Genomic DNA, 235997 nt, shown 5'->3' with positions numbered 1-235997 from the left:
CTTCTTTTCAACGGCCCCTTTGCTCTTCTGCACTAAGAAAGACCCATTGTACATTAGATAACCCGGCCGTCGCGCATCCGACGAAGTGACGCGCAGGAAAGCAAATGCCACTCTCAAGTCTTGTCCTCTTCAAGGAAAGGACAGGGCTCTTTGTTGTTTCCGCTGCAGTAGACTGAACGCACTACCCGCGCTCGGAACTCTAACGTGATGTTTATTCTTTGGGCTGGGGAGCTACAGTCTCTTGGACCGACATTTCGACGGATCTCCCCAGAATGGTGGCTCCTGGCTGTTGTCGTTTCAAGGGGCGATTGTGGCCGCGTGTTTATTCAGAAGGAAGTGCCACTGTTTTCAGCGGGGCTCTCATCTGCCACCTCAGTCAGGTTCCCATTACACTTGTTGGGGAACAAAGGTGCGCTAGGCGCTGCGTTCCACTTACCTCCCAACACAGTGGAGGGGTCTGCGATCCTAAGCACATTTTCCATAGGAAGAAAAACAAGATTTTTTTTAGGACTGGGATGAAATGCTGGATAACATCTCCACACTCACAGGGTGTATGAAGCTGGCTCTTCATAAGTGCAATTACTTCCCGAACCCTCAAGACCTTGTGTAAAACCTACTGAAATCAACGACGCCTTGCCTTCATTTTTAGATTTTATTATGTTCTTTGGCCATCTCTCCTCCTCCCAAGTAGCATTAAATCCCATCTGCTGTTTCGTTGCTTGCGTTCCTTAGCACCGAGGGCGACTGGTCTTTGCAGTGCAAGCCCACGCGTGTCTACTCAGAAGTAAGCACCACTGATGTCAACGGGACTTACTTCCAGGTACCAGATAAGACCACCGCCTCAGTCTGCTTTAGATTTAGCTGCTTTAGCTGCTTTAAATGACCTGATAACCTGCAAATCTTGTCACATTCTTACTTCCTTTTTCAGGCCATTAATGAATACATATTTTTTGTTTTTAAAAAGCTCCTGGTGAATTCACCGTTCATGCCTGACCAGTCTTGGCTTCCTATATTTTATCCAGCTGGGGAATCCAGAAAAATTCGTGCTCCCTTCGTGTCATGATTTTTAGGTGCTTTCCTAGGGTATTGTTTGTTTGATTTTTTTTAATTCATTTTTTGCTTTTGCTTTCCATGAGGAACGGAGTTAACGGGGTGCTTTTGAACAACTTGAGGATGAACAAAGTCTCTCTTATCCATTTTTATGACACTGTTATGGGAGGGGGAATAATTACAGTGCAATGCTAGTCTAGACGTATCTAATCAGAAGTCCCATTGAGCTCAATGGGCAGGCGGGTATAGGACTGAAGTTTTATAATTCCTAAATGAAATGTATTTGCTTGGGTGATCCGTGAGGAATCTCCATGGCCCTCGTTTACTCAGTCTGGACTCTCCAGCTTGTGATTCATGGCCTCAGAATTCGGAATTTGTCATTCATTATTTTGATATTTCTCTAACTGGTAACACATGCTCCAAGGCCAAAACCTCTAAGTAGAGGAATATATAAAAATAATAATAAACTGCAAATTGGGAAGTCGGGATTTAACCCCCTATAATGGGATGTTGCAAACTGAGTCGATGGCATTTCCAAATGAGATGTTGCAGACATAAATATCGAGGGTGGAGTGGGTGTCTGGAAACCTGGGTTTTGTTTTGTTTTTTGAAAACGGATTTTCGCATGGACAGATGTTTAGCAGAGGGACGAAGTGCTGACGTTGGCTGCTTTGCAAATGAGGCTGGAGTCTCCAGGAAAACCCTGGAAAGCAGAATCCTGAATTCCCAGCCTAACCCCTCGCTGGAATCACGAGATCCCGCATAAGGGCATTTCCACCGAGTTTATACTCAGGCAAAACCCCAGTGGGTGGGGCAGCAAGGGTTGCCAGCGCGCAGGCTGATGTATCTAAGCTGAATCTCCTCAGCCATTGTTCGAGGTGAAAGGAAAGGATAGCAAGGAGCGAAGTTCTTTCTCCCAAATACCTCCCTTTGTCGCACCCGCAGCGGTGCCCTCGCCCCATCCATCCTTAATGGAATCCTCGCCGAAAGCAGACATTGCCAAGAGAACTAGCCGGCAGGGGGCGCACTGCACGGAGCCTCTGGCTTTCCGAAGGCCTTTTAGTACCAAACTGACGGCAACCAAGAGCTTGAAGATGTTCAACGAGCGCCTCCTGGCGGCCGAAAGCCCGATGCGTTGCCATAAACTTGGAATGCTTAGCATTCCGGTGCATCCTTCGGAGCGCCCCTTCTGCAGGGCTAGGAAGGGAAGGGAAGACCCGTCAAACAATGCTGCTCTAACCAAAACACTCTGGCCTTGGCCAGCCACATTTTTAAATTTAGATTGGTCGAAACAGAAAATCCCCAAAGAGCAGGTGCCTGGCTTCGCTGGGTAAGCTCAGCTGATTCCTTGTTCACAAGGACCGCGCAAGAAGACACCTCGCTGCCCTACGCCAAACAGCAAAATAGCACACACGTACAGCCAGGCCAGCCAAGTAATTTGGGCATCCTGGACAGAAATACAGTGGTACCTCGGGTTACATACGCTTCAGGTTACATACGCTTCAGGTTACAGACTCCACTAATCCAGAAATAGTACCTCGGGTTAAGAACTTTGCTTCAGGATGAGAACAGAAACCGTGCTCCGGCGGCGCGGCAGCAGCGGGAGGCCCCATTAGCTAAAGTGGTGCTTCAGGTTAAGAACAGTTTCAGGTTAAGAACGGACCTCCGGAACGAATTAAGTACTTAACCTGAGGTACCACTGTACCTTTCCGTTTCCCTGGCAGCAGAGATACAATTTTCCTTAAGTCAGTTAAATTTGCTGCCCTTCCATGACACCCAGTTTCAGCTGCCTGAGGCTGGCCCCGTCTAGGTGATGACACGTTAAAGACTCCGCGGTAAAGCGCCGCGTTTGGTGCGATGTGAAAAGGAGGAATAGGCACTACCGTGTGTGAACTAGCCTCATCCCGCTACGTTTACATTCCCAGGAACTGCCAGGGGAAATCCGTCCCCGTTGTATAACCGCAGGGCACCGGATTCCTGGAAGGTAGCCTGCTGTCCTTTACGCAAGGGAGTAAACCAATGCGCGACAGGGTAACAACCCCCCTTGGCACATTCCTTCAGTAAAACGTCATTTTATTGCATTTATACCCCCCCTTTTTTTTTTCTCCATGGAGCTCAAGGCGGCGTACATGGTTCTTCTCCCCCTCCTCATTTAATCCCCACAACAACCCTGTGAGGTAGGTTAGGAAGAAAGGCAGTGACTGACCTAAGGCGAGCTTCATGACCAAATGGGGGTTTGAACCCAGGTCTCCCAGGTTCTAGCTAGCACTCTAACCACTGTACAACACTGCCTCCCAAACGATCACCGCCCTACGTTTGAGAATGGTACGAATACCGGATAGCCTGCTTTCACGCCCGTCAAGATCAAAGGGGGAGCCTTTTCCAACGGCAATGATCTAAAAGCCTGTGGTCCTCTAGACTCTAGAGAGGTTGCTGGACCAAAGCTCCGCAGGTCGTGCTGGCTGGGGCTGATGGGAGTTGGAGTCCTCCCTAAACGACTGCTCTTTGCCCTTCTGCCTGCAAAAGCCCAGACTTAGAAACGTCTTTTCTAACCCTCACCTACTGCTCCCTCCGTTAACTTGGGCATGTTGCCTATACCGTCGGGTTTTTAGGGGGGAATCTTGGGAAACTGAACGAGAGTTTGGGTATGGAGGGGGCGAAATACCGGAGTTTGACCCAAACTCTATAGGTCTCTTGCCCCTTCTCCCGTCTGCCCACCCCTCTTCTGCCGCAGAGACCCTCGTGGGACTCAAATCGAATCGACTTTAGCAACTTTAGACAGCTCGATTTGTCTGAAATCTCTCCACTTAGCAGCGCTCGGGAGATCAATTACCGGGCCAGGAAAACAGCATGAAATCCCATTTCCAACGGGATTGACTTTGCAGAGAGAATCAGGCGTACCGCTGAGCAGAAACAATTAACGCGCGCCCCGAATCCGACGGCCCGATTTCACGCTTCGAATTGGAGGAGGGCGCGCAAAAACTTGCCGGCGGATATTGCGGGGGAAAGTCATGCAGGACAGAGAAGCACGGGCCTGGGGAAGCCGAGCAAGGGGGACACGGTAAGCCGTCGGGGCCCCCAAGCCTGTGAGCGGCGGGGATGGGAACCCGAAGACACCTCCTGGGACTCAGACGGAACCTCCCGGTCATTTGCCGCTGGTAGAGCGAACCGGAGGAGCTGGTGTCCTTCAAAAGCGCCTATCGCGTACTTTGGATGCTCCGTCGAAGAGCATTTTTAGCCAATGGCTCCAGAAAGGGAAGGGAAGAAGTGGCTGATCCGCTGCCGGAATCCAGCCGGCCAGAACATATGCGTATCTTCCCCGAGAAGCAACGTCTTTCCCTGCTTGAATTCGGTAGAATTAAGCCGGGTGCTGTGTGGAGGGAGTGGGATGGAGGCATCACTTCGGCTGAGCCAGGGCATCACACATTCAGCCACACAATCCGCCTTGAAACTGGGGAAGGGGGTTGTAGAGACGTGGAAGGATCACGGTATGCAGGAAGACCTGAAGACCGGTCCGCGGGGGCGGCGACAGCGGAGTCGCCCTTGGAACCCCGACGGACTTCTCCCCACTCCGATGGCCGAGCAAACTGGGCGAGGGAGACACGCCCCCAAACAAATGCTCTCTAGGGTCTCCTTGGCTCCTCCATCCGCAAAACAGCGCCCGATCCCCGATGGCACCGACTACGTTACCCACTGACAAGCGGCCCAGAGACTCAAAGGGGAACGATGGCAAGGCGCTTGAAACCGGCTTCCTCCAGCCAGTGCAGGGGCGTCGAGGGAGTCCTACAACCTCCCGGGGAATTCCCACTGCCGGGCTCGTTCCCAAAAGAAAGTGGGATTTCGTTTGTACTCCCTTCATTCATTCAATAGCAATGTTATTGCAAATCATCGGCTATGTTGCAAGGATTTTGGAAATCCCGCGTGGCTGGGATTTAGCTGCGTAAGGGAGGGAGTTTCTGCTTGGGGGTGGAGTGGGGAATCCCTTGTTTGTTATGCAGATTACCTTTTTCCACCTTATCTATTTTGATCTGGCCGTTCTAGTCTCTTCCCAGGGTCCTGCTGTAGAATTCGGAAACCCACTAGCAGCGCCATCCTAACCATGTCCGCGCAGAATTAAGCCCCACTGAATCCCATAGGGCAGCGGGGTTCTTACTGCAATCTAAAACCTCCAGGTAAAGATCTGGGGATTCTCCTCCCCGCACCCCACCCATCGAAAGTCTTGTAAAACATAAATCTGAAAGCTAAAAAGATTGACCGATTCGTTTAATTTCTTTGCCCTTGTTGTGGATTTGCCCCCGTTTTGGATTTTGCCCTTCTTTCTGGATTGTAAAACGCTTTGAAAGGATTGCGAGGGAAAGGCCGGATAGAAATGGCTTAAATGGGTTAAGGAATGAGCAGTTCTCCGCAGTTCTTTCTCTTGTGGAAAGGATGCGCACCACTAAGCGCTGGAGGCCCACGTCTTCTCTTTCTTGTTTTAACTAAAGGAAAAGCAGCTTGCCAAGAGGAGCGCGGCGGGGCTTTCTATCTTACCACTCTTTCTGATTCCCGCACCACGTCGGGAGACCCCACTATTTCCTCACCCTCCACCCGTGGCCTATAGGAATCAATCCAGAAAGGGATGACATAGAATTTTAGGGTACAAAACGTTTTATTTATGATTATCACCCTCATCATCATTAATGTGCATGTCATCATCGCTGTGATTAATGCATAGTAAGCCTGTCATTAGCTCTTGACTGAAACTGTCAATTGTTATTTTCTACCAGTTATTTCGGTGTAATTTTACATGCCCTGAACGATTATATTAATTAAAATGCTCCCAATATGTTCTCTCTCTGTTGAGTTGCTGGGTTTAAACAAAAACAAAACAGTGGACTGATTAATCTGTTGAAACCTTGGGGCATGATCCAGCCAAAGCAAAGCACTTTTGTGTCCCATTTATTTATAAGGGGGTATGCAATTTTCTCCCAAGGGACTCAAAACAATGCTTTATTTTCAGTGGATCGTGCCCAAGATTTACAATTATTTGATGGGTTTATGACAATTCTTGGATACAGATTAACATTTGTACAGTCCTCCTTTCTCCCTTCCCCCAAGAGGCATAAGGTAGATTCTGAATGTCTCTCCTTTTGCTTCCTATACATACTCTAAACACATTCACCTAAAGAAGTCCCACTAAAATAAATGAGGCTGGTGTATTATAGTCTGATCCTAAAGGTAGCTATCTGCTTGGAACTATACACCACTGATTTCAGAGCCTTTTAAATTTTCAGGAAAAATATACATACCCCAATTATATGCCTGCTTACTTCAAAATAAGCATACTTATATTTAATAGGAGTCCTATCAAGCTCTTGATATTTACTTCATAGTTGGGCTCCATGGATGGCACACTTTTGCAGCTCATTCCTATAAACATGCCTATTGAGCAAGTTTCAACTGAATGGGGCTTATTTCTTCAAATTTGCTAATGATTGCAGTCTTTTCTCTTTTTTTTAAGCAAGTATGGAAATCATGTATTTCTGATTTTTACCGCACTACTTATGTTAAAATATTGCCTAAAAGCAGCACATGGGGGTTTGTTTTTACACAGGCGTTTCACTAAGATTATTGACTGAGATGTAGCATGTATTATGATGAACTAAGGAAAGTAAGTACAATTACACCATCCCATCATACTCTCTTACCTTGTGAGGTATGGGCCTAACTTCAAGAAATCCAAGTTCTAAGCAAACTGGCTTTACAAAATGAAAGACACGGTCTAGATCTAGTCAACATTTAGAACAACCACAGTGCAACCCTAGACATGTCTACTCAGAAGTAAGGCTCGCTGAATTCAGTTGCACTTCCTCCTAGGTAAGTATGTATGGGATTGCAGTCTCAAGTGCATTATTAGATCTCTCATGTTGAAATAAATGAACCTTCAAAGTGCTTAGCTTTGCTGAAATCATGCCCAATATGATTACACGATTTGTCCCTGAAATTGCAAGTTTGTCTGATTATAATTTCCCACCGTAGATTTCCCCCTTCACCCCAGTCTAGCCTTACTGTGAGGTACAAGTTAATTCAGAGACTCTGGAATTGGGTGCTCAGACATGACTGGGTGAGGCTGGAGCAAAGTGTTGCTTTGGGGGGGGGGGGCAGATTTACAGAAAGCAGATGATGTAAGTAAATCCTGCACATTATAAACTTAAAGTAACCACCAGGCCTGTGGGCTTCTTCCCCAGTGGAGTATCCAGCCCAGCCTTTGATGAAGTGAAGCTCCCTCACAGCCCAGCTCTGCTTCAGATATTGTTTCAAACAGACTGATGAAGCCCTTTTTGCCTCATTTAAGATAAATAGAGAATGTTGGGGGGAAAGTGTCTTCCCCTATTTCTTTTCTTCGTTGTATGAAAGCCAGGCCGGGTGAAGGGGGAGGAGGGCAGGGCCAGGCTGAGATGCGGTGTCAGATCATGCAGAATCTCAGAGAACCCAGCCTTGCACTGGCCTCCTCAGGGAAGGAAATTTAAATTAACTGCAGCAGTTGGTGTGTATTTGTGTGTGTTTGTACTGGAGTTGGAGAAAACCTTTGCATGGAACCTGGTTCCCAAGGCTCCAACGGAATAAGAGGAACCCTCCGCGCTAGCAGACCTTCCTGGCAAAGCTTTGACACTGCTTTGCCTGACAACAGCCTTGCTCAGGATGCAGCAAACTAGGAGATAGGTAACACAAAGAAGCTCATGGCTCAGCATCACAGAGCAAAAGATACCATAGAAAAAGAGGTATCTCTTTTTTGTGGCCATCAGCTCTGCTGACACTGATGCACAGTGGAATGAAAGGGACTATTGAGTGTAATGATCAGGTGGTATTTATTTTATTTCTTTAACAAGATTTATATACCACTTAATCAAATAATAATAATCCGTAAGTGGCTTACATATAGTATTCAATAACACTGTAATAAAATCTGACTTTGAAACAGTAAACATAATGATCAAAATAGAGATAAATCCATTGGGGGGGAATGCATCTAATTGAAACTGAAAAATAAATGCACCCAATCAAATTACATGTCTGGGAAGGTTTGCCGAAACAGAAAGGTTTTTAGCAGTAGTCAAAAACAGAACAGCAAAGATGCCTACCTAATATCTATAGATCAGCTGATGTCACAGTAAAAACAAATCAATTTCTCACAAGAGTGGAACAAATATTTTGCAGCCCTTGTAAAAGTGCCACTTCTGCAGATTGAAGCAGTCAAGTGGGCACATCCAGGGTAAGGTGAGGGTCATAGCTGTACTGTAGTAGTAACAGCTTTATTTGGCTTACTCTTGGCAGGGACTCAGCTATTTCAAATGTACTGTTTCAAATTATGCCAACGTTTTGTCAAAAGAGGGATACTTCTATCGGAAAGCTAGGAAGGTGAGGATATTGGGAAAAACATGGCAGCCTGGGTCTTCAACAGCAACTAACAAAGAGCTTGCTGAATATGGATGTAAATGGTTCGCAGTGAAGAAGAGGTACATAATTTGGAGCAGATTCTGCCTATGTTGGCAGAATGCACTGAAAAAGAGAAGTATTCATCTTCCAGGCAGAAAAGGAACCCCTACCAAGAATTTAAGTTGAAATGCGTGTGACTCAGGAATCACTGATGATCAAGGCATTTTTCCACTTCTTCCTGAGTTGTGCTTTCTTTCTTGTTTTGAACTGATGATGGAAGGTAATAGATGGGCTCTGATACAGATGCAACCCTTTCTTGCTGTCCTCCAGGGGAGAAAGTATAGCTGTATAGCTGCCCAAGAGTCCTAAGGCAAGCTCTTCTACCTAGCTTGCCTACCTACCAAGCTCCTACCTACCTACCTGCTGTGATGCTCAAGCTGTAGCCCTTTGACCGCTAGTGGTCCATGAGCTTCATTCAGATGGTCCCTTAACAGGTTACAGAACAGATGAGAACATCTGAACTCAGTAGCAGTCATGTGATAGAGCAGTGCCATGGTGTGGAGTTGGGGCCAGATGGTGGTGAGCTTAGGGCAGCCTAGGTGCACCATTGGAGGCAATCTGGCACTTCCATCAGTATGCCTTTGCTGCTCCCTGCACCAACTGGGTAAGTGGCAGCAGCACTGCTCTTGAGAGGGCACTGTTCTAACATGTCAGCTGTTCTTGTCTGTACCTGGGTGTACAGTTGATTTCTTTTTTCTGGCAATAATGATTAAGGTTAGTTTGACTGGTGCTAGAATGTCAGACAGGTTAACCGGGCCCTAATCTGTACATTGCAGATGAATAAAGGTCTCACAAGGGCCAGGAGGATGCCAAAGTGGTTAATTAGCAAAGTTAATAAGCGCTCAGAGGCAAAAATACTTTCTTGTTAAAAAAAATAAATTAAAATCAAAGTCTTATCCATACAAAGAGAACAAAAAGGAACACAAACTTTGGCCAAAATAAATAAATTAGTGTAAGCAGAGAATAATATATGCTAAAAAAGAATTGGAGAAGCATGTTGCAAGCAAACACACACACACACAAACTAGACCAACAAGTAGGTCTTTACATCCATTAATAGCAGCAGACTACCGAGGGAGGTGGCTGAACCCTTGGATGACAAGTGAGTCAAAAATGCGCTAAAGGAGGATAAGGAGATTGGGGAGGGGGGAAGCTGAATTAATTATTTCATAGAATCATAGAATTGAAAGGGTGCACCTATCTTCACAATAGAAGATGTAGAGCAGAGCACTAACTTTTGGAGGAAGGGAGTCTGAGAAACTGAAGCAGATAGTGGTGAAAAGAGACAAAATTCTAGACAAAATAAAAATGAATTAATGTAAAAAGGTAAAGGTACCCTTTGACCATTAGGTCCAGTCGCAGACAACTTTGAGGTTGCGCGCTCATCTCGCTCTATAGGCCGAGGGAGCCGGCATTTGTCCGCAGACAGCTTCCTGGTCATGTGGCCAGCATGACTAAGCCACCTCTGGAGAACCTATTTATCTACTTGCACTTGATGTGTTTTCGAACTGCTAGGTGGGCAGGAGCTGAGACCAAACAACGGGAGCTCACCCTGTCTCAGGGATTTAAACTGTTCAAACTGCTGACCTTCTAATCGGAAAGCCCTAGGCTCAGTGGTTTAGACCACAGCGCCACCTGCGCCCCTAGCTTAATGTAAAAGGTAAAGGTACCCCTGCCCGGACGGGCCAGTCTTGACAGACTCTGGGGTTGTGCGCTCATCTCACTCTATAGGCCAGGAGCCAGCGCTGTCCAGACACTTCCGGGTCACGTGGCCAGCGTGACGAAGCCTGACGAAGCTGCTCTGGCGAGCCAGAGCCGCACACGGAAACGCCGTTTACCTTCCCGCTTGTAAGCGGTCCCTATTTATCTACTTGCACCCAGGGGTGCTTTCGAACTGCTAGGTTGGCAGGCGCTGGGACCGAGCAATGGGAGCGCACCCCACCGCAGGGATTCGAACCGCCGACCATGCGATTGGCAAGTCCTAGGCGCTGAGGTTTAACCCACAGCACCACCCGCGTCCCTCAGCTTAATGTATGTCCCCCCCAAAAAAGATAAAATAACCAAGAAGAACAAGCCTTGCTGCAGGAAAGCCTGCATGGCTTCTGCAAGGACCAGTCCTGTCCCATGACAAAGTAAAGTTATTTTAGAGTGTCAAAAAGCATATAGATAGAGGTGATCCAGAAGAGGAGAGGTTCTGTTGTTGATCACAAATTGATTACGGTAAGATGCAGGACGCAAATAAAAGTAATAAATGGACAGTTCTCCAAATGGAGACATGTAGACTGTAATGTCCCCCAAGGATCAGAACTAGGGGCTCTGCTTTTTAACTTGTTCTTAAATGACTTAGTGTAACAGGTGAGCACTGAGGAGGCGAAGATTGCTGATGACACTACAGGGTCATTAAACAGTGCTGCAGTTGGGGGGGGGTATAGAGGCTCCCAGCCTGTGTCTTTGACCCTAGTGAAATAAAGCCTAGTTTCACTCCTGCATTAAAACAAAAAGAGATTGTAAAGCGCTCTAAAAGGACCTCACCAAACTAAGTGGAATGGCAGCTGCAATTCAGTGTAAACAACTGTAAAGTGATGCATGTCAGAGCAAACAAATCTTAATTTCACATATATGTTCATGGGGTCTGGTGCTAACTGACCAGGAACAAGACCCTGGGTTCATAGCAGATAGCTTGATGAAGACATCAACCCAGTTGTGCAGCAGCTGTGAAACAAGCAAATTCCAAGCTAGGGGTCATTAAGAAAGGAACTGAAAATAAAATTGCTGATATAATGTAGTTATAAAAATCTATGGTGCAACTTCATTTAGAGTATTGTGTACATATTGTAAAGTTGGAACAGTGACAGAGAAGGGCAACAAAAAAGATCAAGGACTCTCCCATGAGGAAAAGATGCAGCATTTGGGAGTTTAGAAAAAAGGGAGAGAAAGAGATGAAATTATAAAAGTTTATAAAATTTGTATGCATTACATTGATAGAGAAAAAAATTTCTTCCTCTCTGGCCTCTGGCGTGTGGTCCCGAGACATTTTTCCACAGTGGAATGAGGCCCTCGGGCAGATCCTGCCCCCCACAAACTCCTGTATTTTAGAGACAGCTGTTCTCATTCTAGAACACACAGTATTAATTTCTAAGAACAGGACACTTACTATTAATTTATTATTATTATCATTATTATTAACTCCACTTTTTCTCCTAGAACTCAAGGCTGCACACATGGTTCTCACACCAACACACTCTTACTTTATCTTCAGAAAAACCCTGCAAGGTGAGTTAGACTGAAAAGCAGATTGGTTCAAAGTACAGTCTTGGCCCAAATATAAGTCACACCTGAATACAAGACGTACCTTTAAAATTCGGGGGGGGGGGGAAGAAAATACCCGAATATAAGCTGCTCCCTTAAAATTCCACAGGCACTCACACCCATTCCATTTTATCGTATGTCTGTTTCAGCAGCGATATCATATAAGCCTATTTTTGTAAGGTCACGAATTTAAGCTACACTTTAACTTTTCACAAGCGGAATTTGGAAGAAAAGTGAGGCTTATATTCAGGCCAATACAGTAATTGATGGTTGTGTGGAAAATTGAATCAGGGTCTTTCCACACCTAGCTCAATGCTCCAATCACTACACCACTTTGGCTGTTCCAGTCAAGTCAGTTTCGACCTTTACGGTACTTCCAACTGTCACAAAATGACCCTTTGGCAATCACCAGCAACAAGTCAAGGGGCTGCTTTTGGTTTCTTAAATGACTTCATGTTGGATTGCGAAGATGAAGAACTGAGAGCTGTAGATGGTCCACTGCGGACTAAACAAACAGATCTGAGGAAATTATTCTTTGGAATGAATAAGATTAAACTCCTGAAGAATCACCTCTAAGAACAAGAGTAAGATAACATGAGAATTCTGCTGGTTAAGCAAAAATCATTTTTATTTAGAAGGGCCTTGGCCTGATGATATTCTGACTCCTTGTGACTACTGTAAATAGGTTGCAATTTGAACTGGCTGCAGTTTTTTATCAGTTTTATTGTTTTTTATTGTATATTCATCTGCTTTGTTTTTATGTTCTTAATATTTTGTAGTTTGCACTTTACAGCTGTTGGCTGCCTTGGAATAAGTAATAAATAAAGAAATTCAAGGACTGTTTTCTGTACCCACATGCTCAAAAAGTAAAAGAGTTTTTTTTTCCCCTTTGAGGCAACATTTTATGTTGGAATTTCAAAGGAACTATAGAGAACCATCTTCTCAACCAGAATCTGTGAGGAGAAGATCTCTTGAAGGACTTATGGGGGGGGGCATTCACAATTTACAGGCCCCAGCCAAGAGCTTTATCAGCTTGCACCAGCTGTGACTCAGGCACCCACTTGGTGTGAATGGGTTGTTTCTTTGGAACATTATCATAATTACTTCTGAAAGCCTGGCTCCTTTTAAACTATTTTCTCCTGTAAATATTTAGCCCACTGATTTTTGTTAGGCTTGTAAATAACACCCCCTCCCTTCTCCTAAGCTTGCTGTTTTTAATCATAAAAGCATCCTTTGAGAGTAACGGAATGATAGAGGGGAATGCATAGGGCTGGATGCAAACATAGCTTTATCCAGAACAGGGTTAGCTAATAAGGTTACAATCCCACGCAAACATACTAGGTAACAGGGCTAATCTGAACATTCAGGCAGCTGCTTGATGGCACAGTTCAAGGAATACCCATTTCACTTGTGTATTGTTGTTGTTTTTAATTTTTAATACCACTTCCAATGCAATCGGGTCCCACATAAACTGGATGTAAGATTGCATGTGATATTGCATGGGGTTATCTGATGAGCCATATAGCTGGAAGGAACCTCAAAGATCAACAAGCTCAATCCCCTGCTGACATAGGAGATCTGTTGCTACAGCATCCCTGATAGGTAGCTATCCAGCCTCTGCTTAAAACCCTTTGACAAAGGAGAGTCCACCACTTTCTGAGGCAGTCTGTTCCACAGCTGAACAGCTCAAACTATCAGGAAGCTCTCCCTCAAATTTAATCAAAAACCACTTTTTGTACTTTGAACCCATTGCATCTGGTCTACCTCCCCAGGAAACAAATAACAGGAAACAAATTGAGTTCATCATGTACATGACAGCCCTTCAAATATTTGCAGTCTCTTCTCCTCTTAGGGCTTGGTCTCTAAGACCCTCACCATCTCTGTCCACCTGCCTCTGGACATATTCCATTTCTCAAAGTGTTCTTTAAGTGTGGTCCCCTTAGGAATGCCCTTTATTTGCCCCATCTCTTTGTCTCAGAAAAATGAACTTTGGAAGAATGTCCCATTGAGCTCAGTGACAATTACTTCTATATAAACCTGCATTGCAGCACAATGTACCGTATATACATGCAGGATAAATCTCCATACATATCAACTATTCAAAGAATCTTCCATCCAATCACAGGCTCTTTTTTTCTACTTTCCTTAAGAATATAGCCGGGGGACTTTTCCTATACGATTTCATAAGGCCTTTGTGAATCTTTACTGTATAAATAATCTAAAATTTCTTCCTATGCTTATTCAGATAATTCCATTCCCTTTGGTGCCTACTGATGTACATGACTATCAAAGCAGTTTGTCCTATGTATTTTTACTTCTCAGTAAATGCATACGATTGCAACCTCACTAACCTTAGTGAGATCAGAGGAAACAGAGAGGCACTCTTAGCTCAAAAGCTAGCTAGCTAATTGTTCTTTCAATAATACAGGGAAATGTATATTTCTTATAAACAAGACTTGATACATGAAAAGCACTACAGAAATAGTAATTCATTACAATAACTCTCCATTTCATTTCATTATTATTCATTTCATATGCATTCAACTCATTTCAAAATCCATATGTTGCTTTCGGTGCAAAATCCAGGGGTGGCAAGTTGCACATGACCAAGAAAGGGAAAATGCAACAAAAAAAGAGGATGAGAGAGAGGGGACACAGATTTGTATAATATTTGCATATGCAAGCTTATAGATACAGGTGCACATTTAGAGAAAATTAGTATAATTTAAATTGAAATATAATACATCTAACTAAGGGAGAGAAGACTTTGACCAGGTGACTGTATGCCTGTTCAGTTTGCTCTCCCAGTGCTAACTGTTGATAGGCAACTTAAAGTCTCCTGTCCTTCCTTCTTAGGGCTATCTTTAAACTGGGCTTTAGCTGGATAAATAGATACCTAACTATCCCCTGACAGCCCTTTATAAAAGACAGACCTCTGTAAAGTAGGACACATGGCAAAACAAGGATAAGACTATCAGTGGCTATCAGTGATGTATGGGGTTCTGGGGTAGTTTGTCCACACTCTGGGAACAGCTTCAACTGGCCAACTAAACCAGGTGAGGGGTCTCAAACCCTTTGTGAGTTAAGGACTGCTTTTGCATGTGAAGACAGGCTCCAGCGGATTGAGTGGACAAGACCAATAGTGGATCCAATGGTCAAGAAGGCAGTTTCTGCATGTGCCATAGAGGGAAGTGAGGGGCAGATGGGGCTTGTCAACCTGGGAAGGTAGCCCTTCTAGGAGAAGGAAAACTCTGATCCTAACCCTCTGCTGCCTCCTTGTGGGATATCTTCAGGAGAAGAAAAGGCAAAGGAGTAAACTCTACACCATGGGTAGGCAAACTAAGGCCTGGGGGCCAGATTGGGACCAATGGCATTCTAAATCCGGCCCGCGGACGGTCCGGGAATCAGCATGTTTTTACCTGAGTAGAATTTGTTCTTCTATTTAAAATGCATCTCTGGGTTATTTGTGGGTCCTGTCTGGTGTTTCTACATGACTAGAATGTGTGCTTTTATTTAAAATGCATCTCTGGGTTATTTGTCGGGCATAGGAATTCATTCTTCCCCCCCACCAAATATAGTCCAGCCCCCCACAAGGTCTGAGGGACAGTGGACCGACCCCCTGCTGAAAAAGTTTGCTGACCCCTGACACAAATACAGATCAGAGTCCCTAAGACGGATGGCGTCTTGTCTGCCTCCTTCTGGCAAATCCTTCAGCCAAGGTAGTACCAAAAGCATTGCTCTACTTTCCTTTGAACCACATCAGCGAGGCTGAGAGGAGGGTCTTGTTTGGGCAGCACAGGATCTCTATACACACTGCCCAGACTTGTACCCCAGAGAGTTCACTTTGGTGCTGCTAATACAGCAAAAACAACACGGGAGGCAGCACTTCTGAGCAACTGGTCTCTGCAGTCACAACGCTGTGACTCTCCAGCAGTTTGACTTCAACCCCAGAAGTGCAACTCCATTGTTTCCCCGAGACAGTTGGAGGCCAACATGGCTACTAGCCATGATGACTATTCTCTACCTCAATTGTGAGAGGTAGTATGCCTCTGTATACCAGTTGCTGGAAACCACAGGAAGGGAGGGGTGCTGTTGCAGCACTCATTCTGCTTGCACTCAGGTTTGCACTCTGCTTGTGGGCTTCCTATGGGCATATGGTTGGACACCATGAAAACAGGATGCTGGACTAGATGGGCCATTGGCCTGATCCAGCAGGGTTCTTCCTACTGTTATTCCCAAGGTAGTTCTGAACCTTCTGAAATGGTTAGTAACTAAAATAATCTGATACCAGCATTTTTGCTGGTCCTTTGTAAGAATTAATATCTATTAAAGGGCACAGAGAAGCTCTGGATCTGGCTCATTTTCAAAGAAAGTCAGCTGCAGACAATGAAATAGGGCTGCCAACTGGCCAAAAAGCAACTGCCCTTGTCTGTGCTTTTAACAGAAGTTTGGTATGCAGGAATCAGCAGAAAAAGCTTTTTGTGGAGATAAGCATTATCACCTGCTAATGTCTGCACATCAAAGCTGCCTTTAAAAAAAGGTGCCTTCCATAGTTCCAGTTACAGATGGGTAGCCGTGTTGGTCTGCCATAGTCAAAACAAAAAAAATTGGACAGCAAAAGTGCACAGCAATGGGCACCCGCATGGCCCCACAGTATGCCAACATCTTCATGGCAGATTTAGAACAACGTTTCCTAAACTCCTACCCACTCAAACCTCTCTTGTACCTGCGATACATTGATGATATTTTTATCATCTGGACACATGGTCAACAGACCCTGAACACCTTCCACCAGAAATTCAATGATTTTCACCCCACAATCAACCTAACAATGAATCAATCTATGCAAGAAATACATTTTTTGGACACTACTATAAAAATACAGGATGGGCGCATAGACACCACCTTATACCGTAAACCAACTGACCGACAAACATATCTACATGCCTCTAGCCACCATCCCAAACATACCAAACAGTCCATTGTTTATAGCCAGGCACTACGTTACAGCCGTATCTGTTCCAATTCTACAGACAGAGACTCTCACCTAAGAGATCTACAGCAAACCTTTTTAGAACTAAAATACCCAGCAGATGAAGTTAGACAACAGATCAACAGAGCCAGACTGATACCCAGAGAGAACTTGCTGCAAGACAGACCCAAAAAAGAAAATAACAGAACTCCTCTAGTCATCACATACAGCTCCCAAGTTAAAACAGTACAACGCATCATCAGAGATCTACAACCTCTCCTGGACAATGACAGTTCTCTTTCTCAAGCTCTGGGAGGAAGACCTTTCATTGCCTACAGACAGCCACCCAATCTTAAACAACTCCTAACCCACAATAATACTACAACCAGACTTAACACGGACACTGGCACCAGAGCCTGCAATAAACCCAGATGCCAACTTTGCTGCCACATACACCCGGACAACACCATTACTGGCCCCAACAACATCACACACACCATCTCTGGACTATTTAATTGCTCATCGTCTAACATTGTGTATGCCATCAAATGCCAACAGTGTCCTTCAGCTCTCTATATTGGACAAACAGGCCAAACCTTACGCCAAAGAATAAACGGACATAAATCTGACATCAAGAATCACAAGACAGAGAAACCAGTAGGAGAACACTTCAATCTCCCAGGACATTCTATACAAGATCTCAAAGTAGCTGTTTTACTACAAAGGAATTTCAGAAATAGACTGGAAAGAGAAGCTGCTGAATTGCAAATCATTACCAAACTTAAAACCATGGAGACACCTGGACTGAATAAAGACATTGGATTCTTATCTCACTATACATGACAAAGCCATTTTTCACCTTCTCACCCCTTGCTTTTTCCTGTAAGACCTACTGCAGTCGTTAATAGTCGTCAACAGGCTCATCACAGCTATCTGCCAATCACCCATTCCCACCCCCCTCTGAGTAATACCCCTCCCCACCTTCTCACTATATAGAAGGATCTGGCAACTTCTGTTTCAGTGTATCTGAAGAAGTGTGCATGCACACGAAAGCTCATACCAAGAACTAACTTAGTTGGTCTTTAAGGTGCTACTGCAAGGAATTTTTTTTGTTTTAAAAAAAGGCACAATCCTACATTAAGCCCTTAGCTCCTCACTGGAAGTGGAGTGACTAACAAGCACACTTTTACTTGGAAGTCTCTCTTGAGTTCAGTGGGGACTTCCCTAGAAAATGTGTGCTGGACTACATTCTGTGAAGAATACACATAACACCATCAATTCTATTTGAAACCAAGCTCAATTCATTTCAATGGGACCTATCTCAGTACAATATGGTTATGACTGGGGTGTACCTCTGAAAGAGTAAAAAGGTACTACAGTGGTACCTCTGGTTACGTAATTAATTCGTTCTGGAGGTCCGTTCTTAACCTGAAACTGTTCTTAACCTGAAGCACCACTTTAGCTAATGGGGCCTCCTGCCGCTGCTGCGCCACTGGGGCGCAGTTCCCACCAACCTTTCTCCTCTGCCCAGTCATAGAATCACAGAATTGTAGCGACCAGCCAGATCTTCTCTCACATACATACAGTGACCATTTAGGCATCGCCCCTCTCCCCCAAAGGAGGGCCTTGGGATTTGCATATGCTAATTGATATTAAGCCTACCTGCCAGTTTAGTAACAAATATTATAAATTAAGTAGAAAGGCAACTCGCCACCAGTGGAGAAGACTGCTGATCTCTTTGTGCTTGCTCAGTCTGCAGCCTTTTGACTCCCAAAGGCCCTGCTCTCCTTTCTTAATTGTTCTTTTCTCTTTAAATCAGACTTAAAAGTAGAGGACTGTCCATGTTATAGTATGGCACTTGGCCACTCTATCCACATGCAGGTCCAACTGCCTGCTGTGCTGCAATCACTCACACATTTCAAGGTGTGCTCAAAGCACATTCACAGCACATTGGGCCTCTTTGATATATAGGTCTGACTAGGTTCTCACTCACAACATAGGCAAGCAGTCCTACTGAGTTCAATAGAACTTCTCAGGAGGTGTGCAAGGGTTTGTAACCATGCAAGGGCTTAAAATCAATTGGACACAGCTGAATTTGCCTCATAATCAAAATGCATAGGATAGTGGTGGTGTAAGCGTTATTTTGCTGGTGCACATTCCATAAATGTACTTGGGTTATGCAGTGTTAGCTTGTGACCATCTGGGTATTGTTTGCTGATGTTACATTCCTCTGGGTTTCATATTATGCTGCTATCACTGCTTCCTGCCCATTTAAGGTACAAATAAGGCACAAATGGCAGCATTACTTATCCACTTATGGGATTATCATCCAAAAGGGAGGACTTGAACACCTTCTTTGTTACAGCATTAAAAGCAAAAGGCATTATCCAGCCACATTAAAATCAGCGGGACTTTTTGTTTAACAGGAATATGGATAGAACCATTGCAGAGCTTTTGCCAGTGCCCAGAGAATATCTCTACTTTCAGGAGAGGTTTGGTGATGTTATCACTACAGATAATTGTGCAGAAAGCAGAATGCCCTCACCGTCTCTAATACTTCGGAGATTGCAACAGTGGAGTTATCTAAACTATTTCTACAGCCCTATCGCTGTAATAGCCAGGTGCTGAAATCACTGCTGTAGATCACATCCAGATGGCTTGGGATATGGAGAGAGTGAAGGATTTAGCAAGTTAGGCTGTGTCTGCAATTTATTTGTTGGGGAAAGTCTATCCAGTACAGCTAAGTTGGGAAAGCTAGCTAGAGCACACACACACACAATGAAACAAAAGGAAATAACAATTAAAAGTGGATACTAGCAATGCCAACTAGCCAGAAAAAGCATCCTGGCCTGCTTCTGTGCAGACTTTGATAGCAACTTGATATGCAGGAAAAGGAAGAAGCAGCATCACCAAGATATGCATGGTCACCTGCCAATGTCTGCACATTAAGCTGTGGTCAAAATACAGGACAGAAGCTGGTGGCAAAAATAAAAAATGCAACCGTAGTGACAACAAAGACATGAAGAAGAAGAAGAAGAGTTTGGATTTGATATCCCGCCTTTCACTCCTCTTCAGGAGTCTCAAAGCGGCTAACATTCTCCTTTCCCTTCCTCCCCCACACCAAACACTCTGTGAGGTGAGTGGGGCTGAGAGACTTCAAAGAAGTGTGACTGGCCCAAGGTCACCCAGCAGCTGCAAGTGGAGGAGCAGAGACACGAACCCGGTTCCCCAGATTACGAGACTACCACTCTTAACCACTACACCACACTGGCTCCTGACAATGGTTACTGTAAGAATTCCTGACTCTGCTTTTCCATGGTGACCCTTTAGTTTTGCAGGAAGGATTCGTCCAGTGGATAAATTGTTTGGGGCACATATATAGCAAGGATGTGACTTTTTTCAATGTTACTTGTGCATTGTTGCGTAGGTAGAATCTTTCATTCTAAGCCACAGGATCTAACTGGCCCTTCAAGCCTATATTTGTTACTTTCTCTAATTTGAATATCATGTTCAGCAATCAGCACTTTCCTTATATTCTTCGCTCTCAGTGCCTTAAAAGGAAACAAATATGGTGGCGGGTTTCTTGAATGCAGCACAGCAAAGATAGCATGTTGTTTCCAAAAGATCTGGAAGGTATCAGAGCTTGAGAAACTTCAAGCCCCCAGCCCAGTGAGTTTGGCAAGCAAATGGAATCGTTCCATATGGAGAAATACCATGGCAATAGCACCAGGAGAAGAGGTAGGTCTGTTTAGCAACATTGGCAGGGCTCTGTGTGTGTGTGTGTGTGTGTGTGTGTGTGTGTGTGTGTGTGTGTTTACACAATGTGGCAAAAACAAGCCCCCAGTGACAGATGAATGCCAGATACTTTGAGTGTTATATGTGGAAGGAGAGAAAGCAGAAAGGCCAAGCATTGGCAGGAAGGAAGGCATGGCAGAGCCAAGCTAGCAAGCCAAATGGGTTTGGGCACAGATCTCATGAAGAAACTGGCATCTACAGTAAGCCAGAAATCCCAAACTAACAGTTAAAAGAAAAAAGAAGGGAAGGCACCAACAATACTCTCTCCCTGCCCAAAATCCTAGGCAATTTGGGTGGGATTGTGCTCTTGTTCACTTGGAGCAAGGGATGAGCATTGTTTACAACTGACCCAAGCATAAGATAGAGATTCTTGATCCATCACCAGAAGTCCCCTGTCCATCCAAAAAGATTGTGGAAGTGAACATGAACACATACACATAATTACAAAATTATGCACCATGGGAAAGATTCTCTGTCAGGTCATAAACCTCATTAAAACCACAGGGTGTAGTTTACCTCCAGGAATTGACCTGGTATGGTGTATTAACACTAGTAAGCATTCAGGATTGTGGTCACATGAGTTCACATATCCGTCACTGCTGTTCACTAATGAGATTATTGAAGGTAGAAGCTATACTCTCCTCCATCATGGATAGCAGTTGTTGATTAGTGATTTCATGTGCTTAGACTGAAGCAGTGATGCCAAAGTGCAAAATGACCTATGGAAACTTGCAAATATTGTCACTGAGACCCCTTTTGCATGCTTAGCTGGGAGTTAGCAGTACTGAACATAGTGGAACTTACTTCTGAGGAAACATGCATAGGAATATGTTGTATAAGTAACAGTCAAGTCTGCAGTGGGCAATTTACTTGAATTCTAGTATGGGAAAGATTAAGCCCCTTTTGGGGGACAAGAACTTAATTTGCCCATTCTGTAGCTCTAGGGCAAGCTCTAAGGCACCATAGATTATAGGAGTAGATTTATTTACATTTTTAATCAGCAAACAGACATGTAATCATATTCATGTTTACTCAGAAGTAAGTCCCACCAAGTTCAGTAGGACTTACTTCAAGGTAAGGTAGTGTAGGATTGCGCCATAAATAAGATTTTATAGATCATAAGTCTGACACACACTATATAATATACAACTTTGTTCAGCAGAAAAATATTATGAAGTCATTGCATTACAGGAATTCACACTTCTTCACATATGTTTGCTGTGCATTTATTAATGCATAGTGTATGGGGTTTTGTTTTGCTTTTTGCACAATCTATCTGATATGTGGTCTTCTCCCGTACAGCAGAGTAGTAATCCCAGAGGATGTATGAAAAATGATGCAACTATTCCTGCGAAGCAAGGAAAAAGCTTTTTAGCTGAGAATAGTAAAGACATTCAGATGGCAAAAGTCAAAGAAAAAGTAAGACAGATTGAATGTTTTCAGCACTGGGATCTTAAATATGTTATTTGGATGTAAGTTCCATTGTTTTCAGCAGGACACACTTTCATGTAGTGTGTTTAGTTCTAGACATTTATTGATACACTTCCATAGTTTCTTTAGTTTTCCAGTTAGGGAAGACTTCTGTGAGCAACATAACACCACTCTATTACTAATTTAATTGGTTTAAGCCTGCAGAGGCAGTACTGTACTGCAATGTATTGCTGAATTAAAGCCAGAGCACTGTTTTCAATCACCCTCTGAGGACAGAAAGTAAAACTTAATTCCATTGATTTCAGTGTATCTCTTCTGAGTGTGACTTGCTTACGTATCACCCAGTGAGTTTAAGTCAGCTCTTTAGTAGTTTGGTGGCTGTCCTTGTATTTGAGTTCTTACAGACCACACACAAAAACCCCAACACATCACTTCAAATGGCTCCAGTGTTATTACTATTACTCTTCCAGGCAACCAGTTTATTGAACATTCATCCTGATTTCCTTGCACAAAGCCGATGCAAAGGTTAGATTATTTTGAATTAGTTTACTGGGAGGTTATGTGACAATGAGCATTCATCCTGGTTTGCTTGCAGGGTGATTATATGTCTTTTTATTAAGCATTTTATTAAGCAAGGAAATCATCCCACACTTTTCAGGGCATCTCCCCATCACTTTACTAACTGCCAGAAGTTAGTTAGGTTTTTCCTTTTATTTTTAAGTAGATTTGTTGTGCTAGGGCAACAGAGCATTCAATGTACTTTAAGTGCACAAACCTAAATTTCTGGTATGTGTGTGAATCGCTCCTGGAAAATTCTGACAGCCTGGAGGCACCCTATGCATTCCTAACAATGTTAATCTGAATTAGAACCTAAAGTCACCATTGTGACCAATCACAGTAATTGCCATAGATCCACAGATTGCCAGACAGGTAGCAGCAGTTGCCAATAACTATTAAACAGCCTCGGTTCTGTATACCTGAAGGAGCGTCTCCACCCCCATCATCCAGCCCGGACACTGAGATCCAGCACCGAGGGCCTTCTGGCGGTTCCCTCACTGCGAGAAGTGAGGTTACAGGGAACCAGACAGAGGGCCTTCTCGGTAGTGGCGCCTGCCCTGTGGAATGCCCTCCCATCAGATGTCAAGGAAATAAGCAGCTATCTTATTTTTAAAAGACATCTGAAGGCAGCCCTGTTTAGGGAAGTTTTTAATATTTAATGCTGTATTGTTTTTAACACTCGATTGGGAGCCGCCCAGAGTGGCTGGAGAAACTCAGCCAGATGGGTGGGGTATAAATAATAAATTATGATTATGATCATTTTCTGTGCTTGTCTCTCCTTGAAAGGAGATGCATACCCAGGAAGTAGCATCACTACACCTGCCTTCCTAGGTCTTGAGAGCTCCTGTGTCTGTCCACAGGGGGGTGGGAGTGCAGGCCTTTGGCTAATTAAACCATCTATGGCCTTTTAAACTGGGTGTGTTACTTATAGTTTTATTAGTTATTATGTTATTTATTTTTGTGTTTTGTACTCTAAACAACCCTGTGATCTTTGGACGAAGGGCAGTATATAAATTTAATAAATAAAAATGAAAAATAAAGCATGGAGAGCTGTACAAATGGAGCTGTCTAAAGCTGCTTGATGGGAGGGAAGCTGATAGTGCACAATACACATGGAACATAGCTGTTACTGCAAACTGCTGTACGTGCAACATGGCCTATACTCTGTACCTCTGCCCCAGATGTAAAGGTTTCACCACCACAATCCCTTCCAGCACAAAAGAATATAGATGGAAATCTAATTAACTGTACACATTAGATGCTGCTCTCTATTGGTCATCTTTCTTGGCTGTTGATATCCCGAGGCAAGGGCAACATGTTTGGAAAAGTTTGTATCCTGGGCTGTGGGCACAGTGGAAAGGTGATCTGTTTAACTTGTTGTTCAGGCTATTTACTTTTTGGTATGTGCAAAATGTTAAATTGTACAATAGCCCCTTCTGCAGTTAGCATTACCATCTGTCACTGATTATATATTTAAATTGTAGAACTAAATGAAACCCCACAATTTCCTCTCCTTAACTTGCCTATGAGAACAGACTGCCCTTGGCCACTGTCCCATATCTGCCCCACAACTTGTAAGGCACTGCCCAGAGGACATCCAGATAAACTGCACTGCAACTCAGTCCAAACAACAACAACAAAAAAGATTTTGGAATGTGCATGCAGGAAGCTTCCCTTTCTAGGGATGTCTGTTTCAATCTGCTCCCTAAACACTAGGGGCAAGCAGAAGTTAGACTGAGATCTGCTAAAACGCTGGGTAATTTGCAGTAAGGGTTTGTGATCCCCAATTGCTTATTGTTTTAATTTTTAAAAGGGTTAGGGTTGTTTTCTCCTAAATTAAGTTGGCAAAACTAAGAGTTTGGGAGGAAAATAGCAGTAGACTTTTTGAAAGGAGCAGGAGCTCGGTTTATTGTGCTGAGCTTGCGCTCTGAGCAGTGGCGTAGCGTGGGTTGTCAGCACCCGGGGCAAGGCAAGTAATTTGTGCCCCCTAACCCATGGATTTGCGCCCCCTAACCTGTGGATTTGCGCCCCCTAACCCATGGATTTGCCCTAACCCCAGATGTTGCGCCCGGTGCGGCCGGCCCCCCCTGCACCCCCCCACGCTATGCCACTGGCTCTGAGGCATCCCATTATCTAGTCTAAGCTTGTGTTTCCCTCATCTACACTTTTGCACCTGGCTTTGATGGAACTTGGGGTTCCAGCAAAAGATAAAGTAGATCTTGCAAACTGCTCACCCCTGCTATGCACTCTTCTGTGGGTGCCTCTTGCACTCCTCTGAGTCATCTACAGAGTTTAAAAGAAAAGGCAAACACATGCCAAAGAGAGAGAGGGCGTAAGTTGTTTATCCCATGTAGAGGAGAGATCTCATCTAGTGGAAGGATGGTGTTCAAAAACTATTTCCCATCTTGTTTTGTTATACAAGGCTGGAAATACTGCTGTCACAGAGCTGGCAGTATTTTGATACCTCAACAGGAACCTTGATCACATTGATGCTGTGGACTGACAGGCAATTGTGAGCAGTTGATATTTCATTAGTACTTGCACTACATTGCATTCTGCAAGGAGAATGGTTTATTACAAAGTCTCTTCAGCTATGAAGGGTATTAAGACAATGAAAACTTAAGCTGTGCTGGTTGTCAGGACAAACTAAGGCTGTGAGTGACATGCTCTAATGAAGATCATTTTCTCCATCTCAAGTCCCTGAGGAGAAGGGATACAGCTTAGTGGGCATGCTCCATAGACTTTCCTGTGTCCCATATTTTAAAACACTTTTTTCTTCTCTGCCCTCATACTTCATTGCCTCCTTGTAAATACCTTTAAAGTACTCCTTTTGTGGGCAGTTTCATAAAATGAATTGTCACTTTTCAGTAGATAAGTACTGATTCCTTTGGGAAAACCACAGGTACATGCTGCAGGCAAGAAGCAATGCACACTCTTTGCTGGTTCAGCTTCTTCTTTTCCCCAGTGTGGGTTGTCTGATGGGGAATTTGTGCAGTTGGAAAATCTGCCATGAAAACCCCCTGAATCTTCATTTTTTATATATATTGCGGCCATGAAAAACATTACTTTCCTTATACAGAGAGAGAGATGAATGCAGGCAAGGATCAACCACAGCTTTTGGGTTCTGTAGACACTCTTATTTTTATTGATTTTTCCTGTAAAGACTCAGCCACAATGGAAAATTATTCTTTTCAACACAAGCATCACAACAGTTGCTAGTCAGCCTCCCTAAAGAACTTCACAGCCCACTCTTTGAAAACCACCAGATCTGCAGAGTCTGTGTTATGGAGAAAGGGAGCCACCTTATGGTTATTCCAGCTATTTTCAATATACAGAGTGGGAAAGGGAGGCCAGAATAAAGGCTCAAAGAAGGGAAGGGGCAAATGTTAAAGCGCAGCCCAAATCTTTTTAAAAAAGGAATGCAGCATCAATAAACTCTAGGACAGCTGCCATTATATTGAATGCAAAGCTGCATCTTGTACATTCAGCAATACATTCCAATAACAAAACCAGTAGTGTTGCTGTAAACTGCAGCAAAAATTATTTTTGGACCAAAAAAGATTTTTTTCTCCACCTCCCACCCCCAAAATACTTTGACTAACATACATCCTCATGACAAGTTCTGGCAGATTCAAAAAGCTTGCTCCCTAATTTGTGACATTTTGGTTGGTCGTAACAAAGGGACAAAACAGAAATGATTTAATCCATTGTCATGCATGCAACCTCTGCTTAGCTTACCTGGTGGGTTTCCCTCCAATAAAAACTTATCTGCTACATAGGTCAGGTAAAAGCAAAGGCAAATGACCCCTGGTTGGTTAAGTCCAGTCAAGAGCAATTATGGGGTGCAGCACTCATCTCGCTGCAGGCTGAGAGAGCCAGCGTCTGTCCACAGACAGCTTTCCAGGTCATGTGACCAGCATGACTAAACCGCTTCTGGTGCGGAAGCCAGAGAGCACAAAAACGCTGTTTACCATCCCACCACAGTGGTACCTATCTATCTACTTGTGCTAGTGTGCTTTTGTACTGCTAGGTTGGCAGAAGCTGGGGCAGAGCAACGGGAGCTCACCACCATCGCATGGATTTGAACTGCCAACCTTTCGATCGGCAAGCCCAAGAGGCTCAGTGGTTTAGACCAGAGCGCCACCTGTGTCCCTATGTACAGAAGTAGCAAATGGCACTCCAGGAGATGATATTATTGTTACAGCAGTGAAATTAGCAGTGGTGCTTCACTCTGCTCATCCCTGCTCCACTATACCACTGAGCCGACCTGAAGGCAAGTCGCGTGTCACTCATTTCCAAAGATTCTGGCAAACTGCAGTGGTGCCTTGTAATTCATCAGGTATCCTAAAAATAAATAGCATTATCTTATCTTAAGGAAAGAGGTCCAACTAGATAACTTAGGGTGGCATTCAATTACATTTTTTTGAGCTAGCACAAGGATTAGTTAATTAATTTTAGAATGAATGATTTTAGAGTGTTGTTTATGCTGTACTTTTGTACTGTTTTATTGTTGTTAGCCACCCTGAGCCCGGCTAAGGCTGGGGAGGGCGGGATATAATTAAAATTTATTATTATTATTATTATTATTATTATTATTATTATTATTATTATTAGTGCAAAGGGAATTCCACCCCCTCCCTTGTGCACACCCCACACCATTCCATAATTTGCTCTGGAGGGTTGGGGGGGAATCCCAGAACAGATTGAGGGGAGTACAGGGGAAGGAGAGGGGAAGATCATTCCATTGCTCAAGGAGAAATCCTTGCACTGAGCAGTGATCTGCTTGACACTACACTGAATACAACCCCTAATGTCTCTCCTTGTTCCATGGATTCCGTGAAAACTAAAGAAATCAGCAATACAAATTCACTGATTTGTGTAACTGTATTGGGAACACCAAAGATTGTGCCCCAGCCCAGGTAAACAAATGCAGTATGTGGATGTATGCATTGGCTCTGGTCTTGTCTGAAATTTTCACTCCCCATTGTGTCATGTGCACTAATTAGCTTGTTAAGTAGACATAGCTTTAGTTACAGATAGGTAGCCGTGTTGGTCTGCTGTAGTCAAAACAAAATTTAAAAAATGAAGTGTGCATGCACACAAAAGCTCATACCAACAACAAACTTGTGAGCTCCTGTTGTTCAGTCCCTGCTCCTGCCAACCTAGCAGTTCGAAAGCACATCAAAGTGCAAGTAGATAAATAGGGAAGGTAAATGGCATTTCCTTGCAGTGCTCTGGTTCGCCAGAAGCGGCTTAGTCATGCTGGCCACATGACCCGGAAGCTGTACGCCAGCTCCCTCGGCCAGTAAAGCGAGATGAGCGCCGCAACCCCAGAGTCGGCCACAACTGGACCTAATGGTCAGGGGTCCCTTTACCTCTACCTTAAGGTGCTACTGGAAGGAACTTTTTTATTTTGTTTAGACATAGCTTGTCATAGCTAGCCAATGCTAAGTAGTGGCTACATAAAGATGTAGCCCTAAACAGGGCAGAATGTCATTCCCCTCCACTAATAATACGTAATAAAATGGTCTAACAAGATGGTATTGCAATACGTTGAGGTATTTCTTTGTTTTTGTATTTACAGTTATGTAGTATATTATGAAAAATAAAGGGTTTTCTTCCTAGGAAAAATAATTAATTGTACCCTGATCTTAAGCATCTTAACTTGGAAGTATTCCTATTAATTTCAGTGAAACTTACTTCTAAACACTTATATTAAATCCTGGAGATTTAGAAAGACGGGGACAGATTTAGTCTAACCAGATTAGAGATTAAGCTGATTTCATAATACCAGCAAAGGATTGAGGCTATAGTGAATCATCTAAACTAACATGTTTTTCACAAATGTGAATTTTTGTTAGCAAGGCAGAATAACTTCACAAAGGGCTTTGCCAGATATATATCTTTCCTAAGGGTGAGCTAGTAATACAATTTTCTCTTGGCACTTTACTGGCAGTAGCATTCAAGCAATGCCCCCTTTTCCTTAGCTGCTAGGGGAAATGGCACACCTTCTACATGTAAAAACATGTAATTATATAAGGTGTCACTTTAGCACTATTTATCTATTTCCTTACATCTGTATCCCACCCTTTCTTCCATCCCAAGATGGCAAAAATGAGCTCACTAGAGAAAATGAGCTCGCAGTTTCCAAAAAGAAAGGGACCATTAGAGAGAGACAGTGGCTGAAGGTGCCTGTAATGTCCTGGCATCCAAATGGCACAAGCAGATTGTGAGGTAGGACTTCGGATGTGCTTCACGTCTGAGCATTTATAGCCTCTTTGTAGTATTTGCCTTATTAACAGAAAAGCACAGGAATAGAGCAAGTCACACCATTGGTCTACCTAGTTTGGTACAGTTAAAGCTATGGTTTTCCCAGTAGTGATGTATGGAAGTGAGAGCTGGACCATAAAGAAGGCTGATCGCCGAAGAATTGATGCTTTTGAATTATGGTGCTGGAGGAGACTCTTGAGAGTCCCATGGACTGCAAGAAGATCAAACGCATCCATTCTTAAGGAAATTAGCCCTGAGTGCTCACTGGAAGGACAGATCGTGAAGCTGAGGCTCCAATACTTTGGCCACCTCATGAGAAGAGAAGACTCCCTGGAAAATGCCCTGATGTTGGGAAAGATGGAGGGGAGAAGGGGACGACAGAGGACGAGATGGTTGGACAGTGTTCTCGAAGCTACCAGCATGAGTTTGACCAAACTGCAGGAGGCAGTGGAAGACAGAAGTGCCTGGAGTGCTCTGGTCCACGGGGTCACGAAGAGTAGCAGCAACGGGAGCAGCAGAGAGCCACGGCACCCATACTTTTGCTGTACACCAAGACGCCTTCTTAGACGGTCGAATGAACTCCTTGGACAACACCCTCCCCTGCCCCGGCCCGCGACGTCACAAGGGACCAGGCCAACGGATGATGGACGGAATTTCGAACTCCGGCTCGAAGTCAACTACTGTATTTGCATCCGCCTGAATCCGGAGGGCGCCGAGCAATCGGCACGCCTCCCGCCTCGCCCGCGCACGCTCTCGGCCCCGGACAGCGCGGGGGGCCGTGGGCGGGCTAGCCGGGCGCCGCTCGGCCAATGAGACACCCCGAGGGGCTGGCCGGCCCGCCCCACGCCCACGTGGCCCGCCAGCCGCTCCCACCCCCCGCGCCGCCGCTGCAGTATCACGTGCGGCCGGTGGCTGCCCTTCGGAGCCCTGCTCGGAGCCGCGCGCCCGGGATGCTGAGGATGGTGGGCCAGGCTTGGAGCCGCTTGGGGCCCGCGCTGGAGCGCCGCAGCGCCTGCTGTTGGGGCCGGAGCCGAGGCGCGGTGCTGCTGCTCTTCTTCTCGCTGTCGCCGCGGCCCCCTGGCGGAGCGGCGTGGCTGCTGGGGCTGCGGCCGGAGAGCACGGCGCCGGGTCGCGTGTGGCTCGAAGGGGGAGCGCTGCGGGCTGTGGAGGGCTCCCGCTTCTTGCTCCGCGTCTATTTCCAGCCGGCGGCCGAAGGCAACGCGAGCGACGGCTTCGGCAGCGGCGGCCCGCGGCAGGAGAGCGAGCGACGGCTGGTCTTCGTGGAGCAGCCGACCAAGGCGGAGCGCTGCCCGGAGCGCAGCGCCTGGGCCTCGGATGTGGAGGTGCTGGGCCCTTTGCTCCCCGGAGGCTCGGCCGGCTCGGCTTTGGCCGAGGTGAGGGTCCGGGAGCCGCGCAAGGGCGAGTCCGGCGCCGGGCCCGAGGGGCGCCGCTTCTCGCTGTGCGCCTGGGACGGGCGCGCGTGGCAGCTGCACGGCGCGCGAGGCGGCTTCGTGCTGCAAGTGCAGGCGCCGGCCGCGGGCTTGTCGGCGGGCTTGGTGCCGCTGCCCGCCGAGGGGTGGCTGCGGGTGCTGGGCGCGCTGGTGCTGCTGGCTCTGTCGGCGCTCTTCAGCGGCCTCCGCTTGGCGGTGCTGTCGCTCGACCCGATGGAGCTGCGCGTGCTGCGCAACAGCGGCTCGGCGGCCGAGCGCGAGCAGGCGCGCAAGGTGGAGGCGGCGCGCGGCCGCGGCGGGAGCGGCACTTACCTCCTGTGCACGCTGCTGCTCGGCCAGGCCGGCGCCAACGCCGCGCTGGCGGGCTGGTTGTGCGCCTCGCTGCAGGCCGTGCACAGCCCCTTGCCCGAGGCGAGCCAAGGCGTGCCCTGGCTGCCGGTGCTCATCTGCACCGGGGTCGTTTTCCTGGGCGGGGAGGTGTTGCCCTACTCGGTGTGTTCCCGCCACGGGCTCGCCATCGCGGCGCACACGCTCTTCCTCACCCGCCTGCTCATGGCCGCCACCTTCCCGATCTGCTACCCGCTCAGCCGCCTTCTGGACTGGGCCTTGCGCCAGGAGCTGAGCATCTTCTCCACTCGGGAGCGCCTGCTGGAGACCCTGCGCGCCGCGGAGCCCCATGACCTGGTGAGTGAGGAGCTGGCCATGGTGCAAGGGGCCCTGGAGCTGCGCACCAAGGTGGTGGAGGACATCCTGACGCCCCTCAGTGACTGCTTTATGTTGCACTCGGATGCCATTCTGGACTTTGCCACCATTTCCGAGATCCTGCGCTCAGGCTACACACGCATCCCGGTCTACGAAGGCGAGCGGCGCGACAACATTGTCGACTTGCTGTTCGTCAAGGACTTGGCCTTCGTGGATCCCGATGACTGCACCCCGCTGCAGACGGTCACCCGCTTCTACCGCCGCCCGCTGCACTGTGTCTTCCATGACACCCGCCTAGATGCGCTGCTCAAGGAGTTCAAGACGGGTGAGGGCCCGGGGCCCCAGCCGCTCGCCTCCCGCCAGCATCACATGCCTCTCTGCTCCCTGCGTGCCCTGCTTGCGAGGTACCCTGGGACTCCACATTGCCCCCTCCTGCACTGGCCTGCCCTCTTGTCTTAGCTTAGTCTTGTCCTGCCTAGGTAATGTGGCTGGACTCCTGGGAGAGGTGCAAGGGTGTGTGTGTGTGTCTGTTTCTGTGTTCTTGTCATGCATGGCTCATGCAATCCTAATATTCCCTAGATCTTAACTGAGTAAGCAATGCTCTCCTGGAGCTGCTTGAGAGGGAATGCATTGCTGTGTAGGCCTAAGGCCTCCCACCCCTCAAAAAAAACAAACCCTGCACCCAGTGTGCATAAACTCATATGTACTGAATATTCTGCTCTTAGCTGAGTGATTCATGCATTTGCCATTTAGCCCTCCTTTCACAGCAGCCTGAACCTGGTCTGCCAGTTCTTTGCCTTCAGCAACTCTTGTAAGGAAGATGACTGTGCTATAATTTGCCTATTCCAGCTGAGTGTTAGGAATACAGCACTTGCTGTGGGCATATGAAGCTACCAAGTCAGACTATGGGTCCATCTAGGTTGATACTGGTAGCGGTTCCCCAGGATCTTTACTAATCCTATCTAGAAATATAAAGTTAACCCTGAGACCTTCTGCTTGAAAAGAATGTGCTCTACTACTGAGTTATGGGCCGGTTCTCAACAGAGAGCCTACTGAAAATAGCCCCTCCCGTGTCATCTGTGCGCATGCCTGCAGTTGCAAGATAACTGCAAAGCAAATAACCCAGCCCTGGCTTCTCTTAACACCAATTTAAAATATCACAGAGAACAGCACCTCTCATATCATATACAGATCCACACCAGGCGTTTAAGGCATATTTGGTGCACATTTCAAGGACATGACTTCCCTCAAAGAATCCTGGGAACTGTAGTTGGCTAAGGGTTCTGAAAATTGTATCTCTGAAGGGAAAGCTACAGTAGGAATCTGCAGCTTGCTAGATACCAGGTTGTTAGAGGGAAAACCGAACAGAAAAAGGCGCAAGAAACAGTAGGGAACAATACAGCCAGTAATCCAATGTGGTGCTCCAAATGCTGTTGGACTCCAGTTCCCATCAGCCCCAGCAAGGGCGGCCGGTAGTCAAGGATCATGGGAACTGTAGTCCAACAACATCTGGAGGACCACAGATTTCCCATCCCAACTATAGATTGTCCAACTAAATGAAAAAGATGGGCCAAATATCACTGGACTTAACTGGGATTGTGGATGAGTAGGTAGCATCCTGTCAGTGCCCAAAACTGTTAATCTTCCTGATAACTTTTCCAGACATAGAGCCCATATTCCCTTGCTTTTGCTTTGTAACATGGTTGATTGTGCCTTGGGTGTGCAGTGCTGCTGTTAGGAAGAGAGAACAAAGGTTATAGTTTTACTATATAAACATCACATCAGACAACTTATTTTGTGTTCAATACCTCTCATCAGTTAGAATTGTGCACCTTAATTGTTAGGGATATGTGAGCACACTGAACCAGAGTAATACCATGTTTAAGATTTGTCCAGTGGTGGTTCTACTTAGTCATCCCTGAGTGATGCTATGGGTCACTTGGCTGAGTTGCAGCTGGTTGTGCCAGACACAGGCAATCTAAAGCAGCTGCCCTTTTGAAAGGCAGGGAGTTTTATGTTTGGTCTTGAATTTGGCTTATTTAATCTCCAGGTGTGCAGTACAGGCTCCCCTGATGCTGTTCAGCTTTGCTCTGGCCATATGGAAATCATTAATACCCATTGATGTTGTTCAGGGTCACCAGCATTCACAATTTTATTGTGAACCTTGTGATATCTGGTGCCAAAGCTGCAGCAGCTGAAATTGTGGGAATTTTGCCCTATATGGTTTTTTTGCTTTGTTTTTTAAATAGCATTTTTTTAGATGTTGCCTCTGCAGTACAGTTGAAGAAGTTCAGAAGCCTTGGAGCAAACAGCAATAACTGCTTCTCTCAAAAACTGATGAGGGGGTTAGTACATACATACACTGAAATGTACCCATTTGTGTGAGCAGATGGAAATAACTCAAAGGAATCCTCACACTTAAGTTAGTATTAAAACGCATAGGCACCCAGTGGAAGCTGCACCTTTGAATGCTGTCCTGTTGGTGATCAGAAAGCATCAGGGTGGGTAGGAAAAGCTTAACAGACCCAGTCTTAACAGATAATGGGTCTGCACTGCTTAACAGCAAAGAGACCAAGGCTAAGCATTTATTAGATCTATGCATCTTGGCTCTCATTCACATCCACTTTGCTGAGAAATATTTGAAAGCAGCTTTCAGAACTGCCCACGGTATGGAAGCTGAGATGCAGCCAATGCTAAATATGGCATCTCATGGCCTGTCTTCATTGTTCCTTTTGATGAAGCTGAGCACAATCTTGCTGAGTCATGCTCAGCTTCCTTTCCTCTCAGTAGTGCTACTTCCTAGCAAATTATTCCCCATTTAGATGCTTTGAAATGTTCTTAAAGCAGCATACATGGAAAAGAGCAGCTGCCAGCATTTTCTCAGAGTTAGGTGCAATGCTCTGGGGGAAGAGAATCATATAGAAAATGAGAGGTAAGTCTGGAACCTGTCGTGTTTCTTCCATGATCATTGAACTCTTAAGCCTACATTCTTTGTTTCAGTGCTCAGGCCCTGTTAAAAATGGAACGTCAGGGTTTGTTTTTAATCACAGTAAAATAAAAATCATATGATGAACTGTTTCACATGCCTTCTGAAGTAGGAAGCCTAGTCAGCTCCCAAAGCATCTTCCTGGGCACCCATAATGGTCCCTTGTTTGTTTATTGAAGAGTTCTTGAATTAATGGCCTTTTCTGTAATACTTTAATCTTGATTTCAGTGTAAAAATAGGATGGGGCATCGTGTTGGTTCATTGCTGAAGGGCACCTGATTGTATGTTTTGTATTGTCACAGAATCAGTGTTTCCTTGACATTACTCTTTTCCTTCACACCATTATGGACCTCTCACCTGTACCAACTATCATGACACCTTCCCATTCAGGTCACAGCCCTTTCATTCCACAGCAAATAAGATGTATTCCCTAGACATACATTGCTTACCTGTCCTTGGCACAGATGGGATAAAATGGAGTGCTTTTGCTTTGCATACTCATTTCAGGAGAGGATTGCTACCCAACTGAGCACTTAGGTCAACGGGCCCTCAAATATTCTAACTCCTTTTTGTTGGGTGCAGTGGGGCAGTTCACTCAAACTACTGCTCAGCCTGCTTGTGTTCATTCTCTCATTGCAGGTAAATCACACCTGGCAATTGTGCAGCGGGTGAATAATGAAGGGGAAGGAGACCCCTTCTATGAAGTGATGGGAATCGTCACGCTTGAGGACGTTATTGAAGAGATAATCAAATCTGAGATTCTGGATGAGACCGACCTCTACAGTGAGTATTTGGAAGCACAGAGGTGACTGCTCCCCCAACCCTCAAACAAGCATCTAGAAAGAAGCAAGTTCAGTCAGAACCAGTTTTAATTTTCTCACTGTGATTTTATGAATTACTGATCTCGCTGCTTGACAGAAAGTGGAGCTGCTGCTTCCCCCAAAGGTCTGAGGCAATGTTCCTGCATCAGAACTGTTTGGCTAAAGGATGGTCTACTAATGGCTTAAGTAATGAAACACTGGGAAAGAGCTGTAGGTGGTCAAAGAAGCAATGTCTTCAGACTTTGTTTCAATGTCATGATTCAGCTCTGAGGCACAGAGGAATTAACAGATAGCTCCTGAGGTTGTACAGAATGTCTTCATCTCACCACAACTAGTTTCTGCACTTCTGTGCTTTCATGATGTGCATCTTGTCAGATATTATAAAATAACCGCTCTGTGTTGCACTTGAGAGAAGAAACATTGGAATGGAACATCTTATGTAGTGGGAACTCCTCAGTGTGCAGAGCAGGGCAAATGTGTGCCTGTATTTTACTGGTCATTGCCATATAAAAATATCAAGATGGCTCAAGAAATCCACAAATGTCACCCGTCTTTGGAACTCTTTGAGTTTGCAGACAGGAGGTTCCAGTTTCAGAACTTTCCCCCACCCCATCATGTACTCAACGAATAAAAGATTTGAGGAAAGGGAAGAGGAGTTGCATACACTTGAAATCTTCTAGCTGTCTATCTAGAGTCCCAGAAATCATCGGTTTTGTTTTGCTTCCAGGTTCAGGGGAAGAAGAGATGGAGACAGGGCACCATTTGTAGATTATCAGTGCCATAACTCTGTTTTTGCTATCCTGACTTTCAGCTGACAATCGGAAGAAGGAACGGGCCCCCCACCGGGGTCGGAAACCTCATGACTTCTCCATTTTCCGACTTTCGGATAGTGAGATGAAGGTGAAGATCTCCCCGCAGCTGCTACTGGCCACCCACCGCTTCATGGCCACAGGTACCCAGCCCTTCCAAAGCACCTTTAATGATGAGGGTCCAGTCCTTGCCTTGAGCCAGTGCTGTCAGCAGCCATGATGCCTGCATACCTCAAGGAGCTATACTCTTCAGCTTTCCCAGCTCAAGATTCGACCTGCTTTATGGTACAGTGGAAATTATTTGAACTCCCATTTTTTAATCTGGAGAGAGAAGTTGATGGGTGCAGGGCACAAATTTTGCCATGGCTACCAGCCTCCCTGATAAAACTAAGCCAAACTTGCACCACCTGAACTGGAGAATTCCCTCTCTCTTCTTGAGTTTCCATGGCACCCTTGGTCACCATTTTGGGCTGTCGTTGGCAGATCATAGAAGGCGTAAAGCCCCATCTCACAAACCTCAAAATGCTTTCCTTTCCCATTTTTCCCTTGCAGAGGTTGAGCCCTTCAAGCCCCCGTATCTCTCAGAGAAGATCCTGCTGCGGCTGCTCAAACACCCAAACGTCATCCAAGAGATGAAGTTTGACCACAAGAACAGGCGAGCCCCTGAACATTACCTCTTCCAGCGCAATCGGCCAGTTGACTACTTCGTTCTCATCCTACAGGTTGGTCAAACATTCCTTGAGAATCCATAGTCCCAGAGGGACTATAGCACAGCTATAGTATAGCACAGCTACACCCACCCTTGGATCTACAAGGCCTTACTTCCCCAGCTGTATTTTAAAAGTGCTGCAGCCTAGATCAAGGAATAAGGTGTTGGATTCCAGTTATTTTGCGCTAAAGTTGACAATGCTCTAAATTTGCTACCAGCGAACCACTACACATGGGTGTAGCAGGATTTATTGGGGGGGGCAGAGCTGAGTTATCTGCAATGCAATTGGTCAGTTAAATATTTTTATTTATTTACTTGATTGGGGGCAGCTCCCCAGCACCCCCTGGCTACGCCCATGGTCTTACAGTTACACTGAGTCATCTAGATCAGTATTACACTGGCTGGCAGTGACTCTCCAGGGTTTAAAGCAGGAGTCTGTCCCAGCCGTACCTGGATATGCCAAGATTGAACCAGAGACCTTCTGTGTCCAAGGCAAATGGCTCTACCACTGAGTCACAACCCTTCCCCACACTTTCATCTGCATATTCAGCCTCATCTATAATAGGTGGCAAGTTTAGTGATGTTTGTAAGGTGGGTAGAAAACCAGCATGCCAGAGCCTCGCCAACAGGTAATACTTACCTCTTCTCTCTGTTTTAATAATGTTGTTTACAAATCAATATTGGGGGGAAACAAACATCTTGTTAGCTTGAGCTAGGCTTATGGCAGCCAACCACTAGATACTCTAGTATACTTTTCTCCCTGCCGAAGGCTGGCTTTTATCCTTAACCCCCAACCCTGGAATCATTCTTCCTGTGTCCCTTCTGTTGATGCTTCAGACTCCTATCAGGCAGTCACTCCAAACCTATCAGGTATGGGCTCTCCCAGTTTGTCCAGGGGCCCTCCCAGCTTTTATGTGTCTCCCATTATCCTGTGTTTTTTCCTACTGATTCACCAACAGCCTTGGCTCATACCTTCTGCTATCTACTTTTATGAAGGAACACCCACACGTATCTGAGTAAACAGCCTTTGTTTTGGTTCAAAGCAGTTTTGCTAAGATGCACTGGCTTTGTTTTTCTTCCTCTCTTTTTTAATGAATGAGCAAAGATTGTGAGGACAAGGGTTGAAGTGCCTTTCCATTGTTTTATGCTTCTTCAGGGGAAGGTGGAGGTGGAAGTGGGGAAGGAAGGCCTGCGTTTTGAGAATGGAGCCTTCACGTACTACGGAGTCCCAGCTATCATGGCTGTTGTCTGCTCAGGTAAAAATCCAGAGCCAGCCACAGAATGAGTTGAAGGAAGCCCCAAGGAAGGGGCTTTTGCTGATGGCAGCGTTTGGCTTTTCACAGAAATGCAGTAAGCAAATTGTAATAGGGCAGAAAGCGAACAAAGGAAGAGGGAATGCAAAGGTCTGAAAGTAGAGCAAAAGTAATGGAGAAGGCTTGGTAACTGTTCTAAACAAGCCTGGGGCCCAGCCGTAATCCTCCCAGCCTGTCTATCTGGCCTGTTAGGATTCTTCCCCAGATAGCACCCTCCTTGAGGGTCCCTGCTTGGCTGCGGTACTTCCTTGAACTCTGATATTCCTTGAATTTGCTTCCCCAAATGGAGGTTAGAGAGAGGTGGAGGAATGTGTGCAGAAACTAGCCTACTGTACAAGGGTGAAATTTAGGTTCATTGGTCTGCCCACTACTGAAAGGAAGTTCCCCCACCTCTGCCCAACTTGGCAGCCTTTCATTTCTGGCCCTTGCCCTGAGCTTTCTGGAGCCGCTAAGCCCACACCATTGAAGGTTCTTCTCCATAAGGCCTAAACACTTTTTCCAATCCAGTGTTTTGACTTCAGGTACTCATGAACTCAAATTCTGTGTTGCCCTTTAATTCTAAGCTGCAGCCACCTGAGCATGTACAGTTTGAACAGCCTTGCCAGAGGGAAATGGTCAGTGGTGAAATGGAAGTCACTGAGCTTCCTGTTCACATGGTTGGCAGCAATCTATATGGCTTCTCATGTAGATGTGGAAGAACAAGCCCGCCCCCCAATAACATTTTTGGAACTGCAGTATGAGAAGCATTAATGGAAAGTCAGAAGGAGCAGTGTCTGTGAGAGGGGTGCTCTCTTATCCTTGTAAGCCTTGCAGACTTTGTGAGATACACTAACAGCATCGCTGTAGCAGGGGCTGCCAATCTGCGGCCAGTCCAGGCAGGCTGCAGCTGGTATGACCACCCTGGCATTCCATTGTTGGGATGCGTCCAAGGAAACGGGGGCAATTTGCAGGCCCCCAGTGGCTCCAGCCCACCAGCCGGTAGCCAGGCGATCTCCAGTCCTTGGCACAGCATAAATCAGTGACCCGCAGCTTCAGAACTCTTCAGAAGCTGGAGCACGCTCTAATCAGCAGAGTAATTAACTCTTCGCAACAGAAAGGCGGACAGAGGCATATGTAAAGCATATTTACAAGCAGTTTATTCAGCATAGATCAAGACAAAGAAAACATGTCTGCTCTCCTTCATATCTAAGAGCAGGAGGCACTAAGCAAAAGCTATACACAAAAGTTCCCAGCAGGCTGTGCTGGAATGTAAACAGACATGTGACACACAACAATCCACATATCTGTTCCTCTTAGGTGAAACAGAACATCAATATCCTAACATTCAGAGAAAAGGTATCTTCCCTGTACTGGGTAGGGCTGGTACTACAAAGCTCTGACTTGAGACTCACCTTCCATCTGCCTCCTGTTTTTTCAGATAACGACGTGCGCAAAATGAGCAGCTTGGCCGGGTCATCTTTCTTGTGTACGTATTTTCTCCCTAACCTAATCTTTTGCTGATGTGGATAATGTGGAGCAGGACTGCTCAGGCAGGACATCCCTTGAAACACCCAGTCTGGATAGAAGACTGGACTTCCTACCGCTCCTCCCTCTCACATCCCCTGCCCCTTGTCATCATCCCCCTTCCCAGCCCAGAACAGGCAGTCCTTGTTTTCCCAAGCTGCACCCAGAGACTCTGCTGGCCATTATTTTCAAGGGTCCTAACCTCATCCCACCTTCCTATCTCTTCATTCTCTTCCTCTGCCTCTACAGCCAATCAAGAGGCAACGAAGCCCTAAGCCCCTCCTGCCCACATCTCTCCTGTTCTGGATTCAGAAAAAGCTGGAGCTGGTCCTGCACATACCGTATTTTTCGCTCTATAACACGCACCCGACCATAACACACACGTAGTTTTTAGAGGAGGAAAATCCGTAGGCATGCCACCCGTAGGCATTCCCTCCATAACACGCACAGACATTTTCCCTTACTTTTTAGGAGGAAAAAAGTGAGTGTTATGGTGCAAAAAATACTGTACTTAATATGTGTGGTAACTTGATCAAGTATGCATGTATTGTGTGTGCATAACAAATATCCTTGCTCACATGTAGAATGCCCACCTTCTCCCTCAAGACAGTAATGCTCCATGCAAATAAGGAAAATCTGTAGGAATAATAGTTATGGCCCCTAACCTTGGGTCCGTAATCTCTTTTGAATGCCCAGAAACAATCCATACCATAATGTATAATTTGGTGCCACCCAGTGGTGATTGGCGGAGTTGCATCATGTTTCTACAACAAATGCTCATGACGTATTTATTAAAACCTCTTTTTCCATTTGTCCCATGATTTCAAATCATGGGTCCAAGAGGGTTGTTGCTTCTTCTTTTTCTGGTCCCACCAGCTTTACCCAGAATTGGAACAAATGCCAATCTGCAGATTCAGCAAACAAACAAAACCCCTCTAGCACCTATGATTTGAAATCGCAGAGCAAACAGAAGTGTGGCTGGGCCCTACTTATGATGTTAGGTGAGGCATTGTGTCTGTGAAATAATGTTGGTAGCATATGGAGTGAAATCTCTTTTCAGGGTCCTTGTTCTGGATATACTCCCCCCTCCCCCCGCCCAGTCCGGAGAGGGTTCTCCATAATATAACCCTACAATACTACGGATACTTAGACCCTGATCTAGATCTGGCAGTTTGCCTGCCAGACCTTCCTACCTGTTCACTTTATAAATAGCTGCAGGAAAGACAGCTCCACTCTCTATCTGTGAGCGGCTTGCAACTTTCCAAGCTGTAATTCTGTTGTCTATCCAGCCTAGTTCTTTTCTGTTCCTTCTAAACCCTTTCCCTTGCTCCTTCCCCTGCCCCCTGGTTTTTGTCTCCTGATTCTGGCCCCCCATCTAGTGCCTGTGTCCATGTCTCGTACCTTCGCCTTCAGCAGAGGGGAATCTCTGGCTGGCTCCCCAGGTAACTGTATACATAGCACCCAGCAAGAGTTCCCATGCTGCTGCCTGCTGATCCTTTTTCCAGCCCTGCACATTAGAGTATGGAGGAATACACACTACACTATCCTGCAACCTCGTGATTCTGTGCTTAAATGCGAGCCCTTCCTCTAATTCCACATATCGGCATATACTCTACATGCATGCAAAAATGAACACTCTTCATATTTTTGCATGTGCTGTGCTTCTCCACAACTGTTACCTATTTGCCTGTGCTGAGCGGTGATCTACATCAAAGGCTGCACAGAAAACACCAGGGATAGCCACTTTCCCATAATTTATCATACACATAGAGGAGTTGCAAACGATAAATATTGCATATAAATCTGCATGTGTGCATATACAGAATATGTGCATACAAATCCATATACAAATGTGTGCATATGCAGAAATGTGTTGTATATGTTTCTAGAGATTCCAAGGAATACGCTCAATTGGCCAGTTCCAAAATTAGCGTCTAGGGACATACCTCCTTACTAGATGGGTTGTGGTCTCACTATTGCAATTGAGCTGTGCATGCTTTCTCGACAATAGAATTTCAAGCAATGTGCATGGTGCCCGAATTAAGAGGGACCTTCTTACATGGGGGAAATGAGCTAAGAAAGTGCCAATCAAAGAAGAGGGGGAAAGCAAGGATTGCATGTGAAAATGGTAAACATGCATTTCCTGTGTTAATCTTACACAAACAGCAGTTAAAATATTAGGAAATTGGGGATTGCAGGGGTTTTATAGGGAAATTTTGTGGAAGCAATAAGGTTTTGTTTTTTTAAGTCACCGTTAGAGACATTTCTTCATCTGATGATGTGGATTCTAGTCTCTGAAAGCTCTTGCCATAAATACTCATTAAGGACCACAAATCTCTGCTTACTGCAGTAGGTATCCTACAAGGTGTTTGATGTGCTATGGCTTGCAAGAAAGGAAAGGGAAAGGAAAGGAAATCAAAGAGACAAGAAAGATTAGGATCAAGGGAATTAGAAAAGTGGAGAACTTGACATGAAATATTGCAAGATAGAATGGTCAAAAGACAGGGTGGGAGTAACGCTGCAGAAAACACAAAGCTAAAAATATGAATCTTAGCTAGTGGAGAGAATGAAAGAATATAGTGTTAACCAGCTTTGTCAGTAATAAGAAAACAGGAAAGTGTGGTGTTGGCAGTGTTGTAGAGGAAAATGATAGTAACAAAGGATATTGAAGGAAAATCCAATACTATAGGTGCTGTGTTAATAGGTTTTAGGCTGGTGCTCTTCATAGGCAGGAGAAACACAATCTTAAATAGGGAGTAGGCATTGCTTTTTTTCAGCCAGAGCTCAGCTGTGGCACCTCTCAGGTGGGTTCCATTGCCATTCATAAACAAGGGAGAAGTTCATGGTGAGCTCTCCTCCCTGTACTGCACAGGGAAGTCTGAGGAGTGAGTGGAAGAGGAGAGAGGATGCTTGCTTTTCAACTTTCAGAAACCTCCCCCCTTAATACATTGTAATACGTTGTTCAGTTTGCCTAAACCAGCCCCTTGAGCACCATAAAGCAGTATGGAGGGAAAGTTTCTGCATGGAGTAGGAAAAGATCTCCCATTAAGAGTACTAGCAGACTCCTGTTCCAGGCTGACTGGAGCCTTGGTTAAAGTCACTTCTCTTAGCATGTGGGGATCACACAGCTCAACATGTTGATGGGTGCCTGCTAAAACAGGCAGAACTTCCACTGAGGTGCCCAAATTTCTACCAGGAGAAGAAATTAAGCAGATCAACAGCCCACTTCTTGTTCTCAGAACTGCTCAATGCTGCCCAAACTGCTGTAGACAAAGGTGCCACTCAAACCTGCAAAGGGTTGTTTGTGTTTGTTATCTATAAAAGCCATTGATTTAGTGACTCCGTAGGAAGCAACACTGCTACATGCTCTCAGGCTCATTTGGAAAACCTGAGCCATTTCTGTTCCTTGTCAAGCAAGAGAGAGCCAGCAGTTTCTCCAGTTTTTACTTCAATCTCTTCTTGCTCTATTCCCCATCAAGCCTGCTTATTTTTGAAGCAGGCAGAGCTACAATGGTGACCTGAATCCACATCATGTGAATAATCCCTCAAATTTTCCTCTTGCTAATATCCTCTCTGCATAGTCTTGCAGCAAATCAGCTTGAGAAGCATGGCGTGGGCTTGCGTGCTGTTGGCTTTTTTGAAAGAGCAGATGTTGGTTTAAAGCAGGGGTGGGCGGGGGGAAATCCTTCATTAAGCAAGCTGCTCTCTCCAACCCTACTGCCTGTTTGTTGTATTTATTATCTGCCATGTCCCATCCCTGCTCAGCATTCTTTCTCCTTGAGCAGGTCTGTGACATTAACCCCAGAAGCTACCCTGGTCAGGCCAGCCCTATCGTTAGGCAAAGTGAGGCAGTTACTTCGGGTAGCAGAATGGAATGGAGAGCTGTTCCTCCTAAGTTGCCCAGCCATTCCCATCTGCATGCACTTCCTGCTGCTTCAGGGCCAATAGAGGACCCTGATCACATCACCACGGTTTGAAGATTCAGCTGTCAGCCTAGTTGACAGCTGTATGGAAACAGAGAGGGTACATTTTGTCCTCCGCCAGCAAAATGTTTTGGGCTGAGTCTACGCTGGATTTCATGGCTGGAGGTGATTGTGGCCAAATTTCCATGCCAGACTTGAGGAGTGACTTGAGAAATGCTTCCCCGAGAGCCTGCACATTAGCCATTGCCTCTTCGCTGTGAGGGATAATAGTTTTGCTCACTGCTTCCTCTTTGTTTCTAGTGAACCAGTCGCCATCCCGCTGCAGCGGATTAAACCGCTCGGGCGAGTCCCCCATCCGAGAGCGCAATGACTATGGAGGCAGCAGTACCCAACTCTACAGCAGCAGCAACAACATCTACACGCCAGATTACTCCGTGCACATCCTCTGTGATGTGCAGTTTGTCAAGGTATCTGCTGGGCTGGGCAACTGGAGCAAGTGCAGACTCCTTGGCGCTTCTTTGGGCATTTTGTGGTACAAGGCTATCCTGTATGTGAAAGCTGTTCATCAGTTGAACAGTCAAGTAGCATCAATTGCGTGCAGAACAGAGAGCTGATGCCTGGTGAGATTTCAGCCTTGAGTTAGGTGGACGGAAATGAAAAGGCAGAGCAGTAATAATAATAATAATAATAATAATAATAATAATTTATTCCACCCATCTGGGCAGCTGCCAGCAAAATATTAAAATACAATAATTCATCAAATATTAAAAGGTTCCCTAAACAAGGCTAATAAGGGACGCGGGTGGCGCTGTGGGTTAAACCACAGAGCCTAGGACTTGCCGATCAGAAGGTCGGTGGTTCGAATCCCCGCTCCCGTTGCTCGGTCCCTGCTCCTGCCAACCTAGCAGTTCGAAAGCACGCCAAAGTGCAAGTAGATAAATAGGTACCGCTCCGGCGGGAAGGTAAACGGCATTTCTGTGCGCTGTTCTGGCTCGGCTTAGTCATGCTGGCCACATGACCCGGAAGCTGTACGCCGGCTCCCTCGGCCAATAAAGCGAGATGAGCGCCGCAACCCCAGAGTCGGTTATGACTGGACCAAATGGTCAGGGGTCCCTTTACCTTTAAACAAGGCTGATAAAGGTTTGCTAAAGAAACAAAGATGGAAGGGAGAGGGTTGACGAATAGCACATCACACAGAACTTGCAAGGCTCTGGGCTTCTGTAGACCCATTTGTTTTGAGGCAGGTTTGGGCATCCTTGTAATCCTTTGGTTGCTGAGGCACAGCTGTCTTTCCCTGAGGATGGATGCTGCTGGACCAGACCAAAGATGTGCCTAGTCCAACACCCCGTTTCCTACCAGGTGCCAATGGGAAAGCCACTAGCAGGGCATGAAGGTGGCACAGTTTTAAAGATAGTGAAAGCAGAAGAGATGTTGCAGTGAAATGGAAGAACATCCAGTAGTTGAGTTGCAAAGGGTTGTGGACGTGGGTTGTAGCAGAAGATACAAGGTAGATTTTGGAGATGATGAACAAAAGCAAGTCATCTGAATATGGGTCCCTCTCTCCCATGCCCAGATCACACGGCAGCAGTACCAGAATGCGCTGGCTGCCAGCCACATGGATAGCTCACCCCAGACCCCTGACATGGAGGTTTTCAATGATGCCGATTCCACAAAGGCGCCCACCGTCAGAGGCACTCCACAGACCCCCAAGGACGACCCTGCCATCCTCCTGCACGAGAGAAGTAGGTACAGCTTGAGGCATGTTCCGACTGTGCGATGGTGTACAGTAATGAACACCGTGGTGAAGCACATTCGCTGCCAATTTTGACAAAAAGATTTTGCATGTGTAAATTGCTTGTGCGCCTATCCTGGAGCAAAGGCTCAATGTGAATTAAAACCAGGCCAAATGGGAGAAAGCTGAATTAACTGATAACAGCCCACCTTTGACTTTATCCCTGGTCAGCCTTCACACTGATTTGTTGCCACCCTGTATCCCACGCCTGAAATGTACACTTGTCCTGACACACTTGCTGTGGTGGTTTCTCCTTCTGAACCCTGCAGTTAGCCACTCAGACCTGCATCTTAAGAGCCCGACAGACTCCGTGTTCCTGCACATGGAGGGAATCCCTCACATCCAGGAGGAGGTGGCAGGCTGCCTAGAGACCAGCATGCAGCAGAGTAAGTATGTTGGGAGCACGGTGGCATTTAGGTGGGCCAGGAACAGGGAGAGAAGCGTGTTGTACCTTATCTTGGATATTGTTGCCTTACAGAAAACGAGGGCTGCCTTTTCAGGCTGGAACCTGAAACTTCAAGCAGAGAAATGGAGATGAGCATATCCCCAAGTGGCCCAGAGGAGCCCCTGGGCAAAAAGTTACTCCGGACCCTAAGTAAGTCACATCAAAGACCCTGGAGGGGGTAAATGGGGGGGGGGCAGTTGACGCAGCTGTGCAGTTATGACCACTTGAGTGTAGACCTGCTCACCACTGGGGAGTGATAGTGGGGCGCAGCTCCTAGGGAGGAAGCTACCGAGAGGCTAGATTCACCAGCCACCAATCTGCTTGAAATTCCCTGAGCCTGTGAAGTCGTGCCCGATGTGTTAGGCCCGAAGGGTCTTGTACCCTCCCATTAACATTGCCATTTAAAGCTGGGCACTGGTCTGCAACATTGTACTCCTTGACATTGCAGGTGGGAGGAGGAGAAAACCGTCAGCAGATAGCGAAAAGAGTGCAGATGATAATTCCAACTTCACACCTCTCATCACATGAGTGGCAACATGGCCTTGCCCCGCCCACAGGTGAGTGGCATGTGTTGCTGTGTTCTTGGCACTGCTGGTCTCTCGTGAAGCTATGTACATCAGCTGTGAGCTAGGCACACGAGTCTCTGCATGTGTGTGCGCGTGCACACACAAATACCATTCTGTTAATTTCTTGGTATATGGGATTTTTCTATTTCTTCAGTGGTCCTTCACCCCTTTGCTGTGCAGTCCCAGTACTGAAGCTCTATTGTTCGATGGTGTGGTGATGTTTTGTTTTGTTTTGTTTTGTTTTGTTTAAAATAGCATGTCTCATTTCATGAATGTGTACCTTTGGTGGTGTTTTAAAGAAGTATGTTAATTGTGCAATTCTGTGCTGTGCAAAACCAGTGTTAGTGTTCATCCGGTTCCATGTATTCTTGAGAGGGAGAAATTGGCTTTCTGATAGTATCACATTAAGAATAAATGGACCAACCACAAAATGTGTTTCCCCCAACCCCTAATGGGGAATTGTCTTGTTCATGGCTCCAGATATCTGAAAGAGGAGTTATTATATTTTAATGGTTATATTTTATATGAGCACCCATTATCACTGGTCAGCCTTCTCCCTGCTGTGCTATATTGCTCAGGCAGCTGCCAGCTCCAGAACCAAGTCCTTTAAAGCAGGAGTTCCCAAAGTGTGGTCTGCGAGTTTCAATAAGGTAGTCCACAACATCTGTAGATTGTGGTTGAAGATGAGAGACAGCATATCTATCACATTAAATATTCCTATTGCTTTTGATTGATTTTTCATTGCTGCTTTTACTGTTTACATTGTATTTTATTGTGTACATTCTGAAACAGTAAAAAAGCAGTGAAAATGCAGTTTTAAATTGTACATCATCTAACATATCATATTACACTTGCTGCAACAAGTAGAAAAACCAGGTTTTTCAAGACCCTTAGCAATTTTGTAGTGGTCTGTGGGGTAAATAAGTTTGGGAACCTGTTTTTGTTTTATGGGAGGCACTCAATTCTGGAGGTGGTGAAGGCATTCCCTCCCCTATGAGCTGTCAGGTGTTTGAACAAGTGAATAATTTCCCCCTTTCCTCCATTTCTTTTCTGCCCCATCCCCAGTTCACACATGAACATTCCCCATCTCGAGGTGCTCTCATTAAAAGGTGATTTGGGAATGATTAGCCTTCACCCTTCTTTACCGCTTTAGAAATTTCCTTTCTCCAATCTCTCCTTTTTAGGCTCAGCTACCATCAGCAGTCTGCAAGCTCATGGGTTCCTGCCAGGTCATTCTTGGGTGGTGATGATGGTTTTTTATGTACTTCCCATTCACCAGCTTTTATCGTTCTACAGACCTTTATATCATTCTCAAGAACCTGTAAATCGCCATGTTCTTTTTTGGAGTGGCCACGTTTTCCTTCAAAACCAACAGGCGCTTGAGAGGAATGTGCTTAGGGCACACTTGGCTCTGTGTGTAATGGCCCTGTGCTTTTGTCCAAGCGCTGTGTGGAGGGGGCATGGCCCTGAATTATCACATAAATACAGGGGGCTGCACGACACACAGTGGCAGGGGCAAAGAGGTTCCCTACATCTAGTTTACTGTGCTGAAAAGCTGCTGTTGTTTTTCCTCCTCTCTCAGGTCTGCAGCATGACAGCCGACTGTGACAAGATCCATGTGTGCGTGATGGCACCTGCTTCTCTGTCTCACATCAACTATCCCCTACCTCCAGGGCTTGTGGTTCAGATGGCAGCCCTTTGAGCTTGAGAGGTGGCGCCAAAACACGGAGAAAGCTGAGCAAGGAAGGCCCAGCAAAAGAGGTGGAAACGAGAAGGCGACTGCCAAGTGGTGGTGCGTGTGGCTCCCTGTGGGTCGTCCTAGCAGGGCAACGTCCTCACCATCTCAAATCTTACTTTCATGGGGTAATGCCCAGAGGGAGGGGGTGCCACACGGTCAATCCCCCTTCCTGCTGGAAGTGCCCACCCTTCCTTATGCATGGTCCAGCACAGGGGGCCCCAGTGCATGTTTGTGCAGCCAACAGCATCGTACCATCTGCTCCCCCTTGTATTCATGTCTGTCTGGTCATTATCCCAGATCTGTTGTTCCAGACCCGTTGCTGTTTGTAACCAGCACCAGCTGGCTTTGGGCTGGCAGTCCGAAGGGCAGGTCAGCGCACTGCTCACCTGTCACCTGTGCACACTGAGCAATCTTGTCCTCCAGGTTCAGACAAAAAGTTTTGACATCAAGCGTCTGTCAGGGATAAATAAAATGTTCTTGTTTTACATTAAATCAACCCCTTTCACGTGTAGCTTTTGAGTATGTTTTTGAGAAAGGGGCAAACGTACATTAAAGGTTCTGGTGTGAGGGGGCACCAAAAGCCCTGGTCTTAACATTCCTGATGTTTAGTGGTCAAGCTAGAGACCTGAGTCTAGCAGGAGCCATTTTCAAGCAGGTTTTGTAAATGCAGTATTTTACTGGCGAAGAAGTGTGGCTGGCATCACACAGGTTTGGAACGATTTGCCTTTTTTCCCCTGTGTCCAGGCATCTGGGGTGAGAATTCCCTAGCTCCTCCTTATAGCCTTTTGTTTCCAAGTGAGAAGTGGCTTTTCATGTCTCGGGCAAAAGCATGGAAAACAGGCCTGCACTGCCTTTGCTGTAGCCAGGAAAGCATTGCTTCATTCTCTTAAATAACTGCCCTACTTCTCCTTGCTTATCATAATCCCAAGGGACACCCTTTGTCTTCCTCTAAAGCTTGTACACTATCTGTTAAATTTCTGCTCTGAAGAATACCAGTTTCCTTTGCTTTATCTCTAGGTCAATACATTAAAATGCTCAGTTCCATTAACTCCTTGCAAGGCAACACTTTGACTGCAACAGGGATTGGGAACCTCAATCCCAGGGGCCAGTTGTGGGCTCTAGTCTTTGGGACTCTCCCCAGGTCACACCCTATCCTCAGCCATCTCTCTTACCAGCCCTGCTTTGTACCCTCCTTCAGTGCCTTTTGCCTAGCTGAAATGTGTTCCTCAACTCTGATAATGCCTATTGCTTGTTTAGAGGGGATGTGTGTGTAAGTAGCCTATTGCAGCAGTTAAGAGGGAGCAGCCTGCTTGCTGCAGGATTCAATTTAGCTATTCTGTTTACTTTTACCTCCGACTCTGCCCACCACTGACACGTGCCACTCACCCCCACCATTGCCCAGAAGGGAATGCTGCTCTCAGGCAGGAAAAGGCCTTTCACCCCTATACTGCAGGTAAATTCTCACCATACATCATTTCATACTCAATTTGGTTAATGCCTGTAATGCATAAATGAGGCATAGGGGTATAGCACTTGTAAGCCAACTTTTGCAGTCAAGCTACCAAGATGTTCTGCTCTCCTCTAGTCTTCTCAAGCTGGAATATATCCTTTATTGTAGCTTATTATTTCGTAGGACAGTAGAATTGTAGAGTTGGAAGGGACGACAGGGGCCATCTAGTCCAACCCCCTGCAATATATGACTCTTTTGCCCAAGGTGGGACTCAAACCCAGTTCTGGTATAGAGTGGGGCTAACTTGGCAGACAAGGAGAAAAGTGTGGCTTTGGTAGGAACAGAGGGATGGTTGCAACCATACAAAGATGGAAAAGCAAATATGATCATTATGTTGTTCCCACTGAAAAAGAGCCGCTGAAAGATTTTTCGATGTAGAAGGATCAAATTTAGGAACTTTTGGAACAATGGGCAAAGATAGCGTGCTCCTCTAGAGCAGCAGAGAGCTGCGCGCGCGCGCACACACACACACACACACACACACATTCCATGTCTCAAGGTTCAAAGCCTGCCTCTTCACTCAGTTTTGCTGAAGCAAAGGCAGCAGTGGCACCAGCTCTCTTCGCAGATCATCCCATGCCTCAGTTAGCATGGTAGAAAGAAGCTTCAGGTGCTGTAGACAAGGATCAGGAGTTTGTGGACTCTGCGCATCACCCTCACCCACTACGTCAGCAGTAACATCACCCTTCTCTTCTAGCAAACTATACTCCTGATAGTTCATCAAGGTTTCCAGGCAGAGTATCTGGTTTCGGAGCTACCACAAGAGACTCACCTCTTAATCTGACAACTGGAGAGACTGAGGCAGGGAAAGATCATTTCAGGTCAAGTGGAGGGTAAGAATAGGTGCCTGGATATAGTAATGGGTTGTTCCAATGGGGGTTGAGGATCACATATAGTTTTCTACACAACAAACAGCTCTGTTCCTTTCTCCACCCCAGCCCCAAGTTGGCCAAAAGACAGGTATGGCATGAAGAGATGTTTTATTGGTTGTACTGACAGAAAAGGTGGTTCTTAAGATTACAATCTTTGCTTGTGCAAGGCTGGAAACCAGGGAAGCGGCACCAGCCTCGCTCCCTGAAGTAACCCGCGCAGCTCATACAAGGAGACCAGTCGTTTTTGGTACATATCCCACAATGCCCAACCCTTCCACTGGAGCAGGCATGGGCCAGAGAGGGTTGGTTACATAAAGTGCAAACAGAGACGCAGACAAGGCCATGTGCTTGGATTCCAGAGTTAGGTGCTGTTAATACCAAGTGTACAAAGTGGACCCCAAGAAGGAAAATTCCCACTGCCACCTGCTCACACACACAAACCGAGGGCCATTGAAAAGACAGGAAGAAGCTATGCAGACAAAAGTGCTGTTCTCAATCAATATTGAGCAAAGAGGTATGGGAGATTAGCTCCGTTGGTGGAGCAGACAAACTACGTGTTACAGTATGGAGGGATTCAGTTTTTCTTGTTTCATAGGGCCAAACTAGATGTTACATGCAGTTGTGTGTTTCTTTCTTCCACTGTTTTGGGTTTTTCAAAAACTTAGGGATGCTTGGGGGGGGCAGCTTAACCCTTTCTCACTCCACAGCCACTTTTCTACTCCATTCTCTCTAGCCAAAGGAAGAAATGGGTACTCTGTTCTCCCACACTGAGGCAGTGGGGAGGGGGGCTGATAGCAGCTTCAGAGAGTGGTAGAATTTTAACCAGAAAAGTGGCAAGAGGCAATAGTGTTCTATTTCTTTGCCTAAAACTCCCACTTTCCAAAGGCTGCTGTTGGTTTTAAAACAACCCAAAACGTAGGGGGAAAGTTACATGCAACCGATTTACTGGATTGTGGTGACGGCCTCGTGGATGGAGCTGGCAACGTAATCCAGGTTCTTCGTGGTCAGGCCACACATGTTTATGCGGCCGCTGGCCATCAGGTAGATGTGTTTCTCCTTGATCATGAACTGTACTTGCTTAGCTGGAGAAAGAGCAAGAGGAAAAATTGTGTCAGGCATCTCATCGGGTACCCAGAGCAGCCTTTACTAAGGTTTGCCAGCTGCAGCCAAGGTCACAAGCAGGAAACAAGTCTGGTAAGCGACCAGAAAGTGGATGCAATGTGAAGAGATCCTGTGAAGTGACTGGTAAAGGAAATGCACAGGTAGATCTCTTCATAGTGGAGAGCTGTGTAAAGATGGTTGCTTGGACTTGCAGTGCAGGGCAAGGAGGCCACTATTGAAGCCAGAACCATTTTTGCTAGATCACCGCAAGCATAGTCAGGAAAGCTGCTTCATTCCCTGTACCACACCCCCTCCTTCCTGCCCAGGCTCTTCCAATGTCCACTGCCCAAAGCTATACTCACGATTGAGGCCAGTGAAGCTAAACATGCCGATCTGCTCCGTGATGTGATTCCAGGTGCCCGGTGTCTGCAGCTTCTCAAGACGGGACCTGAGCTCTGCCCGCATCAGCAAGACTCGATCTGCCATGGTCTTCACATTCCCTTTCCTGTTGCAACAGAAAAGCATTAGTTCAGTCCAGCGCCAGTTTTTTTTTAATGGCAGGAATGGGAAAGTGCTGGGCAGTAAACGGGGCCCATGATCATGGCAGGGATCAACTTATCCCCTCCACTTCTTGCTGTTCCTTAGATAAAGGGGTAAAGACCCTTGACCATTAGGTCCAGTCGTGGCCGACTCTGGGGTTGCGGCGCTCATCTCGCTTTACTGGCCGAGGGAGCCGGCGTACAGCTTCCGGGTCATGTGGCCAGCATGACTAAGCCGCTTCTAGTGAACCAGAACAGCACACGGAAACGCTGTTTACCTTCCCACCGGAGTGGTACCTATTTATCTACTTGCACTTTGACGTGCTTTTGAACTGCTAGGTTGGCAGCAGCAGGGACTGAGCAACGGGAGCTCACCCCATCGTGGGGATTCGAACCGCCAACCTTCTGATTGGCAAGTCCTAGGCTCTGTGGTTTAACCCACAGCGCCACCTGCATCCCCTGCTGTTCCTTACCACTCATCAAAAAGCTCTGGAGTCGTGAGTGTCGTAGCCACAATACGTGCGCCCTGCGAGGGGGGGTTTGACCAGGTGGTGCGGACAATCTTCTCCATCTGAGACAAGGTGCGCTGCACATTGTCGGCATCCTTCGCAACAACAGTCAGGTTCCCCACACGCTCATCTGAGGGAAAAGAAAGGAAAGTCAAGCCATAAGCCTTAGGCCCGGTGCAACAGCCCAGAGGGCGAAAGGAAATTCTTACTGCCCTTTATCTGAATCTTTACTTAGTTATATCCCACCTTGTAGTTCTCAAAAAAACCCACACAAAACAGGTTCCCATAGTGGCATGAAACAGCAAAACCATACAATGCAATAATTGTTCTTTTACAAGCCAAAATAAAAAAGCAGCTTAACATTAGAGCAGAGCAAAATCCGAGAAGCAGGGAAGTTAAAAGACTATACGCACTGTACAGGCCAAAGTTTTTGGAGAAGGACTGAGCACAGAAGAGTTCGAAGCCTTCAGAAACGAAGTAGCGGACAGCCCAGGCATCTTTGTCCAGAGAACCCGAGGCAAAGCCTTGGTAGGCAGAGTCAAAGAAGGGGAACAGGAACCGGCGCTGCAAGGAATGAATAATTAAGGGGAGAAGATTGGTCTTTGGCACTTACTTCAGAGCATCCTCAACTGCCATCCCTGAAAGCACATGGCTGCCAAAGACCGGGCCTCTCAGTGATGGAACTCTCTCTCCCCAGAGAGGTTTCCTCAGCACCTACTTTATTGCCCTTTTGGGGCTTCCCAAGCTTTTCATTTTTGCATTTACATTTTAATTGTTTTCTTCTTTTTCTAACCTGCCCTGGGAATAGGATTAAAGTGAGGTATTAAAACACTTAACAGAAGAAACCAAAACCACTGGTTCCACACACTCCTTCCCTGAACAGTATGGAACCTAGTGTATTTGTGGCTATAAATAAACTTATTTAAATTTATTTTAAAAATTAAAAAGTTGTTTACTGGTGGTGTCTACTGGTGGAGATAGACTGGTGGTGTCTATCTCTCCAGACCTACTGACCTACTGTCAGTAGGTCTGGAGAGATATAGATACAAATCCCCTCTCAGCTGCGGAACTCACTGGGCGGCCTTGAATCAATCACTCTCTTGGCATCCCCAATCTCATAAGGTGGTTGTAAAATTAAAACTGGGGGGGGGGGACACACTATATACCATTTAGCTGAGCTTCCTAGTAGGAGAGCAGGATAACAATGTAACAGTACTAATAAATTAATTCAAAAACGTCCAGAAATATGGCTTTGGGCACAGACTCTGGGAGTACCTTGTTGCAGAATTGCTAATACCTTCATAACGGCAGCAATTTGTTTCCATTGCTCCTGTGTGGGGTCTGTGCCAGTTGGGTTATGAGCACAAGCATGGATCACGAAGATGGAGAACTCCGGAGCTTTCTGGGTAGAGAGAGAGAGAATAAAACCCAGTCTATTATTAATCAATTATTATTATTATTATTATTATTATTATTATTATTATTATTATTATTTATTTGTAAGTTGCCCATCTTACTGGGTGGCCCCAGCCACTCTGGGTGGCTCCCAGCAGAATAGCAAAAGCACGATGAAACATCACACATTAAAAATTACCCTAAACATCAAGTGGCACTAGCCATTTGTTTGAGACTCACTGATGAGACTGTACAATAAAGAGCTGGGTAGATGCTGCTTTCCAGATGAACACAGAATTGTAGAATTGGAAGGGACCACAAGGGTCATCTAGTCCAACCCCCTTCAATGCAGGACTCTTTAGCCCAACGTGGGGATCAAACCCACGACCCTGAGATTAAGAGTCTCATGCTCTACTGATTGACCTGTTCTATATATATATGCATTATGGATAAGACTTGGAGCTATACAGGTTTCAATCAGATAGTGAAGAATTGTTGAAGATATTATGTCTATAAAGTTCTGATATTCTATGTATATAAAATAGATACTAACAAGACAAGGCACCCTCACATAGAACAGTGCCACCCACAATGACACACATACACTTTTACAAGACTAGCATGGACTGTGATCCAAAGAACTCCACACACATCAAGGTTTCCAAGCTCTCCAGATTTCCTCTTCCAGCTGCCCTCTATTTGGAATGACTGTTCAGGAGGCATGAACAGATGTGGTAGGGAAAGCATCAGATCCACACAGGGAGATCCACCCACAGCTCTCTGAATCCCACTGAGTGAGAAGATGGGATTCCTGCATGGTGCTGTCTTGCAGTCAAGAGACACAGACCATCCTAGCAAACGTTTGGCTAGCCAGATGTTAAATCCAATATTACAATAGGCTAGAAATGTTGCTCCCGTAGAACATCTACACAGTCCCTATTCAGATTTCCTTCTATCTTATGTTACACCCAATCCGTAAGGACATCTGGCTCACCTCCAAGTCCTCCAGGAATCCCTGGATGTCCAGACCCCTCTTTGCAGCATCCCAGTAGCGATAGGTTCGGATGTCCTTGAACCCAGCATCCATGAAAACAGAGTTGTGGTTCTCTGCGGGGGAAAGAAGAGAAGCATTCATCATTCAGCCAAAGCTCAAGCTGTTCAGGATTAGAAGGGATTCTTTAAAAAATGCCCCAGATCTATTTCTTCAGAATTGCCCACCAGGGCTAGGAAAAGTATCTCACCTATCCTGTCCTTCACCCTATAAATTGTAGCCTCCACATCTGCTCCCCCTTCCTACCTTTAGTGAGAGAGAGAAAAAATACTGCGTTTCTAGATCTGTGTTTGGCTTCTTACCTTCATGCAAGGGGCAGGGGCGCTGCGTTTTAGAAGCCACCCTCAGGTCCTCCCTAATCCACTTGCACATGACTCAGACCTAGTCTGCAATGTGAGCCGAGGGGGCGGAAAACAGACTAGCAGGATTCAAGCAGCACTGTATTTCTGTCAAAACTGCTTGATGCCTCCCCCTTCCCCGTTCCTCCCCCTCCTTCTCTGGTGCCCTGTGTGCTTCCTTCTCCTTGTGTATTGTGTGTATTAGTTTAGTCATGGTTAGATTTATTTAGCCAATTCTTCCAAACCAAAGAAGTAAGGGGGGGGGGGAGAGAGAGAAAGAGAGAGTTGGGCTTTCCCTACTACCATAAGAGAAGTGCTGAATATTTTGATTATATGTGTGTGTATCAATAAACACCCTCATTTTAAGGCCTATGTGAGTTTATGTTCCTGGTTAAATCTACTAAGATGTGCTATTGCCACTGTCTAAAGCTTCACAAGACTCCTAGAACATGTATGTGTAACACATGGCTACTGAGGAGGCTTGCAAACAATGGGGAGCCCAACCTTCCCCCTCTCTCTCTCTCTACCCCAAATCATGCCAAAGTGCCAGCCAGGCCTTGGTACTCACCCCAGGAAGGAGAAGAGATGTAGACAGGGGTTGCGGTGTTGTTGGTTCCATTGTACCAGCGTCTCAAGAACTCTGCTCCAATACGGAGAGCCCCTGTGCCTCCCAAGGACTGGACACCCCCCACCTGGAACAAAGAGAAAGCAATAATTAGAAGGCAGGTACTCTTTTCAGCAAGATGCCTGGCCATCCTATAAGCAAGAATCCAGTTTCCTATAATAGCTTCACTGAACTATACTGAGATCCTTAAAAGGTAAAGGTACCCCTGCCCGTACGGGCCAGTCTTGACAGACTCTAGGGTTGTGCGCTCATCTCACTCTATAGGCCGGGAGCCAGCGCTGTCCGGAGACACTTCCGGGTTACGTGGCCAGCGTGACATCGCTGCTCTGGCGAGCCAGAGCCGCACACGGAAACGCCGTTTACCTTCCCACTAGTAAGCGGTCCTTATTTATCTACTTGCACCCGGAGGTGCTTTCGAACTGCTAGGTTGGCAGGGATCCTTACCTGTCCCCAAATTCTGAGATCCTTACCTGTCCCCAAATTCCTGTTCCAATCAAATCCCAGTTTCTACATATGTGTGTGTGAGCGAGTGAGTGAGAGTGAGAGAAAGAGATTATATGCCCCAGTGCCAACCTATTCCCACCCTACCTCTTCCATGCCATCAAGCTCTTCTGTGTTCAATTAGGCTTAACTTGCATGGATGAAGTTCATAATAGGAGTTTCCTCTTCAGGCTCACCCTGTTCTCCTTGATGGCTGGGCTGTCGTCTCCTAGGGCAATTCGTGAGGAATTGGAACGAAATTCTGGCAGGCCCAGGATGGGCAGGTACTCGTGGTTCAAGCTGAGGTCCTTGTTAATCATCTGCTCCACTTTCCGAACCACTGGCAGGACCCATGGCTGCCCCTCATCTGTGCGATAGGCTGCAAGGTGGAAGAGGAGGGAATTGTTCTAGATACAGACACACATCTCTCAGCCTAACCCTACCTCTCAGGGTTGTTGAGAAGATGGAAGGGGTCTGGGAGAGACATGTGCTGTGCCTTGAGTTTCTCAGAGGAGAGGTGTGGTACAAAATAAAAGGATGGACCAAAAAGGCTTACTGCAGAGAGCTCGTTCTCTCCCTTACTCCTTCCAGTCTCGCCTGCCAATTTTCACTTTATCCTTTTGCAAAGAGATGCTTATCTCACACAGGAGGTCTCCAATGCAGCACCATTCCCACAACCCCTTTGCTTACATATTCAAATCCAAGCACTTTATTCCAATTGAAAAGACTATCAAATATGACAGTTTGGTCACTGCACCTAGCAAGTTTGGAGCCTCAGGTACGTCGAGAGCTTAATGGGATCTTCAGGCCAAGAACATGGAGAGTATGCCTGAAGGCAGCAAAGGGGCTAGCATGGACCCCTTTGAGAGAAGACTTCAAATCCTGAGCATGAGCTGCAGCGCACAGGTAAGAGAGACCACAAACAACAACCGACAAGTATTCCAGAGGATACTGGAAAAGAGGGAACTGGCAAGCTGGCTTCTAATTAGTTTGCTGAGGGTCAAGCTTTGAGCTATTCACCTGCAGGAGGTGCAGGGACTTTGGGGCAAAGGGGAACCAGGCAACCACAGATTTTACAACTTGGGAGCAAAGGGTAATGCTTTAGAAACTGCAGGACTGGCAGCTAGCTAAACACTACACTCAGCCTGGTCTCTGCTGCTTAAGGGCAGAGTCCCTTTTCCAGTTCCTGCAAGGCCCCGGGCTTTAACTTGCTCAAGGTCGTGTGGTTCACCCAAGCAGAACATGGGCACCAGCCCAGATCTCCTGACAGCTGTAGCCCAGTCATAAGAACATCAGGTGCCAAAAGTCTAGGCAGCATCACAGCCCCCTACCTGAGGGAAGCCAATCAGTAGCAACTGTAGAAAGTACTGGGGAAACAAGCCCAAAATAAAGGATACACCGAGATTGTCACAGGACACAGAATAGAGATGAAAGAAGAAAGGGGGAAATGAATGCAGGAGGGACAGTGCAGGTAAAAAAAGGTTAAGATCCAAAAAAAGTCCTGGATCTGACAACATTAGATTAAGAAAGAGGCAACAATTCATTTTCTCTCCACAATCAGCCTGACCCATTTCCTTGTTTTTCTCTTCACGGCTTCAATTTGTTTCCATCTGTCATTACTGGACTTTTGACTATAAACCAGGGTACATAGCTTCATTAGCAATATTGCTTCAACATTTCCAGTATTGGTAGAAGTCCCCCATTTAGGCACTGGTCCTTGTAACACACAGCCCCTTTGCTAGTAGTTCTACCTCTTTCTGAATGGCTCTGTCAGATTGAAGTATCAAAAGCAGAACAGTGCCCATATCCATATGGGTCTTTAACACCTATCAAAAGCATCAATTTTGGCACCATCCTTTTGTATTCTGCAGATCTGCTGTGATCAACCATAGACCCCATGTTAATATTTATAAATGGTACAGCCAAAGATCTGCAGGTGAGATGAAGTACAAATACAATTTCTGTAAACTGAACTTGGCTGTGAGAAATTACATGCCATAAAGTATAAACAGTATTTAAGGATACAGAGCATTCTTCTGTCTGCCTGCAGATAAAAGCGTACAAATCTTCCATTTAGGCAAAACAGATGATATGTGGAGAACCCTATAACCACAACCCAATCATTACATGTAGTTTCCTGCTGAACTTTCTCAGATGTTCCTACATGAACCCAATGGCAAAGGCATGAGAATAAGAAAGGGTACAAATTGCATGAGACTAGAGGCTCTCACCCCCACAACCTACTAGTGTGATTATCTTTAGGGGTGCTTCCAGACAACCTGATTTATCCAGATTTGGTTGCAGGGAGATTAGAAGACAAGATTAGTTGACACTGCATCAAAAGCCAGTGTTATTCTGCACTTTCCAGTGCTTTCCCCCAGCACACTCCTTATCGCAAACAGTCTAATATTTTGGGGGAGCATGTTTTTGGCACAAAACCTCCCAAACTATAAATGTGCAATCTCAATTTGCCAATATGTGACCAAATCTTTCTTGAAAATAGTGATAATCTAGAAGCACCTTGGATTTCAACTGTGTGCAAGGCAGATCAGGGATCATTGAGTGTTAGCCATTTTTTATCTACAGAATTGGAAAGTATTCTGAGGCATATTTATCCCTGCTAAGCCTGAAAGCAATCAAGAGAAATAAAGAATTTTTCCAGAGGTTACACAGATGGTCCCAAGTAGTTCAGATCATCAATGTAGTTAAAATTGTAAACACATCAATGCATGTTCAAGTGAAAGCATAAGGGCTTTTTCAGTAATGGTCTCTTCCACTAGTGCTCTTACCATTTGATGGCCAATAATGTTTTATGGTTGCTATGCACTTAATCATTGCAGTTTTGTGCTGCTGATAATATTGTTGCAATGTTGCTTTACAATTTTGCATGTTTTTAAATTGTTGAGAGTCACATAGAGACCATTTGGTATTAGGCAAGGAACAAAACGAATCAAACAACGATGATCAGCAGGAGCTAGATTCTCTAGAGCCGAGACTTTATGCAGGATTTTGAAAGTATAGGAAATATGCCTGAATCAGCTGATTGTGAAACATTCATACAAATAACAAATTGTTTTCATCGCTGCCCCCAATTGTCAGATTCTTGCATCCTTGTCAGATTCCCATCGATTTCTTTTCAGACAGAGCTCTTCTGTGCCTCTTTGACAGATGGGTAGTAGGCAGAAATTCAACAAGTCTAAAGGTTCCCTGGCACGGAGCTGCAATTCTAGAGACGCCATCACCTGACGGATTTCTGTCTGTCACACAGCTGCTCAAAGGCTCAGGAGGACCCCTCTTAAAAAGGACAGGTCGGTGATGGACTTGCAGAGAATGGCAGCTCCCGTCTCCCCAGGGCTCCCTGGGATCAGATTTAGGTCCTTGACCCCCCCCCCCTCCAAGTTCAACCACCCGATTCCGACCAGGAGCCGCATCCACGCGTGCTTCCCTCCTCCCGCCCTGCTCTCTTACCTCCCACTCCCAGGTTGACCTTGCGCGGGTCCCCATCGGCGCGGAAATCCGCCGTGAGCTGGAACACAGCCACGGGCGGGGCCTGCGGGACGCTGGTGAACACGGATTTCCCTCCGGGAGACATTGCGGGACAATATCAAAGCTGGAACCCCCCGAACGCCGCTGCCTGGAGGAGACGGAGAGTGTCACCTTCACCGCAGACGGAGGCAGAGAGAGAGAGAGATGGGGAGAGCGAATCCCCGGTCCCCAATAGCAGGGAGGCGCGCCCTCCCGCCAATCGGAGAGCCGCTTTCGAGGGGGGCGAGGCGGGACAGCCAATCGCACGAATTTTGAGATTGCCGGCTAATAGAATACCGCATACGAGGGAAGCCCCTGAAGGGTAGCCAACCACTGCCTTCTAGAGGCGGGACAAAGCTACAAATAACCAATCCCTCCGCGGTAGGAGAAGGAGTCATAAAGCCTATTGTAGAAACGGGATAGGTCGGGTTCTCATAAGGCCCAGCTGCGACCAGATGCTCTGCTGCTAGGAAAGGCGGGAGCGCGGGGTTTGGTTCGGAGCGAGGCGGGAAGATTCTGGAATTTGCAAAAGCCACCTGGAAAGCTCCCCAAATAGTGGAGGGTCAACTGTGTTTGCTCTTGGGAGATTATGTGGGCCGAGGAGGAGGCGCTTGTTTTATTAATTAAGCAAACTAGTATTATTGTAATAAAAGCCCTGAGCGGGTCACGATAAATGTTAAAGTCATCAATTAAAAAACAGTTACAAACCTTACCTTCCAGAGAGGAGTTGAACCCATTGGAAAGTTACAGCGCCTACTGTGGCTGTAGAGACCAATACAGGAGAGACATGTTTTGTTGCAGCTTGTGCTGATGCAGGTGTACCATGGTGTTTCTTCTCTCTGTGCTCCTCCCAGAGGAGCAGTCATTTCTCCTCTGGTCACTGCTGTGAATACACGACATGACCATTTCCAGACACTCCAGTCGTCTGCAAGGGATTCCCACACAGCGGGGTTAATGTTGCCAGCCTTCCTGTCACTTTTGCAGACATCTTTGTAACAGAGTTGGTCTGCCAACAGGCCCATACAGCACATCCTTGGGGATCCTGCCATCTTCCCTCCTATGGACATTACCAATCCAACACAGACGTCGCTGAGCCAGAAGAAGCACAAACATGTTGGGAAGGTGGGCTTGAGAGAGCACATCTTTCTTTGAGACTCTGTCCTGCCATGTGATGCCCCAAATCTTCCTGACGCAGCACATATGGAAAGCATTGGGGTGTCTCTCCAGCGGGTGTAAGTTGCCCACGACTCACTTCCATAAAGCATTGTGCTCAACACACAAGCTTGGTAGACGTTCATCTTGGTATCAGCCGTTAGCATCACATTGCTCCATACCCTTTTGGAGAGAAGAGCCATAGCTGCCTTACCAATATGCTAGTCTAGCTCAGCGTTGGTGGAAAGGTTGCTGGTTATGATGGAGCCCAGGTAGACAAAATAATCTTCCACCTCAAGCATATGGTCACCAGTGTTGATGTGTGGTGTGCTGGAGATGTCCTAACCCAGGTCTTCGTCACACTGATGGTGACGCTGAACCGTTTTCAGCAGGCACCAAAAAGAACACCATGAAAGAACATGTCTAGTATCAACAACTGCCACCTGCAAGAAAAGGAAACTCAATCTACCACATTTATCTTTTAAAACTTCTTTAGCAGTTGTATCTTAAGGGCTTTGGGGGCTATTCTGTGTGCACCTGTGACTGACCATTGTGCAGCACTCTCACACACCATATTCCAATATGTTTCTCTCACCATTTGAGTGTACAACACAATTATTTTAACTATGATCATGTACCTGCGTGTGCACATTCCCTCCTTCCCAATCCATTTTCCTTTTCTGTTGCAGCTTTTTCGATTGTAAACCTGAGGGCAGGGATTGTCTTGTCTGTAGTGAATCGTAAGCTTCCCTGGGAGCCCTTTTTGTCTGAAGAGCAGGATAAAAATTATGTCAATAAATAAAATATTTGTTTCTCAGAAAGCAATATTTATGGGATAAAAATAAATACATATATTGCTTGTTTGTTTGCTTATTTATTATTTAACAATTATGAAGCACCTGATATCATCAAAAGACGTGACATCTCTGCTCTCAATCTTAGTCTTGTAGATACAATATAACTGTAGTCTAGTAGATACAATACAACCGTAATAAATATTTGGGTGGACAGTGTGTTCACCAGAACTCTTCATTCAGCTGGATGTTAGGCAAAGCAGGATAGGGAAGGAAAAGGTATTGAAGCCACAAAGTCTGCATTTATAAGCCTTAAAGTGTAGCAAGTGATAGTAAATTTAGGGTGCAATATTGCAGCCTCTTAACCTAGACTTCTGAATAGACACGTATAGGATTGCACTGCAAAATGGATTATACTATACTAGGTGCTTTTCAGGTTACACCTAGGACTACTGGGTAAATAAGCAAATGTCCACTTTTTGTAACTATAGAACTCAGCTATAAACAACATGGAGCAGAACCAGAGTTCTGTTCATATAGAGTTAGTTATCTCTGTAAGGTCACTGGGGGGCGCTGCTGTACCATCTTTACTGCATCAGGACTGCTACAACATTCAAAGCAAATGCTGTATAATAACCCCTTTTTATTTCAATTTATTTCTATGTTGTTATTAAATAGTGATTTTATTTCTATGGCAGCTCTCAATTCTTGCTAAACAAGAGCCAGATAATGCTCATGTGCATTATAAATACTAACCAAAATTAAACAATTAGATTTTTCATGTCATACTCAGTCTATCAGAAGAGGCAGTTAGAAAGCTTTACTAATTCAGATTCTAGCTTCCTTTTGGAGTTGAAAGTAAAACTTTCAGCACGTTGGCCTCTATCTGCTACTTTTGTTGCTTGTTATCCCCAGGCTTGATCTAATCAACAACATGCATATCTTAACTAGATCTGGAACACTAATCCGCATTTCCTGGAAGCAGATTATCCCCTACTCCTTTAAAAGTAGGGGGAAAAAATCCTTTCCAAAGCAAATTGAATTCCAACTAGCAGTATTCCAGGACACAATCATTAAACCACGTCTATGCACAATGGTATTTTGTTTTTGTTTAGTGGGGATGGTGTCAGTTACTGTGAATTTGATGCTCTTTTTGCTTGCTCAGGTCTATACTAAGCACTTGCCACATTATCCATACAGCCCTGAAATTCAGTTATATCTACTAACTTTTGGGAAAGATCATTTTGAGAGTGATACATGAAATATTTCAGTTTAAAGTGGAACACCTCCCCTTTGTTGACCCCCTGCCTATTGACATCATACAGGCCCCTTCAGTGTGTTCTTTTCAGTGCCAGATTAAAACATTTTTGTTTAGGCAAACCTATCCAGACAAGTAGGTGTTGATATGTTTTGATCTGATTTAGTTTACTGCTAGTTTTAACTGTTTTAATTAGATGACCATAGAATGGTAGAGTTGTAAGGTACCCTGAGGCTCATCTAGCCTGGCCTCCTGCTGTGCAGGAATCTCAGCTAAAGCTTTTTTCTTTTTTCCTTTTCTATTTTGTAATGTAAAAACCATAATAAAAATTTTATTTAAAAAAAAGGAATCTCAGCTAAAGCATCCATGACAGATGGTTTTCCAACCTCTTATTAAAAATCTCCAAGGAAGGAGAGTCCACCACCTTCTGAGGGATTCTGTTCCACTGTCAAAGTTCTTCCTGATGTTTAGTCAGAATCTCCTTCCTTGTACAGTGGTACCTCGGGTTAAGAACTTAATTCGTTCTGGAGGTCTGTTCTTAATCTGAAACTGTTCTTAACCTGAGGTACCACTTTAGCTAATGGGGCCTCCTGCTGCCGCCGCGCCTCCAGAGCACAATTTCTGTTCTCTTCCTGAAGCAAAGTTCTTCACCAGAGGTACTATTTCTGGGTTTGCAGAGTCTGTAACCTGAAGCGTCTGTAACCCAAGTTACCACTGTAATTTGAAGTCACTGGTCTGGGTCCTACCCTCTGGAGCTGGAGAAAAGAAGCTTGTTCCATCTTCCATGTGACAGCTCTTTAGATATTTGAAGATGGCCATTCTGTCTCCTCTTAGTCTCCTCTTATCTAAGCTAAACATACCCATCTCCCAATTATTTGCTTTTAAGTGTGTTTATTGAGAAGTTTAATATTTCTTGTAAACTGCTGAGAAGTTTTGTGACCATCAAGCAGTACATAAATTTTGTTAAATGAAAAAAAGGAATGAAGTAATCCAGTAGTATACCTTTTCTATGTTAAAAATAGTATCCTGCTAATTGAGTTAGTAGGGACGCGGGTGGTGCTGTGGGTAAAAGCCTCAGCGCCTAGGGCTTGCCGATCGAAAGGTCAGCGGTTCGAATCCCCGCGGCGGGGTGCGCTCCCGTTGTTCGGTCCCAGCGCCTGCCAACCTAGCAGTTCGAAAGCACTCCCGGGTGCAAGTAGATAAATAGGGACCGCTTACTAGCGGGAAGATAAACGGTGTTTCTGTGTGCGGCTCTGGCTCGCCAGAGCAGCGATGTCACGCTGGCCACGTGACCCGGAAGTGTCTCTGGACAGCGCTGGCCCCCGGCCTCTTGAGTGAGATGGGCGCACAACCCTAGAGTCTGTCAAGACTGGCCCGTACGGGCAGGGGTACCTTTACCTTTACTTTTTTAATTGAGTTAGTAAAGTCATGCTTATTGCTGCTTCTGAAAGACTGAGCCACTAACTCCAGGTCCTGCCAACACATTAGATTTTACATTAGTATTGTGGTTCTTTGTGACCTAAAATCTAATATGTTGGCACATTATTCTTAATAAAAGGTTAAAAAAATTTTTTTTTTGAAAATCCTGCTACAAAAAGTTTGCACACATGAGGAGCACAGATCCTGCAATAAACAGGGGAGGGAATGGACCAAATATAAATTACGGTATTAAGTTTGCAGCATCTTTAAGGAACCATAGGAATTACATGAAGAATTTAAGAAGCTGGGATCTGGTACTTTGACACATCGGTCTAAAACTAGGTTTGAAGAAGAGGGAAAGGATGTTGTAAAAAAAAAGTTTGAGCCTGTGGTTTAAAGTTTAAAGGTTTAAAGTGTTAAAAGAATATTTAAAATTGTGTAAGTATTTAAGATTCCAAATTGTAAGTGCCTAATTATCTATTGCTTGTGGAAGTGGTTTTTCATAAAAATAATAATAATGTCTACTAATTTTTTAACGGATAGAAGTATTTCCATTGAATGGTTTTACTTCCACCCCTATAACCATGGCGTAGTAGAAAGAGAATCAAACTTGGATTCTTACAAAACTTTTCTTTCCACAAAGTTGTGCATGTTTCTATAAAACAAATATGCATCTAAAAATAGTTCCAGATGAATCCAAATTAAGATTATATCTTCGGTTCCTGGGAGTTTTCTCAGAGACTCGATACACAGAACGTAACACAAGCTTCTATGATTAAAATTCAATCTCCCATTCCCAGGGAAATAATCCCAATTATGGACTGGCACTTGGTTCTTATAAAAAAAGAAGAAAAAACTCTCAACAAGAGCTAACAGCTTTGTAAGACCAAGCTCTTTTATAACATTCATCCTCTTTGCCCATATTTTTGTCTCCAAATACGGTATTTTTTTGACAGACTGGAAACCATAACTTAGTCTCATCGCTACTTCTTTTGCTAGTTGAAGGAAAATCCTCACACACCAAATCATGCTAAATGAAAATGTACCGTAGCTTAGGAAGTTTCTGTACCCTTCTATTCATATCCTCTGCTGCTTAATCAACACATCATGGAACCTCACAATGAAATTATGTAAAATTTGGGAAGTGCCTTTGTCAGGAAGGCCAGCATGGTGTAGTGGTTAGTGTTGGACTAGGACCTGGAATTATATTGGGAAAAAGCCTTGAATGTAATAATAAATAAGGTGAGGAAGATACCTCCTCTGGTTGTGGTTGTTTAAAACTTGGGGGTCCCCACTACTCTCAGTGATACCCTCAAGATACAGGAAAGAAAAATGTTGGGATCCTGCCCCACAGTCAATCTATTGTTCTCCTTTCTGCATACCAGGAGAGAATCACCAGGCTCTACAGGTCATTTGCAAGGGAGATCCCTAGATCCATATTTTGTGTAGACTGATATAAGTCTTTAAATTGCTAGCCTTTGCCAAGACTGTTGCAGAAACGAATTATATTACCTTCTTATAACAATAGGCACCCAATTTATTTCAGTACCTTATAAATATGCTTCCTTGAGCTAACTGAATATTGTAAACCCATAATGAACTTTGGGTGGTAACCAATATTGCTTGCAATATTCAATAAGCTTAATCTTATGAGCCATGAAATATCCTGTCTTTGTTTTTGTTCTTTCAGTGATGTAATATGTTAGTTTAGCTATTATAGCAAACTCCCACACTTACTCAATCCACTCACTAATAGATGGTATTGTTATTAATCTCCATTTCTTTGCATATAAGATTTTGGCTGCTGCCAGCATATGAGAAGCCAGTTCCTCATGTTGTTGCTTCATTCAGTAAAAATAACAATGGCTCTAGCAATCCTTCTTCAGTATTACTTTTTCTCCTCCCCGCCTTGAAAAAAAAAGCCTCCTCACAATTCCACCACACGTTGGGGGAGGAGGAACCTCTTTCCTTTTTCTGACATTTCCAACACGTATACAGGTGATTTTGATTGATATTATGTATTTTATAATATACCACCTACTCAGCAGCTTATAACAATTCTCTCTTAACTGGCATATAGTGGTACCTCGGGTTACATATGCTTCAGGTTACATACACTTCAGGTTACAGACTCCTCTAACCCAGAAATAGTACCTTGGGTTAAAAACTTTGCTTCAGGATGAGAACAGAAATTGTGCTACGGCGGCAGCAGGAGGCCCTATTAGCTAAAGTAGTGCTTCAGGTTAAGAACAGTTTCAGGTTAAGAACGGACCTCCGGAACAAATTAAGTACTTAACCCAAGGTACCACTGTATTCAAATAAAACGTATATGCTTTCATCCATAAATTTATCCAAATCTCAAATGGAATATTTGCTCTCAGGCTTTGAGCCCATTTCACCATGTAAATTAATTACCAACAACGACAACAACCATCTTAGCGGTTCCTCACTTTAGAACCAAGTGTAGTTGCTAGGATATTAAGACAGTACTGGAGGAAACGCATACGCAGGTCCCCCCCAAACTAGAGGCATTTAGGGCCTCCGGTAATGATGCATGTGGCAGTTTGCTGCCAGAACTATCATTCCCTACCCCTCAAGCTCCCCACCCACTGTACTTTAATCTTGCACAGGTACACAAAGGCTGCCATGGAAAAGTTTGTAAAAAGAGAAAACATAGAAAGAGGCCCGGAGGCACCTCTGCCCCATAATCTCTTGACTATGATTGACGCAGAGAAATGACCTGCCAGTCAACGTGAGCATTCATATACCTGAGCCGAGAGAGAGGGAGACCCTCCCCCCACCCCACACACTTACAGAGCCCCACCCTGCAGCAATGCCCTGGCAGGGAATCCATGTTTATGTTTTCACATCCACCATGGAGGCTGCGGAGAGAGACTCCCCACAGAGTGGAGAGGGGGCCCAGGAGAGGAGAACACGGTGTGGATGCAAGCTCTCTAGAAAGCAGTTTCTGGTTTGTCGCAGTTGGTCAAACCTGCAAGGGCATATGAAGGGCCTGCTGGATCAGGCCAATGGCCCATCTAAGTCCAGTATCCTGCTCTCACAGTGGCCAACCAGATGTCTGTGGGAAACCTGCAAAGAGGACCTGAGCAAAAGGGTGCTCTTTCCTCCTGGGGTTTCCAGCAACTGTCATTCAGAAACAATTGTGGAAGCAGAGCATAGGTATCATGGCTAACTCCACCTCCCGCAAAGCGCACCATTTCCATCTTCAGGTTAAATTGCAATGACAGCATTATTTTTTACCTGTACCATTAGCCTGACCTGAAGCTTTACGGAAAAGCCATCCATGCAGATTCTTGTTGCCACTGCCAACGATTCCAGGTAGCATCCATCGAGCCAATCTCCCAAGTTGTCGCTTCCAAGCAGACCATAGGGGGATCCACAACACAGATTTTAAGCATAGCCAATGCACATTTAAAACACATGGCTTCCCTCCCCCCCCAAAAAAAAAAATATTGGGAACTGCAATCAGTTAAGGGTGCTGAAAATTATAGCTCTGTGAAGGGGAAACTACAGACCCCCAGGTTCTTGGCAGATGTTATGTCCTTTAAATGTGCTTAAAGTTAGCTCTTAAATCAAAAGCTGCAGACACTTTTTGTAACTGGGAGACAGCTTCAGCAGCACCTTAGCAGTGAAATGTTCAGAATTAGGATTCCCATACTGGTGCTCCAAATAGTCCTTGTTCACAACAGGTGGGGAATGGACTAAAGTCCAGCCTGCTACACAAGGCACAGACGAAGATGGGAGATTGAACCAGTGTCACATCAGGGCAAGGGCCACTCTTTCTGAATAGCAGCTCACAGTCTCAGCCATAGGTGGTGCTTCCAGATCAGGAATTGGCAACTGTGCTTTCTTTGGACCCAGTGAGTCAATCTCCTGGTCCTTCCCGAGAAACTTCAAAGGAAGCAGGGGCAGCCCAAGATATTTTGCTGCCTGAAGGGCCAGAAAATGACAAAATGGCAGCACCTCCCGACCACACAGAGAAACCAACTGGACCATCAGTTGACTCTTAACACTAGTGGCAGGATAGCATCCTCCGCTGCACCCTATGGCAAAGCAGGCCAGATTAGGAGGCCTGGGAGAAGCCATGTGGCTGTCAACTGAGCATCTGCAGCCTGAGGTGGTGGTTGCTTAACTCTGCCAAATGGTAGAGCCGGCCCTGGAGCTCTATAATTTTGCCAGGGTAGTGTTGCCCTGTCCTGTCCTCTCTGCCCCAACCTTTCTCAGTTGTTTCCTGTCCTGGGGTTACATTACGTGTAGTCATTATCCTCCCTTGACAGCTCCGAGGTAGCTGCGTTTCTTCAGAATCTGGGTGACATTAGCATTCCTCTGACCACAGCTGTTTTCTGGCAGATGGGTCCAGACTAAGGAGAGTGGGCTGTCTTCATTCTCAGACCCCCAAGGTCAGGTCAGGAAGCTTTTTCTGCTGCGATTCCCCAGATTAGCTGATCCCTAACAACATGTCCAGATCTGCAGCATTAACCCTTGGTTGCCACACGCACACCCGCTAACCCAAGATTGTCTTGAAAGCCTCAACTTTTGCATGAGACAGGGATCAGAGATGCTATACCAAAAGGAAAAGTACTGTGAAGGGATGGTAAAGAAGGCCTTTGGAAACACAATGAGTTCCTAGATAACATAGAGGGGGGGCATTCTTGTGTACCTCCTCCATGTACCATTTTTTACAATAATTATGGCATAATTGGGATAACAAAGGATGTAACTTTTCTTTGATGTGTCCCCATGATCGAGCATCATATAATGTGCTGTATTGGAGGAGGAAAACAGGGGAGGACAGTTCTGGAACTTCTTCTGTGTAGGAGTGATTATGTCCTCTGCTGGAGTGCCAGAGTAATTGATGCCCTTGCTCTGGCAAGTGAATGGGGTTTTGAGTTTTACTATTGTTTGTGCCATATCAGTACAAAGTCGGAAAATAAGGTCATATGGGCAAACACATATACATACCTATGTGTGTATGTCCCTGCATTTTTGGGGTGGGGCTAAGAGGCTACCATGATGAGCTCCTGCATGCCATTTTTTTACCACTACACCACTGATCACAATGGTTAACAGGGAGGGGGAATACCAAGGAGATCTTGGGTTCAATCCCTGGTATGTCTACCTAAGAGAGCAAGCGAAAGGCCTCTGCCTTGGGCTCTGGCAAAGCATTTGTATGGAACCTTTTAGGTTTCCAGGTGCATTGTGGCCTGTTTCTTCCAACCTGCAGAGTAGGAAACTTACATGTTTTTGCAGCTGGGGGAACTGACTCTGCAAGACAGTAGCTTGCCACCAAATGCCACCCAAATGAGTCCATGAACTATGAGGCTTTGACACTTGTTTGGGCAGAAGGCCACATCATGAAGAATTTGTATCTGGTATCTGGGTTACGGCCAGAGCTCAGTGGTAGAGCACCTGCCTGGCATGTAGAAGGTCCCAGGTTCACATCTAGGGTTGTCATATTTCAAGAAGTATAAATCCGGACACAGTTGCCGAGCTTTTTTTCAGTGATCATCGAAAGTTGTTAATCAACTCCTACTGCTGTCTCAATACAGTTGCATGCTTCCATTGCAGGGCTCCATTGAAAACAGCTTCTGCACATCAACCAGGAAGTGATCTCTCCAGACAAGGGAACAACTCTTCTTACCTGTGCTGCTGCGATCTGCTGGGTGATGCAGACGCCAATAGGCAGTTGAATGAGCGTGCATACTCTTTCCATTTACCTCCCTCCCACCCCCTTTGCATGGCCCGGGGTACTGGCAACCCACACTACACCACTGCACTGAGATGGCTGTGCTTTTGAACATTGCCACCATGTGAGCAAAATATCAGCTGCACGTGGGAAGTTCTTCTCAGCTGTGCCACCCCTGCAGGTCACTTGCTGCAAGCCAGCTGACAACCAGCACGCTAGCTAACCTTGATGTATTTCACCCCACACTTGTTAACCCAGACTTTTAGCAACAAAATTACTTGTGCACAAGGATAACCATGATTTTTGTGTGTGCTTAAGGAGGGAATTATATATTAGATCAAAGAGGGAATAGTTAAAACGAGGAGCAAAAGTGCCGCTCTCAAGCAGCTGAATAGTGGCACACTTTAAGAATTCTCCGGCAAGAACTCATTTTATGGTCTCAGACAAGTCACTTACTTGGCAGCTTTGTGTCAGACGAGGACAGCAAACAAGATGCATGTCCTGCCATCCAAGTTGGCCATAAATATGTTACAAAGCACAGAGCTGCCTCAATTTTTGAGCATACGTGACATTCTGATTTGTCGTGAGCTCTATATAAATAAGCAAATAACTCAGATGCATGGAGAGTTATGTCTGCTGTGTAAATAGTTACTTACATCATAATTGTTTCCTGTTTTATGATAATGAGTATGATAAAAACTGTTCTGATGTTAATACCATTAATTCAACGGTGGGCAGAAGATACACTGGGATCTACTGGTAGATGTCTGCATGATTTGCTGTAGATGTTTCTGACTCCCAGCTGTCATCCCCACCCCCCGCAAATAATTCTGGGCCCTGTGGTTTGTTAAGGGTTGCTGTGAGGGGTAAACTACAGTACTCATAATTCTTTGAGGTGGGAAATGTGCTTTAAATGTGCTTTAAAGGTATAGTGTGTATGCAGCCTAGCAAATGAGAGTCCACTGCCTTCTGAAACAATCTGTTGGGCTACCACACGTGTTGTATCATCAGGACGTTATTCTTATCGTTTAGTCAAAATCCCCTTTCTTCTAATTTGAACCCATTGGTTCAGGCCCTACTCACACCTGAGCAGCAGAAAACAAATTTGATTCACCATCTTCATCCTTTCAGATATTTGAAGATGGCCATCATATTGGCTCAGAACTGGCTCTTCTCCAGGTTAAACATACCCAACTCCTTCAAACTTTACCTCAACTGATTTGTTCTACAAGAATGCATCTCTCAAAGTTATTCCTGGTTCCTTTTCCTTAACTTTGATGCCATGGTGACATTCTCTTGATACTGTGGCTGCAGTAGGACTCCAATGCTCAATGAAGACCAAACTTCCCTTACCAGATGCCCACTCAGATTGGAGCTCTTAAATTCTTATGCCAATGGAGGCCTGTGCCATAAGCTCTTTTAGCTCAAGACATAGAAGAAGGCTACGGGTCCCTCACTCCTGGTGAGTTTATTGGGGAAGAGACCTTCCCCATCCTCAAGGGTTATTGTGTTTGAAGTAGGAAATGGCTAGGTAGGTTTCTAACAAGGTGAGCAGGACCTGGCAACAAGCATTTGCAGAAGGATGCCCTTAGCAGACCAGGCCAATCTCCACAGCTGTCTTTCCTCAGAACTAGCAGTCCAAAGGCAGGCCAAGGCAGGCCATGCTTGGGATAGAAATGGAGGAGCGAGAGCTCCATTGTCCAGGATTCCTCATTTGTATATGCCTGCTCCAGGACAAGAACCAGAGACTCAAAGAGAGCAAAGCTCCAATGTGTTTACATTCCTCTGCCTGCAAGTACTTTCTCTGTGAAAAGGGAAGGGTGGGGAGAGATGGAAGCCACTTCTGTGGAAAATGATCATTCGGGATAAAAGAACCCCCTGATCTGGGAATGCAGCAGCCTTGTGGTTTTGCGTGCAATGGCAAAAGATTTCAATAGTGGCTGCATACACCACTTATATCAGTGGAAATTATTCCCCCAATACGAGCCCATGGCCAGCCCCACTCTTAAACTAAGTGAAACGCCTGTGTCAGGTGACAGATATAGGCCATCATTTCTTAAGTTGTTATTGTTAAATTCACAAATACGTTACATATAAAAACTACCAGAATGCTTTTTTAAATAATGTTTTAACACTTTTTAGAATGCTTTGCTCTGGATTTGTTTGCAAACCTGGGCTCCTTCAGGAGGAAGGGCAGTATGTAAATTCATCAATAATAAAATAAGTAAATATGTGTGATATTCAAATTTGTAGTTCAGAGCCTCCCTTCATTTTATCATTTGCTTCCTTATCTATCTAACTAACTAGAGTTATATAATGCTTATTCCACAGAAACTGCCAATTAATTTACATAAAACAACATAAGACATTCATTAAAATATACTGAGAAAACCAAGCATTAAAAACAAGTTGACCATAAAATTTGTAAATAAAATTAGCAGGGGTTTAAAAAAACACCCAAAGTTACATAAAAAATTACATCCTCCAGTTAAAAACAAACAAACCTCAAGTTATAAATTGCCAGACAAAAAAAATCCAAGTTTTAAAAATCATTTGAAAACCCTTCTGTTTTGCCCGAGATTTCATAGGTTTCTATTTGAATGCTGTATTTGAAAGGTTCAAAAGAATGTTCAAACTTGATTCATAAGTGAGAAGCTTTATTCAAACTTTTTTGTCTTCTGCTAGTGACTGGACTGTGTCTACAGTTAACACATAAGAAACAGGAGGAGGAAAAACAGACAAGCAGAGAATTGAGATGATTAGATAGCTGAGTGTATCAGCAGGGGGATAGACAGTGACTGGAAATATGAGTATATAACAACCCAATGAAGAAAACTGGCGGATAAGGAAGAATCAGGAGTTTCCAGGCCAAGGCTGCACTGGATCCCAGGATTTGTCTGTCATCGCTTGAGGGTGATGATAGCTCAAAGGGTTTACAGAAGCTGCAAGACTTGGAGGCAGTGACTAGAGCTGAAACAATAAGCAATCTTGTGTGTATTTTCTCTATCTCTGTTTAAGCCACGGCAGGAACCTAACCAACTGGCTCTTTGGCTTTTCCATGCTGAAAGTTGAATCCACTTGAATGGAGTACTCAGAAGATCATCCAATGTTAATGGTATTTTTTCCAGCACTGCAGAGTTAAACTTGATCTGATGTGATCTGATGTAAATAAAATGGCTGGGAATCAGAAGTGAGGAAAGTGCTGTTACACTCATGTCCTGCATGCAAGGTTGCCCATGGCATCTGACTGGCCACAGTGAGAACAGGTTGCTGGACGAGGTGGGCCTTTGGTCTGACGAAGCAGGGCTTTTCTTATGCTTCTATGAAGCTGACGTCTTCCTGGAATCTCCTGATGGAAAAGAACAAGCAATGTTGACTTAAGGGCAAAGAGAAAGGTCAGGATCTATTGCAAACCATTTTCTTTCCCATATGGGCATCTGGAATCAAGGGTCAGAAGACAGGGTGGGGGTTACATGTTTTCTCAATTTTTCTGGGGGTGTTTTCCTCATCTTTTTGAGACAAATAAGGAAAAATTGGAGCCAAATTGGTTTCCCCCAGTGTTTCCATTTCTTCACATCTCTAGTGTGGGTGAAGTAGAGTTTTGATGCACTAAAACTACAGATGTTTTAATCCACTTTAATTGTGCATTTTTAAATTTCCTTGTATATGCTGGAATCTCTGCTGCAAAATACTGACAGACTGGGGGCACCCTATGCATTCCTAAAAATATTAATCTGATCCTAAGGTGAGCATTATAGTCAAGCACTGCCTCAGATGCACAGACAATAGCAGTTGCTGAAAATTACCCCCACTTTATCCAATAGCCAATTCCTCCTTTGTCACGACCTTGCTGCCCAGTCTCCCATGTGAAGTCTGACATCATCTGTGGATGATCCCTGAACAGCACACCCAAATCCTTATAGAGAGAGCAGGCAAGAAAGGGAGCAGAAAAAATGACCAGGGAAGGAACTGGCGGCAGAAGCTGTAGCTGCCTCGTGTTCGACATCCTTGTTAGTTTCAAAGCTTCAGTGCGGTTCTCTGGCATGAAACCTGCAAACATTAGAGAGACCAATATATGGACTGGGGGGGGGGGGGGCGGGAATCTCTGAAGGGTCCAGGAGAAAACTGGGGGTTCTTTCAGAAGCTCAGCTGAGGATTCCAGAGCTGGTGCTGGGAAAAGAGATGTCGAGGTCTTACTGAAACTAAGACTGCACATGGTTTATATAGTATTAAAAATAAAATACCCACATCCCCTTGTTTGGGCAGAATCAGCCCAAGCATTTAGTCATCCTGGAATTCAAACAAAAGTAGCCTTGCCCTTCTAGGGGGTCGGGCCGTGGGTGGCCATGTCCATCCTAGGCTCACAAGTCACGCTGGGGTTATTCACAGGCCTCATGACATGGCGTCACCAATTATTTACCAGAAATGTTGGAGCAGGACATACAAAGGGTTTTGACATGCAGAGGCATCTGGGGAAATAGCAATCACTCTGAGGCTAAGGGATGGGGCCCTCCAGGGACTTTGAATATTCCCATTTCTTGGACTGGACACAAGGTATATATTGAGGTCCAGAGGCAACCTGTGGCTTCATTCCCTCAATAGGAACTGGAATGGTTGAAAGCATTTGATGCTAGAATGATTCCATTGCACATCACCATGATGGGTTTTTTTGTGTTGGTAGTTTATAAATACTTTTATAAACAAATATTAAATTAGAATAAAATAAAATGTACTTTGCTTATTCTGGTCCTGGTACAAAGCTGGCACCATGCTAGTTTGGATGACCCCTAGCTTTGCATTAAAGGATCGGGGAAACACATCATATCTCCAGATCAATGGATTCCTGCTGAGCTCATGTGTGGAGTTATTTCATCTGGAGATAATAATAATAATAATAATAATAATAATAATAATAATAATAATAATAATAATAATATTCCGCCAATCTGACTGGGTTTCCCCAGCCACTCTGGGTGGCTTTCAAATGAATATTAAAATGCAATAGTCTATTAAACATTAAACACTTCCCTAAACATATTCTGATAGCCTACTTTGCCACAAAGAGAACACACTTACTGATCTTAGGAGCAATGGGAAGCCATCTGCAAGTGAAGATGCCTCATCCTATAGTTACTGCCAGTTCCAGGGGGTCCTTTGGCAAGATGCTCACAGTAGGCACCCCTCACCTGCTCTTCCTTGCCACTGCTGTCACAGCACATTCCCTTCCTTCCCTGTCTCCCTCTCTCTGGCCCAATTGGCACCACCAATGGGAGGTTCCTGTTCCACCTCCTCACTCCTCTTACTGCTCACTTGGAAAGGCAAGTGAACAAGCAGTAGAAGCAAAGATATGGGCACAGCAGAGCCAAGAGGCTCTGGGGACTGGCAGTGCCCCCCCCCCCAAATGAGCACTTTCTGATGTGTCCAGCAATTCCAATGCCTGATGCAGGCCCTGCCTAAAATTATTCTCCTGGGCAGTGCTGTGGGGGGGGCACTCTGGCTACCCAATATGAAGAAATACTGCCTGCTGAAAAGTGAAGGAACCCTGCAGTTGAGACAGTGCTGGTGTGGAACTGGAAATGCATGAAGGAAACAGATGAATTTCAGCCTCCCTCCCCTCTCCCCCCAGCCCAGTCTCATATTCCCTTATGGGTGGGGGGGTGGGCCTGCATTGTGTGCTGTTGCCACTGCATGGAGGTTGAGAAGTTTGAGTGCCGCTTGGCTCTGGAGAAGCCTGTTCCTGTGTTTTCAGAAAACAAAGAGGTGTAGCATGACCCAGGAAACCTGGTGAGATCCCATGAGATAAACTCCTGCTGGAACACAAAAGCACTGACATGTCCCTCCCTCCGAGGCTGCCACATTCCCACAAACACAGCAAGGCTTTGCTGGCAGGAAAGTGCAGTCCATGTTCCCAAAAGCCAAGGACTAGTTATCTCCACAAACACCTGCCATGCACTGCCTAGATGCCAAACTGATCCTTGACATTCATCTCTAGTCAGGAGGTTTGCTATGTTTGGATTTTTTTTAAAAATTCCCAGCACGAGTTGAGAGCCTCAGAACATGTGAAGAGTTCATTTCCTTAATAAAAAGAAACCTGACTGTGTGAGTGGACCAGGTGTGTGCAATGAGGTTTCTCAGCAGAGGGGAGAAAGCGCAAAATACTTTAAAGACCGAAAATTATTGACACCATCAATAGAAATGTATAAAACCTATCAGCACAATATTTGGCAGAGTGTTTTACACATTGCAGACTGTAGCTTGCCTGCCAGTCCTTCAGCCATATTTGCAGGATTCTAAAATGTGGTAGTTAAGCACTTTTCTGACTCCCATTGGTTTGGACGAGTGAATAAAAAAGCACAGGCTAAAATCCCTCCCATTTAAATACATGGGATTAGGAAGTGCTTATCTTTGACTAGGTTATCCTCAAAGATGTAGAACTGAATGTTTAACAAAGCTATAATTATGATAGTCAAATTGGAAAAGGAAGGAACTTTTGCAAGTTAAGGATTTGTTTAGGCCAATTCATGTTTCGGATAAATTGTTTTCTGAAACACCCTAGAATCATGGTTTTACAATATCACAGCATTGGAGAATGGGAAGGTGCATGTAACAATTACCGTAAGCTTTTATTTTTATTTTTATTTTAAGCTATGTTCCTGCTCAGTCTGCTGCCCAGGTGCTAAGTATTGCTGGGCAACTCCAAAAACCCTGTCCTCCCTTCTTAGGGTTCTTTATCTTCACCCCAAATTTGGACCTAGACAGACTTTCAAATAGAAGATGCCTTCAAATAGAGGACAGCCCTCTATAAAGTAGGACACATAGCCTACTGCGTGTGTGTGTGAAAGAAAAAGAGGTTGACAATTTGGAAGATGAGAGTCGGTTGAAGTTCTCTCTGGGGACCTTATGGAGAGTAGAAGCTTCTGCCTTGAAGGAGCCCCTCTTTGCCTTCACTTATGCTTGTTGGTTTCTAAACAAAACAATTGTTACAAGCAGGGCTTTTTTCAGCCATAGCTCAGCTCTGGCATCTCTCAGGTGGATGCCATTGTCATTCTAAGAGAACAAAAAAGTTCATTGTGAGCTCTGGCACCTCTTTTGTTAGAAGATTAGCACTGATTACAAGCACATCTTAATTCTCCAATGCTGTCTTCCATCCAATGGGAAATAACCCCAGTAGCCCTGCCCCTAGAACTTCTCACCAGATGGGAACGTGGGGCACATGTAACAATAGGCATGGTAGCCATGAGCCTAAGTGATGGGTGTAGGACTGTGAATCCTTCACAAGCTTTGCCTGAGATCCTAGTGGGAGAGGATGAGCCAGATGGTGAGTGTCTGACATCTCTCCCATGTCCCCTAATAAAATCACGTCACAAATACTTGGGAAAGATCTCAGTAAACACCAGAAGAAAAATGAAACCATGAACCATAAGCAGGATGGGGACTGTAAATAACAGACCAGGCCAAAGAAAACAAGCAACAACTGTTTGGGAGATAATGTCAAGATTATTGAGGGAAGGGGACCCACCAGCTGTCTAGGAGGCGGCCCAGTGCACACATACACCCCTGACTGCTTTGCATCACACATGGATTCTGAAGATTCTGAAGAACACGTTCTGGAAGATGCTTGACTGGTTAGCTACAAACTGAGCCGCTGCTTCCAAGAACACCTTCCCTTCAGGGACATGCATAGGTGCTTCTGAAGCTCACCCCCTGCCAACCATTAGACAGTGGTACCTCTGGTTACAAACTTAATTCATTCCGGAGGTCCGTTCTTAACCTGTTCTCATCCTGAGGTAAAGTTCTTAACCTGAGGTACTACTTCTGGGTTAGCGGAGTCTGTAACCCAAAGTGTTTGTAACCCAAGGTGTTTGTAACCTGAGGTATCACTGTACCCTACACAGGCTGTTTTTATGAGATTGCAAAGAGGAAACATGATCGTTCCACCATGCCGAGCTGTTAGAGCTGCAATCCATGTGCAAACTTTGTAGGGAGAAGAATATGGGAACATAATGACCTTAGTACTTGGAGATAATTCAAAACATGTTTTAAGATCTATTGTTATTCTCCATAATAATAGACTTGCTGAGAGTAGAAGGGGCTATCTCATTGCATGTAAAGCACAGCATATTTCTGTTAATTCTTGGATTGCCACCATTTGTCACAACTGTTTGGAAGAACTACTTTGAAACTAGCCCTCTCCAGATGTCCTTTTCTAAACATGTAAAGGAGTCAGTGGGAACGTTTGGAGTTAGCCCCACCTCTTTGATGATGGTGATGATGATGATGACGACGATGCACATGCCAGCAATGCTCCACAGTCAAGGCAATATAGGCTTGATCAGAACAAGGCCACTTCAATATGTGAAGGGTTTTCTCCATTGAGACAGAAACCCTGACCAGTTAGGGTTTACATTGTCATGTTAGAAACCCTACATGTGTAGAAGATGTCCAGCTTCAGGCTAAGTCAACCGCACACCTTTCATTTTTATGCTTTTAAAATTTTATTAAATTATATTATATTTTTATTGTTGTAAGTCTTCCTGGGTGATTCCAATGCATTAAGAAAGAAAGGGGTATCCTAAGTAAGTAGCTAGAAAATCGAGAAGCTTGCTTCAAAACACATCCTCAGTTCTCTGATGGAAAAGCATCAGAAAAGCAAAATATTCTTACCTTTTTTCTGAATGTGAATCTTTCAGAGAACTGTAGGTAGGACCAGGGAGTCATCTTTTCCTAAAACATGGATGATGCACAAGTCCTCTGGAACTCTTTGGTCCACATCCCTCTTTCTGCACTGGGGGATGAGGAATGAAGAACCCTGCCTTAGGAAGGGACTGATCTAGTCCAAGTGAATTAGTTCTGTGTCTATGCTGCCCTTCATCTAAGGAGTTTGAGGCAGCAAAGTCACCAATGAGAGCTTAATCGGTGAGTAGGGAATTAAACCTGGGCCTTCCCAATCATTTATTTGCCATCCTGATCACTACACTAGTTTAGATGTCCTCTGTTCTCTTCTCAGTCTGTGATTTGATGTTTTTTATTAACTAAATCAAGGTTTCATGATAAATAAGGATCTTCTGCAGACTCTAACACAACGTTGGTCATTACCCACATTCTGTGTAACAAATCGACCACCTTGTAGCTATAAATATTCAGGCAAGCGTGGCAATATAATCTCCATTAACAACACAGAGCGATAGGCAATGAAATTGCCTCTTAGATGTACAAGCATGAAATTCCAGAGGAGAACAAGATAAAGAAACAAGTGTCAATGTAATTATGAAGAAGACCTCCAACTAATGGCTGTGAAGGGCACATTAGCAGTACACAATGAGGAAGTAATACGGTGCCAAGGGGCTTTCTATAGCCCTAGTCATTTGGTACATTAAATGTATGTCTCTACAGTGGCTAGAGTAACAGAAAGATGCCAAGAAGCAGAAAATCCCAAACACAATGAGAATTTGAACTGAATACACTATCAGGGCTGGCGTTTGTTTGGTTTGCTTGTTTACTCTTCATTGTATCATACAGAAAAGCAGTATACCTGGTGAAAAGTTCTACAATTCATTAGCAAAAGAAGAAAAAAAACACTCTCTGATGCGAGTTTCATATTTTCCAAAGTCAAAGTATTGGAAACAAGCTGTTTTTGTTAAAAACAACATGACTGAATTTGTTTAAAACCAGCCAAATGGGAATGTTAAAGGCTGCCTACACAATATACCTTTAAAGTACATTCAAAACACATTCTTTCCCCCAAAGAATCGTGAGCGCTACAGTTTACCTCTCATAGTTACAACTCCCAGCCGCCCTTTAAATAACTACCAGAGTTTTTTGAGGAATGTCTTAAATGTGCTTTAAAAGTATAGTATGTACCCAGCCAGAGTAAGGCCTGATTTGGCACATTGTTAAGACGGTCACTGCTGCTGATGGCATGAATAAGTGGTCATTCCTTAAAGCCAGTGTAAATGATATATTTTCACTAATCCTAAAATATCTGAAGGAACAGCTTACTATCCTTATAGAAACTGAGACAAATGTGGTCTTCAGCACAACCTTCTCCAAAAGATGGTGCCAGCAAGGAGGGAGAGAGCATCTGAACATCTAACATCTCATACAAACACACACACACACACACACACACACACAGACTTCTCCATCCATTGTTCAGGCAACCATTGTCACTGTCCAAGGACATTCCAGCCAGGCAAAGACACTCGAGGCTGCAGAGCAGGAGTGCAGCTTGGGGAGAGAGTGTGGCTTTGAGAGAGTCCTGAGGGCCAGACATCAGATCTAAGGTTCCACAGCCCTGTTCTCAGCAGCTTATTTTACAGTTTAGGCCAGGGGTCAGCAAACTTTTTCAGCAGGGGGCTGGTCCACTGTCCCTCATACCTTGTGGGGGGCCAGACTATATACTGGAAAAAAAGAACGAATTCCTATGCCCCACAAATAACCCAGAGATGCATTTTAAATAAAAGCACACATCCCACTCATGTAAAAATACCAGGCAGGCCCCACAAATAACCCAGAGATGCATTTTAAATAAAAGGACACATCCCACTCATGTAAAAATACCAGGCAGGCCCCACAAATAACTCAGAGATGCATTTTAAATAAAAGGACACATCCCACTCATGTAAACACACGCTGATTCCCGGACCGTATGCGGGCCGGATTTAGGAGGTGACTGGGCCAAATCCAGCCCCCAGGCCTTAGTTTGCCTACCCATGGTTTAGGCAGCTTCCTATTCACCTTGCCTGAAGCCTCTTTCGACTTTGGCAGAGCAAGCCCAGGCTCTTAATGCAGGGCCTGCATCTCCATCGGCTGAGTGACTCAGTCTCATTCCTAGAGCTTCACTCAGCGCTCCTCAGTCTCCTTGAAGGAAACACCCATGTCTTCCCTTTGTCTGATGAGACGAGATGCTGCATTTGGCCAATTGCTGGCAGAGATTGACAAGAGAATGTCAGCAAGCCCAACTTCTCATTCAGCCACAGGAGAGAGTCCCCCAGGCTATCATCCCAGACAAGCAGAGGCATGCCCTGCTCCTACCACAAAGTGGGAACGCTCTGCTCACTGGCATATACATATATACCATGCTCCGAGGAATATCCCTGCCTACCATTCAGGGGAGAAGACACACCCTTTCCATTGGCAACCTAGATCATTCAGAGGGGGGAAGCTGTGCAAGGGGGAAGCGGTTGAAAATAGCAGCTCTCCCTCTCAGAACTTACTTTTCAAACTCTCCCATGTTAACTGCATGAAGGGACAGAGGAGGAAGCAGAGGAAAAACCCCAAACTGCTATGAATCTGAACTCTGACACATCTGATTTCAACTTGGGGAATGGAATAACAGAGGCTGCACACAGCAGAAATTAAAATATCATCCTGGATAGCAAAGCAATTTGTGAAGAAGAAGTGGTTGTTGAGAGGTGTCTAGTGGGCATTGGAAAGGACAAATACGAGGTATGTTTCATTCAGATCAGACCTATAAACCCCTGGGGAACATGGAAACAAACAGGAAACAAGGCCTACAGTATTTTAAAAACAAACTGTATTTTTAAAACCAGAATGAATGCAGAAACAGCTCTGTACAAACAGTGAATTCTTGCACAGATTCAAAGGTGGAAAGTTGGTAGATAGCCATTGACTGAACAAGATGCACATGACTAGCTTGTTTAGGAAGCGTCTGCTAAGCAAGAACATTGTAGCATGGGATTAAATTAAATGCTCAGGTGCCTGACAGATGGGTCCTACACTAGAGACAGGCATCATACACACAGGTAGGGATATAAGAAGCTGCTGTTTTCTGTTCTGTCTGAATTCAACTCATGAAGCACTGTTTCTATTCCACTGCAGTTCATCTTCCACCACAAATGACATTATTCATCTCCCTGTCCACAGCGGTGAAATTTTGTAACCTATGTAAATTACATAACTTATTTAATTTACATTGCTCTTACATTCTTCCACCCCATTCATTTCAATGCAAAGGAAATGCAATGCAAATAGACGGGCATAATAAATTGTATATATCATTTGCAGACTGAAAGCAATAGCAGCAGCTAGTCGTGATTATATTTTCTGGATTGATTTCCATTCCGGACATGGGACAAAGAAGTGAACACCAGCAATTTCCACCCCTCTTTTCATCGGAATTCTCTGACATCCCTAACCACAAATGCATGCAAGTGTCAGAGATGCAACTGTTATGCTCTTATCCTACTCAAGCTGAGATAGTATAATCATTTATCATTATGCAGAAAGACATTGGCAGGTGCAGGGAAATTCAAAATGAGCCAGAAGGCAGGTTAGGGAATAGCAGAGGTAAGGAGCTTCTCCATATGCAGTTGGAATACAATCCCCATCACCCCTAACCATTGACCATGCCATCTGGAGCTGATGGGAGCTGGAGTTCAACAACAATAGGTGGACCACAAGTTCCCCATCCCTGACTGAACTCAGTTGGATTGTGACGTAAACATGCACAGAACTGGGCTATTAGGCAGATAAATATTTAGTAGAATGAAACTGAATTCAGTGAGTGAATCACAGAAGGTTGGCCTCTAAAGAGAAGGTCTGTAAATCTGAGATTGCCAAATCAGACTCGGGGTCCAGGAACTGCCAGTTCTGTTAGTCTCTGTGAAGATATATAGTGAAGTAAAACAAAGGGCAGGCCCATAAATATTCATTCTTAAACTGACAGGGCTGTATGGAGGGAGGAAATCATTCTGACTGCCATTCACCAGAGTCTTGAGTATTAAAGTTATACATTTAATGTACATAAAATGCTGTGTTTGAATGCATTGTATTTAAAATGCTGTAGTGGAGGTTTACCTTAGGCCAGGCATGGCCACTGGTGGAGGAAGAGGAGTGCGGGGGGAGCGTACCACCCCCGACAGCACAACCCCGGTGGGGGGCCATCGCTGCTGCCCACCCCTGTGCTGGGTGCGCGCCAGCCCCGCCGCCGCCTGACTCCACCCCCTCCAGATGTTTTGGGACTACAGTTCCCATCATCCCTGACCACTGGTCCTGTTAGCTAGGGATGATGGGAGTTGTCATCCCAAAACATCTGGAGGGCCAAGTTTGGCCATGCCTGCCTTAGGCAAAAAGGTTCCACTCTGGCAAATGCATCAGAGAAAGCATTTTCCCATTAGAGTGAGATAAGCTACCTGATGACTCATCTCCGGAGACAGGAGCTGCAGTGCGCTCACAACAGGAAGCTGAAGCTTGAGAAACTGTGTGTGTGGCTGCTTGGAGATGGCAGGTAGAAGCAACGGGTTGCAGAGATGTTCTGCAATGATGAACAAGCTTAGGATTTCGCTCTGGGACCAGAAAGAGGAAAAATTACTGAACCTCATAAAGGACAACCTCATTGCTTGCTTGCTGTGGATTGCTTTGTTATTTCGTAACATGTATCATATTGTAAATAGTATTTAAGACTGTTTTGCAGTAAAGCTTGGAAGCGCATTCTTGCAGTGGAAAGAATTCCAGATCAGGGATTTCACTGAACAACTCTAACATTGAGCAGCTACCATGAGTGCTCATCATTCCAGACGCCCAGCAGAATTTCATTCTACTCACCTGCCAGATCCCAGTGGCTGGAGAAAGGAAAGAACTGAGCTGGTTCTGCTCATTGTACCTGAACAGAGGTGAGGAACTTCAATCCTGGGGGCCAGATGTGACCCTCCACACCTTTCTATCTGGCTCTTGAGACTCAAACTCCACCTGAGACACATCACCTCTATCCAGGCATCATCCCTCACCAGCCCTACTTTTTGCCTGACTAAAATGTCCCCTTGAACTCTGATGATGCCTCTTGTGTGTGGTGTAGTGGTTAAGAGTGATAGACTCGTAATCTGGGGAACTGGGTTTGCGTCTCCGCTCCTCCACATGCAGCTGCTGGGTGACCCTGGGCTAGTCACACTTCTTTGAAGTCTCTCAGCCTCACTCACCTCACAGAGTGTTTGTTGTGGGAGAGGAAGGGAAAGGAGAATGTTAGCTGCTTTGAGACTCCTTAGGGTAGTGATAAAGCGGGATATCAAATCCAAACTCTTCTTCTTCATCTTCTTCTTCTTCCTTGAGGCAGAGTAGAGAGGGGTGTGTGAAGAAACTGACCTACTTTACAAAAGTAAAATTTGCATTAGTTACTTTGCTCATTTTTGCCACACATGGGCCCTGGAAGGCTGCCGCAATGAGAATGTGGCCCTCAGTTTGAAAAAGGGTCCTCACCCCAGTGCTGGAGCTACAACTTGTTGTCTTTTCTTCCCAAGACATAGACACTCTAAGAGAACTTTCCATCTTAACTGGCAGACATCTCAACTTTCTAAAGGTTCTCAAACAGCAACAAAATGTAGCTTGCAGTAGAATTGCAGAGGAAAAAAGAAACACACAAAGAAGAAACATTGAGCATCAGAGCAGAAAAGCAAAGAGTGGGCAGTATTAATTTGCAACAGAAGGAATTATTGCATTATATGAATTGTTGTGAGCTGTTCATGGAAGCCACCTTGAGGCTTTGTTAGAAAAGCAGGGTTGAGATTTGGTTTTACTTAATCATCTTGAAACAAGAATGGGAAATACAACCCATAGCCCATCTCCTGGGACAGCTGCATCTCCATCACCATTTGCCATGCCTACCATCATGCGGTCTATTATTCTGTGAAAAGGGATGGAGTAGTGCTGCAATCTGTCCTGGCATTGTAAAATGGTATTTAGCTGTTGTAGCTGAGTCTGGCCCTCATTTCTACCAGCACCAACTCCTGGAGTGCTTTTGCAGGGGAAAATATCAAATTTAAGGGGAAATGGCTTTGTGGTCTCAGATAAAGTCCATATGAATGCATGGCCCTTTCATAATTACAGCATGTTGTGGGAAACCCATTTAATGTACAGCTGCACTATAAGGTGCACAGGGTGATAAAGGAACTGAGGACCCTGTTTCCTCTGTTTGGGCTGATGGATTGGACTCCCTGCCTCCAGGGCTGACTCAGCCAAAGCAAAGGCAGGGGAGGATAAGGGTATGGCAGCGCACTGTTCCATTGGGAGCAAAATTCATCTTGCAGTTTCCTTGACAGATGAACTCTGTCCACGATACCAGGACTCAGAGACCGGCGCTCCCTGTTCGACAGAAGACCGCTGCACCAGGGGGGGATTGTCATTGACAGCCATTAAACAATAGAGAGTATTGGTTATTTATTTTCTAAATAAATCAGCACGCCCTGGAAAGAGGTAATTTAGAGCAGGCCCTTCCCGAATCCTGGCTGTCCCTTCAGCTGCCATCAGGCTCCAGAGAAACAGCAGCAAACTCTCACGCAAACAGCCTATTAAAAAGGCCTGTCAGAGGCACCTTGACCTGCAGACTCGCTCTGGTCCTCAGCTCCCCAGCAGCCCTCCCCTCACATGATCTATTTCCCTTGCCATTTTTAGAGCTGCATTATGTTCGCTGCAGGAAACAGCCTCTTCCTTCTTATAAACACAGGCCTGGGTAACTGACCAGCAGCCCTGCCACTCCACAGCCACTCTCCGCCCATCCATCACATCTTGCTGTCACCCTGGCAACATTTCTCTCGGATCGGTCCAGCTCCAGAGATGGGGGGGGGGGGAGCAGCCCGATTCCAGCCTGCTGACTAATTCCTTGGAAACTCCTAGATAATACAATGAGAAATTCTTTCCAATGGCTTCTAGAATGTCCCTGGAAGGTCACCCAAAGGTTGGTGCAAGGACACGGTGGCTGATTTCCATTCTGTCAGCAGGATTTGGGCAAAGTGCATTCGTGGGTGAAACCATGCTTGTTTCCTTTCGTACAGGGGTGCCAGGCTATGTTCCCAATTAGCTGATTTCTGAGGACCCCCTGTTTTTCAAAAGCCAAGCCACAGACCTCCTGGACTTTTGAAAATTTTGATAACTTTATGGGAGTTACCTCTGCAAAGCAATGTTTTCAACAAAATGTGGGGTGGCCCCTAATAAGCAACGGATTTTAGGAATACAGTGGTACCTTGGGTTAAGTACTTAATTCGTTCCAGAGGTCCGTTCTTAACCTGAAACTGTTCTTAACCTGAGGTGCCACTTTAGCTAATGGGGCCTCCCGCTGCTGCCATGCGATTTCTGTTCTTATCCTGAAGCAAAGTTCTGAACCGAGGTACTATTTCTGGGTTAGAGGAGTCTGTAACCTGAAGCGTATGTAACCTGAAGCGTATGTAACCCGAGATACCACTGTACTAAACAACAGACTAGGGCTGAGTGATACCTGGTTGTCAACACTGTGATGTATCAGCAGCTAAACATGGTATTCTGATATATCACGATGCCTGAAATTGGAGATCAGGTGTGGGGATGAGGGAAGGAGCAGCCGGATGGGTGGGAGGAGAAGAGGAAGTGGAATCACCTCCATCACATGGATTGAGTGGGAGGGGCAGCCAGTGCTGGCAGTCAGGGCCGTAGCTAGGGGGTGGTGAGGTGGGCCCCTGACAGGGGCACAGGCGAGGGGTGTGTGCAAAATCAGCTTTAAAATATGTCCAGAAATATGTCTATAAATAAAAATATTGATTATTGCCTCATAAGAAAAGGTTTTTAATGGAGGGTGAATTGAATGGGGGGGAGGGTTGGAAGAGAGGTGTAAAGAAGAGCTAATTTGTCAGTGGCTGAGGGGGGGGGCGCAATCTGGACAGTTCTGCCAGGGGTGCAAAATCACCTAGCTACTGCTCTGGTGGCAGCTGGTGAAAGTGCAGATCCACAGTGACTGCTGCTGCTTTCCTGTGGACTTTGAAAAGCTGCTCCACCTCCATGCCAGGGGAAGGTAGTGCCATGGTGCCTTAAAGTGAGGGTGATCAGCTGCCATGTTCTCCCTCATCATGAGGGGAAGGGAACGCCTCACAATCGGCTGCCCTGTTTCCCCTCAGTGTGAGGGAAGGCAGCTCAGATCAGAAGCGTTATCAGCTGAGATAATACTGCAATATCAACGATGCCTTGAAATTGGCTGCCCTGCTCTCTCTCATACGAGGAGCAATATATCGCTGCATGTTGCCTGGTCAAAATCGTTATCATTGTGTGATTTCAAAACCGATTTTGGCCAATATATTGAAAAATTACAAGGCGGCTAAAACAGACCATAAAATTTGTGATGTTACCATGCAGAAATGACAAAAACTAGTTGGGGGGAGGCAAGGGATGGGGCCGCAGACTCCCTGGGTGCGTTCTGCAGACCCCCAGAGGTTCCCGAACCCCTAATTGGGAACCACTGGTGTACACAACCAAACAGCCAGTGACTTTCACACAAGGATTTGTCCTTGTAGTGCAGGTTTCTGACTTCTGAAAAATACAAGATTTTAAATTGCCATGGCATAAAGCGGGGTGGATGGGTGGGGGGAGAGAGACTACTGACTAGTTACAGAAGCACCTTGAGCTCACGGAGAGGTGAGATGTAACAATGTTAGGAAACTGAGCTCAAGGAGAAACAAAGTGGGGATGCAGTAGGAAAAAATGAGAGAAATAAAGCAGAATGGGATGAGAAGTTAATGGCATAAATAAGAGCAAAGCCACTTTAAAAAGAGAAAGCCCATAACTCTGTACCATGCTTTGTTCCAAGAAGTTGGTTTTGAGCAAAAATGTTTTTTGCTGATATTCTAGAGCAGCGATAGCCAATGTGGGGTCCCACAAATGTTCCTAGATTGCAGCTCTCATCAGCCCCATCCAGCATGGCCAATGGGCAGGGTAATGGGAGTTCTAGTTCACATCAGCTGGAGGGTACCATGTTGACTACATCTGTCCAAGGGCCACTGATCAAAGTGTCTACTATATGGGAGTTTGCTCTTGTAACCAACACATTTAAAGTGACATGGAAAGCTACTGATGTCTTCTTCACCACTGAAAACTACTTTGTACGACAGGAAAGCATAAATATTATATGCAGTTATTCAGAAGGTGTTGAAAACAGAGAACAGTGAGCTGCAAGTTTCTCAGAAACACGTATTTCCTCTTACCTTTGTCCTTTATATTGTCTGCAGGGATCCTTCACATCCACAATGTATCCGAAACGATTCCCAGGAAGTGGCACGTAATGTTGGTCTGTTTATACTGCAAATTAAATTTAGCTACCTTCTCTTCTGCATGACAAACAATTCCTCGGGCTTTGAGCTTCACAGCCTGAGAGCCAAACCATGACTAGGATCTCCCACTCTTAAAAAAAGATATTAATAGTAGCTTCTCTCTGCACTGTTTTCTCAGTGTTCAAAATACAGCCGTTACTCCAAGTCATGCTCGTACATGACTTGAGCGGGTGGATGTACACAGAACAGAAGGGTTGCCTCCTTGTTTCTGGTAGGGCTCCTGTGCGTTTTACAGCTGCATGACATTCTGCAGGTGAAGCCTTCCCCATCATGCTCCCTAGTGAGGATGGCTGGACATGTTGACCTTTCTTGTGCTGGCTGGGGCTGATGGGAGTTGTAGTCCAATGCCATCTGGAGGACACCAGGTTGGTGAAGGCCGCTGTAGAGCAACAGAACCCTCCAGTTGTATAAACGTAAATTTCCAGTATGTAACAGAATCCCTTTCAGAAAATAGTGTTGATTGAGAGGTGGCCTCCTTGTTGTTTTTGCTGCAAGAAACTAGCCCAGATATCCCCCTGGAAATAAATAAATATGCCACTGAGCTACAGCCCTTTCCCAATCATAGGGACCACCTTCTTTCACTATTCTGAATGTGGCAACACTCTTGGTAGTCACCTGAGGTCCTTCTCTGGATCTCCTGCACCCTGACAATTTAGGCAAGTGGGTACACAGAACAGGGACCTTTCCAGCCATTGCCTCTGGCCTTTTAACTTACGCAGGTCTGGCCTTCCAGCATTATGTCAAAACATTTTTGTTGTTGTTCAGGAAATTTTTATTTTTGTCTGCTGCATTATTTATTGCTTAGCATTCTTTATTTCCTTCTTCCTGCTGTTGATTTTATTTTTATGATGATTTTTATTGTGTTTCATTGTCTCATTGTTTTTACATCTGGTTTTGTGTATGTGTATGTGATTATGTGAGCCTGTTTAGATAAATAAATAATGGGCCAAAACAGCCACTTACAAGCCTGATTTGTCCGTAGACTTTTCATATGCCCCTCTTAAGCATCTGGAGCCAACCATAGACTGTGTAGCATCTCTATATTATATTGCTGCTGCTTCAACAGCCCTTCCCTTCACACTTACCTGTGCTATTTTCAGCTGGGATTCAACCACATACCATCAAATCCAGGTTGCACAATTAAAGCCAATTGGGAGTCTTGCGCAACAAACATGCTTCACCAAAAGATAGGATGTCTTGTAATAAGGAAAGTGATGGGAAAATGCACTGGAAAACGCTTTGAAGCAACATCATTTTAACGCCTTGCAAACAAATCAGAGTGACTCCTCTTTAAATAGCCAACATCATCTACCCTTCTTGCAAACAAATCAAGATGGATGCTCAATAGACAGGATGTCTGGAAGCACCAGCTAGAGGAATCAGGACTATAGTTGCCTCGTGAGAAAGAATGATGGGCAGAAGGACCATGGAGGCAGAAAATACTCTCCAGCCGTCTCCAACTTCTTCAAGAGAAGAGAAAGGCGGAGTCTCTGAAGCAGCCCCTGGCAGAGAACCCACCAACTACTGTACACACAGCAAACTAAGCTGTGCATTTTATTGAACAATAAAACACTCACCAGGTCATTTACATTTTTATTGGCTGAAATCCCCATCCTTCCCCCCCCCCCTATTCTGACACAAGCAGACACTGTTCTTCCAGTGGTTTCAACAAACTGGTGCCAAAATCAGCTTAGTTCAGTTTACCCCTTCCATGCAAATTGCAGGGTTCCCCTTGCTTCCCCTAGTGCTGCTGCTGTGTACCTATTAGGCCACCCACCACTGGGTTCCTGTACAACTGAATGAATGGCATAAATTCTGTGAATGATGCCTTGCCAGGCAAGAGAGATGCAGCAATGGGGAAAGCTGACTCAGTTGCATGCTATGCAGCTGTTGAAAGCACAGAGCCCTTAGTTGGCTGGTGTCACTCAACTCACATCAACCATTTCTCATAGGCCTCCTAACTTCAACCGCTTGGTCGAGGCCGGTGAATGCTGAGTGAGCAGCAGGCAGCTGGGTCCTCGCGTATTGTAGTGTGCTTTATGGGAACTGAGCCTCAGACACTGGAGAGCTGTGATCTAACAAGCTTCTCAGATGTGATTTATGAGCAACCCTCTTTCAGAAGAGGAATAGTCTTAACGGGCTTTTAACAGTCTGTAACTGGGAGGCTGCATGGAGCTTGCATATACAACTGGCATGAAATATTCCATATAAAATCAGCTAGCAGCGGCTCCCTGGTGCAGGCATTTCCTACCCTGCTTTGACTCAACGACAACGTGACCTTTTCACACTCCTGTAATTGGATTTTGAGGACAGCTTTTACACATCAGCTCTGCCCACCGTCACTAATGTTATTGCAACCACCCTTAAAAGCTCCCTGCCCTAAGCCCTATTCAAAAAATTCTAAAAATAAACCCTTAAAAATAAGGACATTCCCAGCCACCACAAATAAATTGAATTCAATCTGACATGCATTTCCCCCTACAAGCTTCTTATTGCATTTTCCAGTTTGCACAGTCCAAGGTGAGCAAAGAATCAGTCAAACAAGGAACTGAGAGGGTTGATGAGACATATCTACCGCTTCATTCTTTAAGTGAACAACTGGGAGACTCTCTTCCTTAAACAAAGTCTCTCTCCGCCCCCCTCACCCCAACTTGGCTTTCTTTCTCCTTTCTTTTCTCTTCCCTTTTCTCTGGGATGTGGTTTGAGGGTGGGTGGGATGCAGGTTTATCCTCTTCTGGAAAGGATATTGGATGTATGCTTATTTTTTATTTATTGCATTTATATTTCACCTTTTCCTCCAAGGAACTCGAGGCGGCCTTCATTGTTCTTTCCCCTCCCCATTTAATCACCACAACCGCCCTGTGAGATAGGTTAGGACTGAAAAGCTAAAAGGGGATTCTATATTTATACTTGTTTTCACTCAGGCCTTGAGTCTGCCTGTCTTAGTCCACACCTTGCACTCTGCCAATCAAAGTCTTGAACTTTTTTGAATCTGGGCTTATGTTTTGTCCAAGCTCCAGAGATGCATCAGGGGCCAGCAAATATAACTCAGTAGAAGTTGCAGTTGTGCCATGTGGATTTTAAAAGATAGCACAGCAGTGCCAATGGATTCTGGTACTGAGGAATTTGCTACCCAGTTGCCTGCTCTGCAGAAAGTGATATTTCCTTATCCATCAAGGAACTGATATGCTTGGAGACACCCTGGTTTGCCTTTCCTGTCCTTGCTGTTCCCGTGCTTTTTCACTAATGACCAAAGTAGGTGAGCCAGAACTACCAGAAGGAAGAATTAGAAGTGGCGTAAAGCTGAGCCAAATGTTGAAGGAAGAATATTAACCCCATTTTCCAACCCGTAAACCTTATAAGCCATTTCTGTGGTGGCTCCCAGCTTGTGGAATGCTCTCCTCAGGGAGTCTCGCCTGGTACCTTCCTTACATATCTTTGGACCCCAGGCAGAAACATTCCTCTTCTCCCAGGCCTTTGGCTAATTAAACCATATATGACCTTTTAAACTGTGGTGTGGGGTACTGTTTTTGTTTGTTACTATGTTATGTATTTTTGTGTTTTTATATTGTAAACTGCCCTGTGATCCTTGGTTGAAGGGTGGTATAGGCAGTGGCGTAGCGTGGGTTGTCAGCACCCGGGGCAAGGCAAGTAATTTGCGCCCCCTAACCTGTGGATTTGCGCCCCCAACCTGTGGATTTGCGCCCCCTAACCTGTGGATTTGCCCTAACCCCAGATGTTGCGCCCGGTGCGGCCGGCCCCCCCTGCACCCCCCACGCTACGCCACTGGGTATAGGAATTTACTAAATAATTTGCATGACCAGTAACATTAGTTTAGGAACAAAATGGATAAGGATTATTAGTATGTAAATTTGGTCTGATTTTTTAATTTCCAGGAGGCAACATAAAGCATCTTAATAGTAGCCATCTTAATTTCTGCTGGCTGAGCATTGACTGAGCCAGAGTGAGGGGGATTTACACTGCTGTATCTACAACTCGGTCGGGGTGAGAGACTTCTACCAGCATAGCCCCAGCTGAGCCCTGGCTCAGAGGGGTGGGGTGGGGGTGAGGGGGTGGGAAACAAGACCGACCAAATCCAAACTGTCATCCCGACAGATCTTGGGTTTGGACTGTGCTGTTATTATCCTCAGTACTCAATAGATACACCCTCCTTTGTATAGGAATGAAATCAGTTTCATTTATTGTTTTACAACTGCTGAATGAGCTAAAGAAAGAGCCACAGTCATGAATCAAAGCATGGGCTTCTTCTCCCAACACATCTCGGTTTAAGAAGCAGCTTCTTGGTCTGTAACTCCAGAGAACGCAATATCCTCCAAAATGCAAGGAGAGATCATCTCAGGGGGCCTAGACAGGCTTGGGCATGTGCAACTGCTGCTTATCCCAAAGCCTTTAAAAGGCTAGGCCTTACGAAAGAGCTCATCTCACTTAACTCATCATATTGTACATTTCTAACATTTTCTAGAAGACTGCAGTGGCCCGAAATGTTTGGTGGTTACCCTGAATAATTCTGCCGTTTGTGATCTCCATCCAGATCCAGGCAAGAGAAAGGCCACTTGGTGTCATCTCTCAGGAAGGGATTTCCCATGTCATTGACTGTCCCTTCCCCAATGAGGTGTTAGGAAATGTCCAAACTGGAATGCTGTCAATGAATTTCAGAAAACTTGAGAGTGATTTTTCCAGAACTGATATCCTTCCAATTAGCATGAAGAACTGGCTAAGCATTTGGGCTGGGCTAGATATGCTTCAGTGTTCATTGAGTGGCCGTTCATGAGAAACGTGTGGGCTGCCTTAGGAGACCAAGGTACCATGTTACAAACAGACACATAAACACGTTGTATGAGCTGAAGAGTCTATAGCAGGGGTTGGCAAGGTTTACCTCACCTGGGCCGGTTCACTCCAGTGGAGATCCCTCCGGCGTCTGTGCAGACACAATTTACAGACGTGATTTTCGGCGCTGTGGAAGCGAGTCCCCATGCCATGCTGCACCGTTTTAGCGCAGCACACGGGAACTCGCCGAGCGAGCGGCTCATTTTGGGGGCGACTCGTGGGCTGGTTAAACGACCCCTGTGGGCCGCTTGTGGTCCATGGGCCTTAGGTTACCTACCCCTGGTCTATAGCAGCAGAAACCCTCAGGCTTATACAGGTTTTTATTTCTTTAGTGCTAAAATTGAACTGTCCTGGGTCCAGCAGTCATAACCCCAGAGCAATGGGACAGTGGGAATAGCCTTCCCACGTTGCACATATAAGTTGTTTTAAATGTTTTCAACACTGTGTTTTAATAGTTGTAATCTGCCATGGGACCTAAGGATGAAGGGCAGGCAGATGACGATGATGATGGTAATAAGAATGATGATGATGATGATGATGCAATGGGTTTACATATTTTCCCTTTCCTTTTGGTATTGCTAAGCAAAAGAGTATGAGCCACTGACTTTTGTTGCTGCTACTGCTGCTGTTCAGATGAGTGTATTCATAGGAATGATACAGCAAGTAATGTTTTGCTCCTTTAAAAAGGTCAGTTCTTTTCATTAAAAAAAATTAATGCAGAAAATTATGACATAGTGTGTGTGTGTGTGTGTGTGTGTGTGTGTGTGGTTGTATGTGTATGTGTTTCTCCTTATCTGTGATAACACAAAAATGAATAAATAGGTGTTCCTGACCTGCGACTATAGTTCAAACTGCATAAACTATTGCAATAAGTGGACTCATTTAGGAAATCAATTGTCTAATTCAGCATTGGGGGAATGAGATTTCTCTGCAAAAGAAAGCAGTTGAGCAAAACAACTGAGTTGACTTGGAAATGGTTCTTAATCTTCTTACTGGTGCCAGGATCTGGATAGCATGAAACTGGGGGAGTGGGCTTAGTAGAATATGGAACATAGTAATATTGCCTAAATTAATATAGTACAGAAGAATGAGTGATGACAAGCAACTGAATAAGTTTGTGGAAAGGCGGATTTTATCTGTGATGTTTTGGAATAAAAATTTTCAGGACCATCTTCAATCTTGTCACTTCTTTGCTTTATTTTAATCACAAACATAGATAACTTCTGCATAAATACAGACGTGTACGATTCCTTTTTAAAATAACAATGCAGAATGTTATGGTGCAGACTGCGTGTGAATTCTTCATTATCTGTAATGATAACGCAAAAACTGGTCAGCAGATGATCATGACATGTGACTACACTTCAAACTAAACTACAGTGGTACCTCGGGTTACATACGCTTCAGATTACAGACTCCGCTAACCCAGAAATAGTACCTCGATTTAAGAACTTTGCTTCAGGATGAGAGCAGAAATTGTGCTCCGGTGGCGTGGCAACAGCAGGAGGCCCCATTAACTAAAGTGGTGCTTCAGGTTAAGAACAGCTTCAGGTTAAGAACGGACCTCCAGAACGAAATTAAGTACTTAACCTGAGGTACCACTGTACTGTAATAAGTGGGCTGGTTTGGGAAATCAGGTTTCTAGCTCCGTGTTGGGAGGAATCAGATTTCACTGTAAAAGGTACCAGTTGGGGGAAACTACGTTTTCCTCTTCTGCAATAACTAGGACAGAGTGAGGCTGCAGGTGATGTGAGGTAGGAAGTAGTGGCAGGAAGGTGTTGGGGGAATCAGCTGGTGTGTGCCTTGCGATCTGCTCTGTCTCAAAGAATTCTGGGCATTGTAGTTTGTTAAAGGCTGCTGGGATTGTAACTCTGTGAGGGGTAAACTACAGCTCAGAATTCGTTGCAGGTGGGGAATGTGTTTTAAGGGCATATATTTTTATTTATTAGTGTTACACCCCACCTTTCTCTTCCAAAGATCTCAAGGTGGTTCTACCTGGTTCTCCTCCACCCCATTTCATCCTCACAACCTGTGAGGCAGGTTAGCCTAAAGGATGGTGATTGGCCCAAGGTCACCCAGTCCCAGGTCACTCTCCCAGGTCATAGTCCAATGCTCTAACTACTATGCCACACTGTCTGTCCCCCTCGAGATCCTGCGGTCGGTCCACATGACCAGTGTCCTCTGCGGAGGTGGCTGGACTGCCTGGCAGCGAAGGCGCCCACCCGAGGGCCTCCCTGGGCTTCGCAGCTGCTGCTGCTGCTGCTGCCCCCCGTGGGCGCGTCCGCCCGGACTCTCCGTCCACATTCCCTCGTGAGGTTCCCACATAAATCAGCGCGGGCGGAGCGCCGGGAAGGGCACTTTCTCATCGGGCGCTGCTGACAGGCAACGACAAACAGACCGGCCTGAGAATAACCACGGCCCGGGCCGAGTTTACACAAGGGCAGGCGCTGTGTAAATATGGAGCCGGGATGGGAGGGAGGGAGAGCCAGCGCCGCCGCCCGCTCCAGGCGAGGTCCTTAGACCCACTGGACGGGATGGGGGAAAAGAGGGGGCACGGGAAGGGAGGGGACGCTCCAATTTATCTCCTCGGGGAGAGACAATGCCCCGACGGCTGTGGCCACGGAAGTGCAATGCATTAAAATCCAATGGGGCTCACTTGCTTCAGGCCGTGGGGACACGATCCAGCCCAAAGCAAAGGGCTTCAATCCGGCCTGGTCCATGGTCAGAGGTGATGAGAGTTGTGACTCTCCAGACGTTGCTGGACTCCAAGGCTGCCAAGCCACTTCTGCGCTTTAAGGGTGCCATCTTGTGCACGTTTACCTAGGAGTAAACCCCTCTGAACTGAAGGTCCGGTGAGGTGGTAGACCAGGCATGGGCAAACTCGGCCCTCCACATGTTTTGCGACTACAATACCCACTATCCCTGACCACTGGTCCTGTTAGCTAGGGATCATGGGAGTTGTAGTTCCAAAACATCTGGAGGGCCAAGTTTGCCTATGCCTGTCATAGACTTCTTCTTTGGAGGTTTTTGAATACAGGTTGGGTGGCCATCTGCCATGGATGCTTTTACTTGAGATTCCTGCATTGCAGAGGGTTGGACTAGATGATCCTGGGGGTCCCTTCCAACTCTGCAGTTCTATGATGCTATGATTCTATGAGTTGTGGAATGCCCTCAGGCAACAACAGGTGGAAGCGCGCCTTGTTGGTGGTGGCCCCTGCTCTCTGGAGCGCCCCCACGCTCCTCGACGGGGAAACCGCTGGGTGCTTCCGAAGTCCATTAAACACCTCCTCTCTGATTCTACAGCCCTCTGCTAATGTTGGTATACGTTGTTGTTGTTGAATAGCCGGATTATTCTCCCTCGGTATAACAGGGTCCTTGTTTTGTAACCTTGTCTTATCTAACGATTATGTTTTAGTCGCTACTTTCCACGCAGCCACGCAACCCGTGGTTTATTTAATGTTGGTTTTGTTTCATGCCTGCTGTTGCTGTTATTGTTATTGTTATTGTTATTGTTATTGTTATTGTTATTAAAAATGAAATGGTTTAAATGTTTCGATGTGCTTTTATTTCTGCCTTCGTAAACCGCTTCTAGATTTATTTGTAATGGTAAGCGGTATATAAAATATAAATAAATAAATTGACTGTCTACAACCTACTTTTGAGTAAACGCGCGTCGTTCCCGCTTTCAGGGGCAAAAGCTTTTAAGTATCTGCTTAATTTCCCCACTGAAATCAATGGAAATTCAAAACTCTTCCCTTTGGCCAATGTCTTGCCAACCCGCTGAGTGAATTTTAGTGGAGAACAGTTAAGCCAGTATCAACCGGGGGCTACGCCTGTGTTTCAATCCGCGTCGCCTGCCTTAACTGCTCCAGGGATGCCCGCTAGCAATTGCTCGGACCTCACGTAATGCGAGGAGAGAGCAGACTAAGCCAAACGAAATTCGCCAAAGGAAGTGCTGCCCTAGTCGCTTTTTTAAAACTAACCAAAGGAACCAGCTCTGCTCTGGGTTCCAAGGTGAACAATGCCAGCTGCGAAATCGAGAAGCTAAAGCCCATTAGGCAACCGCTGTCCCGAAAATACAGATAGATGTAATTCAAAAATGGTTCTCTTTTGCCTTCTAGCTTGCGTGAACAACATCCACACGTGTACGCACACCGTCCGAGAGCGAAGGAGAAAGAGATGGGTGTCCTTTTCCCATACGAATCTAGTTGCTTCCAAACCACCAAATCTTCCCGTACCTATTTGCTTGCATGGGAAATCACATTTTGCTGTGGGATACAATCACTGCAACGTTTTAGCATTCCTGCTTAGATATCTGAAGCAAACACCTAGTGAGGAGTTGTTCCTCCCCAGATAAAGAGTTTAGGTTCGGGTTATAAAAAGTCAAAGGGTCCTGATAAAACAGCGACCCGATCTAATCGGTGTCAAGCATGGTGAAGTCTCATTGTTTTCAATGGGCAATCTTTAAACCTCCTTAAACTGTCGCTTTTGAATCAGTAGGACACGAAAGCGCTTAGTTTTCTCTCTTCTGGATCGCGCGGATTGTATCGCTCTGACGATTTCTGTGCCTTAGTTTATTAATTACTTCCGCCTTTCCATACCATGTCTGAAGGGGGTTTGCAATGAATGTCAGTGGCGGAAATACTAACCAATAAAATAATAAAAATAAAACTAATAAGATTCGTGGACCAGATTTGGAAGGGGGAAGGAGCTGGAAGATGGTGCGGTCTCTGAAGGTGCGCGTGGCTGCATTAGATATGTGGGGCTGTGGGCGCAGAGGTCCCGGGATTGTTGGGGGGCAGGGGGCGCTCAGTCTTCCAAAGGGCGCACATTTCAGAATTCAGATGACTTGACAGGGCTAAGTCACCTGAACAACTTTTCCCGACCCTGCGTTACTCACAGTTTGCGCGCCTTAGACAGCAATCCCACGCATACTGACCCAGGGCGAGACTCGAGTCAATACCGAACACCGTGGGACTTTCTTTCGAGAAAGCATAACATAGGATTGCAGGCACAGAATTAATTTCCCCGCCCTTCCAATTAGGAGGGAAGTTCGAATTCTCGCTGAAGATTTTTGTGAATGGGTAGCAGTTATTTTTAATTAAGTACCTCCAGGGCTGCAACGGTAGTCCGGCAAATTAATCCACTGAAAATGTTTTGATGAACTAAAAAGATGCCTCGGAATAATCGGTCAACGTCGTGTTTGTTTTAATGTATTATTACCATAAAACTGCAGGAGGCAAGCGCTATTTTTAAAAAGGCGCTGCCTCCTGAGTGTCAACGAATAAAGGGGTGCCTCTTCTTAGGGGAGAGGTCTGCTCAACACACGTTGGCACATCTAAACAGAAATATAACATATATGTATACATTATATAATGGAAACATATGACCAGTCGAAAAAACGCCCTCAGTTTCAAGGGAACTTTTGGCTTCCAAGAACCCCTGCTTAAGATCTACCTTGCCGTCTGCTGGAGAGAAATCGGGGCGACCCTCTGTGCAGCCCTCCAAGATCGGCTGTTCTCCCCAGATTGTTAGACGGGGAGGGCCGAAAGAATCCTGGCTTTTCTAAGGCCACCTAGAGAGATGCCTAGTCTCGCGTTCCTGGCTTCCACGTTTACAGACCCGCGGAAGCTTCCCAAAGCTGATCAAAGGCGCCGAGCTCGCTAAAATGGGGCGACTTGGATGTTGTTTGTTTATTTGCTTGTTTGTTTCGGGGCCATTAGCAGCCGGACGTGTCGGCTCTGCCGGGTCTTCTCCCCGGCCTGCGGGGCTGATGGAGCCATTAGAGGCCACGAGGGTGGGGGATCCCTTCTGCGGCGACAGGGCTTCCTGCTCCGGCCGCGGCTCCAGCCGACATCCCCCTCGCTTGGGCGGACTCCGGCTCCATCCATTACCTTAATCCCTTGTCTAAACAGTGCGCAGCGCGGCTGGGACAACGAGGCAGCGCTCAAACCAGGAGCGGGCAGCGAAAAAAAGCTAATGGGCTCGAGACAATAACCATTAAGAGCAGCGCCCTCCGTGTGTCCCCCCCCCCCCAAAAAAAAATCCGACCCACACCCAGCGCGAGCAGGCGCGCAAAGAGGGAGGCTTGGAGACAAGAGGAGGGGAGCGTGGCTTCTCCCATACCTCTCTCCGTCCAGCCTCAAGAGTTCCGCAAAATGGTAGGGTTTTGTTTTTGTTTTTGAAGAATTTTTAAAAGTAGTACTGTTTAAAGGTTTGAGATCCGAGGTGGGAAAATGTCGGCGACACGCATAGATGGGATCCAACAACAAACTCTCCAAGTCCTGACGAACAAAACAGAGAGTCTCGTGCGCAGTTTGGTGCCATTCAAACCAGTGAGAGTCAAGCAGCTGTATTTGAAAAGATGCAACCGATGTGCGCAAGAAGGTCAGAGATATCCGGTGGGATTCAGTTTCTTTTTATTTAAAAATAAAATATAATTATTAGAATCTCATATATATGTTTTCCTGCAACTCAAAATGCGAACGTTAATGTCCTCTGACTCTCCAAAAATGTTCAGAATTTCGAAACAGCATTAAATTTCTAATGCTAGTGTCCTAAGCGGGCCTACAAGGGAGTCGATGTTATGAGTCCAAATGCAAACCTCGGCTTCCTTCCGGACTTCCTTCAAGTATGATCGGGCGCAAAACAGAAGGGAAGATATTACGCTGGCCGTTCAAGTCAGTGCAAATAATAACAGCAACATTTACACAGCACTTTTAAAGCGTGATCCTACGCATGTTTACTACATGAAAGTGATTGCGCTTTATCATTGAAGTACGCTTCCGTGGCTCTTACTCCCTAGCTCTTTAACATGCATTGATCCTTACTGATATTATTGTCCCCATTTTGCAGACGCGAGACTGACGCTGGGAGAGGGCAGCTTGCAAAAAGCTACCTTAGTTAGTTCCTAGCATAGGTGAGAGATGTGCACAAGGGACTTACCTGTTCAACAAATACCAGGCGCGCGTGATCAGAGCTCTGTATTCTTTCAATATCTGCTTTGTGTGAGAGAGTTTTCGCAAAAAGCCCGAGGTGTTCGCCTTGTTTCCCGCTCATTTATCCCTTCAAAACATTTATCCAGACCTGCACTAAACAGCAGGAGGAGCCCAGCGCAGGGCCTAGCGCGCAAAGAACACCATCTGAAGGGCCAGGATAGCTCCCCGGGCCTGTGGAAAGAGAAACTTTGCCAGGAAGAAGAAGCAGCTCTTCTCAAAGTTGAAGGGAGTGGTTACAGCCAAGCCTTGGTTTGGAAAGAGCCTGGAGGTGCCGAGGACAAAGGTAAGCGGAGGAGAAGGAAAGGGGGCCCGGGGGCGCAAGGAGCCTTGGAGAGAAAGGGCTGGACGCAGCTGAGCAAACTCCAGCCCAAACCACCCGAGCAGGGTGCTGTCCTTTCTGCGGCCTGGGCTTACTCTCTGCAGTCCTCGACGGAAACCATCCAAGCTTCCACGAACCCCCCGCCCCCGTCTCCAGATTCTCCCAGGCGAGGAAGACGCGTTATTAATTTTACGAGTACTTTCAAAATATCTCCTCTGCACGTCTCCTCGCTGCGGTCGACGGCGCGGTTACAAAGGACGTTTGCCGGGCCAGGGCGGTTGTTTTGTTGTTGCCGTCGTTGCTCTCCAAAGGCAATGCGGAGCTGGACAATCCAGCTGTTCCAGCAACAGCTCAAGAAACCTTTCCTCCAACTGTGTGTGGGGGGGGGGTGCAGTCAGAGACAACAAGCCCACCATAACGGGGTCCTGCGTTCGGTTGGGAAAGACCCACTGGCCAGACCTTGTTTCCCCATCCCATGGCGGGCTGCTTGGCTTGGACGCCTTCCTCCCCCCTGTCCCCAGACCCCGGCAGATGAGGACCAGGCAGCCCTGAGCAAGACGGTCTCCCTCAGCAAGCAGGAGGAAGGCTGCCGGGAGTAAAACCAGCGGGATCTGGGCTGGAGTAGGTTAGTCTTGGCCGAGGACGGAACCAGGAGAGGCCAAACCGCGAGGATAAAGTGCACATTTTAGGTCTCTCCAGGAGATGCTATCTGGATGGATATACTCCAATGAAAGAGAAACAACAAAGAAACTCGCGGCACCGGATTAAAGGCTAACACATTTATTGAAGTCTAAATCTCCTTGGGCCAGAACCCACTTCCTTAGATGCACAAAGTGGTTTCCTAAGTGGATAAGTATATATAGGCTCAACGCAGAGAAAGGCGCGGGGGCGGGGAGAGATTGTCTCGGGGAGTTGAGCTTAGATTTTTTGGAAAGGGAGACCAGAAGATCAAGCAAGAAGCAGTGGTAAGTGGGTCACGGTCCTATCCAGAATACAGATGACTGCCGCGTGCCAGCCCGTATTAACTCGGGCAACGCTCTTCGGGGGCCAAACAACATTAGCCGTGCCCGCTATGGATCCTTGATCTGCGCCGCCTTCTAAGGCGATGCCTTCTGTCGTCTGCCAACAATGCCCCGCTGCTTTTGGCTTGAGCCAGACGGGTCAGTCTCCGCTCAAGAGAACAAACGGACCCAATCCAGAGAGTAAAAAAAGAGGAACATCCTCAAACCAGGGAGAGCGTTTAAATCCTCACGAAAATGCTGCGGAAAACCTCAAGGATCTCCACATACTGACGACGACGCTTCAAATGTTGATCCCGGCATAAAGCTGCAATAATCGAAATTAATTAGCTAATTTGACGCTGTGGACCATCTCGGAAGTGTTCAGTTGGCTTCAGAAGTTAATTGGATGCTCTGAATGAGGTGTCAATTGATAGCGTAAAATCATTTTACACCATCGATCTCCAAATGACTATTCATCACCAGGCACAGTCAAGCTGGCTGGATAGTGTATTCATTTGACCAAGTCCTGATGCCCAGAGACGGCTAACCTTCTCCGGCCCGCGGGCCGCATTGACGACCAGGCCTCCCTCCGAAGGCTACATGCCAACGATGTACGGTATTCCCTGTGCTTGTTTTGACACATCTGCTGTTTTGCATTGTCAAGTCTTTTGTTGTGTGCCTGTAGGTTAATAAAAAAAAACCCACAGCATTTATTTATTTTTGTATACACACACACACACACACACACGCACCGCTATCGGCTTAGGTGACCCGCTTCTTGGGCGTCTCAGCGTCTCTGTGGTGAAGATCCAAGTCCCAAAAAGTTTTTGGCCACAATGAAAGTATTCTCGTATTTAAGGTCCACGGGGTGCTTTTGCTTTTGTTGCAACCAGTTAAAAGGGCTTTATTTAAGGTCCACGGGAACTAGGCTGTTTTCTCACTCAATCTGCTGCTGTAGATTTTCAGCCGATCCTAGGCCTGTTTACTGAAAAGGAAATAGCGCTGTTGTTCAGCTGAACTTTAAGTATTCTTCGGGCTGCCGCCCAAGCAGCGAATCTAAATTGTCAGGAAATATCTGGCTGGAGAGTTGATCGCGTTGGCTTCCACAATGCGCTGCGGATAAAAGGTAGGTGCAGATTGCTGTGCCCGTGTCTCCTGGTTAGTTCGTCTACTCAGAAGTAAACGCCATTTAGTTCAGTTAGATTAAGACATTCCCCGTCGAGTGTGTGCAGAATTGCAGTCCGAGGACACGAAAATGCTAAAGTTTTTCCTTTTCGGATGGTAATATCTACAAGTTTTGCAATAAACGCTTATAATGAAGAAATAATAGAATATCATGCAACCTTGCAGTAAACTAATTTCACCGTGAACTAATCGCACTGCAAGCTTATCGTTACTTATTTGCATCAAATCTCTTTAGAGGAATTGTTTAGTCAACGTTCCATTTTTATTTTTAGCCTTGAAAAATCTGTTCCACACCTTCATCTCTAATTCTTTCAGTCGCTAAACTAAGGAGGATCTTCAGCGTTTCTTGGGTTCCATCAAAACACGCAAATGGAGGGGCTGTGAAGCCTCCTTGCCTCATAACAAAATTTCTGACAGGCTGGCAAAAACCGAGGCAGTCGCAAACCTCGTACAATAGAAAGAGTGTCTTCCGTTTATATTGCACAGACACCGAATATAAATGCTTACATCGATGGTTGCATTGACTAAGCGACCACCGCCTGATAACAAGAGGGCACATAAAAATCCGTTGGTTTCAATGGGAACATTAACTCTCTCGGATTGAAACCTCGTAGCTTATCCGAGCCCAGGGGGACCCCTTGCCCAAGAGCCCCCCAATAAAAGATAAAAGCCTTCTTTAATCTGTTCTTGAGTGGAAAGGGAACTTCCACTGGGTTACCGCACTACGTACAGTGCTCTGCAGTCCCCGCCCCGCCCCCCAATAAATCAGGAGCAGGGACTTGCTGGCTTCTTATGTTTGTTTGTGGGGGGAGAACAGAGCCTGGGAACAACCCACCCCCCTTACCGGGCTCTCCGGCAGAGCCTCCCAAAGCTGCCCTTTGCCACCCCTGTTACTATTCCCCAGAGAGGACGGAGGGACCGGCGCTTAGGGACAGTGAAGGAGCTTCGCACGAATTTCAGAAACGGTCATTGACACTAATCACGAAACCCTTTCGATCGCTTTTATTTTAAGAGAGCTGCCCGGAAGAGCCAGAGTGGTCTACCTTCTTTTGGGTTCCCTGAAAGACAGACAGAAGCGCTCGCCGGAGCCCAACAAAAACGCACACCTTTTCTTCGCGAGAGTCCCCGGGGGAGTCACTATAAGAAGAAGAAATAAAGAAAATTAAGATGCAGGAGGAAAAAACGAAACTCAAGAGCCCTTTTAACTAACCACAGACACATAATAGGAGCAAGAAATAATAATAATAATAATAATAATAATAATAATAATAATAATAATAATAATAATAATAATAATAATATCCCAGTACGTAAGATCACGAGCTTAGCTTCGAAATGCCGCTCTGGCAGACTGTTTTATATCCATGTTATACAAGCCATCTAAGGTGGTGGCCATAACCACACATTGCAATAATACTCGCCTCTGGATATTACTGCTACCTATTACTACTATTATTGCTACCTATTATTACTACTACTACTACTACTTCTACTACTACTAAACTCATGCATATCTCGTCCTACGCTCACATTGGTAATGGCAAGCAGCTGCGTCCTAGGGTTTGTCTTGCCAAAGGTATGCAAAAGACCTGCGTCTCCTCGTGGGCAGGTGACCGCCGGAAGAGACTTGGTGCTCCCTCCACAGGCCAATTGCCAAGCGGATGTTGAATGTTAAATTGGACAGATTACCCTGTCCAAGATAGGGCCCTGTCCCTATATTTACTGCGCCCCGCGACAGGACAGCTCACCCCACGCGCGCGCGCACACACACACACACCTTCCCGCGTTTCCTTGGTCCCATTTGCCCCAAGAAAGGCGAGTTTCCTCTTGGGCCCTTTCCCCAGGGTGTTCCTTTTTCCCCCCAGTTCCTCCGAAGTTTAAAAAAAAGAAAAACCGCGAGTGGTAAGTCCCCAAGGGACGAGATGGAGGTAGATCCGGATTCCGGAACCACAGGAAGGGAAAGCAGCGGCAGCGCTGTTGTCCAGGGAAAGGCGGAGGGGTGGGGGGGTTGTCTAGCCATGGGGAGGGGTTGTGGGCTACCTCGGTTCGGACTCCCCCGTAGCGCGGATTTTTCTCCGCCTCCTCTCGCCCCGACGGCTGTGCGCCAACCTGTGTGACCCGACGGCGTGGGCGCCCCGCGTAGCCTCCCTGTGCAGCCCAGCCTGCAGATTTCTCTTTCCGTCAGGGTCTCTCTGTGTGTGTGTCACTTAGGGGGCCGGCTCAAGGCTCCCCCGCCTTCCAATGGGGGCGCAGCCCGCGCCCCAGCCCGGCCCCTCCTCGCCGTGACGCGCCCGCCCTGGCCGCAGAGGCGGCTCCGAGTCCAGAGGCTGCAGCTGGTCGGCGCAGAGGCTGCGACTGCAAAGGCGGAGCGGCAGCCTTCCCTTCGCATGGACGCCCCTTAGCCGGGCTTGGCTGGCAGGGCGCGGCGCTCCTGCACCCAAGCCGGCTCGCTCCCCTCTTTCCCACGCACCCGTCACCCCCTCCCAATGATGCTCCCCAGCCCCGCCACCTCCACCCCCTTCTCCGTCAAGGATATTCTGAAACTGGAGCAGCAGAGTCTCGGGGGCTCCCTCGAGTCGCCCTTCCCGGTCGCCGCCGCCTCCTGCCTGCTGGGGTGCCGCAGCTTCTCCGACGGGGAGGACGACGACGAAGACGACGAGAAGCTGCCCTTCCTCAGCTCCATGGCGGCGACGGGGAAGAGCGCCGCGGATGGGGGGCTTTCTCCAGGGAGCTACGTGCAGGCGGTGCTGCGGGGCACCTGCGAGCCCAAGGCGCTGGCGGGAGAGGGAGAACCGGCGCTGGATTCCGGAGCCGGTGAGTACCAGCGAGAGCGGGACCGGGACCCCAAGAGGGAGGCTTTATTGGGGAGTCGTAGGGCCAGGCGGGCGCCCAAGTCCCTCTCGGATTGAGCGATTCCCAATCTCTCACATTGCCACGATAACTAATTCCGAAAGTTTCCCCTTCTGGATCGCAGCTTGGTTGCGCGTGTGTGGCTTGGAACCACCGTTTCTCCAGCCAGGTGAGATGCTGAAAGTGGGACACGCGACATCCGCGTCTCTAGGAGCACGTCGGCAACGGTTCAGCGCTGCTCAGAACTGCTTGGGCACCTCCAAACCCAAGTCGCTTAGGCGGACGCCTCTTCCCTCCGCTGCAAAATATCTGTGGCTCCAACTCACAGAGAATAAGAGGCTAAGTCCCTTGGAACTTTGAAGGACTTACTTCCGAGTAAACGTGCTTAGGCTGCTGTCATGTCTCTGAGCGTAAGCCTCCCTGAACACAACGGGACTTGCCGTTGGGTAAAATGCACCGGATTGGGTGGTCACACTGCAGCTCTGTTCGACTCGGATGTAAGAGCTCAGTTGGTCCCGCTTCCCCAATGCAAGTTTGCCTCGGAGTGCATCCTAATGCCCCTTACTTGAGAGCAGGTTCTGTGGACCTGGCTTACAAGAAAGCGTGCTCGGTTCAGCCGGAGACTTAGGCAGAAAGGGGACGAGGCGTTTGGCCACGCCGAGCCATCCACCTCCCAAAACAGCCTTGGTGGTCTGGCGGCAAGGAGAGCCGCCTTGGTGGAATGATGGTGCCGCTGGCTCCAAGCCCCTTCTAGGAAAGCACCCGGGGTGAGGTGGAGCGGAGTGGAGTGGGTCGAGGGGAGGTCAAAGCGCGAGGGGATCGAGTTGAGGGTCCTTTGCGCCAAGGTTTTGTCCGAGGCGCGGCAAGCAAAGTCAGTAACGGGCCTGGCCTGGCCTCCCTCCCTGCCTGCAAGGGAGGAGATCGTGTTCGCACTGCGGGATCTTGGGGGGCATAAAGACTGCCGTCTGCTTCCTAAGTGGGCATAAATCCATTTCCCAGTCCTTGCTTCCTTCCGGCTGCCGTAAGCAGTCCTGGTGGCACAGGGGGAAAACACACACACACTTCGCTCCCTCAAGTTTTTCTCGAGTTGGCTGAGCTCCTGCAGAATGCCAGGCGGCGCTGGCTCCTTCGTTTGCAAGGCCGGGAAGCAGCGGCCATATTCCATTGCGGAAGACTCAACTTTCTATATAATAATATTAATATTAATACTATTACTAATACTTTGCAAACCGTGTTTCTAATTTGCTCCGCCTATAGAACTACAGGCGCGCTTTTCTGCTGCAAGCTTATTTTGCGGGAGAAGAGTTTTGGGGTGGTTGTTGCAGCTGTGTCTTTATGCCCTTTAAGGCTGCGGTGATACGCAGCCTTAACCTGGGCGTAAGCCCCATTGAACAGAGCGGGACTTACTTCTGGGTTAACCTGCCTAGGAGTGCCCTGTAAGACACCGACGGAATTATGTTGCGACCTGGCATTCGGTGCATTAAAAAAGAAAACGAAAACAGATGTCGGCCCTTCCAGGTGCCGCGCAGCGTGTGCTCTCCTCTCCCTTTAAATAATGTATTCATCTGGCTTGATAAATGCGTAAATGAGAGGCTTCAGCAAGGTGATAAAGGGGGGGGGGGTGTCAATGTGTTGTACCGGTCCCGCAGCCCGCAGCTCCCCGGTTCTTGACTGGAGCATCTCTCTCTGTTGTTCCCCGTCTTCTGCAGGGAAGGAGCCCACGGAGGAGTCGTCGGAGCGGCCCAAGGCTCGCGGCCGGAGGAAGCCTCGGGTGCTCTTCTCGCAAGCGCAGGTCTTCGAGCTGGAGAGGCGCTTCCAGCAGCAGCGCTACCTGTCGGCCCCCGAGCGCGAGTTGCTGGCCAGCAGCCTCAAGCTCACGTCCACGCAGGTGAAGATCTGGTTCCAGAACCGACGCTACAAGTGCAAGCGGCAGCGGCAGGACAAGGCCCTGGACCTGGGCGGCCCGACGGCGGGGATGCCTCCGCCGTCGCAGCAGCCTCCGCCTCCGCCGCGCAGGGTGGCCGTGCCCGTGCTGGTGAGGGACGGCAAGCCCTGCCTGGGCGGCTCGCAGGCCTACAGCGCGCCCTACAACGCCGCCGCCGCCTATCCCTATAATGGCTTCCCCAACTACGCCTACGGCGGTTCCCCCGCGGCTGCTTACGGGGCCGGCTACGGCTGCAGCTACCCGGCGGCCAACAGCGGGGGCCCGTCGGTGCCGCCGCCTGCGGGGCCCTACATGAACATGGGCGGCTTCGCGGGCGGCGCGCAGCCCCTGCACCAGGGTCCCGCGGGGCCTTCCTGTAGTCAGGGCATCCGAGCTTGGTAGCCCCGGCCGACGGAGAGATCGAGCAGCGAGCGCGGTTCAGAGCCACGAGCCCAGTCCCCGGTCGCTGGCTGGGGCCTGGCGAGGTAGGCGGGCAGCCGGAGAAGCGGCGCTTCCTCCGACGGGGAGACCCGACCACGCAAGAAGGTGCGCCGCGCTAGCACAGGATGCGGCTCCATCCTCCACCCTCAGCACCTTGCCAGCCGTGCTGCAGTCCACGGTGCTAAGCGGCCTCGATCGCCACGTCTGCACGCGGCGGCACTGGCTCTGCTGGACACTCTTCCCATTTAGACTCTCTTCCCTCACTCCCGGCGGAGCTGCCCGCAGCCAAAGCTCTCCTGGGGAAAGGGGCGCGGCGGGAGACTCCGCGCCAAGGCCGAGCAGGGACGGGAACGGGGGGAGGCCAGGCTCTGCCAGAAAGCAGCTTCGCTTGTACAAAGCCAAAGCCGGGGTGGAGGCCGCCGCGAGCCACCCCTTTCTGTTGTTGTTGTTGTATCTTAAAAGTGTATATATGTAGCCACCGCTGCAAGGAAGTTAAAGGATCCAATAAACCAGGTGCAATATCCATCGCAGGCTTTGCGCTGGCGGGGCGGGAGAGACAGGCGAGCGAGGGAGCGCGTGTGCGAGGTCTGGGTTCCTCCTCTGGCATAAGCGTCCCTTCCAGGTAGAGCTCCTCTCCGGTTGCGCAGGTTCTAAACAAACCACGCTGCGCACCTAAAATGCGCAAGTGTTGCAGGAAAAGTCGAAGCCACAGAGCCGCTTTGCCATCACAGACGGCTGTCTCTGAAGCTTCTCCCTCCTTCCTCCTCTCTTCCTTCGACGGCACCCGTTTCCCCCTGCGGTGCAACAGAGTCCACCTCAGATCCACGCAGCTTCTAACTGCGGGACAGTTATTCATCCTAACCCACCAGCCGAGGTAGATTCATGCCGCCTCCAGCAACCTGGAGGCACGAAAAGTGGGGGAGAGTGTAATCCGGACTAACTTAATCCGGAGTCAGTTCCTCCGGAGGGCAGGCAAGCCCAAAGGAAACCCGCCCTGTCAGGACCCGGAGCTGCTTCAAGTAGCTCGAAGGCCGCGAGGGCTGCGGAGCATGCGGCTTCCAGTCGCGGCTGGACTACAACTCCGAGCACGATGGGAGTTGGAGTCCTGCAACCTCCGTGGCCCGCAGGCTCCCGGTTCCTGAAGGGAGAAGGTCGACGGGCGTTGGAAGGGCCGCCCAAGGTCCCCCTCCGCCTCCCTGTGGCCTCGGCTCTCCTATCATTTGGATGCCGCTCTGGAGGCGCGGCGAGACGGCGGGCTGCGCGGCCGGGTACCTGCCCGCGGCCGGAGGTGCCTCCTTCCCTCGGGCCTTTAATAGGTGGCCAGCCGGCCGCTGTAATCCCCTTGTCCCGGGCGAGGAGAGGGTGCCAAGGGGCTGAATGGGGCCGCGCGCGGCGCGGAGAGGCCCATTGTGGCGGCCGGGCCGGCTCTGAAAGGAAGCGCCTGGAAGGGGCCGAGAAGCGGCGCTTATTGGATTGGGGGACAAAAGGCGGGCCGAGGGGGGGCCCGGACAAAGGGCGAGATTGACGGCCCGCCCTGCCTCCCCCGCGGCGCCCGGGAGGGCGGGGGAGCCGCGGTTTTGTTCCCCTTTTTTATCCCGGGGGGCGAGCGGGGGATTAGGAGGCGCAGTTCAATGTCGGATCCGCCCCCGCCCTGAGTCGGGGAAGCGGGGCAGAAGCAGACAGAGAGTGCATACCCCCCCCCCCCCCCAGTAAAGGAAAAGCGCTGCTGTGTGACTCAGGCCTGACGCGAAGAAATGTGCCTGGCTTACTTAGTGGTTGGGAAAAGGTACTCTGCACATGCTTGAAAGACGCCTCGCCGTCAGTTGTGCTTTGGCCCCGCCCCTCCGGGATGCCCTCGAGATAGATGGGGTAGCCTTAGCCAAAGGCACCGCCGAGGACCTCCCCTCTCGGTCTGCCTGTGCTGGGGACCCAGCTCACTGGGACGGGCAAGGCACGTGGGGAGTCTGTGTCCGGCCATTCCTTGCTTCAAAGCAGGGTTGTCTTTTCCCACGTGAACAGGGGTGCCAAATTGAATAAAGTATTGGGGGGGGAGTAAGCCCCGCCCCGCATAACCGATCACATGATGTGGTGCACGCACACATTTGAATGGCAATGCCCATCCATTGAGGGAGGGAGCCTCCTCAAATATTTTATTGGGGGTGGGCCAAGACCCCCTCGGCCCCTAGGAGTTGGCTCCTATGCACATGAATGGCCGCGAAGAGATTTCTTATTGCTTAGAAAAGCCGGACGCAACTGCTGCGCAAAGGGGAGCTGCTTCGAACCTGAGCGAGCTGGGTCGTCTTGCCCCGCAAGAGACCCTGCGGATTGGAGCCCCCTCCGCGAACGAACGGCAGCCGCCGGAGGTGAGCCCTTGGCGGTTAAAATGGTCTGGAACAAGAGCCTAGCGCCGAAGGTGTCAGGTTAGCCAGAGGAGGCGGCTCCATTAAGGGTCAATGGGGCGCTGCCTCCACACTTGCAACCGGTCCAGAGCGTAGCAGTGCCTGGTGAGAACAAAACTACAGGTTTTTTTGTTCTGTCTACTGCCTGGGCTTCCTGCTTTCTTCCCTGCCTGTTGCAGATGGGCACCACCAGCGCCCGCCACTGAATTTGTTGGCATGGGAGACAGAATGAAAAAATGTACACAGTAAGTTTGGTGAACAAGGAAGAAACCACCAGGGGGCGCACCCAAATAGACCTCCTGGATACTGTACCAGCAGTTTGCTTTATGCTGCCCACAATATTAACTGAAGGAATGAAGGGGCTGAGCGGGGGGGGGGGGGGGGAGCCATATAATCACAGAGTTGGAAGGGATCCTGAGGTAAAAAGTCCAAGGGGTAAAAAGAGATTGCATTTGCTGCCCACCAGAGGGAAAACTTTTAGGGGATCTGTTTATTACTCTGTTGGTGGTGGGGTTACTGTAGGAGTTGCTTTGCCTCCTTTCTTTAGGTCTTGGCGATCCTGAGGAAGTTGGGGTGATGGGAAAAGAGGCAGTTGCCACTCCCATAACCATGAATCACAGTCTGAGTGTGCTGTGAGGCAGTTGGCAAATTACACACATCCATTTGACCAGATTTTAAACCTCTTGGATGCAATTGATCAGTGCATCTGGCTATTAACCAGAAGTTGGTGGTTCCAGCCAACCCAGGAACAGCTGTGGGTGAGATTCTTACATTGCAGGGGGTTGGACTAGATGACACTCGGGATCCCTTCCAACTCTATTCTATGATTCTACCCGCTAAAGACGTTATTAAATAAATAAATAAATAATTTTTTATTTATACCCCGCCCTTCCCAGTTTAGAAAACCGGGCTCAGGGCGGCTAACAACAAAATTTAAAACACTTAAGTGATGCAACACAACAGCATAAAATACAGTGCAAAACATGAATAACAGTAAATTCAGAATTCAAAATCAATTTAGGGGGAAATCCATCCAATAAACATTAGATGATCACCAGGGCTAGCTGGCTACATTAGTTCTATTTAGGCCAGCAAGGAGAACCAGGGGAGAATTAGCTGTGGGATCCCAGTGCGGGTAATCTTCATAAAAAGGGGGGTGGGAGGGAAGGAAGGGGAATAAAAGATCAGGTTAAGGTTTACGTTGTTGGACACGACTCCCAACTCCCATCAGCCTCAAGCCAACATAGCCTGGTGTGGAGACATAAAATTTTAAGGAGGAAGGGGACAGAGGGAAGGAAGGTTTCTCCCTGAAGGGAAAGGATCAGAAGAGGAAATCAGAAAATGAGACAAAAGATTACTACTGTGTTTATTAACAATACATAAAGCTGGAATAGAATGGAAGGGGAATAAGGCTGCACTAATTATAATCGAATATGATCCAGATAACAGATCCTATTCAGCTCATTTCTTCTGCCTAGTTGATTCTCCTGCTTTAAGGCAGGGTAGGGAACCTCAGGCCCAGGGGGCAAATGCAGCCCTCTGGGCCTTGCTGTCTTGTCCTCAGAACACATCATACCCCGTTTTGCACTCCAGATGTTGTCTGTCTTGAACTGCTCTGACTTGCAGCTGCTCCCTGGAGTTTTGGATGGGGGACATCCTCAATCCTATCTAGAGATGTTGAGGACTGAACCTGGAGCTTTTAACTGGCACTGCTCTTCTGTCTTTTGCAGCAGCCTGTCAGTAATTAAACAGGTAAAGTCCTCCCCACTATTTACCTTAGTCCCAGGAAAAGGGGGGGGAGAGAGAGAGAAACTCCCATTGCCAGCCCAAGTTCTGCCTAGGGGTGCCAACTTGAATAAAATACTGGGAGGGCATGTAAGCCATCCCCATAATCAACATGACATGATGCACACACCCCATTTGAATGACAATGCCCATTAACTGGGGGGGGGGGAAGAGTTGGCTCCTCTGTTTATGCCTGTTAAGTCACTACTGCAGGAAGAGGGATTGATAACTTGGAAGTTATGTACAAGTTCCAAGCCACATCCATAGTTTTCCTGAAAGAATTAGCAAAAGCCACATGCCAGGAATTCCACTAGTGTGCAGGTACTCTGTGTTTTTCCTGTTGCCCTGCTACCCAGGTCTAAGCCATGGCTTGACTTAGCATTATGTCCATACTGAGGTTCATGGTTTGTCTTGCTCCTGACAATGCACAAGCCGCAACTAGGGGTTGTTCTTGGCTTACCAATTGTGGTTTGCTTGCAGAATACAAGCCACAAGGCCAGGCTTGGATAGAACACTAAGCCAAACCATGGCTTAGTTTCAGGAGTGTAGCAGCAGGATTTCCCACCTGTACCTGGCATGCTTATGCATTCTTATTTATTCATGGTTTGAATTACATGTGAACTGGGACACGAGAGAAAATTTTCTCAAAATTAATGTTTACACCACCTCAAAAGATTGAGGGGAAATGAGCACCAGGCTCTCCTCTGCATTGCCGCAACAACTTTTATTTCCCAGGAAGACAAGAATTTCCTGTCAAAGTCTACCCTTCCAAGACAGGTCAAAACAGCAAGAAGCACAGCTAGCAAAATCATGTATGAATAGGCATTTTGAACATAAGATCTACAGTATTTGCCCCTTTGGTTCGACTTCAAAGCTCTAAAACATCAGTTCTCTCTCCATCACTCACATAACCCTAATGCAACAGAAAGTATGCATTAGGAAATCTAAAACTTGGCTACATCCATCATAAGCCAGTGAAGACAGATGTATTGTTTTGAGGTTTCACTTTGCTGCAAAGGGCACATTTAGGAAGCAGACAGGCTGTTCAGTAAGACACTGGCTCAGTCAGAGGTTTATATTTGCCTTATTTGTGTATTCTTCCTCTTCCTAAATGACACATTCCAAATCTTGGGATCAAGAGTAGGAGGAAAGATTGCCACACTTCCCCCCTAAGAAGTAAGATGAAGCCCACTTGGCCATTCCAAGTTAAAAGTTACCTGGAACCTAAGTGCCGTACTTTTGGAGTTCCTGCAGCATGGAGGGGCCAGCATCATAGGACAAGGCAAGCAGAGAATGCATGCTTTATAACTGCAGATGGATAAATGGCGTTCCCCAGTATCACCTGTCTGCCTGTTCTCAAACTACAGCCTGGCTCTGCTCTTTCATATTGCTACTCTGTTGTGATAGAGTATAATAGGAACAATAACTATTTTTTTTTACATATGTGCACACATGCACCTGTGTATTTTCCATCACAGTATATATATTACTGGAGGACACTGCAAGCCAGTTGAAAGAACACCTGACTGAGGCAGACACTGCATCTTTTCCCTTGCTACTATAAGAATGTGTGTTTGAGCTATGTTGGTAGGTAAGAATACTGCTGAAATATATATGGGAGGAACAAGAATCACCTAAAGCTGTCAGTTGCGTGGTGCTGGTATCCTGTAGGAACATAGATGCTCTCCAAATATGTAGGAACATAGATGCTCTCCAAATACTGTTTAATGACAATAGAAAGCTGGTTCTTCATGGATCAATATTAGTCATACAAGATGTGGCATTATATGATACTAATCTCCCTTCTACTCTCTCACCTACCACAAGAGGAAACAATTTAGACCACCCTGCTATAGGTTGGGCCCACTTACCTGTAACAAAGCCCTATAGTGCTGCTAAAAAGAGAGCAAGAGATAAGGAGAATAAGAGCAAACAAGGGCTGTGACGATAAAGCAGACTTTATTGGAGGTGCCAAGGGCCACAACAATCAAAGCCTTCCCAGAGAGCATGAGGTTTGTGTGTGTGCTACTAGACAACAGCTCAGCTAACACTTCCCCTGCCTTCATCACCACGTTATCGTAACAGCAACCCATTCAGGGTATGCAGGTCATCACCCCAAGTTCCAATGTGCTCACGGTAGTCTCCACCTCTTTTAAGGGAATACAACTTTTGGGGCAAGGGAGATGCTTGTTAGGTGACAGGCTAGAAAAGGGTAGGCCAAGCTGCTGCTCATTGTCTACTATCCATTTGGGAGAAGGATGATGGGCTGTGCAAAATGCAGCAGCAGGCAAGAGGCGGCATCGTTATTCCAAAGGCTTGCTTGTCATCTGAGTCTGGCACCAGCCAATCCAGCGGGTGGAGTCACATTTCACTTCCCAGCCAATCGCTCCTCCTTTCGCTTGGTAAGGAAGTATTTGAAGAACTCATACACAGACCAGGCAATGGCTGTGGAGGGCATCTGGTAAATGACACGTGCTTGTACCCCTCGAAAATAGGCAGTCAGCCCACCCACGCGGTACACCGTCCTGAATGCATGAGCCATGCCTGTAATGTGCCCACTGATGTTGGTATTCAGTGCCAGGGCCTCCTGGGTATTCAGCAGTGTCTTGCAAACGTCCAATGGGGTGGTGACAGCAGCAGCAATGGCCCCTGCACAGGCCCCTGCCACCATATGGGAACTAGGGTTGTACTGTCTGTGAGGATTGAGGTGTTCCTGCAAAGATTCATATGCCATGAAGTGGATGGCTTGGAAGGGGATGTTCATAGTCAGCTGAGTGGTGTAGCTTCGGTAGAAAGCTCCTGCCCCTTCATTGCACCATACAGCACGTACACAGTCTGTTGCTCGCTGGTATGGAGAGTTGTACATCTGCATTCTCTGCTTTACCACTGATCACAAGATGACAGCAGCAGCCCAGCCATGGAGACGAGAGAAGGGCAGGGAGGAGCAAAGAAAAAATAAATAAGTAAGTGCAGTGATCTGAACAGTGTGCATTCTATGTAAACACTTGAATAGATTCCCTTAAACTTGCCTCAGTGTGATCTATCTACCCACCCAGCAAATCCTGCAGAACTCTACAACTCATGAAAAAACAGTAATGCCCCAATTCTGGAATTGTGAGACACCAAGTAAAAAACAGGGGTTACTGAAATGTGATCTGATTTTGCCTACGCAATGTAGGGAACACAAATATGAAAGACAAGTTGCAATATTGTTTTTATGTCATTTATCAACACCAAGAGCAAGGGCAGACACACAAATACATTCTTTGCTTCAGCCAAAGTCTTGTCCACCACCCACCCGCTGCATCCAAAGAACCCTTGTAGCAGGTAAGGCTGCATGTCTGAACTGTATCACAAGCAACATGAAAGCACCCCCTGGTGACAAGAAGGGAGCAGCACAAGCTGCATGAAAGTTGCAGGACTGCTGGGAAGCAACATTACCTTCTGCTGGGTTCATGGCTGCATCATGAAGCAATGTTGCCACACAGCCTGCTGCGCCTGCAAAACAAGGACTATTACATGTGAAAAGTGGGAAGAAGACCTAAGGAGCTCTCAGAATGTGCCACCGGAGGAGTGTACGCGAGCAAATAGGGACACCCACCTCCCAAAGACAGAATGAAAGTTCATTGAGAAATTAGCATCAGTTTTCAGAAAGGGAATATCAGAAATATTCAAGGTTCCAGTGCAGGCAATATTTATCATATTAATCTTGACCCACATTGGAAGGATTGGGGGGGGGGGGGAATCAGAAGACTAAGACTGCAATCCTAACTCCACTTACCTGGGAGTAAGTCCACTGAATTAAATAGGACTTACTTCTGAGTAAACATGGTTAGGATTGCACTGTAAATTATCTATCATCTTTAATTCCTAGAGCAGAGAAGAGCCAAGACCGTCTTGCAGCTATTTAGGATTCTTGCAGCTATTTAGGATTCTGCCGTCATCCTGCTAACACATCCAACAAGCTTCAGAGTGAGACGAGTTAGTTCCAAAATTCTAGGATCTCCAGCTAATTGGGTCTTCCTATTATCTGTCCAGACTATCAGAGATGAAGGAGCCTCAGAAGCATGCTAGTGTGAAAAAGTAAATGTAAGCAGACCAGACTCTACAACACGTTACAGCAAGCTTGGGGTTCTCCCCACTCAAAAATGAGGATGCTAAAAGGACAAATGTAAGAGCAGATACAAACATGGACACATCTGGGACAGCTGCTTCAAAGGAAGAGCACTATATAAAGTCAAAATGAAATACAAACAGCAACACACCCATTCTTCTATCATATTTCAAACTATCTTCACAATAAAAAAAGGTTTGTCTGCTCTGGTGGAAACTGCAGCTATCTGCCCCATATTCCCACAATCCCTTCTCATTCACAAATTCCTTTCAAAAGTCAATGGCAAATCCTACATTCCTAATGATCATGGTTAGATAATGCTTGGAGTGAAGCAGAACACAGCATCAGGGAAGAATGTCAATAGTAAACAGGATTCAGAAGTTAGCAATATAAGAGCAGTAAGAAAGAACCAGGCATCCAGTTCTTCATTTCACTAACAGTCCTAGCTGGGAACATAGGGACCCTCAGGGTGGGGCAAGGAGTCAAGAAGGGACAATACCGTTGGCCACATGACTATTGCCCCCAGCATGGATAATGTCGGTAAGTGTCTTTTTCAACTTTTCGTAGCAGGCGAAATACAAGGCATGAGCAGGGCCTGCCCCTGTGGCTGTGATGTTCAATCCACGCATGGGTCGCCAGATCCCTTCAGTCCGCACGATCCGCCACAGGGCCTCCAGCACATTCCGGTAGCGAGCAGCAGGTTCCGGTTGCAGGCTCTGCATCCTTGTCTGCCAGCGCAGGGAGGGGAGCAGGTTAGATATGCCAAGGGACTTAGCCTAGTAAGTGCTCCACACCCAGCTCTCCCAACCCAGGACACTCCTTCCTTTCAGAGCCATTCAGCTGCATTTGATGGCTGCACACAAATGAGTGCTGGCAGGCAGCCTTTGCAGGTGTCTGCAGATCAGGGGGGGGGGGGGGGGAGCTTCCCGTCTGCCAGGACTCTCCCGTGTGTACAACCCCCACCACCACCACCTTACCCCTTCCTCCCAACCCCATGACTGAGACCAAATATTTCTGGAACCAGGTCGGTCGCTTTGGCGGCAAAAGTGAAGGCCTGAAATGTGATCAAGGAAACCGATCTTGCTTCTTGTCAACTAGTGGCGGCAACACCTAACTCTCCTGTCAAGTGATCGTTCGTTGGCACTTCTGCCATTAGCCAGCAAAAGAGCCGAGAACGTGTTTGATCCATCCCTCCCCGAAGTCGTTAGCTCCATCGCATTCATCGGGGGACACCTCCTTCGCCTTTCTGTCAACTCTGGGGCTTCTCCCCTTTTTGCTAAATTCGGATCTAGTCGGACCGTCCGGTGATGCGGATTAAAGTGCAACACTAATGAAGATCGTGTGCCGGTTAACCGCTCTCAGGTCCTGCCCAGGGACTCCCGCGTCTCGTCTCAGCTCCCCGCCCCCCGCCAGCACCCGCCCTGCTCCCGGAGAGCAGCTCGGCGCCCGTTCTCACCTTGACACAGTCCACCGGGTACATGAGGCTGTGCTCCAGCACCCCCGCCACAGCCCCTGCGAGCATGTGGGTGGAGGCGGCGGAGCCCCGCGGGAGGGCCTCGTAGTCCGGCTCCGGGCCGGCCTCCGTGTCCGTGCCAGTCCCTCCCGCCCCGCCACCCCCCGCGGGCCACGCCCAACCTGCCCCTCCACCGTCGCCCCCGCCCAGCAGCAGGAGGAGCTGGCGGCCCGGCTCTGCCCCACCGCGCTGCCCGGGCCCCGCCGCGCCGCCCGCCCCGAGCTCCATGGCACCGCCGTCGAGTCCGTTGCGGGCTGCACACTCGGTCCTGCGGCTCCCGCTCTGTCCGCCCCGCCCATGGATGTCACTCATTGGCCGCGGACGGTTTTCGCGCCGCCCCGAGCCAATGTCCATTGGTAGGCTGCGACTCACGCTCGCTTTCATTGGCTAACGTCCGTCCTGTCTCCCGCCCATCCAGAGAGGATATTGGGCAATACCTCTTTGACCTTTCGTTCGTTCCTCACCCGATTGGCTACTTTCCCGCTTTATTCGAGATACGTGAGGAAAAGGAGAAAATTATTGGCTACGATGCCTGCCGTTCAAAGTGACAGGCTTGTAATAAGGCTGCGCAGTTTTCTATGGTGCGTGGGGTTTGTTTGTGGATGTTGGTTGGCTTGCTTTCAGTGATGACGTTGCCGTGGGAAGAATATGCCTGTACATTGGTGGACCAAACATGTAGTGTGAGAGTTGACTGGAGGCTGCGAATGGGCAACAGGGCGCCTGCGCGTTCCGGCGAAGACGAGGCCCACAAAAAAGAAGGAGGTGTACGTTGAAAAGCCACCCTTGGGCCTACGAATTGGGCAATATACGCATGACGTAACGAAAACCCGCCCGAATGACCCTCGCCGGGTTGGCTCAGAGCTTGTGACGTGTTGGAAATTACTGAATGACACTTGAGGAGAGTATCGGGTCCCGTCCTGGACAGCGCGGCGTGCCCTTCGGAAAGCGCAGCTGGTTGGCTGCCCGCCGCGGGAGGCGGAGCCCAGGCCGACTCGGTTCCGTTGCGTCAACCTTACCCGGGCTCTGCCATTGGCTGCCGCCCAGCCCGGTCGCCCTGGGGACGTGGCTGGAGCAAAGGGCCGACGAAGTCGTGGCGCCGGACGGCGAGCGCGGGGCGAAGGAAGCGGTAAGTCGGCTCCCCGGGGAAGCGGGGGGAAAGGAGCGCTGCCTGTGTGGAAGGGGAACCGTGGCACTGCCGGGCGGAGGAGCCTCCTCTGCGGCCAGAGGCGCGTCTCTCTCTCTCTCTCTCTCTCTCTCTCTCTCTCTCTCTCTCTCTCTCTCTGTGAAGCTGCTCTCAGCATGAGATGAAATGCGGACCATTAATTAACGGACCGATTTTGTGGCCCATTCAGGGGGTAGAGGCGGGAAGGTGGTCGGCGCTGATCCCTGGTTTAACCACTCCGTCTCTTCCTTTCTTTTTCAGGGTCCAGGATCATCCCGCAACTTGGAGGAGCCGAAAGAGATGCTACTTCCTCCCGGGACCCGCACTGGAAGCTGACGGACTGTGGAGCGAGCACATGGCCAGGTGAGGCGATGGGATCGCGGGTCCCCCTCCGGATTACCCACACGGTCTCATTTCCAGCATTGCTGGCTTCCTCCTCCTCCTCCTTGCTCCATGGGCGTGGGTCGCTTCCCGGCTGCCAGGCAGGGCGGTGGCCACCTTGATGCCGCTGGGAGAGCAGGTGCGCTGTGGGAGCCTTGGGGTCAGTGGCGTAGCGCGGGGGGTGCAGGGGGGCCCGGCCGCACCGGGCGCAACATCTGGGGGCGCTCGCTCGCACTCGCAGCTCTCTGCCCCCTGCTAAAATCCACAGGTTAGGGGGCGCAAATTACTTGCCTTGCCCCGGGTGCTGACAACCCACGCTACGCCACTGCTTGGGGTCTAGAGTTTGAGACCTCTGACCCACAAGCGCAGGGGGAGACCAACAAAGAAAGTGAAGAATCCCACAAAGATCTATTGATCTGAAAATGAGATATAGCCCAGCACTGATCTGGGTTCGAGATTGCTTGTTGATCGGCATGGCTTTGGGAGAGGGTTTTGCATTTAGAACTGCTTTGCTGCAGGGATTCTTCCTGAAAGCTTTGGCGTTGCCTTTTGATTTGTGCTCATGGCACGACCTTCTCTTGCCGCTCAGAGAGTGGGATACACACAGCGTTATCTACCCTTCTCTTCTGCTCCCTTGCCCTTGATGACCCTAGTTACAGTGACGCTGTCAGCCTCTTCCCTTGCTCCCTCTGTGAGGCTGGCATGTCTTAAAAACCTCTGCTGTTACAGCTAACCTGGCTAGCAGCCACTTAAGTTCAAAGATCACAGCTTGGTGCTAATCGGTGCAGGGTAGAAGGGCAGCCTGAGTGTTTCCACGTTGTCTCTGCAGAGTATCTGTGATTGTTTCCCAGCACTTTAACCCCATTATTATTCAAGTCCCAAATGAATGGTTGGGAAAGGGGAAGTGGGAACGAAGAACAGGGTAGCAGAGGCTCACCTGCAAGTTAGGAAAGATTGAAAATGTACAATGCACTTCGTGTGTGCCCTTCCACAAAGCTGTGTTAATGATTATGGCTGCAATCCCAGGGAGTAAGCCCAGTGAATATAGTAGGATGTACTTCTGAATGAACATGCATAGGCTTGCATTGTTGGTGATTAATTGCAAACTATTGCTAGCTGACTCAGTTGGCTTGTTTAGATGCAAGGTTGCCAATGCCATTAAAATGTCCTTTTAAGACTGCAGTACTCGGTACTCACATGGGTCCCGTCTGCTCCTTGTTACATTCCCAGCTGCTTTGGAAGAAGGATCCTCCTGTACCAAACTTCCAGCTGTAGGCTATGCTGGTTTAGCTGTGTGTGTTGGAAGCTTCAGCACTTGGATTTCTAAGATCATTTTGTTGGCAAGGACCTGTGGATGACTGATGAGGCTTTGCTAGACGTTTAACAACTGTTTAATCTGATTTCTCCCTTCTTCCAGGATCAGTTTTTCCTGCCTGTGTCCAGCATCTTGGCACTTCACAGTGCCTTCAGTGAGCCTTTGTCTCCGTCAGCGGCTGGGCCTGCTGGGCCTCTTAGTTGCAGCCAGTATTTTGCTGTTTGTGGGAATCACAAATCTATGGCGTTGGAAAACTAGTTCTCGGGACTGGCAGTCTGAAAGGTGGGTGAATGTGACTGCACTGGCATATGAAGCATGCTGAGATAAGGCAAAAAGATGCTTTCAAAGGAGTCAGTCAACTTCCATTGCTTGTATTTCCAAGTTAGCTAAGCTTTAGCAAAGCATTCTAAATTAATAGCTTCTGAAATGGCTTGTTCATATAGGCGAAAAGGCCACTTTGTACCCTACAAAACGCTTAGAGAGATTAGTTAAGAATACGGCACAGTACTGCTCTGAGACAGCTAGGGCAGCCAACAGACTTCTGAAAAACAGTATGTTCTAAAGTAAGGTACAGCAGCACAAAATACCTTTTTTGCACATCTTTGTGAGATAAAGCCAGATATAATTATTTTTTTCCTGCCTAAAATAGAGGAGAGCTGAAGGAAATGGGTTTAAGGAAGCAATTGTCCAGCAAAACAAATTAGTTTATGCATGAAATGAAACCAACCCTAAAGGAAAGTGCTACGCTGCATGGTGTATATTAGGTGTCTTCAGGGTCAGAAAGTACTGTGTGCCCTTTAATCAAAGCTAAGATTATTCTGTACTTTGGGTGTTGTTGGACTCCCAAATCCCATCATGCCTAGCTAACATGACCAATAGCTGGTGATGATGGGAACTGAAGTTCATCAACATATGGAGAGCCAAGGGTAGCTACCCCTGCTCTAGATGTTGTTGGACTACAAGGCTCATTGTTCCTGACCATTGACAATGGTCACTGTTACTAACAAGAGCTGGGAGTCCCAACACCACCTGGGGGGACACAGGTTCCTCACCCCTGCTACACATGCTATGCATAATGTAGAATCTGGTTTCCTGGGGAAACTGGGGGGAAGGGGAGAGTTAGTGGCACCAAACAAGGTGGCAGTTTCTATGGCACACGAAGTCCTTCTATCCCCCTCCTTTCCCCTCTGTTCTTCTACGATCTTGGTCTTGGATTGCAAAATTGGGCATATATTTCTGCATTTTTTGTGTAACACAAATATAGCAGTAGAAAAGGAGATGCTTGATGGAAAAAACTGCAGAGGAAATGGCAGGGCATATTTCACAGTTCCCATCCAATAGCAAAATGGGAGTGATGGGAAGAAGCCGCATGAACTGAGTTCAGCTGGCATTTTCCCACCAACAAAGGCTGAAACCCTTTTAAGCTGGAGGGGAAGGAGGAAGATGCTGTGCTAGTCCTGCTGGGCAGTGCTTTCACAGGGCTGCTGTTGGCTTTCTTCATTTAGTGAAATGTTGGGAACGAAGGACTGTCAGCGTGTCAACATAAGAACCAAAGTTTAATTGCTGGGAAGTCCCAAATTTTGAAGGGGTTTTGTCCTTAAATGATGCCCAACGCATGCATATATTGCTCTTCAGTATGTTTGCACAGGGACTGGCAATTCTGCTGCCAATTGGTGTTCTGCAGTTGGAAAGTGTGAGGTATCTGGCACAGAAGCAGTTGCTTGAACTGGTTTGCCCACCTTCTTTTACACAGTCCCTGTTTGGGTATTCAGGCTTCACATGTAAGCAAACATGTGAGGAGAAGCTGGAGAACTGTGCTGCCAAACCCTCTCCACAGCATCATCTGTACAAAGTTCAGAGCTTTTTCTCTCTCTCTTTCTCTCTCTGTGTGTGAAGTCCTGATTTAGCAGACTTCTAAATCGCACAAGGAACTGCCATGAGGAGAAGAGGCTTCCCACTTCAGACACCTCACTTTTCCCTATACCCACTCCTCTTAAGATGAGTAAAATTTCAAAATGACTAGATGTGTGACTTGAAGTATTAACACCAGTCTGCTGTTCCTAAAGAAAGGAAGTTGTCAATAAATATAACACCAGAGAGATAGGAAAGCATAAAAGACAACAAGCAACTCATAAAGAAAACAAAAGGTAAAAAACAACAACAAAACTTCTTAACATTACTAACTGGTTCTTCATTGGTGTTAAATATGCTTGGCAGACTACTAAGAATTAAAAATTACTAAACTAGGAAGTAATTATTTACATTTCTGTCCATAAGATGACAAAGAACAGTTATTTAAGTCAAGGATGAAAGCTGATGATTTTCTATAGGCAATACTGCCTGTCCCCCAGTTGCATCTTAAGAAATAAGGGGATAGTTTTAAGATTCTAAGTTAGGATCCCTCAATCTGAACCAGACTTCTCATGGTCTGCTGGAAAATGACAGTACTTCCTCTGAAGCCAGAATTTTATTTGATATGCTAAAGAGGGTCTCTCCAGCTGTGGTTCTTTATAAGATTAACAAGTCTAGACTTGTTGATGTTATCACTTTAAAATGGGCCATTAAGATAAAGGTAGGGTAAATGTTTTGGCAAAAGCCAGCTATTTGCATTTGACAACCACCTTAAACAAGTCATTTTCAGACCAAAGGAGAGACTGGTAATTACTTTTAAATTCACATTTCCTCTAAACTATACATTCACATTGTATACATTCTCTCAGCTTCCCTTATGGCAGGTAGCAACTTGCCTTTAATTTTAAAAGGGCATTTCTGCTGCAGCTTTTGTTTGCATAATATCCAGTAACATCCAGCATTTATTTGCATAACATCCTGCAATAAATATATTTATTAATTATGGAATGTATATCCTACTTTTCTTTCATCATGGAACTCAAGGTGGCATATATGGGATTCCCAGGTGAGCCCATCCTGGCAATAATAATAATAATGCCCTGCTCATCTGGCTGGGTTACCCCAGCCATTCATCAGATGCACACCAGCTTACCATCAGCAGGTTCATTGCTGGACCTTGGGACCAATGCTTGTGCCTCTTCCTTCAAGAGCAGAGCTGATCCCACAAGATGCATTTAGCTGCATGGCTTTTATTTTTTCAATGTGATGTGGACTGGACAGAATTTTCTTGTTGGGACAGACTACCAATTACTGTACTCAGATAATGTGACATTCAATGGCTCCTCTAGAACTCAGACTCTGATAAACTTCTTGTCCCACCTGACACAGTTTAGAGGGCTTGGCACTGCCTCATCCGTGGTAGTCCTACCACATGGCAGGCCTTGGGTCTTCCTGCTTCTCCTCTTCCTTTGCCCTTTCTTCCTTCCATGAATGCTGATTAACAGATGTAAACAAAGACTGATATACCAGCTTATGCCTTAACTTTTGTGACCTGACCTTCTGTCTGTGATAGGTCTGGCTTCTCCTCCCTCTTGGATAAGATGCAATTGTATTTGTGCATCTCTTGGCTCCTGTGTCCATGGGGAAATCCAACTGGAATACTTGGGTGGTGCGTGGCATTTGTGAGAGCTGCTGCTCTAGCTGAGTGCCCAGGGAATCTAAGCCCTCTTCTGCAAAAGTCAGGATGTTGGAACATTTGGCCCTATGGCAGTTGGCTGTGGCATGGCCTTCTTCAAACCCTTGCTTTGTTCCACTGCTGTTGCTGCAGGGTGGGGGAAGCAGCAGAGGCTGTGCTGACTGAGCCAGAATTTCCTTTAGCACAAGAAAGGGGAGCAGGATCAATAAGAACTAAGGTGGCATGAATTCTCTGTCTAATGGATCTGCAAAACCCACTAATTTGGTTAGCTTTCTTCTTAATGGCTGGACATGCTGTGGTCTCTCAGTCCTGTTTTCTGATTGCACCAATGAAATGGCACAAAGTGGGTGGGTTGGGATGTCTGCTTCAGTTCTCCGGTTCCTGGGGAGCTGAAGCCAGTGCCTAGGGGGATTCCAATAACTTTCATCTGGTTTCTAGAAGGGGGAACGAGAGCCTCCGCAGGGACTGGATGCACATGCTGGGTCAGCATTGCTTGAAGCATTTATGGAGAAGTGATATAGGCATTTTGTGTTCCTGTAATTCCTATTATTGCTGTTGTGCAATAATAGCAGCCTCTGAAAGAGCAGAGCAGGCATTCTATGGAATGCTGGATCTGCCTTTTTCTTTTTCTTTTAGGGGTGTGAAGACTGGTCTGGTCTCTGTCTCTTAATTCCAAATCTTCCTCATTCCGCTTGCAGGTACCTGGAACGGTTTCATACCTTGGAGGCAACGGACACAAATAACCCATCTCTGAATTACGGGGTGGTTATTGATTGTGGGAGCAGTGGGTCCCGGGTCTTTGTATACTTTTGGCCACCACACAATGGGAATCCGCACGACCTGCTGGACATCCGGCAGATGCGAGACCGTAACGGCCAGCCTGTTGTCAAGAAGATCAAGCCAGGTTTGGAGATTTCCAAATGCCTTTTTTGTTGGTGGCTGTGAACCCACAAGCACCAAGCACCTGGAGGTGGGCAGAGTTGTTCTGTAGAGATGGCAGCTGAGGGAATATTCCCTTTTCATTGTACAGGGATCTCTACTCTGGCAGCCACTCCAGACAAAGCTAGTGACTACATCAGGCCGCTGCTCAGCTTTGCTGCTGCCTATGTGCCCAGTACCAAGCACAAAGAGACTCCCCTCTACATTTTGTGTACTGCAGGAATGAGGCTGCTGCCTGACTGGTGAGTGAGCTATATTTTTCCAAGACCTGAGCAGAGTAGGCTTGGGACTGGGGAGCAGGAACTGCTGGGCCTCTTGAAGCTACAGATGGACCTGCATCCTGAAGTGGAAAGGGACAGGGTGTGGGGTGTATCTTCACTGTAGCAGTCAAATACAACATTTCCTGTTTCCTAGAGTGGACACACAGGGGAATGTTGCTCCAAACAGGGAGGACTTCCTGTCATACCTGCTCTGGAGCATCCTCCCTGTGTGCGACCAGGTAGATGGGTGTGACCCTAGCAGACCCTATAAAAGGGCCAGTCATGCAGCCATCTTCCTCTTTCACTGCTCTTTTGCAACTCCTCTGCTGGCTCTTAGCCAGCAGCACATGGCTCATCCTTACAGAGGATGGAAGCCACAAGGTAGAAAGTCTGAGGCCTAGCTCAGACTTCTTTTCTCTACAACTGTAACTGTGACTACAAAATAAAGCCTGCCTTCAGGACAATACTGTGAACTGAATGTAAGTAAACTTTATCATTACTTTTAAAAGAAGACTGTCATGTCATTATTGTTTTTAAGAGCGAACTAAAGGGGAAATTTACAAGGAACAATTCAATTCAAATGATTCTAACAAATCCATCAACTAGCTTCCAGCAATGTGCAAGGGAATGTGCTCTGCTACTAGTAATAATAATAATTATAATAATTTATTATTTCTACCCACCCATCTGGCTGGGTTTCCCCACCCACTCTGGGTGGCTTTCAACAGAACATTAAAAACAGAATAAAACTTCAAACATTAAAAACTTCTCTAAACAGGGCTGCCTTCAGATGTCAAGGTGTTCCACAGGGCGGGCACCACTACCGAGAAGGCCCTCTTCCTGGTTCCCTGTAACCTCACTTCTTGCAGTGAGGGAACCGCCAGAAAGCCCTCAGCGCTGGACCTCATCGTCTGGGCTGAACGATGGGGGTGGAGACTAGCTCACTAACGTGAGTGAGGAAGGATAATATTTAATCAATATATCCTCTCTTACTATCCACAACATTCCCACATAGGGTTCCCTAACTTGATAGTGAGCAATGCGTCATCTCCGCCCCAAGTGGAGCTAAAAATTAAGTCCTGCTTATGAAGTTGTGTGAGTGTTTGCAGATTCGTGGCTGGAAAGAGACCAAGTGAGAAGGGTGACTTGCACAGGGGGACAAAAGGACGGGTTTCTGAAATGAGGTGGAGCCTGCTGTTTAGACATCTTGACCATTTGGCAAAGGAGCAGTGGAGTTCATTATATTTCAGTACAAAGAAATGGGAGCTGCTCAGTTTGTCTGCTTGTGGATCTTCGCAGGCAGCAGACGGCCATCCTGCAGGACCTGGTGAGGGATGTGCCCTTGGAATTTGATTTCCTCTTCTCAGAATCTCAGGCAGAAGTGATCTCTGGGAAGCAAGAAGGTAGGTGTTGGGCCAGAAAGGCTCGCTTACTCCTTCTTAGGGAGTTTGGCAAAGGGCGAGGGGGGGAGGGAAGGTAGGTAGTGAGGCAGCACTGCACAGGATCTGGGGGTTTAGCTAGCTATTACACCAGCTTAACTTGCTGTTGGCGGTGCCTGTCCCTTGGGGTTGTTCCCTCCCCTCAAACTTCACAGGGTGCTACTTATGCATCATACAAAGTCCTGTACCTTCAAAGAACCCAACACTGCTCTTGATTCTCTTTCTTCCCCCACCCCCAATTTCCCAGGAGTCTATTCTTGGATAGGCATCAACTTTGTATTGGGAAGATTTGACCACGAAGAAGGTGAGACTGCGGGAAAGGGACAGTGGAGTTGAATGGGTAGGTAGAAGTTTTCTCTTTTGGCTCAGTTCCCTGTTGAAGGAGGGAATCTCCAGCAGTTTGCTCGATTCCCAGCAGGAATGGAGATTTGGCTTTCCCACATGACCTGAACTAAGGCCCCTTCCCATTCTGCAGTTTAGCAGGAGTGAAGGTGAGCAAGAGAGACTAGAGCTGATCCCCACTTCTTCCCTAACTTCTGCCCCATCAAACCCTAGACATTTCTAGTGTTCAGCCCAAGAGGTATGGGGATGTGCCATCTTCCATCTCCCTTTTCCATTGCTTTGGAAACTCTCTCTTTCTCTTTCTCTCCCTCCCTCTGGGATTGTAGAGGAAGATGCAGTGATTTCTGTGACCCTGGCTGGCCAGGAAGAAACCCTGGTGCGAAAGAGGACTGTTGGGATCCTTGACATGGGAGGTGCCTCTCTGCAAATCGCCTATGAGGTGCCGACTTCCACGTCCTTCTCTTCCCCGCAGGAGGTGTGTAGCTTGGGAAGGAAATATGTGCTATGGTCCAGGTTGGGCCCTGTTTCTTACTCCCGCTCTCCCTCCCCCTGCCACCCTCCCCTCTGCTACCGACAGGAGGAAGCTGCCAAGAGCCTGCTTGCTGATTTCAACCTTGGCTGTGACATGCAACACACGAAGCACGTGTACCGAGTCTACGTCAGCACCTTCCTGGGCTTTGGGGGCAACTACGCCCGACAGCGCTATGAAGAGCTGGTGCTGAATCAGACCACCACCCACAACAGGTGATGTCCTCATGCTGCCAGGTTTCAAAAGGTTTCTAAAGGCAACTCTGGATTCCACTGCCCCCAGAAGTTCAAGGAGTGGCAGCCTGGGAGAGGGCATTCTTTGTGTGTGTTTATTTGTAGGAGGCAGGCTCCCTGAGTGATGAGATCAGTGGGATAAGTTTTTGATGGTCCTCTAGCCTGTTTCGGGGTGGCACAGAAGAACTCACCGATCATAACTTGCCGCTGGGGATGTCTGTGTTTTCCCAACCCTGAAGCTTAGGCTCTCATTGCAGGTTGCAGGGTGAGCAGCTCGGCGCAAATGCTGGGGTGCCCGTCTTGGACCCCTGCCTGCCTGTGGGACTGGAGGATGTTGTGGAGCATGGCGGCCAGACCCTGCACATCAAGGGCCAGGGGGACTGGCAGTCGTGTGCGAAGCAAGTGCGCCTCCTGCTGGCGGGAGACAACAGAACCACGGTCTCTCTGCGCAACACCTATCAGGCACCGATTGACTTTGTTAACAGCGAATTCTATGGGTTCTCTGAATTCTACTATTGCACCGAAGATGTGCTGCGCATGGGAGGACTGTACCACATGCCCACGTTCACACGCGCTGCCCAGGTGACTCTAGAATACGTGACCACTTTGCCAGGATAGGGGGTGTTGTTTCTGTGCCCACTCATGTCTTTTGCCTCCTTCCAGGATTATTGCAGCCTGAGCTGGTCCGTACTGACCCAGAGGTTCCGAGACCATCTATACTCAGCACATGCAGACCTGCACCGTGTCAAGTAAGAATCCATTCTTCCCTTTCACAGAGAATGTGCTTGGTCCTTAACTCTTCTTCCATGGACGGTGAAGGGGTGGGGATAAGATTGCCCCCCAGCAGTCTTCTCAACTGATGAGCCTCAGCCCAGCATATTTGTGATCGAGTCTCTATGCTCTGCTTGCAGGTACCAGTGCTTCAAATCAGCATGGATGCACCAAGTCCTGCACGAAGGCTTTCATTTCCCCAAGGATTATTCTGGTCTGCGCACAGCCCAGTTGGTGTATGATCGTGAGGTACAATGGACACTGGGAGCCATTCTCTATAAAACTCGCTTCCTGCCACTCAGGTAATCTAAATTGCTGTCCACTGCATCTTTTCTCATCTTAAGAGTGGTAGAGTTCTTCTGGTTACTTCAGAATCAGTCTTTCAAACAAGGTCTTCAGTAAAGAACTGGACCATGGCGCTTGACTAGGAGTAAAATGCCGGTTTTCTAGCCCTAATTAGAGTGCTCGGTCATCTTAATATGTGAACTTGGGAGTAAGCTTCACAGAGTTCAACCTGAGGAGGGCTTATTCTCAATAAGCATGCATAGGATTGATCTTGAAACATGGAAGAGTTCAGTACCCTGTGTTTAAAGTCCGAAGTTTCATTTTTTAAACTTGAGAAAGCAAGTGATCTGCCAGCACTGCTTTTCTGAAAAAAACAGAAAAGGAGAAAGCAGATGCATGCAGAGACCTGGTATGTTTTTAAGAGGTACCTAAGGGAGAGACATCAAATGCACTCTCAATGAAGCACAGAGCCTGCATGAAAAGGAAGTTGATCCTTTATCAGTAGGCAACATGATGTCTTAAATGTTAAAAAACTAAAACCTATGTTTTTGACACCTCTCATCTATTTACAAATGGTCTGTAGGGCATAGGCCTGAGAAAAGCCAGGTATTTGGGAATCATACTTACTGCAGTATCTGGAATGCTTCTTTGTCTGCTAGTTGCAAGAGATTCAAGCTTAGCACAGCTTCACATTTCAACTTCAGACTGATTTTTCTTTGTTTTTCAGGGATCTCCGCCAGGAGAGCATCCACCAACCTCGCAGCCCTTGGCTCCGTCTCTCCTTTGTTTATAACCACTATCTTTTCTTTGTGTGCATTCTTGTGGTGATGCTTGCAATTGGACTCTACCTCTTCCGTCTGCGCCGCATCCACCAGAAGCAGTTGCACGTGGCACAGCTGGACCTGCTGTGGCTAGCAGAAGTGGTGCCGCTGCCAGCACAGGAGGCAGCCTCCTGACAAAAGAACTACCTCTTGGTGAACTCTCTCCATGTCTGCCCTATTGGCAGTGGCTTTTAATGGGCCAGAAGCTGTGATTCTCTTGCGGGCTAGTCCAGAATTCTGCAGGACTCCAGCCCAACCCCAGGGCCTAAACAGTGTCTGCTCAGATTTGTCTGCCCCCAAACCTAAGCCGCTCAACCCTAATGGACTCTAGATTTTCCTCCGTGGCTGAAATCCCCAGCCACTGTGGGAGAATCAAGCTGCAGGTGCTGTGAGGCAAGGGAAGCTGATCTCTGCTACCCTTGACAGTGGGCAAAAGGCAACATAGCTGAAAGTGACCAAAGAAACTTGATTTACTCAGGAAGGGAGGGAGAAGGACCTTGTGTGGCCAAGAACTGGACAGCTCTCCCGCAAAAGGAAAGAAAGTGGTTCTTTCTGATGCTTTACTACGATCACATCTTTCCCCCCCCCCTACTTCTGTTGATGTCTGTGATAGGACCAAAAAAGGAGTTGTGCAAACAGGATTCCTTGAGGGTAAGAAATATCCTTTTAAAAAAACCAAGGCAGATAATCTGCTGCCTTCCTTCACACTCCTCCCCACAAATACATTTTGCACAAACTCCTTTCAAATCCCACATTTACCCATCATTCAGTGTGTCTCAGTGCTGTTGTCCTGGCACTGGGGCTTCCAGCAGTTCCAAGTTTCACAGAAGACCACCTTGAAGTGTGGAACGCTGTCCCTGGTACTTGTTTTAACAACACCTAGCCCATAAACTCAATCAACTATGGGCTAAGTTAAATTATGAATTTGTTTTCATACTTGAACTCCAGTTACTGTAGCAATAAATTATGCTGAACTGTGTAAGCAGCGTTTCTTGATGCTAGTTGTGCTGGAAGCTTGTTGGTTGCTGTAGCTGGTTGGTTTTACTAGCTGTAAAAACCATAATTTCTCACCTGTGCTCAAGAATGAGAACCAATCTACAATTGTAGACCAAAGGAAAAGAGCTTGCTTTATTGCTGTATCGTCCTGAACACAATAGGGTTACTTTCATAAATCCTAGTCTGGAAATTTGCAGTGGCTTAGTTGCTTACACCACCTGGATAGTTTACTGAAGTGCTCCTTGTCAGGAAACACACACCACTTTTGATTTCAGCCCAGTACCAATTAGATGCTATGGATGGAGGCTGGAGTATTACCTTGGCTGAATTTCAAGCACTTCTGGGCCCCATATCAGATCTCTTTAACAGAAGACAAAAAAAGCTCACATACTAAAAAAATTTATTTTCACGATACCAGTTTACACTGAATAAATACAAATACACAACATTATAAATAATAGTGGAAGGGGGAATTCTAGGCAAATGCATCCTAGTGCAGCAGCCTCACTGCTAATGGAGAAAGATAGGGAGAGAACAGATCTACTGGGCGAGCATCACCATGTAAAAGTAAGGAAGGTGTCTTGTATCTTGCCCAAGAGGGTGTTCCAGAGCTCCATCAGCAATTATTCAGTCTTAGCGTTCATTACAGGACTTTCAAAATCTAAACATTTCCCCTAACTGCCAAGAGAGGAACATTTAGTTACAACATCAAACCCAAGAGCAGATGCCACCAAGATGCATCAATTAAAACAGGTGGGAGATGGTTAAACAAGTGAAATGGTCCCTTCATATGTTTGGGTCTTGGCCCTACCGCTGTGGGGAAATTTAGAGTGCAAACAAAAGATCCGTTGAGTTAGTACTGGAAAGGACAAGGGGTGGAGCTGTTATCTAGCATCAGAAGGAAGCCTAGGAAAAAGAGAAAAAGATTTCTTAGTATTCACTTTACCCCAGCAGGATAGAAGATATCTGGGAACAATCAACCTGTTGCCCTTTCAGTGAGATTTACCATAGCTACCTTTTACAGACAACGAGAAAGTGACTTGTCTTATAGAACCACAGTGACAACACTCTGGGAGACAGATTACAGGTACCTTTCTGGTTTTATTGGTTAAGCCAGGGATGGGACCTATGATTCTCATGTGGCTGGACTATGATCCCTGACTGGCTATATTGGCTTGGGCTAATAGGAGTCAGAATCCAATAACATCTAGAGAACCATAAGTTCCCCATCCCTGGGCTATGCCATTGACAGGTGAGTCAGGCAATGAACCAAGGAAGGGAATCTTTGTAAACTGGAAGCAAATAGATTCCTTTTTCTTACAAGCTATTAATGAGTTGCATCTAATGTATGTGTGTGTTAGTAAGGTAGGTTAGGTAGCGCTGGATAGAGCAAGTACCTGTTGAATTGGTTGATAGTGGTCCAGTTCACTCCCACAGGAAGCGCACATACCAGATGGTCTCATTCTTCAGCTGGGGTCCAAACAGCGGGTTGGCCTGGGCCAGGAGTGCTATAAGCCAGCTGCAAGGGAAAGATAGGAAGGAGACATATAAACTGGATCACAACTCCTTTTGCACTAGTGCTGAAATACAAAAAGTTATATTTTGCAAGTAACTGCTAGGTCATTTTTGCAAGTAACAGTTATTCTTATAAAGAGGACAGTATCACTGTAGGAGGGATATACAATCTAGGGAGCAAGGTCTTCTAGTTCTTTAAATGTACTACAAGGAGATAAGATCTGCCCTGGTGCATTATGCCTGAGAGTGTCAAGCTTAGCATAACAGCTGAGCCAGACAGGATGTCATAGCAGCTAGAACAGTCTAGTGCTTTGGTGCATGATCAGAGATGGTCTAAGGCTTGTTGTGGGATGCAAAATCCACTCCTTGTTCATATATGGGGTCCTGGGAGTATCATGCATGAATGATGCTAGGACATATTGGAAGAGACAGTGTACCATGATCCAAGATTACCCAAAAGCTTATTTTATGAGAGAGAGGCACGCTGTTTATGCACCTATGTGTAGAATAAGGACCTGGCTTGAGCATCTCCAAGGTGGTGTATACAGGAGAGCCTCTTCTATTTGGGATTCCTTCTTAGATCCCCAATATTCAGGAAGCAGCCAGTTAGATAAAGTTATGAGGGTGGTTGGTTTCCTGCTGGGTACAACCCAGCCCTACACCCACAACCCATCTCCCCTACGCAATACTCACAAGAGATAGCAGGAAATGGCTGTGGTCACCAACATGGTAATAATCACTCTGTGAAGTGAAAACAATGAAAAAGAAAAAAGATTGAGTAAAGCTGCAATCCTAACCCTACTTACCTGGGAGTAAACCCCACTGAATATATTAGGAATTACTTCTGAGTAGACATGGATAGGATTGTGCTGTTACAGAAGCAATCAAGGGGGTCACACAGGAGAAAGGATTCCCAGATCAGGCACTCCTCAACCCTCTTCCTCCCTGCTCCCACACCCCGACTCCTATATACCGTGTTCATAAGAGAAAAATACCCTAGCCCAGCCCTTTGGCTGCTATACTAGTTTGCTATTTGCAGGGTCGTTGGTGTTTCCAACGCGAGGGAGCATTCATAAATGTGACCCCCCCCACACACACACTTGGCAGTCTGAAGCGATGCGGAGTCCCATTCACAGCATCCGTGGATCAGGCCGCCTTCAAGGCCAAAGGCGGCTGCGGAGAAGGAAAGCCTGCGAGTGTCGCACTTGCGGGGGAAGCGGGTGCTGGTCCCTGCTAAGGCTTTGTGTGTGTCATGTCATCTCCCAATATATCAGTATCTCTATATAGTGATCTATTTTGATATATAGGTCATTCTCACCTATCTATCTATCTATCTATCTATCTATCTATCTATCTATCTATCATCTATCTAGATACAGATATTCTCAAAGCCTTTAGCAGGGACCACCACCACCCTTCCCTCGCAATTATAGATCACAATGCATATATTGATCTATTTGGCGATGGCGATGACCGTGAGACCTGGCGGTGGATCGGGCGGGCGGAGGCTGCGCGGGCGGGGAGCCTCACCCGCGGTTGGGCCCCTTGGGCACGAGCCACGGCCCGGCGATTCCCACGAGCCCCCAGAAGACCGAGAAGAGGATGATCGGCAGCGCGAAGCTGTGCGCCGTCATAGCGAGGCAGGTTGGGAGCGACCGACGGGATGAAGGACAAGAAGCCGCCGCCGCCGAGACCGCAAGAAGAGTGAGTCTCCGCCCCTCCGCCGGTCGCTTCCTTCGCTTCTGGCCCGGTCCGCAACCAATCAGAATTCCGTGCGCCCTCCCGGTGTTTTCCCCCCTTCGCCACCCCGTATTTTGGAGCCTCGGTTCCGAATGGAGTTGCCTGTGTCGTACCGCCCCCTGCTGCCTCGGAGGGTGTATTGCGAGGTTCTCTGCTGCTAGTTATGTTTATTTACTCATTTGCAGCATTTACTCCCCCCCACCCCTCCCAGAAAAAATCCTTTGTGGATATTGATGTTAATGAAACGTGTTCCAAATCAACCCACTCATGTGCCTGTTTGAAAGCTACCACAGGCATCTGGTTGGCCACTGAGAACAAGATGATGGACTTAATGGAGCCTTTGGTTTGCTGCAGCAGTTTCTTATGAAGGTACATTGCATAGGGACATTGTAAGAACAGTCAGTTTTAAAATACTGAGATATTGAGAAATATTGAGAAACTTTTTTTATTAAATAAGGAAAGGACTGTGGGTCTTCTGCATGGTTAAATTACAGTGCACATTTCAATATTCTAATGCAAAAAATTGCACTCAAACCCCATTCTGCTAAAGAAAATCCACAAACTAGGCCACCCATCACCCTTATAATACAGTTTTGAAATGCCTTCATTTGCTATTCATCCAAATTTCTAGGCCCACTAACCCCATAATCCATTGTCTATATCAAGCCTACAAAGAATGTAAAAGGCTCATGGCTGTAGCCTCATACAGATAGCTCAGCAGGAAGCAAGACACACCTCAAGCGACCATCATTCTTGCCAGAGCCCGCCTTATCAACATCACACCTTAAGCAAAGGATGGTATTCATGTTCACAAAGTTTTGCAACAAAGCACTTCAACTCCTGACATCAAGGTGCTGCTCGGCCTCGCCTTCTGTTCAAATTAAGGCTTTCAGGAAGAGGAGCATACAACACGTGGGGCAAAGGTAGCAGCAACCGTGAACCTTCAGCACTAGCAGAGGCTGGCTAAATAGGGAAGCAGGGTTATTTTGGGATCCGCTTCAGTTCATGCATCAGCCACAACGCCACACTGAGCAATACCAAGGAACCTGATTGATGAGTGGCTGCTAAAGGAGTTGGGACATACAGGAGAAGTGTGCTGATGCCCAGGGTAACCTGCAGAGGAGCAAGAATAAAATGAAGTTTCAGACGTAAGCAAAGTTTGCTTACCAGTATACCTGAAATGTAGAAGTATGTGCAAATACATCTGCATCGTATTCTTATAGCACAGAATTATACACAAGAAGCTTCATAAGCAATTGGTATGGGGATTTTTATATGTTCTGTCTCTCTCCCACCGTAAATAACCTGCTACAGGATGAGGTAGCTGTCATTGTGCTTCATGATAAAATGCTAATGAAACTGCACTGATGTTCCCCCTTTGCCTTCTCAGTTTAAACCCAGAAGGCAGAGAAGGGCAGTGACCATAGCACTGTGCAATATTTCCACAGAAGAGCACGACTGCAGCTCTATTTCCCCCCTTTGTTCGTCAAAGCCAAATAAATAAATAAATAAAAATTGGTCCCCACCAATTTCAGTTTTAAATGCCTGAGACCAGCAACCAAGATAGCTTTATCAGTGACGAGAAGGCAGGCACCTACCTGGAAGGAAGGGGAAACCTGCCATTCCATCAGCGGACACTACTAAGTGACAATTAAAAGGGTGTTTTAAAGGGCATAGTTAATACCTGGAGGTATGCCACAGCCAGTAAGGAAGCAACTGCCATCCTTGTCCTCCGTGGGAGAGGAATCTTCCTGGAAAACAGGTACAGACCTGTAATGGCTGCGACAGAGGAAACTCCCTAAAGGGAAAAGAGTAAATATCCAGTGAGGGAACCAGAGAAGCTTTGCAATGACAACAAAGGGCTTAGAAGTGGAGTTGGAAGGGATCTTAAAAGGTCATCTAGTCCAGTGTTTCCCAACCTTGTGCCTCCAGATGTTTTTGGCCCACAACTCCCATCATCCCTGACTAGCAAGACCAGTGGCAAGGGATGATGGGAATTGTAGGCCAAAAACAGCTGGAGGCACAAGGTTGGGAAACACTGATTCTAGTCCAAAGGCAATGCAGGAACCTCACTACTACAGCATCCCTGACCATCCAGCCTCTGAAAAAGAGTCCATCACTTCTGGGGCAGTCTGCTCCTCTTTCAAAAAACTCATGTCATCATGATGTTCTCCTTAATGTTTAGACTAACCCCCCCCCCTTTGTAACTTGCACCCTTTAATTAGAGACAGTGGAGATGGAAACCAGTACTTTAGGCATGCAAACAAGTGCTCTACTCTGAGTTAAGGGGCCTGCATTCCCACATTCCCAGTTACACTGCCACCTGGAATGAACACAAACCCAAGAACGGCAACCAATTAAAAAAGAGGTGTTATCTAAGAGCATAAAGAGGAAGAAACATACCAGAATCCTGTGATCAAACTGCACGGTTGTGGGATTCTCAAATATGTTCTTCAACTTTGGGGAAAAGGCAAGGAGATCATCAGGGATCCAGCGTTCCCCCATCTTGGGAAATGAATTGTATACAAGACCAGCATCCAGTCCTGCCACAAATGCCCCTAGAGTTCCAGAGAAGAGAGTCTGTCACACTTGGAAGTATGAATGTAATAGAACAAGCCACCTAAAAGCCAACACGGTGAGAGTTTTAGGTCCTTCCCTCAAGGCCACAAAACAGTTCCCAGTGATGTTGTCTGACCAGCATGAAGAGGAAGCATTTCAGTAACCTGGAATTGAAAAAGTCTAGACCCTCCCAATGGGAAATGAAGCAAGAAACACACATCCATGACCATGCTGCCTATTGCTTCTCAAAAGAAAGAGATTGGTGCAAAAGTGACAGGGACTTTTACCTGAGAGGGCAGTGAGAAAGATCAGGCCTGATGTTCCATGAGCAAACCTTCTTAGGCGCAGGAGTTGACGGGTTTCTGGTAACTGTCAAAACAGGAGGAGGATCACAAGAATATGCAATGGCCTTTTTATATATTCTAAAGGGAGTATGTGCAAAGGAAACTAGTGTTCCATAGGCTCAGCATATATACACGTTTCCAATAAGACTCCTGACAGAAGAGGAACGTATTTATTTCACTCTCAATGGCTAAGGCAGCAAGGACTTCTGCTCTTCTCACTCAGCTGTTATGCTGCACGGCCCTTAATGGACATGGCTTACATCCAATTATATCTATGAACCCAAATCTACCAAATTTTATAGAAATCACCAGGCGTTCTTGGAAGCAGCCAGTTAGCATCTGCATGCTTGATTTAATCCTACTGTCAAGTCACCATACCAAGACCAGATCCACAGGCCTCAGAAGCATCTACTGCCTGGATGTGTAGGGCAAAAGTGCATGGCAATATCTTCTGTGGCAAGGATGCCGCCTCGCTAGAACTGGAGGAAGTTGTGGCAGACTGCACTGTAAGAAATGGAATAGCTCATGCCAGGCTGAATTCTTCTCAGTCTGCATTTCTCCTGCTATGCTTTCTTAAATAACTACCCTCTTAAGAGGCCATCCTACCAAGTGAACTATGAGGGTGCAGTGTTGTGTGGGCTCTCCTTTCTTCCCTTTTCGTGTGATGCTCCGAAGAAGTGGCTGTGATCACCATAAAGGGATTTGAAACCCTACCTGAGATTTGGAACCCTACCTAATATGAGAATTGCCAACAGGTGCTAGTTTTGCATGTGATGCAGGAGTGTGTGCCTCCCACTGCAAGTTCATTGGCTCCCTCTATGCATGGGAGTGTCAGTGCTAACAGAGTTCTTGACTGGTAAGCTTTGGTGGTGTTTCCAGGAACGTTATCTCTTTGACATTTCCCAAGATTTGTAATTTTCCTCTTCCAGGCTGAGCACATGTAGGATACAGTGGCAGTTTGGTCTGCACAGTGGCAGTGTGCCTCCCTCCAAAGGCGCAATTGGTGTACAGGCTTTCTTGGCCCAACTGGGACTCAATACATGCCCCCGGTCTGCCTCACTTTTCGCTTACCTTGTGCTGCGGCAGCAGTAATGAGAGTCCAGTCCACAGGCTGTAGCAGTAAAGAACAAGTGCAGAGCCCAGGTGTGCGGCTAGACGGTACTGACTGACCCGTGGGATATCATGAGAGTCTGGCTTTTCCTCTAATCCACTTTTTACCATATACCAGCCCAATAGGCCCTGCCAAAACAAAGAAAAAGTACCATAGAGGCATGAAACTAAGACCACTTTTGCTCCTGCCAATATCATGTACATTCTCTTCCAAGGAACTAAGATCTAACAACACTCCAAGCAACATGATCTGAAGCTTCTGCTGGGCTTCTGTGCACCAGAGACCTAAGATCACATACAAATCAGCTCCTGGAGTGTGCAAAGGATCAATGCCTTTCATGTTCTATCTCAGTTATCTTGGGCAGAGTAATTTAATGATTCATTTAACAATTTCAAGGTCCCAGTGGTCTTTCCCACCTGGAAGCAGACAAGTCCACAGAGGGCAACGACACGACCCTTCAGGGACCGGTTGAGGTAACCCTTCCTCCAGAAGTAAGCTGCTGGAAGGATGTAAGCCAGTCCAACAAGCCGTCCCCACATTCGGTGTGAATACTCCATGTACCAGATGAATTTGAACTCTGTCAGCGTCATGTTGTGGTTCAGGCTGTTAGATTCAGAGAGAAGGTTTATAAAACAACAACAAACCCTGCAGTAAGGTGTAGTTACCCATTCCCCTCTTTCCATGACAAGTTCTATCAAGATACTATTCAAGATACTCTTTTTTTCTCATTTCCCTTTTGCTGGGATAGTAGAATAGGCTCCCCCCCCCCCCCCCAATTTAATTTTAGTCTCTAGGAACTTTAGCTCAACCCATGCATACATTTTAAATTCTGGGAATTGCTGGTAGTTTTGGAATTCTGCTTCCCACTCCTGCTGTGTCCGAGGAGGCTTCATCTCCCGCACAAGATGCCAGTCAACCATTGAAAGCCCAGACTCTGTCAGCCTGAGAAGGAAAGAACAGCAATGACACACCATTGAGGGAAGATGCTAGCAATGTGGGATATAATGGTGTGTGTTATCTAAGGTAAAGGTAAAGGTACCCCTGCCCGTACGGGCCAGTCTTGCCAGACTCTAGGGTTGTGCGCTCATCTCATTCTATAGGCCGGGAGCCAGCGCTGTCCGTAGACACTTCCGGGTCACGTGGCCAGCGTGACAAGCTGCATCTGGCGAGCCAGCGCAGCACACAGAAACGCCGTTTACCTTCCTGCTGGTAAGCGGTCCCTATTTATCTACTTGCACCCGAGGGTGCTTTCGAACAGCTAGGTTGGCAGGCGCTGGGACCGAGCAATGGGAGCGCACCCCGCCACGGGGATTTGAACCGCTGACCATGCGATCGGCAAGTCCTAGGCGCTGAGGTTTTACCCACAGCGCCACCCGCATCCCTCCATCTATCTAGAAAAGCAGAATGAAGCCACAATGGGAAAATTCAGACATTGGGGGCAATGCAGATGCAAAGTCTGACTACACACAAACATACCGGTGATCAATTAGATGCAAATATATATGTAATCACACCTTTTAAATTCTGAAATAGTCTAAATTAACTACCATACCTCAAAAGGTTGTTATGACTGTAAGTACAAAAAGTATTTATTTGTTACCCTTTAATCCCACCTTTCTTTTACTGCCTGCATTGTTTATCTACAATGCATTTATAAAATAAGGGTAGACACAGGCATTCAAAGGGCAGAGAGATACCAGAAGTTAGTTTAGGCCCACACACTGGCATGACCAAGAGGAAGCAATGCCCCTAGGAAGATCTCTGCTGGTTGCAGAAAGATACAATCTATGACAGTTGAAGAACCATAGTGTCAAGGGTAAATAAAAAATAGTAAAGGCTTGAAGAGGAGGTGCTAATTTTCCTTACCTAGTGACACCACCCAACACCACAGCTCCGGCCACAGTACCACTGCATATTAGAAGCCAGCGCCCTACAGCCCGGTTGGTCACAGCATTGGGGACAGGTGGTACCACCACTCTGGGATGGGAAGCAACTTCTGACACTACACTGTGTTGTGACCGTCTCTGTGGGAGCTGCCACCACCGTTGACATTGCTGAGGACAGAGAAGGTAGTGAGGAGGCTGTTTATAATTATGCCACCCCACTAAACATACATTTGCAATTCATGAATGAACTCTCTTTGCTGTAAAGAGTTCACACCTGTGTTCACTACATCAGAAAGGTTGTATTCAGTGCCAGACATTATTCTACAAAATACAAGGACAAGGATAAAGGACCAGATCATCAATGGTGCAAGCACAAAAAAACTGGACAACAGGAATGTCAACAGCTGTTCACTGAGATGCTCAGCAAAACTTATTTTTATTTTCAATATGTTCTTAAGCGTCCTGCTTGTGGAATCTTCAGAAGCATTTGCAAAAAGAGGTTGAACTCCATGGACTCTAAGTGTGATCCAGTAGGGTTTTCATATGTTATTTAAATGCTGAAAGCATATGGAGGGGGAAGTGTTCATGCTTTTACAGGGCCTGTGACCATGTAATAAAATGTGATGTTATATTCATAATTGTTATTTTATTTGTTTAAAACATGTATACACTACTCTTCATCTAGGTGGGACCAGAGTAGTTCACGGTATAGAACCTTTTTTTAAAAAAATCCCTATACTAAAATACTTAAAACTATGAAACATTACACCTATTGTTAAAATTAGAAAGAGACTTACACATTTAACTGGTGCACATTTAGCTATATGCACTTGGCAAATTAAAACATAATTAAAAAGAGGACAAGCGTCCAGGGAAAAAGACTTTGGCAATCCCACCTGCCATTGAACCTAATGTGTTTTGATGATATGTGAATTTTGATTTAGGCATGATTCCTGGAATGTAACCCCGCATAGGTTGAGGGCTTGCTGTGGTTATACAAGTGAAATATTTTGGCAGTCACCGAAACTCCTAGTCTTCAGTCTGCCCCCTTTAATGTGTCTGGTTGTGACAGGTGCAGGCAATAGAGTCTGTAGTTTTTTTGAATATCCATCCATAATTAGAGGTCCCCACGTGGAAATGAGGAAGCATTGATTAGCACCTCCCACAGTGCAAAGGATGCACAAGGGCGGAAACTCCTGGCATTTTCCCCAGCAGCGTGTCTTAGCGAGGGTGATAGCAGGTACTCAGCCTGCTCGCAAGGCTAAGAAACGAGGAGCCGCCGGGGGTGGCTTCGTTATGCAACCCTCGGCGGATAAAGAGGCATCTTTGACCCGGTCCCCGTTGCTATGGAAACCAAGCGCCGCCCCTGGAGTACCTGGCCGGGGGACCCCGTTCCTCGTGGGGCCAGCAACAGCCGAGACCCTCTTAGTGCCGCCCGCAAGAGCATCGCTCCTCAAGCTGCAACCCGGAAGCGACTCGCTCTTGACACGGAAAGGAATCCGAGCTATTTCCGGAAACGCCGCGACCGCGCACTCAGTGACCGCGACGCCACGTGACAGGTAGGACGGCGCCTCCTCTTGCGTGTGCGCCGTCGCCGCGCGGGAGCCGAGGCCCCAGGGGTGGGCGGGGCTTCCTCCTCAGCTCAGGGCTGGTTTGGCGCAGAACTGCCGACATCCGCCGCGCCTCCGGAGCGGCCCCGAGGCGGAATGAGGAGATGGGACCGGAAGCAGGGCCAGGCAGAAGGGTGTGAGGGTGAGTGGGCGGAGGGACGGCCGGAAGGAAGCGCTGGGGATCCCGAGGAATCCCGAGGGCGGGGCCGGAAATCCGGGCGGCTTCAAGGCCTCCCTTTCCCCCTCCACAGATGCAAGAGGAGCCAGAAATTTTAATACTGTTGTTCTGGGGGGGGGGGGGCTGTGCACACTCACGGCCGCTATGTGCATTCAGCAAAACCAAGTGGGATAGATTTTATTGGCATTTTTACATATCAGGCCTTTGTGTTTAAAACGTAAAACCCAATTGAGTCCAAAGGGGTCCTTATTCTCAGGTGAGCGTCTGCAGGGTTGTAGCTATAGGCCTGAGGACTGCAATCTTGCCTGCACTCAGTGGGGCTTGCTTGCTTGTTTGCGTATTTATTTAATTTCTATATTTTTAAGGGGGGAGTTGAAGCGCTTTACAAGCTACATTGAAGCATCAATTAAAGCAATCCTGAATAAAACATAACGGAATAAAAACAAATATAAAGTGTACCTTCAAAGCGACAGAGTTAATAGGAAACTAAAACATTACCTTAAAATATTTCAAAACAAAGCATAACAAAGGACGTCAACTACAGAATGCACATTTAATGCACTATGTTACTGGCCAAAGTTCCATCTGTTGTTGGAGTTTCTAGAGTAAGTTCTGCATTTGCGTAAGGGAGACTCTGCAAATTACAAGCTGGCCTTGCGGTCAGCTGTTACCACGCATCTCAACTTCATCTTCCTGCTGGAGAACCTGAATCCTCTGAAATATATGGAGAAAGGTGGAAGGGAAGTCAGCCCTACTCAATTTAGTATTCTGAAAGGAGGAAAAATCGGGATCACTAGCACAGACTTTTTATTCAGAATGTAGAACGCTACTTTAAAGTGAGTCAGACCATAGAGCCATCTAGTTCAGTATTGCTTGCACTGACTTGACAGCAGTTCTCCAGGGTTTCAAACGGAACAACCTAGCCCTACTTGGACTTACTGGGAAATGAACCTGTGGCCTTCTGAATACAAGGCACTACCGCTGAGCTGTGACCCATCCTTGAATCCTCCAAATTGGAGCCCCCCTTCAAACCCTTATTCCACTTTAGGTAAAGGTAAAGGTACCCCTGCCCGTACGGGCCAGTCTTGCCAGACTCTAGGGTTGTGCGCTCATCTCACTCTATAGGCCGGGAGCCAGCGCTGTCCGCAGACACTTCCGGGTCACGTGGCCAGCGTGACATCGCTGCATCTGGCAAGCCAGCGCAGCACGCGGAACGCCGTTTACCTTCCCGCTGGTAAGCGGTCCCTATTTATCTACTTGCACCCGAAGGTGCTTTCGAACTGCTAGGTTGTGCTAATCTGCAGAAATCAGGTTCAAGAGTCTCTTTTAATGATGCAGTTACATTAAGGACCACCTACTGAATAAACTTGCCAGTGTATTAATTTCTCCTGTGCCCCTTTAAGTAATTTCTCCTGTGCCCCTGTAAGTAATGAAACTGATGAAGAGTTGGGATAGCGGAGGTTTATAATTCTCTCCATTGGAAGGTTCACTTAGTGCTGATCTTTTCCCTTCTTCTTTTTCTTCTTCTTCTTCTTTTTTGGTGCCAGATAAACATTTTTTAATTGCACAGGTCTTTTAAAATATTTTAGAATTTTCAGGTTTTTAGTCTGCTGACTTTTGTATGTGCCACTTTCACAGTTACTTTTTTGTTAATTATTTGGTATTCTATGTTTATTATTTAATTTTGTATACTACTCTGGGAGACCAGGCTGAAAAGTGACTTATTTCGTAATAAATAAACAAACATATAAACACATAGACAGACAGACAGATCTGTTCAGACAGTGCAATACAGAGAACAAGATCCAGGGAGAGCAAGAAGGCAAGGGGATCAGGAGTTACAGCAAAAGTAGTGTTCAACTTCCCATGTGTTTTTTCTGTACCTGTTTTGAGCTGATACAGATCAAGCTTGATTTCTTCTTTAAATTCGCATGGTGATGCAAGTTTTCTGTTCTTATTGTGTGTTCCCTTTAAAGCAGCTACTGACAGGTTAAGGCTTTTTAAGGTTACTGGTGATGGGGAATCTATGAAGCTTCTGTTTCTGAGAGCTGTGGATGTGCTTGGGTGAGCAAGATGAAAGAAGCCAGTTAAAAGACAAAGCACTGGAGCTTGAGGTGGAAGGAATCGCCTCTCTCAATCACTGTCTGTCCCTTTTCTCTGAGACAGAGCCTGATTGCCCTATAACCTCTGGTTGTGTTTCTCTTCTAGGAATGGCCAATGGCTTTCTCATGGAAGTATGTGTTGATTCTGTGGAGTCTGCTGTGAATGCAGAGAGAGGAGGTAATCCCATAAAAAAGATGGAAGATGGAAATACTTAAGGATCATTTGAGGGGTCTTTCTAGGCCAGGACACCTCTGGGTACACATGCTATATGTATTGAAAAGAGAGGCACACTTACTTCCCCAAGCAGTGTGAAACTGTTTTATGAACCCTTTTAGGCTTGAAAGGTAGGATATTAAATGTTATAAACTGGTCAATAAGTAAAGACTTCCAAAGTTCTGATCTAGGTTAGTGACACATAGATTCAGGATATGCATTTATATATTTTAATTGCCTGCAACCCAATTACTCTAGCCTTTGAGAGTAGGGCAAACTGCAAATTTAAATGAATAAATGTCAACTTGCCTTGTCTTCAGCTGCCTTAACTACTTAAGTGGTCCTGCTCTGTTTTGCTGCAGTGCATTATAAAACATGGGCTGAGATACTCAAATCACCTATTAATTAATTTTCTTTCTTAGTTACTGCCTGAGTAGGGGTTGAAGTCTATGTGGATAAGCTAAATGCAGGTGACCAATCTCACTCTTGGCTCGAAAATTTCCAGCACTCCTACCCATTGGTTTATTTTATTTATTACTTAAATTTGTTAGTTGCTATTTACAAACAAACAGCACCCCCATACCTTAACACACCCAACATAGATACATTAAAACCAAGGGGAGGAGGGAGGGAATACTTAAAAAAAATCCCACCCACTTCTAAATGGCCGCAGATAGTTAAAGGCCAAAGGCCTGCTTATAGAGGAAGGTTTTTGCCTAGCAGCTAAAGACATATAATGATGGAGCTGGGCGAACTTCCCTTGTTGGATTATAGCAAGAACCACATGGTTTCTTCATAATGTAGATCTCTCTTAAAATCTTGCAAACCACTTATATTCAGAGGTTTAATGTGTGACCCTGTTGCAGGTGCTGGCCGCCTTGAACTGTGTGCCAACCTCATGGAAGGAGGAACAACACCTACTATAGGTGAGTTGGCACATACAAGCAAGATCCAATCCACCATTTCTCTGCAACATGTAGCAGTACTGAGCAGCCAAGCAATGTGGAGAAATGTTTGGACCTCTGCCCTCCAGGCCCTCTGCTCCTGGAACAGAAAGAAAATACCTGTTGTTCTGCTTGCTCTTTTTGTGTTCTTCTGTGTCATCAGCACCTCCTGGTCTTTTTGCAAGACAGGCTGTTATTTAATCACCCTATTTCACCTTCTCTCCTTCAGCAGCCCTTTCTCCCAAATTCTGCAAAAAGGGTTTGACATCTGCCCTGTTCTCTTCTCCCTTGCTTCTCTTAGACCCAGTGCTGATGGTCTAGCTCTGGGATGGGGAACGTGTGGCTCTCCAGATGTTGTTGGACTCCAACTCGCCTCAGCCTAAATGGTCAGTTGATTGGAGTTGTAGTTCACCAACATCTGGAGGGCATCTTGTTGGCTACTCCAGACATAGGCAGAACTGACCTAGATGGCTCAGTGGTCTCCCTTTGTATGAGGTATCTTGCTATGTTCCTAAGTTCCTCCGTACCATGTTCTAGGTTTCACTTCTTGTCCAACTCATAGAACAATCCAGTACAAAACTGACACCATGTCCCAAACATGTTTGTCTGCAGGCCTTTTGCAAGTGGTGAAGCAGTGTATAAGGGTGCCTGTATTTGTGATGATCCGCCCCCGTGGGGGGGATTTCCTCTATTCTGACCGAGAAGTGGAGGTGATGAAAGCAGACATCCGACTTGCCAAACAACATGGGGCTGATGGGTTGGTGTTTGGAGCCTTGACTGAGGATGGACGTGTGGATACAGAGCTCTGCACAGCACTGCTGGGTGAGCAGGCTTTACTTTTCAAAGGGCTTATTTGGTACTTGAGTAGTGATTGTCATACAGTGCCACCAGCTAATAATTCCATGGTTCAAATTAAGAAATATTTCCTACAGGCAAGATCCACGAGATACTAGAGCCTGCCTCACTATATTGAGCTATTCATTCATTTACAGTATAAGAGAACATCTAATCCACCCTTCATCATGTGATCCCAGGGTGGGTTACAGTAGAATAAAAACAATGCAGCACAATTTATAAAAACATATATAAATGGAGCTTATTAGGGGGGAAACGGCCATGGTGCTACAGTCTCTTCAGTTGCAGAAGTGACGGAAACTTCTGACTCCTCACTCCAAAAAAAAGAGGCTGGGGAAATATTGAAGCTTCACCTGATGCCAAAATGACAACAGCGCTTTAGCACCAGTCGTGCTCCTAGGGCAGTCTACACCAAGCTGGTATCCTCCAGATGTTTGGGGCTATAACTCCCATTAGCCCCAGCTAATTTGACAAAGGCTGCTCTAGAGGGAGGACATTCCATAGGTCATTCCATAAATGAATGAATTATTCAGATAAAGCAGGAGCCAAACGCTGTAATGGTTGGGACGAGTGACCTTTGTTGGTAAGAAGGGGCACTGTGCAGCTCTGTATGGAGAGAGTGTTAGGCAGCCATAAATTCTGTACAGAAGGAAGAATTATCCAGAAGAATAGGAAACTTTTTTGAAAGAATGATAACTCTATGGTTTTTCTGGACCCTCAAAAATGCAAAGAAAATAATTACTAGCTATTTTCTCTATTTAACTGAAACTGACAGTATATCTTCTGAAGAAGAATTAGTCTTGCTAGGGGAAGCCTGTCCTCTCCCTGCATGCCCCCCAAAATTGGCTCTAGCTAGGTGAAGCCTATGGGACGCGGGTGGCGCTGTGGGTAAAACCTCAGCGCCTAGGACTTGCTGATCGTCAGGTCGGCGGTTCGAATCCCAGCGGCGGGGTGCGCTCCCGTTGCTCGGTCCCAGCGCCTGCCCACCTAGCAGTTTGAAAGCACCCCCGGGTGCAAGTAGATAAATAGGGACCCCTTACTAGTGGGAAGGTAAACGGCGTTTCCGTGTGCTGCGCTGGCTCGCCAGATGCAGCTTGTCACGCTGGCCACGTGACCCGGAAGTGTCTTCGGACAGCGCTGGCCCCCGGCCTCTTAAGCGAGATGGGCGCGCAACCCCAGAGTCGGACACAACTGGCCCGTTCGGGCAGGGGTACCTTTACCTTTAGGTGAACCCTGTCCTCTTCCTGCATGTCCCCCTCCCCCCCACAGAACAGCACACAGAAGGAGGAAAGGTGGGGAAAGTTCTGTGAGGCAAGCTGAAATACAGCAGCTAAACTATTTTAACCAGAAGCCAGTATCCATTCACTCCATGGTTCATTATTCCACAGGCTACCTAGGGAAACGAGTGGATACATCTATAGTCTACACCAGGATTACTTTTTAAAATAAGTGCATAAGCCCAACATGTGTGAGGGGTTTGATACACAAAACGTGAAAAGAAATGCCATTCAAAGAGCTAGCTAGTGGGCAGTCTTAGTGGAAATGAGAAAGGATGATGAATCCATATTGCAGAAATGGTGTCAGATGACTACAGCCACCTTGGTTGAACCATCTGGAGAAGTTTCCTTTCTTTCCAGGGCCAGTAGCGGAAGCATTGCCTTCACAAAGCCAAACCCTAAGCAAAGGTATACTAACCATCTGGGATCTGTTCTTTTTGCAGCTGCTTCCCGCCCTCTGCCAGTCACCTTCCACAGAGGTGAGTTTCTGCTTGCTGGTTTCCCACAGGCATCTGGTTGGCCACTGTGGGAACATGATGCTGGACTGGATAGGCCGTTGGACAGGTCCAGCACTCTTCTTACAGAGCTTGGAGTGGGGAATGAAAGCTGGACTGCCTACTTGCAGGCTGTAGGCTCAGGCACAATGGCCTTACCTTGGTGAGGTGGGGGGGGGACTATGAGAATGTACTCTGGGAATTGCACATATTAGGACTGTCTACCAGGGATTTGGGACTAGGCTAAAGCCTGGAATATATCAGTAGATTTGCCTTCCAGAACATTTGGCAGTAAAGACTGACATGCTCCATTTTTCTCAGCAGCTTTTGACATGGTCTATGACCCTTTGGCAGCCTTGGAAACGCTAATATCGATGGGCTTTGAACGGGTCCTGACTAGTGGCTGTGACAGCACTGTTCTAGAGGGGCTGCCCTTGATAAAACGACTGACAGAACAGGTGAGGTATCATCTCTCCCAAATTTGTAACTCTACTGATACACTTTTCTTGCCTACTTAAGAGTGGGCTATCCAAGGAACTGGACAGAGTGTGGTGGGAGCAGAGAAATGCCAGCTAGCAGTCTTTCATGGTCTTCAGATGGGTGAGGGTTTTTCAGCGATTCAGGGTGAAAACTGGCTTCCCTATTGAATATACAGAAACTGCCTTGCACCTTCTGATACAATAGCTTCTTTCAGTATTGCGTTAATTCCCGTAGGCTACTGCAGTAAATTAGCTCCCTTCTTCTCTGTTAAGTACACAATATGCGCATGGCACACCCGTATCTCACACCTGTCCAGAAGAATGCACAACAGACAAAAGACAACGCAGGAGTCGCTCAGTTATTTTAAAGTTGCTTCCAGTCTCTAACACTGGGGTGAAGTTGAAGCAGTCCTGCTGATACTGATATGGCAGCATATAGTTTCTGAAGTTCAACCATCCGAGGATGGAGGTGAAACTTGGTAGATCCTCAGTTGTTTGACTTTTCAGAGGTGAAATATACACAATGATAGACAAGTGTGGGAGCATACTTTCCTAGAGGAGCATGTAAGAAACTCAACGTGACAGTATTACTTGGAGCAAACCATTTGAAAAGCAGCATTAAAAAAATGAAATTAAATTTTGCAAATAAATACATTCTACATCTTCCTTAACAGAATATTTGTGCTACCCATTTGGTGTGTTTTCTCCTATAAGCAAGACCACTAAACCCATTTTCTCTTCCTTTTCAGGCTAAGGGCAGGATTGTTGTAGTGCCAGGTAAGACTCTGCAGTGAGTACCACTTGTTGGCATAGATCAGAACTCTAGCACCAACCAAGCATGTTGTTAGGCAGCCACACTTGCCCAAGTGGCAAGAAGTCCAGGAACAGAGCTTTAGGGTGTAATTCCCTTTGGATGAGAGTGCACGAAAGACTTTATAATATTTATTTATTTATTTGCAGATATAAAAACAGACAGAGCTTAGTAGAAATAGATGGATGGCACAACTGCTGAAACTGTATTAGGTTAAAGGAATAGTGTAGATACCCACACACAACCCCTACCTGCTTAACTTGCTGCTGTAGACTCTTTGCCTCTGTCAATCCAAATTCAATTTGCTTCTAGCTACCTGTCCCTTCCTCAAACTCTTATAGGTATGGCATTATGAAGGCAAAGATTTCCAGGCATCAAGGAACATTACCTAATGTTTCCTTACCGTGTTCCTGAGTGATCACTAACTGTCAGGCAAAACAAAAGCAGTTGGCCATTTGTGCTAATCAGCAGCTAAACTGATAAGATAATACATGATGGGCATCTGCTCCCTTCCAGAGGCATATTTAGGAGCTCTACCTGCTTCAGAGCTGCAAGTGCAGCCTGCGTTGACCCTAAAGATTAGCCTCTGGTTCAGAGCAAAGGGATTTCCCCCATCTATTTAATGACCCAGAATGTAGCTCTGTCTATTCCTGCTTAACTTCATGTTTGTGACTGAGTGATGGGTTCTCTCCACCAGGGGGAGGCATAACCGAGAGAAACCTGCAGAGAATCTTAGAAGGCTCTGGCGCCTCTGAGTTTCACTGCTCGGCGCGCTCACTCAAAGACTCAGGAATGAAGTTCAGGTAACTGAGCAAGTTTCTATCCTGACTTACTGAGGGGCCCAAGCCTTGCTTCCATCTCCCGATGCAGCTCCACCGTTTGGGGTAGTAACTTGACTAAGAACATCTGGGGCACTGGAACCTGACAGGTGCATTTAGCTGGGAGCAAGGCATTGTTGCATTAGGGATAGACTTGTGTCTGTAGTTCATAGTTGCAGATGCAATGGGTTAAGGTAGCACCCAAAAGGCAATATGACAGCAGATTATGGCCCAGTGGGTAGGACTTAGGATGGTTCTTTTTCCGGCTCTTCTAGGTCCAGGTTCCAGACAGTAACCAAAGACTTGTTGGTATTCTTTTAGAAACCCTTACATTACCATGGGGGCCTACCTCTCCACACCTGAATATTCCATCAAGGTGGCCGATGTGGCTAAAGTGAGGACCCTGAATGCAATTGCAAAGAATATCCTGTAGAACAAGCTACTGTGGGCCAGGAAGACCCAGAGCCCTGTGACCTGCGCAATCCGTAGACTTAGACATTTCAACAGCATCCTTGCCAGCGCTTAAAGGACATGGGTCAATCAAATGAAGAAGCCTCTACTTGTTTTTCTCCTGTTCCCACTTGCTCCACAGCGTTTTTTCCTCAGCTGTCGTAATGCCGTTTTGTCTGTGGGGAGCAAATGATGGGGAGGGGCTTAATTAAAGGGGCACTCGCCATCGGGCAACACTCTCCCTGTTAAGGTCTCTTCTCAAATAAACCCTGAAGCCACTCCGTATCACTGTGGCTCTTCTTCCTGTAGAGGCCATGGCAAGACTTTAAACTGCTCCCAAAGGAAATGGGCCGGGAGGGGGGGAGAGCACATTGGGTGTTGCAGGCTTCCTTCACCCCACCTCAGTTTGATTGGAGTGGAAGACTACCTCTTTGAAGTACATAGAGGAAAGTGGTAAAGCAATACTGCAATTGCGGGAGGAGGGATCTCTCAGAACAGGGGTTAAGAGAGCGACCACAAGGTGACCAAACACTGCAATCCCGTACACCTGACAGCCAAAATTTCATTGTTGTCAGGTTCTGGATCCTGTCCTACAGAAGTCATTAGAGTGGGTGAAGTTTCTATGTAATTTATATTAAAAAAATTATATATCACTTTTCATAAAAATGCCAGAGTGGTTTGCAACAATTACACATAAAACCATACAACGAAAACCATATTGAAAAGTTAAAATCAGCAATGAGGTAACTTTTACGGAAAGATGTATTCTTGATTTCCTGCATGAACCTGTTAATCCTTATTGGCAGAACATTCCACAGTGCTGGACTGATGACGCTAAAGGCTTGGATGCTTATTGTCAGATCTCCACCAATTTGGGGAATAACCAACGACGCTCCTGCAAATGATCTTAGTGACTGAGCTGGAATATAAGGGTTCAGGCGGAACGAGGCCAAGGGAAGCCCCACACAGAGCACATTGCAGTAATCCAACCTCACGTTTATCAACACATGGACTAGAGTAGCCAGGCTGCAAGGTTGCCATAAGGGCATCATTTTCTTGCCCTTATGGCATTTGCCTCTATTTGCATAGCTTCTTGACAAGCAGGGCAGCTCCTCAGGTAAGTTAACCTTCCAGAATAATCAGTATCTTGAGGAGGAGCAGAAGTTCAGAAAATGTTTGATGTTTTAGCTGACTCTGGTAAGGGGAGTTTAGAGATTCAGAGATTGTGTAAGAGTTAGTCATGTGGTTTCTGCTGCTAAAGGCCATTGTGGATCTCACACAATGACTCACAAGTAAAGCTAAGCCAAATCATGACTTGGCACAAATGCTCTGGCATACAGAGGAGGAGAGACTGTGATTGCTCCTCTGGGCCTGCTGCTTCAGGCTAAGCCTGGGCCCATGTCTGAAGCAAGACAAACCATGAGCTTAGGCTTACTTTACAACAGCAGGACTAGAGAAGGAGCAAAGTAGATGTGAATTCTGAGAACCTGTGTTTCTGCACTGATCTATGAAATTCAACTCTGCCCCCCTCCACCTTTACAAATAAAAGTACCCTGAGAAAGGGGAACACCGTTGCAACAGCCTACCATTAACACCAATTTGTAGGAAAGGAATTATTTCACCCTGTGGTAGAACCACACATTGGCCCTTCCCTGTGTCTCAGCGTAAGGCAGAATTGGGAGTTATAAAGTTGTCCATTGTGGAAAGGTGGTCTTCACTTCCCATTTCCTAAGGTTGTGTTGTGTGCTCCTGAATTTTAACAGACTGCTGCCATCCAGATAGGGACATTGTTTATAATATGATGAGATTTGATTAACTATCTAATAATTAACCACGAGGGATTTAAATTGCTTGTTCCGTGGACATTGGACCCTTTAGTCAGGACTATGAATCACAGTCGGTTCTGAGTTTATTGATTGTATAAAGAATGAGACAGCAGAATCTCTCTTGGCTTTTTTTAGTTCGTTTCAGGAGCACTTTGGGCAAGGGGGGGGGGGACACAATGAGGTCAGTACTACTGCTGGTAGCTAGGGACAGGTTCAGTTTTTGTCTTTCATCCCGAGTAGTATTTTCATAGTTCCCGGCCCACCGCCCCCCTCCAACCTGGTTTGCTCACTCTCAGACCACTTTTTGTGATTCAGTACTTCCCAGTTGAGATCTATGGATCCCCCAGTGCAGTACCAATCTGATGGGACACTAGAACAGTCCATGACGCTTGACTGGCTGTGTAGGATTACACAATGGGGGGGATACCTAGGTGCTGGAATGGGTAAGACTCTGCTGCATACTTTCAGAAATGCCTTGCCCACAGAAATCATGATGCAGAAGAACAATGGGGCAGAATCAGACCGAGACTATCCTGGAAATCCGCTGAGGTAGAGAGTAGCATGCGAAATTCCCTGGTGTGGAAAAGGGGTGATGGTTGTCTTCCCACGCTTTCTTCCCAGGCATTATTCAACTTTATCACCACAGGGGAGGGGGTCCTAGACTAGTGGTGAGTCAACTTGAGGGATCTCATCCAAGACAGCACATGTTGCTGCCCACCAGAATCCACGCCGCCACCTCTCCTGCAGTGTCTCTGGCCATACCCAGGCAGCTCCTCTGCCTATGCCATCCAAGGTTCATGAATTTGATCCATGGGGCTGACTGCACACCATGAGTTAACGATTAATGATCTGTTGTTGAGAGGCTGTGCCCAACGCCCCTCCGTTGAACCTGTGAGACTTTCGTCCTGCTCAGCCTCTCTGGCTGATAGGTCAGACAAAGGCAGGAGGAAGAAGTGCCTTGCCATGGCAGCAGCCTTGGAGCAGTACTGCGGCTCAGTTTTCTGGGTGAGTGGCGGTTTCTCCCTGAGTAGATGGTAGCTCAGCTTCTGGCAGGGATGTCCCACTGTAAATCTAAAGGCCAGCGTGCAGTGGAATGTCCTGAATTGCGGGAGGATGGCTAAACGCCTCTGTTAGGGCTGTTTACTTTGAGAGTTGGGACAGCGGTGGTGTGTTAGTTCTGTGTGCACGCTTAGTAAAAGCAAAGCCTGCAGTCTGAACGTAGCGAGTCAGGGGTTTTACAATGAACAGATACATCATCTTTGTGTTGCTTACTGCTCCAGTGGGTGCACTGAGCACTGGAAGATGGGAGAGAGCTGGACAGTCCTCGTGGCTTGTGAGGAGACCTTTCCCAGGCAGAGGGCCTCCTCAGCGGTGGCACCTTCCCCTGTGGAGCACTCTCCCATCAGATGTCAGGGAGATAAAGAATTATACAACTTTTAGCAGGGAGAAACAGGCATTTGGAGGCTTAGCAGGTTCTCCCCATGTTACACAATTTCACTTATACATGTGAGGGCCTGGAACATAACCCCTATGCAAGTGGAGGGGTCACCTGTATAATAATACAGTGGTACCTCGGGTTAAGTACTTAATTCATTCCGGAGGTCCGTTCTTAACCTGAAGCACCACTTTAGCTAATGGGGCCTCCTGCTGCTGCCGCGCCGCCAGAGCACGATTTCTGTTCTCATCCTGAAGCACAGTTCTTAACCCGAGGTACTATTTCTGGGTTAGTGGAGTCTGTAACCTGAAGTGTATGTAGCCCGAGGTACCACTGTAGTGTCTTAGAGGACAAGAAGGCTCCAAAGCATTAGTGGAGATGTTAACACTCCATGTATGATACAATCATGATCGTTTCACTTGTAACTCTGACTCAAATGATTCACAGTAGAGAAAATAGGAGGGTTCTTTAATCTCACACAGAAACGGAAGATGGGGGCATAGGTGATCTACATTATTGGGCATGCCACATAGTATAGCAGAATGCAACTGGGGGGATCAAGTGCTTCATTCCATATGTAAAAAAACCGCTTTCCTGTTCATGAAATCTATCACTGGAGTTCTGAATGTGGGCCTCTTCCTCCACTTCTCCCTCAGCTGAAATTAAGTCTGAAAGAATCATGATCTTGTAGCCAACAGTACTGGTTGTGCTGTGTTGTGTGTGTGGTGCCCACAACAAATTCTAGAGTTGACAAAGATGTCCATCGTAGGCAAAGGGCCCATAGACTAAGTGTCTCCTTGATGTGTTAGCTTCCCAGAGAACATTTCACTTGGTTCAGGTCCTCTCCTGCTCCATTCTGAAGTGGTATGCTCCCAGGACTTTTGGTACTTGATAATTATGACCATGTAGGTTAGCTGTTGACTTGAGGAGTCTCCAGTCCTTTGCGTGATCTAGATCACTCCACATCCCTGTGAAGTAAATTTAAATTGTCGCACCACCCTGTCAGCCATGGGTACTGGTTTTCTAGTGAATTGCCCAGATCTGTTTCCTTGTCATTGATGGAGAAGTCCTGGGCACCAGGAGATTTAAATTGCTAAACAAGGGCTCATGAGTGAGGCTGACTAAGCTGATCAGAGTGCAGCTGTCTTTGTTTGAGAGTTGTTGTCTCCTCTACTGCTTGTAGGGATCTCAGGGCGTTCCACCAGAAACAGAAATGGGAGCAGAAATTGCCACAATTTGTATGTTCACCCAAGATCAGGAACAGTAACCATGCAAATACAAATGATAGCTGTTGTTTATTTAGGTCCATGAATATTACATGCATAATTTTGTTTTTGATGTTTCCCTTTCATTAAAATGCATTGAAATTGGTTACATAATTCACTATGTTAGTTTGGGCTATAACAGATAGCAGAACAAATTAACTTAGGTTATAACTGAACTGTAGCAGAATGGAAACAGTGATGATTGCAACAAAGGCAGGACAGGTGGAAATCGCTGTCTCTTTACGTCCTTAGCTACTAGTGGTCCTCTTGGCAAGTAGAGTACAACACTAACTTTTCCTTTGCAGTGAAGGATGTTGGGATTTCCCCTGATTCTGTTCATGCCAAGAGTCTGTTTCATACATAACAGGCAGGACTCTCCCGGTGCCTCCAATAAAACGAGATTTTGTGTTTCTGAAATGGTGACGTCTCCAGCAATTACTTCAAACTGTCAGGGCAAACATCAAAAGCCCATTGGTACCTGCTTGAAATCTGGAAGAACCACTGCCAGTCCAAGTAGACAATACTGAACTAGATGAGTCACATGACATAACACATGACTGATAACGGCGTCAAAATATTCCACTGATGTAGTTTCATTGGCAATTGGGTGTCTGCGGCGCAACTGAAACAGTGAGGAGTTGTGTGGGTGACACAGGAAGAGGATACATATTCTGTACTCCAGATCATGGTTTTGCCCCTAGTAGCAGTGCAACTTTACACCGTCCTGACCCTTGTAGAAGGAATTTATTTCCATAGATTTCAGTGGGAGGTTTTAATTTAAAACAAAAAACAGGCACTCCCCCAACAATGACAACAACCACCCTGCCCATATTGTCACAGCAGAGCACCCAATTACAGCGCATCATTACTTGTATATAGATCCCATGCTGACAGATTACAACTCAAGAGTGTACAGCATGGGGTTTGATCAGCTCCAGGGGAGCGCAGTCCACTATTACTTCCAATGGTTGGCGAGAGTGCCAGAATTTGGTGTTGTACAGGGTGCCACTGAAATTTGAGACACCAAGGTCCACCACTGCCCTGTGTGTGTTTGTTCTGCTCCAAAATGGTGCTTGTGTGTCACATAAAGGGACTCGATCCTCTTCCTAGAGGGATGCCCTGGGGGCTGGCAGCATTGGGGTCTTGGTCGCGCTGGTTGATGATCTCCGGCGAGCTAGGGACAAAGGTGAGAGTTGTTTCCTAGTTCTGCTGGATCTCTCAGCGGCCTTTGATACAATCAACCATAACATCCTTCTGGAACGTCTAGAGGGGCTGGGAGCTGGGGGCACTGTTATACTGTGGTTCCACTCCTTCCTCCTGAGCCGTGTTCAGAAAGTGGTGGTGGGGGATGAGTGTTCAGACCCCTGGGCCCTCACTTGTGGGGTGCCTCAGGGTTCTGTCCTCTCCCCCATGCTTTTTAACATCTATATGAAGCCGCTGGGAGAGATCATCAGGGGGTTTGGACTGGGTGTCCATCGAATATGCAGATGATACCCAGCTCTACCTCTCTTTCAAATCAGAATAAGTGAAGGCAGTGAAGGTCCTGTGTGAGTGCCTGGAGGCGGTTGGAGGATGGATGGCGGCTAATGGATTGAAGTTGAATCCTGACAAGACACAAGTACTGTTTTTGGGAGACAGGGGGCGGGCTCGTGTGGAGGACTCCCTGGTCCTGAATAGGGTAACTGTGCCCCTAAAGGACCAGGTGCGCAGCCTGGGAGTTATTTTGGACTCACAGCTGTCCATGGAGGCGCAGGTCAATTCTGTATCCAGGGCAGCTGTCTACCAACTCCACCTGGTACGCAGGCTGAGACCCTACCTGCCCGCGGACTGTCTCGCCAGAGTGGTGCATGCTCTAGTTATCTCCCGCTTGGACTACTGCAATGCGCTCTACGTGGGGCTACCTTTGAGGGTGACTCGGAAACTACAACTAATCCAGAATGCGGCAGCTAGACTGGTGACTGGGGGCGGCCGCCGAGACCACATAACACCGGTCTTGAAAGACCTACATTGGCTCCCAGTACGTTTCCGAGCACAATTCAAAGTGCTGGTGTTGACCTTTAAAGCCCTAAACTGCCTCAGCCCAGTATACCTGAAGGAGCGTCTCCACCCCCATCGTTCTGCCCGGACGCTGAGTTCCAGCGCCGAGGGCCTTCTGGCGGTTCCCTCATTGCGAGAAGCAAAGCTACAGGGAACCAGGCAGAGGGCCTTCTCGGTAGTGGCGCCCGCCCTGTGGAACGCCCTCCCATCAGATGTCAAAGCGATAAATAACTACCTGACATTCAGAAGACATCTTAAGGCAGCCCTGTTCAGGGAAGTTTTTAATCTGTGATATTTTACTGTATCTTTGGTTTCTATGGAAGCCGCCCAGAGTGGCTGGGGAAACCCAGCCAGATGGGCGGGGTACAAATAATAAATTATTATTATTATTATTATTATTATTATTATTATTATTATTATTATTATTGGCTTTGCCTCCAGTGGGACACACTCACATCATTTTGCATGTTGTACATCATGGGAATGTGTTGTTGGGGGGCTCTCTCCACTGTAGACTCGTTAGCTGTTTCCCCCATTTAACTCAAAAGTTCTTTACAAATACAAACCCTAAAAAGTCGTGCAAAAATACTAAATAATTATATTTGCTCCATTAAAACTGCTCAACCAAGCTGCATGCTGAAGTTTCTTTAAAGGGAACGTAGGCTGCAATCATTGCGCTGTAAGAAACAGATTTTTCTACAGCTGTTTTGATCCCAGTATAGTAAAAACGAAATCCAGTTTTGTTCTGCAGAAATAATGGTAAATGTTGAATTAAGGGGAAGAAAGGATGTCCAAATCAGTTTGAGAGTTAAACACAGTATCAGCAATGTTAGCTCACACAACATGTACATCATAAACCATCACCCATATAGATATCCCACCAGGGTATCTCTAATTGATAACTGCTCTTATTAGATAGCATGTGCAACAAAGGTTCAACGCAATTACATGCTGGTAGTAAACATCAGTGCTGTGTTATGGTGAATACAAACATTGACTTTTGCCCACTTGAAAATGTCATTGGATTCTAACACAAAGCATCACTAACTGGCTTGATTGCAGGTGAGTCATACTGAATGGGTTAGCATAAGGATGAGTAAGGGTGGTTGTAAATCAATGGAACAAGAACACCCTCAGAACAGCAGTGGAGATTGGAGGTGGAAATCAGTTATCCTGGGGTTGTGTTATGATGCATTGGGCAAATGCAGCAAATCTTTGGAAGATGTTATAATATTGTAATGGGTTCATGGCATGTGCTGTGGTTTTGGAATTGTGGCAATTGCTGTCAATGTTTACATGGTAATTGTGTAGATCCGCAGTGGAACTTGGAAGAGAGATGTAAGGCAGGAATGGGGAACCTGTGTCACCATCACCAGAGTGTTGCTGGATTGCAGCTCCCATCATCCTCGACCATTGGCCATGTTAGTTTGGGCGGATGAGAGTTGGACTCCATCAACATCTTGAGTACCACAGGCTCTCCATCAATGGTGCAACGCATAGTGGTGTGGGGCATGGATACATGTGAAACTATGTCAGGTAGTACATGTGTACTAAAGATCTTAGCAAGTGTTGGCGTATGCCTTATTTTCTTGTTTTTGATGCCTCCAGAACTCTTCTTTCCTGGACCGGAATGATGCCGACCTGCCACTCTGCTTTGAACAGACTGTTCTGGTCTGGATCCCCCTGGGCTTCCTCTGGCTCTTTGGCCCAATGCAGCTTCTTCACATCTGCACATCCAGGATGAAGAAATCATCTGTCACAAGAGTTTACCTTATTAAACAGGTGGGAGAGAAAGGTGTTAGTAGCAAGGTGGAAGCAAAGGACAAGCAGATCAAAGGGCAAAGCAGTTCTCTGGGAGGTGGATGGTGGTGATGTGAGAAACCCTGAAAGGGTTTAATTGAAGTAGGGATCTGTGCTAACTGGGAAATGTGGGTGGAAAGAGCAGGAAAGCCGGAGGGTCAGATGAACTTAAGTGTCCTTTGGCCAGAAGCCTTTGAACCATGTCTTGCTTATGTAATGCCGTCACAATAGTGGTGGTGTTTAGTATATACAGAATTGTTAGGAATCAAGTACTGTAGTGTATTTACTGTTGATGTAGTTTGCACTGTGATTGTTAAAAAAAGGAATACCCAATCAAAACTAACAAACATATACATACACTTATATTATAAATAACACAGGGATTTTTATGTGTTTTGAACCCACTTTGAGTGCATTCCTTGCAGGAAAGGGGTATATCAGTACACTTGATTTTTACTTGACGGAGGGTGTGATGCATAGCAGTTCTCCTGGGCCACTTGTGCTGTGGAATGTGGCTTTGCCCTGCATATGTAGCTTCTCCACGATAGGTTTAGAAGCTCCTTGCAACCTTATTCTCCTAGAACGTTGCAGGTAGCAATCTGACACTTCTGCTCTTCCTTTGCCAGGTGCTGGCTGCGCTGCTCTTACTGATGGCCCTTGCTGAAGTGTTTTTCACTGTTGCCGAAGACCTCGGAAACCTCCCACACCCAACCCCTGTTAGCCGAAACCCAATTGTCCAGTACTTGAATCCAGCACTCTACTTCATTAGTTGGGTGAGAGCTCTCCTTCATCAAACAATGTCCTGGTCTGGAATTAAAATGTCCTTTATAAAGAACAAGTTTTTTTTCACCACAGAGTTGCCAACTCCAGTTTCAGCCTTCTGTTTCCATTGGGCTGTGTGCTAATACAAGTCCTGATGAGACCCAGAATAGTATTTTGAAGGGAGGGGGTTACATTAGAGAAAAAACAAGGAAGAAAAGTCAAATGCTCCCCCCCCCCCAAATGCCAGCGCTCTGATCTTCTCCGATCTTTAAAGCAGCTGCCTGAAACGGCTTTTTCTTTTTTAAGGGAGATTTAGGATAATAATAAATTTATTTATTTATTAACCTAAACCTTATACCACAACATAAAAAGCAGACACTAGAACATAATCAAAAGTGACCCCACACTAATTCCCCATCATCAAACTCCCATATTTCCCAAGTACACCATGAAAAGAACAAACTAACAAGGAACATTAAGCCGCATATGAGAAAACAACAACAACAGTGGCTGCCCATTGGCCCAAGTCCTCTGGGTAGTTTAAAATACAATAAAAACTGGGATAATATTAGTACAAATATTCAATGAACAAAATTTGTCCATCACCCTCATATTACTCTCAAAGTGCTTCTCCACGAGGGTAGATCCCTTTCGCATTGTCCCTTCAATGGCAACCTGCTACCCCAAGGCGCATCATACACCTCAAGTTACATCTTATTTGGTATGTCCCTGAAGATGGGCAGCTGTGTATTTTCTCCTGTGGGGCAAATAGCAGATTTGAGATGAGGCAGCATTTATCAGGAAAATACTACAGGGAGAAAGGGTTAAAAACAGCAACCAGAACTGACAACCCAATCAGATTCACACCTGCCCAATATCCCTTCCACTGGTATGAAATATATACACACACACACACACATATGTGTGTATGTATTTTTATTGCTGCTTCTATTTCTTATATTTTATTTTATTGTAATTTGAATTCTGTCATCAAAAGCCGTATCTTAAGAAATAAAAGTAGCAATAAAAATACAGTTGAAAATCATACAGCTTCTAGCACAGCACATCACAATTGCTACAACAGGCAGAAAAACCATTAAGTGGTTCTGCCAAGACCCTCAGCAGTTTTCAAGTGCTCCACAGGGGTGGGAACCACTGATTTAGTTTGTCACATTTAATTACACCCTGGCTAGCTGATCTGATCTGAGCTAGGAAGTGGAGGTAGATTTTTTTTAGCATTATACAAATTTAGAATTATGAAGGCAAAGGCCGTTCTCTTATTTCATAATTACCGTAATACATCAGTCTGTTTCCAGATCTCATTCTGGAAGCTCAACTAGAAGTCACAAGCCATATTTTGAGCTTGTCTCAAGTGAGCATGTTCAGTGAGCTAAGAAGGTGGATCTCAGGTTCCTCTTCATTATCAAGTTTGATGTCCAGCCTGGTGCCATAAGTTTACATCACACCTCCCTCCATTTCCTAACCCTGAAACCAACCCAGTCTTGCAAACTCTTGGCTCTTTTTCGCTACTGCAGTTGCTCGTTCTGCTGATCCATGACAGCCGCCGCTTCACCGTCCGCAGAGACTCAGGGACTCTCTTCATCTTCCTCCTCCTTTCTGTGCTCTGTGGTGTATTTCAGCTCCAGACTCTCATCCGGCAAGCAATACAGGTCAGGAACGCAAGAAGTCTATGAAAAACTAGGCAACCCAGGATGGCAAAGGTTGAGGTGGCCCCAGCAAAACCACCTCTGGGGTCATTCAGCTCTGCAAGCCTGTCTGCTGTGGTTCACCCACCCTATTTCTCAGGACAGTCCTGAGGCAGGGGGAAGTAGGAAGAAAGGCCAAAAAGCTGCAGGAAGGAGTTGTCCTGGTGCACAGACTTTAGCCCTAACTGCTTGGGAAGAAGTGGGTTCAGCTCCACAATTTGGTTACTTCCACTAGTATCTCCCATTTGCTTTCTTCTCTTGCAGGGCTCCATCACTGATGTGCCACGTTTTAGCTTCTTCCTTGTCTCCTACGGGCTTCAACTTATTTTGTTCTTCATCTCTATTGTTTCCGACGTTGCCCCCGAAATGAAGGAAGCTGCAAAGAAAGTGAGTGTCTTCAGCTGCATGGTCTAGACTTGGAGGATAACCTTTGGGACAGGAACAGCCATTGGTATTCTGCATGGTATCCCCACTTTGTATAGGTTCTCGGAGTGGGCTTGATGGGATAGGGAACGTTTCCACACAGCAGCTCACCAGGAAGCTGGGTTTCATAGGCCACACCTGGCTGCCTGATGCACTGTTTGGTGGGAGTGGTCTCAAAAGGAACATTTGCCATATGTGTCTTGAAGGCTTTGTTTCAAAAGGTGACAGCCAAGTTAGTCACACTATCCTGAATTTTTCACCTAGACATTCTGCCTCCCGTGTTTTTCAGAACCCAGAGATTGTGGCCTCTTTCCTGAGCTTCCTCACTTTCCAGTGGTACAGCAGGTATGCAAATCTGAGTGGAAAAGATAAGTGCATTACATCTAGGAGAATAAAGGTTAGGGTTAGGATCAACTAATCTGTCCCATTAGTGCAAGGATTTCTGCTTATGAAACAGGACTTCTCCCTGCTCTCCTCCTGTTGTGCATGTGGGAGATTTGCAGTCAAACCTAACAGTGCTAGTTAGTATATGAAGGGGTTAAGACCACAGAGTTCTAATCACTAGGGCTCTGGATCTGAAATATTTGCATGGTGAGAAATGCCGTACTGCAATGTAGTGTTTTAAACCAAGCTCCTATTTAAGTCTTTTATTTCCTCTGATGTGTCTAATTAGAGGGTCTAGCCTTTTGGAATTCTTCATTCTGTTCAACAAGTGCCAACTGATGGGGAGCTGGCAGCCTCTCACTTCCCCCAAAGCCCCAACCCTTGGATACTGGGCTCATTTCACTGTTGTGCCTGAGCATGGTCAAAGCAACAAGTTAGTGGGGTGAAGGGTTTTGAGCACCTGAGTAAATCTGCTGTACGTTTCAGGATGGTGCTCAAGGGCTACCGCAAGCCACTAGAAATTGATGACCTCTGGGACTTGAAGGAAGAACATAAGACGGGGAAAATTTTAGGCTCGCTCGAGAAGAACATGAGAGCTGGAATAAAAAATGCTCAGCGGAAACTGGAGATCCGGCAACGGAAGAGGAAACTTCATTCAGCAGCTACTGACCAGCACATGAATGGCTTGAGCAAAGCCCAGAGTCAGGATGCATTGGTTTTGGTAACTACTGCTGCTGGGAGAGAGAATGGGGCTTACATTTCAGATCCAAATGCTGGGCTGAAAGGGAGGAAATCTTACACACAGGATCCCCTAGGCCACTGCAGCTTAGAGCTATTTGGGGGGCCGGTGGCAATATCACTGTGCTTTACGGGGGGGGGGGGGGCTTCTGCACATATCAGAAGCTCTATTTTGCACAATGTAGGAATCGGACATTTAATGTTGCGGTCCCTGTCCTTTGAACCCTGCTCCCCTTGAAAATTAGACAGGTGCTATCTCTATTGTTTTTTTGGCATCTATTGAAGACCATCGTCTTTCAGGGAGCCTTCTAAATTAATAACTTTCCCAGTCTGCATCTGTATTGGAATTCTTTTTAAGAGGTTCAAAATAATGTTTCTATAGTTTATAACTTTTTGTTTGTCACCCTGGGGCTCCTTTGCGAAGTAAAGTGGGATACAAATTTATCAAATTAATAAATCTTTATAAATAAATACAATGGCTGGCTTTATGTGGCAGTTGCCCCACCCTGAGAGTTGGGGGCTGCTTGATGCCTGCCAGACCTAAACCCTGCTCTGAATTTAGGAAGAGAAAAAGGAAAAAGGCAAGAAGGAGGCAGACAAGAAAGACTCTCGTGGTGACTACGCGAAGAGCTGGCTGATGGCTTCTATATTCCGAACCTTTGCTGGGAACCTTATGAAATCAGTGGCACTCAAGGTAGTGCAAGACCTCCTGGTGTTTGTGAGCCCTCAGCTACTGAAGTGAGTCCTCCTAGCTCCACTTTTTAATTCTGAGTTTTCCTGGTGCCCTGGATGGTGGGTGATGGGGTTTAAATAAGCTTCTGATGCAGGAAGATCTTGTCACTGGCTGGAAATCCATATACAGTGGTACCTCAGGTTACATACGCTTCAGGTTACATACTCCGCTAACCCAGAAATAGTGCTTCAGGTTAAGAACTTTGCTTCAGGATGAGAACAGAAATCATGCTCCGGCGGCGCGGCAGCAACAGGAGGCCCCATTAGCTAAAGTGGTGCTTCAGGTTAAGAACAGTTTCAGGTTAAGTATGGACCTCCAGAACGAATTAAGTACTTAACCCGAGGTACCACTGTATACGGTCTGGACCATCCACACGCTGATGAATTCCTTAAAACATTCTCACCGTTTTAAAGGCACAAACTATGTGCCTGAAGATTCCAGGCGCAACTAAAACAATCTCCTTGCGCTTCTGCTGTAAGATGGTGCATTAAGATGGCTTTTATAGATGAGGAACATTCTGAGAGAAAGCCAGGGTTTGGATCTGAAAAATGATTTCCCCAGGTCCAGGTTTTATACTGTGGTCCCATTTTAGCTGTCTCATATTAGTTGTCCACTGTAGGGGATAAGTAGCAGAGTTTGCTCCAGGGAAGAACACAGTTTGGTCTCTGCATTGAGGAATAGTGATGAGTTATTGAGATACAGGCATATCCCTAAGGCTGCTATCACATGTATACTTAGCTGGGACTGGGCATAAGTCCCACTGAGCACAATGGGACTTATTTCTGGATGGACATGTATACTTAAATTGTCCGCTGGAGACATGGAGGTGTTCAGGAGAGAGCCACAAAGGTTGCATGTGACCTGTGGGTTGTCCACATGTGACCTATGGTTGCATTGCATGAGCCTGGTTGAGGAGGAGCCTGTAGCCTGTGTGTGGAAGAACAAGAGGCTGATGTGTAGGGCTTGTGGGAGGCGGGCGTGTTATTGAGGTGTGGTTTGTGCAAGTCTGAGTTGAATTTAGAGAGATGCTCATCAATATTTTCTCTTGCAGGCTGATGATCTCCTTTGTGTCAGACCCAAATGCCTACCTTTGGCATGGCTACCTCTATGCAGTGCTGCTGTTTCTGACCGCACTGGTGCAATCCATCTGCCTACAGCAGTATTTCCAACTCTGCTTTGAACTGGGCATGCTCGTACGCACTGCTCTTATGGCTGCCATCTACAAGAAGGTCAGCTGGGTCCTTCTCCTTTTGTGGGGGCTGCTCTCCTTAGTACTGACCAATCAACTTGGACTGCTTTCCCCTGGATCTTGGGATGGAAGGATCCTTTGACATTCACACTTCATTGATTTTTTTGCAGTGCAGTTATCCAGCCAAGGAATGCATACAGAAATGCATGCACTGGGATAAAGTGTGCACAAAATGCATATATAAGTGATAATAGCATACACAGATGCATCATATTTGGGGAAACAGCTTTGCAGAGATGTGTACATTAGGCAAGTTTGCATGCAAATGGGTGTATTAGGAGAAATTCATACTAAAATGCTGATGGATTTTCATGGATTGTATTTTAAAAATTGCAAACCGATGTGGAGGACTAAAGTGAAGATTGGAAAAGTGAGAAACAGAGACAGGAAGTCACTGACAGATTTGCTCATCCTTAGTGCTTTGTGCCCTGGTCCCTAATGGCTATGGCATTATCTGGTACCCCTAGTTTTTACAGCCACTGTTGTATCTGCTTTCAGGCCCTTACTGTTTCCAATGCCACACGGAAGGAATCCACGGTGGGCGAGACGGTGAATCTGATGTCCGCAGATGCCCAGCGCTTCATGGACTTCACAAACATGATGCACCAGCTGTGGTCGGCTCCCCTGCAGATTGTGCTGTCTATAGTGTTTCTGTGGCTGGAGCTCGGTCCCTCTGTGCTCGCTGGGATTGCTGTCATGGTCCTGCTTATCCCCATCAATGCTGTGCTGGTCACAAAGGCCAGAGCCATCCAGGTGAGGGAAGGAATGTCCTGGGCGGGTGGGGAACCAGCAGTGCCTTTTTGCTTGAAAGGGCTGTGAGGTCAGTTCTGCTACAGAGGACAAAGCACAATGACTTGTCCCTGGGCAACGTATTATGTGGGGCTGGAACAATGATCAACTCCCTCTTTGCAACTTCTTTGCGCAGGTGAAGAACATGAAGCACAAGGATGAGCGCATGAAAATAATGAATGAAATTCTCAGCGGCATCAAGGTGAGTAGCAGAGACCAGATTGCTCCAACACAGTGATGAGTTGGCTGTAGTGATGGAAACATCAATGGATTTTTTTTTTAGTCTGACCTTGCATTGCTTGCAGCACAATCCTAGCCACGTCTACTGATAATTAAGTCCATTTGAATTTGGTTAGGCTTACTAGTCGGTAAGTGGAGTTTGAATTGCAGATAAGGCAGAGGATAACGGGGAGTGTTGCCTCTGATCTCTGCCAGATGCCTTCCCAAAGCAGGCATGCAAGGTCAGCGCCTGCTTAGCCTTTGCCTGCAATGTGTGCGTCGGGAAGGGGCTTGTGCTGGAAATGAGACATGGTAGGATGGAGCCCTGCTCCTGCTTTCCCTGGATAGAAAGCTCTGTTGAACTGAGCCCCCATATCTGACCAGAAGCATCCTTTCAGATCCTGAAGCTGTTTGCCTGGGAGCCGTCATTTGAGAAACGAGTCGGAGGTATCCGGGCACAGGAGCTGAAGCGGCTGCTGCGCTTTGCCTACCTGCAATCCGTCTCCATCTTCCTCTTTGCCTGTGCTCCTTTCATAGTAAGACAGCACACTATTTTTGTTCCTTTTGCTCATTCCTTGCAATGTAAAAGATGCCCCTCACCCCCTCACTCTCCTTCCTTAGGTCTCTGTGGTAACATTTGCTGTGTATGTGATGGTTGATGAAAACAATGTCTTGGATGCGCAGAAAGCCTTCACTTCTATCTCTCTGTTCAACGTCCTGCGCTTCCCTCTGGGCTTCCTGCCATTGACATTGTCCTCCCTGGTACAGGTGAGTAGGCTGGTGAGGGACCTATATCCTGTAACTGAGGTGGGAGGGGGAACCTGACCCCGGTTTTGGTGCTCACTCCCTGTTTGTAGAGAGAGATGGTTGGGTCCTGGGTTGTGCAAATGGCACTGGGGCTCCCTTAGCTTTGGGTTGCATATCATAGACTCCTGATCAATCTGTATGGCAAATGTCTCTTTCAACAAGCCATGGAGCACCAGAAAGCACCAAGCTACTCCATGCCCCAGTTTTGAGAGGGTCTTTGGCAAAGTGTCCCCAGGCAGTCTTACCTGGCAAGGGAGGCAGCCGTGACTGCCAACACTCTGATCATCGCTGGATTGCTGAGTCTGGGTGCTGCAGTTTTAATTTCCCATAATGCCTCAGCATAACCCCATGTCAGAGGCACTGAGGGAAATTGAAAGAGAAGCTCCCAAACCTAATCAGTTGGTGCTGATCATAGCTCTAAAAATGTTTAAAGTGGGCACAGGCATCAGAATTGGATTCTGCAGGTGTGCTGGTACCCCAATCACTGCCTGGCATGCCTGACTTTGCATCTGCACCTTACAGGTCAATGTATCTACTGAACGGCTGGAGCGCTACCTGGGCAGTGAAGACCTGAACACTTCGGCCATATGTCATGAACCGAGCCCTGGTAATTGAAGGTTAGGGTTTGGAGGTCATAGCAGGCAGAGTTCTGAAGCAAATGTAGAAGGCTGGTAAAAATGCGTAAGAAGTTAGGTGCGACTTGTGTTCTGTGATGGGGCCGGAATCGTTCCTACGCTGTCCTTGATGATAATGCTACCTTTTCTTTCTCCTCTAGGCTGTGCTGTGACTTTCTCTGAGGCCTCCTTTGCCTGGGAACAAAATTCAGATGCCACCATTAGAGAGTAAGTCACCATATACCAGACCAATTTTGTATGTTTGTGGGGAGGGGATGTCTGTGATCCTTTGCGTTACAGTTGTAAGCGGGGGGGGGGGGTCCTTTCTTACCCACTTGCCTGTTGGATAAGGCAGGGAAAGGTAAACCAGGCCTTGAACGATAATAAGAATGTACTGGTAGAGTTTCTCTCAATCGGGATGGTTCCTTCCTGGCCCCAAAGATCAGTCCACTTCCGTATACATGCTTCTTCCATGTGCTACTTTTCTCCTGCAGCATAAACTTGAAAATTCCAAATGGGCACCTGTTGGCCATTGTAGGATCTGTGGGATCAGGCAAATCCTCGCTGGTGTCAGCCATGTTGGGAGAGATGGAGAACATCAAAGGACATATCAATGTTCAGGTGAGAGGAGGTGGCGGCTCTGCTAAGAAGCCCCAGAGAAGCTAATCTCCAATTCACTGATTTTCCCAAGTACTATTGACTAGATAGATGTCTCCTCCTCTTCCTCTTGCTTCTTCAGGGCTCCATAGCCTATGTGTCTCAGCAAGCATGGATCCAGAATGCCACACTGAAGGACAACATCCTTTTTGGGTCACCCTTTGATGAGGCCCGATACCAACAGGTCATAGATGCTTGTGCTCTTCTCCCAGACCTGCAGCTGCTGCCAGGAGGAGACCTTACTGAGATTGGAGAGAAGGTGCCAACCTTGGGCTTAATGGCAGAAGGGGCAGGTGGTAATCTGGGGCGATGGAGCAAGTAGAACAGGGAGGGAGATGGCTCTGATATATGCAGGAACAAGGGATGCAGTGGGTGATGGTCCAGCCTTGCAAAGAAATCTACAAAAGTTCCTAGTCAAATAGTAATGGTTACTAGTGCTCTCGTGGCCACATGTAGCTGTGTTTTTCTTTCATGGCCCATAGAGATCCTGGAAGAAAACAAACTCTGTTCTGAATTACAAAAACTTTCCATGGAGATTCTTAAGAGTTCCAATGGATAGCTCACTTGGTTGAGTGTGGTGCTGATAACGCCATGTTTGCAGGTTTGATCCCCATATGAGACAGCTGCATATTCCTGCATTGAGTGGAATTGGACTAGGGTCCCTTCCAACTCTGTAATTCTACTTTTCTATGACTGTCATTGAGAGTTAACACTGATCATATTTGGTTATCTTTGGACATCAGTATGAGGTGTGGGAAGAGCAAGTGTTAATGTAGGCAGCTGTGCAGGACTAAGGGAGGGCAGGAGAATTGCTATTGGGAGAGTGCATAAGGGTAGGAGAAGTCCTGAAAGGGCATTTGATTGGATGGACGATTACGGGAAAATGCTGAATTGTTGTAGAGTATTATAGTATTCACTGTCATGTGGTGTGAGTTCCAGCAGGACCATCTTCATCAGTCAAGGCTGACCAAGCCAAATCCATTGGAGGGGGCTGCTTCTGCTTCAAGTAATCAGAGCTCAAGTTGTTGCCATGCACTGAACCATAGAGAAAGCTCAGAGATCCTAGCTTGGCTGCTTTCTTCTGCAGGGCATTAACCTTAGTGGAGGCCAGAAGCAGCGTGTCAGCCTGGCCAGAGCTGTATACAACAACGCAGACATTTACTTGCTGGATGACCCCCTGTCGGCTGTGGATTCCCATGTAGGACGACACATTTTTGACCAAGTGCTGGGGCCACAGGGGCTGCTGCAGCAGAAGGTGAGCTCTTGCCTGCCCTGCAGACCCCGTTTTGTGAAGAGCAGATGGAGAAATGTTTTGTTGGTTAGTGCTACAAGACTAATACTCCACCTTTCTCCCAAAGCGAACAAAAAAGCGAACAAAAATCTAGCCAGTGTGGGAGACAAGCGTTACTGATTCAGGTAACTGAAAGTTGGCTCCAAAAGAAGTCACTGACTCCAAATGGTCTGTGACTGTTTTCTATAGATGGAAGCTTGCTTTGTCCCTGGTAAAGAGTGTAGAGCTCAACCCTCTTTGGGATTGAGGTCCATATTACTTGAAACAGTAAATTTAATCAACTGCATCAGCTGGATTTGGCGTTTGCTTCTGTTTTGTGACGCTGCCTTTCAGTGTGTTCTTTGAAAACTGAGGCAGCTGGCAGAAGGCTAAGTTAAAAGAAGCAAACAATGCTAAATAAAGAGGATTAGAAATTCAACATACGGCAATATTAAGATGCATGAAAGCCAAATGTCGGGACCTAACCTAGCTCCAAGAGTGGGTCCTGTTCAGGTAGAGGTGTTCAAGGATCAGAAGGGAAACAGATGTGGCCACAGATGGAGTGGAGGTCAAACACTGGATTGAAGGCAATAGAGGCGATCGTAGGTAGTCTGGAGTTCATGCAGATGACGATCCAAAGGCCAGAGGCATGTGTAGAGTTAGAACCTGGCAGAAAGGCAGCAACAGGGGGTTGATGGGGTCAGGAGCAGATGTGAGGTAGCAGGCTGTCATCAAAGTCCAAGGAAAAGGAGTTGGCGGAGATCTCCTCAATAAGCTGCTCTACCTAGTGGCTTAGGTTGGTTGCAATGGTTTTGTAGGGGCTGGCATGTTCCAGTTGGCTTGGAGAGTCAGCTGAGAGTCTTCAAGCTGGAAGCTCAGCTGCTTCTCTTCAGGCTGGAGCTGCGTCCTAGAAATTGTAGCTGCTGGGAGGGGTTTCTAGTGCCTGTGTTTGAAGGAGGAGTGGCCATTTCGATGGGGAAATAGATATAGCATTTGTTTTTTTCAAAGCTTGCAGGAGGAGGATTCAAGAGGGTTAATTTAAGTTAGTGAAGTGGGCTTTTTGTAAAGGAGAGACAGGTGAGTCCACAGTGTTCCTGTAGAAGCCTTCCTGATATAATGTCATAGGTCCAGGGTACAGAGTGGCTGGGGTGCCATCTTCTTGATAAAGGTAAAGGGACCCCTGACCATTAGGTCCAGTCGTGACCAACTCTGGGGTTGTGGTGCTCATGTGGCCAGCATGACTAAGCCGCTTCTGGCGAACCAGAGCAGCGCATGGAAACGCCGTTTAACTTCCCGCTGGAACGGTACCTGTTTATCTACTTGCACTTTGACGTGCTTTCAAACTGCTAGGTTGGCAGGAGCAGGGACCGAGCAACGGGAGCTCACCCCGTCGCGGGGATTCGAACCGCCGACCTTCTGATCGGCAAGTCCTAGGCTCTGTGGCTTAACCCACAGCGCCACCCGCATCCCATACATCTTCTTGATACTACCTCCTTAATTGTGATATGCTGGTTTGTGCCACAGACCCGGATCCTGGTGACTCATAGCTTAAGCTTCCTGGCCCAAGTGGATGACATTGTGGTGCTGGTGGCTGGAACTGTTTCCGAACAGGGTTCTTACAGCACCTTACTGGCTAATGGTAAAGCATTTGCTCAGCTGCTCAACACATATGGAAACCAGCAGGAAAACAGTCCTGAAGAGGAAGCTACAGGTAAGAAAGCATTACATTATACAGCAGGGGTAGGGGAACCTTATCAGGATTGGCCTTTTAAGCCAAATTTGACAGCTGAGCTGGGCTCCTCACCTGTTGCCTGACTTCACAATAAAGCAAGGTGCTGCTGAAACAGAAGAAAACATATTTGATTTAGTAGCGTAATCAGGGAGGCGGTTTGCATTGCAACGTCTACCACAACTAAGGTTTCCACCCTCTAGCAGGGATTTCAGTGTAAATCCTTTCCTGATTAGGAAGAGAGTTGAACTGAATCCTGACACATGGAGCAGGATTTAACTCTCCTAAATCCTGTTGCATTGATTGCGCATGCCAACTTTCCTGTGGGGAACTGGTTCTGTTGCTGTTGGCTGCATGCACTTCACCTGCAGCTGCCCATCAGAGCAATGCCAGCTGATTGACAGGTGGGCATGGTTTTGAGAAAATGGCCTTGAGGTCCAAGGTGGTACCACTGGCAGGCTAAGATTGGCCTGTGGCCCAGAGGTTCCTCATGCCTTGTATACAGGGCTGAGGGACACTGATCGAAGTGACCGTCCAGTATGCATCTTGTTCTGGAGTGAGTCACAGTAAACTGGTGCCATAAATATGATTTGTAACTTCCATGTATCAAAACTCCATTTTGAACAGCAACGAGACAACTCTTGTGGGGCAGGTGGGGCAGGATCCACCTAAGATAATGACCTGATATAGTGACCTTCAGACTTAATTCTTCCTGAACTTGCCTCCTTCCTGAGTTTCATGCCATGGTCTTGACTTTTTTTTAGTGGGGATGGAAGAGGACCTAGAACTGGATGGGGACACTGAACCTGGAGCTGAGGAGGTACCAACTGATGTGGTGACCATGTCCCAGAAGAGTGAGGCCAGTGTCCACCAAAAGGACTTCATCCGCAGGTTAGGCCTCCTATGAACTCACAGCCACTTTCTTTGCTAATTTGCCTTCCTATTCTCCCCATCTTTCTCCCTGTCTTTCTAATATCTCCCTTTCCTTTCTTCCATTTGGAATTTATTTAAGGCTATTGAGCAAGGCCTTAGGGTTGGGGTAGGTGGGGACCAAAGGGGCCTCCTCAAAACCAGAAGTCCTAGGCAAGTGTTGATTCCTTCCTAGAGTCTCCTCTATGATCCTAGCATCTTTCCTCACATGGCTAAAAAACACGCTCAGCACCACCACATCAAGTCACCTCATCTTTCACACACTTGCCCAATCAACATCCTCCTAGGGCTTGCAGGGCCTGGGATCAGAACGGTTTTGTCTCTGTGTAGCTCAAGAATGGGAAGCCTGTGGCCCTCCAGATGTTGTCACTCCCATTCAGGAGGTATACTGTAACAACATCTGGGGTGGGTGGGCACAGGTTCTCTGGACTTGGCATAGCTGATACTTTGCTGAGTTTCACCCTCAGCTGCCTTGATTCCAAAGTTCTGTAATGTTTTTCTCATTGGGCATACTCAGATTTTCAGCTTCATTCCAGAATCCTTGTTGATCTCAGCCACCTCTGATGGTCTGAGAAAAACCAAATTGGGTGATACAGGGAAAACGATGAACTGGGATGTTGGGTCATCCTAATGTGCTCTTAGATTGATAAAGGGTTGCAGTACCAGTCACAAGACAACAGGTTTCATGTGTTGTGTATTTTTAGATTGTCACCCTGAGGGCAGGAACCGTCTTAGAACTGATTTTTGAAAACTGTTCTGAGACCCATTTTGGCTAAAAGGCAAGGTATAAATACTTTAGAAAAACAAAATGGCAGGCAGGGCAGCACGACGCCCAGAGCATGCGGGGAAGGACGATAGAATCTCTGTCCCTCATCATTGTTCTCCTGTGTTAGCCTTAGTAACAGCAGCCACAGGTCGCTCACGATGTCACAGCGAATGAAGTTGAAGGAGAAGAAGCCAGTGACTGAGGTAAAAGGACAGAGGCTGATTGACAAGGAGGCCATGGAAACCGGCAAGGTGAGAGGGAGGGGTCAAAATGTTCTCCTGCCTCATAATTAGGACAAATGAGGGTCTCAAAGAGATGGAAGGGAGGAGGGCTGTGGAGACCCTGTCCCAGAGCAAGATGGGGAACAGAGAATGACCTCCTTGCAGGAGGTTAGTTGAAGGACTCCTCATTCCATTACCACCAAGGAAAAGGTGTAGTGATGCTGTTTTAATTAATTAATTAATTAATTAATTAGTACACCACCCTTCATCCGAAGATCCCCAGGTGGTTCGAACAAAAAAATAAAAAATGAGATTACAATAGTTCCCTCTATTTTGGGTTTTGTTAAATTCTTTCTTTCCTGTTAACCTGCCGCTCAATTTTAAGAGCCTTTGCAGTGTCCATTATTGCGCCCTGCCCCTCCAAGGAACAGTTCAGTCTTTCTGTCCTTATATACTGACTACTGGACGGTTCCTGCTTATTTTCTGGTTAACTGAGTCATATGCCATAGCATATGCTGGAACGTAAGAGGTTTTCAAGGGCTGTTATTTCAGAGTGCGCGCAATGATCACCCACTACGGCACACTGTTTCTGATAACAACCCTCTGCCTTGTAGGTGAAGTTCAGCATGTATCTGCAATACCTCCGTGCTGTTGGCTGGTGCCTGTCAACAATGGTCTTGCTTGCCTACATAGGGCAAGCTGTAGCCACGATTGGCTCTAACCTGTGGCTTAGTGAGTGGACAAATGATGCTGCAAAGTACGCGAACCAGACCTACCCTGCTTCTCAACGTGACCTGCGTATTGGAATCTATGGGGCATTGGGTGCTGGCCAGTGTAAGTCTCCGAAAAACAGAACCACTCGAGAAATGTAGAGTGGCCAGAAACTGCCCTGTGCCCTGTTCGTTGACAAACAAATCAGCTCCCAAACGCTAAAAACCTGGAAGTAAGTGCTCCGGTTTTTGAACGTTTTTCATAAGCAGAACATCTGACACGGCTTCCACTTGAGAGCAGGAAGCTCTGTTCTTGAGCTGGTCGCAGTTTTCAAGGTCCAAAGACCTGTGAAATTTGGACCCACAGCTGAAAGCAATAGACCCATTACTGGGAACACATGGGCAGCTATCCAGGGTGGCATTTTGCAGAGGGCAGCACTAGAGGTCTATGGAGGTGATATCATCAGGGCACAACACCAAGGCAAATGGAACTGCACCATAATTCACCTAGATCAGAGATGGACAACCTGTGGTCTACCAGATGTCATGGAACAGAATGTCATGTCCCACCAGCCCTATCCAACATAACCAATGATCTAAAATGATGGAAGTTGTTGTCAGGAAAAGCATCTGGGGGGCCACAGGTTCCTATCCCTGTCCTCTAGTACCAAATGGCTTAAGGCTGTTGATGCCAGTATCTCCCTACGCATCAGGTCCTTACCAATGGATGTCTTTGTTCTAGCTCTATTCCTGCTGACTTCAGCCCTTCTTGCTGCCCACGGTGCTGTCCGGGCCTCCCGGGTCCTACACGAGCGGCTGCTGTCCAACATCCTGCGTGTGCCCATGAGCTTCTTTGACACGACACCAACAGGCCGCATTGTGAACAGGTTTGCCAAGGTATGAGCTCACGCTCCGTGAGGCTTGCAAAGACTCAAAAGTCGTTGCCGAAGTTTTTAACTGGGCCAGGAGGAATTGGCCAGTGCCTCAAGCTATAACTTGCTGAGAGTGTGTTGGGAATGGGGGCACCTCTGCTGATGATGCACGAAGAGCTGCTTTGAGATTCTTGTGGGATCCTATCAGGCTTAGCTTCCAGCCTTCCTTGCACAACTGCATGTGCACTCCCTGCAGATGTGTAACCGTTTGGAGGTGTTACTGGACTCTCAGCTCCATCAGCCCCAGGCAACACAGTCAATGGTGAGGGATGATGGGAGCTGGAGTCCAACAACATATGAAGGGCACCAGACTGGCACCACCCTTGGTTTGGACCATCCCTTCAAGGTGCAGTAGCAGAAGTAGTTTCCAGACACCCTTGCCAGTTGCCCTTGTTATAGCAGCATAGCACCCTCAGCATTGCAGTCCTGGTTTAAGCTAACCAAAAAGTTTGGGGTTGGGGGATTCAAGCTGAAATCATGTAAACATGAAGAAGTTAACAGGCAGAGAAAAGATGGGTGCATTTCATGGTTAGGTTTTCCTGGGCTATAATTCGTGTAACTTTGGTCTGTTTCCCATCACCAGCCATGACACATGTCTGCCAGCTTTCAGTAAATTGGGTGGTTTTTAAAACCTGTTTCTTTTTAATCAGTGGGACCAAGATAATGGGGAAATCTCTCTCTCCCATCCCCCCACCCCCTGTAGATTTTCCCATTATCAATTTAGATTGTAAGTTCCCTGCAAGAACCTTTCTGGAGACTTACTTATGTAAAGAACTATTTACACTGATAAAAATAACAAAAATACTTTAAAAGCATAATATTGAATCTTTACAGATAAATTGTAAACAGATAAAAACATTAGCAGTTTTATAAGAGTATATACTTACAGTAGATAATTAAATGAGGAAGTTAAATGAATTTGGATATTCAGAATATATTAAAAAATAAATTTAAGGAACCGCAGAAAGAGAGGGAAAGAAGTCAAATTTTGAAATGTTAAATTGATTGGAGAACTAATGAAATGTATAAATTTGAAAAAAAACCTAAAAAACTAAAAAAGGAAAAGAAAAAAAGCATAATTTCTTAGAAGAATTCAGACCCAAGCCAGCTGCAATTTACATCCTCCACCACCTCCATTCCTGTGTGCCTTGCTCCACTTGGGGAGTTTCCTACCACCAGTCCTCGCTTGAGCAGAGAACGCGATTCACTGATCAGCCCTGAGTGTCTAACGCTGCACACAGAGGTCTCCATTATCTTATACATTGAGATGTATGAAATGGGTGCAGAAAGCTCATAATGCAAAGAAAAGGTGTGGTGCTTGTCTATGGAACTTTCAAACAACAAAACCAGTTTGTAGGTTAGGGAGAATAATGAGAAAAATGTTTAAAGTTAAGGAGAGAGAATTCAAATGAGAAAACCTGAGTAAGTTCATAATAGTAGAAAAGGGCACTGGTTGAATGAAGTTTAGAAGAACTTAGGCATTTCATGCCCCCCCCCCCATCTCAGAATTTGTAAAGCACTTTACATTCAGGGAACACCCAAGCAGTTTATAGAAGTGAAACATATAAAATATAATACAGATCATAAAAGACTATTAAAACATAAAAACTGTGTGTGAGCATTGCATAAAGTGATTGTGTGAAATAATAATAATAATAATCATAATGGCAGAAATAAATGTGAGAGTGATAGACCTAAAAGTGAAACCTTTGTTTCCAGCTCGGTTTTGAACCACTCTCGTTCATATCTGGCCACTCATGAATCTAGGTTGTACAGCATGATGCTACCAACTCTCATTTCTTTTGTCATCTCCCTCCTCTCTGCCCCCTGCAGGACATTTTCACTGTGGACGAGAGCATTCCCATGTCATTTCGCTCCTGGATTAACTGCTTGTTGGGGATTTTCAGCACTCTGTTTATAATCTGTCTGGCCACACCTTATTTTGCAATTGTCATGCTGCCTCTGGGTATCATATACTACTTTCTTCAGGTGAGTTGGGGCCCAGCCTCTTTGGAAGCAGACGTTCCTTTTATTGCCAAGTTGCATCCATTCAGAACTGTTGCTTGAGCCATGGGGCTTCAGCTCCAATACCTACCTGCTTTGCTATTCATTACCACTGAAGTTAATGGACATTACTAACTTGGGTTCATTAATTTCAGTGGGTCTACTCTGAGAGAAACTTGGTCAAACCCTTAGTTCTGTGATGACCAGGGAAGTGCAGAGGATCAAAATCTTCAATATCAGAGCAGAACTATATTGCTATCCAGTATGTCAGTGACTGGAAGGAGCTATGCTTTTGCCAGCTGAAAGAAGAGAGCGACCACAAGACCAAGTGCAGAATAGAACACACCTTTCAGCTTGTAGCAGTGCAAACTGTTTTCTTTTAACTGCTTCTTGTTTCATAGGAGCTGCATACCTCTTCCTTCTAAAATACCCAACTGTGGGCAGGATTCAACTAATGAGTCCCACTAGTAGAACCCTACGCAAGGACTTCCACTAGTGCAATGGGACTTTTGCCTCTCTCCTCTGCCCACAACTGGCTCTGTTGGGATCAGGAGAACCCCCAGAATAGCACACAGAGGAGGAGAGGCGGACATTTTGTCTGGCAAGCTGAAATGCTTGCACTGATGGAACAATTTCCATAGCTGCTGTGTTGATTTCCTCCCTGTATTAGTTATTTTTGAATGATGTAAAACTGCCAATGTAATACCATCAGATAGGTTTCATTTTCCAAACAGGCTTCTTTGCATTTAATGTGCTTACAAACAGGCGCTGTAAGTCACTGCAGATGCCAGCCCTCTGAAATCCGTGTTCTTAAAGCACACCAGAAACAATGACTCCATCAAACCTTTCTAAAGCTCTCCTGACATGGGCTTACTAGTGAACCACAGATTATGGCTAACACCATTGCAAAACTGGTGCTTGGGTATAATAAAGCAAAACTTGAGTCCCAGAATTGATTTAGCATTTCCTCTCAGAAGGCAGACTCACCAAACACTTCTGAAACTGTAGAATGGCATAGTCCTAGTCTCCCATTGGCAAAATATTCACTAACAGCTGCAACATACCTGCCAACATTTATCCAATGGAAATAGGGACATCCTATTCAATAGTAATAGTAATTGTAATAATAATTTTTATTATTATTTTATATATACCCTGCCCATCTGACTAGATTGCCCCATATGTTGCTTCCAACATTTTTTTAAAAATCTAAAAAATAAACATTAAAAAACTTCCCTACACAGATGTCTTCAGATGTCTTCTAAAGGTTGTATAGTTACTTTATCTCCTTGGCTCAGGGATGGGTTGCATATCATACCCTCCAACATTTCTCTGATGAAAATAGGGACGTCCTAAGGAAAAGTGGGACATTCTGGAATCAAATCAGAAACTGGGATGGCTTCTGTAAATACGGGACTGACCCTGGAAAATAGGGACACTTGGAGGGTCTGCTGCAAGCAATGGTTTTAGGAGTGAGGGATAATGGTAAGGCTGGGAGGTCTCTGCTTTTCTTGTGGCTATCACTAGTGCATCTCTCTCCTCCTAGCGGTTCTATGTGGCCACCTCCCGCCAGCTGCGGCGTTTGGACTCAGTCACCCGGTCTCCCATCTATTCCCACTTCAGCGAAACAGTGTCGGGCCTCTCTGTCATCCGGGCCTACGGGCACCAGGAACGCTTCCTGAAACACAACGAGGAGCTTGTGGACATCAACCAGAAGTCTGTGTACTCTTGGATCGTTTCCAACAGGTGAGGCTGTGATGTGGAAGGTTTTGGCCTATTCTCTAAATCAGGGAGTTGGGAACTTCAGGCTGTGGGGCCAAATCCAGCCCTTTGGGACTCTCTTTCTGTGCCTCAGACCTCTCCCCAGGCCACACCCCTCCCTCGCTCCATTTCAGACCCTGAATGGTTTTCGCCAGGCTGGAATGTGTCCTTGAACTCTGGCCATGCCTTTGGTTCTCTGGATGGAGGATGGGTGTTGGGGTGTAGGAGTGTGTCTAGAAAGTAGCCTGCCGTACAAAGGTAAATTTTATACCCATAGTTCTGCCCACCTTTGCCTCTGCCCCTGCCCCTGTGCACCACTAGCACGTGGCCCTTGCAACTTTGCCCAGAGGGGAATGTGGCCCCCAAGCTGAAAAGGTGCCCCCAGTCCTCAAAAAGGGACGACCAGTCCTCAGCCAACACCAGCAGGTGTACTTTTTTCGTTTGGGTGTTACTACAAAGCCTAAAGCAAAGTACTGTACAGTTTTCTGTTGGCCTGGTGGAGCCTCTCTAGGTGTGCAGCTTATCCAGGTTACTTCAAAGTAACATGCCTTCCTTTCTCACATGACTCTAAGTGGGCTGGTACAGGCTGAGCATTTGGGAGATCAGGAGGCTGTGCTTAGGCATCACTGCCAGATGCCAATTGCTAAAATTTGACTCTGAAGTGAAAGCAGGAACACCTCTTCTGCTCAATGGCAGTGGCTGGATTTGAGATGCTGCAGGTTGTGGTACTGATGGAGCACTCACCTTTCCCTTCCGCATTTGTTCCTCCTTACAGGTGGCTGGCTGTGCGCCTAGAATTTGTGGGGAACCTGGTGGTTTTCTTTGCAGCGCTATTGGCAGTCTTTGCTAAGGATACTTTGGACAGTGGCATTGTGGGACTTTCTGTCTCCTCAGCTCTCAATGTAAGCGGCCAGAATAATGGCTATACTGGGTCTTTGTAAGGTGCATTGATACACAAATTAGGCATCCAGTGCCTAATTGGGGGGTTTTCTTGCAATTTATTTTTTACCTGTTTTCATAAACCATCAGGTGTTGAAAATAAAGTGGATTAGGGATGGAGTTAGGGAGAACCTATTGTCATGAAGCCCAAGAGCTACTCACTACATAGCTAGGTGCCAGGTTAAGTTCAAGGTGCTGGTATAGACTGATTGGGATCAGGATACCTAAAATACAATCTCACCCCTTATGTACCCCATCAGTGATCACTGCACTTCACAGGTGAGAGCCTCTTGCAGATGGCGTCTTATCAGGTCTATTCCACACAATATAGGAACCCAGCCTTTCTTGTTATGACAACTATGCTTTGGAATTTTCTCCTGTTAAATATTTGACGGGCACCATCTCTGTTGCCTATCACTTTCAACAAAGTCTTTCAATAGAGACCTTTCCCAGTCTGCATCTGTATTGGAATTTGTTTTTAGATGTTTTAATTATCACTTGTGTGTTTGCTGCCCTGGATTCCTTCAGTAGGAAGGGCAGGAAATCAATTTAATTAATAAATAGTAGTAATGATGATGGGAGTGTGAGAGAAGGCTACTCTGGCTTTAAAAAGGGATTCTCATAAGAAGACATGCTCCTGCGCCTTTCTTCCTTGTGTCTGTAGATGTGGCCAAATGGAATCAATAGGCTCTCTTAAGTATGGGGCAGGGAAGGGGAAGGGCTGGAGGACCAGGGCTGTTTTAGTGATAGTTCCACTACCATGCAGATCACCCAAACATTGAACTGGCTGGTGCGGATGACTTCAGAGCTGGAGACCAACATTGTGGCTGTGGAGAGAGTGCATGAATACACACATGTGGAAAATGAGGTATGGGGAGCTGTGGTGATGTGGGATGGGGTTTGCAAGATTGCTGTGCTGTGGGAGAGGTCCCAATGATTCAAATATATCTTGTGTGATGCCCATTCTTTCTCCTGCAGGCACCATGGGTAACAGCCCAGAGACCACCTTCTGGCTGGCCCAACAATGGAGAGATAAGATTTATAGACTATCAAGTGCGGTATCGGCCTGGGCTGGAGCTGGTTCTCGATGGAATCAAGTGCGAGATCCAGAGCAGAGAGAAGGTGAGGCGCTATGGGGAGGTAAACAGCTGGTTGAGGCTGCTGAGAAGGGGAGCAGCACACCTTGGGAGAAAAAAGGAGTCACATGTGGAGGAAAGCTCTTATTTACAACATAACAGATACTGTCCTTTATTTGCTGAGTCTGCATCCCATGGACCTGAAAACCTCTAGGTTGCTCAGCTTCCAAGAATAATTCTCTTAGCTCAAAGTTCAGAGCCAACACAGACCTGTCCAACAGGAACCGGAGCAGAAATGCAACATCCTGTCTAGTTGGATGAATGAACCAGGAAAGGATAACTGAGAAATAAAAGCGGTTTGGTTTATCTTGAGATACTCTTGCTTCAGGTTGGTGTCGTGGGCCGAACCGGGGCTGGGAAATCCTCGCTCACCAACTGCCTCTTTCGCATCCTGGAAGCAGCTGGAGGCAAAATCCTGATTGATGGGCTTGACATAGCAACGCTTGGACTTCATGATCTGCGCCGGAACATCACCATCATCCCACAGGTGAGACATCCAGTAAACCTGGCTTGAAGGAGCTGAGGCCAGGCTTTGGCTGCTTGGAGGGAGGGAATGGAGTACCAATACCAAGTTCTGTGTGGGGTGTCCTCCCTTATTGCATTGATGCTGCTGATTTCCGTGGTGGAGGGCTTCCCATGCTGTTATTCCCCACTCTGGCTGACAAGGGTGGAGAATATCACATGGACGACATCAGGTGGCCAGTTTTTGCCCACATGGTTTGAAATTACACTATTCAGGGGCATGCATGCTGTGCATGGTTTAAAACCCTCAGTAATCTTTTACAGCCCCTTAAGCAGCAGATGATAATTAGGGCTTCAAAGTGCCATGCACTGCAAACCACTTTTTGACCCAGTCTGTCTTTACTTGCCCCTCAACTGAGGTCACGTGACATCGGGTGCACATGATTTGGACAAAACGTTCTGGCAGGCCACATGGGGAAGCCTTATTAGACCTGTGTCCTCCACTCCTATATTGATGAGATGGCAAATACCACCTCCTATTTTGTAACATAATGGGACGCGGGTGGCGCTGCGGGTTAAAGCCTCAGCGCCTAGGACTTGCCGATCGAAAGGTCGGCAGTTCGAATCCCCGCGGCGGGGTGCGCTCCCGCTGCTCGGTCCCAGCGCCTGCCAACCTAGCAGTTCGAAAGCACCTTCGGGTGCAAGTAGATAAATAGGGACTGCTTACTAGCGGGAAGGTAAAACGGCGTTCCGTGTGCTGTGCTGGCTCGCCAGATGCAGCTTGTCATGCTGGCCACGTGACCCGGAAGTGTCTGCGGACAGCGCTGGCCCCCGGCCTATAGAGTGAGATGGGCGCACAACCCTAGAGTCTGTCAAGACTGGCCCGTATGGGCAGGGGTACCTTTACCTTTATAATTTTGTAACACAGTGGAACAAGGGGGCATGATTAGAAGGGGGTAATTTGTAGGGCCCATCGTGAATGTTCTACACCCCCAAAGCATATATGGCTGCAGACCAAGATCATCCCTAGTGGAAGACCATCCATGCCGGCTTAAACCGTAGCTTTTGGATCCCAGAGATGGGATGCTGAAGAACCTTGCCTACTTCCCCCTATCCATACTGTAGCTCACTGTTCAGCACTTGGGTGTGGCTGAAAGGAAGAACACCCCTTTGGTTCAGCCTAGCCATGCTGCTGCTTCCAGCCGTACCTGCCTTAAGCCTCTCATGCCTGCACCTACAGGATCCTGTTCTTTTCTCGGGGAGCTTGCGCATGAACCTGGACCCATTTGACCAGCACTCGGATGAAGAAGTCTGGCATGCTCTGGAGCTGGCACACTTGAAGTCTTATGTACACAGCCTGCCTGAAGGACTGTCCCATCTAGTGAGCGAAGCAGGAGACAACCTGAGGTACAGGAAGGGTAATACGGGCTGCTGTGCGGTGCTCCCATCCTGAGAGTTGGGAGACTGTTGGGAGAGCATGGGCTGTGATGGTACTTACACTAGCCCCTTGCAGGCAGCTGCATCCATTTAGCTAGTGATGGACTGATCTCGTTTCCACAGCGTGGGGCAAAGGCAACTTGTCTGTCTGGCACGGGCCCTCCTCCGTAAATCCAAAATCCTGATTCTGGATGAGGCCACGGCAGCTGTGGATATGGAGACTGACTACCTGATCCAAGAGACAATCCGGAGCGAGTTTGCAGACTGCACTGTGCTCACCATTGCCCATCGGTTGCACACCATTATGGACAGCCACAGGTACAGTTTGTGGGGTTGTGGGCATGCTATGTGAAATCTGGTGTGATTTGGAGTGGCATGCTCTCATCATACACCGCTGTAATGGTTCAGGGCTTCATGGTCTCACGAAAAAAGCAGCAAAGGTTCCCTTGGCCCACAATGGATGAAGCACCTACAGCACTTGTTTCCCAAACTTTTGGGTCTCTAGTTGTTTTTGGACTACAATTCCCATCATTCCTAGCTACCAGGACCAGTGGTCAGGGATGATGGGAGTTGTAGTCCGAAAACAGATAAAGACCCAGGTTTGGGAAACACTGACCTACAGCAACAGTGGAATTGCATGGAGTAAACTGTCATTCAGTAATCACCCCACTAAAACTTCCACTTGGTGCTCCTAGAACTGACAACACATTTGGAAATCTAAATCCAGATAGTTTGTGGCCTGTACTAAATATCCTTACATACGTTGAAACACAATCCTGAAGAAAGCCAATATTTGAAGTCCATGAGTGAAAAGCTTTCAAGCAGAATGGTTAGTGAGCATAGGAAGAACCTGCTGGATGAGGCCAAAGGCCCACCTAGTCCAGCATCCTGTTCGCACAGTGGCCAACCAGGTGCCTGTTGGCCCACAACCCATAAGCATGATCTCAGCCCAACAGCACTCTCTCCAACCTTGGTTTCCAGCAACTTGTATTCGGAGGCCTACTGCATACAAATGGTTTTCTTTGATAGTCAAACAAGAGAAATAACTCGGCATGCAGCGCAGTGAAATAAAACTTTAGGAAATAAGCCTGTTGTTTTCCTAAGCCTGCATTAAACAAATGCTTGAAAAGCACAGTAAATGCTGCGCAGGTCAATTTTTTCCTGGGAAAGCAAATCCCTTCTCAGGTTGGCTTATAGCTGAAAGCACATAAACAACAAGAAGAACAATGGATTTCTAGAAACCTTTTAACAACATTTGGCATCCAAGACTGGGCCGTAAGTTGCTACAAAGCAGATCTGGAAGGAAAGCGATGACCTCATTAAATCTGCTTTACAGTAACCAATACTTCCAAAGGAGAATATAACAAAACAGAGAAGCCTTTGGAGCTGCAATGGCTCCATCAGCCCAACCTTTTGGGACAATGGTTGAGCCTGTGCTTCCCACTCAACTCAGCAAAACAAAAGTTCCTGTGATAGGATGATGACCTTTCAGGGTGAGCAATTGGACACAGAAATCCCTGTATAAAATATTGGATGCATTATTAGCTCAGTGACTCCCATATTTTTTAGTGAAGTGGTGAATCATTAAGGGATGGAATACGTTCAACCCCACCACGCAAGCCAGGTTGACCATCAGTGCAAATAATTATTTACCCAGATCAGTTGAAGGGATTCTTATCCTTCCCTCCACCCTCTGGCCTCTTTCCCTTTTCCATTCCGGAAACTCCCTCCTCTGGAGCCACCCTGTTGCAGTTTCCACTTCTTTTCCTCAGAAATGTAGATGGCGGGGTCAGTTTTAGAGTTGCTGGTGTCAACTTTTCTTTTGGTGCCATACAGATGGACACCGCTTAGTTTCTGACTGCTAACCTGGAAGGTGCTAGGAGCTGTGTGCAACTGGATATGGGTGCTTGTGCTCAATCTCAAATGTCTCTCTCTCCACTCCAGGGTGATGGTGCTTCAGGCGGGAAGGATTGTGGAGTTTGACAGCCCTGATCATCTGCTTAAACAGCAAAGCATCTTTGCAGCAATGGCCAAGGATGCTGGAATTGTAGGAAGCCAGAACACTGCCATGTAGAGGCAAGGGCAGCAAGACCAAGGCCAGCTTCACGCATCCCTGTGGTAGCTTTTCCTGGACTTTTACCTTTGACTGGGTGCCAACACTGTCTGTACCAGCAGTGATATTATGCCTGAAGCACAGATTGTATCATCATGCAGTTTCTGGGCACGCTGCACTCCACCAGCTTGTATCTTCACAGACAGCTACCTGATATTTTCTTGGCCCCGAACTCAAGCACTGCCTATAAGCCAACCATGGTTCTGCAGAAGGGGGTGCACTTTTACTATCGCCCTCCAAGATAGAAAAGATCAACGGAAGCTCTACCACTCCTCCTTTGTTTCAAGACAGCGCAGAAGTTCCCATACAATTCTCTGTGCTATGAAGTAGGCAAAAACAAGCTGGTGGTGTTTAGTCTTAACTGGTTCCGTTTATTGCCCCCCTGCCCCCAAAACGCATCACCTTCCAGATTCATGTTTCTTTGGGGATACCGGCAGCTTTTGTTTCCTCCTCCTTGCATGGGGTTTCACACCTTCATCTGGAGGCGGGGTGGAGAGAGGATTTAGATGACAAATTAGAACTTCACAACACTTAGTACACGGAGAAGTGCTGGAAAGGTGCTGACTAATAACTATTTGGGAATCTTGTCCCAAACAGTCCAGTCTCTGTACCTTTATTTTAAATTTGCTGTCACAAGGTGTTTCAAAAAGTTTTCATACCCTGTCTACTGACCAAAGCTCCTGAGGCATCTTACACTGTATTTAAAATACAATAAAACGGACAATAATCACTGAAGCGGGACAAACGTTTCTTGCATGTTCCTGGCCCTAGACTTCCCCCAGATGCAGCAGGCACTGGAGAAGCAAAGTATGAAAATACAAGTTTGCTTTTCTTGCCATTGGGTGTTCCCACCCTTCCCAATATTCCAGAAGGATTTTCCTTGGCACAAAGGAAAGTTGGGCATAAGTGGCTCTTACTGTTATAGGTCAGTCTCCCATTTTTGCCAGTACTGTTACCATTCATCCCTGGACCATCATAATATTTAATTGTTCCTGACAATCTTGGTGTTTGTGTGCTCGAGTTGAGGGAAGCTGCTTGCTGTCACAAGGAGAAGGGGTAACGCAAAAGGGGGGACTGTGCATGAATCATTCAAGATACGTCAGAAAAGGTTTTTATTTACAAAACAGCAGCTCAGGAGGCACAATGCAGCTGTTATTCTCTGCTCTTTTATCTTGGAGCAGGAATACCCTCCCCCCCAGAAAAAAACTCTGACTTGGGGCAAGGTGGTCCTAGCAGTATGTACACAGACACACACACACACACACACACACACACACACACACACACACACAGCAGCATCCAAGGTGTGCCACCAGACCCCACCTGAAGCTGCGTGAAGGAGCCCTTATGCACTTTGCAACAGCCAATGCCAAGTAACACTGAGAGAAAGGAAGCGCTCTCGTTTTCAGTAGCTAATCTCCAGCACCCTTGCATACAACATTGCAGTCTGTAGGAAAACAAAATTGCAACCTGTCTTTGTATTAGATCCACTACTGAACAAGAGGCCAGCCTGTAGTGGATCTTCAGTCTTGCAACTGTTTCATGCCATGATAGCTTAATGGAACATCTAAGTTCAGAGACAGCGCAGACTTTTGCATACCAATTGCTGGGGGACAAATGGGGGGCCATTGCCTGCAGGCTCTGCTACTGGGCTCCTAGAAGCGTGAGGATGCTTACTGGGAAGCAGGTAAGATGGATCCTTAGACTGATCTGACAGGGCACACCCATCACCCAGGCCCCTGGGTTACCATTTGCCAGATGCCTCACAGTTGCATAATCAGCCGCTAGTCTGAAACTTGTTAGTCAAAGGAGACTAAACAACTACTTCAAGGGGGAATAAACTCCACACGGCAATGCTTGAGGTGAGGGGCACTGCCCCTCAGGATCAGGCACGGAGAGGTTCAGTCTCATTAGGGTAAAACAGCAGAACCCCGTGGAAGCACTTCATTCAACTTCACAGGAAACCTGGTTTGGCTCCCCCAAAATGTATCCAATTGAAACCATAGGGGAAGGGGATGGAGAGCACAAGGCCTCCCTCTTCAGCCTGGCTCCAACAGCAATTAAGGCAGCAGTTTCTGGCAACTCCAGACAAACATCCTTCACGTGTACTCAGTCTTCCGAATGTAGCTGGATGGCACGTAGCCCCTCTTCCCATGTGCCTCTGCCAACCACCACTCCTGGTTCCCTGTGATGTCTTCGAACTGCAGAATCCTTAGTCTCTGATTGGCGGTGACGCTCAGTTCATTTGAGTTCCGTCCCGTAAAAGTGTAAACAGCATAGTAGACCTCAAAGTAGAAAGAACGGGGAGGAGGTCAGTGGAAAAGTAGGAAGAAAGATTCCACACCATTCAAAGCCCCATAGAACAAGTCCCAGACCGTCCCCCCCCCCTTTTTTTTTTTACACTGTAAGCACCTGCTTTGGGAATTTTGTTGTCAAATTGAAAAGCAGGCTAAAAACATCTTAGCCCATACAATATGAATATACAAAGTCCCAAGAATTAGTTGTATTGAATTAGATGGAACAGAACTCACTCTGGGCTTCCAATACAGTGATACTTCGGGTTACATACGCTTCAGGTTACAGACTCCGCTAACCCAGAAATAGCACCTCGGGTTAAGAACTTTGCTTCAGGATAAGAACAGAAATTGTGCAGCAGTGGCAGCGGAAGGCCCCATTAGCTAAAGTGGTGCTTCAGGTTAAGAACAGTTTCAGGTAAAGAACAGACCTCCAGAACGAATTAAGTTCTTAACCTGAGGTACCACTGTATGCTCATTTTCAGAGGAAGCCTTGGTTGTGCCAGCTAGCCAGTCAAATTAGAAATGGCCCATTAACAGAGACAGAAATATCCCTCTTCCCCACTCACCTGGTTCCCCTTAGACTCGCTGGTCCTCGGCCTCAAGTTGCCATTCTCCAGCGAAGGTGTCGCCCTGGCCTTGGGCCGGGCCGGAAGCCCATTGCGTGGGTCGGGGTTACTGTATCGGCGGGATGCCGGAATGGCGCGGGGTGGCTGAGCAGAGTCTACAGGACCAGTCTTAGGTTGTTCAGCAGCATCCACCTCTGAAAGGGCCTCTGAAAGGGAGCTCATTAAATCCCCTTGGAAGCCCGAGTCCTGCGGAGGTTTCTGAGGGCTGTTCGCAGATGCGTTGCTCACTATGCTGCTTGGCGTGCTGCTGCCACGAGATGAGGAGCCGCTGTGCTCGGATTCACTCGAGGAATGGCTGCCCACAGAAACATTTGAGTGGCTGCATCGTGGGTTGTATGGCTTCAGGAAGGAGCTGTACACAAAGCCTTTGGTCACTGTGGAGGGAAGCTCAGAAATCAGAAGCACAGACAGGGCCGGGCCAGTGCGCTGGGAAACAGCTGCATGAGGTGTCTCCCAACACCAGATTTCTGTATCATTGTGGACACTGGACCAACACTGAACTGGGGAGGTGGAGAATGTGCACTGCTGCTGTGCGCGCATAAAAAGGAAAATACTTGTGGCATTTTTAAAGCCATGTGAAAGGAAAAGAACTGGGGCCTGTAGGGACTCAGCAGCCTGCTTAGCAGTAAATATAGCTCCTGAGGCCACTAGGGAGAGTGATAAGCAGCTGTCATTAAAAGAGGAATTTGAAGCTCTACCAGAGTGACTTTGATTGATATCTGGAAAGAACAGGTGGTTTCTTTAGAAATTAAAATAAGTGCACTTAGCGCCAGATTGGGTGGGAGTGTGGAACCCACACAAATTAAATAATAGATACAGAACAAGCTCCTCCGGACAGGAGGTGTCCCACAGTTTGCCTGAAGGCCAGGAGAGGTCTCCACTCACCTCCATTGTCAATGAGCCAGCGGTTCTGACTGCCCATGGGGTCCTTCTTCTTAAGGACCCCCACCAGGTCACCCTCCAGCAATGAAATGTCCAACTCTTGAGCGGCGTTGACGTTGCGCTCAGCTTGGAAGAGCTTGTCGGGGGGGTACCGAGACAGCAAGGCAGCGCGGAGGTCGTCCGACTGCAACATGTAGCTGGGCTGCAAGGGAAGCGACAGCACCAAACAGTGATGGGGAAGGCGATGCAGTGACACACAGTGCTCCGTGCCTGGCCCTGGTTCCTCAAGCCAAGGCCGCCCACCACTGGACAGTGCCCATGTTGAATGAGGAGTCCCCTGCCCACAGCTGCTCACCATTCCCAGAAGCGGCTGCCTCCGTGCTGACTGGCGCTCCAGGCTTTTCCTCTCAAAGGGCTTTTTGGCAGCGGGGGTGCTCTCGGGGAAGAAAGTGAAGACCTGCAGCTGCTGGAGGACGCGGCTATGCTCTTCCTGGAAGATGGCAACCAGATTGCCCTCTTTGCCAACCACCTGCAGCAGCTAGGAGAGGGGAGAGCGGCAGGGCCGTCAGAACAGTGGAAATGGGGAGCCCGGCTAGGCACAAGAGACAGGCCACTATGAAGCCAGGCTCCAGGCAGGGAACACCCAGAGACAGCTCTAGAAACCCAGGACATGGTGCCTTCTTTTCCTTACTAATAGAGCCCATTATCAACAGTTATGTCCTGTATCAAGATCGCCATCCCAAGGAGCCTTCCATTTCAGAGGGCCTGTAAGGGAAGGGCTATAGCTCAGGGGCAGAGCACATGCTTCGGATGCAAAGGGTCACAGGTTCAATCCTCAACATCTCCAGGTAGGGCTGAGAAGGGTTCCAGCCTGAAACCCTTGAGGGCCACTGCCAGTCAACGTAGATAATACTGAGCTAGATGGACCGATAGGTCTGACTCAGTACAAAAGGCAGCTTCCTTTGCTCAACAGTGCCTTCCTGTTGCCATTTCCCCCAGTGGCATTCACAGCCTGGGGCAAAGAATAAACTCATGGGAATTCAGAGATTGTATAAGGCACAACGGTCACTCACAACCATTGGACTAGCAGAGGGGATTTGAGCATAGAAGGTCCAAAGGCACCAGAGAAAGAAAGCAACAGCCAATATGAAATCCCAGCACAGAAGGCAACTTTTAAAGAGCACTGTGCTGACCTAGTGTGTGCCTTTTCCTCCTCCACGCCAACTGGTGAGTGCATTTGTTGAAAATACAGAGCAAATGCAACGGGGCAGCAAATCAGGCAGCCCTATATGCTCTTTCCTTCTGACCCTCGCTAGTCTCCAATCAGGATGGGCAGCCTGCACGGTCCTGGCCTCTCTTGCACACTTACAGAAAGCAGAGGCTGCAGCTCCTGCAACGCCAGGTGCACAAAGTCACAGTGGGCCTCCGCGTAGCCGCGCAGGCAGCTGGTGAAGAGCTCCTTGGCGCAGCACTGGAATTTGGGCAACTCATCCAGCAGCTGCGTGTTCAAGGCCTCGTAATTGTTGCGAGCCGACTGCAGTTCTTCCAAGGTCCGCTTATCCTTCAGCCTTTCCGCCCGCTCCGTGCATGTGTGGAAGTCCAGGAGCTTGTCGAAACGTTTCTGCACGAGTTTGTGAGGCCCGGCAAACATGTTCAGCAGCTGATTCAGAGGGGAGAACACCAGCCGCTCTGTGCGCTCCTTCTGCAAGGGGCACAAGGACACCAAAATAGCATGCTCTTTCCCCCACACGTTTCTGTAGCAAATCATTATTTTGTTATAGTTTCAGTACAAGCTGTACTAGCGGAAGCAAGGATTTTTTTTCTATCTTGCTGCAGAAAATTCCTTGGGAGGAGGAAGACAATACACATTTGTTTGTAGTGTCAACAAAGGCAGAAGGGCACCTGCTCTGCCAAGTACCACTCCATATGTATTTCAGGAGAAAGCCCATTTTGCAATATCTCTTCTATCCCAGCTCCTTGCCACAAGCTCTCCTCCACCAACCAGTGGCTTCATCAGCCTGAAAGTCTTCCTCCTCCCCACCTCCCGCTATGACTTTCCCTCATACTGAAATATTTTTCTAGCCTCTTCCAAAGTTCTTTTCCTTCTGTTTCTGCAGCCAACTGACTCTGTGCCCAGAAGGAGGAAACACCTGACCCAGGAAGGAAGCAAAGACCTCACTCACGAAATCAGAGAAGAGCTGGTCGCTGATGAGACGGTGGACCTTCTGGAACTGTTCCAACTCAGCACTGCCTTTCTCCATGCACAGGTCCCACATACTCAGTGCTGCTGTCACTTTAACACAGGCGGACTCCTGAGGGCAGAGAGACACAGACGTCAGCGGGGCTAAAGCAGTTTGCAACCCCTGCAAGTCCAGCCACAACCAGAGCCAAGATTGTGACGCAGAAACTTCTGCCCAAAGCTAGCCAAGGCAGGACCCTCAAGTTTGCTAGTCACTCCATCCCCTCAGTCCCCAATTCTTCACAAGGTCCTGTCCCATCCCCTACAAATATGTTTATTCACCCGAACATGCTGAAGGTAGAGAGAAAGGTCCCGGATGAAAGATTTAATCAGTCGCTCCTGCATTCGGAAGTTCTTCTCGGTCTCTTCAAAAGCCTCATCTTTGAGCTGTAACAGGAAGAGGAGGAGATTTGATAGGTACCATGGAGCTTGTGATGGATCCCCATAGATATGTAGCCAGAGTCAGCATTTACCTGCGGTGCAAAACCTGTGAGGTGCTTGAGGTGGCTGCTGACGCGATTGGATTTCTTGATGATGGAATGGAAGTTGAGCTTGGAGATCTTCTCAATGAGGCTGTCGTCATCAGTCTTCCGGTACTTCAGCACTGAAAGAGAGTGGTGGAAGCAAGAGTCAGCTCCCAAGAGTCATGGAATAACAGGGTGTGGTGAGGGACAACAAAAGTCACCTGGTCTAATCCCCTGAGAGTACAGAAGATCCATTAAGGACTGTGCCATCCTGGGGAGTTTCCTTCTCAGCCTAGACACAATCCTCTGTCAGTTCACTCCTAGCCCACAGTACACCACCACTTCCAAACACCAGAGGTAAGTGGCTCATTTGCCTTTCGACATTTGTCTCTTTGTAACGGAGCAATAACTGGATAATGCATCCTGCCAACTAAGCATGACTGGGTTAAACCAAATGGACTTTTGCTATTACTCCCAGCAGCCACTAGAAGGCGCTTCACCTTTCTCAATCTCCCCCCTCCCAACAGCCAGCCTGCTGTACACTCAGTCCCCATAGATGGTACCCAACTCTTCCACACAGGGATGCTTGGCTGCTTTCCATCTTCCTCGCTTGCCTCAAACGGGTGCTTGTGCTGCTCCTCCCCTTTCCCCACGTTGTCTCCCCTGCCCCACAGCTCACCCAGGTCCTTTCGCCTTTTGGACTCATTGATGTTGCAGTTGATCTCCTTGACAGCAAGGACAGCCGCTGCCAGGGGAGCACGGTCAGGGTGAGACTCAGGTGTGGCGCCCAGAAGCTCCATCAGCAGCAGTGGGTAGCGCATCACACGCTGAACGGGCTTGATCAGGAAGGAGCCCAGGTCAATGTAGTTGGTGCAGCCCCTGAGAAAAGGGGTGGGGAAGTTAGCACAGAGGATCCCGTATGTTGTCACCCACACTCTCACCCCACAAACACTGCACCCCAGGAAAACCAGCCCCCACCTTCCAACTGCTCTTTGGCTTATGTGCATGCACGTGTGAGATGCTTTGTTTAAAAATGTTTTTACTAAATTGCCTATGCCGCCTTGAAAAGATATTTATATTTTGAAAGGCAGCCTACACATTTATTAAATAAATACACTGGGACACATATGGAGGCCGGACACTCCGCACCAGTCTTCCTCCCCCAAAGGACTGTATATCATCAGACAACATAAAACCAGCTCATCTCATTCATCCCAAACTCAAGTCACTTCTTCATCCTCTTCTAGCCAAACTCACAATACCTGGATGGTTGACTAGTTGTACCCTAAAAGCCAGCCAGCCAATAACATTCCTGCCCCACATCTCACTCAGTTCCTTCCCCATCCTGAGCAGGCCAAGATGGTCGCAGCAGTCTGAACTCCTTATAATCTCTTACAGCCCTCTCTTCCCACTCCTGTAGGAACCCCATTCCCAGGCATGCTCCTTGCTCCTGCCTCAGAGATGCACAAATACTCAAACCCTTGTATTCTGGTCTATGACCATAATAAAGATTTGAATGATTGACCCAAACCCTTACTTGTACTGTACACTTTTTGTGGGTAGGTTTGGACAGCAAAGAGAAATCAGGCACAGAACGTAACTGGGAACAGCAAGAAACAGACTGATGATATAAAAAGGTCACTTACCATTCAGTGTACAGACTCCTGACAGGGGGAAAAAAATAAGAAAAAGCATTAGAATGGTTGCTGCCATCTCCACCTTCTAAGCAACAGCCTTAGATGCACTCAAGCTAGGAAACTCCTAGCCTGGGGGATTGGGAATCTGAGGATGTTGCTGGACTACAACTCCCATCATCCCTGACCATGAACCATACTGGGAATTGGGAGACCGACAACATCTGGAGGGCCACAGCTTCCACACTTCTGCCCTATTTTGGTTGTCAGTCATGTCTGGAGGAAATGTTCGGTGGTTGGGCAGCACCTGAAATTCTGTTCCCAGCACAAATCAGCAGAGTCCAGTGACAAACAAGCAGGTTCTTCTGCCCTAACCAGGAAGGAGAGGGGATCAGGGCCAAATTATCCCTCTGTGTCAAGAGCACAGCAGTTGGGTGGGATTGTGAGAAAAGAGCTTGGGCAGCTGCCCTCTCACCTGAGGCTCTCCAGGGACTCCAGCAGATGCTTCTGGACCCGCTCATCCTTCTCATAGGCCTCCAGAAGGGCAATGGCCTCGTCGTGGTTCTGGCAGTAGACTTTGTACACATCCTCCAGCTCAGCCCGAAATGCCAGGAATGTTGGCCCTTGGGGGGGGGGGGAAGGCACATGTCACTCAGCAGCTGTCTTCCTGATGGAAATGGCTCTTAATGGCCAGCCAGTAACAATATTCCCTTCCCTCACTACATACCCATGGCCATACTGAAATTGAGAGATACTCTTATGTATAAGGCCCTCAAGGCCTTGGGATCAGGATACCCCAAAGATCTGCCTCCTCTGATATCTACCTGCCCAAATCTCAGTGGCCCTGTTTCACGTGGCCCAGGCAGGTAAAGTGAGGTGAGTAGCACCTTCTTTACAATTTATTCAACACCAGATGAAGATCTTATTCTCCCAGGTTTTTAAAAACTGAGATTTTAAAATCAGAATTTTAATCCCACTTACTGCATATTTGGGTTTTATGTTGCTTTCTGCTGGAAATGTTTACACTGCAGTTGCGCCATGATCTTTAATACAGTAGTACATCATTTTATCTTTGCAAGCTGCTCAGAGAACTGTGTTATTGGGTCATCAATAAAACTAAACAAATGCAAATGCATGTGGCTCGTGAGTATGAGGGTGGGTTTTGCTTACACCCACCAGCAAATTGCTTTCCCCTCTTCCATCCTGGACACCATGAAACGAGAAACCAAGAACAGGCTGAAGCGTAAGCAACTGCCATATTTAGAGCCCCCAAAGCAGGAATGAGTGATTCCCTCGTGTCCTATTGACTGGTGACCCATTAAAAAACCTTTCCCTATAGCTTGATTCACTTGTTACTTTTGCTTGCAAGCAGAAAAGAAGGTGCAACGCCTGCCTTGGGCTGTACTGTGCAGAGTCAGGCATGCTTAACCTCTGATTTTAATGGACTTTGATATGGCAGACTCCATATAGATCAGGCTGTAGGCTGGCAAAGGAACAGTGACTCTATCCCAGCCCTACTGAAGCTAGGAGACCTCAAAAGAAGAGGCCTGGTTATAGATTAAGGAAACAAAGGGAAGTCAGGCCCAGGCATTGGATTTGTTGGAATAGACCACTTGAACTGTTGCCTTTGTCTATGACCACTTTAACCAGCATCCTTTGCTCCACTCTTATTCCTAGGGTCAGAGATGCCCCAAAGTTTTGGGCGAAGCACCTACCAACAGCATCTGCAGCTTTCAGGGTGCTCAGCAACTGCTTAGAGAAGGCAATGACACCGTGGATGTTCCCAAACAGCCCCTCGCAGTCTACCTGTGGCACCTAGGAAGCAAGGGAGTGTGTTGAAGCAAAAGGAAATTGTTTTCACAGAGGACTCTTATTTACAGATAGGCTGCTCCCAAGGACACACCCTGCTCACACGAATGAGCTAGTCCTTGGCAGCTTTCCTTCTCTCTGAAGATACAAAACATTGTGGGAGAACACCAGAGTTAGTTCTCCAGGTCTTGATGCCCAGTGACATCCCAGTATATACACAAACTGACATCAGCACTGCCAGCATGAGCACCCGCAGGCTTGAAAGAGGCCCTTCCAGCTCCTAAGCGTCACCTAAATGGGGAACCTGTGGCTCTCCAGAGTCCAACTCCCATCAGTTCCAGCCAGCAGGGCTAATGGTCAGGGATGGCGGAAGCAACTGAAGAGCCACAGGTTTGATTTTGATTTAATATTTCTATTCCGCTTTTTGCAAAAACAAATGCTGAGCTCAAAGTGGCTCACAAGAATCACAATAGCAAAACAATAAATAAAAAAACAATAAACCTTACAATCACTGTACTATTAAGCAAAGTAACATAAAATAAAGCAAACAGCAACAAATTTATCAACATGGTTAAAACGAATCAATGAAGTTATATCAGAAAATCAATGAATCAATTATATCAGAATCAATGAAGTTATATCAGAAAATATAAAACAACACCATTCATCAAAATGATTAATACAATTCAGTAAGGTCATAGATTCTCTATCCCAGACCTAAACAGTTGTTCTGTGCACCCACCGCCCCTTCCAGGGAATATCACCCATCAGCACCACCATTTCACACAATATTCTGTTATCTCATTTTTATCCTCCAAGGAGTCCAGGGTGCATATAGCACCCCCTTTCCTCCTCACAACAACCCTTCGAGGTAGGTTAGGCTGAGAAACAGTATGGTTAGAATTAAAGGCAGATATCTCTGGTTAAGCCCAACCTTCCATATCCAATGGCTCCAAATATTGCTAAGTCACACGCCATCCCTGGCAAAAAAAAAAAAAAAAAGTCAACTGAAAGCCCACCATTGGCTGCCACAAACTGGCTACTCCCACCTGTGCCTCCTGCAGCGGCACCAGGACCATCTGCACAGACATCTCAAGGTCCCGGATGTAATCCTGCTCTGTCTGCAGCAGCTCTTCAATGACCTTTGCCCTCTTCTCCAACATCCTTTGCTCTGGGTTAGGAGTGGTGGCTGCAGTGGCCGCAGACTCCAGTGATGCCGGCTGGGAGGAGAGCAGAGTCATTTCTGAAAGAGAAGCAAATGGGATCAGGACAGAGCATCCGAGCCAACAGCTCCTTATAAAGCAGCAGCGGCAAGCTGGAAGTCCATGGGCCAAATCCAGCCTACAGATGACTATCAGCCGGCTTCCTAGTGGATGAAAGAGGCTTTTAGTTCTGGACAGCCTCCTCACTGCTGGCTTCAGGGTAGGAGGAAAGCGCCAGAAACACACGAGCAATAAAACCCACGTTTCCGGCAAGTCTCCCACCTTCTGAGGACAGGGTTTTCCGCCAGTGATGACTAACTGGCTGTGGCACGTAATTGAGAGGGAAAAGGGAAATAACTTGCCCCCTTGCCTTTGCGCTAGTTACGGATTTATTGCAATTATATCCCACCTCTTTCTCCAAGGAGCTCAAGGTGGCGTAGATGGTCCTCTCCCTCCTCATTAGTAACACAACAAGCCTGTGATGTAGGTTAGACTGAGAGGCAACGACTGGCCCAAAGTCACCCAGTCTCCCAAGGTCCTGGTCCAACACTCTAACCACTATACCACATTGGCTACACTCTAGGTTAGACAAAGAGGTTATCAAGTTGAATGACCACAGCTGCATGGCCACACATCCCACAAGTCAGGGACACGATATCTGTGGAAGGTACAAGTCTTCCAATAGAGGTATGTCATGATGGAGCCAGTCAGAAGAGAGCTGCCTAACCAACACATTTTTTAATGCATGCTTTTATGCCCTACATATTTCTGACTGGGTTAATTGTATTACTTAAGAAGATTGTGCAACAATTGTGGGGGCTGATCAGCTAAGATTTTTTCCCCCCAATCCAATGCACTGCAGTCACCACAAGGCAAGTAAAACATCTGAGGGAGGGGTTGTGGTTCAGTGGCAGACCACAGACTTCGCATGCAATAGCTCCAGGTTCAATCTGTAGGGTTCCAAGTAGGGTGAGAGATATCCCATCTGAAGCCCGACAAAGCTGCTGCCAGATTGATGGGCCAATGGACTGACATGGTGTGTGTCTGTGTCTGTATGTGTGTGTATATACCGTATTTTTCACTGCGTCTTCGCTCCATAAGAGGGGGAATGCAAGGGGGGGGGGAAATTATTTAAAGGGAACGCTGAGCAGAGCCTATATGCATCCCAGGCTCTGCTCAGTGCTCCCTTTCACTGATGGGCTGCCCTTCTCCCTCCTCGGAGAAAAGCCCCCAAGAGCCGCACACATGCTCCACGCAGCTCTTTAAAAGGAGCGCGGCTCTTGGGGGCTTTTCCGGGATGTGGGGGAAGGGACTGAGGGGCTAAGCCAGAAGCTAGAACAGCAAGAGGGAGTGCTGCGCAGCGATCCCTCTCACTATTCTGGCTTCTGGGATTGCTGCGCAGCCTGCATTCGCTCCATAAGATGCACACACATTTCCCCTTACTTTTTAGGAGGGAAAAAATGTGTCTTATAGAGCGAAAAATACAGTACCTATTAACACACATACATATGTACGTGTGTGAGAGAGAGCTTATTTTGTTCCCAACATTTGAGGTAATTTGAAAAAGGTTTTAAAAACAATACATGCTCCGCCCTCATACAACATTTCAGTCACCCCATGCTACACCAGTTGTAAACAAACTAGTATAAGAGCAATAGGCAGGAGTTTGCAATGTATGTCATACAAAAAAAGGTGTGAGAAAAAGATCAGAACTCCTCACAACCCACTCCTTTGATTCAGAGGCGAGGTACACAAAGTTCAACAGGCATTGCTCTCAACGAAGCACACATAAGTTTGAACCCTCAGGCTCAAAAAGGAGGATTAAGGCTGCAATCTTATACCCACTTAGCTTGCAATATATATGCCTCAATGAACTCAGTAGGACTTACTTTTGAGTACACATGTATAGGATTGCACTGTAAGAGAATAAGGTTTCATTCTGAAGAATACAAAGTTCATTTTAAGCCTTTCCACTTAAGCACTGCATTGGCATAGGAAGACTGGAAAAAGAAAATACACTAAGGAGCTTATTCATTTCTTCATATCACTCTAGAATGATACAATACACCAGTTATAAATTAAATTAGTACATGGTATCTCTCAGACGCAGCTGTCCTATGGAACTGTCTGCCACCAGAAGGCACAATCACCAACAGTAGCAACAGACAAAACTGAATTTGTAAAGGATCCAAGCAAGCTAACAAAAAATTCAAAACATTGAGAGCTATAATAATTAGAGCAAATGCTCACCACATATTCACAGGCAGAGTTGTTCACCTGTCACTTTAAGCTATAGGGCAGGGGTAGGCAAACTAAGGCCCGGGGGCCGGATGTGGCCCAACTGCCTTCTCAATCTGGCCTGACGGAATCAGTGTGTTTTTACATGAGTAGAACGTGTCCTTTTATTTCAAATGCATCTCTGGGTTATTTGTGGGGCACAGCAATTCATTCACCCCCCCCCAAATATAGCCCGACCCCCCACAAGGTCTGAGGGATGGTGGACCGGCCCATGGATGAAAAAGGTTGCTGACCCCTGCTATAGGAGTCATGATTTATTAGGGGAAAGAATGTTCCTGATTCTTTCACATGCCCATGGACTGGAATCAGGTACTTTAAGACTGCCGTTCTATACACACTCACCTGTAAGTCCCAGGGAACTCCAGGGGGCTTACCTCTGAACAGACAAGCACAGCATCCTACTGTAATAGCACAAGAGGAAGGCATACAAAGCTCCTTGAAGCAACTGGCTCATTATTTGCCCTGCTGGGGGACAGGAAATGGAGCTGGCAGGGTCATCGGTTTGATCCAGTAAAACTAAAATTGTGTTTACTACTGCAAGACTCAACACACCACTGTTGTCTAGGAGACTTGAGAGAATGGGCGACGCGAGATCCTATCCTTTTCTTTTTTTTTTTTTTTGCAACCATCTGCTAAGCCAGAAGACATCCCCAGCCCCCAAATCACTTGGCGTGCCTTGCCAGATTTTTAAACAAAGGTCCACACGTCCACTGGAAGGGGAGGGGGAGCTACTAGCCACTCTTAGAACCACGCGATGGGGAAGGGTTAGGAAAAGCGCAAGTTAAGGAGGAATTGGAGCAATCCTTTCATTCCACAATAGCAATGAAGTCCGTAGTAGCAGTAGAACAACAACAACAACGGGAGTTCTGTACACAAAAGCACTGCCGGGTGAACTTTCGACAGCTAGAGCCCACTTTGGCAGGGACACAAAGCGCTCGGGAAGGCGATAGGCGTCGATCAGGAAACAAGAGGGGGGAGTTATGCAGAGTGAAAACCGTGCAAGAGGCGGCAATGCGCGGCTCAAGCTCTTGCCGCCGGCTGCGGACTCGCGGCGAACTCGAGGGGCAGCATTCCACGCCGTGTCCGTGGGGCGAAGGCTGCGACTTCTCTCCCCGCGGCTCAGCGTAAGAGCCGTCCAAGCAGGTGCGGGAGAAAGAGGATCGGTTCCGATCCAGCACCGCGCAGGAGAAGAGCAGCAGCTGGGGAGGGATCGAGAGGGGGACCCCCAAAAGTTAACCCATCTCCGACCCCTGCCCGCCAGTCCCTCCCCAAATTCCTCACCAAGCCGAGCTCAGAAGTCATTCCCCGGCCCCACCTGCTGCTGCTGCTGCTGCGGCTCCAGATGGGGGCCCATCACGTACGCAACCGGCAGGGTAGGCGGACGAAGCTGACCCCGGCCAGCCCAGCCCACGGCCCCCGGCCCTTCGGGTATTAGCATCTCAATGGTCTTAAGGGAAGGAGCGGCCACCCGGGGTCGAGCAGAGCCAAACCCCGGCGCTGGGAATCCGGAGTGGAGGAGGAGCCTCCCTCCTTTTTTGCAAAGGCGCCTCCCCAGTCTGGCTACCCCGCTCCGGATTGCGCTCGTAAAGTCCCCCCCGGCTGGTCTTGGCGCAAAGTCTGCTGCGGTCAGAGCGAGCAGAAGGCCAGCCTGCTAGGCAGCTGAGCTGTTACGCCGAGGGAAAGGGGAGGACGCGGGAGACAAGGGACCAGGTGCCAGGCAGGTCCTTGCACAGCTCAGCACCCCTGGGACCGCAAGGGAAAGCTAAAAAAGGAGAGCGGCAGGAGGAGGCGGCCGGGAAATTGGCGCCAGCAGCAGCAGCAGCAGGAAAACAGCGCCGCCCATACCTGCGTCTTCGTGACCCACTGCCGTCTTTGCCCTTCCATGCAATCACGGCCAAATCTGGGGCACAACGAGGGCGTGGCTGCCTGCCCGGGAGGCGACAATAGCAGCCCTCTTCCTAGGGCGAATCGAATCGGAACTGGGAAGAGACGACTAAAACAGGTGCCCATCCAGTCTGGCGCAGCTCGTGGAAGTTTGGGCAGGGCAGAGCCGGCTCCTGGTTTTCTATCTCACCTGCTGTTGTCTTGACTCCGGCCGGCCCCCTGGCTCAGGTTCACAGGCTGATTCCTGGGGCCCAGCAACCCCCAGGCCTGGCATTTCCCAGGCATTTGCTCTTTTTTAAAGGGAAAACATCCAGCAGACTCTTCCTCTCCCCGCAGCATTCCTTTGTGACCCATCAGCTCCAACCACCGCGCAGAGAGAGAGAGAGAGAGAGAGAGAGAGAGAGAGAGAGAGAGAGAGAGAGAGGCACTTGTGCAATGTTTGGTTAGGCAAACAAGCAATTCACAATACAGTAGTAAGCAGGGATGCCAGCGGAAGGCATGCATTTCCCTCTGTGGCTGCTGAAGAAAACTTTATCAAGCAGAACAAGTTTTCCCTCTTCCCTCCAATTAACTCCTTCCATGTATATATGTTGACCCCCCCCCCCACCTGCAGAACAGGCACTTCTCAACAGCGATATATCGCCCTCCCTGAATTCAAAGAGACGGTGTACTTTTGCTTGTCCATATGAGATAAAGATGTTCCATTGCCTCTGCGTTTAAACTGGTCTTAAAAAACAACAACATGCATTTATTCTCAACAGTTTACGGGAGGTAAACAAACAAAGCCAACCCCAATGGGACATAATCAGCTGGCACAATGAACAGGGTGGACGTCCCCCTCCCTGATCTGGGTGCCAGATCTCACGATTCTGTTAGCGTGAGCTGAATTTTGATGAGCTGAGCCCATCTCTGTGTCTCTGCTACTGGCTGGGCTGTTGTTCTCCCTGGGCTGGAAGCTGATCAGCATGCATTTTAAGTCCCACTCCCACTGCCTGTGTGACAAACACTGTTCTTGGCAGAGGAACACACATGCATGCCCTTTCAACCACAAGCCTGCTGTGCATAGTGAGGCAGCCCAAAATGCTAATGCGTCACTCCACAATAGTATGACAAAGGGCTGGAAGAAGGCCATCCCAAAAGGGCAGAATTCGCAAGGCACTGAGGCATCACAGTGCTACAGTGTGCTTTACACAAGCGCATTGTTCACCCATGGACTGCTCCTCACTTGCTCAGCAACTCGCTTACCTGCACCAAACCTTGCATCTCCCACCACTCCTGGGCCTGTTTCCATAGCTTCAAAATAAGGGGTCGAGATACTAAGTCTGAAGATTTGCACCCTGCCTTTCAGTCAAACAGTTCTCAAGGTGGCTTACAACAGCTTGCAATAATACACATGTGCTCCCAAGCTCACACAACCCAGCAGCCCTTGGGCTGATAGATGGGACCAGAGCGGGCTGCTCTTTGGTTCTGTCGTCCCAGAGGCCTCGTGATATCTGGGCTCTTCGCCTGGGAGGCACTAAATTCCATCCAGAGTTGCAGCCCCTCCATCATGCTTCTCTGGTACAGTTACTATCTGCATGATAAGATCAGTGCTAGCTCTCCAGCAATAGCTAAAACTGTTCTCTACATCTGGGCGATCGTAGGAGGAGCGGAGGAGCGGCACAGATAGGCAAAATAACTCTGTGCACCACAAGGTCCTCAGAAAGATTTTCAGTAGCTGTGGAGGAAGAGCCACAATCCTCTCCTCAAAAGGGCCCAGGGACATTGACATAGAATCATAGAATTGTAGAGTTGTACAGTTGGAAGGGATCTTGAGGACCATTCTAGTCCGACTGCCTGCAATGCAGCAATATGCAGCTGTTCCATATGGGGATTGAAGCTGCAATCTTGGCATTATCAGCACAACATTCTAACCAACTGAGATGTCCAGGGTTAGTGGCTGGCTCAGGGAGCCCAAACCCCAGGTATTTTGCAGCAGGCTCATCTCTCCTGTCCTCTCCCCTCTTAAAAACTTACTTAGAGAGTAGCTGGGGTGTGTAGCAGAGGACAGTAATGGTGAGACTCCAGCCACTCACTTCCTTAATTTTACTGTACATATAAATGTGTACAAATTTGTGTTACGGGTCTATGCCTTACACTATAAGTGCCTAGCAATAACCTGGGTGCATGTGTGTCAATGCCACACATAGAACTGCAGGGTTTCTCCTTCCAAGCCCCAAGATATTTCACATGTTCAAGAGGGAGAGCACACCTCCAAGTTGCCTTTCATCTGGCTGACTGGTGCCTTTGATGGCTGTATGACAGGGTGCTTCTGAGCTATCACTATTTTTGGACAGGGTTCAATCACATACAGTACTGTGCAACAAAACCCCTTCCCCCAAAGAGCAGACTTGCAATAAGCAAAGTGACAGAAACATGAGCTGGAAAGCGTGGACAAGTGTGGATGTTGCTTGATACAACATCATCTAACCTCCCTGTGAACAAATCAGAATGGAGAGCCAACATCGTCTAGTCTCCTTGCAAATCAGGATGCATGCTTAATAAACAGATGCAGTTTTGCTCATCATTGCACAATATATTTCCTTGATGGCACAGGTATTTTGCCAGAAAACAAGGCAGCAGAAAACAAAGCAGATCCCTTTTACCGGAAGAACCTAGGAAAGATTTCACTGGCTAAACAAAAAGCTGATGGAGTCTCCTGGCCCAGACAAGAAGATGTTGCCTTTGGGGGTGGGGAGCACAAACAGGGCTCCTCAGAGGCCCAAGCAGGAGCAGCCCCCTGTTGTTGCTGCCTCAGCCACTGACTGACTGCCCTGCCCACCCTCTTCTCACTCACCTCCCTCCTTTTTTCAAGCATCCAATAGCAGGTGCATTGTTTGCGAAATCCAGGCCAAGAAGGTGTGGCCGCTGCTGGAATGCGCAACGAGGCTGTGTGGTGCGTAAGTACCCAGAAACAACGTGGCAGCCCAGCACAGTAACTGCTGCTGCCTCTGCAGAAAGTAACTCCCAGGGCATCTGGCCAGCACATGGAAACCATGACCCAGAGGACAGAGGACATTCCATTGGTGTGACACACAAGCTGCCGCCATTTCCAAATGAAAGCAAGTTTCTGTTTCAGACTTCGCTGCTTTGTTGCCTTGCAGCAGTGGAGCAAAATAGAAGAGAAAGCAAAAAACAAAACAGCCTCAGGAGATTACAGTGGGAGGCATGTAGAAGAACTAGACAATTGATAAATACCGTAGCTGAAGCTGGCACCCTGGTCTGTGACTCAAGAGCCTCCTGCCTCAGATACTGGGGTAATAAATTCATGAGAACACATGTGGGACCTGGAACGAAAGAAGGCATTCCAAAATGCTCCAGGGTTCCAAACAGCCAGGCACACCCTTTTCCAGAATATTCTGTTCTGTGACCCACTCCCTCTCCTTCCCTGCACCAGTCAGACAGTCCTCACCATCCACATTCAGGAAGGAAGTTCAGCTCCTGATGTCACTGGCCTCAAACACCCAGCCTCAGTCAGCATGGCGAACCACTGGGAATTATGGGAAGTTCAGCCACACCTGGAAGGCCTCAGGTTCACTCCAAATCTCCTGGCTCCTCCTCCCAGCAGCTTCATGTAGATGTTCAAAGCCAAGAGGGACACAAAGGCTGGAATTCTCAAAATAAGTACCGCTGGGCAGAGCAGCAGTCACTCAACACTATCATCTGGGACCTGCCTGATAAGTAGAAACAGAACCACAGCAAAGTTCCCAATCTTGTCAGACAGCCCATGAGCCAGATAATTAAAAACAACCCCAAAGTCCAATGTAAGTGGTCTCTGAAAGCAGCTGAGAGATGGAGAGGAATCAACAGTTTTATATTCCCCCTGTCTATTTCTAAGCCTAGAAGATCCAACAAAATGACCAAGGAGATTTCGAGACCAAACATGGACTTAGTTGTTTATTACATTTGTATCTTGCCCTTCCTCCTAACTGCATTTTATTGGTTTTAAATGTTTTCAGATATTCAAAATGTTTTGGGTGTTTTTAACTGTTTTGCAAGGTTTGAAATGCATTCGGGAGGGGATTCCACAAAAGGGGAACGACCACCAAAAGGCCCTGCATGGGTCAACTGGACAGTATCTAGAAGCCATCGGAGATGGGAAGCCTCTTGCTCTTCCCTGTCAATGGGCTGCATTGGGCTGCACATCTGCCAGGGGCTTTATACTGGTAGTGTGTAGGGGCACAACCAAAGGTGGATGGGGCACCTGTTCTCTCTCTCTCTCTCTGCCACTCCTTTCCCCCCATTACCCACTCTTCTTGCCACTTACATGAAATTAAGCCGGGGGTCACAGGTTGCCCACGCTTGCTCTAGATAACCAGTTTCATCCAAAAACTCATGGAGCTAAATGACACAACACAATCACCTTACGGCAACTCTGAAACTCACTGAGTTATTCATGTCATGGAGAGTTGAATCATTAAAAAAACAAGGAAAAAGTTCCAGGTGGCATAACTGGTAGATTGCTGATATGCTTCATGGTGTATCATGACAACAAGGTTTGATATTGTCCCCTATGTTTTTCAACATCTGGGTGAATCACCCCAACTTATTCATAGGCTATGTCCACATTCTCACCTGGCATCGACTGACATTAATCTAAACACTGAGCAGTAACCAAAGCCCTGAGCACTTCCTGCACCATTATGTTTATGAGTTTGGTTGCCTTGATTACTGTGAGCAGGTCTATCACCAGACAGCTAAAACAGGGCTAGGGAACATGTGGACCTCCAGATGTTATTAGACTCTCATCAGACCCAATAGGTAGGAATAATAGTTGTTGTTGAACAACATTTGGAGGGTCACAGGTTCACTACCCTTGAACCTAATGGATAGTCAGGGACTTTCAACAAAAGAATGTTCCTTGTCGACTGGAACACTCTCTCCTCAGACTTTGGAAGGGGAGACCCTTCTGAGAGTGGGAGAAGCAATGTCTGAATATGGGAAAGACAAAGTCAGTTAAAGCTGGAGTTCAGCTGGATGGAAACTACTGTGAAAGCTGCAGGGGTCCACACATTTGTTCTTAGAGCCTGATGCGGGATTAGTAGTTGGGCAGCCTGTTTTGAGGAGCCTGCTTCTCTGTTTACAAAACCTGTGCTTGTATATTAGTATATAAAGAGATCACAGACAGCATAAGCCTCCAAAGAAAACTAAACCCTGTAACCTTGCCTCTGGATTTCTGATTTGTTTCAGGAAGTGAGAGAACTTAGCATTATACTTAAGCATTATATTCATTAACCTCTTTGGGCCTTTTGTAGCCAGGCTGGACTAGTGAAGTGTTACAGAAAAATATAAACAATGTGGAGCCAGATGGACAGACAGCTAAGGAAGGATTAAACTTTAGTTGAGAAAAGATTAAAACCGCCAACTTCCACTAGCTAGTCTAGCAAGGACCGATAAGGGCTGCACCCATTTGCTCACGGGGAGAACCAATCACCATTTCTGCATTTTTCCTCCAGCAATGGATGACTAAGAAGTGCCTAAACACTTTGCAAACATCGGAAGGGTGAGAACTGTACTTCAGGCTGCAGATACCAAGTTGCTTGCTTAAAGAAAATCAAGATAACTCTGGTGGTTCTGGAACGTGCTGGGTGGCATGGCAGGGAAAAGCTAAAGGGAAGGCTAGCTAGATAGATATGTAGTGCTTCTCACAATGGGATATACCTAGCATGAAACATAGAGGGCTGTATATAGAGCAGAGCCAGCACTGGAGCAGCAGCAGCAGCTACATTTCCTCTCCTCCCCCAATGTGCCCCCCAAATCTTCTCCAGTGCCCCTCAACCTTCCAGAGTTGAGTTTTTTTGGGGGGTGCACTGCAAGGGAGATGAGAGATGGGGAAAGATCAGTTCCGCTAGTGAAGCCCTTACACTCTCTGTATCCTACCACGGTTCTGATACCTCAAGCATGCAGCATATGTATGTGAGTCCTCAACAAAATGCATGACATGGCAAATCTTGGCAACGAGGCTGGCCTCTGCCTTTTTGTAGCCTGAAGCCAAGGCTGAGGTCATCATGCAGCCTGAAGCTAGTTTTCTGACTACTTTCTTACTATAACTGATCGTCAAAGCAGAGACAGAGATGGAGAAGATGGGCTGCTGACAGGCAAAACCACCAATTCCCTTTTGAATAACTTCTTTCTAAGCAAGACAGGACGCAAGCCCTTTCCTCCTGGCTTTTTTAAATGCATACACAAACTTTTAAGAAACAAACAAACAAAAAACAGACTTAGCATGGATTTTTCTCCTACTGAGCCAGGCTGGCGTCCCTCCTGCATTCATAAAGCAATTGATAGGCAGACATATCAGCAACTCAAATACTGATTCAATCATTGGCATGGTACCAAGTGAGGGATGCATCTATTTCTTGTCTGTGTCTGTAGCACATATTTTTTCACAAGTCTGTCCCATTTCCATGTCAATCTGTGATGATGATGATTATTATTATTACACACAAAAATGTGCATTATTTCTGAATGCATTTCCCTCACAAAATAGGTATTTTAGTACACATTCCATGTTAAAATGCATGCTTCACTATGTATTTTATCCAAAATCAGAGGACCGCATCATTGAATTTGGAGAAATGCAATAAAACAGAAGAATTGTATTATCTGCCTATGGAAGTGCAAGTCAGAATTTGTTTGTTTCAAAATGCAGAAGAAATGACACCCTGAGACCTCCTTACTTGCACCTCTTCTTCCTGTGTCTCCAGTGAGGCTATTTGCCTTTATTTTTTGCTAAAGCATCTTTTGTATATTTATGCAATTAAAACTTCATTTCCCTCGTAACTCTCACCACCCTCCCCATTTTTTAAAAGCTGAAAAGCTGCTCCAGGAAGGGAATTACGGGAAGGTGGGCTTGTGAGGTCATAAGTTCCAGCTAATTAGCAAAATGCCCACCCAGCTCTTGCAGCAACTGAGCTTAATCCTGGAGAGAAGATTGTACAAGATTGAACAAAATGTGTTGAGTAGGCTTCACACTGTCTAAATGATGTGCATTTGAGTGTACTCTTGGGGTTCTCACAACCAAGCACCATCATCTAAACTATGATCCCTACAGCCTGATTAGGCCTTTGTAACATGACCAGCTCTCCTCAATTGCTCAGATCAGCAGGGAAAGGTGCATTATACAAATGTAACTTAATCAGCAAGACAGACAGACTCGCCATGTAAATAGCCACTTATGTCACTTATCCACTGTGTTTCTCTCAGGGAGCACACATAACATTTGGAAGCTAAATACATACCAGGAAGCTGTAGTCCCCAAAGTGTATCCAACCCACGTGTTTACATACAGCATTAATCAAGCCTGGACACCAGACATTCAGCAGTCTTGTTTTCTACATATTTGTTCAGTGGGAGGGTTGAATGGATGGGGGGAAAGAGATATTTGACAAGTGTGGGAAACCTTTGACCCTCCAGATGTCGCTGAACTGCAGTTCTCATCATCCCTGGCCATTGGCCATGCTAGTTGGACCTGATGGGAGTTGTAGTTCAGCAACATCTGGAGGGCCAAAAGTTCCTTAAGCTTGGCTTAGGGACTTAAGTTTTCCGGCATCCTTATTTGCACTGCTCTAATTAGTGTATTGCAGACTCTCTTGTAAGTGTGTCTGTTTTCTGAAGAATGTCAGGAGTCAAAGTTCATGTGATTAAGTGGTACCCAGCCCTGCCCGGACCAAAGGTGCATATGACAGGTCTACTCTACAGCGTCTGCAGCATATCAAACAAATGCCACATATTATTGCATCCACCAACCATACACAGAATCTCCACGCTGTTTACTGTGGGTTCCTTATCTGCTGAGCTCAGCACCAGCCACCGGACTCCATCTGCAGCCCCCTCTTCCCTGCTACAGCCACCGGCTTTACTCCCTAGAGATTCTCCAGGATAGCAAGGTCTGTGCTTATTCTGCAAAGTACAGAATTTGGTTTAGCCACCAAATTTAACACCCTGATTACTTCCATCATCCTTTAAAGTTAGGTTTTTTGGAAAGGCATTTTCTAGACATTAAGGCTGCTAAAAATAAATTTTCCTGTGCCTGAACAGAGGGAAGGAGCATCAAGTAAAACTTTAAGTAGTCAGTGACTGGGACTTCTATGTCCTTCATATTAAGAAGTTGTTGTTGTTGTCATTGTCTCAAAGCTTTCTACAAAATAGTACTAACAAAGACATCCCACCCACTGGAAGAGGCCACAGACATCTAAAGTCCTGCAAAGGCAAGGTTGAAGGTCCAGGTAAAAATAAACTTTTTATCTGTAGCTATTTAGCACTCCCCGGTGACTAGCAGAAGCATTATAAATGAACCCCAATAAGTAAAGTTGCTTAATATGTATACAGTTGCATGCAAAATTCAGTTTTTTAAATCTGGGATTTCAGCTGAATTTGGGATATCTTAGCTCAGGTTTCTTGTTTATTAGTAAAAAGGTAAAGGTAAAGGTACCCCTGCCCGTACGGGTCAGTCTTGACAGACTCTAGGGTTGTGCGCCCATCTCACTCAAGAGGCCGGGGGCCAGCGCTGTCCGGAGACACTTCCGGGTCACGTGGCCAGCGTGACAAAGCTGCATCTGGCAGGCCAGCGCAGCACGCGGAACACCGTTTACCTTCCCGCTGGTAAGCAGTCCCTACTTGCACCCGGGGGTGCTTTCGAACTGCTAGGTTGGCAGGCGCTGGGACCGAGCAGCAGGAGCGCACCCCGCCGCGGGGATTCGAACCGCCGACCTTTCAATCGGCAAGCCCTAGGCACTGAGGCTTTTACCCACAGCGCCACCCGCGTCCCCTACAGGGATAATCTGTTTATTAGTACAAATTATCAATTGCCTGATGACCCTCCGTGCCGGCCCTAAATAGGGCAGGCCATGCCCCCCCAGCCAGCCGATTGGCTGGCTGGGGGGCAGACGCGGCCGGGATTCCCTTGTTCTCGTGGGGGCTGAAACCAGCCCCCGCTCACGTGGGGGTGGGCATGAAGCCCGCAACCCCACCTCCTGGGCAGGCTGGAAGTGGCTTTGCCTGATGACAACTACCGGTAATTCTGCTTTCCCTTTTCTAGCCCAGGGTCCAGCTGATGACAAGGCTGCAGGAAGACTGAGCAGCAGAGGCTCCCACTAGCAGCAGCAGCAGCAGCGGCAGTCAACAAGCCTGCCCCACCAGTTTTCCACTGTGCCAAGTTTTGTCTTGCTACTCTAAAGGCCAAAAGGAGTCTGCTGGGGAGGGTGACGGATGTGCAAACCCAGAGGGAAAGAGCCTCCCTTTTGCTAAAGTTAAGCACTATGCACACTGATGGTGCTATAATAGCAACAACATTCATTTGCAACACTCCACATACACCCCACATTTCAGCATAATTGCTGAAGAACACAACTGGGTGGTTCCTGCCGCTTTTGAACACAGGAAAAAACAATAACCTTGCTTGACCTGAGGCAACTTCCACAGAAGCTGTAAGATGCTGCTAGCTTGAGATGCGGAGTAGAACCCGACAGAAAATGTGTCCCACTGCAATTCAGTCACCTTTCATAAGGAATACAAACTAACCACACCAAAATGAGGAAGGGCTGTAGTTCAGGGGTAGAGTATCTCTTGTGCATGGAGGAAGTCCCAGGCTCAATCCACAACATCTCCAGCTAAGGCTGGGAGAGACCCATGCCTGAAATCTTACAGAGCTGCAGCTGGTCAGTAGAGAATACTGAGCTGGATGGACCCAATGGTCGGATTCAGCAGAAGGCAGCTTTCCATGTTCCAGAAATGGCTAGCCCAAATATGCAAGAGTTACTGCAAAGCCTGTAAGCCACTCCTACTAGGGCAAGTGCAAACATGGCCACCACAGCACTGAGAAACCAAGGGACGCTAAAGCAAGACCTTTTGCAGCAAGTGTCCCACTCGGACATATTCTGCACTTTCCTGGAATTGCACACGAGTGTCACTCCACAAAATTCCAGGAAAGTGCACAATCCATCCCTTGGTTTCTCAGTGCTGTATGGCCATGTTTGCACTTGCCCTAGTAGGAGCTGCTTACAAGCTTTGCAGTAACTCTTGCACCACATAACAGCATAACAGAGATGCAAAGGCTGGTTTCAAAGAGCTGCCTAGGATCGAACCCTGTGCTTGAAACCTGAGCATCTAGGAAGCCAGGCTCACAACTGGGCAGGGAGCATAGCAGGGAGCCCCTGGCAGGGCAACAGCGCATTGCAAACCTAACAAAACGGCACAAACATTCCTGGCAGAAGGGACTTGACTGGCAAATGCCCAGCCCAAGAGGGGAAAAACAAGGCACAGCCACAAAGGAGAGCCTTAGGAGAAGGCTGTCAATTAGCACACACTGAGAAAACAACAATTAACCTTCATAATATCCCAGATGATTGACATAACAGGTGTTTTCTTTGCAAGTGCTGCTGTAGGGAAGGGCTGTAGCTCAATGACAGAACACCTGCAGAAGATCTCAGGTTCAATCCTTGACATCTTCAGGTAGGGATGGGCAAGATCTCTCCCTGCAACCCTGGAGAGCCACTGCTGGTCAGTGTGGACAATACTGCACTAGATGGACCAATGGCCTGATACCATACAAGGCAGCTGGCTGTGATCCAAAGCCCTGCTGTTCACATGGGGCTGGCTGACCGGAAAAGGTGTGGAAAGCCAAGCACAGGTAGCCTTATCACCACCACACCTTTCCCTGTCCAACCTACCTTTGACGTGGTGCCTCAAGGCGCTGGGTGCCGTGCGCCGGTACAAGCTGTTCCGCTGCCAGGCTTCACCCTCCCAGTCCAGGCTCCAGTCTGACCGCCCTGTGCGTGTCCTTGGACATCCACCTCTCCACACCTGCAGTCCCGGTGCTCCAGACTGGCCAGTCACAGTTTCCGCTGCGCCAGAGTCCTTGTCCACCACATTACGTGGCTTGGCCATTTCACAGGCAGGCGCCAACCCCACACTGCTGCGCTCGCATCCTAACAGCCAGGACACTTGGTCTTTTGGACCGCCAGAGATGTTTCTACAATCCACAGTGCTGTTCTCAAATGTCCTCCCAGAATTCTGGGCATCGTGAAGGAGGTCTCCATGCAGCACATACCGCCTCTCCTCCTCCTCCTCCTCCTGACATTTCCGATGTGTTCTGCTGTGCTCCATGTACCTGTCACCTGCCTTCTTAAAGTCCGCATCCAAGCATTGGTCAGCTGTGCACCAACCATCTCCCTTCCCATAGTCATCGTCGCTACCACTTTGTCTCCAGTTGTTTGCACCCCAAGCATCCACGTTCCTCAAGGCTTTGATGCCAGCATCCATGTAAAAGCCATCTTGATACCAGTTATAGGGCTTCCTGCAGGCTGCTCGGGTGGCTTTCTCACTGTCTGTGTAGTAGCCAGCTTCTTCCAGGTGACCATTGCCTACTGCCTCCTGCTCCTTGTACAGCTTGTTCCTGGTTCTCCTCCTCCAGTCGGTATATTGTCCACCTTCCTCCCCACAGTCCCTGCAGACTCTGGCCATTTCGTGGTCTCTGTACCAGATCTCCCCCTTCCTGAAGTGACCACAGGCTCTGCCCACTGGCCTGGTGGTGCCATACAGTTCTCTGCTCCTGCGCTTGTTGTCCCAGTCACAATCACCATTCTGGCCAGTTCCTCTGGCACCATCTCCTTTCCTGGCGGTGGAATTGTAGTCCTCATACTCCCAGCTGGGGAACCAGAGGCTCCTTGCCTCGGGGTAGGTGCACATGTTCCTCTTGGCATGCCCCCACCCCCTTCCCCAGGGTTCAGCTTCTTGGCGACATCCACCCCCCCAGCTCTCCCCACACCTCACCCTGGGACTCTGCTGACTAAACACCAGGGACAGAGAAGCAGCATAACCTTCGTACCCAATAGGCAGCAAGTCCAGACAGCCTCACCCACCTGCTGGCAAGTAATGAATAACCAGAGTCCCACAGATGAGAGCTGTGGATTGGACAAGTTCCCTGCCCAAACCGGCTTCTCTGCTTTCCAATGCTGAAGGCAGCAGCCAGTGACCTCTCCCTCCCTCCCTCCCTCCCTCCCTCTCAGGGCTCCTTAACACAGGGAAACAGAAAGCCTGTGGCTTAAGTGGCCACACCCCAGGAGTGCTTCCCTGGGGCAAAGGAAAAGGGGGACATGCAGGCACTGGGGAACTATAGGCTGGACCCACCTGGGCTACCTCTGATCTGCTTGTGGGAGAAACAAAGCCATCCTTGGTTTTTAAAGGTAGTGCTCTGTGTTTTACTGCTTTATTTTCTGTATGGTTTATTTTTATGGACACCACTTAGAAATGCTAAGGATTAAATGGTGCATGAATACCTTAAATAAATAAAATCAATAAATATACAGCCAACTTGTATATAAATAAAATCAATATATATACAGCCACCCTGGGTCGCTCAAGAATGCACAAAAACGCACACAATTTGAAGCTGTTCTGATTCCACACATACATCACAAGACTGTATTGTTTGATCCATGAGAGCCTGGAGAAACCAATGATTTTAGAGCCCCAGGCTCCAATAGGGTTCACATTTCAGGTCAAAAGTATTTGCCCCTAGTCAAGAAACTATTTCACAGATTCAGTCCCGGTAACTTGAGAAATATACTGCAAGCATCTAGGAATTTGCATGAGAAATATCAAGGGACAAAAAAGCTAGTCCAGCAGACTTCAACAGCTTGTGCAGGAACCTGGTAGCCTCAGCAACCAATAGTTTTCATTCCAAAAGAATGCAGAGAAGAATCTGAAACCATGTTGGCAGTTTTTGCTAATTAGAGAAAAGGAGGGAGGGAGAAATCTGGGGAGGGATTTCAAGGGTCATGAAACACAATTACCAGCCACACCCCTTGGATCCCTGCCCATATTTTACCAAGACTACTATGATATCCTCAGCACATTTTTTCACATATAACTCAATCCTGTTTTTCCAGTTCTCTCTGACCCCTCCTCACAAAAAGAGAATAAAAGCAATGCCGTCAGCAGGACAAGAGTGAGGACAAGAAAATGCACAGGACTCCACTTCAGCATCCTGCTTCTTCCTAGAGAAGCATCCTTGAGACAAACTTTTTGATTTTGGTGGCCCTGTTTTGTAAACCGCCTATGGTGCTGGCATGTTTTGCCTTTCACCTCAGAACAGCTGACACAGGCTGTGTCTGTCAGCGAGGCTGTTTACTCATTCAAGTGGAGTAACGCCTGTGGAAAGGAGATACCTGCAGGACTACAGGTCCTGAGAAAAGGTGGCAGAGGTGCCCTGAGGTGGGTGGCCAAGTAATGGAGGGAAGCAAAAGACAAAACTGGTATTTTGGAGAATGAGTGTGTTGTAGTGGTTAGAGTGTCAGACTAGGAACTGGGAGACCAGGGTTCTAGTCCCTACTTGACCATGAAGCTTACTGGGTGACACTGGTCCAGTCACAATCTCTCAGCCTAACCTACCTTATAGAATTGTTGCAAGGATAAAATGGAGGGGGAGGACTACGTATGCCACTTTGAGCTCCTTGGAGGAAAAGTGAGGTATAAATGTAATAATAAAATAAAAACAGTCAAGAATATATATATATATATATATATATATATATATATATATATATATGCTTTCGTAGATTTTCACGGGTACAGGAATGCAGGTTTTGGTGTCCTCGGGTATCTTCCCGTGTAAAAGTTGGGGTGTCTAGGCGACGTTTCGACGAGGTCTCACTCGTCATCTTCAGGCTGGTGCTTTCGGCTTCTTGTTACTGGAACAGAGCAGGATCTCAGTGTTTGAGTTCCTATAAATACTGTTGAGGAGGTGTGGCCTCCAATGTTATGGGCAGAGAGGAAGTTCCCAGGCTAGTGTGCCTTTTCTTCTTTTGTTCCTTAATTGCTTGAGGGATATCTTGAGTGATTTCTTGAGTGATATCCTGAGTACCACTTAGGTGGGTCATTAGGTGTGGATCTGCCCAGCCACGTACATTGGACAAACAAACAGACGAATAAATGCACGTATCGCAGAACACAAGAATGCCGTCAAAAAAGAAGAAAAAACTTCCTCTCTCTTCCAACACATGAAAGAAACAGGACACGAAATTAATTTTGCAGATTCCAAATTGCTCTCTAACATGGAACATCACCACAAGAGAATAATCATGGAAGCCATCGAGATAGAGAAACACCCTCACAACATGAACAAGCGTGACGACACATCCCGCTTGCCAGACATCTGGAAATTAGCCCTCCCCACAAAAACTGACACCAGATCCAGAGGCACACAGAACGCCATCACCAATCAACCACACCAGACCCAAACCCAGACCCTCTCCACAGATAAATTACAGACACCATCCAGTAGCCAAACCATGGTGGCACCTCCGGATGCTGCACCCCCCTGCAATCCCTACACAGATCTGGCTGGCACAGGCCACAAAACCACAGCTCGCCCCTATACACGAAGCCAAGCCAGAGCACAACTAAATGTAGTACACCCATCTTCTCAGAAAAACTCTTCACAAAGTTCAAGAGGTCAAGACACAAAGGCTTTAGCAACTAATCCACACCTAATGACCCACCTAAGTGGTACTCAGGATATCACTCAAGAAATCACTCAAGATATCCCTCAAGCAATTAAGGAACAAAAGAAGAAAAGGCACACTAGCCTGGGAACTTCCTCTCTGCCCATAACATTGGAGGCCACACCTCCTCAACAGTATTTATAGGAACTCAAACACTGAGATCCTGCTCTGTTCCAGTAACAAGAAGCCGAAAGCACCAGCCTGAAGATGACGAGTGAGACCTCGTCGAAACGTCGCCTAGACACCCCAACTTTTACACGGGAAGATACCCGAGGACACCAAAACCTCCATATATATATATATATATATATATATATATATATATACACATACTGTATATATATATATATATACATACATATATATATATATATACATACTGTATATATATATGTGTGTGTGTGTGTATTCTTTTTTGTTGTCTAGCTCAAGCAAGGAGAAAGACCATTCTTACTATGCTACCTCTGCAGGAACTGTGTGAGAAGAGGGAAGCTACACATCCTTGAGCATATGCACTGAGTTTAGGAGCAAACTGCCTGTCAAAATGCTAGTCCAGTGGCAGAATGTTCCAAAATGACGTCTGAGCAGGTGCAGAACCCAAGTACAGGACAGGCCAGAGAACACGAGGAACAAGGGGGTGGGACCTGGGGGACAATAATCATGCAATTGTGGGAGGCTTAGAGGAAACATCAGCCAGGAACCTGGGCAAGAAATCTATCCTCTCTCTCCAACAAGAGAAAAACAGCAAAATGAAAGCTCCTGACTCCACCCAGGTACCAGTAAGTCCAGTGCCACCTAGCAGCTAAACTATATGATGACACTGTCCACACGCAAGCAAATTTGCCCAATCCTTTATTCACTCAAAGAATTTGAGAAGGGTAGCGAATTACATAGCATTCTACACGTCAGAACTGATAAATGCAGAACTGATCTGTACTTACCTTTCAGCTCTTGCAGTTCCAAGTGCAGTCTGGACATTTTGCAGTCGCAAAACTCCAGGTTTTCCAAAGTCTCCGCTCGCCCAAGCCCACCCTGTGGCTGCTCCAGCATTGTGCTGAGCTCTGCACGGGTCTTGCTGTAAACATCCAGTTCTCGCTCCAGTTCCTGGATACGATTCAGCAGGAAGAGGCACGGAGATGCACCTCTAGGCTCGTCGCTGCTGCCTTGTCTCTCTTTGCTCCCTGGCTGCAGCTTGGCAGGAGCTGGGCTCCTCCTCTGGCTGCTGGGAGGTGGAAGCGGCGCTGGCCTGGACGGCCTCACAGAGGTTGGCGGAGCCTGAGAGGGAGGTGTAGTTCTGGGGCTGTGGCCTGCAGGCGAATGAAGTGAGGCAGAGACTGGGGTGCTAGGCCGGGGAGGCGGTGGCCGCAGCACCTTCCTCCTCGGTGGAGTGTGTTGCACTGAACCGCGTACGATGTCCTTCTCAGAGCTGAAATCCAGGATGGAAAAGTGTCGGGAGGCGCTATCGTGCTGGGGGGTCCCACAGCTGCCATGGCTAATGGGGCCTGCCAGGCTCTGCTCAAACTGAGCCAGCTGCTCTGTCAGTTTGGAATCGAGGTCTCCACAGCTCTCCCCATGGAGCACCCCTTGGGGGCGCTCAGCCCGAGCACCACGACAGACAGGCCAAGTGTCCAGGCCCTCGTGTGTCCCACTGAAGCTGGAAGAGCGGGATTTGGGCTTCCGCCGCTGGATGTCCACGTAAGCAGCCAAGTCCTCACAGCGCATGTTCTTGTGGGAAGGACTGTGAGCCTCTCTGTCCCACTCCAAGGACTTGCAGGCCTCTGAGTGGCTCCATGAGGTCCTTGAGCTCTGGTTGGACTCTGCGTTACTCACCTGACCACAGAGTTGGCCCTTTGGCTGGAGAGCAGGCTGAGGTATGAAGGAAACTCCATTTACGGCTTGGATAGGGTCTACCGAGGGAGAGCTTGACCTATCTGAGGGAAAAGATTCCAGGCAGCCTTCATTTGGGCTGCTGAGCATTTCATTCTCTTTGAGCTCAGAGTCCAAATGGTCTTCATGACGTACAGCAAGGTGGCCAGGCTTCTCCTCAGTGCAGGCCGGGCTCTGTCCAGGCTCCTCCCACATGTCAGGAGGACCTGCTTTGGGGGTGCTGACCACCTCAGAGTCCACGTCCTTTGGCAGACACCCAGATTCCCATTTCTCCCTAGCTGGAGGACTGCTCTCCTCCAACCTCACAAACCTGTGAGGGAAGATCCCACGTCTCCCTCGAAGCTCCCCCTCCAGCCAACCATCTTCCAGGACTTCCAGAATCCGAATCCTGTCTCCCACCTCAAAGTCCAGCTCTGCTGACTCCAGGGCTTGGAACTGATAGAGAGCGATCCCATAAGGCCCCAGAAACTCCTCACCATCACTCCATGCCTTCTCCTCAGGCTGAAGGTATGTTCCTTTCACCCCATTAACGCTGTGGATTTCTGAGGTCCCGGGCTCCTCAGGACCAACCTTGGCTTTTAGCGGACCCAAAAGTTCTACGAACCCCTCAGGGAAGATACCTTGGCGACCCCCAAGCTCTCCTTCAAACCATCCAGGCTCGGGGATCCCCACAATGGTAATCGTATCCCCTTCCCGGAAGTCTAGCTCCTCCTCCAGCTGGGCTGAGAGGCTCATCAGTGCCCGGGCCTGGCCCAGGGCATAGGGTGGCATCTCCAGGGTGGTGCCGTAAGGCGATCGAGGGCCGAAGGCTGAGAGGCAGAGTTCTCGCACGCATGATGAGGGGAAGAAGCCTCTGGCTCCCAAACAGCTTCGGCCTTGGGGCCAAGGAGAAGACGCAGAACCATCCAGAATCACTAGGTCTCCTGCAGGGATAAAGGATATGAAGTCAGGGGATTTCTAAGGTGTGACCTACAGCACTCCCTTGCTTAGAACCCGTCTAACACTAGGCGATATAAGTAACCCCAAAGCCACAAGGGCTCACAGCAATCTAGATGGCACTTGCCAACAATGGGCATCGCAGGGACAGGAAAGGTGGGCCATGGCCACTATTCTGGGCACTTTCTTGCTGTTCTAGGTGCTCAGAGCTCAACCCCAGGCATGGCAAGTCCAGCAGGGCATGCAGTTGCCATCAGTAAAAGCCCTTGGAACGTTGTAGCCGGAGTTCTGGGGAAGAAGACACTAGGAAGGGGGCTCTTGGAGAGAAGGACCAGGCGGAACAGGCCCCTCTTTGACTACCCAATGGATTCCACCAGTACCTCTCTGCAAGCTGAGGCTGCCAGGCTCCTGGGAAGTAAAATTGCTGGTGCAAACAAACAGCTTTTCTCCTTGTTTCAAAGCAGGAACTTCCATGGGTTCCACAAAGCTGCTGGGAAACTGTCCTAGAATGAGAGACAGAGAGAGCACACACACTGTCAATAGCAGGAAAATGTTCTCGTGGACACAGATTACACAAGTGCCTCTGCACCAATACATCCCACTGTTCTCTAGGACATGCAAGCATCTCTTTCCAGGGACTCAGCAAGATTGGTAAAGAAAAAGAGTTTTATATGCATTGTATATGCAATATAACACCGTGGTACCAGATGGCACTGTGGAGTCTAGTCTTTCCCAACTGGATTTCCAGTATGAGTTTACAATGCGTTTAACTGAATCGCTTCTTTGACATGTCTAGATCCAGCCCAGGGGCCTGTAATTCTCAATGAACCACCCTTCGTTAGGCCAACCAAAACGTCACAAAATAGCACGTGCAAGCTTTCAAGTTCTACAGGAATCCTCAAAAGGGGTGAAGAACTTTTTCCCTTTCCATCCAGCCAAATGAAGATTTCTGAAGAAAACTGTAAGATTTAATTTGAACTAACCTTTCTGAATGGCCTTGTTTAATATGTTTAATATGTTTAATATGTTTTGTTCTTTCTTGGAAAATGTATCTTTTATAGATACATTTGTGACCCATCCATCATGATGTGTGTTCTTTCAATGAATCCACCCTATTCCTGTGACTGTAATTTGTTTTAACTGTTTTTAATACTGAATTTTAAGCTGTAACCCACTCTGGGACTTCTTGATGGTGATGGACTGGTATTATTATTATTATTATTATTATTATTATTAGTTGGGAGCCTGTCTTGGTAAGCCAGGAGGCCGATCCAGATGTCAGAATCCATTCAATACAAAGGCCACATCCTAGCACCTAGACAGCTGTAGGATCCCAGACCTGCAGGATCCTCTTCTCTCCAATGAATAAGCCTTATTTTACTCCAGTTTAAACTTCAGCATTGAGAACAAAGTTGAAATGATCCATTTTATTTTAATGCATTGAACAGATTACTCCACAGCATGTACCTGGAACTTGAAAGGATTTTGAATTGAGGTGATGAAAATCCCTCTATGCTGACATGTTAGTCTCCAGCTAAGAAGGCCTTGCAAAACCTCCATGTTTTGCAATGGAAGGAGGCAAGACAGGACTACTACTACAGATCCGGCTTTAAGCTTTGCCCTGTGGTGCACGCAGGACGAAAGTCCTGAGGGAGAAGGAAAGGAAAGCTTGAGAATGGCACCCTCTCCTGGCCATAAAGCATTCTCTCTCTCTGGTACGTCTCATTTACACTGGCAGTTGCTGGACGGCTATACAGCTTGCTTCAGGCTCAGTTTAAGGATTTACAAAAGGAGAAGTGAGATTCTCAAGCTCTGGTGACCTGCATCCTGCCGCCTTGACAAGACAGCAGCCACTTTGATCATGCCACAGTAATGTGGACAAGCTTAAAAGTAAAGGGACCCCTGACCATTAGGTCCAGTTGTGGCCGACTCTGGGGTTGTGGCGCTCTCGCTTTACTGGCCAAGGGAGCCGGCGTACAGCTTCCGGGTCATGTGGCCAGCATAACTAAGCCGCTTCTGGCGAACCAGAGCAGCGCACGGAAACGCCGTTTACCTTCCCGCCGGAGCGGTTCCTATTTATCTACTTGCACTTTGAGGTGCTTTCGAACTGCTAGGTTGGCAGGAGCAGGGACCGAGCAACGGGAGCTCACCCCATCACGGGGATTCGAACCGCAACCTTCTGATCAGCAAGTCCTAGGCTCTGTGGTTTAACCCACAGCGCCACCCGCGTCCCACAGTGGACAAGCTTAGAGCAGTGGAAATGATGAGGGAGAGAGAGCAGGGACTGGCGCTGCATCTTCTTCTTTCCCCAGGGCTGAGGGCAAGAGACTTCTCCCCAAGTGGCCAATTGCTAATGACAAAAACTGGCACAGCCAGGGGAGATGTGCACTTCCACTGGCAGAGACACCAAATGAGCCTTTTCAAGGCACAGATCAAAAGGTGGCTCTCAAGGGAAGACCCAGCACTGCAACCAGGACACCAACTGGCTTCCTGGTTTCAGTGCTTTGCCATCTGCTATATTGGTCAGGGCCCTGTTGTCATGCTAATCCCACAATAGGAGAACCCTGAGTATGTTGAGACACACATCTTTTATTAGACTGGCTGGCTTGTTGAAGGAAACAGAAAAGGGAGTAAAGCAAGCTTTTGGACATAGATGATAGGTTCCAGCTGAAGGTTTTGAAGACCTTATGACTGCATACAGAGGCCACATCAGACCACTTCATGTGGCGGCTGCTCGTATAGTATCTACATTTGTGTGTAGTTTGTGTGTAGTTCACCAAGTTCATAATCGAGCCTATTTCCTTCATGGCACTATAAATGCATATCACACAGGGAGCTCTTATTCTAGTGCATTAGTAAATGCAAATTGACCCTCAACTCCTTAACTGTGTTGTTTATCCCTCATCTTCTGGAGAGACTGCTGGGGCCACCAAGTACTTGGCTGGTATATTCAAAGCTCCCAAATAGAAGGGGGGCATTTACATAGTTTTAATCCCCACACACCCTGAGTTTTGCTTCATGCTGGCTTGCTTCTAATCCAACCATTCCTATGAGCCCAGCGCAGGCCTTTTGACTCCCACCTGTGACTCCTTCCTTCTTCCCAAGGAGCCAGAATTCGTCTATGACTGCCAACACTTCTATGACATCCCCCACAAACAGCGGCAACTCTTCAGAGACACTGGGGCAGAAGTCAAAGACAGCCCGTACCACAGAGCCTGCCTCCATCATTGGGATCTGCAACGAAAGGATACAGAGTCAAGGCCTGGGAAACAGTTGTGTCATGTCACAGACTGCAAGGGGAATTTCACATAGGAGCAGAGATTCAGGAGCACTAAGCAACTCCAGAAGTAGCATGGAGGTTTGCATCAGTCTGGATACAATGGGAATGGGGAATGTATGACCCTCCATATTTTGTTGGGCTACACCTCCCAATGTCCCTGACCACAGTGACCAGGGCTTATGGGTGTTGGGAGTCTAACAACATCTGGAGGGACACATGCTTCCCATTCCTCAGATACAAGATCACATTTGTGTAGTATTGCAATCATTTGCACCCTAAACCCATGTGGCCATCCTGTATCTCAAGTTCAGTGCAAGGGAGCTTCATATGCTCTATCTTCTCAGGACTGAATGGAGCCACCACTAGACTGCTATCCTTTCCTACAAAGTGTCCCTCATTCTCAACCAACACTTCACAGGAAGAAGTTAGACTTTGTCTCAACGGCAGTCCATTCTGACTCCTATTTTTTTGACCTGATTCTGTCCTACCCTTCTTTTCTGCTTACGTCAGCTGGTAGGGTATGAGACTCTTAAACACAGGCTCGTGGGTTGAGCAAAAGGTTCCTGCATTGCATTGCAGGGGGTTGGACTAGGTGAACCTTGTGGTCCCTTCCAAAATTCTGTGATCTATTATCCTTTTCAACGTTTCTTGTATGTTGACCTTCAGCCCCTCTCCACTCATTTTTCCCATGCTTTGCCTTTAAAGATTAGTTCTTGATGAGTTTAGCTGTTGCAGCTTTACTTTTGACCTTGGATGGATTGGGTGGCAACCTCCATATCTTATAATTAAGCACAGCTGCCAGTTGTATAGCTAGGGACTGGGAAGCAGTGGGGGTGGAGAACCATAGGTCAATGGAAGACCACTTGTTTTGTATGTAGAAGGTTTCATCCTGGCACCTGCAGATTTATTTATTTTGTGATACAGTACCTGATGGTGGGAAAGGGCCTCTGCCTGTGAGCTTGAAGAGGCCCTGCCAGTCAGAGCAGACAATACTGGACTAGGTAAGACAATGAGCCTGACCTGGTATACAGGGGCTGACTACATCCCTATCTGGTACAGGTTCTTGATACTGAATCTGACCCAGCTTCCACCAAGCCCTGGGATCCTGCAATGCCTCCTGCAAAGATTCTCCTACAGTCCAAACTGCCTCGATAATTCACAGGGAGCAGTTAACTTCCTTGGTTAAATGCCATCCAGCTTGGAGGGCTGTTCTCCATCAACTGCATTACAGGAAGGGCCATTCGTCCTTGTCAATGTATTTATATTTCACATTTCCCACAAGCAAATCTGTGCTCAAAGCAGATCACACACACAAAAAACAAAGTCTAGCTGCAGTACAAAATACTACGTAAGTACAAAATACGACATAAAATATCACAGCAACATAACACTAAGAAAGTAATAACCAACAATTAGCTCAATTGGCTAGAGCATGGTGCTGATAACACCAAGGCCGCAGGTTTGATCCCTGTAAGGGACTGCTGCATATCCCTTCATTACTGGACGAGATGATCCTCAGGGTCCCTTCCAGCACTACAATTCTATGATATACAGTGGTACCTCGGGTTAAGAACTTAATTCGTTCCGGAGGTCTGTTCTTAACCTGAAACTGTTCTTAACCTGAAGCACCACTTTAGCTAATGGGGCCTCCCGCTGCTGCCGCGCCGCCAGAGCACGATTTCTGTTCTCATCCTGAAGCAAAGTTCTTAACCCGAGGTACTATTTCTGGGTTAGCGGAGTCTGTAACCTGAAGCGTATGTAACCTGAAGCATATGTAACCTGAGGTACCACTGTACATATACCGTAATTAGCAGTTCATTTACCATATATAAACATTTAAGTAAGCATACAAATAGGTCAAGTTCAAGTATCTACTTGGACTTCATTGCTGAGTAACCGTTTCTGCCCAGCCCCAAACCATTTTGCACTTGTAAATGAAACAAACAAAACAGGCAGTTTCTTTTTTAGCAATGTGAGGGGAGAAAGAAGCACAACACTGGTGCTAGAAAGCCGCTCTGAAAACATTCATAGTCCAGACTGTGTGTTAGATCCAGACAGCACTATCAGGACTTTATTTTTATTTCTCTCTCTTTTTTTAAGGAAAGGGAGGATTGCACAGGTAAGTCCAAAGTATCAGCTGGGACAAATATCATAAAAAGAAGAAAGGTGAGTGACCCTCGTTCATAGATGGTGTGCAAACAGATCGGATGCTGTGATAGGAAAGAGATAATCAGGCAAGCGACCTCAGTCCCACCACTGAACAGGCTCCTCCTCCAAAAGATACACTGTCTGGGCTGGCATTTTCCAAATGACCAGACCACCAGAAAGTTTGTTGTGAGAAGGCAATGGAAGTGGTGGGCAGTGAGGAGGGAGGTAGCCATTCTGGACCATTCCCCCAAGCTCCAGAATCAGGCTGTGTGAAAGGAACCAAGAGTGCGGGGTCAGGAGAAGGAGGAATTCCTGTCAGGAAGGGACGGCAAGATGGAACGGAAACTTAGCATTTCCCTGACGCACAGAAACTGGGCTCTGGGCTGCCAACAACCAGCAAGCTATGTGCAAATGGTGACAGGCACAATCTATACAAAACCCAGGAAGCAAACCTCTATATTGCCACTTCAAAAAAAGAGGGGGTTCCTCCTGACCCTAGTAGGGTGACCAACTTTTTTACAGGTTCCTGCTCCTGCAACAACAACTCGATCAGCAGATGTTAGCAGGTGGTAAGGCTGATCCCAACACTATGCAAAGGTTTGTTTGCTGTTTCTGCACACCAAACTGCTGTTAAAAGCACAGGAGGGCCGGATGCTCTTTCAGGTCAGGTGGCAACCCTATGCTCAGTACCTTTAGAAAAGAGAAAATCAGCTCTATCCCAGGGCACTTAATGGGGGCAGGGGTAAGCCCTGTATGCCAGGGATACAGATGCCTGAGCCCCATATATATTGTGATAGCTGATATACTGACATAGCTTTGATTCCTGCATTGGAGCAGGTTAAGACTAGATAACTTTGGTGTCCCTTCCCACACTATATTTCTATGATTCTACTCCCCATTGCTACCAACATCAGAAATTGACAGACACAGAAAACATGGTTACACATTAAATGACACACTTGCCTTTTCTCAGGCAATGAAGAGTACCGTATACTACCCCCCCAAAAAACCCCAAATACCCCCCTGTGTTAAACATGCACCTCACAGCAATGTCCAGGGCACTAGGTGCTTAGATTTGGGGAGGAACAATTGGGATTGTTTTTATAGAAGTGTGTGCATAAACCCATAATACAGGATGGATGAGCGAAAGAGCTAGAGGGAACAAATGTGTTTTGCTGATGGCATTGGTTTTTTATTATCAGGCACTAGCAGCTTCACTCCTGGCAACAATGTGAAGCTGGCATTTCTCAAAAATGCTGCCTTGGCAATTCCCAGTGTTTAAGCCCCAGGCAAACCCAGAAACATGCCATAGGTTACACTTCAAATGATATTCTCAGGCTGCAGAATATGTACACTGAGTTCTTCCCCGGACCTCTGTGGAGCACATCAGATCAACACTTCCCACCCCACCAACCTGTAGACTTGCTACAGGTATCTATCCTAGAGCATCAATAGCGACTGGGACCATTTTCCTGCATGTCTCCTGTGTCTTAAAACCACAGGAAAAAGGAGAAGTGCTCACTTGCAAAACGGGGTGATGAAGTTTCAGATTCTGATGCAAAATGCTGTCTATTAAGGCAAGTCAAGGAAGCAGCGCAAGTTAAATGTTATGCTGTACCTCTACCATTTCAGTACAAATGAATGCTGCAAAATAGCAATGCTTATCCTTCAATATACGGATCTGAGCTCAAAGTCAATAAAATGCTGCTGCTGCTGCTCTGTAGAAGGAAAAGGAGCAAACTAACAAATTTCTGCAAGCTGCATGTTCTTATAGCTCCCACATCCCTCCATGAAGTCTGTGTTTTCCAGTTGTCAAGAAAGAAACTGTATAGACCAAATTCTCAAGTATCATGCCTGTGAAGCTGTGTACACACTTCAGTTTACTCTGCTTCCAGTGGTTTGGAACATACAACGTTAGCTGCAATACACAGCTGTCCTGTATCTTATGATATTTCTTATGAAATACTGAGTTTTTATAAGTTTAGCCCAAGTCAGCTTTGATGTGAATTAAGAAAAAGAAGGATCTATCTGTGTTTTAAGATGGCAATGTGTACACAGCTGAAATCTCTCAAATTAATGTCCTGAAGTGCTTTGAAACAATTTAAACTGCCCAACAGGGTTCCATTCAGTCATTCTGTTTCACTAATCCTTGTTCATGAGCGTCTAGAAATCACCACTACAGACACAAAACACTTCCATGAAGTAGCATGCTAAACCTTAATTATTCACTATACGGCAGGAACAAAAGACATTCTTTGTCCATTTGTCTTAATGCAGGAATCTGTTACATGCTAAGAAATCTCAGCCCACTTTGCACTGAGGGATGATTAAGCACAAGCCACACCTTGTGCCTGTCTTGCCTAGAAAATTGCATAGGCCAAAAGTTTTTGGGGTTTTTTTTGCAATAACATGCTACAATGTAGAGAAACCAATGTTTAAACGGTGTTAAAATGCAGAGCACAAATTAACACAACCTGTCACAAATACAGCCCAACATCACAAGGTGCAATCCAGGACAGAACAGGAGTCCCTGACAGATTTGGACAAACACTCACCAAAGCATCTGACAGACATTGAAACAGGATAGGATAAAAGATCTGGAATTTGAGATGGTAGAAAAAGTAAGGAGAAAGGAACCACCATATAGATACAGATTGAAAATGAGATATAGGATATGAGATATACGCAGAGAAAGATAGAGTTATTTATGTTTATATATAAATGGAAGAGCTGCAGCTCAGTGGTAGAGAACATATTTAGCACGCAAAAGTCCCAAATTCAGTTCCTGACATCTTCAAGTTGAGCTAGGAAAAATTCCTGCCTGGAACCATGGGCAACTACTGTCCCTCAATGCAGACAATACCTAGCTAGATGGACCAATGGCTGGCTCTCGGCATAAGCAGCTTCCCTTTCCAAGGAGGAAAGGTCTCCTCCACTACTGTAAACTGACAGGAATCATATCCCCTTCCTCAGAACAGAATTTGTTGTGGCTGTCAAGAAAAGGTGGGGAAAAACAATTGGGGCTGAGACAATGGGGATACTTTGGCATGCCTTGTGGAAAGCAATTAATAAATAAAACAAACAAATTAATGATAACAACTGGATTTGGGAGCAGTTCCAAGCCTGCCATGAAGCATAAGTTACGCTGATTCCCCTGCACTCAAGGGGTTCTGATCCATAATAGCAATAGCTACTGTCTTCCAAGTGCCACTAGACTCAGGTACACCCTCATCCATAATACACCCAGGTAAAGAAGACGCAGCTTCTGGTTTGACATTTTCACAGCAGCTGATGCAGCAGGATGAACGCGGAGGAAGGAGCCCTGGTGATGCTCCTGATTAAAAAATGTTCAGTCAGCTGGACAAGGCATGTGGGTGTTAATGAGTAAAGAATGTCCTAAATGGAGGAGGAGGAGGACTGCTGAGATAATGCCAGGACATTCCTTCAGTTACTATACGCCATGGGGAAGGAACGTGTTAAAAGGGCAGCAAACAGCAGCAGCAACAACAACACTCTACATTCTCTATCACACTCTCATGTGTAAGGTCTGCAAAACAATGAAGAGAAAGAGGGTCCACCACAAATGCAACACTTCCAGTGTTGCCACAAACCATCCCTAGTTCTGACAGTGAGGGCGGGGAGAATAAGCAGGCAGAAACCTGGGATTCTTTCCCTCTTGCAAAATTATTTTAATGCACTGTGGAAAGATCTCCTCCACTTCTGGCGGGCTGACTCAAAAGGGCTTGCTTATTCCACGACTGGGATGACAGCGGAGTGTTGTCTTCTCAGGAACATCTGCCTGCCAAGCCTTGCTCTAAACTTATGCCTGGAGGGTGGAAACAACCTTCCAGCTCCATCCGGGCTGCATCATTAGACAGCCCTGCCTTCTGTCCCAAACAGCAAACTGTTCCCAGATTCCGTGCTTTGAGCCTCCTCCCCTTGGCCAGCCATATCCGTGCCAAGTGTAACAGCCCTGCGCACGCTGCAGCAGGAGGCAATGATCCAAGGGAAAGCGTTTTCACCCACCCACAGGCCTGGGGTCACGGATGAGTCACACGCCTTGCTGGCTTGCCAGCACCGCTCCCCTTTACCTCTGGGAGATCTGCAACTGAACGGAGATGATAAAGGGAAATGGATCTACAGTAGAAATCCATCTAACACAGCAGTACAGGGAGGCCTGTAAAGTCAGCTAGAAGCCTCTACTCTCCTAGCACTCCTCCATGTGGCAAGACTCTCCTGCTTCCAGTCCCCTCAGTGTCCAACATGGTGTAGATATCTCTCTTGTTCTTTAACTGCTTCTGGAGGAGGAGGAATCCCAGCCACATGCTGCAGCATGCACAGAAAGGAAGCCAACGCAGTATATATCGCCAGTACGGGAAAGCCAAGCCCATGGCCTGAGCAGCCAAGTTAAACAAAAGCTGTATGAAAGAGCCAGCTACAACCAGGGCTGAACGTGAGGCTGTTCAAACTGCATTTGGAACCACAAGTTGGGGGGATTCTAGCACAAGTCATCTGGATAGCCATGGTTGGAAATATAATGCTGGACTCAGGGCTATATTTCTAGAAAAAGACATGCCAGAACTCACCATGAACGGCTCCCTTATTCTCCTCTAATGGCAATGGTGCCCACCTGAGAGGCGCCAGAACTGAGTTTCGGTGAGTTCCCGCTGAAAAAACACACCCCTTGGGTTGAGGCATCATCAAGAAGTACCTGAAGCTGTATTGCTGTCGCCTGCTTGTTAGTTTGCCCCCAAAAGGGGAGATTACAGAATAGTTGGAGAGGTTATCAAAGTGATGTTATTTTTTTTAAAGGAAGGTTTTGAGCACCTCTTGTACAGGACATAGGATCTCTCTTTACCTCAGCTAACCGCCTTTGTAAACCAACCCCATCTGTCACTGAAAGACAAGGGCCTGAATCTGGAGCAACAGCGGACGCCTGCAGTTCTCCAAGTATCCTGTCAACATCCGAGAACAAAACAAGCTGAAAGTGATCCAAGCAGCAACAACAAGAGGTTGTCAAGGAGACCTCAGACTTGGACACTCTCACAACTGTGGCTTCCAAGCTGGACCAGAGAGGAAACAGCTTCACAAATGTGTCACAGCAGCCCGTAGATTTCTCTCCTTCTGGGTGGGCCATATCTGGGGGCATCTGCTGTTCCTTCATCGGCAAAAACAGCAACAACCCTCCTGGGTCAACACTCCAGGTCTGATAGATAGGAAAGAATTGCTTGCCACATTAACCAACATAGCATGAGTCAAATGGACTGAATAAGTCCAGCTAATTTCAGCATGATGTTTCAGCCACCTGTGCTCTAACCATGACCCCAAATTCTTGAAGATCTCAACTCCCTATGTATCAGAAGGAAAGGGTTAGAGCACCCAGGAGCCCCTGCACCAAGGGCCAAAGTCTGTATATGGCACCTCCTTATAGTTTTCAGGTGCCATCCAGATGTTGCTCCCATCCTCCCTGACCATTGCCTTCATAAATTGGGACTGGTGGGAGTTATAGTCCTACAAGTTACCTATCCCAACCAATCAGCAACCTTTCAGCAAGGCCAGTGGGCTGGATTATGGTACCTTGATGCTAAATATCTTGTTCTTCATTCCTGATCAGATCCTAATATTTGAGGAAGTGCAGAACAACACACAAAATGTCTGGCAACACCAACTTATGCCCTGCTACACATTCCTACCTCCAGCAGTCTCATGTTTAGAAATGCTTATTTTTAGGGCTACATTTCCCCATTCATCCTGGCTCTTACAACTGACTCTTGTTTTTATTTTGCTTTTATTTGTCCAGTCATCTTTTTTTTAAACCCAGTTTCCCACTGCCAGGAAAGAACAATGATACACTCACCATATGGCTGAGCCCACCCCACTGACCTAGATAGGAAGGCCACAGAGACACAGGCCTGAGAAATAGCAAAGGGAGATGCCTCTTCCACAGCAGGGAGTCCTAAGCAGTGACAGAGTCTCATGCGGGATAAGGACATTTTCCCACCCGGGGAAATAATGGCTCAATTTGCCCCTCAATACATAAATCGTAATAATAGACTTGGAACTTTTAGGAGGGAATGCTCCTTTGCAGCTACTAGTGCTAGGATAATCTCCCATCAGGCTCTGTGTCACAAAATTAATACCAAATGTATTACTAAGTCAGACCTAAGATCTTGCATCACTTAAGTGCCAAAACCAGAAAATCAAGGGTTTCACAAGTACAATGAAGCCTATGTTCCCCATTCCACCGATATTCCACTCCATACAACTGGACCTAATTTTCTCAGAGGGGCTGATGACTCAACTGTACAGCAATGCTGCTAGAAACTGGAGGATGCCAAGGGAGATCCTCAGCTGCAGATTTGATGCAAGCAGGAAAGATGGTGCAAGTAAGTCCCTGCCATCTTTATTCATTTACAGAGAACATTCAAAAGGTACCATCTACCCTGGGCAGTATATTTAAGAAAGCCAAATCATGCATCTTCAAAGCCTACCTCATGTGGCAGCTTCACTGCATCCTTCCAGCACTGATGAGGGACCGTATCCCAATGAATGCCTTAAGCCTTTACATTTGGGCTCTCTCTGAGTGTCACTCTGAGCCTGCAGCAGTTTGTTTGGCTAGTTCATGACATACATATACTTTGGCTCTGTTCCTGAAATGCACTGAGAATCTATTCTCTTCAACTTTTGGGTACAAAGCCTGCCACTTAGTTTCTATCTGCGTGGGCACCAATGTGCCAGTGGTGAAGCTGAGTGTTCCATCACAGGTACAAACTACCACTGCAAACAATCCTGAAGCAGACCGAGAGTGAAATGCTGAACTGTACTTTGTGCCCATGACAGAGCATTCAGAAAAAGATAACCGCTTCCACATAGCCACGAGAAATGCCAGCTCAGCCAAAAAAGGTGGGTCACCAGCCCCCTGGCCCAGAATCACATCAATGAATGAAACTAAGCATTATGGAGCAGTATATATTTTTACTTCTGTTGATAACTGGCTCTTGGAGCTTGCCTAGAGGCAGCACATGTTCCTAGATACAAATTATATATTCCCTTCCCATCTGCAATCACCTGGATTTTAAAAGCCACACCACAAACAGGTGACATCAGCACGTACAACCACAGGAAGCTACTGATGATAAGCAGGGGAAGGATTTACCAAACTCAAGGCAGAACTAGCTTTGTCATCCATGCTCCTCCTCCTACAAAGTTCTAAAGCGATCTCCTCTCCTGTGCTGTCATGAAAACGTGAGTTCACTCTGGTGAGAAAGCTCAACGGTATAGCTTTCACCCATACTAAAAACAACTGACCATAAATCTACAGATGGAGCTACCTACACCTGAATTAGGAACACAGACCTGCCTGTAGCTTTTGGGTGACAAAATTCAGTGCCAATTTGTGTGCTGGCTCTTCTTAAAGTCCTGATTGGACAATGGCTACAAAATCAAGGTCATGGTGCTATTGAAACCAACTGGACAGTGCAATCCTAGGCACGCTTACTCAGCAGTAAGTCCCACTGCACTCAGTGGATCTTACACCCCAGATCACAGCCTGCATTTCAAGAGCTTGTTTACTTGTGGCGAGAAAACTTCTCTACATACTGCCGTGTACTGAAAGTCTCTTAGGAAAAAAATCAGAGAGAGAGGTGGGGCATGTTATAAACACACAGTGCAATGCAATGTGACTATTTTGAACACCTATTTAATAACATGTAGGTACCCTCAACAATACTGTCAAATCCCCTAGCACTTCAAAGGGTTAAGGGAAAAAATGGGGATGGGGGAGAAGAGAAAGGATAAGAAAGGAACACAATAACTCAAAACCTGTTTACCTGGAAGAAAATCAGCCAGCCTAACTGGCTTCCAAGTCAGTATACTTAGGGTTTAGGAGCACAGCACATCCATAGGCCAGCTAGTTCTGCACTGTCAGCTATGACTAGCAGTAATTCTCCAATGTATAACTCAAATATAATGGGAGTCAAATCAAAAACTTTACCTATGTAGCATGAGCAGTTCCTTTATGCCAATAAGTAGTTTTGCAGTCAAAATCTGAAAGCCACGGAGAGACACAGCAGGCAAGACTCTTGAGAGCACCAGGCCAGTACAATTCACCCAAATGACTTGTGCATACTAGAGAAAACATTTATGGAAGTTGCGGGTGACAACACCAGGGGAAATGGAAAACACGTTGTGTGTTGAGTTCAGACATGAGAGACTTAACACAAAGACAAAAATGTGCTTTAGTGCAGTGCAACAACTTTTACAGTATGTGCCAAAAAATAGGGGAGCAGGGAGAATAAACTTGTGAGAGACAGATCAGTGGGATCATGAAACTAGCCAGGGGGCTCAGTTCAATCTGGGCTTTCTTTTTCATGCACTGTGTTGGGAGAGCTATGGGTCAGCAATGTTTTAAATAAGAATTAAATAAAGTCCCTCCCTTCTACACAAACAAAAGCAAGATGGCTGTGGCAAATAAGTAAAAGGTAAAGGTCCATTAGGTCCAGTTGCGGATGACTCTGGGGTTGTGGCGCTCATCTCGCTTTATTGGCTGAGGGAGCCAGCGTACAGCTTCCAGGTCATGTAGCCAGCATGACTAAGCTGCTTCTGGCAAAACCAGAGCAGGGCACGGAAACGCTGTTTACCTTCCCGCTGGAGTGGTACCTATTTATCTATCTGCACTTTGATGTGCTTTCAAACTGCTAGGTTGGCAGGAGCAGGGACCGAACAACGGGAGCTCACCCCGTCACGGGGATTCAAACCGCCAACCTTCTGATCGGCAAGCCCTAGGCTCTGTGGTTTAACCCACAGAGCCACCCACGTCCCATATGACTATAAGTAGACCCTTGTAAATCCTTAAAAAAGAAAAGGGCCCTAATAACGAAGGAAGTGGGGGTTCGGATAATAGCTGGTATGAAGGACACTGTGTGACATTTGTCCAGATAAAACAAGAAACATTGCAAGAAGGCTAGTGTCTATTTAACAAGGGACAAAGTTGGGAACTGACAGTGTAATCCTATGGCTATCTACTCAGAAGTAAGTCCCACTTAAGTCAGTAGGAATTCCTCCTGGGTAAGTGCCTACAGCACTGCAGCTGAAGATGGGTCACATGATGGAATGGGGGCTCTACAAACCTTTTAATGACATAAATGTTTTCATCTGCACATACCCTTAAGAATGGCACTGCTGCAAACATTCAGAGCGTTGATCTCCGTAAGGACATGAATAAGCAATGTTGCTTATTCGGTGCTGAAAGCCTAATGCTTACTTTAGGGCATCTTGGCAAAAGTGTTGCTGCGAAGATTTAGGAAATAGCTGTACTGCTGTTCTCAGCACTGGAGTGGCCCACCCTGTAGGCCTGACAGCTGCTCTTCGCAGCAGGTCCATATGGCAGAAATGCCCCCAAGCTCTTATGAAACAGCTTGAGCCAAGTAAGGCCAGCACCAGCTAAAGCTGCACGCAAACACAGAGGAGAGCGCTTTACGTGGGCGCCGGTGACACCGTTCTTTCCACAGCGAGAGGAAACTTGTCCTGAGGAACGCACTCAGCAGAGCTTTGTGGTGAGGCCTACATCTCTTTGCAACCCTATTCCTTCCAGGCTACGGCAGGCTCCCTAATTCCGAAACTCAGGTTTAAGAAACCCAGAATTCACGCTTCCAGCATCCTATACACTGCTATGATCCTTTTCTAGTTAGATTAAAATATTAGGCCATTGAATAAGCAACGGCTGAGCTACAGCTCCCTTCCTCAGCCTTTTGCCAAGGAAATGACAAGCACAGGGAATATGAATAGAGACTAAAAGCAGCATTGCAAGGAATGTAAAACTGAAGTCACTCAGGCTCTGTTCACAGGTTGTAGAATTCCTACATGCAAGTCACATATAGCAGCATGCGATGATTCTACACACAAGCGCAGGTCTGGCTTCAGATTTTTTGGGTAGCATGGGCAAGCTGTTCAAGGTGGGCACCCCCAGTGCCAACTGCAGTCCCCATGCCACAGTCTCTCCCTCACACACTTGTGAATGAACCTTGGTGCTGCCACCAGCTTCTCCCCCTGTGGTTGTAAGTGAGGGGGCTGACCCCAGTGCAGGGGTGCCAAGCTATTTTGCACCCTTGGTAAGGGTACTTGCAGCAGCAGCAGCACCACTCAAAAAAATGGCTAACTGTTTTCAAAAACAGATGTCTTGTACAAATGATAAAATTCTTCAAAATATAAAACTACAATATTATCAGAAATTTATAAGCTATAACAAAAACTAATCTGTATAAAACTGTACTCCACAAAGGTCAGTTCGGCACCCCTTTGAGAGCTGTGCCCAAGGCAGCTGCCTAGTTTACCTAATGAGAGTACCGGCCCTGGCTTATTTTCATTTATTTATATACTGCCCTTCATCACAAGATCTCAGGGCGGTTCACGGAATAAAATGCGGAATAAAAACAAGTAAATAAGTAAAAGAAAACAGCAAAACAATAACCCCCCTTCCCACAGACACATTAAAAAAGCCATAGAATATTAATCAGCCCAAGGCCTGGTTGAAAGCATCTAAAGATGTATAATACAGGTGACAGGCAAGCCTCTCTGAGGAGAGCATTCCGCAAACAGGGAGCCACTGCAGAAAAGGCCCCGTTCTCGTGTTGCCACCCTCCATACCTCTTGGAAGATGAGCGCAGAGTCCAGGGTCAGTTTATATAGAGAGAGGCTCTGTAAGGAGCAGCTACGACTATCACATAACCCCATAAGTAAGTGTGGGTGAGTTAGTGACTACAGGAGCACTCCACTGAGAAGCCCATAACAGGTGGCCTGTATGTGGGCTAGCCAGGGTGCCAGCCCCAGTAGGACCTCCCAGGGCACCTGAGCACTGGCAGATGCCACAGTATGATGCCAGGGCTGCACACGCAGATTGTCATCTACACACAGTAATTCCCACACAAGTGGGATCACATTTGCACTTGAGGACAACATAATTGACATGCAGGAATTTGGTAATGTGTGAAGCAGGTTCCAGGGCAGAAAGATATGTATCTAAGTTGCACTGTTCTATGCTATTCCCAAGATGCAATTAGGTGACATTTTAAATACTGATTTTAAACTAATTAGAACATGATAGATGTTCAGTAGGATTTGCTATCCCGCGATGTGCAAACCATGAGTGCTGGACTGTGACCTGGACTCCACGGTGAACTCCACGGTGGTCTCAATGTACATCCCATTATGTTAAAAGGCAAATTGCCTGGAATATGGAGGGCTCAAGAGACCCACCTACTTGTTCCAGGGAGGTTCTTAGGAGTGAGAAGAATCCAGAGGAAGGCTGCACTGTTGTGTCGGGCAGGAGAAGAATGTTCTTATTTGCTGAAATGTTTCACTTATCCCATCCCAAAGATGCAGGGCAGATACACAAAAAAGTATGCACAACCACAACTAATAACAGACAAGAAATGGCAGTAAAGTGGTACTTCAGTTTAAGAACAGCCCTGTTTACAAACTATTCGGATTAAGTTTGTAAACCGAGGTACCACTGTAGCTCTAAATCTTGCAATCTTGGAATCGCTGCTCAATATACAGTGGTACCTCGGTTTCTGAACAATCCGTTCCAGAAGTCTGTTCTTAAACCAAAACTGTTCTTAAACCGAGGTGTGCTTTCCCTAATGAGGCCTCCCACCGCCGGTGCCCTTCCAATGTTCGGATTCCGTTCTTCAACCAAGGTAAAGTTTGCAAAGCGGGACACTACTTCCGGTTTTGCAGACTTCGTAAACCGAACACTTCGTAAACAGGGCTGTTCTTAAACCGAGGTACCACTGTACATATAACAAACAAACAAAAAACCATACACACAAACTCTTTTACCTTGTTTGGTCAAATTTAGCTGTTACCCGATAGCTTATAGTAGATCTCCAAACAACAAGAAAGCCCTTCCTGCTTCTACTAATTGAGCATCTCTCTACATACCTGTTTCTAGAGTCTAACCACAGGATCACACACACTTCCCAAAAAACCCAAAAGATTCTGATGTAACTTTTCCTTCTGTAAGAAAAGGCCGCCCCATGAGCATCAACTGTCATACTGGAATCCGCCCTATGGGGCATGTCAGTCATGGGTCGTCTGTACTTGGGTGAAGGAGGGTCGGAATGAGTAGCCAGAGTCAGATCCCCTAAATAACGATGCTGTCCCCAGAATTCCTATATAGGGTGTTGTCACCTGGGGGCAGGGAGCAAACCAGTGTTCCTAAGGAGTACGGACCATCTCCAGTAGCCAAAAGCAAGATCGCCTGGGTGCGATCCAGACCAGGACCGAGGAGGACTACCAGGGGGTAAGACTCCTGAACCCAGGGGAACTGTGGGAAACCATGGTGATGTCCTGGGCGCGCGAGGGCGCGCGTGCTGCCTTAGGGAAGCCTCCTCCGACTCGGAAGCTCAGCCTGGCGTCCCTAAGCCAACGGGGCGGGATGGGTGGGGAGCTGGCCAGGATAGCAACCCGCGATCTCCCGCAGCGGATGGGGAGACCAGTTGCCCACGCAGCTCAAGCCGCGGAGGGAGGAGCCGGGGCCGCGTCGGAGAAGTTTCCACACGAGCCCCGGGGGCAGCGCTTTCTCGGGCGGACGGGAACGAAGTGGAAGCCCTGACGGCGCGGAGGAAAGGGGGCGCCCCGGCCGGGCCCTTCCCGCTGTCGCGATGTCTCCCTCTCGGCCCCTACCTGTTGCGCGGTCCCTGCAGCCGTCGCAGCCCCGGCAGATCGCCCTCTCGCCTCGGCCCCCAGGAGCCGCCGCGGCCCGGAGCTCAGCTCCGCCCCGACCCCAGTCGCCGCCCTCCGCAGCCGGCTGTGCTCTGAGCGCCCCCTTCCAGCAAGCGGGTGCAGCTGGGGCCGGAATCCCGCTCTTGGAGCCAGCGAGGCAGCCGTTTCCCACGGGCAGCGGGCATTGGACCAGGCAGAGGCGTGTCCATTGCTGGAGATCTGGAGGCCAGGGGCGAGCTGGGGCCGGCCAGGGGCGCGGGGGCACTCTGCACATGCTCAGGTGCATGTGCCCCCCTCCGCTGAGTTTCTTTGCCTTGCACTGAAAACTTATCCCAGGGTTTATAAGTCTTGGAAAGGATCCCTGTATTTTCCCTCTTTCTTTAGCATCCGCCTTTGCCATACTGCTAGGATGTATATTCACCATCTTTTTCGAGTCCCAAATGAATTGGGAAGAAAGTGTATAATTGCCGTGAAAACCGAGAACTCTGCACCAGGAATTCGAAACTTTGCAGTAAAGACGCTGCACGTTCTCCAAGCGCTGGAGAAATCACACCTTGAACAAGCCAGTTAAACAAGTAGACAAGTTTGCTTTATGCAGCTGTGGCTGTGACTATTTTCTTTGAACAAGAGGCTCCCTCCCTTCCCCCGCCTATGCCGTTTCTCCCCAGCTGCTTTTTAAAGCCTGCTTTCTTTCGGAAGTGGTTTGCTACGCTGCATGGAAGGCTGCTGCTTCAGAGAGAACAACCAGAAAGGAGCCTGGGAAGAGGCAGAATGGGGAAGTGACATAGCTCAGCTGTAGCACATCTGTCTTCTATGCAGAAGTGTCCCAGCTTCAGTTCCAGGCATCTCCAGGTAGTTTGCAAAGTTCAGATGCATCACATTATTTATTTACTTCCTTCATTGAGACCAGAAATCATCTTCTGCCTTTCTCAGCAAATACCAACTCAATGCATTTATGCATTGCCTGGCAGGATTCCATTAAAATGGTAGTGTTCCTGAACTGCACATTTGTGCCTGGTACCATGTTCTGCACATGCATGCGTGCGCACACACACAAAATGCAGCGTCTTGGCATTCAAAACTGGGTTGCCCATGGTGCCAAATTTATTACAGAACAGAACCCTGATTGTAATCTATGTAACTGTCTGAAATATGAGAAATGCAGTGGTACCTCAGGTTAAGAACTTAATTCGTTCTGGATGTCCGTTCTTAACCTGAAACCGTTCTTAACCTGACGTACCACTTTAGCTAATGGGGCCTCCCACTGCTGCCGCACAATTTCTGTTCTGATCCTGAAGCAAAGTTCTTAACCCGAGGTACTATTTCTGGGTTAGCGGAGTCTGTAACCTGAAGCGTCTGTAACCTGAAGCTTCTGTAACCCGAGGTATCACTGTGTATCTGTTTTCTTTCCTTTGCTGGGCTTAAGGATCCCTATTTGTCTACCCTGTGATATGGGAGGGTAGTGGCCATCTTGTCATTTATGGAGAAATTCAAAAAGGAAGAAGGGTGGAGCATCCTATAAGTAGCAGG

At 46.9% G+C, this 235997-nt stretch overlaps 10 protein-coding genes and 1 long non-coding RNA gene across 20 annotated transcripts; 5 read left to right on the top strand and 6 right to left on the bottom strand.

Annotated features, from left to right (window-relative positions):
• Nucleotides 1-29655: 29655 nt before the first annotated feature.
• CNNM1 (cyclin and CBS domain divalent metal cation transport mediator 1) lies at nt 29656-48115 on the top strand. 2 transcript variants are annotated; one of them, XM_028730595.2, is made up of 13 exons: nt 29656-31339; nt 34640-34783; nt 35633-35773; nt 36183-36352; nt 37496-37595; nt 39070-39117; nt 40535-40597; nt 43379-43545; nt 44652-44820; nt 45140-45256; nt 45349-45465; nt 45764-45872; nt 47464-48115. In XM_028730595.2, exons 1-12 carry the CDS (start codon nt 29671-29673, stop codon nt 45841-45843), a joined length of 2985 nt encoding a protein of 994 aa, XP_028586428.2. In that variant the 5' UTR covers nt 29656-29670; the 3' UTR covers nt 45844-45872; nt 47464-48115. The 2 variants fall into 2 exon arrangements, with proteins under 2 accessions (XP_028586428.2, XP_028586429.2); XM_028730596.2 differs by lacking the exon at nt 40535-40597.
• Nucleotides 48116-50092: 1977 nt separating this feature from the next.
• GOT1 (glutamic-oxaloacetic transaminase 1) lies at nt 50093-59730 on the bottom strand. Its single transcript, XM_028730601.2, has 9 exons — nt 59508-59730; nt 56237-56418; nt 55503-55626; nt 54540-54652; nt 53448-53552; nt 52564-52714; nt 52115-52280; nt 51465-51607; nt 50093-51083 (listed from the first exon to the last, which is right to left on the bottom strand). Exons 1-9 carry the CDS (start codon nt 59629-59631, stop codon nt 50944-50946), a joined length of 1248 nt encoding a protein of 415 aa, XP_028586434.1. The 5' UTR covers nt 59632-59730; the 3' UTR covers nt 50093-50943.
• Nucleotides 59731-99227: 39497 nt separating this feature from the next.
• On the bottom strand, nt 99228-104192 carry LOC144327986 (uncharacterized). The gene is made up of 2 exons (XR_013393179.1): nt 103372-104192; nt 99228-102431 (listed from the first exon to the last, which is right to left on the bottom strand). It is a non-coding gene; the product is annotated as an uncharacterized LOC144327986 (long non-coding RNA).
• Nucleotides 104193-104667: 475 nt separating this feature from the next.
• Nucleotides 104668-108068, top strand: NKX2-3 (NK2 homeobox 3). Its single transcript, XM_028730602.2, has 2 exons — nt 104668-105142; nt 106888-108068. The coding sequence occupies exons 1-2, from the start codon at nt 104815-104817 to the stop codon at nt 107502-107504; spliced, it is 945 nt and encodes a 314-aa protein (XP_028586435.2). The 5' UTR covers nt 104668-104814; the 3' UTR covers nt 107505-108068.
• Nucleotides 108069-113973: 5905 nt separating this feature from the next.
• On the bottom strand, nt 113974-117723 carry SLC25A28 (solute carrier family 25 member 28). 2 transcript variants are annotated; one of them, XM_028730607.2, is made up of 4 exons: nt 117298-117723; nt 116341-116569; nt 115169-115225; nt 113974-114613 (listed from the first exon to the last, which is right to left on the bottom strand). In XM_028730607.2, the coding sequence occupies exons 1-4, from the start codon at nt 117706-117708 to the stop codon at nt 114096-114098; spliced, it is 1215 nt and encodes a 404-aa protein (XP_028586440.2). In that variant the 5' UTR covers nt 117709-117723; the 3' UTR covers nt 113974-114095. The 2 variants fall into 2 exon arrangements, with proteins under 2 accessions (XP_028586440.2, XP_028586441.2); XM_028730608.2 differs by lacking the exon at nt 116341-116569 and having other exon boundaries at nt 117298-117475.
• Nucleotides 117724-117968: 245 nt separating this feature from the next.
• Nucleotides 117969-130360, top strand: ENTPD7 (ectonucleoside triphosphate diphosphohydrolase 7). Of its 3 annotated transcripts, none has more exons than XM_028730603.2 (13): nt 117969-118480; nt 118778-118879; nt 120315-120494; nt 124458-124663; nt 124790-124940; nt 126258-126361; nt 126645-126701; nt 127066-127214; nt 127317-127483; nt 127759-128083; nt 128165-128250; nt 128413-128574; nt 129285-130360. In XM_028730603.2, exons 2-13 carry the CDS (start codon nt 118872-118874, stop codon nt 129511-129513), a joined length of 1824 nt encoding a protein of 607 aa, XP_028586436.2. In that variant the 5' UTR covers nt 117969-118480; nt 118778-118871; the 3' UTR covers nt 129514-130360. The 3 variants fall into 3 exon arrangements, with proteins under 3 accessions (XP_028586436.2, XP_028586439.2, XP_028586438.2); XM_028730606.2 differs by lacking the exon at nt 117969-118480 and adding an exon at nt 118485-118580; XM_028730605.2 differs by lacking the exons at nt 117969-118480; nt 118778-118879 and adding an exon at nt 122109-122359 and having other exon boundaries at nt 120356-120494.
• Nucleotides 130361-130757: 397 nt separating this feature from the next.
• LOC114597613 (V-type proton ATPase subunit e 2) lies at nt 130758-133693 on the bottom strand. The gene is made up of 4 exons (XM_028730609.2): nt 133420-133693; nt 132583-132630; nt 131772-131893; nt 130758-131280 (listed from the first exon to the last, which is right to left on the bottom strand). Exons 1-3 carry the CDS (start codon nt 133521-133523, stop codon nt 131800-131802), a joined length of 246 nt encoding a protein of 81 aa, XP_028586442.1. The 5' UTR covers nt 133524-133693; the 3' UTR covers nt 130758-131280; nt 131772-131799.
• Nucleotides 133694-134048: 355 nt separating this feature from the next.
• COX15 (cytochrome c oxidase assembly factor COX15) lies at nt 134049-141044 on the bottom strand. The gene is made up of 9 exons (XM_028730617.2): nt 140905-141044; nt 139510-139697; nt 138463-138585; nt 138060-138246; nt 137604-137771; nt 136476-136557; nt 136033-136187; nt 135314-135427; nt 134049-134742 (listed from the first exon to the last, which is right to left on the bottom strand). The coding sequence occupies exons 1-9, from the start codon at nt 140974-140976 to the stop codon at nt 134611-134613; spliced, it is 1221 nt and encodes a 406-aa protein (XP_028586450.2). The 5' UTR covers nt 140977-141044; the 3' UTR covers nt 134049-134610.
• Nucleotides 141045-141148: 104 nt separating this feature from the next.
• CUTC (cutC copper transporter) lies at nt 141149-150046 on the top strand. Of its 4 annotated transcripts, none has more exons than XM_028730618.2 (9): nt 141149-141281; nt 143526-143597; nt 144500-144559; nt 145190-145399; nt 147153-147188; nt 147528-147661; nt 148432-148459; nt 149191-149296; nt 149633-150046. In XM_028730618.2, the coding sequence occupies exons 1-9, from the start codon at nt 141236-141238 to the stop codon at nt 149742-149744; spliced, it is 804 nt and encodes a 267-aa protein (XP_028586451.2). In that variant the 5' UTR covers nt 141149-141235; the 3' UTR covers nt 149745-150046. The 4 variants fall into 4 exon arrangements, with proteins under 4 accessions (XP_028586451.2, XP_077786251.1, XP_077786252.1 ...); XM_077930125.1 differs by having other exon boundaries at nt 147525-147661; XM_077930127.1 differs by lacking the exon at nt 141149-141281 and adding an exon at nt 141522-141573.
• Nucleotides 150047-152229: 2183 nt separating this feature from the next.
• ABCC2 (ATP binding cassette subfamily C member 2) lies at nt 152230-184350 on the top strand. The gene is made up of 32 exons (XM_028730610.2): nt 152230-152592; nt 157933-158106; nt 158751-158897; nt 160422-160556; nt 160857-160979; nt 161305-161360; nt 161886-162120; nt 162700-162875; nt 163922-164099; nt 164618-164872; nt 165045-165110; nt 165526-165663; nt 165749-165895; nt 166457-166541; nt 166710-166776; nt 167043-167169; nt 167288-167464; nt 168293-168460; nt 170000-170186; nt 170969-171095; nt 172028-172151; nt 172736-172955; nt 173574-173728; nt 175597-175752; nt 177314-177513; nt 178304-178430; nt 179234-179335; nt 179446-179589; nt 179932-180090; nt 181306-181472; nt 181626-181820; nt 183447-184350. The coding sequence occupies exons 1-32, from the start codon at nt 152398-152400 to the stop codon at nt 183574-183576; spliced, it is 4842 nt and encodes a 1613-aa protein (XP_028586443.2). The 5' UTR covers nt 152230-152397; the 3' UTR covers nt 183577-184350.
• Nucleotides 184351-184710: 360 nt separating this feature from the next.
• On the bottom strand, nt 184711-234602 carry DNMBP (dynamin binding protein). 3 transcript variants are annotated; one of them, XM_028730615.2, is made up of 17 exons: nt 234429-234544; nt 219397-219550; nt 216697-216819; nt 214435-216303; nt 194616-194809; nt 193473-193572; nt 192233-192380; nt 191770-191787; nt 190803-191002; nt 190133-190263; nt 189942-190046; nt 189604-189732; nt 188790-189122; nt 187776-187958; nt 187424-187622; nt 186479-186912; nt 184711-185900 (listed from the first exon to the last, which is right to left on the bottom strand). In XM_028730615.2, exons 2-17 carry the CDS (start codon nt 219542-219544, stop codon nt 185715-185717), a joined length of 4500 nt encoding a protein of 1499 aa, XP_028586448.2. In that variant the 5' UTR covers nt 219545-219550; nt 234429-234544; the 3' UTR covers nt 184711-185714. The 3 variants fall into 3 exon arrangements, with proteins under 3 accessions (XP_028586448.2, XP_077786250.1, XP_077786249.1); XM_077930124.1 differs by lacking the exon at nt 219397-219550 and having other exon boundaries at nt 234429-234602; XM_077930123.1 differs by lacking the exon at nt 234429-234544 and having other exon boundaries at nt 219320-219457.
• Nucleotides 234603-235997: the final 1395 nt, after the last annotated feature.

The sequence above is a fragment of the Podarcis muralis genome, chromosome 6, assembly GCF_964188315.1.
Source record: "Podarcis muralis chromosome 6, rPodMur119.hap1.1, whole genome shotgun sequence".
NCBI lineage: Eukaryota > Metazoa > Chordata > Lepidosauria > Squamata > Lacertidae > Podarcis > Podarcis muralis.
The sequence above is the reverse complement of the archived record's forward strand: the minus strand, read 5'-3'. Positions and strand labels throughout refer to the sequence as shown.

Excerpts from the sequence above, each read along its gene's own strand:
- NKX2-3 (XM_028730602.2), top strand. The coding sequence starts at position 104,815 with ATGATGCTCCCCAGCCCCGCCACCTCCACCCCCTTCTCCGTCAAGGAT. Across the intron at positions 105,143-106,887 it reads GGCGCTGGATTCCGGAGCCG|GGAAGGAGCCCACGGAGGAG; the intron begins GTGAGTACCAGC and ends CGTCTTCTGCAG.
- GOT1 (XM_028730601.2), bottom strand. The coding sequence starts at position 59,631 with ATGTCTCCCGGAGGGAAATCCGTGTTCACCAGCGTCCCGCAGGCCCCG. Across the intron at positions 53,553-54,539 it reads GATTCCTGGAGGACTTGGAG|AAAGCTCCGGAGTTCTCCAT; the intron begins GTGAGCCAGATG and ends CTCTCTACCCAG. Across the intron at positions 51,084-51,464 it reads TAGCTTCACTGGCCTCAATC|CTAAGCAAGTACAGTTCATG; the intron begins GTGAGTATAGCT and ends CTCTTTCTCCAG.
- COX15 (XM_028730617.2), bottom strand. The coding sequence starts at position 140,976 with ATGCTCTTGCGGGCGGCACTAAGAGGGTCTCGGCTGTTGCTGGCCCCA. Across the intron at positions 138,586-139,509 it reads GTGTTGGGTGGTGTCACTAG|GCTGACAGAGTCTGGGCTTT; the intron begins GTAAGGAAAATT and ends TTTCCTTCTCAG. Across the intron at positions 137,772-138,059 it reads GTGGACTTGTCTGCTTCCAG|GGCCTATTGGGCTGGTATAT; the intron begins GTGGGAAAGACC and ends TTGTTTTGGCAG.
- ABCC2 (XM_028730610.2), top strand. The coding sequence starts at position 152,398 with ATGGGGCTGACTGCACACCATGAGTTAACGATTAATGATCTGTTGTTG. Across the intron at positions 170,187-170,968 it reads TCCTGAAGAGGAAGCTACAG|TGGGGATGGAAGAGGACCTA; the intron begins GTAAGAAAGCAT and ends ACTTTTTTTTAG. Across the intron at positions 181,473-181,625 it reads GAAGCAGGAGACAACCTGAG|CGTGGGGCAAAGGCAACTTG; the intron begins GTACAGGAAGGG and ends TCGTTTCCACAG.
- ENTPD7 (XM_028730603.2), top strand. Across the intron at positions 124,664-124,789 it reads TGTCAAGAAGATCAAGCCAG|GGATCTCTACTCTGGCAGCC; the intron begins GTTTGGAGATTT and ends TTCATTGTACAG. Across the intron at positions 128,084-128,164 it reads CGTTCACACGCGCTGCCCAG|GATTATTGCAGCCTGAGCTG; the intron begins GTGACTCTAGAA and ends GCCTCCTTCCAG.
- DNMBP (XM_028730615.2), bottom strand. The coding sequence starts at position 219,544 with ATGATGGAGGCAGGCTCTGTGGTACGGGCTGTCTTTGACTTCTGCCCC. Across the intron at positions 189,733-189,941 it reads TCTACCTTCAGCATGTTCGG|GAGTCCGCCTGTGTTAAAGT; the intron begins GTGAATAAACAT and ends CTCTGCCCTCAG. Across the intron at positions 186,913-187,423 it reads CTGGCTCATTGACAATGGAG|TGACCAAAGGCTTTGTGTAC; the intron begins GTGAGTGGAGAC and ends TTCCCTCCACAG.
- SLC25A28 (XM_028730607.2), bottom strand. The coding sequence starts at position 117,708 with ATGGACATTGGCTCGGGGCGGCGCGAAAACCGTCCGCGGCCAATGAGT. Across the intron at positions 116,570-117,297 it reads ACCCGGTGGACTGTGTCAAG|ACAAGGATGCAGAGCCTGCA; the intron begins GTGAGAACGGGC and ends CTGCGCTGGCAG. Across the intron at positions 114,614-115,168 it reads AGCCATGAACCCAGCAGAAG|TGGTAAAGCAGAGAATGCAG; the intron begins GTAATGTTGCTT and ends TCTTGTGATCAG.
- CNNM1 (XM_028730595.2), top strand. The coding sequence starts at position 29,671 with ATGAGACACCCCGAGGGGCTGGCCGGCCCGCCCCACGCCCACGTGGCC. Across the intron at positions 34,784-35,632 it reads GGATGAGACCGACCTCTACA|CTGACAATCGGAAGAAGGAA; the intron begins GTGAGTATTTGG and ends CCTGACTTTCAG. Across the intron at positions 45,466-45,763 it reads AAAGTTACTCCGGACCCTAA|GTGGGAGGAGGAGAAAACCG; the intron begins GTAAGTCACATC and ends TTGACATTGCAG.
- LOC114597613 (XM_028730609.2), bottom strand. The coding sequence starts at position 133,523 with ATGACGGCGCACAGCTTCGCGCTGCCGATCATCCTCTTCTCGGTCTTC. Across the intron at positions 132,631-133,419 it reads CCCAAGGGGCCCAACCGCGG|AGTGATTATTACCATGTTGG; the intron begins GTGAGGCTCCCC and ends TTCACTTCACAG. Across the intron at positions 131,894-132,582 it reads GCCATTTCCTGCTATCTCTT|CTGGCTTATAGCACTCCTGG; the intron begins GTGAGTATTGCG and ends TTTCCCTTGCAG.
- CUTC (XM_077930125.1), top strand. The coding sequence starts at position 141,236 with ATGAGGAGATGGGACCGGAAGCAGGGCCAGGCAGAAGGGTGTGAGG. Across the intron at positions 143,598-144,499 it reads TGTGAATGCAGAGAGAGGAG|GTGCTGGCCGCCTTGAACTG; the intron begins GTAATCCCATAA and ends ACCCTGTTGCAG. Across the intron at positions 147,189-147,524 it reads GCCAGTCACCTTCCACAGAG|CAGCTTTTGACATGGTCTAT; the intron begins GTGAGTTTCTGC and ends CATTTTTCTCAG.